At 48.2% G+C, this 248076-nt stretch overlaps 5 protein-coding genes, 1 long non-coding RNA gene and 1 pseudogene across 11 annotated transcripts; 6 read left to right on the top strand and 1 right to left on the bottom strand.

Annotated features, from left to right (window-relative positions):
- Positions 1-57225: 57225 nt before the first annotated feature.
- On the top strand, positions 57226-59195 carry LOC144179844 (uncharacterized; annotated as a pseudogene).
- Positions 59196-59214: 19 nt separating this feature from the next.
- On the bottom strand, positions 59215-85306 carry LOC144179104 (uncharacterized). Of its 2 annotated transcripts, none has more exons than XR_013324144.1 (4): positions 84843-85306; positions 81140-81329; positions 79948-80097; positions 59215-66182 (listed from the first exon to the last, which is right to left on the bottom strand). It is a non-coding gene; the product is annotated as an uncharacterized LOC144179104 (long non-coding RNA). The 2 variants fall into 2 exon arrangements; XR_013324143.1 differs by having other exon boundaries at positions 84808-85306.
- A 2031-nt stretch (positions 85307-87337) lies between these two features.
- LOC144179106 (uncharacterized) lies at positions 87338-112614 on the top strand. 4 transcript variants are annotated; one of them, XR_013324148.1, is made up of 6 exons: positions 87338-87538; positions 91512-91756; positions 94258-94387; positions 97453-98541; positions 98594-98682; positions 108943-112614. XR_013324148.1 is itself a non-coding variant. In XM_077707331.1 (4 exons), the coding sequence occupies exons 1-4, from the start codon at positions 87438-87440 to the stop codon at positions 97670-97672; spliced, it is 696 nt and encodes a 231-aa protein (XP_077563457.1). In that variant the 5' UTR covers positions 87338-87437; the 3' UTR covers positions 97673-101062. The 4 variants fall into 4 exon arrangements, 1 of the variants encoding a protein (XP_077563457.1); XR_013324147.1 differs by having other exon boundaries at positions 97453-98682; XR_013324149.1 differs by lacking the exon at positions 98594-98682 and having other exon boundaries at positions 97453-97756.
- LOC144179845 (uncharacterized) lies at positions 111897-114398 on the top strand. Its single transcript, XM_077708273.1, has 2 exons — positions 111897-111908; positions 112569-114398. The coding sequence occupies exons 1-2, from the start codon at positions 111897-111899 to the stop codon at positions 113166-113168; spliced, it is 612 nt and encodes a 203-aa protein (XP_077564399.1). The 3' UTR covers positions 113169-114398.
- A 7448-nt stretch (positions 114399-121846) lies between these two features.
- Positions 121847-138225, top strand: LOC144179113 (uncharacterized). 2 transcript variants are annotated; one of them, XM_077707342.1, is made up of 4 exons: positions 121847-122123; positions 122855-122970; positions 132218-132321; positions 135459-138225. In XM_077707342.1, the coding sequence occupies exons 2-4, from the start codon at positions 122952-122954 to the stop codon at positions 135771-135773; spliced, it is 438 nt and encodes a 145-aa protein (XP_077563468.1). In that variant the 5' UTR covers positions 121847-122123; positions 122855-122951; the 3' UTR covers positions 135774-138225. The 2 variants fall into 2 exon arrangements, with proteins under 2 accessions (XP_077563468.1, XP_077563467.1); XM_077707341.1 differs by having other exon boundaries at positions 121847-122970.
- A 58-nt stretch (positions 138226-138283) lies between these two features.
- Positions 138284-150647, top strand: LOC144179846 (uncharacterized). Its single transcript, XM_077708274.1, has 3 exons — positions 138284-140127; positions 142111-142187; positions 146678-150647. The coding sequence occupies exons 1-3, from the start codon at positions 139598-139600 to the stop codon at positions 147460-147462; spliced, it is 1392 nt and encodes a 463-aa protein (XP_077564400.1). The 5' UTR covers positions 138284-139597; the 3' UTR covers positions 147463-150647.
- Positions 150648-151103: 456 nt separating this feature from the next.
- LOC144179847 (uncharacterized) lies at positions 151104-231003 on the top strand. The gene is made up of 13 exons (XM_077708275.1): positions 151104-151377; positions 155058-155284; positions 162185-162554; positions 176356-176781; positions 177225-177250; positions 177342-177506; positions 192399-192630; positions 193170-193265; positions 195677-195820; positions 219655-220144; positions 222463-222532; positions 225459-225653; positions 230097-231003. The coding sequence occupies exons 3-13, from the start codon at positions 162440-162442 to the stop codon at positions 230463-230465; spliced, it is 2328 nt and encodes a 775-aa protein (XP_077564401.1). The 5' UTR covers positions 151104-151377; positions 155058-155284; positions 162185-162439; the 3' UTR covers positions 230466-231003.
- The last annotated feature ends 17073 nt before the right edge of the window (positions 231004-248076 follow it).

Raw genomic sequence — 248076 nt, forward strand, 5'->3', positions numbered from 1 at the left:
TTGTGTCCTATGTTATGATATGTAGGCTGTTTATTGTTGAAAAGGCATGCTCCAGAAGATGTAAGAAATTTCTCTATCAGGCGACCTCGGGCATCCGTTCTGGAAGAGCCCCAAAGAGAGTTGTGAGCATTAAGGTCGCCTGTAAGTATGTATGGTTCGGGCAGCTGGTCAACCAGCGCCTCGAAGTCGGTGCTCGTAAGTGCAACATCAGGAGGAATGTATAAGGAGCATACCGTTATCAATCTATTAAATATTATTGTGCGGACGGCTACAGCCTCGAGGACAGTGTTCAAGGTGACAGGGTGGCATGCTAAGGATTTGCGGGTGATTATGGCAACACCGCCAGAAGAGTGTGTGCAGCCATCCCTGTCTTTCCTGTATACCATGTAACTATTCAAGAAATTTGTGTGTTTGGAATTCAGATGTGTTTCCTGGACACACATTATACTTGGCTGATTGGCGTGCAGAATCTCATAAACGTCGTCAAGATTATTCAGAAGGCCTCTGCAGTTCCATTGAACTATGTTTTCTCTTCCCATTATTATGTGTTCAGAGCTACTGGAGTGTGACTGTTTATGTAGGGTCTTTCGGGGCTTGGACTCTTGGGAGGGGTTTTCTGACCTTCTCTACTGACCTGGACGTCGCAGCCCGTTCCTTCCGCTGCGATGAAAGCCGGAAGGGCTCGACGTCCATGTCGTCATCTGAAGGCAAGGGGGTGCCCAGCGGACTGGGCCCCCTTGGCGTGGTACCCTTTCGGGTGTTCTTTGCCTGCGCTGCCAGTGCCGAAGGCGTGGGGGGCACGACAGACGGCACAGGCAGTGAGGCGAGGGAGGAGGTCGCTGCGACTGCCTCCGTCTCCATCTCCGTGCCCTTGCATGTGCTTTGGGCCGGTGGAGAGGAAGCAGTGGATGCAGCGGCATCCCCAACAGATGTTGTTGCCACCACAGCCGCTGCTGGGTGAGCGAGCGGTGCAGTGGCTGGTTGGGCTGCCTGGGGCAACCCAGAGGGGGGCGGGGGCGGGACCAAGTCCGACTCGCGGTACTGGGTCCCCGCCGAAACCAGACGCCGCTCCGCCCCCCGGCGAGCCGCGTCGGCGTACCTCCCCAGGGGGAAAGAGGCGAACCTCTTTCGCGCCTCTGGGAAGGTGATGTTCTCAGTTACCTTCACATTAATAATCGCCTTCTCCTGCTTAAACTTCTCGCACGTTCGAGAGTAGGCGGCATGGGGTCCCTGGCAGTTGGCGCAGGTGAGGGTTGACGATGGACAATTATCGGATGGATGATCATGCTGAGCGCATTTTGCGCAGGTCAGACGACCACGGCAGGAGTTGGTTCCGTGCCCGAACCGCTGGCACTTAAAGCAGCGGCGCGGGTTTGGAATGTAGGGCCTGACATTACAATGTACAAAACCTGCATTGACGTACTCTGGGAGTGTGGACCGGTCAAAAGTAAGGATAATGTGCTTGGTCGAAACTACTTTGTCATCCCTCCTCATAGTTATGCGCCTCACAGCTGTCACGCCCTGATTTCTCAGGCCCTCCAGCAGGTCAGCATCTGTCTCATTCATCAGGTCTACTTCGGAGATGACACCTTGAGTACTGTTCAGGCTCCGGTGAGGTGTCACCCTAATTTCAAGATTGGCTATGCGAGTTTGTTCAAGGAGGATCTTTGCATGCTGTTGGTTGTGTACTTCAACCAGGATTTCTCCAGTTCTTTGTTTTTTGGCCTTATATTTGTCACCAATGATGCCCTCCAGAAATTTTGATATTAGGAACACGGACTGTGATGCAAGAGGCTTTTCTTGGTCACTGGATTCCAACACCAAAAAACGCGGGTAGTTATCGGGCTTTGGAAGACTGAGGGTTGGGAGTGGCGGAAATGAACCTTCGGTGCGGCCCCTTTTCAGGGGCCGATCATGTTTGGGGGGGGTTTTACGATTTACCATATGGCATGTAATAGAAGCAGGGGACGGGGGTACTTTCTTCTCAAACCTTACCCTGATAGCCTGAGAGGTCCCGGAGCTCCCTGCCTGGTAGACAGACAGGGAGCCCATCCGCCGGAGCTTGACCTGGGCTCCGACGGCCACCGTTTGAGGCTTCTACCCTTCACCTTTAAACACATCACCACGGTAGGTTACAGTTTATGTTGGGGGCTCGGGGTCCGCGGTGTCGCCAACACCGTCACCATGAATACTCAAGGTGCCCCGTGCGGGGCACATTAGAGACTGAAGCCTCTTCTAATTTGACATCATTTTACTGCATTAGACTGCTCCTAAATTTGGTCGTTGTATTATTGTACGAAAACGGAACGGGGCGACAACAGTGCCACTACAGCACGGCGAGCAATTGTGAAATCTTTCAAATACCATCGAAATTGTAGTGTAGCACGGCGGATGCTGAATGACATTCGAATCCCCCCATTTGGTTCAGATGACATTCGGACCCTAATGTAGCCGGGGTATTAAACCATGTAGCAAACATTTAGTGGCACTCTGCCATTACTAATTTTGTAAGGCGGACTTCTCCAAAGTTTCATACAAAGTGGGACTTTAGCTCCTATTTCCGACTCTATAAACGTACTTCAGTGCAAACGCTAGGGGGTACGGCAAGTTTGATAAAATGCATTTCGAGAACACAGGGAAGTCGCAGGCGAAGCACGTGGTCGGTCAACATGTTTTTACAACAGAATGGTACCTTCTATACACATACTTCCACGCAAAACTGGCTAAATTTGTGTACAATTTATAATTTTTTAAGGCCACGTTAGAAATATAGTTATACGTAGCCACTAGAACACAAAACCATACACGTAAGCCTATACGAGCTCGTCCATTGTTACCTCGGCGTTCAGTATGTAGACGTCCCGCATACGCTTCAGGGTGGCCGTTAGCTTCCTGTTCAGCAAGCGACGAGTGGAACTCCCGCTTGATGATGATGATGTTTGGAGTTTAATGGCGCAAGGCCGACAAAGGGCAAAGAGCGCCAAACAATAGTGATTAAATGAAAGTGGCATGGAAGTAAAAGTAGAACATTTCAGTAAAAATAAACCAAGTAAAAGACAACGTAATGAAGATGATGACTGGTGTAAAGGGCCAGGTTGTCAACATGCATGATAAGAAATGAGATGTAAAAATTTTACGTCGGTAAGAAACTCGAAAACGCGTTTGATTGAAAACATGGCTTCATCTCCTAAGAAGTATGACAGGTGTGGTGGAATATGTCGCGTGTGTAGTTGTGGGAAGTATTTGTGTCGTGTTGTGTCAAGTGCCTTACATTGTATAAGGATGTGGATCACGGATAGGGCCTCTCCGCACCTGCTGCACAGAGGTCTTGGAGACCCCGTGAGAAGGTGCGAGTGCGTTAAATGAGTGTGCCCTATCCGTAATCTAGCCAAGGCGACTTCAGTGTATCTATTACGTGTGTCGGTGGTGTATGGTCCCAAGTGTGGTTTTATTACGTGTAACTTGTTGTCTGTTTGCTCACTCCAGTGTGTTTGCCATGTTTTGCGAAGTTGTTGTCTGATGTGTGGTTTCACGTCGGTGTAGGGTAATGTGGTTATGTCTACTGTATTCGTGAGTGTAGCAGCAGCAGCCATTCGGTCCGCTGCTTCGTTCCCGGCTATACCACAGTGGCCAGGGACCCAGCAAAGAACTAGTTCAAATTTGTGGACATACACAGACATAATACCCTTGACTATTAGATTTACAACGTGATTTCTTGAAGACTTTGTTGCCGACAACGCCCGCACGACACTGAGTGAGTCTGTATATATAATGGATCTTGGGATGTGACATTGAAGGATATGATTGACAACAAGAAGTACACCGTAAGCCTCTGCCGTAAATATACTAGTATGACTATTCAGAGTTTTGGTGACACTAAGGCCGGGCCCATGCGCCGCGCAGGACACAGAGGTGGAAGTCTTAGAGGCATCCGTATAAAATTCAGAGCACTCATACTTCTGCTGCAAATACAAGAAATGCTGCAGAATTGCACATGTGGGAGCTCGGTTTTTATCTACATGTGTGAATGATGTGTCGCATGAGACAGGGCGGAGATGCCATGGTGCTATGAGATCTGTTACAGAACTTTGGATGGTATCTAAAAAGGAGACAGCAAGCTCTGACGCTTCCTCTCTAACTCTGTAAGAGAAGGGCGCAGAGAAAGATGGTCGATTTAAAAGGAGTTCAGTCATGGAGGTATCATGAAAAACTGATTTAAAAGGATGGTGAGGCATGGATGAAATTTTAAAAGCATAAAGAAGGTCTGTGTATGCTCGCTGACGTTGCAGGTTCCATTTATTGCACTCTACATACAGGCTTTCGACTGGACTAGTCCGAAAGGCACCACAGGACAAGCGGAGCCCTAGATGAAGCACAGGGTCCAGCATTCTGAGGGATGTTTTAGTGGCTGACCCATAGACAACGCTGCCATAGTCCAATCGTGAGCCTATCAGGCTGGCAAAAACACGCAACAGAAGCTGTTTGTCAGCACCAAAAGAAATGTGCGAGAGAACCTTCAGGATATTCATTGTTTTTAAGCATTTATGTTTTAGTTGTTTTATGTGTGGGATGAATGTGAGCTTTTCGTCAAAGATTATACCTAAAAACTTGTGTTCCTTTTTGACAGGAATCGAGACACCGTGGAGTTGAATGTCTGGATCCGGCCGGATGCCACGCCTCTTGGAAAACAAGACACAAGTGCACTTCCCTGGATTAAATTTAAAACCGTTCCTGTCTGCCCAACCAGCTAGCTTGTTAACACCAAGCTGGACTTGGCGCTCGCAGACAGACAGGTTACAAGACTTAAAGGATAATTGTACGTCGTCTACATAAATTGAGCAGGAAATCGACGGTGGCAATGCCTTCCTCAGGGAATTCATTTTCACAATAAAAAGGGTGCAACTTAAAACTCCACCTTGTGGCACTCCATTTTCCTGCACATGCACCCTAGAGAGTGCAGTTCCAAGTCGCACGCGAAACGTCCTTTCGGACATGTAACTGGAAAGCGTGTTTATCATGTTACCCGACATGCCAAAGGACTTCAAGTCGCTAAGGATGCCGTACCGCCACGCAGTATCGTACGCCTTTTCAAGATCAAAGAAGACTGTCATACAGTACTGCTTGTGGAGGAAAGCATCTTTGATATAAGACTCTAATGCAACGAGTTGATCGTTGGTAGATCGCCCCGCCCTAAAGCCCGCCTGGCAGCTCTCGAGAAGGCCATTGTACTCTAAGAAGTACACAAGTCTCCTGTTTATCATCTTCTCGAAGAGCTTACACAGGCAGCTTGTCAGGGCAATGGGACGATAACTGGCGGGAGAGAAAGGGTCCTTCCCTTCCTTTAGGAAAGCCACTACTATGGCCTCCCTCCAAGAGCGTGGAATGTGCCCCGAAAGCCATATTTTATTGTATAGGTGTAAGAGTGTTTCAAGAGTGTCTGGGTGTAGGTGCTGCATCATGTTGTATGTAATCTTATCTGCGCCTGGAGCTGAAGGTTTGCACGAGCTCAGGGCAGCCCTCAACTCATAGAGAGTGAATTCAGAGTTGTAAGAAGTTTTTGATCTGTCTTTGTCGTGTAAGGGCTTTTTTTCTGCAGATGTTTTGTGTTTCATGAAAGTGTTCGTGTAGTGTGCTGAACTGGACACGTGTTCGAAGTGTTGTGCAAGCGTGTTAGCCTGGTCTTCAAGTGTGTCCCCTGTTGTGCTAACCAGGGGCAGGCTGTGTGTCTTTTGTCCTTTGAGCTTGCGTATACGTGTCCAGACTTTGTGTGCGTCCGTGTATGAATTAATGGATGTCAAGAAGGTGTGCCAACTCTCTCGTTTCGCCTCACGGCGCACACGTTTTCCTAACGCCTTGGCCCGTTTGAACAAAATGAGGTTACCCGACGTGGGGTACCGACGAAGGACACCCCACGCCTTGTTCTGGGCCTCTCGCGCCCGCCTGCAGTCCTCATTCCACCACGGCCTCCGCTGGTTGCGCGGGGCACCAGAGGCGTGGGGAATGGACTTTTCGGCGGCGTCGAGGATGTGCGCCGTGAGGAGTTGAGTGGTTTCTTCAACGTGTAGGTGTCCTATGGATGTGTGGTGTAGTTTGGATGTCTCTGTAAATGTGTTCCAGTTAGCTCGTGCTTCATTGAACCTATTATGGGAAGATGGACTGCTCGGGCCTTTACCTATATACGTTAATGAAGTGGGGAAATGGTCACTGCCATATGGGTCAGGTCCCACACCCCACTCGAGAAGAGGAAAGAGAACTGCGGAGCCAATAGCCAAGTCAAGACATGAGTATGTGTTGTGTGCTATGTTATGATATGTAGGCTGCTTATTGTTGAAAAGGCATGCTCCAGAGGATGTAAGAAACCTCTCTATCAGGCGACCTCGGGCATCCGTTCGAGAAGAGCCCCAAAGAGAATTGTGAGCATTAAGGTCGCCTGTTAGAATGTATGGTTCAGGCAGCTGGTCAACCAGCGCTTCGAAGTCAGAGCTCAAAAGTGTAACATCAGGAGGAATGTATATGGAGCATACCGTTATCAACCTATTAAATATTATTAAGCGTATTGCTACAGCTTCAAGGATAGTGTTTAAAGTGACAGGGTGGCATGCTAAAGATTTCCGGGTGATTATGGCCACACCCCCAGAAGAGTGTGTGCAGCCATCCCTGTCTTTCCTGTATACCAGGTAACTATTCAAGAAATTTGTGTGTTTGGAATTCAGATGTGTTTCCTGGACACACATTATACTTGGCTGATTGGCATGCAGAATCTCATAAATGTCGTCAAGATTATTCAGAAGGCCTCTGCAGTTCCATTGAACAATATTTTCTCTTCCCATTATTATGTGTTCAGAGCTACTGGAGTGTGACTATTTATGTAGGGTCTTTCGGGGCTTGCACTCTTGGAAGGGGTTTTCTGACCTTCTCTACTGACCTGGACGTCGCAGCCCGTTCCTTCCGCTGCGATGGAAGCCGGAAGGGCTCGACGTCCATGTCGTCATCTGAAGGCAAGGGGGTGCCCAGCGGACTGGGCCCCCTTGACATGGTACCCTTTCGGGTGTTCTTTGCCTGCGCTGCCAGTGCCGAAGGCGTGGGGAGCACCCCAGATGGCACAGGCAGTGAGGCGTGGGAGGGGGTCGCTGCGATTGCCTCCGCCTCCATCTCGTTCGGGCCCTCGCGCGTGCTTCGGGCCGGTGGAGAGGTGGAAACGGTGGGTGCAGCAGCATCCCCACTGGACGTGGATGCCACCACAGCCGCTGCTGACTCAGCGAGCGGTGCGGAGGCGGGTTGGGCTGCCTGAGGCAACCCAGGGGGGGGCGGGGGTGGGACCAAGTCCGACTCGCGGTACTGGGTCCCCGCAGAAACCAGGCGCCGCTCCGCCCCCCGGCGAGCTGCGTCGGCGTACCTCCCCAGAGGGAAAGAGGCGAACCTCTTCCGCGCCTCTGGGAAGGTGATGTTTTCAGTGACCTTGATGTTAATGATTTTCTTTTCTAATTGAAACTTTTCACAGCTGCGGGACCATGCTGCGTGCGGCCCCTGACAGTTTGCACAGGTGAAGGTAGTAGAGTCACAGTTTTCAGTAGGGTGGTCATGTGCGGCGCATTTCGCGCAGGTCGTTTTGCCGCGACAAGAAGTTGTAGCGTGCCCGAATCGCTGGCACTTGTAGCAGCGGCGCGGGTTAGGTATGTACGGACGTACACCACACCTAATGAAGCCAGCATTGATGTGCTCAGGAAGTTTTGATTTGTTGAATGTCAGGATTATATGCTTTGTGGGGATTTCCTTATTGTCTCGTCTGATGGTGATACGCCTGACTGCAGTTACACCCTGATCTTTCAGGCCTTCCAACAGATCAGCTTCGGTCTCATTCAACAAATCGGTCTCCGAGATCACACCCTGAGAGCTGTTGAGGCTACGATGGGGAGTGACTCGGATGGCCAGATCTGCCATGCAGGTTTGCGACAGGAGGTTAGTGGCTTGTTGCTGCGTCTTGACATTGACAAGGACTTCTCCGGTACGGAGTTTCTTAGCATCGAACGATTTTCCGAGGATGCCTTCCAGGAACTTAGTGATCAGGAATACGGACATTGAAGAAACAGGGTTTGTTTTGTCAACTGCCTCGATAACCAAGTATCGAGGATAGTTGTCAGGTTTCGGACTGTGGATTGTTGGAAGGGATGGAAAAGATACTTCGGTGCGGCCCCTTTTCAGGGACCGATCACGTTTGGGGGGGGGTTTAGAGAATGCCATACATCATAGTATAGAAGCAGGGGACGGGGGTTCTTTCTTCTCAAACCTTACCCTGATAGCCTGAGAGGTCCCGGAGCTCCCTGCCTGGTAAACAGACAGGGAGCCCATCCGCCGGAGCTTGACCTGGGCTCCGACGGCCACCGTTCGTGGTTTCTAACCCTCCACCTATAAACACATCGCCACGGTTGGATCCAGCTTATGTTTGGGGGCTCGGGGTCCGCGGTATCGCCAGTACCGTCACCATGAATACTCAAGGTGCCCCGTGCGGGGAACTCCCGCTTGCCGACTGGAAGCAACGAGGCAACACCGTGAAGACGTACACGGCAGGGGCCACCTCGCGCTGCAGCTGGGTCACCAGGGCGACATTTGATGTCCATCCCGCCTTCACACACAAACAAAATAGCGCGAGTGTTTCCTCTGTACACACCTTGATGCTGTCACATATCCGCTGCGGATCTGCGCCGGTCCGGTCTAGATCGTTCCCCTAACATAGAGAATGGCAAAATCTGCCGGCCGGCAACGCAAGCGCGACACGGCTTCGGACAGCCGGGGTGCGTTGTGGCCACCGAAGCTAAATGCACGTCTCCACAAACGGCAACAAGCGCAGCCGCAACCTGCACATGAATTTGAGTTGGCTGTCGCCAACTAAAACTCCGCGTAATGACATCACTCGAACCTGGCTGCCTGGCGTTGCACAAAGGATGAACCACAGAACAAGAGAACCGTCCTCTGAGAACCACAGAACAGGGAGGATTTTAGAGAAGCAAAGGTCTAGCTTTGCCTGTAGTGCCAGAAAAAGCGTAGTGGCGGCGTCGTGAACTACCCAGTACGCCCGCTTGATGGCGCTGTAAACACGGCTTTGTAAACATGGCGGATGCTTTTTGCACAGGCCGCTTGAGCTCCTTAATAACATGGCTGCCCTCGCACGGCGGCCGCCGGCTCGCTGCTCCACGGCCGGCCTCGACTCTCCTCCTCCCGCGCGCGAAAGGGGCGTCGAGTCCGGCCGTGGCTGCTCCTGCTGGCTCCTGGCTGGCACGCTGGTCGCGTGTTTACTTGCGCCGCGCTAGTGAAGTGATGTTACGCCAAGTGACCAGATGGCCTCGACTGGCACAGACCACAGTGAGCAGCAAGTGAGAACAAATCGTTTATTGACATCCGCAAGTTTACAGAGGCAGCAGGACATCATTTCATTTCGATCGCTGCAATTGTACGTCGCTTTCGTGACAACATTTTTTTTTGCCATAACAACTCGTTCACTTGCGCTAAGATTTCGAACGAAGGGCACAAATGAAGTACTGACGGCGACAACGGTTTCCTTTGCACCGTCTTTCTAGCGGAGTGCATAACACTCACCTTCTGTTGGAAGAATCGAATTTTCTGGCCTCGACAGCTGCCTTCCGATGCGGAATTTCCCACATTTGTCATTCCACAAGCACTCAATTCCCGTGTTGTGCCAGTCCTCTCAACAACTGATGGACGCAAAAACACATAACAGCAATAACAGTCACGAAACCGGTGCTCCGCGCACATTGAAACGGTCGGCCGTTGCAGCGGTTTCAATTTGAATTGGCGGCTTTGTGGTTGCGAATTTAGAAACGAGGTGGTGCACCAGTCGGCTGTTCGTAAAAAGTTGCGTACATTTTTGCTCAACGGATGTTTGATGCGGAACTTGTTAATAGTATTTTTAAATAACACATTGTAAGCGAACTTTGTGGGCTCTTTGAGTCACGGAATGAATGTTTTGTATTCTATTCCAAAAGTAACATTTTGCCTGCGCCGTCTGGTGGGCTTGATGGTCGAAAACAGCGCTGTAGGTTGGTCACGTGGGGCGTCGATTTTTACGCCGCCTATAGGGAAGACAGGGAACGTCCAAGCTTGAGAGGCCTGACTGGCCTTACCACAGAACAGGGAGGATTTTAGAGAAGCAAAGGTCTAGCTTTGCCTGTAGTGCCAGAAAAAGCGTAGTGGCGGCGTCGTGAACTACCCAGTGCGCCCGCTTGATGGCGCTGTAAACACGGCTTTGTAAACATGGCGGATGCTTTTTGCACAGACCGCTTGAGCTCCTTAATAACATGGCTGCCCTCGCACGGCGGCCGCCGGCTCGCTGCTCCACGGCCGGACTCGACTCTCCTCCTCCCGCGGGCGAAAGGGGCGTCGAGTCCGGCCGTGGCTGCCCCTGCTGGCTCCTGGCTGGCACGCTGGTCGCGTGTTTACTTGCGCCGCGCTAGTGAAGTGATGTTACGCCAGGTGACCAGATGGCCTCGACTGGCACAGACCACAGTGAGCATCAAGTGAGAACAAATCGTTTATTGACATCCGCAAGTTTACAGAGGCCAGGACATCATTTCATTCCGATCGCTGCAATTGTACGTCGCTTTCGTGACAACATTTTTTTTTGCCATAACAACTCGTTCACTTGCGCTAAGATTTCGAACGAAGGGCACAAATGAAGTATTGACGGCGACAACGGTTTCCTTTGCACCGTCTTTCTAGCGGAGTGCATAACACTCACCTTCTGTTGGAAGAATCGAATATTCTGGCCTCGACAGCTGCCTTCCGATGCGGAATTTCCCACATTTGTCATTCCACAAGCACTCAATTCCCGTGTTTTGCCAGTCCTCTCAACAACTGATGGACGCAAAAACACATAACATCAATAACAGTCACGAAACCGGTGCTCCGCGCACATTGAAACGGCCGGCCGTTGCAGCGGTTTCAATTTGAATTGGCGGCTTTGTGGTTGCGAATTCAGAAACGAGGTGGTGCACCAGTCGGCTGTTCGTAAAAAGTTGCGTACATTTTTGCTCAACGGATGTTTTATGCGGAACTTGTTAATAGTATTTTTAAATAACACATTATAAGCGAACTTTGTGGGCTCTTTGGGTCACGGAATGAATGTTTTGTATTCTATACCAAAAGTAACATTTTGCCTGCGCCGTCTGGTGGGCTTGATGGTCGAAAACAGCGCTGTAGGTTGGTCACGTGGGGCGTCGATTTTTACGCCGCCTATAGGGAAGACAGGGAACGTCCAAGCTTGAGAGGCCTGGCCTTACGCTGCCAAATGACTGCCCTGGCGAGAAAAAAAAAATCAAACGTCACATCCGGTTAATGTGTGTGTGACGTCATTTTAACGGACCAATCAGGGTTCCGCGCCTGCTGTCCCGATATGCTTGTCAAAGACGGTGCGGCCCGAGACAAAAACAGACGAACCACAGCGGAGGGGGCGCGGAGAAGGGAACAGGACGAGGGTGACCACAAAGCGCAGAACCTAGAGAGGGAGCCTGCATCTCAAGGAGCAGGTGGTACACGGAAGAATCAGCAAAACAGGACCTGGGTTCGTCCACCACCGGGGATCACAAAAGAAGTGGTGGTGGTTGGAGATGGAAATGTAGGCCTTTTTGCGCAAGGCCTGGTGGACACGGTTGGGGTACCCGAGGCCGTTGAAGTATTATACGATAGGGGAGCAGGGGTGCCAGAGTCACTCAAACTCATTCAAGAGTACGAGCACGCTGCCCGCCCATTGCATAGGATGTGGATTATCCACGTCGGGTTTACCGACGTACTTGCCTCAAAAGGCGAGGAACTGGTGAGCCAATTTGAAGGGCTGTGTGAGGGTAAGGGTCGCAACACGATCGTTTGCTCTATACCCGAAGTGACCCAGAGAGGAGGGGAAGCAAGAGCCCGCATAGTCATGGCGAATGCGCTTCTGAAGAAGCTGTGCAAGCGGCGCCGGCTGCGGTATTTGGATTTGGGAGTCAACGGGTTTGAAGACCATCTGTCGTGTGATGGAGTGAGCTATGGAAGGGAGGCCATCTGCAAGATAATACAGAAGCTTAAGGAACCGATCACCCGTTTTTTAGGAGCAGATGGCGCAGCCCTCGGCCGAGGCCCGCGGATTAACGCGGAACGTCGTGGTCGACCCGGAAAATCAACCAAGGATGTCCCAAGCTCCCTCGCCATGGAGCGGGCAGGCTACCACGCCCGACCGTGGTGCAACGGGCCTCACGGCTGGAGCGCAGCAAAGCAAGCCCAAGGCTTTCGGCTGGAGGGGCAAGCAGATGAGCCTAGAACGGGAGGGGCAAGGAAAACACCCCGGCTGGGGGGCGAGGACGGCAAAACAAGAGCTGGAGGCGGCCTTCAGGAGCAGCGTCGTGAGAGGTCTAGAAGCTTGGATACAGGAGATCATAAGCGAGCAGTTGAGCAGAAGCTGGCCGACGCTAAGCAGCCTTAGCGGGTAAAAAAAAAACAACACAAAACCAGCGAACCGTAGGCATCGGAAGCGGAGGCCTATGCAGGCTGTTCCAGTGGCTTTCCTCAACATGCAAGGAGCTCGGAGTGAGCTGAAGTGGGGCGAGCTCACAAAGGGACTTCATGAAGAGCATATCTCTGTGTTTGCAGTGGCAGAGGCACACCTGAGGGAAGACGAGGTTCCCCTTGTGCCCCAGGTCTGTCCTGGGAGGGCTGCAACAGAACAGGGGAAGACCGACGGGGTGGAGGTTTGGGTTGCCTCTGGATGGGGCACCAGCAGTGGACTCGTGTTCGGAGCACTGTAAGGAGCTTATGTGGCTTACGGGGCACATAGCGAGCCGGCCTGTGGCAATGGCTGTTGTATACTGGTGGTCGAGGGCACCAGTGGGTAGCAATGATGCCTTTTGTGAGTGTATTAGTGCAGACATCCAGGACCTGGGCCAGTCATTTGACATATCGATGGTTGGTTACTTCAACGCGCATGTGGAGGATTTAGGCGGTCGGACTGATGCTAATGGCCGGCTACTGTTAGCAGTGGCGGACAGGCGTAAGCTGGTGATTGTGAATCTTACGGGCAAGTGTCAGGGAGCGGTTACTTGGGTGATGAGCGACCACAGCTCGTGTATCGACTATTGCCTAATGTCGGAAGGTCTGTATGGTGTGTTGAACTCGATGATGATGGTTGGATGTTAATGGCGCAAGGCCAACTAGGGCAAAGAGCGCCAAAACAGTGGTTAAATATGAGAGGTGAGAACTTAGACACTGAAATCAATAAGCAAGAACAAAAGTAAAATCAATAAAAGACAGTGAGGATGGCTGGTGTAAAGGGCCAGATTTCATGATGCGTGATAGGAAATGAGGTTTAAAAACTGGACTTCTGACAAATACTCAAACACACGTTTGACGGAAACAATGGCATCGTCACCTAGGAAAAAAGATGGATGTAGGGGAATATGTTGTCTGTAAAGTTCTCTGAAGTGTTTGTGACGTGTTGTGTGAAGTGCCTCGCATGTGATTAGTATGTGCACTACGGATAGGGCCTCTCCGCACCTGCCGCACTGGGGTCTAGAAGATCCCGTCAGCAGATACGAGTGCGTTGCATGGGTGTGCCCTATCCGCAGCCTACCCAAGGCGACTTCCGTGTGTCTGTTGTGCGAGTCAGATGTGTACCGTCCCAAGTGTGGCTTTATTACATGTAGTTTGTTGTCTGTCTGTTCATTCCAGTGTGTTTGCCATGTTCTGCGCAAGTGTTGTCTTATGTGTGGCTTGAGGTCTGTGTAAGGTAGTGTTATTATGTCTACTGTGTTTCGGAGTGCAGCATTGGCGGCCATTTCATCCGCCAGTTCATTTCCGCCGATGCCAGAGTGGCCTGGCACCCAACACACAGTCACCTCAAGGTTTGAAGAATATGCCAGCACAATTGATTTCAAGACAAGGTTAACTACATGGTTTTTCGAGGACTCTCCGGATGACAATGTACGGACGACACTCAGTGAATCTGTATAGATGATGGATTTAGGAATATGATGTTCAACTATGTGACTTACAACAAGAAAAATGCCATATGCTTCTGCCGTAAAAATACTTGTCTTTACATTCATGGTTCTATATGCTTCAAAATTCGGCCCATGCGCCGCACAAGACACTGCAGTGAACGTTTTCGATGCATCGCTGAAAAACTCTGCAGCCTTGTATTTATCCTGCACATACATGAAATGCTGCAGAATCCCACTTTTCGGTGTCCTGTTCTTATTGTATTTTAAGAAAGACAAGTCACATGCAACAGGACGAAGGTGCCATGGTGCTACAAGATCAGTGATAGATGACTTGAATGTGTCTACAAAGGAGACCTCATGAATTGTGACCTCGTCCCTTACTCTGAGCGAGAAGGGAACAGGAATGGATGGGCGATTTAAAAAGAGTTTTGATGTGGATGTATCATTAAAAACCGGTTTAAAAGGATGGTTGTCCATTGATGAAATTTTAGAGGCATATAACAAGTCAACATAGGTTCGCTGGTGTGATAAGCACCATTTGTCACACTCTGCGTAAAGACTCTGTACAGGGCTCGTACGGAATGCGCCACAAGACAGGCGAAGCCCTAAGTGAAGCACTGGGTCGAGCATTTTAAGTGCTGTTTTTGTGGCTGACCCATACACAACGCTTCCGTAGTCCAACCGTGACCCTACCAACGCGGCATAAAGTCGAAGCAGGAGTTGTTTGTCTGCACCGTACGATTGGTGAGACAGGACTTTTAGAATATTCATTGTTTTTAGGCATTTTTGTTTAAGTCGTTTTATGTGGGGTATGAATGAGAGTTTCTCGTCAAACACCACACCCAGAAACTTGTGTTCTCTTTTTACTGGAATCGAGTCACCAAAGAGTTTTACATCGGGATCGGGCAGGATGCCCCGCCTTTTTGAGAATACAACGCAGGTACTTTTAGAAGGATTAAGTTTAAATCCATTTTCATCTGCCCAGCGAGAAAGTTTATTTACCCCAAGCTGGACCTGACGTTCACAAATGGATATGTTACATGATTTGAAAGATATTTGAACGTCATCTACATACATCAAGCAGGATATGGTTGGCGGCAGTGCCTTTCGGAGAGAGTTCATCTTAGCTATAAACAAGGTGCAGCTCAATACGCCACCTTGAGGCACGCCATTCTCCTGCACGTGAACATTTGAAAGTGCCGAACCGACCCTGACACGAAATGTTCGTGAAGACATGTAACTACAAAGAGTGTTCAGCATGTTACCCGAGATACCAAAAGCTTTTAGGTCTCTAAGAATGCCGTAGCGCCATGCTGTATCATATGCCTTTTCAATGTCAAAAAATACTGTCATACAGTATTGCTTATGAATGAATGCATCCTTTATGTAGGCCTCTAGAGAAACCAGTTGATCATTTGTGCATCGCCCCGCCCGGAAACCTGCCTGGCAGCCCTCGAGAAGACCATTGTACTCAAGAAAGTACACGAGCCTACGGTTTATCATCTTCTCGAGGAGCTTGCACAGGCAGCTTGTCAAAGCAATGGGCCGGTAACTGGATGGAGAGGAAGGGTCCTTCCCTTCCTTTAGGATAGCCACTACTATGGCCTCCCTCCAAGAGCGAGGAATGTGCCCCGAAAGCCAAATATTGTTATATAGGTGGAGGAGTGTTAGAAGAGTGTCTGAGTGTAGGTGCTGTATCATTGTATATGTGATGTTGTCTGGGCCTGGAGCTGAGGGTTTACAAGTGCTCAGAGCGGTCCTCAGCTCATGAAGTGAAAACTCCGAGTTATAAGAGGAGGTTGACTTATCATTATCACGTAAAGACTTCTTTTCGGCCAATTGTTTGTGTTTCATGAAAGTGCTAGTGTAGTGTGCTGAACTGGACACGTGTTGGAAGTGTTGTGCGAGTGTGTTAGCCTGGTCTTCCAGTTTGTCCCCTGTTGTACTGACCAGGGGCAGGCTGTGTGTCTGTTGTCCTTTTAGTTTGCGTATTCGTGTCCATACTTTCCTTGTGTCTGTGTAGGAGTTTATTGATGTTATGAATGTACGCCAACTCTCTCGTTTTGCCTCACGGCGCACACGTTTTCCTAACGCCTTGGCCCGTTTGAACAAGAGGAGGTTTCCCGACGTGGGGTACCGACGAAGGATACCCCACGCCTTGTTCTGGGCCTCTCGCGCCCGCCTACAGTCCTCATTCCACCACGGCCTCCGCTGGTTGCGCGGGGCACCAGAGGCGTGGGGAATGGACCTTTCGGCGGCGTCGAGGATGTGCGCCGTGAGGAGTTGGGTAGCTTCTTCGACGTGTAGGTGTCCTATGGATGTGTGGTGTAGTTTGGATGTCTCTGTAAATGTATTCCAGTTAGCTCGTGCTTCATTGAACCTATTATGGGAAGATGGACTGCATGGGCCTTTACCTATGTATGTGAGTGAGGTGGGGAAGTGGTCACTACCGTATGGGTCAGTGCCCACACCCCACTCGAGAAGAGGAAAGAGAACTGCGGAGCCAATCGCCAAGTCAAGACATGAGTATGTGTTGTGTCCTATGTTATGGTATGTAGGCTGTTTATTGTTGAAAAGGCATGCTCCTGAAGATGTAAGGAACTTTTCTATAAGGCGACCTCGGGCATCCGTGCGAGAAGAGCCCCAAAGAGTGTTGTGAGCATTAAGGTAGCTTGTCAGGATGTATGGTTCGGGCAGCTGGTCAACCAGCGCCTCGAAGTCAGAACTCAAAAGTGTAACATCAGGAGGAATGTATATGGAGCATACCGTTATCAACCTATTAAATATTATTAAGCGTATTGCTACAGCCTCAAGGACGGTGTTCAAGGTGACAGGGTGGCATGCTAAGGATTTGCGGGCGATTATGGCCACACCGCCAGAAGAGTGTGTGCAGCCAACCCTGTCCTTTCTGAAGACCATGTAACTATTCAAGAAATTTGTGTGTTTAGAATTCAAATGCGTCTCCTGAAGACACATCACACTTGGCTGATTAGCATGCAGTATTTCGTATACATCGTCAAGATTTTTAAGAAGGCCTCTACAGTTCCATTGAATTATGTTTTCTCTTCCCATTATTTAGTGTGAGAGCTACTGGAGTGTGTGTGTTTGTTTATGTGTCGTCTTTCGGGGCTGTGACTCTCGCCTTTTTTGGCTTGTCGGGAGGCTTTGGCGTCGGGACGCGTTCCTTGCGCTGCGTTGCAGGCAGGAACGGCCCGACATCCATCTCGTCGTCGGATGTCCGAGGGGTGCCCGACGGACCGGGCCCCCTGGACTTGGCCCCCCCTCGGGAGCCCTTCGTTAGAGCCGCCACCGCCGAGGGCGTCCGGGGCGCCAGAGGTGGCACGGGCGGTGCGGTGGCGGTGGGAACCGGTGCGGGGCCCGTGGTGTCCATCACCTCTGTACCCTCCAACGCACTGGAGGGCGGGGAGACAGAGGCGGGAGCGGCACCGGTCCCGACGGAAGAGGTTGCCACCACAACCGCTGCTGCCTCAGCAAGCGGCGTGGTGGTGGGTTGGGCTGCCAGAGGCAACCCAGGGGGGGGCGGGCGAGGGACCAGGTCAGACTCGCTGAACTGGGTCCCTGTGGAAACGAGACGCCGCTCCGCCCCCCGGCGAGCCGCGTCGGCGTACCTCCCCAGGGGGAAAGAGGCGAACCTCTTTCGCGCCTCTGGGAAGGTGATGTTTTCAGTGACTTTGATGTTGATGATTTTCTTTTCTAGTTGAAATTTTTCGCACTTGCGGGAGTATGCCGCATGCGGCCCCCCGCAGTTTACACAAGTGAGAGTTTCGGCTGAGCAGTTCTCGCTCGGATGATCGTGCGCCGCGCACTTTGCACACGTCGTTCGGCCACGGCAAGAGTTCGTACCATGCCCGAACCGCTGGCACTTAAAACAGCGCCGCGGGTTCGGGATGTACGGACGGATGGAGCAACGGATAAAACCTGCATTTATGTATTGTGGAAGAATTGCGCGGTCGAAAGTCAAGATAATGTGTTTGGTGGGAATCTCCTTGTCGTCTCTGCGGATGGTGATGCGTCTCACGGCAGTGACGCCCTGATCCTTCAAGCCGGCAAGGAGATCCGCATCCGTTTCGTTCAGGAGGTCTGTCTCGGATATCACACCCTGCGAGCTGTTGAGGCTCCGATGGGGTGTGACCCGGATGTCAAGATCAGCCAGTCTCGTCTGAGCTAGAAGCTTTGCAGACTGCTGCTTGTCATTTATTTCAATTAAGAGTTCACCAGACCTTTGTTTTTTGCATTTATACGATTTTCCTACTATGGCTTCAAGATACTTGGCAATCAAGAAGACTGACTGAGATGCAAGAGGGTGGGTTGGATTGAGGGATTCCATCACAAGAAATCGAGAAAAATGGTCCGGTTCAGGAAAGGTTAACGACGGCAACGGAGGAAAGGATACTTCGGTGCGGCCCCTTTTCAGGGACCGATCACGGTTGGGGGGGGTTTTAGACAATACCATAAAGCATAGTATAAAAGCAGGGAGACGGGGGTACTTTCTTCCACAACCTTACCCTGATAGCTGAGGAGGTCCCGGAGCCTCTGGATGGGGCACCAGCAGTGGACTCGTGTTCGGAGCACTGTAAGGAGCTTATGTGGCTTACGGGGCACATAGCGAGCCGGCCTGTGGCAATGGCTGTTGTATACTGGTGGTCGAGGGCACCAGTGGGTAGCAATGATGCCTTTTGTGAGTGTATTAGTGCAGACATCCAGGACCTGGGCCAGTCATTTGACATATCGATGGTTGGTTACTTCAACGCGCATGTGGAGGATTTAGGCGGTCGGACTGATGCTAATGGCCGGCTACTGTTAGCAGTGGCGGACAGGCGTAAGCTGGTGATTGTGAATCTTACGGGCAAGTGTCAGGGAGCGGTTACTTGGGTGATGAGCGACCACAGCTCGTGTATCGACTATTGCCTAATGTCGGAAGGTCTGTATGGTGTGTTGAACTCCATGATCATCGATGAGAGTGGTGACGGTAACATGGGCAGTGACCATAACCGGCTACGCCTCATGTTTGGGAGGAAAAGTAGAAAAGAGGAGTTGCCGCATGTCAGGAGGACCAGACGGCCTACTGAGGAGGAACTTGAGGAGCTGGCAGGGAAGTTGGAGCTGCACGCGCAGGACATGGACACATATGAGGCCATTATAGCAGAGTTGCGACAGATGCTACAGCAGCTACCACCACGTACCAATGGCCGGCGTCGACCAAAAGCATGGTGGAATGCCAAGGTGGCAGCGGCCATCGCCTGCAGACGGGAGGCCAGCCGAAAACACCGTCACCTGTGCAAGGCAGGAGATAGGGAGGCCACTGCAAGGGCGTGGAGGGCTTACCTTGAACGGAAACGCGAGGCAGCAGCGCTGGTGCAGTCCCAGATACGCTCACTGAACAGCAACTTTATGCAGATGCTGAAAGCGGCTGGCCAGCAGGCACCACAGCGCTTCTGGAGACGGGTCAAAGGTGACATGGCTGTGCCGCACCAGCACTCGCTACGCGCAACACCAGATGGTCCTACAGTCCAGGGAGTAGAATGTCTGCCCCTGTTGGAGAGCTGGTTGCAGGCTTTGCAGGCAGATCGATTGCCGGTGCTTGGGGCAGGGGAGCCACCAGAGGGCATGAGCCACTCACTGATGCCTGATACAACTGAGGTGGATGCGGCAGGAGGGCTTCGGTTGGCACCAACAGGGAGAGAGCTGGAACGGGCGACCAAGAGGATGGATTCGGGGACAGCCTCAGGCTTCGTCGGAGTTCCTATGAGTCTGGTTAAGGCACTAGGAGCGCGGGCACGCTCGCGGATGGAAGATATATTGACGCATGTGCTGGTGGAAGCTGAAGTGCCAGAAGACTGGAGACGAAGCAAGGTCAAGCCGCTGTATAAAGGCAAAGGTGGTAAGCAAGACATTGGGAACTATCGTGCTATTGCTGTGACACCTGTTCTCTACAGGTTGGTGATGCAGGTGGTCAGGGAGCGTCTACAAGGATGGGCTGAGACAAAGGGGGTGCTGGGAGAGCTGCAGGTGGGCTTCCGGCCCAGGAGACGCATTGAGGTCAATCTGTTTGTTCTCACGCAATGTATTGAGGTTGCCCAACAGGCCCGGAGCCCCCTGTACGTAGCTTTCCTGGACATATCGAAAGCCTATGACTGTGTGGACCAGCAGATCCTGCGGTCCATTTTGCAGGATTTGAAAGCAATGACATTGCCCTGCTTAGAGCACTCTACTCAGGGGTGACAGCACAAGTGGAGTGGGATGGACATGTTACAGCGCCAGTGTGTGTGTCCTGAGGACTTCGCCAGGGATGCCCGCTTTCGCCGCTACTCTTTATGCGGTATGTGGCGGTGCTGACTCAGCGACTGGAATCTTCGGGCCTGGGATACGCTCTCCAGCACCATGAGGAGGGGCAGTTGGTAGCACGGAGGTTTCCAGCACTTGTGTATGCGGACGATTTCGCTGTGCTTGCGGGCTCCCCAGGTGATCTGCAGCAGTTGTTGGACATGTGTGGCACGGAGATGACACGACTGAGGCTGAGGTTTAACCAGGCAAAATATGTGGTTATGGCGTGGGGAGTGGTAGCGGAGTGTACGCAGGTGGACACTGCAGGGGGTGACGTCTGTGAAGTACCTCGGCGTGAGTCTCAGTCAGCGCGACGGCCGACTACCTGAATCCTCACGAGCGGGGGATGAAGACCAAGGTGGCCCGCAACAGGTCGCACTGCAATATTAATGCACTGCAACATACTCGTCAATAATCTTGTCTTCAATTTTTTCGCAGTCTCTGGAGTTCTCTGTATTGCCATCTGACTGGAAGGCGGGGAGGGTGGTACCAGTGCCCAAGCAGAGCAATCTATTCTTGCGAAACACAACTCTTGCAGTTTACTAACGACCTATTTTCAGCCATTGATCGGGGTTCCTATATTAACTGCGTTTTTCTAGATTTCAAAAAAGCTTTTGACAGTCTCTCATCGCTTACTGCCCTTGAAACTAAGAAAAATTAACATTGATCCCCAAATTCTTAAATGGATTGAGTGTTTTTTAAACAACCGTACCCAATTTGTTAGAGCTAATGAGTGCGACTCACCCACTTCCGTGGTAACTTCTGGTGTACCACAAGGTTCTGTGTTGGGCCCACTACTTTTCCTTATATATATTAACGACCTTCCTAATCATATTTGTTCCTCAATTCGGCTTTTTGCAGACGATTGTGTTATCTGCCGCGAAATATCTAGTACTAACGATTGCTTGCAACTTCAAACTGATCTGGACAAAGTTTCAGCATGGTGTTTTGACTGGTCCATGCAGCTTAACATTTCTAAGTGCAAACTAATGCAAGTTTCTCTAAGTCGCCACGCCCCTTCGCTTTATTCATATGTAATTACCAATACTCCGCTCACAAAAGTTAACACCTACAAATACCTTGGCGTTCACATCAGTAGCAACTTTTCTTGGCAAGCGCACGTAGATTATGTAACTAACAATGCTAATCGCATGCTTGGCTACTTACGTCGTAACTTTCCCTTAGCTCCTGTTTCCTTGAAATTACTGCTTTATAAAACACTAGTTAGGACTAAACTCGAATACGCTTCCGCTATCTGGGATCCACACTTATTATCGCTCTCCTCATCGCTTGAATCAATCCAGAACCGTGCCTCTCGTTTCATTGTTTCCAACTACTTTCGGGCAGCTAGCGTTTCATCAATGAAAGCAAACCTTAACCTTCCCCTTTTAACAACTCGCAGGAAAATTGCACGTTTAAGCTTTTTTCACAAAATATTCTACACTAACCCAGATATTAAAACTGACATTGTTTCACCTCCATCTTACATTTCCCCACGCTTTGACCACAGATTAAAAGTTGCAGTCCCCAATTGCCGGACGAATTTGCGTTTCAATTCGTTCTTACCGAAGACAGCCTCGGACTGGAACAGCCTCCCCGCCTCCATTGCCAGCAACCCTGATCCTGTTTCCTATAAGACGGCCATAACTTGCATTGTATAAACCTTCCCACTCCTCTCTGTAACGCCTTTCGGGGCTTTGAGAGTATTGAAATAAATAAATAAATAAACAAAGGGATGCTGGTGCGACAGGCGCTGTGGACCTTCAACCAGTACAAAGTCTTGCGGGCGCTGTGGAAGATGGTGGCGGTCTTGGGGTTGACATACGCCAATGCAGTGCTATGCCTCTCAACAGGGATGAGAGAGTTCCTGGAGAGACGCCAGAGAGAAGTGGGCAGGATGGCGTTGGGGACCCACCGACAGACACCAGTGGAAGCCATCCAAGGCGAGCTGGGCTGGTCATCATTTACAGCCCGGGAGGCGGTAGCAAAGGCAGCATACGAGAATAGGCTCCTGTGCCTCCCTGAAGGCAACCTAGCCCGGCAAGTGCTGGTGTACCTGAGTTTATCGGGGCGGTCGACGAGATGGACGCGGCGGACTGTGAAACTGCGTCGAGTTTTCGACCTGCCGATGGTCAGTCTCGCGACGGCAGCAACAGCGGGATCAAGGTAGGAGGTGCATGAGCGGGTGCAGAGCGCTGAAACCAGGAAATGGCAAGAGGCATGCCAGCAGAAGTCTTCCCTAGCAGTCTACTGCAGGGAGAAAACGGAAATCCGCAGGGAGTGGCTGTACGACAACTCCAAGGGGAGCGGTTTCCTGGCGGAGGCAAGGTGTGGTGTGCTGCGCACGCGAACGTGGAGAGCGCGCTTCACAGCTAATTTGGCAAAGACCTGTGCGCTCTGCGATTCTGCGGAAGAGACGACGGAGCACGTGGTGGTGGCATGTCAGGGTATTTTTCCCATTGCCGTACATCGTTGCTGTCAATTGCACTTGGGTTCAGGAAGCCGGAGGAAACTGAGACTGCCGGGGACGGCAGTAGTGACAGCCCGGGTGCAGCCACGGCCACTACAAAACGGCGGTTGGAGTTTTGGTGGCAACACGGGGCAGTGCAACGGAGTGCTTGAGCTTCATTTGGGGCGACAAAAGTGTAGCGTTCGCGAATTCTTGGTTTTATTTTTTGTTATTATTATTTTTGGCTCCGCCGCGCCACTAGGTGAGGGCGACCCGTTATAAAGGGCATAGCCACCATCACCATCATCATGGTCTGTGCCCACTCCGGCGACTCCGGTGCCTTTGTTTGCTGTTTTCTTCTCTCGTGTGCTTATGGTGCGCTAGTGATCCAGTGATTCGTGCATTCAAATGGCATAGTTCAGAATAATGCCTGGGAAGTGTAAGTTCCAAAGTGCTTGGCTCAGCAACGACAATTATAAGCTTTGGGTTGCGCCGGATACATCAGACCCTCACTGCGCAAAATGCACACGCTGCAGAAAGACGTTTGACATCGCTTCGATGGGCGAATCTGCTCTCAGAAAAAGTGCAGAGCACCGTGAAATCATGCCAATGGCAGCTGGAAACTCGATGCAGAACTATCTGGCAACAAGCACAAGCGGGCGGACCACTGGCTCGGCTCCATCGCAGGCGACGGATCTACACAGCGCCTGCAAATCACACGAGGTGGTTACCGATGCGGAAATTCTCTGGACAATGAAAGTGGTCACCTCCCACTACTCGTACAGATCATCGGCACAAAGCGGCGACTTGTTCAAGCGGATGTTTCCTGACAGCAACGTGGCCAAATCGTTTTCCTGCGGGGAGAAAAAATGCGCCTATGTAGCATGTCATGGGCTCGGGCCGTTTTTCTTGTCATGCATACAACAAGAGGTTGAGAAGTCTGACTATTACGTCGTGCTTTTTGACGAGTCAGGGAACAACTTCCTGCAAGAGAAGCAGATGGACGTGCATGTGCGCTATTGGGACTCGTCACACAGGGTGGCCACCAGATATTACACATCCGCCTTTGTGGGGCATTCCACGGCAGAGGATATTCAGGAAGTGCTTCTAAGGGCTTTGGAGCCTTTGCCACTTGGTAAGGTTCTTCAGATCTCGATGGACAAGCCAAACGTTAACCTGAAGTTCTTCAGGAACATGCAAGTGCACTTGCAGGAAAACCATCAGGTCCAATGTGTTGGCTTAGGGACGTGTGGCCTGCATACCATCCACAATGCCTACAGGGCAGGTGTTACAGCGAGCAAGTGGGGCATTGACATTTTGTTGACAAGCATGCGTGCACTCTTCCAAGACTCACCAGCACGAAGGGAAGATTGTTCTACCGTGACCAACCAGGACACATTTCCGCTGCAGTTTGTGGCCCATCGATGGGTGGAAAACACAACTGTCATTGAAAGAGCTTTGCTTCTCTGGAATGACATAAACAAATATGTGGAGTCTGCAAGGAGTAAGCAGGTGAGCTTACCAAAGTGTGCATCCTTTGAAAATGTGCACAGCGTTTGTCGTGACCCCTTGACTCTGGCCAAACTGAACTTTGCTCTCAGTGTTGCTTCCATTCTTCAGCCGTTGTTGAAAGACCACCAGTCCAACAAGCCAATGATCTTCTTTCTTGGTAGAGACCTTGAAAGTGTTGTGCGGAAGCTCCTTGCAAAGTTCATGAAGGCTTCAGTGTTGTCTTCATTGGCAGGGGTTGGTGGTTTGCTCAGGGTGGATGTTGATAACCCTAATAACCACACTGCGCTTGATGAAGTGGATGAAGCGCTTGATATTACAATTAATGATTTACGTGCGAAGAGCTTTGTGTTTCTCCCTTGGTTGTCCTTGTTTCAGGGAGCCGCTTCTAGCAATGCAGAAAACGTTAGGTGATAGTAAGAAAGCAGCTCAAGCTGTTTTGCAGGTTAACATTCTGCATAGAAGCTTCAAGCGTTTAATCAGCTCCAATCTAGAGCCACAAAATTGTTTGGGTGGTTAGGGTGTGTTTTTTTTTTGTAAGCAGCATCCAATGCTCTGGTAATAGTGCCTCTTATCAAAGTATTGGTTTTAGTAGGGAGCAATGCGACTAAGACTGCCACGGCGTCGACCGCTCGGTATTGTTTTAAACAAAAAGAAAATGTCACGTTTAGGTAGATTGATTGGAAACGTTTATATCCTTGCCTTCGCTGGTGGTAAAACAGACCTAGTGGGAAACTATTACTATTCACGCTGGCCAGGCCATTGACTTGCGTCTTCTGCACGGAGCGACACAACGTACTTCCGAGCGCTATACTGGCTATACTATGAAAATGCCTTACACAGGCAGGATTTGTCATGTAATTAAGCGCGCGTACTCTGATAAGTCTGAACCGCTAATGAGCGAACTCTACTAATTGGGGTGGTGGCTAGTGAACCAGCGATATTTGCAGGCAGAAACTTAACTTTGTAGCGTCACAGATCGAGCGCTGGCAGCCCTACCACCGCAGCAAGCGACGTGAGCGGCTTTTGCCGTATCTCTTCACCTTGGCTTGTGGGGCGGAATGTTCTTCTTTAGTTCTAATGGGCACGTAATATCTTAGTTAAGGACATCCATTAAAATCTGGCGTCACCGCCACCTAACGACGTTTAAAAGTAGAGCTAACCCTTTTGATTTCAACGCGCACACAAGCGGCGGCCCGTAGAGGGAACACCCGATCCTCCTTAGGACAGCCATCTTGGATCGCTTTGAGCGCCTCCTATAGGGCGTGCCCCTTGCGAATAGCACCGGGTGCGTTTTCGTATGCGATGTTATATGCTTTATCGATTGTACAGCCTCTTTCGGTGTTTTAGCTATGATTGATGGTTCGCACGCAGGATCATTTCACGCCAGACCAAATCAGAAAGCTGGTGAAGCTGAACAGTTTCTGAAAAAATTTGTCGACATGTTTACGCAACTGAAAATAGTAGGCAAAGATGGCAAAACAGGATGGAAGCCTGTACAGACGGGGGCGCTGATTTCAACATTGTCAGCACTGTCTTTAAGGCAGTATTACATTACTGACCTTGGTTTTAGGTTTCTCATGCTAAGTAGACTAAGCCAGGATGCTCTCGAGAACCTCTTCAGCACGGTTCGGTTCCAGACGCCTGTACCACGTGCCAGGGAATTTAAGTCTACTTTCAGGATAATTGTCCTGGCACAGCTTTCACAACCAAGTAGGCATGGTTCATACGCAGTCGATGATTCCCAGAACCTTTTGTTTTTCTTGGCTGAAAAGAAGGACCTGGCAAAAGATTGTGAAGGAGATGTGACTGAGCCACTGGATGACAACCTTTTTAAGTTGTGCGAGGAAGAAGACAGTTTACATTACTTTGCTGGTTACATCGCTTATGCACTTATTCATAAGCACAAACTGTGTCGCACCCGTAAGTCTAGCCTTGTTGATAACAACAGGGAGGTTCCAGAGTTGATAGCTCTCAAGTGCTACGTCCAGCATGGGCGAAATCCACTGAAGGTGCCTTCACATGAACTGGTAAAGCTCCTCAGACTGTGTGAAAGTTTGTTTCGGGCTAATGAGACTGGTCTGCTGGAATCCAAGTGCAGCATTGAAAGCCTGCAGAAATTGCTTGAAAAAAAAAAAAAGCTGACGGGTATGCCGACTTCCCTATGTGCCATAATGTTGCTGAGTAAGCTGCAAGGCATTTTTTTCTTTGCCAAATGCGGTTTGCACTGAAGCAAAAAAATGCGCAGCTCTTGTTGAAGTTGCAGCAGTCTGGGAAGTGTGGCTCAAAAAGTGTCGGGATGCGTATTCTGAGTCAAAGTGTCCATTAATGTGATTGTGTTTTGGCATTCATGGTGCATTGTTTTTTTCTCTCCAACCGTGACTGCTTTTCTGCGCTCTTACTGACATGTTTACGCAATTGAAGATAGTAGGCAAAGATGGCAAAACAGGGTGGAAGCCTGTACTAAGCCGGAAGTGTTGCTCAAAAAGTGTCTTATAGCAGACGTAACTTTTGTCTGTGTTTGGCTGTTAAAAAGCCATTTCGAGAGGCTGTACATATTACTCTAATTTTGAGGTCATGGGTTTTTTCAGCAGCATTTACAAGAAATTTGAGTTGCTCATCGTTTTAAATGCCTCAGTGATTGTGTGCTGAATGAGTGAATAATAAAAGTTATAACTCGAGAAACTGCTTGTCTTTTCTGCTGCATGGCTGGACACCCTCAATTCCTGTAAACATCCTGGGCATATGAGCCAAAGTATGCTTCTTTCCATGAGCTGCATTGTCTGTGAAACGTAGAAATTATAATTAGTGATTTCACTTTTAAATGAAGGTAAGAAAAATATTGAATGGTCAATTAAAGCCCTCTCCTGTGCATTATGAGAGTTGCAGGTTTAATGTTTATTGCTGTTATGTTACTTCCTGTATATGCTCCTGCAGTGCCATTCAGCCACAAGGAGCATGTATTGAAAACTATTGGCCACCATTTTCGTCTGGTTCTGCTAATTATCCACACCCCGTTTCCATGGCAAGTAGATATATTGCTCGCTCAATCCAGAAGTTTAAGCTGAGCAGCCACTGGCCGTAACGCAATTTTTTATATCCGTAGCGGATAAAAAAAATTCTTTGTGAAGTAATCAGGTTACAACCATGATTTCAAACTTCTTGGCAATGTTCGGGAACTGTAAATTGATGTTCACTCGGTTTGTAGGGCGTATGCTTCAGACGGGAAATACCAATATTCATTTCAAAGCAGCTACGCGTGAGAATGCGTTTTGCTGCGCATGTGCGACGTGAATGAAGCACTCAGCATATTGGGAACAGTACATGTAGTAACTACTCGCTGCTGAGATAACCTGCTGGTTAGCTCAGCAGCTCACCTGTGCGATGAACGGCGTAGTTTTGTACATCAGTTCCGCAGTCAGACGTCATTTATAATAAACAGGGTTGTGCGAATACCTAATAGTACATTTCGAATCGAACAAATAAAAGATGCCGAACATCGAATCGAATATCAATTTCTTTTTTTTTTTTCACAGGTCTCGGTTTTCCACAGATTTCTTTAGAAGAATGAAGCTGCTGCACATGTTTGGGAACCATGACTTTTTCTATAACCCGGAAATCACGCTTTTCAACTCCCATTCGCAGCGGTCCCGCCGCCGAACCACTATCAGTCAGTGCTTAAGAATCCTGAGTGAGCTCGATATATGGGGTTGAAAAACGAATTGCGCTATAGAGTTGCCGCATTGCAACCATACGCAGAGACTACACAGCGCCGTGTAACTCCGAAGCGAGCACGTTGCGAGCATGAATAATATGATGCGAAAACACGGGAGAACTACAATCACGGGCCATGATGAGGCACGCTTTTAGAGAGCCGCGGGGCACTTATGAAAAATCTATTCTACTATTAGAAAAGTCGAATAGTAAATGTTCGATTCGCGAAACGAAGTATTCGCAGAGCTGCTATTGTATTCATATTCGAGTATTCGCACACCCCTAATAATAAAGCAAAGCGCGCGTTGCAAAAAAGAAAGCAGCGATGTCGGGGCGCGCTCACGCTCCCCTCGCGCGGTGCGCACGACTCCTTCAAGCCCGACGGTTGGCTTTCCCACGCTGCTTTGGATGCTCGGCGGTCAACATGGCGGACCTATGCGCAACTCTTGCTCCCCCGTAGGGAGCATATACAGGAACTCTAGTCACTGGGAGGGAACAAGTGGGAAGAATGTTATTCTGAAGAAGTGATGGATAAATAAAAGAAGGTGGACCACAAAGCACTGACCTTTCTATGCTTCGTCGAGGACAATTACCTGGATGACATCAGCGGAAGTAAAACTGCGAGAGAAGCGTGGACGACGCTTGAGCAGATGCACTCTAAGTTTGGACTTCTGCATATAATCCAGCTAATGCGCGATTTCTTCAACATAAGGATGAAGAATCAATGTAGAGCTATCTGGGAAGACTCATGGAGCTGCAAAGGAAACTGTTAAGTGCAGGACATGCGCTCACGATCGAAAATTCACCTTGGTGATGCTCATCGGGCTTCCAGCAGTGTACGAACCGCTCATTCTTAATTTGGAGCAAGACGAAGAGCAACTGAGTATGAAAGTAGCGAAGACGAGGCTGCTGACTGAAGAAAAAAGAAACCTGCGTCGCAATGAGGACAGCGTCGACAACTACGAGAATCAGACTAGGGCGTTGGTCAGCAAAATTTGTTCCACGTCCGACAGCAAGCAGCAAAATGAGATGAGCTATCAGCCTGCTCATACGAAAGACGACAAGATCTCCCAATGGACGTCAAGCATACAAAAGAAGGTGCGATGCTTTGCTTGTGGCAAGATTGGTCATATAGCGAGGGACTGCAACCAGTGTCCAGATGAAGAGAAGGACCAGCAAAAGAAGAGGAGTCTTCCACACGCAAAAAAAGGAATGCATATGGCCTTATGTACCAAGAAAGAGGCAGCGTCGCACCCCGGTGTATGGCCTTTTGACAGCAGTGCTACTGATCACATGACGTCGCAAAGGTCAAAGGTCACCAACTTCATGCCATGCGAATTAGCAGTGGAGACCACAAATAGAGAGTCCATCAAAGTTGAAGGGAAAGGAAGAGTCGAGATTCAGCTGTCTGAGCAATGCGGTGGGACAAACATCCCGCTCGAATATGTCTTTTATGTGCCCGCTTTGAATGGGAATCTCTTATCGGTTGGAAGGATTGAGGAGTGAGGGTTACAAGTTACATTTGCTGCTGGCAAAGCCTTCGCTTCCAAAGACAACGGAGAAGTAGTCCTTACTGCAATGAAGCAAGGGAGACTGTGCACCGTGGAAGAAGTAGAGGTGTCGTTCATACACATCTCTTCGGCATAGGCGGCTGGGCCATTTGCATAAGGATGCTGTTTGTAGCCTCCGCGGAACAGCAAAGATCACATGGAAGATCATTGCGACGTTTGTCACCTAGGAAAGCTGAGAAGTAGAAGCTTCCTGAAGGGCGAAGCGACTCGGGCCAAAGCGCCGGTGGAGCTGATTCATTCAGATGTCAGTAAAATCATGCCGACATCCAAGGCGGTTCAAAGTTATTTCGTAACCTTCACTGACGACTACTCACGGTACACCGTTGTGTATCCAATGAAGGCGAAAAGCAAAGTGCTTCAGAGGTTCGAATAGTACAGATGCATGGCGGGAAACTTTCACGACAGAAAAGTGAAGGCTTTACGTAGTGGCAACGGGGAAGAGTACACCAGCACTGACTTCAATGAGTACTTGATTGAGCATGGTATAAAGCCCCAACTAACCATCCCTGGCACACCTGAGCAGAATGGAGTTGCTGAAAGGATGAATCAGACATTGCTAGACATGACAAGGTGCCTCCTCATTGAGTCAGGTGTCCCCAAAGAGCTTTGGGCTGATGTTGTTGTCACTGCAAGCCGTATTAGTAGAAACAAATGTACACCCCACGCGATTGAAGGGAAGTTGCTGGAAGCTCTGGGGCAGGGGGAGAAGTAAAGCTGGACAGCCTGAGGGTGTTTGGATGCAGAGTCTGGAGCGTGCGAAGTAGGCTGCGGAAGAACGGCAAATTGGATCTGAAAGCAGAGGAGTGAGTATTGGCCGGCTACCCAGAAGGGGTGAAAGAATACAAGCTGTGGAATCTCAAAGAAGACCACTTCTTCGTCAGCAGGGACGTCTCTTTTGATGAGGATTACTTCCCATGCAAGCATGTACAAGCTGCGACCATTGGCCCTAAGGTTCACGACAGCACTGATGAACCAGTAATGGTTCAAGGTAAAGCAAGCTCAAATGACCCACAGGATGCTGATAGTGCTGACCATAGCGATAGTGATGACCGAAACAACCGTGAAGCCGGTTCATCAGACGAAGACGAGCAAGCTACGCAACAGCAGTCCAGCGCCACAGGAGGCAGTATTATCTGACACCGGGACGCTCTGGGAGACTTGCTAACAAGGAAACACATTCAAGAGAATGCCCCGGTTGCTGTGTAGCCAGGCACAGCTTGAAAGACCCAGAGACGCTTCAGGAAGCTTTGACTGCTCCAGACAAGGAAGAGTGGAAAGCAGCCATGCAGAGTGAACTGGACAGCCCGATTATGCCACGACCAGAAAGAAGACACGTAGTGAAATGCAAGTGGGTATTCCGTAGGAAGTATGACGCCAATGGTGACTTGGAGCGGTACAAGGCACGCTTGGTAGCATGTGGATACTCGCAAGTAGAAGGAACCGATTTCAAAGAAATATTTTCTCCTGTAGTGAAGCTCAAGTCCATCAGAATGCTGCTGGTGATAGCCGTCGAAAGGGAGTGGAAAGTCCACCAGGTTGACATCACTGCGGCATATCTGACTGGGACATGAAAGAGGCCTATAATTCCCGTAATTTGTCCATGACGTGAAGAGAAAAAAATGAACATGTGCAATTTGTGAATTACGCGGGTTTTATAACAGCGGTTGTTTCGGGCGCAACCGACCAACGCTTGCAACACCAGCGGCGAAGTCCTTGTTGCTGCCGCCCCTTCCCCACCCCCCAAAAAGCATTTTATTTCTTCATATAATTAAAACAGAATGCAAAATTTTTGTTTTTAAGATTGCTTTTTGCACATGCTTGTTCTGGGTCATGCGGAACACAGAATATACGGCCCCTAGCACAGCTAGCTTGCAGCGCTTGCAGTTGCCTCACTGACTTGCACCTAATGCTTTGTCATCAAGTCGTGTAAGGTTGCGTAGGTAGCGTAGGTTCACACACAAGGTACCCAAATTTTATTTAATGTGTGGCTTGTGCAAACGGCGGCTCCACATTGCATTGTGCAACAAACTATAGTGAACTGCTGAATGAGATGGGGCTGCGACGAAGGATCTTTGGAAGACTAATGAAATGCGACCTAATGAAATGCGACCTACAATAAATAGCTGGTCCGGTGAGGTTGTCACACTGCTGAAACCAGTGCTCAGTGTAGCAGTAACGACAATGTCACACAACTGTGCGATTTCGATGGCACAATTTGGAGTTCTGGTCAAAACGGCAATGAGGAGCGCTCACTACCCTTGGATGACAATGTCACACAACTGCGTGATTTTGATGCAATGAATTGGAGTTATGGCCACGATGACAACGAGGAGCCACCCCTAGCTCCCGGGTGTGCACAGGAAGAGCTAGACATTTCCTCTGCCTACGACATAATGGCCCTTACTCTTAACTTTGCAGTCGAGTTTGGCCTGCCCTGGCAAGGCGTAGAAGTGTTGCAGAAACTCATCTGTTACATTCTACAGAGAAAAGACATCCCTGCAACAAAACATCTGTTTAAGAAATCCGTGGGTGCGGGAATTGAAGTCGCAAGATTTCAGTTCTACTAAGATGAGTGCATGACGTTTATATCAGAAACATCAGGCCGCCTCGTGGAAAGAAATACTCAAGAAGGCTAGTGCAGGGAGTGTGGTAAGCCTTAAAATGGTCGCGAGATGATGCGTGATGGGCAGTTTTTTTGTTGGCTTGCCTCCTTAGCGCCAGCTTAGTTCGCAACTGGCTGACAAGGAAGTTGCCAGCGCATGCACTTCTCGATCGCCTGCACGTGATTGACCAAAACCCAGCTGAGGTAGAAAGCAAGGCACACATAACGGATGGAGACATGTCCAGGCGCATCAGAAAGGAGATTTCAGAACATGATCTAACCCTGACACTCAATGCAGATGGTGCACCAATATTTAAGTCATCTAACTACAGCATGTGACCAGTGCAGGTCGTGGTGAACGAACTTCCGCGACACATGCGGCAGCACAATGTGCTTGTACCACTGTTGTGGTATGGGCAGTCATGCCCTGATGTGATACTACTCCTAGGAAGCTTTGTGAAGCAGATGGATGAACTGGGACTCGACGGTGTCTCAGACTGTGGGCGCACAGATGATCCATTCTAAGGTAAGTTTGTTAAGCCATACAGACCTTGGCCAAGTGTGTTCTAGTTATTCTGCATTACACCCAACTAAAATATGCAGGTGTACCGTGCGAGTTGTACAGCTGACTCTCCTGCATGAGCCATTATGCAGAATACGGCTCAGTATAACGGGTACTATGGCCACGGCTGGTGCCTGCACCAGGGTGCACCTATCGATTGTAAGCAATCTTTTATTTATAGCTTTCCACAGTTTGACTAGCCCCTTATTAGTATGGCATTGTTATAAGACATCATGAAAAATGTAACGTACCCCTAATTATTGCCTTAGTACTGCAAGGATTATCTTAAGCTTTGCTGGGAAGCTCTCTGCATTAGCGCAGAGCAGCTTCTGATAAGGCTATATTTTCTCTGCAAACTCCTATTCATTTGCACATGAAGCTTGGGAAGTTGGTTCTGAGTATTCATTTTGCTAATGAATTTAAGGTAAAGAGCCGTCAGGAAAAATTCAGGCAGACGAGGAACTTGCTCGCATGTAATAAATCCTTTCTCATTCATTGCTTCTGTTAGCACTATTTGCAATCTAAAGACTTTTTTCAAAGCAATTGCTGGTTTGACTAGCTTTTTTCACATGTATTCATTTTGTATCTCATTTAGTTCAGGCACACCATATTTCTATGCCCAACTAAGCCTGACTCATGGTTCTTCCCACGGTAACAGACACCATGAAGTACCCTGTGGGTGGTGCTGCAGACGAAAGGACGTCACAGCAAACCTTCAGGATGATGACTGAAGCTGCAGCTAGCAGTAGAACTGTTCAGGGAGTTAAACGGTCCTCTGCCCTGATCAACCTGCAGCACTTAGAAATTGTGTGGAGTTTCACTCTTGACTACAAGCACTGTGTGCAGCTAGGGGTCACCTGCCAGCTCACTGAACTTTGGCTTGCAAGTGTTGGTGAGCCTTCCTACATCGGCTCACCAGACTACCTGTACAAGCTAGACGAGCGGCTGCTGAGCATAAAGCACCCATTTTGCTTCCCACGTCTGCCACGGTCTCTTCTTCACAGGAAGTATTGGAAAGCCACTGAGTGGCAGCAGTGGTTGCTTTTTTTTTTCGTTGTTTTGTGTTGTGGGCGTACCCCAGGTGGCACCGTTGTTCCCAGATCAAATTGCGCTCGCTACCACGTCCAAATCGGCTGCCATTTTCCCATAGACGAAAATCGTTTTTATTTTTTTTAGAATACTCAGGCAACTACCGTCGTCGTTCTCGGTGTCAAACAAAATAGAGCACAAAATGCGGCCTTCGTGTGAAGTTCGCTCAGGAAAATTTTTTAAAGTGTTCCAATTATCGCCTCACCACCCTGTACTTATTAAACCGCCATTACTGCATTCTGTGTTCAGAGTGAAGTGGCAGTCTTCCTTTGATGCCTCTTTGAATTTTTTATAAATGAAGTTGCATTTACAGACACTGATTTTTCATTTTGCTGGCCTACAACACCTGCAGCAGCTGCATTCTGTGTGCTTGCTTATAAACAAATAGGCTTTCTGCCCAATAGACCAATACACCTATGTGTGTCAATAAAGTGACAAGCTTAGGGTAAGCTCTGTTAGTTTTTCTCTAAGGCGTTGACTGGGCTCAAACAGATTGGAGGAATCCCCGCCTTGGCTGGCAAACAATCTGCTTAACCCAGCCAATGCACCTAGCGTAATGTAAAACGCACTGACGCTATGCGACTTATCCCCACTATTACATATTTTTGGTAAGATATCCCAGGATGGGTCAAAGGGGCGTTGTTCCCTAAGCAAGCTGTGCAATCGCCCATTGTGGCTTCATTATTGTTTACAAGGAGAATGCTGTATCACCCCTGTTTTATATGGCGGATTTACGTTGCCCCTCGTCTGTGTTACAATGTGCAGGTCTGCGAGCGTCATTTTAAAGCCGGGCACCTTTGAACATCGAACACAGACGGCGATGGGCGGGACTGTTGAGGCTCCGATGAAGCCGACCTGACTGATGTCTGATGCTGTGCCGACCATTTTCTTGGATGCCCGAGTTACCTTTCCAATTCTCAAAAGTTATGAGAAGAGCCCGACGTCAAGCGAAGACAAAAGGAAAATGAACAGTTGCTGGAAGCCGTCTAGGAATTAGTGATGGCATTCACGGTGGAGCAGGGAGAGAATAAGGTAAAAAACTGAAGATATAACTTCAAGGCTGAACATCTTGCATCAAAACAAGTTCTGGTCACAAACAGTCTGTGAAGGCTGCGTCATCTTCGCTCACGTTACGACTACAGATCACACCCCTGATCCCTGATCTTCTGTTGTCAGTGTGTGTCATCAGACCTGTGCATACGCATGTTCTAGAAGCGTGTTCAACTGACATCGAAAAACCCCCTGAAGAATCCGGAAAAAATTGAGGATTTTCGAAGGTTAGTGGAGCTTTTAGATAATGTGGGGGACTTCTGCATGACAAAAGCACCTCAGGAGGACAATGAAGTACATTTAACACCCTGTCTTGTGTACGCCCTTTTGGAAGACATTACAACTGAACGGTTGTTAGACGATGAGAGGGCTGATGTTCTCAAATCCCTTAAAGGGCAACTGAAGTGCTTTTAAAATCAGGTAAAAATCTATTTTTTACAATTAATACATTGGTCAGTTTATGCTTGTAAACTTTTTTTTTCAGCATTTTTAGCTTGGGGAAAGAGGTATTCATCGATAAAGTTGACCCCACTGCTCACTCCCACACCACAGGAAGAGCGAAAAACCGAGAGGCAGCGACCGGAAGTAGCGTCATATTGGGAAGACGGCCAGCAACATGCGCCGCCGCTTCGCTGTTTCCCAGTTTTCTGGATGAAGTTCCAAATTAAGCTGGCGCGTAATCTACACTTTATTAAACTTTATTGTCCAGAGTTGCCTCTGTGTAGATTTTTAGCCATAATGCGGCTGTGTTTTTAGTGATTCCCTAAAACGACTCCTAAATACTACAGATTTCCTACCCGAGCGCCCGTCGTTACTGCATTGCCTTCACGAGTAGTCTGGGCCGGCCATGTCGTCAGGTGCGCTGTCCTTCATACGCGAAGCGACGGGCTCAAATAAACACGGAGATGCCCCAAGATCCTGATCCATGAGTGGATCAGAAAATTTAGGGGACCACAACACTCCAGGTTTTCCAAACTTCTTGCTCATTTTCCCGATCAACATTGTGAACTATGACAACAGTTTAGCTAAGTATGTAGATTTTGCGCATCGTTAACCAGAAATCAAGCAAGCTGGAAAGCATAAAGCACCTTCGACGTGTGGAAGCGCTCTGTACATACGCCGGCCGAGCAAGCCCGTACGGCCCACGAAGCGGCTTGAACCGGCACCGGCCATGGCAGCAACCGCTCGTCGCTGCTGTCCAGAATCAAAGCAGTCACGAGAAAGGTAAACATGCAAGAGAGTGAATATTAGTGTGGTAAAAGATTTTGCTAAGGATTGTCATCCGAGGTGATATTAAAAGCGGTGATCATATTTGTGCCACAATGCGAAGCCTATACTTTTGCCGCGGAGGCTGGTCGACGGTGGCAACTGCACAACCTGCCGTTCACCGAAGGAATTTACCGACCCTTTCAGCAGGTCAGAAGTGCTAGGTGGATGTGACGTCACGCTTGCTCCCAGCGTTCCTACGCCGTATGTTTACATTTTTCCGAGTGCTGCCTACACGGTGTATGCGTCGCAGCAATTCAACTAGTAGCGTTCGAGTTTTGTGGTCGACGCAAGAATTCGTAAACTGGCGATAATTGTCACCCAGTCAATCGTCGTTCAAGAGCACCAGCGTCTTCTGGCACTATGGCTTTGCAGTTAGCTGTGGGCATCCAACCGTTTACCGTTGGCCGACTCAGGTGAGCGCTCCTTTTTGGCGGGATTGCATCCTGTTCGCATACTTGCTACTGAAAAGATTGCTTTCTGCTCGCGATAGTTATAATAGAGACATTTACAAAATTCCTAACGGCACAATCTCACCATCTTGCATTACTGTCGCTGTCTAGGCAGCTCTGCTTGTGTCTGTCGGCAATCGCGAGCTGTGGACGGTTTCTTGCACAGCTCGGTAAAGCATTCTGGCACATTTCTCTCGTTGGCATGCAAACCTTTCTCGCGTATAAAGTTTCCTTGTCTGTTTGTCAATGCGACGTCAATAACACCACTTGGTATCCTCTGCGATTTTTCAAGGTAACGTGCTTTGTGCTAGCCAATGTTAATCTTGTAAAGAAAATGAATGACTTGCAGTACGATTGATGCGTGAAGTCAGGGTTTTTGGAAGACTTTTTCTAGGAGCACCGCGCCGCTGCGAGTTAAGCCTAAAAATAGCGAAGCCTACTGGCCGTGCCTACGCGTGCTCCAGTAGGGTCATCGACTTTACCGGGGCCCTAGAGGTCAATTTTTTAAAAGAAAATGGCGTCCGTTATGCGTGTAGAAGTGGAGGGTGAAGAAATAACACCGGTCAAAGTCTCCAAGAAGTTTGGCTGGCACGTCGCGGGGAGAAGAAGACCCAGGGGCAGAGCAAGCTAAGTTTAACGCCGGTCAAAGGGGGTGCCGGTGGCTGCCGGGCATCGTCACCCGCAACGAGGATGCCTGTGTTGCTGAGGCAAGATATCAACATCGTCATGCATCCCAGGGGAGGCCTGAACGTTGGAGAAGTTTCTAGATTTGAGATCAGCCGAGCCATCATCACAGCTGCGAATGTGAGTGGCGAGGAAGTGACGCAAGACATCATCTGCCCGAACAAACAGCGAAACAGTAGTTGTTAGCACACCTAAATAAAAGAATTCAGACCGCTACCTGGGAGTCAGAAGCCTCACTATCACCGGCATGGCACACGAAGTCAGCGCCTACAAGACGGCTCCCCACGGCACCATTAAGGGAATCACCAGGGTGTTCTGTTGATGGAAACCAAGAAATAAAACGACTACATTGTTCAAAAGTACAACCCCACTGCTATGCAACCCAACCGTATCAGCAAGACGATGACGATGGTCATCACTAGAGACCGGATTTTAGGCAAATGCCTATTTTTTCCTTGCGTTCCTATCGCCCCATTTCGATATATGAGCACGAATTGGAGGTCAAGGATGGCTTTTATGGTGGTTTTATAGTGCCTATAAATGCCTATTTTGGGTGTTGGTGCCTAAACTCCGATAAATGCCTATAAATGCTTTTTTTCTCAAATTTGCGCCTAAATCCGCACTATGTAGCGTCAAGTTTCGCTTTCGAGTACAATTTGATACCTTTATTCATTCTGCCTGGAAATATTTACTGTTCTGAATTCTATGGGTTTGAACCTGCTCCTCAACGCCCAGAAGTGCGTTGATCCGACAGTGGACACTTAACTCACCATGCTACAGAATAGACGGAGAGACCGTGTTCTGCCAACCGTGCGGAAAAAAGGTGAGCCGACGAGTTTTTACGTGGCGTGAGTGTTTTATGTGTTATTCAAAACCACGGCCCCTCGATCAAGTGCGCTTGATCCAGGGGCCGTGGTCGAACTCGAAACTATGCAAAGTTGTCCATTGCGCCACCTTGGTTGGCGCCTGGGCGTCATGGCCGCGATTCGCTGTTATTGCTTTTTGTTTATACTGCCCCTTCTTCTAAGAAAAGAAAGGAGGCACCTGTGTATTTTGAATACGGCAGACAGTGTTCCTTTCGGTGCCTACATTTTTTCAAACGTTGGTTATTTTGATTGCTAGTGTTGTTTACAAATTCTAAACTTTCAATACCATTGAGATTATTGAAATGAAATATTTTAGATACCTTGAGAAGGAGATTCACATTTTTATGTACCGTCCCTGTGTGCTGCGTTAAGTGAAAATCCAGAAATTTCTTAATCAAACGAGCAATTGATCGGTTGGTACTGAAGGATGATGTTTCAAAACTAGCGCTGATGAACGGAGCGTGTTTTTAAGATATGCACTGGACATCCGTTAAATCGAAGTCCACCTCGTAGCTACTCGGTTAATTAATTTATTTATTTTTATTTATTTATTTACTCTCAAGGCAATGCATTACAGAGAGGAGTGGTAAAAAACGTTTTACAAATAATAGAACAAAATGGAGCAACATCAAAACTGGTACGCGTGTAAGGTCATCTTGAAGTTAGTAGTGTCGATGATTGTTGCGATGGAAGCAGGGAGGTGGTTCCAATCCGAGCTTGTAATGGGCACGAATGAGTTAAAATGAAGATTTGTCCGGCTGCTTGGAATTCCAACTTTGAAGTGGTGATCGCTGCGGGATGAAATGTAGGATGGCGGCGAAAATAGCGAGCTACTTAGCGAAGGCATAGAATGATAAATCTTGTGGAAGAGGCACAGGCGTGAAATTTTGTGGCGATGTGATAAGCTGGGTAAATTCAAAGTTAATTTCATGTGAGTTACGCTTGCCATACGTGAGTGATTTGACAAAATGAAGCGTGCGGCGCGATTTTGAATGGATTCTAAGCTTATGACATGAATGTTAACCTGTGGATCCCATAGAGATGACGAATATTTGAGCTTAGGCCTGACTAACGTTTTATAAAAAAGAAGTTTCAACTGCATCGGTGCAAGAGAGAAGTTACGTCGTAAGTAGCCGAGCGTACAGTTAGCACTATTTTTAATATTGTCAATGTGAGTCTGCCAGGAATTACATGCAGACGCTAGCTAGAATTACCGAAGTACGCCACACTAAGTTAACACGCAATTGAATCTGGTATCTTACTCCCCCGCCGTGCCACCGTGAAATTTAGGGTATTGATGGCGCGCGCCGAGCCAGTTGAACAGAACGTCAATGGAATCTCACCTTCTTGTTTTTCAAGTACATTTTGGTGGTATGACACGCGTAGCAGCACGGCGCTCAAGTTCAGTTATACCATCAAATAGGACGCAGCAGGGGTGTTCGAGCACTTCTCTGCGGAAGTTAGAATGTTTATTGATGCTTATCGTATTTATTTGTCTTCTGTTAGCATGTCAAGACGCTTAGTATGCTAGCATGTTTATCTGCGCTGTGATGTTGAATATACGCTTCGTATTTAAGAAATCCTAACGCATTTGCGCAGATTCCTTGCGAGAAGTACCACCTGGCTCAGCATGAGAAGACGGCAGGTCACCTGGCAAACCTTAAGCGGGACAAGCCATCAACATCCAAACAGTCTTTTTTGACAACAGCCTTCAAGGACGACAGGACGAACGCTTTCAACGTTGATTTGTGCGAGGCCCTGGTGGCCGCAGACATCCCTTGGACCAAAATTGAAAATCCCGTGCTGAAACAATTTCTACAGAAATACTGCAATCACAACGTGCCGTCTGAGTCTACTTTGAGGAAGAACTACCTCCGGCCTTTGTATGAACAGACATTAGCAAGAATCAGAGAAGAGCTTGGCGACTCCTGCATTTGGATTTCCGTAGACGAAACAACAGACGTCAAAGGGTGCTTTGTCGCTCACTTTCTTGCTGGGAAGCTTGCGACGCACGAGAAGACAAGGGCTTTCCTTGTGTGTTCGAAACCTTTGGAGAGAACAAATGGGGAGTCTGTAGCATTCTTTGTAAATGAATCCCTAAAGGTTCTTTACCCTACAGGAGTCGAGGCCACCAAGGTTCTGTTGCTCTACACAGACGCTGCAGCCTACATGCACAAGGCCGCTCATCTCCTGAAGGCCTTCTACCCGCAGATGCTCCATGTCACCTACCTAGCGCATGCGCTTCATCATGTTTGCGAGGAACTGAGGAAGCACTTCACTGACGTCAACGAGCTTATTGGTACAGCCAAGGCCGAGTTCCTGAAGGCACCCTCTCGCGTGCGCGTCTTCAAGGAGATGCTGCCTGATGTGCCCCTTCCGCCAGAACCCATCGTCACACGATGGGGAACGTGGCTAGAAGCTGTTCAGTGCTACAACTGCTACTTTTCGGACATCAAGGCCGTGATCAACGGCCTTCCAATTGACGAGAGTGTTTCAGTCACAAAGGCTCAAGCTGTCCCCTCCGTGAATAGCCTTCCAGGAGACCTCGCGTACCTTTGCGCCAACTTCACGTTCTTCGCGGATTCTATCAAAAAACTCGAAAGTGCGGGAGAAACCCTTGTTACGAACGTTGCGCTAATTCTCCATGCACAGGAAAGAATCGCCACCGTTCCCGAAGGACCCGTCGCCGAAAAGGCACGTGCGAAGCTGCAATCGGTCTTGGACAAAAACAAGCGGTTTTCTGTCCTTAAAGAAGCTTCAGAAGTCCTTGCTGGTGAGCACTGTGGGATCCTAGTGTCAATTAACCCATCGAATCTTCCCAAGTATAAGTATGCACCAATCACATCTGTCGACGTCGAGCATTCGTTCTCCGCGTACAAACTCATTCTCAGCGCCAAGAGGCACAATTTCGAACCCGGAAATCTGGAGATGCTGGTAGTTACCTATTGTTTCTATAATTTTCATAGTCATTCTTAAACTAGGTTCCACGTTCTGTCCAAACACAATTCTTAATATTTATATTTCGAATGAGCGTATGTGTATTTGGCAGTGTTTGCCTGTATAATTAAGGTACCTGTAGAAAATTGCTAAAGTTTGTACGTAAGTTCTCCCGTAACAACTTGTTAATTTCTTAACAAACCTTGTCTATCTTGCATTTATTATTTTCTTGCTTTATTGTAATTTAATTGCGTCAGGCAGACATAACTTTGCGCTTTTATAAATCAGAATTACCATATTTCACGTATTGTTTCTCCTGCCTGTTTCACAATATGCGACGCTTGAGTGACTTTCGCATCTGAACATGTATATAAGCAATGCACTTGTGAAATTAAGCCAATTGATCGCCATTAGCCCAGAGGTATTATGGGGCAATTCCACATCTAAGGTCAATGTATAGAACTTATGAGAGAAAAATAAAGAATTGAATTAAGTTGAACTGTTACTGCCATTGTGGCCTCATAGCAATGACATTTTTGGATTTCCTGTCGTGCTTACAGTTCGCTCACGTCTTCACTTGAAATTATTATGTGCGCTGACCAGCTCGGATTTGCAGGGCCAGCAAAACCTGATCCAACAAGCCACCCAAGCGGCGAAGTCTCGCGTCAACCGGGACTGATGTGGCCACGCACCTTCCCTAAATTTAGAAAATAAATGCCTATTCCTGGTGTTCCTCCTCCCACTCGTCAGGCTGGATGCGTTGTGTAGCTGATGAAGATTTTGTGTTGTCGGTGAACTTTCACTGATACAGGGGCCAAAGTGGTGTGTTGCCGCCACCAGGGGGCCGTAAAGGTCCAAAACAACCCTGGCTTTGGCTCAGCCACCAGGATGCCCTTTTCCCTGGACACGGCTAAGCCACGCACAGCCGGGGCGTGGGTGAGTCCAACCCATATGAGCTAGGGGTCCGCGGTGTCGCCACTACCATCACCTTGAATAGACAAGGTGCCCCTGCGGGCCCTGGAAGTCGTTGACGCCCATACCCTCTCATCAGTGGGGCATATGCATTGCAAAAGCTGCAAAGCTTTCTTCGCCTATGATGGCGGGAAGACAGGAACGTCACACCTAAACCGCCACAAGTGCAAGACTGCAGGCAACACTACAGCCATTACATCGTTCTTCACTGAGAAGAAAACCCAGGCATCATCTAGTGTCAAAGGAAACGTGACAACTGCTTGCGTCAAGTGGTGTGCAAAGGACATGCGCCCATTTGACGTTGTTTGCGATGATGGATTCATAAAAGTTGCTGACGAACTTATTGCTATCGGTGCCAAGTATGGGAGCGTCTCCGCGAAGACCGTGATTCCCCATCTTACGACGGTGTCTCGCAGAATTTCTGAGGTTGCAAATGAACTTCGAGAAGCACTGATGCCTGAGATCCAGTCAGCGATGAAGGATGGTCGCTGCTCCATGACCCTTGACATGTGGACCGGCGACTACAAGAAAGTAGCCTATATCACTGCAACCGTTCACTACGTCAGTGCAAAATGGGAGCTGAGAAGCCTTGTTTTGTTCACTAGTGACTTTCCCCTGGAGCGAAAAACCGGAGAAAACATCCGTAAGGAGGTTATGCGAAGGTGTGCGAAGTTGGGGGTCGATGAAGGCATGCTGAGCAATGTGGTATTCGTGACAGACCAGGGTGCCAACATCATCAACGCGCTCCGTCCGTATGCCGGAATGAACTGCAGTGCTCAAGTGATGAACACCATTCTTCGCAACACGTTCGACGAAGGGTACCTCACTTGGGAGCTGCCTGAACTTTTGGAAAAACTGCAAAAGGTGAAGGCTGTCGTGACCTTCTTGAAACAGAGCGGTCTGGCAAGCCAGCTACCACATGGAGTTTGCCAGGAGGTGAGCACGTGGTGGAACTCAAAGCTCACTATGATCAAGTCCGTGCTGACGCATATGATGAGATAGAGAGCCTCTTGGATTCAAGGGGCAATCTACTCCTGGAGGACGTCAATAAGGCCTTGTTGATGGAGGTCGTTGATTTCCTGGAGCCCTTCAAGGAGGCAAGCGAAAAGCTTGAGCAGGACAAAGTGGTAACACTGCCTCTTGTTCTGATGTATTACGCGAAACTTAAGAAGCACCTTACTACGGCTTTGACAGACTCGCCAGATGTGTGCAAGCTTAAGTCTAGAACGCTAGAGTTCCTGGAACTGAAGCTGACCGTTGGAGAGCTTCATAAAATTTCAACGTTCTTGAGGCCGCCTTTCCGCCATCTCCGCATGCTTGATGAGCAGGACAGGAAAAATGTACACAACAGGGTGCGCGAAATGCTGACCGACGTGCATCTATGCCTGTCTCAAGGGGGGACGAAGCATGGAACAGCTGGATAATGAACCCGCAGCAAAACGTTCACTCCTTCAAGAATTTAACGAGTGGCAGGATGCTGCGGAAGCGCAGACAACCGACAGTGAACTCGACAGTTACCTCCGGGACAACGACTCATGTGAGGACATTAGACGGCTGCTCGAATGGTGGGGAGCCCACCGTAAGAAATACCGCGGACTTTCCTTTCTTGCTAAAAAGGTTCTTAGCATCCCCTCCACGAGTGCCAGCAGCGAAAGTAATTTTAGTGCAGCTGGATATGTATTGCAAGAGAGGAGGACCTGCTTGAAGCCAGAGAACCTGGACAACCTGCTGTTTTTGCACAAGAACATGTAGATTTTTGCCCTTTGCTGGCCTTTGTCCAGTTCTTGTCGTAAAGTACGAAAGTGCGAGGATTTTGTCGCAGCGTGTTATTTTATATTCATTCCATGAAAAGGGAGGACACCTTCATCTGAGAGAACCTCCAGAATGGTGGGTGGCACCTTCATGATAACTTTTCGTGATGAAGTGAGAATATTCAGGATTTGTGTTTGATCAGCTGCTGGTTTCTGTTTGTCATATATATAACTTCAGGCATTTTTTACATTGCGGCAGCAATGACCTAATCAAGAGCTGCCTAAAGTATCGCGTGGACGTTAATATGTTCTGCGGAACGAACTTTGTCTGAGTATGCGGGGAGCTGGGCATCACTGCACGCAACGTTGACCGTTCGAAAGCTGGAAAATTTCTTTCTGAAAACAGCTGCACATGGGTTTTCAACCCACCGCATGCTTCACAAATGGGTGAAGCATGGTAACGCATGAATGGCATTGCTCGCCGCATCCTGGAATCATGTTTCCGCAGTCTCGCCACCAACGATTGACACATGAAGTGCTGGTCACATTTCTGGCAGAGGTGTCCGCTATCATGAACTCAAGACCCCTGATACCTGTGTCGTCTGACCCCGAAGATCCCGTAATTCTAACTGGCGACACTGCTTACCCAGAAGTACGGCAACGCAATTTCTTCGCCCGGAAAGGTGGACACTGCCAGCCTGTATAAGCGTCAATGGAACCAGGTGCAAGGTTTGGCTAACGAATTTTGGACACGCTGGTGCACCACATACCTTTGCACTTTGCAACAACGCCGCAAGTGGCAGATGGCGAAGCCCGATCTCATGGAGGGCTATTTCGCGCTGCTTAAAGATGCGCGCAATTGGCCTGCTCTCGATGGCCAGTCGGCATCATCGTCCGAACCATGCCCAGCTCCGACGGCAAAGTACACATGGTTGAGGTCAAAACAACAAAAAACGGAACCCCAACCACCTTCTCCAGACCCATTACACATGTTGTGCACTTGTTTTCGCCCCGCAAGTAGCGGTGGTGTTGAACAGCCTTGACACCAGACGGGGAGTGCTCTGCTCGCATTCATCGACGCGCAGCGAGGCGCCACAAACTCTGAACTGCGAGTCAGCCGGTGTCCCTCAGAGGGTGAAACGAGTGTGTCGTGTGTTTGTTCTTGTGCTCTTGCGTGTGCGCGCTTCTCTTTCCCTCTCTGAGCCGGGGGTCGCCGGAAAAGGAATTCGGCCCGTTTCTCCCGCTGTCGTGCAACCCCAGCGAGGTGTTGAGTTACGTTTCACAGAACCGTGCCGCGCCTGGGTCCAGAGATGCCACGACCACCAGTCTGCCGTTGCCAGCCCTCGAGAAAGCAGCACTTTTTTTACGGAGCTAACCAGAGGAAGGAACCTTTCTTTTTTCAACTTGTAACGCTTTCCTGTTTTTCATTTATCCTTAATTAAAGTTTGCCTTCTTGTAAGCTTTCCAATGTTTACCCGCCATCTTTATGGATGGCAGACGCATCGACCCGTCAAACAGCGTACCGCGAGGTCAGAATACGCGTTGTTAATAAATGTGTGCCTTACAAGTTTCCTTGGGTTTTCTCTTAAAAATATGGGTCGACCTATAATAAAAAAAATTTTTTTAATTTTTTTTGGCGAGTTCAATTTTTAGGGGGTCGACCTATATTCATGCTCGACCTATTTTCAAATAAATAGGCTTGGCCACTCGACGTCATAGCTTGCAGTTGAGGGGCTGTCTCCCGCCATTTCTTGGTGAGCGACTCTCTGGCATCCCAGATGTGGAGCAGGTGCGAGATGTGGAGCAGCCGGTACGCCGTCTGGAGCTTCGATTTTTCGCATATGGTGTTCCACATCCGATAACAGCTCTCGGGTCCACAGCTCGATGTCCACTATGTTGGGTCCCCCCTGTTCCCTAAGCCGTCTTTCTCTAGCTTCTCTCCACTTGTGCCAGTCTGTTAGTCTGCACGCTCGACGTTTCCTCTCCCATCTGCCACATGCGTCGTCCATGCTTGTCTGTAAAATAAAGTGGTCGCTTCCGAGACTCTGCCCTAGGTTTTCCCATTTCTCGTCCCTAACATTTCGTACGAAGGTCAGGTCCGGGCATGAGTCCCTGCTGACGCTATTTCCTCTCCTAGTAGGTTGCAGTGGGTCGGTGAGTAATGTGAGATGCTCCCGGGCTGCCAGTTCTTCCAGCTTCCTGCCTTTTGCGTCCGTTCACTTGTAACCCCACGCCACATTGTGAGCATTGAAGTCCCCCGCCACCATCACACGGGCACCATGGTTGGCCAAAGTGAGGAAGGACTTGATTACAGTCCATATTGAGGTTGCGGTTGCTAGGGCTGCTGTATACGTTCAGGATATGTAGACTACGCCCTCCCATTTGGCTGGGTGTATCTCCACGTATTCGTGAGGGGTATCCGAGTCAAATGCATCATGACGGCACACAGCTAGTTCCTTTTCCAAAAGAATGGCAGTATTTCTGTTCGTTTGAAACGTGTTGTATCCCTTAAGTTCGATGGGCATTTTGTGCACTTCCTGTACCAGTATGACTGCCAGGGAATGCACAGCCTTTTTTTTTTCTACATATAGTTGGAGGGACGATTGCTTCCGATTGGACCCCTGGCAGTTTCACCGCCAAATCCTCAGTTCGCAGCTGAATGGCATGTCGAGGCTGTATCTTATCTGACCATTGATCCTCTGTTGGTCCTCGCCGTGCCGTGCGTTTCCTGCATTTTTCCTGCATCTCACATCGAAATGCCATTATTGCTGTTTCAGTGTAGCGCCGGTTGCCTCCAATTTGCTCGCTCATCTGTCGGAGTTGAGTTTGCACCTCTTCTTGATGTTGCTTGGCTTCCTCTTTGAAAGCCTTGAACTTATGTAGGACAAGTTGGTACACGTCTCCAAGAAGAGGGGATTGTGAGGTTTTAGGGAGGGGACTAGTTGACACAGGGGCAACGGGTTCTCCAGCTGGTAACTGCATGTGAAGTTGTTGGGATTTTCATAAAACCGCCACTTGAGCCTTTAAGGCAGAGTGTTCTCCTCGCAGTGCTCTGATTTCTGCCTTTTGCGATTGGTTTTTGGTCCGGAGTGTTTGTATTTCTGTGTGTAGAGACAGTAAGGGAGGCCAGACCCTGCTCCCCTGACTGTTCTGTGCTTTGGCTTGATCCTGGGCCTGAAGAGACTGCTGGTTGCCCGAGGACGTCTGCTTCTTTTTCGTGCGCTGATGCTGCAGTTGAATGTTGCCCGGCAGAGAGCTGGCCCAGGCCCTGTCCCGGGTTATCGCTCTGGTCACTGCAGTCGCCCACTCGTGTGTGTGGCAGCATGACGTCTGACATCCTCCCTTTGCTATTTTCACAGTGAGTCATAGACATCCAAGTGAGTGGTGGCACTTTGGATGGGCTCTGCGTTTTTCTGCGCTTTGTTCGGGTTAAAATGCTTTTTCAGCCGTCACATTGCTGGTTTAACAAACCAAAGTGTACGACTTCGCCCAGTACCCGTCTTATCAGAGAAGACGTTGGTTTCTACGGGCAAGAAGGCTTCGAACTCCAGCCTCCCATGAGCAGGGGCTGGGCCTATTAGGTCTAGCGCTTGCACAACGTGGCTCAGGCAGTGGAATGCCCGGTGAAGGATACTGAACACACCGGACGTGCACATCACTGCCATGAAATGGCAGAAGGGACCTCTCAACGAGAATATGGCCCTGAAGCCATGGACTTTTTGTGAGATGAGAGGCACCACACCGCCCATACCGACAAACGAGCACACTTCCAGTGGTGTCAAGGACGATAGGGCAGACACCCAAGACTGCAATCTTCAGCTTTACAAACGTCAACAGCGACTGCGTAAGCCCGTGAAAGAAGCGGAGACACTGGGCAAGACGACCGGTACAGGTGGGAAACCTCTGAGAAGATACCTTCCTAGCCTCAAGCCGTTCAGATACCGGATTGTTGTCAAACCGCGAGGAGGCATAAACCTGTGTGAAGTGGAGGGGGAGGTGACTCTCAGCGTTCGAGCAGCCTGCCTAAATCCCTTATAAGAATGCACGCTCATCTGAATGCACGACAGCCATCGCTCTGATCTGCATAAACAACCTCGATGATGCGAAGGAACTACTGAAGATAGGACACCTGCGCATACCAAAAAAAGACCTACAAGTCAGCACATCCTCAGAGATGCAAGAAGTATGCTGAGTCATTCACGGGGTGGATGACAGCGCGGCCGATGCGGAAATCGAGCAAGAACTTGTGGCACCAGGATATGGGCACCAGACGACTGGGTAAGTCGAGCTCGTCCGTGATCGTCTTCTCTGGCGAACGAGTTCCCTACACGATGCACTACGCATGGTTGGAGAAGTGGTGTTTTATCTACTGGAAGACGCGCGCCCCATGTTTCAGCTGCGGAGAGGCGGGACACAGAATGGACGTATGCCCGAAACCCAAGAGCATTGCCCGCGAAGACTGCGGACAACCTAACGCCATGCAAGACCATTCGTGCACTCTCACGTGCGCACTATGCAAGGGACCGCATAAGACCTACTCCAGTGAAGGCAAGGAGAAATTCTTCAGACCACACTAACCCGGGAAAAACAAGAACGAAATGCAAAATCTGGACCACGGTAGCGTACCAGAACTGGGATCCCAGCGACAACCGGCGCAGGGAAAGAAGAATACACCTCCGGCGACAGGAGCGAGTAGCACCACTTTGGAGGGGAAAATTTTTGGAAACACTTTGAAAGTTCCACCGGGAATTAAAATTTTATTCGTAGCCGCTAGATGGCACTGGCTGGTTTTCCGCAGGGAACTGATCATCCCGGGCCACTTCAATGGGCACCTGAGTGAGTTGGACGGCCACATGGACTTGAGTGCACGACATGGACTTGACTGCCTTGGTGGTGGGCGGTTGGCTGAAGACCTACAGCTAAGCATTCTGAACCTGGGTCAGTTCATGCAGTGTGCTTGGGGAAGCGCCACCACCACAGACTATGCACTGATCTCCCACGGTCATGCCGATGACTGTAGGGTGTGCATGGTGGATGAAGAGGGGCTGCGGAGTGTGGGGAGTGACCACAACCGTTTGTGCCTGCAGTTTGGGACGGCAGGGTTCAAAAGAAAGTCTCAGCGGAAAAGGGACATCGGCAAGTACCTGCCTAGCACTGCAGCGGAGAAGGTCTGTAAAGACTTCGAGGGTAGCCCAAGTAGGCACGCCACAGCATCACACGAGGACTTCGCAACAGCCCTACAGAAGGCCACTGAGCATCGCATGGTGCAGGATAGGAGGTCAGACGGGACCAGGAAGAACACCTGGTGGGACGATGAGGTTTAAATAGCATGGAAGGAGCGCCGTAGAGCAAACCGTGAGCACAGGTGGGCACTCAAGACAGGGAGTGCCGAGGTGGTCTCGCATCAGTGGGCTCAATACATTGAGCTGAAGCACAGGTGCAGGCACTGGTCCAGGCTAAGTTGGCCGAACATAACATGCACCTCTTTCAATCCCTACACTCGGACGGTAAGTCCACGGCTCAGAGGTTCTGGTGATATGTCTCGTCGCTGGATCTGCCAGCACCCCCTCCGGGCCAGCTTAGAGATGCGATTTCAGGACACCCTATTCTAGACCTACAGGCGCTCCCCACCCAACACTTCACACAGCTATTCAAGGCTCCTGATGACCTCTGTGGTGAGCAGGGGGAGGACGTTTCACCTTCCACTACCCCTGCCAAGGTCACGGAGGAGAGTTGACGTTATGCTTTTTCAAGGCTGGGAGTGGATCGAGCCTTAGCATGCTTGAGGGCCTGCATGCTAGCCCAGCTGCTTAAGAATCTGGGTCCCAGTGCAAGAGAACAGTAGGTTACAGGCATCATAGAGGGAGCTGCGATCCCGGAGGACTGGCGATTGGGCGAGATCAACTTTGTCCCAAAACAGGGTGGTACCGCTGCACACCTGGGCAACCACCGGTCACTCACCGTCACAGGTGTTGCGCACCGTCTGTTTGCGAGCATCCTTAAGGACTGACTCAGCGGTTGGGCCGAGGCACACAACATCCTACAGAGCTGCAGAACGGATTTAGACGAGGTCGCAGACTGGATGACAACCTGTTTGCGCTTATGCAGTGTACAGAGATGGCCAGTAAGGAAGGACGCCCCCTGTTGTGCTGCTTCTTGCGTGTAGAGAGGGCATATGACTCGGCACTCCATGCCCTTCTCTTCAAGCGATTGGCACGTCTGGGCCTCCCTGGGGCCCTACTAGACACCAAGTTTGGTGGCGCGCAATCTGCACGAATCCAAGTGGCCAGGGGACTCCGACAGGGGTGCCAATGTGATGTAGTGCCGGTGGACGAGGAAGAAGAGGAGACCGAGCGCGCAGCTGCAACGAGTGCGTGCAAAAAATCGAACCAGGCCGGTGATCAGGGGACGCCTGTGACGCACTGGGCTTGAGAGCGCGGCCCCGTGATCGTTTCGGGGAAGACCCGGAGCGCAACCGCTGCTGTTCCTGAGAGCCGTCCGCCGCTGATCCTGACAACCCGTGGGCTGGCCGTGCCTGGAGCTGGTGACGCGCTGGGCGAGAGAGCGTGGGTCCGGATTCACCTGGAGGTGGAACCCTCCGCTCACACCCGCTGCTACGCCCTCGAGCCGTGACTTATCGGAAAGGTCGACGATGCCTGCCAGACGTCCCGCGCCTGGTTACGACGGGGCCTAGAACCGGTCATCGAGCCAGCCTCGCCGTGACGTCCTCGTCAACTCCGCACGCATCGGGACTTCAACACCTCAAGGGGCTGCGACAAAACCCCGTAGGCCGTTTGCTTTCTTTATTGTGGAAATTTCCGTTAGCCTCTTGCCTTTTTAACGCTGATATCTTTCGTCTCGCGTACTTGCTTTCGTGCCCTAACTTCTGCTTCTTTCGTGTCATGCATAAAGCAACGTTTACTCGCGCACGCACTGGCCACTGACTCGTGACTTTCACGCCAATCCTTGGCCCATTCGTTACAGCCAACTTTTACCACTGCTATACATACTGTATGCAGCAGGCATCGAGTGGGAGCTGCTCAAATCAGGCCTTGGCTTTGGCTTAAGACTGAGCACCAAGGGCATGGACGACAGCTGCAGACTTCCCGAGTCTGGCCTTCGCCAATGACTTGGTCATTATGGCACAGAGGTTACCAGAGCTTCAAGTGCTGATAAACATTTGCAACGCCGAGGTACCGAAGCTGGGCTTACGGTTCAATATCAAGAAGACGGCAGTTGTCTGCCTTGCTGGTGGGCAAAAAAAAAATAAAATAACGGACAGTACGTTCACACTGGCTGGAGAACTCCTCTCCACTCGAGCATCGCACAAGTACCTAGGGGTGTGGCTGGGGGCAGACGAGAACCTGTTCAGTGAACATGAGAAGAAGCTCCAGCAGTCTACAATTAGTTTTTTTAAAGCAAATGTAAATATCCAGTTAATCTGTTTGTTTAGTTCATGCATTTCTTTCTCCTATTTTGCCCAAAACGCGCATTCATACCTAAGAACGCCATATAAAGGCACAGCAATCACATTCCAGTCTGATGACACGGGTTTCAGAATCAACTGAAGCCTGTGTAGCAAGAATGTTTATCACCCTTGTAAGATGTGTTTGCATTGTTCACGCAGCAACTTAGCACTGCCATTATTTTGGGCTACGGATATCTGGCAATTGCTACCGACACTTGTGCTCATGGTATATATGCTTTTCACTGGTCAGTGTACCAAGCTCAGCACCTCAGTGCTCAGAGGTTGACTGCAACAATGACGGAATTGGCGCTTGGTGCAAGCCAGGATTTCAGAACTCACCCAAACTCAATGTATTTTGTGTAACTCGACTATTTAATGTGTAAAGCATGGTGCTAGTGCAGACAAACGTCATGCTGCTCCAAAGAAACAGCTGGATGTGATTGTGAAGCACTGGGGTGGCGGCGGCATCCTGCGCTCTCCAAAAGAGCTTCAGACGACCGTAGATTTCTTGGAGGAAAGACTTTAGGTAAAAACGTTTGCCTCTGCTACACTGCAGCAGGGGCAAAAAGTCCAAAGGCCGCCTTACAGCTTTGTTCTGTACGAACATGGATGGAACCGAAAAAGAACAGATTTTGGCTATTGGAGAGTCCAAAAACCCATGCTGCTTAAATAACTGCTCCATGAATGTAGAGTACGTTGCAAACAAGTTTGCATGGATGACAGCTGAGGCTTCAAAAAAAAAAAGTTTTGACCAGAAGATGGCAAGAACAAATAAAAAAAAAACAGGAAAATTCTGTTGTTTATGGACAGCTGTTCAGCACACATAAAAACCCTACCATAGAAAGCTGTTCAGCTTAGCCATTTTCCTCCAAGCTGCACCTCACTTCTACAGCCTGTTGATCAAGGCATTATACAAGCTGTGATCGCCAAGTACGGAGGATGGCTTGTTGAATGGTTGCTGTTTGTGACGTGCTGCAGAAGTGGGAAACAACGATCAATGTGAGGACCACAATTGAAATACTGACCGGCTCCTAGAGCAGCACTAAGAATAGCATGGTGTAAGAGTGCTTCAGAAAAGCAGGTTTTCTTCTGCAGCAGAAGGTGTGGACGAGGACACTGCACAGGGTGCGCACAGGTCCTTGAAATCCTCGAAAACCCTTGAAATTGAAAGTTGCGTTTTCAAGGCCTTGAAAGTGCTGGAATTTCTTTGCCGTCCTTGAAAACCCTTGAATTCTTAGGGTTTTCACGGGGCTCGGTTGTGCAGCTCCCATTTTATGGCGGTTGAGCGTGGATTCGGCAAAATTCGGTGCTTACCGCTTTCCGTGACTTCAGGATCGCGAAGTCAAACTGGTCAAACCAGTTAAACTTCCTGCGCAAAAAAAAAAAAGCAAACGTGCGGTCGCAGCGATTTTTTTTTTTTTTTCATTTGGCTTGCTTCGACTTCGGCTTCAACGCGCATGTGGAGGATTTAGACGGTTGGACTGATGCTAAATTCCAAAGAACATGCACCCGAGCATCCACGACGCTCGCAGGAAAGCCCGGGCTAGAGCCCTCAGTAGACTGTACGCCAACGACGAGAGTGCACGATATGTAGACGTGGCCGCATACCACGCCAGACCCGGGCAGTACGCGGCAGCGGTCGTGACAACGACCACGCGCATCACAGTCACCGCGGCCAGCTTCCAAGCATGCACACCGGCGCAAGCAGAAGAAATCGCCATCGCCATCGCCGCAACCGACCCCGGCTGCGCAGTCATCCTCAGTGACTCAAAATCGGCCATATGCAACTACGGTACCAACGCTGTCGCGGCAATTGCGGCACGAATTCTCAGCAACGCTCCAGGCTCTACCACCCGCCCCTTGAGACTGCAATGGTTCCCCGCACATGAGGAGCAGGCCCCCGGGGTAGACCGCGCCCGCAACCGCAACATCACTGCGGACCGGGCCGCTCGTGAACTCGCCAGTCGGGCGGCCCCCCAGGAAAGGTCTCCCCCCACGCCCCTGAATCCCGGACGGAGATCCCATGAAGATGCGCCCTACTCGCTACCTACACCACTTGAAGACTATGGCACCATACTACGGTGGTACCGAGACACCAGGAGACGGTTCCCGGCCCCACACCCCAACCTCACTTGAAGCGAGGGGACCCTCTATCGCCAAATACAGACAGACTCTGTGCTCACACCAGTACTGGGCTGCCACATAGCCCCCGCAATCTACGAGACATCCGAGTGTACCGTCTGCCGCGCCACTCGCGGCACGCTGGCCCACATACTACAGTGCGCACCCCAAGACCCCGCACCCTCAAGCATCCGACAACTACCAGTCACAGTGCGAAGAGCCATCACCTCGTCAGACTACAACACCCAAAAATTAGTCGTCCAGTGCGTCCGGGAGGCCCTGGAGAGGCAGCGGGTAGGTGGCGCGAGCCCCTTGGGGCCGAGCGCCGGACGCCTGACCTGAAGCTCCTAGGGCTGGCCCGGATGACGCCATCGTCGCCACCAGACCGTTACTAGTCAATAAAGTCTTTTCTCTCTCTCTCTACTGTTAGGAGTGGCGGACAGGCATAAGCTGGTGATCGTGAATCTTACGGGCAAGTGTCAGGGAGCGGTTACTTGGGTGATGAGCGACCGCAGCTCGTGTATCGACTATTGCTTAATGTCGGAAGGTCTGTATGCTGTGTTGAACTCCATGATCATCGATGAGAGTGGTGACGGTAACATGGGCAGTGACCATAACCGGCTACGCCTCATGTTCGGGAGGAAAAGTAGACAACAGGAGTTGCCGCATGTCAGGAGGACCAGACGGCCTACTGAGGAGGAACTTGAGGAGCTGGCAGGGAAGTTGGAGTTGCGCGCGCAGGACATGGACACATATGAGGCCATTATAGCAGAGTTGCGACGGATGCTACAGCAGCTACCACCACGTACCAATGGCCGGCGTCGACCAAAAGCATGGTGGAATGTCAAGGTGGCAGCGGCCATCGCCTGCAGACGGGAGGCCAGCCGAAAACACCGTCACCTGCGCAAGGCAGGAGATAGGGAGGCCACTGCAAGGGCGTGGAGGGCTTACCTTGAACTCAAACGCGAGGCAGCAGCGCTGGTACAGTCCCAGATACGCTCACTGAACAGCAACTTTATGCAGATGCTGAAAGCGGCTGGCCGGCAGGCACCGCAGCGCTTCTGGAGACGGGTCAAAGGTGACATGGCTGTGCCGCACCAGCACTCGCTACGCGCAACACCAGATGGTCCTACAGTCCAGGGAGTAGAATGTCTGCCCCCGTTAGAGAGCTGGTTGCAGGCTTTGCAGGCAGATCGATTGCCGGTGCTTGGGGCAGGGGAGCCACCAGAGGGCATGAACCACTCACTGATGCCTGATACAACTGAGGTGGATGCGGCAGCAGGGCTTCGGTTGGCACCAACAGGGAGAGAGCTGGAACGGGCGACCAAGAGGATGGATTCGGGGACAGCCTCAGGCTTCGACGGAGTTCCTATGAGTCTGGTTAAGGCACTAGGACCGCGGGCACGCTCGCGGATGGAAGATATATTGACGCATGTGCTGGTGGAAGCTGAAGTACCAGAAGACTGGAGACGAAGCAAGGCCAAGCCGCTGTATAAAGGCAAAGGTGATAAGCAAGACATTGGGAACTATCGTGCTATTGCTGTGACACCTGTTCTCTACAGGTTGGTGATGCAGGTGGTCAGGGAGCGTCTACAAGGATGGGCTGAGGCAAAGGGGGTGCTGGGGGAGCTGCAGGTGTGCTTCCGGCCCAGGAGACGCATTGAGGACAATCTGTTTGTTCTCACATTGTTCTCGCAATGTATTGAGGTTGCCCAACAGGCCCGGAGCCCCCTGTACGTAGCTCTCCTGGACATATCAAAAGCCTATTACTGTGTGGACCAGCAGATCCTGCGGTCCATTTCGCAGGATTTGGGGCTTGAAAGCAATGACATTGCCCTGCTTAGAGCACTCTACTCAGGGGTGACAGCACAAGTGGAGTGGGATGGACATGTTACATTTTCCATTTTCAATATTGTTGTTTAAATATGCGTGAATTGTCTGGTCTGTTCTTTCTACCTGTACATGATTATGTGATGCCGAACCAATGCGTTCAAGCTCGCTATTTTAGTTTTATTTTTTTTTTGTGATGTTTATCGGCCTTCTCAAAGGTACTGTTATGCTGTATTCCTCGTTTTAATAGCATTGTACAGTCGTCATTGAGCTGCCAATTTGGCTTCCTGGCCCCGACAAGCTGTAGCAACAGCTTTCTTGCCAGGGAGACCATCGACATCGTATTATGTTGAGAGACAAAAATAAAATTGAATTTGAATTTTAAATTTGACAGCGCCAGTGAGTGTGTCCTGTGGACTTCGCCAGGGATGCCCGCTTTCGCCGCTACTCTTTATGCTGTATGTGGCGGGGCTGACTCAGCGACTGGAATCTTCGGGCCTGGGATACGCTCTCCAGCACCATGAGGAGGAGGGGCAGTTGGTAGCACGGAGGTTTCCAGCACTTGTGTAGGCGGACAATTTCGCTGTGCTTGCGGGATCCCCAGGTGAGCTGCTGCAGTTGTCGGACATGTGTGGCACGGAGATGACACGACTGAGGCTGAGGTTTAACCAGGCGAAATGTGTGGTTATGGCGTGGGGAGTGGGTGCGGAGTGTACGCAGGTGGACTGGACACTGCAGGGGGTGAAGTCTGTGAAGTACCTCGGCGTGAGTCTCAGCGCGACGGCCGACTACCTGAATCCTCACGAGCGGGGGATGAAGACCAAGGCGGCCCGCAACAAAGGGATGCTGGTGCGACAGGCGCTGTGGACCTTCAACCAGTACGAAGTCTTGCGGGCGCTGTGGAAGATGGTGGCGGTCCCGGGGTTGACATACGCCAATGCAGTGCTATGCCTCTCAACAGGGATGAGAGAGTTCCTGGAGAGACGCCAGAGAGAAGTGGGCAGGATGGCGTTGGGGACCCACCGACAGACACCAGTGGAAGCCATCCAAGGCGAGCTGGGCTGGTCATCATTTACAGCCCGGGAGGCGGTAGCAAAGGCAGCATACGAGAATAGGCTCCTGCGATTTCCTGAAGGCAACCTAGCCCGGCAAGTGCTGGTGTACCTGAGTTTTTCGGGGCAGTCGACGAGATGGACGCGGCGGACTGTGAAACCGCGTCGAGTTTTCGACCAGATGGTCAGCCTCGCGACGGCAGCAACAGCGGGATCAAGGAAGGAGGTGCATGAGCGGGTGCAGAGCGCTGAAACCAGGAAATGGCAAGAGGCATGCCAGCAGAAGTCTTCCCTAGCAGTCTACTGCAGGGAGAAAACGGAAATCCGCAGGGAGTGGCTGTACGACAACTCCAAGGGGAGCGGTTTCCTGGCGGAGGCAAGGTGTGGTGTGCTGCGCACGCGAACGTGGAGCGCGCGCTTCACAGCTAATTTGGCAAAGACCTGTGCGCTCTGCGATTCTGCGGAAGAGACGACGGAGCACGTGGTGGTGGCATGTCCGGGTATTTTTCCCATTGCTCGTACATAGTCGCTGTCAATTGCACTTGGGTTCAGGAAGCCGGAGGAAACTGAGACTGCCGGGGACGGCAGTGGTGACAGCTCGGGTGCAGCCACGGCCACTACAAAACGGCAGTTGGAGTTTTGGTGGCAACACGGGGCAGTGTAACGGAGTGCTTCAGCTTCATTTGGGGCGACAAAAGTGTAGCGTTCTCGAATTCTTGGTTTTATTTTTTGTTATTATTATTTTTGGCTCCGCCGCGCCACTAGGTGAGGGCGACCCGTTATAAAGGGCATAGCCACCATCACCAACATCATTGTCTGTGCCCACTCCGGCGACTCCGGTGCCTTTGTTTGCTGTTTTCTTCTCTCGTGTGCTTATGGTGCGCGTAGTGATCCAGTGACTCATGCATTCAAATGGCATAGTTCAGAATAATGCCTGGGAAGTGTAAGTTCCAAAGCACTTGGCTCAGCAACGACAATTATAAGCTTTGGGTTGCGCTGGATACATCAGACCCTCACTGCGCAAAATGCACACGCTGCAGAAAGACGTTCCGACATCGCTTCGATGGGCAAATCTGCTCTCAGAAGCCACGCAAAAAGTGCAAAGCACCGTGAAATCATGCCAATGGCAGCTGGAAACTTGATGCAGAACTATCTGGCAACAAGCACAAGCGGGCGGACCACTGGCTCGGCTCCATCGCAGGCGACGGATCTACACAGCGCCTGCAAATCACACGAGGTGGTTACCGATGCGGAAATTCTCTGGACAATGAAAGTGGTCACCTCCCAGTACTCGTACAGATCATCTGCACAAAGCGGCGACTTGTTCAAGCGGATGTTTCCTGACAGCGACGTGGCCAAATCGTTTTCCTGCGGGGAGAAAAAATGCGCCTATGTAGCATGTCATGGGCTCAGGCCATTTTTCTTGTCGTGCATACAACAAGAGGTTGAGAATTCTGACTATTACGTCGTGCTTTTTGACGAGTCGGGGAACGACTTCCTGCAAGAGAAGCAGATGGACGTGCATGTGCGCTATTGGGACTCATCACACAGGGTGGCCACCAGATATTACACATCCGCCTTTGTGGGGCATTCCACGGCATAGGATATTCAGGAAGTGCTTCTAAGGGCCTTGGAGCCTTTGCCACTTGGTAAGGTTCTTCAGATCTCGATGGACGGGCCAAACGTTAACCTGAAGTTCTTCAGGAACATGCAAGTGCACTTGCAGGAAAACCATCAGGTCCAATGTGTTGACTTAGGGACGTGTGGCCTGCATACCATCCACAATGCCTACAGGGCAGGTGTTACAGCGAGCAAGTGGGGCATTGACATTTTGTTGACAAGCATGCGTGCACTCTTCCGAGACTCACCAGCACGAAGGGAAGATTTCTCTACTGTGACCAGCCAGGACACATTTCTGCTGCACTTTGTGGCCCATCAATGGGTGGAAAACACAATTGTCATTGAAAGAGCTTTGCTTCTCTGGAATGACACAAAGAAATATGTGGAGTCTGCAAGGAGTAAGCAGGTGAGCTTACCAAAGTGTGCATCCTTTGAAAATGTGCACAGCTTTTGTCGTGACCCCTTGACTCTGGCAAAACTGAACTTTGCTCTCAGTGTTGCTTCCATTCCTCAGCCGTTCTTGAAAGACTACCAATCCGACAAGCCAATGATCTTCTTTCTTGGTAGAGACCTTGAAAGTGTTGTGCGGAAGTTCCTTGCAAAGTTCATGAAGGCTTCAGTGTTGTCTTCATTGGCAGGGGTTGGTGGTCTGCTCAGGGTGGATGTTGATAACCTAATAACCACACTGCGCTTGATGAAGTGGATATCGGCCCCAAATGCGTACAAGCACTCAAAGATTCGAAAGCAAGTCCGAAGGATGCATTTCAATTCAGAATGGAGTGTAAACAATTTCTGGCAGCTGTGACCAAGAAAATACTGGAACGAAGTCCCCTGAAGTCATCCCTGGTTAGAAACCTGTCTTCCCTTGACCCCCGGATGATGTGCTCGAAGCCAGATCAGTGCCTGGTAGGTTTAAGGAAGGTGTTGGACGTCTTGACCATGGCAGGGAGACTGAGTGACAGCCAACGAGAAGGTGTACTGGCAGAATACACTGAACTACTGCAAGAGTCTAAGCACAAGCTTCGTCTGTTTGAAAGGAGCGGAAGCAAGCTGGATGAGTTTTTTCGTGACCTCTTAGGCTTCAATGCCTCATACTACAAAGAGCTGTGGAAAGCAATCAGGCTGTTGCTTGTTTTGAACCATGGGCAAGCCACTGTCGAACGGGGGTTCAGCATCAACCGCCAGATCTCCATAGAGAATCTGCAAGGTTTGTCATATGTTTCACAGCGCATCATATATGACACAGTGGAGAGGGCAGGTGGGATTCTGAACATTCCTATCTCAAAAGAACTCAGAGTAGCTGTGTCAGCAGCGAGGCAGCATTACAGTGCACACTTGGAATCGCAAAAGAAACAGTGCCAGGAAAACTCCCAGCAGACAAAAAGGCAGAGAATTATGGAAGAAGTTGAAGGCCTGCAGATGAAAAAAAAGAAGCTTGAGGCAGTTGTTGCCGATTTAACGGCATCTGCAGATGAATATGCAAAAAAGGCTGAAGCAACCGCTGACATCAAGAACGTGGTGAAATCAAACAGCCTGAGAAAGACCGCAAGAGCCAAGGCTGAAGAACTCAGCAGCATTAAGAAGCAAATAGAAAACAAACTTAAAGACCTGCCCTGAGCTTAAGAACTTCATCTACTGGATTGAAACTGTGCAATTTAGTCGAATCGAGTTTAACGTGCAATAAGTTCAAGTGAAGTCACTTTTCTTTGTTCTGTTCAATAAAATGTAATGTGATTGATCTACCGTAGTGTTCTTCCATTTTTTGAAAGGTCCTTGAAAAGTCCTTGAATTTTTTTCTTGAAAACCTGTACGAACCCTGCTGCAGATGAAGTGCAGTACGAGGAACCAAAACACTGGAGAGTAAATTTGAAGAGTGCGGCACATTTGAGGGCTTTGTTGAAGTGGATGACAACCTTCCTGTGGTGGAAGACCTATCTGATGACAGCACTGTCAGAATGGTGCGTGAACAAAAGAATAAGGAAGACAGTGCCACTGAGAAGTCTGAGAGCGAAGGTGACTGTGCCCCACTTCTGACATCTACCTCACCATGTCGGTACTGCAGCAAGTTCACCAGCACATACAACTTTGGCCCAGTGGCCACGAAGCTCTTGGCATTTTCACCAAACTGGAAGAAGCTGCTGCAAAGAACAGCGTAACTGCACCCTTGAAACAAAGATTGAGAACTATTTCTCAAGTTGTGGTGGTAAAACGTGAATGTGCTGGAAACATGTGGTGGAAAACGTGAAAGATAAACCTTTTGCAACATGCTGTAGTGTTATTTTGGGCTTATTTTAGTCATAGGGAGCCCACATTGAACTAGGGGTTGACCAGTAAGTGAAAACATGGTACCCTGCTGTAAGAGACCTCTCACATAAGAGAGAAAGAGTATTACCTGGTAGGTGTCTCTTATAAAGGGGTTCAATTGTATCTCTATAAGACCAAGTGTGTAAGGCTGAGGCTATTTTTGTCATATCGGTAGTCTCAAAAGGCATACCGCACTCGTGGGCAACACAGCAATGGACATACAAAAAAAAAAAAAAAAGATGTACGTGTACAGCAGCCCTGCCAAGAACTTCAACTGTGGAAGAAATAGGCTGTCGCACATCATTTCGGATGGCCTGGGACCTTAGTTCAGATCAAGATAATCACTGAGCTGTGCTGTCCAGATGTCTTTTTTTCATTCGCAACTGAAGAAACCCTAAAGCCTGAAGGAGCAGGCAGTACGCATGCTCCCTAGGCGTGCTCCCTTAGGCATGGGCAGCAACCTTGCTGCGCACTGTTCAAAGTGTAACGGGTGCACGCCAGCCTTTGAAAAAGTCGCCATTCTAAGGCGATACTGAGAGGCAAAGCACGTGAGAGATATTTGAAGCACTAGTCATACACCAAAGGGGGAAAAGATTGCATCAGCAGTCCTTCATTGGAATTAATGGACAAGGAGATTAGGTATCTCACTTCATAACCACTAATAGCGTCTTATATCTATTTTTTGTATGTTTTTTCTGAAAAACGGGTTTAAAAACCCCCTTTCTTTTCAATAAAACTTTAGTTGGCAGTCAGCGCTGCGTGTGTCTAGTCTCCCCGTTTGTCCTGTTTTTAGCGCTGTTTTTCTCTTTAAGCATTATGTACCAACTGGCACACGTTACCCCTCTTTTACAGTTCTGAACAATGTGTTCAACAGCCAGATATTGTAATAAGATACTTTCCGGAAAACCAGCAGCAAGTTGTTGCCAAACATGTGAGGCCATTTAAGCTCAGTCGGGCTACTTATTGTCGAATGCACAGATGACGTGCTTGTTAATTAGGTTGCCCAGGAATGAAAAGTGCAAAGAGAAAATTAAACGAGAAACTGGACCAGAACCTGCTTGATGTTGGGGAGTGCAGTGTCCACAAAGTTCACAATGCGTGCGCTAAAAAAGGTTTGGTCGGCTTTTGCTCGGACGTTGACAGGGAGGTGGTGAAGGACATGTAGTACTACAACTTCAAACATGCTGCATGAGCAGATGGCTTTACACAACTGCAAGTCGATTTGGGACTTGGGCCCTCACATTTTTATGACAGATGGCTGACCATCCAGGAATCTTTCAATCATGTCCTCAAACAGCTTGAAGCTAGGAAACCTTTCCTCAAGGAAAGCAACTTCAAGGTGCAGCGATCAGATGCCAAAAATCAACACGGACGCCTTGCACTGGCTTTTTCTCATAAGGCATTGCTTACTGAAATGCTCTTCCTAAAGAACGCCGCCGAGCTTTTCATTGCGTTTCAGAATCTCTTCCAGAGGGACAAGCCACAGCTGCATGCGATGCACAGCGAGCTCGCCAGTCTTGTTCAGTTTTGAGTCGTGTTTTGAGAGCCAAAGTACCGTATTTATTCGAATATAAGGCAAGGTTTTTTTCCGAAAACCGCGGCCTCAAAGTCTACCCCCACCTTATATTCGAGGGCGGGCTCCGAGATCAGCAACGGCGCGTCGCGGGAAGTCATAAAAAGTCAAAAACAGCCAGCAAACATCCAGTATGTTTCAATCCACAAGCCGAGTTCGAAACCGCAGCCATATTTCTCTCTCTATGTCGCAGCCAGTTTTCCATGTGCGCTTGTCTTTTGTGTTCCCTCGCTGGTGTGCGTGTAGCGGCAGCCTCCCGTGACCTTTGTTAGAGTGCCCTCTACCTTCGTTCGGCGAGGCATATGACTTTTACCTACGGGTACCTTTCCGTTGTAACTAGTGATCATGGCAAGTCGTCGTCGTCGTCATTACGATGTGGCATTCAAGAGAAATGTGATTACCGATGCCGAAGCTTTGGGCAACTGCGCTGCAGGTCGGAAGTACAGCGTCCCAGAAAACAACGTGCGTCGTTGGAGAAAAGAGAAGGGGGCCCTCTTTGCCTGCGCTGCGAAGCGGAAAGGTTTCCGAGGACCGCGCAAGGGTGTGTTTCCCGAAGTGGAGGCTAGTCTGACTGAATTCGTCACACAAACCAGGAGCCATGACTTGACTGTGACAACGGAAATGCTACAGATGAAGGCCCGAGAGTTCGCAAAAGATCGCGGCATCTCCAGGTCGCAGTTCAAGGCCAGCCGAGGCTGGGTGCAGAAGTATATGAAGAGAGCCGGGTTCTCACTTAGAAGGCGGACTTCTATTACGCAAAAGCTTCCCCGTGACTACGAAGAAAAGCTGCTGTCTTTTTAGCGTTACGTCATCGGACTGCGAAGAGAGCGCAACTTCCTCCTCGGCCAGATCGGGAACGCGGACGAGACCCCGATATTTTTTGACATGCCGTCGGCGCAAACGGTACACACGAAAGGTGATCGCCAAGTGCACATACGTACCGCAGGGTGCGAAAAAGCACGGATCACTGTAATGTTAGCGTGCACTGCCAACGGGCACAAGCTGCCACCTTATGTGGTGCTGAAGAGGAAAACCATGCCTAAAAATGAAAAATGGTTCAGTCACTTAGTGCCCAACATTGAACCGCACTGTCCAGACTTTGGGGAGGCATATGGCTCTCTAGCTCTTATGCTCTGGCAATGCACTGCATTACGCGACGCTCCATTTAATAAAAAAGAGGACTGGGAGGAAGCCCTTAAAAGTGCAACCTCTCTGCCCAGCTCCTGCCCTTTCATAGACCCTTTCAGAGGGCCTATGAAAGGGCAGAGGGCCACGGCTTTCCCGTCCCTACGTGGGAGCTGCCCGCAACTACAATGAATACCACTCTGGGGGGGTGTCCCAACGTAGTTCCTCAGGACCTCAATAAAAGTTCTGAGTCTGTCTGTCTGTCTGACTCAGGCTGAGAGACAGGGAAATCTTGAAAGACCAAGTGACGTCAAGCAGAGCATTGCTCACGAGTCCCGAGGAACTCATAGTTCAGGCATTAAGTGGTGGAGAGACCTGGACAAAGTGCGAAGTGGATAAGTGCTAGTTTTCAGAGGAAACACAGCCCTAAAGCAGGCTCTTCAAGAGCGTGCAAATGCTGACAAGAAAGCGAACAAAAAGTTGCGACATTCATGTGATGCAAGAATAACACCTTTCCGTTTTTGAGAATGCAGTTCTGATTCCTTGTTTACATAAACTCAATGTTCATTTTTGCAGCTTTTGACCTAAAAAGATGAGTAACTAAAAGCGTCACTGGTGCCTGCGCACAAGACATATTTTGCCCTTTCAAAGTACAGTTTTCTTAACGGTACGCTGCTCCTGTGCTGCTCCAAAATGCTTTTCTAATCCGGGTGAGCTGCTCCAAAAGTGGGTTTTTGTGCTCCATAATGAAGTATTTTGTGCTCCAACTGCGTTGTCTTTGTCGTGCTCGACTGTGTCATCCATCGAATCAGTGCCGCAATTGCACACTGGGCCCAAAAGAAGCGGACGAAAATTAAGGCGACTGCGGGGCACCTTACTACATCTGTCAAAAGAGAGCAAAAAGGTAATGTAAAATCTGCCAGAATGGACGTTGAGGATGCCTTAGCCTTAATTAGACAATGGCAATGGTGATTGTGGCTTTACCCGCCCTAACTTCACAATCCTGTACATCCCATGAGTCGGGAGCACGGTGGAGGACTAGCTAGGTGTCTGAACGGCTGAGCCATTCTATGCGGCAACCGCGGCGAACGCTTGCTCGTGGTTCGCCACCGTGCCGTGAGATGGCGGCAGCAGTCTGGGGGGTCACGCTGCCGTCAGAAAGCGCAGTCCGCTCACCGGCGCCGTGTGTTTGACGTTGTGGTTTTCGTGAAGTGATTGTCACGAACGATGGTTGTTAGTGCTAACCTGTGATGGGGAAAAGTTGTTTTGTTCCCCACTGCCGTACGGGGTACAAATCCTGCCATGAGAAGTTCTCGCTTTTCTCTGCACTGAAAGACGAGCAGCGACTGAACCTGTGGCAACGTGCGGTCCCACGAAAGGACCGCCTTCTTCGGGCGACTGACTACGTTTGTGAAAGGCACTTTGAGCCTGAACTAGTCTTTAAAACATGGACGGCGGAGTACAAAGGGAATGTACTCGTCAGCACGCCACGACGCGCGTCACTGGCAAACAATGCATTGCCCACGAGGTTCCCTGACTGCCCACCCAACCTCTCGAAAACACCGAAAAGCAGGAAGCGGCCCGCAGAGAGACACTTTGCGCCTCCAGAAAAGAAGAGCAGGGTATCGGGTGGCGAGCGTCCCAAAACCAATTCTTGTGCGCCGTCACCGTCAGCGACCGACGACAGCGATAACGTGACGAGAGTTCACGAACCAACCGATCCGGGGCCACTTACGACCGCTCTCCCTGGATTATTTGAGAGTTTATTCGGCGACCCGTCCCTCGCATGCTTGCCCTCAAAGTCATGGGGGTTTCATAGGATTGAAGTGAGTAACACAAGGACTGTCGTCTTCTCGCAGCTGACGCGCTCAAAAGAATTTGACAGATGTTCCGCCGAGTATGTAAATGCTCCGCAAGCGCGCAGACCCGCGGAACCGGGCGCTTTTGAAACACTAGCGTGCACCAGCGCTACTCCTACCGCTGCTGCCGTCTCACTAGTCGTCATGAGGCTTGTGGAAATCGACCACAAAATGCAAGTTCGCACTGTTTTGCTGGGAAAGCCAGTCTCTATGGAAGAGCTGCAGCAAACAAACAGCTTGGAAACTGTTGAAGATGTTGAAGGTTTTCTAAAGCGTGTGCACAAGGTGAAGTTTTGTTCCGGTGGACCTAGCACAGTAGAATACCCGCAAGTCGAGCCGAGGAGTGCGTTCATCGACCTTGTTAGGATCGGCCAACACCGGAATTCCTCGCAAGCCCTAGAGCAAGGTGTGCGTGGATGAATCACCCAGAGGCACGAGGAGGCAAGAAACCCTGGCGCCAACGGCGGCGGTTTCAAGGGGCGGCTTCTATATCCTCGGTTCACCGGACGCTGCGGGCCACTTCTTTCCTTCATACACGTATGAAAGAAGGGTCCACCGAAAGGAAGCTGCGGTTTCAAGTGCCCAAGCTCTTCGGTTTCCAACCGTCGGCGAGAGCAGGAGGCCACTCGTCTTCACGTGCTGGGAGCCGAGTTGAAATTCCGTTCTCACGGGGCCTCCAAAATGAAGACTTGCGCGAAGTGGTGCAACTCCGGCACAAGACACGATCGATGACGTGGATATTCACCCTTTCCATCGACCGAGTGGTCCGTGTGCATCAGCCACGCCTCATGTTGTGGGCGGTACATCAAGTGTCGTCCACTGCCCACCTGATTGGACAACCTGTGTGAAGTTAAATTCCCTAGCCAGGGATCTGGGGAATACGAACTCTATTTAAACGACTGTATTTGTGTTATTCTTGTTCTCCTGTCTCGACTGTCATCATGTAGAATAAACCTCCTGTACAGTTTCCTTTTAAGCAGTCATCTCGAGTCTTTAGTCCGACACCATGCCGAGCCGGGACCTGCGGGCCTGAACGAGTCAGACAACCCAAGGGCCCCTCATCTCTAACAACCTTAACCGCAGACGGCGTCACAACAAATGTGAGTTCGTACTCAGTGCAGATGCATCAGTTTGCCAAAAATGTCTCAGCCTGTCAGACACACTGCGCATTCGCCAAAAAAGAGCAATGATAAGACAAAGGAGCTCGAAGCCAGGTGGTGCCCGTTTACCATTGAGCAATACAACAAGCGACAAACTTGCAGCTCTGCGGCGGGCGAATTACGCCTTGAAACGGTCAAAGAATCGTCTACTTACCCGTTTCAAGCTGCTTTCAACTCAGCTTAAAGAAGCTCGTGAACGCGCACAGAAGATTTCTGAAGAAGAGCTCGACAGCAAACTGTGCAACCTTGATCTCCCGGGCGCTCAACTGCGATAAAAGAGTGCATAGCTGCAGCCAGGCTGGCCAACAAAAAGAATCGTCGATACACAGAAGACTGGCTTCTCATGTGCCTTTTGTTGCACATAAGGAGTCCATCGGCATACTCGTTCTTGCGAGATAACAACGTGCTTCCTCTACCGTGTGTTTCGACCGTGCGGAAGTATTTAAGCATGGTCCGAGTGAAGTGTGGCTTCGACAGCAGGTTTTTCGCAGCTTTCAAAAAAAAAGATGGCCACAAAGGACGAATTCCAACGCCACGGAATTTTGGTCTTCGACGAAATGGTGGTGAGAAAAGAAATGAGAGTACATTCAAAGTCAATGACGTACGTTCGCTTCAGTGATTTTGGTGACGCAGCAACGGCCAGTGACGAACTTGCAGATCACGGACTTGTCTTCACATTCCGAGCATTTGGGGACAACTACTCTCAACCGATAGCTGTGTTTGCCAGCAAAGTCCCACGAAAGGAGCAGTGCTTGCACAGCTTGTTTTGAAAGCAATTTTCATGCTTGAAGAAGCTGGCACTTTAGTAGATGCAGTGGTGTGCAATAGAGCTGCTACCAATCACCATATGTGGAAAGAGTTTGGAGTCAGTGGCGCTATCGATCACACGAAGCACTTCTTCACACGCCCTGTTGATGACAAGCGCAATGTTTGTGTTTTTTCAGATGCGCCTCACCTAATGAAATGTGTGCGCAACCGCTTGCATGTACAGAAAGTTTTGCTATTTCATGGTGGCCGTGCCACACACTATGACGAACTGTGGCAGACACTTACGTGTCTGCCACAAGGTGTCATCTGCTCATCTCAATCCCTCTAACACCGAAAAGATGCGCGTAAGGCTTGCTACACAGTTATTCAGCCGGAGTGTGGCGAATGGGTTGCAGTTTTTTTCTAAAAGAGGTACTTCGGGACTGGAGAATGCGCCGGTGCAGTCGAGTTTACTCTCAAATTCAATGACCTCTTTGATGCGCTGAATCGAAATAATCCCAAGGAGGGAATTACTGTAGGAAGCCGGGACTTATGAGTTCTTGCTTCTTTTTTAGACTGGTTGAATAAGTGGGAGAGAGAAGTTATGGCTGGAAAGATATCCTGTGAAAACTTCTTGACCCAGCAAACTGCTGCTGGCCTTCGGGTCACAATTTTGTCTGCCTTAGAACTGACTAGGTACCTGCTAAAAGAGTGCAGGTTCAAGTATGTGTTAACTGGAAAGTTTAACCAAGATGTTTTGGAGCACTTTTTCGGAATAATCCGCCAGGCAGCTGGACAAAATGACCATCCATCCTTACCTACGTTTTTTGCAGCTGTACAATATGCTGTCGGTATACAGTTTGATCAAACCGCCGAAATTTGGCAACTGTGAGGTAGAGCCTGCTCAAAGTACCCATGTGCTTACCTTAACAGACTTGAAACTTGTGTTTCAAGAGAGTGGCAGTGAAGAGACGAAGCTTCAGATGCTGAAGCAGAAATTAGACGGTTTGGTTGTTCAAGAGGTTGCGTGCACCGAGGCTTTTGCCAATGTGTGTACGGTACCTGAGGCAGCTGACTGCATCATATATTATCTAGCAGGTTTCATGTGCAGAAAGCTCCTCAAGTGCTCCACCTGCTCAACTTGTCGACACAGCCTAATAGAGGAGTGGGAAATCCATTCTCAACCAGAAAGTAGTTTAGTGAACTGCAAGACAAGAGGCGGGCTTCTGCACCCAAAGCGCAATGTTTTTTGCTTGCTTCAGGCGGAGGAAACAGAGTTTCAAAAGCATTCTACAGAAAGGAATGCGTATGAACAGACGCTTGAAGAATTGTTGGAAGAACATGTGTTTTCATTTCCGTGTAATGTACACAAAGAGGAAATCATGGCCCAATTATTGCACAACTATGTTGCCATGAGAATGGCCCAGGTGTGCAAACAAAAGAAATGTGATCTAAAAACCAAGACGCAACATCTTCGTAAGCTTGCGAAGCTGGCGTAGGATGGTTGGAGTGACCATGAAATTGCTGCTTTTGTGAAATTGCTTTTGTGAAATTGTGAACCATTAAATTGTGCTTTTGTGACATATGTACATGTATGTGAAAGAATAAAAGGGCATTTTTTTCTATGCTGTTTAATGTAAAGTTTTGGGGGGCTATACCTGCAGAAATTCGCGCAGGCATGCCTGTCTTAGCAAGCTGTGGGCCTTGCCATAAAAATAAATGCATGAGGAAAACGAATGCGGGACTGCATCTCCGACAGTCGACGGTGACTTCGGGACTAATCATTGAGAAGACCCGTATATCTAGGATATTTATTTCGAAGGTAGGTAAAACGTTTATCATTTGGAGGAACTCTTTTAGGACTGGGTGGCGTGGTACGCGTAGAATAAGGTAAAAATTTCAAGAAAATATATAACTGGAAGATATAAACCAAACTTGCGAGGAACACTCAGCGAGCGACAGAAACAAAACAGCACGGGCGCGCCTAACGTGTGTCTTTTCGAGCACGCGAGTATTTCCTGAAACCTTTCAGAAAAGTTTAATACACAAAAGCAGTACAAACACATGGTATATGTTTATACTACAGCACAAAACTAAAGTTTTCTACAGAAACTGCAGTGCATTATTCACCATGGAAATGTACTAGGCCAGACCACGGTGGAGGCATAATTTCACCGTGGGCCAGACACAGCTGCACTTTGTTCACTTGTAGATGTGGCGTGCCCGACAAACGTGGGATCGGAGACTGGAACCGCAACCCTTCTGTTGGCAGGAGCATGTGTGTGTATTTCCGTATACATATTCATGCAAGGTTTGACTACTAACTAGTGCACTACATGGACCCACACTAACAAATCTGTTAGTCAAATAACAGAGTTCACGCCGGCTGTTATGTGGAAGTTAACGAGTTGAATGTCCCTTTCAACAAGCGACGTTTTTTATGACTTGGTACGCTTGTTCCAACGGTAACAACATCATTCAGCTTTCTCTTAAGTGAAGGAAGCTTCCGTCCGTCATAGTAAACCATAAAAAAGGTACAATATTGGTATTTATTCGGATGTGTATGTGTTCATTCGTACGCTTCACCTGCTGTTCGCAAGCGAGTATGACCCTCCAATGCTGTAGCGCCATCTACCGAAAGAGACGCGAAGTGCGAGCGCTCGCTTTGCCGCTGCGGCTGCCTCGTTCAGACACCTAGCTATTCCTCCACCGTGGTCGGGAGGGAGAGTAGCGCGTCACATCCGCATACACCAGCTGCAACGGCGGCAAGGACACCGGCAATGGTGGCAGCGGCTACGACAGCAATGCAAGCCGGAAGCCAGCAAGGCGCACTGCTGTCTGGGTGGGCAGAAAGAGGTACACCCGGACAGGTGGAAGGTGAAATCAATTAGCGATGGAGAGGAAACGGTTGTTTTGGAAGGCAGTTTGTCTGTGCCTGGGATGCTGGTCAGCCAGGCAGCAACAGACATGGAAACACTGGAGGTCAGAGCCGCAGACGAGCTCTGCCGGGCTACCGAGCTTGAACTAGAAAAATTGCGGGCAATCAGAAGAGAAAAAAGTGCAGCACAGAGCACCACGGCATTGGAGAGAATGAGTAACACACGGGCAAAGTTGTGTCAGTGCTCGAAATAGTTGTCAGAAGTGCTACCAAAGTTTCCAGCTGAGGCAGAGGTGCCTGTCTGCTTCGAGTCAGTCGAACACACTCTGGAGGCCTACGTTGTCCCAAAAAAATACTGGGGCCAAATTGTATTCCCGATAATAGAGGAGAAGGTGCGGTTCCTGTCAACGCAACTGACACCATCGCAGCATAACGAGGATGAGATCTTGAAGAAGGTGACGCTATACGAGCTTAAGCTCTCAGCAGGAGAATATCGAAGGAGGTTAACAAGCTCAAAAAATCCCCAAAGAGATGACAACTCATCAAAGGCAGAAGAGTGCAGCCTAATTTTTGGAACGTTGACTGATCACGCACAACACTTATGCACCGTCTTCGCGGCATTGCAGAGGGTGAACCCAAAAAGTTAAGTTCGAGGGGTGCCAAGAGGCAAAAGGGTCTATCCATTACTTGAGACATATTGTAGGCTCTGGGAACAACACACCGGACCCCGACAAGTTCTCAGCAATTAGGGGGTTGAAAGCGCCAAAAGCCAAGAAAGAACCCCGTAGTGTGTTCGGGCTGTGCAATTATTACTGCAGCTACGTGCCCAACTACGTGGAGGTGGCGGCACCGAGAACGGTGCTGACAGGGGAAAAAGATTTCAAACAAAATCATGTTTCACCAATTCGACGCGACACTCTGTAAAGCTGCAACTCTCGGGACGGCCGACATTGACTAGCCATTCTTGCTGTACACGGACGCTACTGCGGTTGCAGCAGCAGCCGATTTCTCCCAGCATGCTCAGAATGGCACTGAATTACTGATCTCATTCACGAGTCACAGGTTCTCTCCAGCTCAGGCACGATGGTCAACCATAGAGAGGGAAGCATTCGCAGGGATCTAGGGAAGTTCGACCTCTGGCTGTTTGGTGCTCAGTATAAGGTAGTGTCTAACCACAACCCCCTCTCCCTTCTCACCCTGAACCCACCACAGGGAGCAAGGTTGGCTCGCTGGGCCCTCGCCTCGCAGAGATATAACATAATAGTTCGGCACCGAAAAGGACGTGCTCACTTACCCGGTAACGCTGACGCTCTGTCTAGGTTGCCGAACAATAACTAGGAAACAGGCAGCAGACGCCATGCCCCAATGGCCTGCGTCAGAAAGGACTTTGATGTCCACTATTGGGACTCAATCGCCACTTTCGTCGTTGGAAGGCAAGAATGTTCGGGAAGAATCGCTTCCAGAGTGGCCGCTCTATGCCCGGAGACAGCGGTACATCAGCGGCCCAGTCGGTAAATATTTTGGGACTTTAGTGTCTTGGATATCCATTGAATTGTGTCTGCCTTGTTAAAGGGGCCATGCAGACAAAACAAAAGTTTGGTTCATTTGAAAGATTGCCTCATTAGAATCATACTGACACCACTTTTAAGGCAAGCTTCGCTCAAATAAGCTATATAATTAGGAGAAAAGGGAATGGCCATGCGACTCACTAGCTTATTTCCGTCACTAGAACATATGACGTCATATACACAGTCATTCGATTGGCTAAGAGCACCTTGTTCAAAAGGACACATCTTCAAGCACCTTGTTCAAAAGGATACATACGACTACAACCCTGGTTTGATGCAGTTTGATGCCTGAAATACCGTATTTACACGATTGTAGGTCGACCCATTTTTTCAAATTTGAAAATCTGAAGTTGGGGGGTCGACCTACAATCGAAACTGAAACTTGTGCCGCTGGTGATGGCAAGCCAAACAAGAAATCGGGGACGCAACGGCGTAGTTGCAACTGTGCGTTTGCTTTTCGACTCTACGTATTGCAGTTATTCCTAACGCTCGCTCGCAATACTTTTTTTTTTCTGCTCTTACTGGGCTCACGGTAACACACGTGGCATCTTCCGTTGGCCGTTTCGGAGCGCTCTCACGAGCAGCGTCGCGGCGAAGCGTAGTGTCGAACACGACGCTGCTCGCGTGAGCGCCTCAGAGAGGCCCGAAACCACGACAGATTCCAACGGCAACGGCGCGCGCAACTCTCCGAGGAGCCTCCTGTAAACATGCCGGCGCTGATACGGCGTGCGGCACTCGGCGAGTGCCGGCCGGCAGCTCTCACAGCGGCGTCCGCGCAGCTGTAGACGTCACGGATGCGTCGCGGCACGTCATATCACGTGACAGTGGTGAGCGCTCTTCCTTGGCGGCTTGTACGGGGGGTACCAGTAATTGACGGAAGAGCTCTTCTCCTTGTTCTTTGTGAGCCTTCGGCACGTTTTTCTTTCGGCGTCCGACATTTCTTCGTTGCCATGACTTCACCCGGACCGAAAATCTTTCGGCGCTCCTTCACAGCGGCATTTAAGAGGGCCGCTATTGTGCATGCTGAAGAAAGCAACAACTGCGCGGCGGGACGCAAGTTCGGTGTGAGCGAGCGGGTGGTGCGGCAGTGGCGAAAGCAGCGCGACGAAATATTCGCGTGTGATGCCAAACGCCGAGGATTTCGCGGGCCGAAATCTGGACGCTTTCCCGAGCTGGAAGCAAAGCTTGCTGCGTATGTAACCGAACTGCGCGATCGGTCGCTGCTGGTGACTTGTGAAATGGTCACAGAGAAAGCCCGTCTCTTCGCTTTGGAAGCGGGGATACCGAGGTCGCGCTTCAAAGCCAGCAGGTCGTGGGCGTCGAAGTTCATGAAGCGGGCCGGCTTCTCTCTGCGCCGTCGTACAAGCGTGTGCCAGAAGTTGCCGTCCGCTTACGAGGAAAAAGTGCTCGCTTTTCACAGATATTTTTTGAAGCTCCGCGACTCTCGGCAGTACTTGCTCGGCCAGATCGGTAATGCCGATCAAACCCCTGTGTACTTTGATATGGCGAGCAACACAACCATGAGCGCGAAGGGAGCTCGCGAGGTGAACCTTCTCACGACAGGGAACGAGAAACTGCGGTTCACTGTCATGCTTTCGTGCTTGGCGGACGGTACCAAGCTCCGCCCGTATGTCGTCTTCAAGAGGAAAACGATACCGAAAGAAGTGTTCCCCGGAGGCGTCGTTGTGCGAGCAAATGAGAAGGGCTACATGACGGAGGACATGGTGGTCGAGTGGTACCGCCTTGTGTGGCTCATGAGGCCGGGCGCTTCCCTCAGGAAGGGTCTCCCCAACCTGCTCGTGTTGGACTCCTTCCGCGGCCACCTCACCGAGAAGGTGAAAGCGGAGCTCCGCAAAGAGGAGACCGACATGTTGGTGATCCCCGGTGGTCTGACGGGGCAACTTCAGCCGCTTGACGTGGGCGTAAACAAGCCTTTCAAGGACCTTTTGCGCCGCGAGTACAACGAGTGGCTGTCGGCGGACAATCGTGAACTCACTCCAGCCGGGCGTGTGAAGAGGGCCTCGCTGGCTACTGTGTGCGGGTGGGTGCTTTCCGCGTGGTCGGCCATTCCGCGCGATGTTGTGATGCGGTCGTTTGCGAAGTGCGGGCTAACACTGGACGACGACGTGCTGTGGGACCGCAGCAGCAGTGACGGCAGCAGCAGCACTAGTGACGACGAGGACACTAGCGAGGACGAGCTGTAGTTCAAGTGATCAATATATTGTGGTTGTGGAATGTGCTCGTGTGTTCTGCTTTTTTTTTTTTTTTCGACTTGCGATGTGGGGGGGTCGACCTACATTCGGGTCGACCAACAATCGTGTAAATACGGTATGTATTGGTAAAACTTCAAAAGCCATTTCCTAACCTTTTCTTGCTTTTTTCAGCCGTTCCGATTGTTCTACCGATTTCTTTGTAACCACTGGGTCTATCGGTTCGTATTTTTCCCTAAATTCCTTGAAACAGCTCGAGTCTATGAGCTTCCCGCCTTAGAACTTTTTAATGCAATGACTCTTTAAAGTTGATCAGGAAGGCCTACACACACACTACACTCAAATAGGTTGGATTTAGATACAACTTCTGCCAACTTCAGCTGACTACACGACTCCAGATACCCTTTCAAAGCCTTCAAGCAACCGGGAAACCAAAGTACATTGTGACATTATCAGCCAGCGTTCGGTTTGTCAAGAATGGCTGGCATCGCTCTCAAACCGACGCCATTTAGCTGGAGCTTGGGAGACCACTCATACCTTGGTCTGAATAGATAGAAGAATTCATTAACTACCTTGTCCCCAGTGGACACATTTTAGGGGTGAAGCACCTTAATGCCGAGGCTTGTCTACGAGCCACTTCTCAAAGCAGTGTGAGACAGCCGTTAAGTGCTCGGTGTGTGACTCTACCGAACGCCATGCAACGCTTCACCCGTTGGTTACACGCACATACAGCCCTTCTAAAACTGCAGAAGGAGAAGACAACACTCAAGAGACAGGAGGAAGCGTAACTGCTACGCGCACCGAAGTGGGTGACAAGGGCGATCAAAGCAAGCCTTGTGCGAGGATCTGCCTGGTGAACATAACCCACGACTGCCAACCTCACAAGGCAGCAAAGGCTTACGCCATTTTAGACGATCAGAGCAATCGGTCACTGGTGACGTCGGAGCTGCTAGATCTCTTCCGCGTTGATGCGATACCCACAGGCTACAGTTTGAGGACATGCTCTGTAATAACGGAAGTCACTGCAAGGTTGGGGAACGGCTTCTCGGTTCAGAGTGTGAGTGGTTACATCGACCTGAAGGTTCCCCCGTTGCTATGCTATGCAAGCTTCCCCCGTTCCCCCGTGCAATGACATTCCTAACAGCAGGAGCGAAATACCAACACCTGAAGCTGCTCGGTGCTATCCACATCTCCAGTCGATAGCCTGTTTCATCCCTCCGCAGGAACCAGAGGCAGAGATATCGCTTCTTCTTGGCCAGGACATCATTAGGGCCCATAAGGTGTGTCAGACATGCAACGGTCCGCACGATGCACCTGACGCCCAGAAGCACGGCTTAGGCTGGGTGATAGTCGGGAATATTTGCATCGGCTGAACGCGGAAGCCAGGCACCATCAACGCGCTGAAGACACATCTTGAGCGACGGACGTCTATCTCTTCTAGAACCTTGTGACAACCATTTTGTGGTGAAAGAGCGCCCTATCCTGGCGTCACCCGGCAAGCATGATCCCACGCTGGATTACAGGTTGGCAGCGGAACCGAAGAACTTTGCCTGTACGCTGTTCCAAACGACTAGTGAGGACAACGAGCTCGCTCCCTCTATAGAAGATAGAGCATTCCTTGACATAATGGAAAACGAGTTCGTCCAAGAAGTCTAACAGCTGGGTTGGTCCTCTTTCGTTTCGCATACCGAGATCCCGGCTGCCAAACAACAGGCAACAAGCCTTGTCCTGCCTCCTCTGTCTACGTTGCACTTTGCACAGGAATCTTGAAATGAACGCGCACTTTGTGGCCTTCATGAAGGAACTGTTTGTGAATGACTATGCAGAACCCGTTCCACCGCTCGCTGATGGCAAGGAGTGCTGGTACTTGCCTTTGTTCGGGGTCTACCACCCTCACAAGCCAGAGAAGATCAGGGTCGTCTTCGACTCCAGTGCTCAGTACAAAGGAGTGTCTTTGAACAGTGTCCTTCTCACAGGTCCGGATCTCACAAACAGCCTCATAGGAGTGCTGATACGCTTGAGGAAGGAGCCAGTGGCAGTGATGGCAGACATTCAGCAAATGTTTTACAGTTTCTTTGTCCGTGAAGATCATCGCGATTTTCTTAGGTTCTTGTGGTTCGAGAACAACAACATGTCAAAAGAGATTGTTGAATACCGCATGAAAGTGCACGTCTTTGGGAATAGCCCATTGCCCGCTGTGGCTACCTATGGACTTTGGCGAACGGCTCGACAAGGCTCACTGCTGTACAGGGAGGAAGCGGCGAAGTTCGTGGAAAGAGATTTCTACGTCGATGATGGCCTCAAGTCAGTTCCCATCGAGAAAGATGCCATCAACCTGCTGCGAAACACACAGGAGATGCTGGCAACGGCGAACATACGACTGCACAAGATCGCTTCAAACAGGGAGAACGTGCTAAAAGCATTTCCGGTTGAATATCACGCAAAGGACTTAAAGGAACTCGACTTTACTGCAGAGACGATGCCCGTGCAATGCAGTCATGGGCTCCTTTGGAATGTGCGCGAGGACACGTTCGTATACCGTGCTCCTCCTCAAGGCAGACCCTGCACGCGGCGTGGTGTTCTGTCCACTGTTAATGGCCTCTATGACCCGTTGGGTTTTGTGGCTCCAGTGACAGCACGGGCAAAACACTTTTTGCGTGAGATCACAGCGGAAGGCTACGACTGGGACGGTCCGCTTCCAGCTCACAGAGCGCAAGATGGGGAAGACTGGAAGAGCTCGCTTGGGGCACTGGAAGACCTGCAGATCCCCCGGATTACGCAACTTCAACAATGCTTGAAGCTGAGCGAAAGTAAATCCACATCTTTTGCGATTCATCCACAAAAGCCGTCGCAGCTGTGGCGTACCTCAGAGTTGTTGACAAAGAGAGAATGCGATGCGTGGGTTTCATAATGGGAAAAACAAAGCTGGCACCCCTGGCCAAACCTACTGTTCCAAGGATCGAGTTATGTGGAGCTGTCCTTGCAGTCGAACTGGCTGAACTCGTGCAACGCGAGCTGACATTCAGCCGGACGGATGCAGTGAAGTTCTACATTGACAGCAGGGTCGTTTTAGGCTACATCTACAATGAGACCAGAAGATTCTACGTTTATGTGGCAAATAGAGTGTTACGTATACGTAAGACCACACGGCCAGAACAGTGGAAATACATCCACACGAGTGAGAATCCTGCGGACCACGGCACAATAATGGCGTCAGCGATGAAGCTCGAGCACACGACCTGCTTCAGTGGCCCCCACTTTCCCCGGCAGGGCGATGAACCAGCCCTACCGCCACCTGTCTTCAGTCTTGTATCTCCAAGTGAGGACAGAGAATTACGCCCGGAAGTCAACACGCTGGCCACAGCAGTTACGTCATCCAGGCAACTTGATGCGGAGCGCTTCCTTAGGTTTTTGAGCTGGAAAACACTTGTTCGCGCAGTGGCATTTCTTCTTAGAGCTGCGCAACGTGTCAAGGGTCTGATCGCGCAGGAAAGTGCCGCCGAATATCTTTCTACAGCGAGAACTGTAGTAATTCGTGCTGTTCAGCAGGACTGCTTCTCTCAAGAAATAAGCCTCCTTGAGGACAAAATACTTGTTCCCAAGAAAAATCCCCTTCGAAGACTCGACCCATTTATTGATGGGAACGGCCTTGTGCGAGTCGGTGGTCGCCTCAGCAGAGGGGATCTACCCAAAGAGGAAAAGCATCCTCTCATCATACTAAACCGACACCACGTCGCCACACTGCTCATATGTTACTACCACGAGCAAGTGCAGCATCAAGGCCGACACTTTACTGAAGAAGCAGTCAGGTCGGCTGGTCTGTGGATCATCAGCGGCAAGGGACGCATCTCGTCCATCGTAGGGAAGTGCGTCACGTGCAAGAAACTGCGAGGGCGGTCACAGGAGCAGAAGATGGCTGATTTACCAGTAGACCGGCTGACCACCGAGCCCCCTTTCACCAACGTAGCCGTCGATGTCTTCGGACCATGGCTGGTTGTTGCTCACCGTACAAGAGGTGGAATGTCCAACACTAAACGCTGGGCGGTGTTGTTCACATGCCTAAGTATTCGTGCAGTGCACATCGAGGTGATCGAGGCGATGGACACGTCCAGTTTCATCAATGCACTCCCAAGATTCCTGGCAATCTGGGGACCCATCAAACAAATCCGCTCTGACTGTGGCACAAACTTTGTGGGAGCGTGCAGAGAGATGGGAATCAACCCAAATGATCTGGGAAGCTTGACACTGGGGAAGTTTCTCAACCAGAAAGGCTGTACGTGGGTATTCAACCCTCCGCATGGGTCTCACATGGGTGGAGTTTGGGAGAGAATTATAGGTATCGCTCGTCGGATATTGGATTCCATGTTGCTTCAGACGCACCATAACCGTCTGACGTCTGACCCAAGAGGTCCTTAAGACCTTCATGGCAGCAGTCGCAGCTATCATAAACGCAAGGCCTCTCGTTCCCATATCCTCTGACCCGGAAAACCCCATCATTCTCACACCAACGGTGATCTTGACGCAGAAGCTGGGAGCTTCAACTTCAGCCTTTGGGGAGGCTCTACCAAGCAATCTGTACCGACGTCAGTGGCACCAGGTGCAAAACTTGGCCAGTGAGTTCTGGAAGAAATGGCGCACCAAGTATTTGACTACCTTGCAACAGCGAAGGAAGTGGCAGATCGCTCTACCTGACATCAAGGTCGGAGACTTCGTCTTGCTCAAGGAGAAACAAGCCAACCGGTGTGAATGGCCGGTTGGGGTCGTCACTCAGTGCATACTGAGCGCCGACGGGCACAGTCGAAAGGCTGAAGTCAAGACAGCAAAAAGCGGGATCGTTAAGATGTTCGTCCGTCCCATATCAGACATTGTTCATCTGATGACTACCTGATATCATTGTGGCGCCCACGAAGCGGTGCACCAGACGGGGAGTGCGCTGCCCATCGCTACGAAGGGCACCCGAATTCTTCAAAACGAAACCAGAACCACCTTCTTCCGACCGTCTGCCGCCATCTGGCGTGCTCCCCCCCCCCTGACCGGCAAACACTGGGACAAACCCTTGCCCTGCTGGGACTATGAACCCGGGTGTGGCAGCCTGCACCAGAGACGATGAGCTAATGTGTGGCAGCTGGTCGCACACCACTACCTTTTTAAGGCATGGACTTGTTGATTGTAACCACCTTGTGTATTATAATTCAGGTCATAAAGTTTCAGTTTTAACCATCAGTTCGGTCGTCATCTACCAGGAAAGCATTATTCTTGGCGTGAGTCAAGGGCTGCCTGTGAGGCCTGCACAATTCACTTCCTGGAGATGCGTGAATTTTTTCTCAGTACAATACCCCACTGTCTAGTAAGCACTGATTCCACCGCCGGAGTTGCCCAGCTTTCAGAAACTCATCAAGACTTCAGACCACATTTGCATCCACATCAACAGCTACAACACCGCGTCAGCCGTTTTGGCACACCAGCCAACAAGGAAATGTCGAGGAATTCATTAAGTCTACAATGTGCGCCTACAATTCAGTACGTCTACAATGACATGCCAAACAATGTGTATTCGGGACTGACACAAACAAAACACTGCTAGATCAAACCGTACTAGACCTGGTCATTGACCGGATTCGGGAACACCTTAGCCTAGAAGGCACCTTTTTGGCATTTTCGAACACCTGGCACAGCCTTGTATATTTCAATGGGGGAATACTCCCGATAATTCGAACGCATGGGTATCCAAAAGGTTCATTCGAACTGGGATCCCCTGGTTTCCATCGCTCCTCGCAGAAGAAGTCGGCCCAGAGTGATGACAATGTGTTGCAAATCCAAACCAAATCAAATTTACAAGGGGTGCAATACAACGAAACCGAAAAACAACAGCGTGGCACGCGCTACTCTCCTGCAACAGCTTATTTCGCGTCTACAGAGGGCGCCGCGCTACCGGCGCCAGTGCTCCGGTGCATGCCATTATTATTTACGAGATCACCTGCCACAAACGTGTAATAGCACCTAATTTGCGATAACAAGTCCAGAGGTGGCTTCTTTGTGTTCTGCCCGCGCAGTGTGGCGCGATTTCCATTAATTCTAGCGCCCACCCGCTAATTTGAACTTCTTTTAATTCGAACAATTTTACGGTCCCCTTCAAGTTCGAATTTACAAGCTTTTACTGTACTACAGCACCCACCATTCACATGAGGATGAAAAGTATGAGCCAAATCTGAATGACCAAAAAAAAAAAAAGGTGTCAGAGGTTGCACTTGATATAATGAGGAATGCAGAGCATGGCCCTTATTTTGGCGTCTATAGCAGAAGTATCGTATTTAGTGCCAGCTTTAATAGCCTACGCTCCGTTACATGACACTGACAGGCGAAGAATACTACATGCTACAGTTGACCAGGAAGCAAACATTGGTGTGAAATCTTTGCAGACTGCCATGAATATTTGCAGAGCTGCACACACTACGACATGCTCTCCTCAAAAACCTTAGCTCCCTTTGAAACTGACAAAGACCAGATCTGCTTTTTCGTTTCAGTGCTAGCTATACAATGGCAAACTTTTGTTTGCCAGTCACACAATGCCCCACAATCACTAGGGAAGCAGTGCAGTTTCGCCATGCTACTAGGCAAGGTTACAGACCCTTGTTGGCTTCACAGGCTCCAAGCACCCTTTTTCTGGATGGTGGCACTGCGATCTCGTGGTGGACAGGTACATCCCGACATCCAAGTATCGGTTCAGCCGTGTGACACTCGGGTGGCCAGTTGCCAAGCATGTGCTCGTTCTTCCCGCCTGCACAAAGAGAGCGAAAGATCAAAGTTTACTAAAAGGAGGCAGTTTGGACCAAAACACAAGTATCTGCCCGTCATTGTAAAAACTGAAACAAGCCTTGGATGCAAGCCCACGACATACTTGTGAGCAGCCCTGAGCTCGTGCCATTTCTTGTTCGATTGCCAGTGAATCTGGGGCACATGTTTAGGCCAGGAAGTAAGCCTTGTTACAACAGTGCCATGGGGTTAGGGAAGCAGTGCTCTCGTGGCATTTTTTGGGTGGATTTGCAAATGATTGACTACTACTAATGGATGCTTGGGCTAAATTCCTCTATCCTCCATACGTGTTCGGCAAATTTCTAAAGTAAAACAGAAGTAAACTGAGCTCGCATGTTCCTGTAACTACCTCGTGTAGGGTATTCCTAAATGTGGAGGGGGAAAGCGAAAGAGTCCTGCAGGTTAGTAGTGCATGGTGGCCGTTGGCTTAAGTCTGGTGGCAACAGTGGCAGCCCTTGTGACCAGGAGTGTTTGGACTTCCAGGACCGAGCAGCCCAGCCCACCCTCTCACTGCTGTGGGCAACCAAGATCAGTGACAAGCCAACGCTTTATGGAACTCTAACCCACGTGATCTTCACACTTGATCTAGCACTGGGCAGTAGTCCCAGGAAGCATGCTAGCTTGCTGTCATGGGTACTGAAATGATCGGCTTTCAACGTGCAACATCTCTCCAAGCAACGTAACCCCCCCCCCCCCCTCGATTTTTTTCCTCCCACTGAAGTTGCACTCAAAGCACAATAAAGACTGAGCATTCCACCAGTTCAATTTGCCTTTCTTCAAATTAGCAACCCTTTAGCCGTATCCCTGAATACAGCACAAGCAATGCCACACATGCAAACAAATACCTAGTGTTCTTTCACATGAGCCAAAATGCCCCCAGCTTACGCATGATCATATCCAGCTCATTTTTCACTAAAGAAAGGAGGTACAAGTTTTCATGTTTTGTTGCCATGTCATCCACCCAAAACCCACTCCTATTAATAAACACCATACCCTGCCACACATACCTGCATACCTCAGGTAAACCGCAGGAGCAGCTTATTCGGCTGGAGGTGGCATCTGCAGGGTTTCTTGGGCTTCACAAGGCAGGGCGCTCCTATTTCCTCTCGTGGCAGGATTCTTTGTCCCCACGGCAGCCTGGCGGCTGCGTAGCTTGCTGCCTGGGTGTGCATACGCCTCTTCTGCTGCGCTGGACACCTGTAAAGAGGCGCTCGCATCACCTGTGCGCATTCATGTCAGTGCAACTGGTGGCGCCTTTTATTTGCCCGCCCAAAACGCAGTACTGAGCAGCCCATTCCCAGTGCAGGACTGCTCTTGATGTAGATATTTTCCAGGGAAAAAAATGCAAAGCGGCTCTGGGGCCGTTCTGAGCAGTTGAAAGTGACAACTCAAGAAGCCCACAAGGTCATTCATGAGTGCTGCATTGGGAGCAGAGCAGAGAAGTGATGCGCACTTGCACTCTAGCTATACACTTGCACTCTAGCGATATCTACAACTAAGGTGCCACACTGTGATGCTAAGTTAGCACTGTTTGCACTGACATAGTTTTGTCAGCAAGCTATAAGAGTGAGTAACAATCCCCAAAAAAATATTTTGTGGCACAACTCAGTTTACTTAAGAGCATTTCTCAGAAACGAGCAATTTATGCTAAGTGACCAACCAGGCACTATGGCTCCAGGAATTCTTCTATTTTACTCTCTCTGTAAACTCTGACAGCAGTTGCCAGTTTATGCGTCTATGCTTTTACTCGGTTATGACAATGCTGAGGTATTGTCTTTATTTTTAGATAAAGCTAGACTGAGTGAAAGGAACTCTCTATGCCTTTCAGCCTTTAAGACAATAAAAAGCGAAATGCATGCAAACAAATGGTGGTGGTTGTGTGCCTGACAATAGACACGAGCCAAAGAACTGCCGCACAAGCGAGATAACTGCGAGCACTGCCGGAGAGTGTTGCAATCCAGGAAAAGGAGTACAATGCTGCTCCCCATTACAGACAGTGTCAGTGCAATCGTTTAAGTGATGAATAATGAACTGTAGCATGTCAGGGCACTGAAGCGTAGTTGCTTGCGTGAATGAGTATACCATTCCGTCCTAAATTTCACAAACAACGGGGCTCTCATGTTCCATGTTACCTTAACCTAAACAGAAATTTCGAGGCAAAGCATTAATTTTGCGACCACGGGGGAAGCAGCAAAACATTGGCCACCATACGAAAGAGTGCTCGACCACAATGCAGGCCAGCGGTAGAGGCACCTCTAAACAAAGAAACAGACAATAATTTTGCCTGCATACTGCTGCTATTGGCACTAAAGGAAGCGCTACTTGGATGGCCCGGCATATAGATACAGGTCATGGACAGGATGTGTTCGTCATTTGAAACAGGGCAGACGCTGGGGGCACGCGACTGACAAATATTTGAAGTGCATCTCGGGCGAGGCAGCGACGTGGCACTTGATGGCTGTGCGCCAAGTGTCCCGTCACTCTGAAAGCTCTTCTAAGCCCTCACATGACTTCGTTATGGTGGGCTGTTCCGAACTGAGCAAGAACCGTGGGTGCGGGGAACTTTTCCAGCGGAATCGAGTTCTCACGCAGGCTCATTCCATTGGCTGCTCGCAGAGCTAATCACAGGAGACCGCGAGAGAACTCAAACACGCCGGAAAAGTTTCGGCGCCCGAGAATACGAGGGTCGGGAAGTCCACGTGGGACACCTTATGGAGCTTTTCTTTCCTCCATGGTGGTGGCTAGTGAACTAGAATATTTCACTGTAGTGGTAGCCAACTTTTTTATATTAGCTAATCTAAAAACGTTGGTGATAGCTAGTCGTGTGACACAACACCTGCTGAATGGCGTTATTGTGGTGACGTCACTTAGAGGCGCGAAGAAGTTTGATGCCATGAATGGTGCAGCGGAAAAGGGCGGGCGAAACTTTAGATGCCCTTATCTGCGTAGTTTCCCGAGGCTCTTCACAGTTTCTGCACTCGAAGTTTGAAAGGATACAGGAATGGGAGGCTGTGCGCAGTGCGCTCCCCGCAAATGCATCACGATGTTCATAAGCGCCAACTATGGGGGGCCCACGCTGACTGACTAAATCGTCGCTTGTTTACATACTTGTGCCCTTCGATAGCTATGCAATAGTGCAACAAATTTGTCATAATGTCCTCTTAGTGTTCCTCACATGGGTATGAGATTATATGCTTACCCAGCATTCCCTCCACTGTCATCTCATATGCGTTTTTTATGTGGAATTTTACGGAAACTTTTCTGCATTGCCGGCAGCAATACCAAAAAAAAAAAAAAAGAAGCTAAGCTTTCGGTGCAGAAGTCCACCCCTCATTCCAATTTTTACCAGTGTGCTTTCAGGCTGAGCATGGACCTCAGATTCTTCCACAAGGCTTTGTCAGTGTACCGAACAGGCTGAGCCTTTGGCCTTTTCCTGCATATGAGGTCAGCCAGGTAATAGACAACGCAGTCAACAGCGTCTAGCTCGGTGCAGACCTCGTCAGAAGCTTCATCGTAAACTATCCAGTTTACATTTTAGCTGATGTAGATGACTGTTGTTTTTCGTCAACTTGAACTGCATTAGATAAGCCAGTCTGAGCATGTTTTTCTTGAGCTTGCTAAACCTCGCAATTGCCTAATTTTGAAAGCTTTATCAGGCTGTGCACCGAAAGCACGTTGTACACCTGAAGAAAAGTGGGCAACAAGGGATGGTCATTCTTACCTCCTGCTTGGCAATTTGTCCCATCCACAAAACCGCTCCAGAACATCTTGGTTCAATTTTCCAGTTAAAACATACTTAAAGCCACAGTGTTTGAGCAAATCTGACAGAACTGTGCACGAGGGTCTGCTGCAGCTTGCTCGGTCAAAAAATGTGCGCGGAATATCCTTCCAGCAACCACTTTCCCCTCCCACTTGTTAAAGGCCAGAATACTCAAATCCTTGCTGCCCACAGCGATGCCTTCTTTAGAATGGATCCGACTGAGTGCACCGAGAAAGTTTTTGAACTTCGAGATGAATTCCCGCAGCTTCAACATCCACCAGTCCTACTGTTTTTCTTTGTGAGTAAAAGTCCAACCTGCTGGCCACACTTCGACTGAACAGCTCAGCAGTGAAGTTAGGCCATTTTTTGTGTTTAAAGGATTGAGGGGGGCATATTATGAGCTTGTGGCTAACACACAAGTGCCCAGGTTGCTTCAGGTCCTCAAGAAGCAGTTTATCGTAGTGAGCCCACTGGACATGGCCGCCATAAATGTTCAGAACCCTTTGGTAATGCCAACGGTTCCGCACATATTTCATTAGGTGTGGAGCATGTGAAAAAACAAAAATGCTAGGTTTTTCACCATCAGGGTATATGAAGGAACTCTTGGTGCAATTTCGGTTGCCACTCACACGAATCTTTTTGTACACATAGCGGTTGCTGGCAGCTCTGCCCCGCCACTGCATCAACTAATGAAATTCTGCGGGTACGTCCGACGTGACCTTTAAACAGCGTTCACAGAAACATAAGTAGCGAAACTGCATCGCCGGCACCCACACTACCCGCGCGCCCTTAGAGTTCCTCTATATTGCTCCCACAGTAACTCCCTGTGGGAGCTATAGAGAGGAACTCCAGCCCCCCTAAGCAGCCAGTGCCATCTCACAGAACCCCTAAAAAACACAAGCCGGTGGTTGTCACCATTGCCCGCTGGAGAAGCATCGCCGTTTAGGCACCTTGTCTACTCTTCCACGTATTAGGGCACCCATCCAGCGGGAGGCTTCCGGGATGTCTTGAACCGTGCCCACCATCCGCGCCGTCTCCTCTGATTGTCACTGGTCTGAGAGGTCGGAGCTGGTCAGCAACTCCACCCACTGCTCAAAGGTAGGGCTGGGGTTAGGGGTGAAGGTTAAGCTTTTGGGAAAAAAAACAACAAGTGGAAGCCGACAGGCAAACTGTCTTGGCCGATGGTCTGTACAAGGTCGGGCGATCCAAGCCGGGTATTGGAGGGCGATAGCCTCCAGAGGCCGGAGAAGGGGGTCCTCACACCGCTGTCTCCTGTTCATGGGCAGCCACCAAAGCCACAGGAGGTGGCATTTCAGAAGAGCTGGGGTTACCTTGTAGCCGTTCCTCACCAGACGCCGCATCGCCATTTGCCAGAAACTCTTATTATGGGCGTGGGCATCAGTGTTGGGGTCAACAAGGTGGTCTGCGTGGTTGACTCCTACACGTAGTTCGTGTCGACACAGGTGGAGTCCACAAGGTTTGGAATGCAGTTATATGCTGCCCACTTGTCGCAGTGAATGGTGGTCCCCGGCAGGACGCTCTCATCAATTTTCTTGCCAAGTGTGGCGGCGCCCTGCATGTTAAGCTTGAAGAGATGTATCTCCTCTGTTTCGATGCAGATCGTGCTGAAGACCCAGGAACCTTTGTCTACCGTTGTTCTGGTCACGTCGGCCCTTGTTCCCCTTGCACTTTTGCTCGCATAAGGCGCTCACCCATTTGCATCATCTATTTCGGCCTTCCCATTAAGGGCCCCGCGCGAAGCTCCCCTTGCACCAACTGGTGCACGCCTGCTTGTTTAGTGTAAACTCGCCATGCATAATCTCCTCGGTCATAATGGCAGACATGTTCTTGGTCAGACTGAAAGCAAGCCACATGACCTATCTCTTTGTGTGGAAGTTTTACGTTGGGATGACCAAGGTGGTCCTAAAGGCAAAGAAACGGCCCTGAACTGGGAGGCCACACAGCACATTGCATAATTCCGCTCAGCTGCGACAGCTGTATGCAACATCTGCTGCAGCAGAATGCCAGACGGGGTCCTTTCGCCGACTTCCGTTAGTAGGTGACCACTTGACCCATGCAGTCAGGAACGGAGGGGTTGAACATCAGCTCAGTCGGTAGATGGGCGACCAGGCACGCCTCCCAGACGAGGAGAGCGAACAGCGTTCGGTGTAGGTGACAAGCACGGTGGACGTACTTGCTGATGCTGGTTAACTTCACAAAAGATTTTGAGCGAATCTAGAACAGGTCCATTCCGGGCTCACAAGCGTGCCTTATTTTGTTCATTTGTGTCGCCAATAGGACCCTAATGGATCTTGCTTGTTCTCTTCAGCGAGCCCGCTTAAACTACTGATTTTGCATTTTTTTGTTTGGCGCTTGTTTGGAACTCACGACTGCGTCTACATTTGCACTTCAACACTGAATGAACAGACTGGAGACCGCAGCGCCTTCATTGGGTTCCTGTTCATAGGTCACTTTGTACACAACATTCGCGATCACTTATTTTCACGCACAGTTCATGCCACGTCGTCTCTGCACATTACACATCGTCCTGTAGAGCTCCTTTGCGAGTTTCAGTGTCTCTGGGTCTTCCCCGTTTGTCCATCGGGGCACATTCTGCGCTCCGGTGCTTCTACGTTCCTCCGCCTTCTCCTTGCGGGATCATGCCATCCGGGCTCTGTGGGCTGCCAGTCGTGCCTTGCGTTGATCCTCGGTCTCATTGCGTCGCTGTCGTTTCCTTTCCGCCATTCGCTCCCGCAGTCTTAAAGCTTTGCTGGCTGGACTTCGGGCACGCCGCTTCTGTCGCTGCCGTTGTGTATCCTGCCGGTGCCTCGCCTTCACTTTCGCCACGACGTTGGGATCCGTTGACTCGCGTTCGCGCTGACGGCGTAGACGCTGCTGCTCGGCACGCCGGGCTCGTCGCAAAGTCTCGGTGTCGGTAAACGAAGGCGGTTCGTCCATGCCGGTGCGTTCGTGCTCCGCAGAGAGTACACCGCAGTTACGAGTGGAAGCTCAAATGCCTTATTTGCTTGCTCCTGGAAGACACAGAAATGAAGGTGTATGAGAGGACACACGGCGAAAATCTGTTGCAGACAAACGTACCAGTAGTACACACAACAGTCAGAACACGTGCTTTACTTCGACAGGTGGGTGAACTATTCGCATAGAGCTATTCGCTTCTGAGCAATTCAAAAACAAAACAGATTTTTGTTTTTCAACAAAGTTGCTAGGCGGCTTGGCAAACGCGCTGTTCTTCGTTTATTTTGTAGTTTATTTGTAGTTCTATATTTTATAACATATTTTTTCCATTTACAAGGTGAATATCAGCTGTTATTATACGTCGGTTTAAAATGAGGTGACTTTATGGTAATTTTTGCCAGGAAATTTGCGTACATACGCAGCGAATCCAGAATCCGCGATCTTGGCTATCGCTTATTGGCTAATTTTGCGAAGGAGCTATGAACTGCTAAGAACGACGAGGATGCAGTACCGTGCGTGGTACTGAAGTTTCTTGGTGATTACTTTCCTGTGCAAGTAGCTGAGTGAAAATGAGTGCCTCGGCGCGCGTTTGTTGGGCTGCAAACTGCAAACGCTCACAGGCTAAACACCCGAATTTGCAGTTCTTCACCTTTCCTACAGATCGAACTTTGTGAGTGTCCCAAACTGCCTTGAACTACAAGCAAACAAAATGATGCATTTAAGTTTCAGACTAAAGTAAAGGAGAGTGCCACGCTTATAACTTGAGCGCGTCGACGAAAACTTCGTTGTGAGGGAAAGTAAGAATAGGTCGGTGCTGCCGCCACATGAAACAAAAATCAAGCACCCCTCCGTCTACTACGACGATGGTTGAACGCGAAGCTTTCTTGTGAGGGATTCCTGGTTGTCGGCATAGTTTGGACTTTACTTCGTTGAGCTTTGATTCTGACTCGCACGCAGTTTGTACTTTTGATCGCAGCGGCTTGGACTTTGACCATTCGCCATTTGATTTCACACGAAGAAAGAAGCTGTTCAACCATCGTCATCGTTACACGGAGGGGTGCTTAATATATTTACGCATTTTGTACGTGTATACTAGAGTCCCTTCATCGGCTTTTTGCAAAAACGCCGATGAAGAGACTTCATCCTATGCACTCCCCTCTCAATCCTTACTGCTTCGACCGTGTCGCATTCGGATGGACGTCGGCTTCACAGACGCGTACCCACTGAGGGGGATTGGCCATGGCTTGAGATTGGTTTAAATGCGTGTGCTTTAGAATGGGAAAATAGTGATTGGTAAGAGAAAGAATGGACGCCATTCCGCCCTGCGAAAATTGATGTCAGCAGAGCTGTTGTAAACTACTACACATGATGATGAGGGAGGGTATGAAATGTAACTCGTTGTCTCTGCAGGCTTGTCGCTTGCACTCGGCTTCTCTGGCGGCAAATGCTGCGTCCTTACGTATGCGCTCTGCGTCTTCGGGAAGGATCGCTGGGTCCTGCCTAGCCTGACGCATGCGCTAGCCCTCGAATGACGTCAACGCCCTCCGCTTTCCAAACCTAATCTTTACCAAACACATGGGGGGGGGGGGGGGGTTCCATTGTTGATTGATTGTGGGGTTTAACACGCCGACGCAGCGCAGGCAATGAGGCGCACCGTAGTGGAGAGGACTCCGGATTAATTTTGACCGCCTGGGTATCTTTAACGTGCGCCGAAATCTCGTACACACGGGCATTTTTGCTTTTCGCCTCCATCAGAAAAGCGGCCGCCACGGCCGAGAATCGAACCCGCGACCTCGTGCTCAGCAGCACAACGCCTTAGCCACTGAGCCACCGCGGCGGGTGGGTTCCCATTGTTCCCAGTTGCCTTATCATCCACAATGTGGTTTCGATGCTTGTTTTGTGGTTTTTTCTTTACACGAATACTGAGCACTATGCTGCACGCCTAATTAGCCTTACGCATGTGCTCGGCGTCTTGGGTGAGAACTGCTGGGGCCTGCCTGGGTTTTTCGTTTACAGCACGAAGTTTTTCAACCAACGAGAGGCTAACAGCTCCGCTGCAAAAAGCAGCAACACATATTCTCCGTAGGGGTGGGGGAAGACAAATGATTGTACGAATCAGCATATGAGTCTTCCGGTGGCCGTGGTGTATTCACGAAGGAGGGAGTAAATTTCTTTCCTTGTCTTGCCTAGGCTGCTAGCACTGAGGGAGAGAAGAACGGAAGTTTTTTGTTCTGGTTGAAGGCGTTCGAATGCCGACCACGGGAAGCGTTTTTTTCTTCGCTTCACCCACAACGATCGCCAGAGACGGTCGGATTCCCTGCAGTGTTTTTTGCGGTGCGCACAGACGCCGTCAGTGAGACAGAAAACTTCGCTTTAACAACAGATTCAGAGTGGCGCTGGTGTCACAAATGCTCTAGTTACAAGGGTGCGAGTGTGTAGCACCCTTTCTGCAAGTGAGCACCATTGGGCTAATGGTTGCCTGCGCACTTGTGCACTGTCAGGGGTTGTGTATGCACGCACGTTATTGATGCCCACCAGAACAATGTTCTTTCAGTTAAAACAAAACGTTATTCAGCGTTTAGTGTCTCTCAAATATGCTACGAGAGTACGGCACTATCTCCAAAGTGCAGCCGCATTGGTTAGTGTTTTCATGTTTTTCAGCCATGCTGACTTCTACTTTCAGACGATGGTAGTCTGTTATCTTCTAATACACATTCAACCATACCAATGGGCTAAATGCTTCTAACAGGATTGTTTGGCCATTGAGAAAAGCAGACAAGAAAATATAACACACAGATGCTAGAACGTATAGCTTGCAAAATTAAGTATGCCGAAACGTTTCAAAACTGGTATTGGTTCAGGTCACATAATATTAAGCTCACGAATAAACAGCAAGCAGGTGGAACAAAAAAATTTTAGATGCCCACACAGGCTTGCTGCAAATTTCTGTTGGCTGAAGTTGTTATTGCTTCTGAAAATGGAGCCCAAGGAACAAACCATAAAGAGGAAGGAGACGGGCACAGCATTGTTATTCATTTTCTTGTTTAATTAAAATTTGAACATCAGATGAAGCTATTTTGGTTATAATTACCATATTTGCACGATTCTAACGCACCTCCAATCGTAACGCTTAGGTAATTTTACGTATAAAAGTTCGAAAAAATAATTTAAAGAAGATTCTACTGCGCGGATGTAAGAGACATGACACCATGTACCTGGCACAATCCATTTTATTTGATGCATGCAACTGTAGCAGCAAAATTCCTTGTACTATGTAAATTTGCTTATCCATCTCCTGCTGGCATTAAAAAAAAAGCCGGGTAGGAGACCCATTGTAACGTGCATGCAAATTTCAAGGCTGCTTTTAGCAGGAAAAGGTGTGCATTAGAATCGTGCAAGTACGGTAGTGGATAAAAGTTATTGAGTGATTGACTTTGGTCATTATTTTAATTAATTGACGTTATTCAGTTATTATATTTGATCACAACATTATTTACTTTATTATCGATTTTAAAGCCCTGGCTTGGCCAATCGAATTTTCTGCAAATATCTTCAAGGTTGGGGCAATATTAGATGAACTACGGCCTTTGAAGTTTCACAGATACTGGTGAAGGCGTTTGATAATTTAAGCTAACAGTGCTGGTGAATGTGCCAATGGTTACAGAATTAGCAATTTGTACATCTTGCACCAACAAAGTCTGCCATGTAAAGTCGCTTATTGTACACAAAGTAATTCACTCATATCTATTGTCCTTCCCAGGCCACCCACTGACCTCCTAAAGTGCCTGTAGCATGTACCACAGATCTGGGGCTGAGAGTACGCCTCTGTGTAGCAATATAAAATTTCTGTTCATTGTTAATGTTTTTGTGCCGATTAGACGCACAAGCTGGGTGGTTGAGTCTTGTGTTGCCGCAGAGATGGCAACACTTTTTGCCTGCATGTGCAAAGGACCCTAATGCTCCCAGCCAATAGTGTTTCACCGCTGCAATAACCCTTGTAATCATCATCATCATCATTCTGCGCCCACTGCAGGGCAAAGGCCTCTCCCATTAATCTCCAATCATCCCGGTCCTGTGCTAACTGCGACCAATTTATCCCTGGGAACTTCTTTATCTCATCTGCCCATCTAACTTTCTGCCGCCCCCTGCAACGCTTGCCTTCTCTAGGGATCCACTCTGTTACCCTTAATGACCAACGGTTATCTTGCCTTCGAATCGCTTTCCCTGCCCACGCCCATGCCTTCTTAATTTCTACTAATATGTCCTTAACACTCGTTTGTTCCCTGACCCACTCCGCTCTCTTCTTGTCCTTTAATGTTACACCTATCATCTTCCGCTCCATTGTCCGCTGAGTCGTCCTCAATTTAAGTTGAACCCTCTTAGTGAGCCTCCAGGTTTCTGCCCTGTAGGTGAGTACCGGTAAGATGCAGCTGTCATACACTTTCTTCTTCAGGGACAATGGTAGGCTGCCTTTCATTATCTGAGAATGCCTGCCCGATGCACTCCACCCCATCCTTATCCTTCTAATTATCTCTGCCTCATGGTTGGGATCCAGGGTCACAACCCTTGTAGGGCGCATCAAACCCATGTGCAATGTTATTACGAGAACACCTTTGCAGTCATGGGTACCGCCTGTATTGCAGGTCCAAGCAGTGGTGCATAAGCAGCGGCTGCGCCCACCTGACGCGATACCACAGGCGGGCTCTCATCCGGCGTGGGGCAGCCCTCTGTGAGAAGCACTTCCTTCCGTCCCAGTTCATGACGCCTCCGGCCGGCACTAATGCACCGAAACAACTCCTGTGGAATGCAGTTCCCTCGGTGTTCCCTCTCTCGCTGAAGGCATTCGGAGAGGGAAAAGCGAAGCCCGAGAGGCCACATGTTCAACAACGTAAGCTGTTTCTAAACCAGTTTGTCGTCCCATTTTGAGTACAAGCAGTGTTTGTTGCCAGTGACTGTTGCTTTTTTTTTTTTTTTTTTTGTGAGGAGGGTCTGAGCAGCTCGAAGCAGGAATTGAACTGGGCACTGCTGGAAAAGAGGCTGCAGGTTCGACTCTCACACCAACATTTGCCAGTGAGACCAGGTTTAGCACAACGTTGACAGATGGGGCATTAGCTCTGCAACATCATCGTAGCAGCATGCCATGAAGGAATTGTATGAGCCTATTGGACATGTACGAAGCTAGAGGCTTTAGGTGCAGCCCACTGCTGTTTTCACAACTTGCATAGGCGAGCTGCTGACACTGCATCACTGAGTGTTGTGGCCTAGCTAAGTCAGTAGCAATAATGATTGTCAGCATTTGTCAGATCTCCGCTGTGGGACAGACGCTTTTCACAATGACTACTGCGTATTTCGCAGTACCGTGTCACCTAAGTTCATCAATTTTTCTTTCGCTAGCTCAGTTGATTACTTCATCTGATTTGCTTTGGCTTCTCTTCCCATCCCTTGAAAGTCACACCATTACTTTTGCAATCCACCTGTTGTCTATTCACATTACATGCCATGTCGAACTTCATTTCTTTTTCATTTAAGCCAGGATGTTCTTTTTTTTCTTTCATGCCTAAGCAAGGTGAGTTCTGCAGCCGGCAAGTTAGTTGTACGAACTGATAAGACAATCGAGAATATACACGAGGTTTTCACATTTGCAAACAAGTTTGGTGACTAGCATTAATCACTGCGCACTAGTCGTTTAGCAATGCTTTTGAATTGGTCTCTGAGTGTCAGACGGGAACAGCCTAGATGGAGTGATTGTTCAGATGTAAAGCTCTCAGATTTTTTTTCCGCAGTTCAGGTAACTCGTTGGCCAAATTCACAGCTGAATTCACATTTTTTTTCTGAATGGGCTCCTTTCTGGGAATTTTGTGGTAGTGGGATGATTCGACTGCCCACATGAGCTGTTTTCTCTTTATTTTGTACATCAGTTTCAATGCGAAAATTTGAATGAACCAAATATCAGGCAAAACAAACAAAATCGAGTCGTACAGGTCTGTGTACAGTGAAATCTCGATATAACAAACTTCAGGGGACCGCAGAAAATTGCTCGTTATTCTGAAAGGTCGTTGTAGCGAAAATCGCAACATTTAAGACAACAAATAATATTTCAATGCCTAAAACGACTTACCTGTAAGAAGTGCATCCTTGAAGTCATTTCTCACAAAAAATGCGCAAGTGATCATGAAACAATCACATTTATTTAACGTAATTGGCAAATTTCTTCTGGTGCATGCAGCCCAAGCTTCCTAGCATGAAGAACTCCAACTCTTCCACATTTTTGTGGACTGACTCATTGGCCGTGCGGTTTTCCCCCGGCAATGTGCAGAGTTTTCGTATGCTGCCCAGCACATCCGCAGTCCTCACGTTCTCGTATCAGTCTTCGAGTGCGGCCGCGACGCCCTCGGAGGCATTGTCGTTCATGCCTCGCTCCCTTCTTCATCCTGAACACTCACGCTTTGGAGAATGTCCTTTGTTGTGAGCTCCGCTGATGTCCGTGAAGATCCAGCAAGCCACCCGAGCAGCGGCGGAATGTAGAAAAACTTAAGGTGGGGCGCGAATAGTGCGGTCGCGGCTTTCTGGATGGAGGAGGCCACCCATGCTTCATTTTTTTTCTTCTCACATTTTTTCTATCTCTCGCATCAGCTCCCGTATTCGCGGAGCTATAGTTCATCTCAGAAGCTACATGCAGCACTGTGGAGGCTACATTGTTGTACCCCTCAGGGCGCCTAACTCACCGCGAAGGAAGCAACAAAAGGCGCCGGGGCCGTGCGGTGCCACTTGCCGAGAGGGGAAAAGGGAGTGTCCTTTCAGGACCCCCTTCACGGCGGATTAGGCGCCCTCAGTGGGCGCACTATTGATAACAATATAGCCTCCACAGTGCTGCATGTAGCTTGTGAGATGAACTATAGTTGCAAGATGTCCTCTTCTGCGCTGCGCTTTGCCGTGTAGTCTGCTAGCATACGGCTCTGGTTGCCGCGATTGTTTAACGGAAATCTAAGAATCTCCGGCCTTAGAAATATGAGTTTGTAGTACTGAGGCGTTCTTAACATGGCACGTAACTAAATAAAATGATCGTTATTTTGAAAAGTTCGCTATTCTGAAGTACGTAGTAGTGAAATAATTTTCCATTGAAACTATAGGCAGTCGGCGTGGGATTTCTTAAATGCTCGTTAATCTGAAATGTTCGTTAATGTGGTGTTCGTTGTACCGAGATTTGACTGTAGTAGTCCCTGTGTTGTCATGAGTACGTACGACTTGTATATAATGAAGAAAGTTGTGAAAGTTGGTACAGCTTGATTAAAAATATCGCAAAAAAAAAACAGGGTTGGGGGAGAGGGAACTGAAACACTATTTGGCATGTATAAGAAAAAATCATTATTCTTTTTTCTTTTTTGGCAGAGAAATCTGACGGACCCTCGGGTAAAGATGATGCTGAAGGCAGCGAGGAAGGAAGCCTGGAGTCTGTGACCACCAGAAAGAAGGTGGATGTAGAGGATTACGAAATGGCCGCACTGCCTACGTTTAGAAGGTGAGTGGCCAGCTGAAGTTGCAAAAAAAAAATCAGATTTCTGGTGTACAGCTTGGCTATGAGGCGTGCCGTAGTGGAGAACTCCGGATTAATTTTGACCACCTGGGGATCTTTAACCGAGCTGAAATCTCGACACACGGTCATTTCCTCTTCTCGCCCCCATCTGAGAAGCAGCCACCGTCGCCAAGATTGAACCCACGTCCTTAGGGCCGGTCAAGTTGCATCGAAACCTCGTAAAGCTGGTACACATTTTGCACGCCACAATTATATTTCTTGCCAACGTTACTTTGATGGATCATACAGTGAAGGCTCGTTAATTCGAACTTCAATTATTTGAACTTGTGGATGATTAGAACGGCAGGATTCAGTCTGGCCTAGCTCCATGGTAATCTATGTTAAATAAGGCCCATTAAAAGCCAACTGCACTCAAAATTTCTACCTTTTGGAAATGTTATTTTCATAAAGTCTTCCTAAAAATACTGCAAGAAACAAAATATGACAGCTGAAATATGCATATCCGCGGTGCAAACTAGCATAAAAAAATTAGTGCCCTTCGACTCTGTGAAAACGGATGACTTGTGAAGCTGCGCGCCCTCCACAGAGGGCAAGAAACAAAGCACTTTTTTTTCGTAATTTATGCCTGAGTGTACTTCTTAGCAAATTATCCGAATTAAATCTGGAAAGACCTGAGCTTCATCCTAGCGGACAAACGTAGAGCTGCCTCTTTCCCTACCACGTAGTAGGAATCTTACTGTTTGTGTACCACGCCAACCCAATCCACTCTACCACTGAGGGCACCGGACTGGTCGCATTGGGCTGTTTGGCGGCCACATTTAAACCTCGCGCCAACACAACGGACATGTCATCAGCATGGGTATGAAACCTTTAGCAGCGCGTGCCCCACCTCCCTCCACTCCCAACCTGTGCACGCATAAGCTGGAAACCGGTCATGAGCGGGTGCTTGGAGGTGAAAGGCACTGTCGAACATGTTGCTCTGAAAGCCCTTTAAGCTGAACAAGTGATATTGACCCATGTCGGCGTTTCAAGCGAGCCAGTTGCTGTTCATCCGCGACAGATCCACAGCTACATGGCCAGCTGAACTAGAGGTGGCAACGGCGGCTTTCCGTTGTTTCCGCGCCCCTTCTCCAGTTTCCGCTCTTCTTCCTCCAAGCGAACGACATGCGTCCGTCCCATAGCGAGTTAACACCTCGAAGGCCTTGATCTTTGTTCTAGAGGACACACACGTGGGGGTCCCTCTCGCTGCCCAGTCATAAGCATCTTATTGCCTGCGCAACACACCAACCCCAACGCCCCCTGTATAAACATTGCCTAACGCTTCGCGCGCTTTTCAATGGGAAGGGTAGGGACGCTTAGTTCAGGCACTCATCCGCTATGTGGCGCGTGCCGGCGGACATCTCGCCTTACGTCACTGCTCGCGAGTCGCGAACGCTGCACCCACTTCTACGACGTGTACCTGTCAGCTTGCCTGTTGGGCTTCAAGGGCCGTTTCGCTCACATCTTAGCTGCGACGGGGCGCTAGTTCTTAGGCGCACCGGGGATCTCATTCAACGTGTCGCTCCCTTCATACTTGCTGCATTTTTCCAAAGATAACTGACGGAGGCGGACTGAAATAGTGTAAGAACATAATGATCGTTGGATAGGCCAATAACAAACAGAAAAACGATATTTTCGGATGGGGCAGCCATTATTTTACTGATAATTTTCTCTCTGGAGTATTTAGAGAAGAAAAAATTTTGTGCACGTTTTTTGTTCAGGCGCTCACTTCTACCATTACTTTTTGAATAATATCACGTGCTTGTTAATTTCAGAAAATTATAGAAAACAAAAGGATAAGCAGCTGAGGGTCCTGCCACGATATCCGGGCGCTTCTGCAGTACAGTCCTCAACTTTAGAAGTGCGTACCGGTGCGGAGTGCGAACAGCGGGGTCAAAACAAGACCAAAATGTGGAGGGGATAGAGGGGGGATGCCCCACTCAGAAAATTTCGGGGCCTGTGATCCGAGTAGGTAAGCGTGCAAAGCAGGCGTCAGCACACGGGATTTTGCTTCGTGGCAAAGGCGGTTTTATCAGCGACAGACCAAGACAGACAGGCATGGTGAAAAACAAGAAGGCGTAGGAGCGCTGCCTCGGGAACGTTAACCAAGTTTTCAACTGTTTTGCATTGTTTCCAAGAAGCGGCGCTGGACGGCGGACACGAAAGCACACTGGAAGGCTACGGAGCGGGAAAGGGTAGGAGAGAGCAATAGGAGAGTGGCTGTTTGGCCATTTTTCGCTCACGCGTTAGGCAATGTTTATACAGGCGGCATCGCACCAACCCAGACCCAAACCGCTCAATTGTAGAGGACAGCTGACAGGGCACATTGAGCCATGAGACTCCCACGTTTAAATTTCCCACCACCCTGACGGGTATGTCATCGGTAGCGGCATTAAGCCCTGCTGTGCGTGCATGCCCCTCCCTCCACCCCCATCCTGTGCACACCTAAACCGGCGACCAGGGATGGGCACATAATTAAGCGTGAAATAAACCGGCGAAGGGAGAGAGAAAGACTTTCCAGGTAAAATCCTGGATAAAATTGGTTAACACTCTAATCTTCTTTGCGGACTACGCCAATGTGGAAGCGAGTTCCATGGTGTCTAGTGTGCTAAGAGGCAAGAACATCATTTCTCAGGTCAGAAGCACAGAACCTGTCACTGCTGATGACGCTGGCAGTGATTACAACATTGTACTGCTGGTATTTTCTTCCTCGGTTGAGAGAGTAAGGAAAGAGGAGGCCTTCTGGTACGTTTTCTCATCAGAGCAAAAAGTGCTAGCTGTTATCTTCAAGGACTAAAGGCAGACAGCAATTACAAACTTAGCAAGCCCTTCTATGTTCGCATGCCCAACTGCTTCCAAATACCGTGCACTGTTGGTATTCTCCGCTTTCATTTGTTCTAACTTTCACTAATTCGTCCTGAGACAGCTCCCCTTGCGGTTCAAATCAACGAGCTTTTACCGTGTCATGCCAGTCTCAACTTTTCTGAGCGTGTGCATCGCGTTCATTGCAGAGAGCGGCTGATGAGCATCGCAAAAAAGCAGTGGCACGAGATCAAGCGGCTGCGCTCAAACGTGCGCAACCTAGAACGAGGAGTGGTCGCCAATGTCCTCCAAGACGAGCTGTACCTGCTTGAACTGCTTGAGCGCAACCTTGATGGTCCTCTCCTCGACCGGGTGTCCGACATCATCGTAGGAGACGGCGGGGAGAGCTTCACCGATGAAGACACGTGATATTTGCCCCGAAAGTCGCTTTCCTGCTTCCATTTTGAACTGTACCCCTGTGCTCTTGCAAGAAGACTCCACACCTGATCATCAGTAAAGCCACCCGCTACTAAAGATGTCGGTTTATCACAAAATTCGAGTCCCTGTTTTTTGGCCTGGCGTCTTTAATTCTACAGGTTCCTTCTTTTTGTCTTTCTGCCAATTTTTTTTAGATAGTAGTCGTAGGTTTAAAAAAAATGGTGCCGAAAGCTAGCACAAACAAAGAGGCTCGTTGTTTCCCAAAGCAGTTAAGCAAACTGTGGAGTAAGCATGGAGTTTATCCTCTTACTTACTTTGTTAGTAGTCTTTTTCAAGCCAATAACGATCGAAATGTATGAGCTCTTGCTTACCCCCTGCACTTTCTTCACATGAAGGTCATGGAAGGAAGTGTCACCTAGTTGAAACCAATCTGCTGCCAGAGGGGCACCTTTTTTCTCAATATTCTTCTCTTGGTTTTGCAACTCGCCCCCCCCTCCCCCTGTGTTCCACTTCACACCATCTACTGGAACCGTTTGTTACTTTTGTACTTGGAACACTGCCACAAGGCAACGCAGCGAGCGCTTGTTGTTTTTTGCAGTGTACTTTTTTATTTGCTATCTTAAAAATCAAGAAGCCATTTATTTTTAATTACAGGAACAATGCAATATATCACTAAAGTATTGATGTCTTACTCAAATATTATGCTGAATGCTTTCTTTTTCAAGGATTTTTTTTTTAACTTGCTGCATGTGTGATTGGCACTTGCTCTCTTCCTTGCTGGGCTATGTCTTCTCCAGTCGCTGCATTACCATATTTCATGCGGGGAAAGACTCGACCAAAAACAGCTTCGCTCTGAAATGGTGAGGGCAGGTAGTTTGGTTCCAGCTAGTTTGTAAACCATTACGTTCGCAGCGCAAAACCCGGACGATGGACAGAGAAAAACCGGGCCATTTCCACTAACGCGAAACCTGGGGAGTGACGCAGCATGCAGCGTATTAGAGGTGAGATGTTTGATGCGTTAGTAAGCGTAGTAGTAAGCCCGCTTTGATGCGTTAGTCAGCGTATTTCCACTAATTCAGTTATTTTGCCAGCTTCTGACACCTCAATAATTTCAAGCTGTTCCCACACAAGTTTACAGTGCACGAGGAGAGAGAGGAGAACTTTCTGATCTTGTGTAACTTGTCCTTTCTAGCTTATCTGCAAAGTTCAGTGCTCAGAGCTCCGCGATAAGTATTCAAAGTGCATAGGCTTCCCTAAAGTATTTTTGAGATGCGCTCATGAAGACCCAGCAGCCTAATGCGACACGCTAAGCAGAAAGCTCCTACACACACATCGCACAGCAGGAAATAAAACAGCTGTCTTCTATTCCTTTCATTGTTGCTGACTTGTATCAGATGAATGTTTTTTCTCTGCCCAATGGATTAATTTTTGCGCACCGTTACAAACGCTAAGGTTTGGGAGGTTTGAGAAGCTCACAAAGATCGTGCAAATATTTTCTTCACGCTGTAAGGCATACAGTACCTTATTCACAAATTGGCTTTCGTTATGGCTGAGTGCAAGAAGGTGCATATCTGCAGCATGCGTTGTTTATTCACATGCAAATGCAATGAGAAGGTTTGGGCTACGCCCTTGCGAACCACGCAGACAGCGTTGTCCGGAGTACTTGAAGGCTGCTTTTGTGCCTTGAATTTCCATCGTAACCATCATTACCACAACGAACTGCATCTCAACCCAAACAGTTATAACATGGTTACAGTGCTGAGGGCTTGATATATTCGCTAACGAACGCAATAAATAGTATACATGCCAGTGTTTAGTGTAACAAGAATCGAAACCAGTGAATATTTCCAAGCAGCTCTTTATTGTTTTCCGACCCCTTCAGGCATAAAGAACAAATCCTGGCTTTCTCGGGATGGCTTTTCATGAATTGCAGAAAATTACTCTCACTTTCTTGTCCTGGACTGAGGAGCCCACCCACTAACCAGCTCGATTTTACTGTTAAATAGTTTTTTTCTCCTCCCCCTCTTGAGTGTGGTTTTACTATAACGCATATCTGAATATTCGGAAGATATGGCTGTGGGAAATGTAAAGAAATATCCCTCCAAGTCTAACAGGCCGCTTGTGGCAAGAGTTGGTCCACCGCTGTAAAGTGCCCATTTGCAACTTTGCAGACTGATGCAACCAAAAAGACACGCCCCTATTGAAGAGGGGGTGTCACGATGCTCCACTGTTAATATTCATGCAAACGCGCATACTGTGTGTACGTCTCGTAATTTCCCACCGTGATGGTGTCTTCTGCCTGCTTGTTGCATGTGTTGCATGTGTTACATCTAAAGATAATTTTAAGGGGCAGCTATTAAATTAAACTGAGTAAAAGAACACAGAGACGTGAACTGACAGCGAACTACCCGCTGACAGTTGTTCCCTACCGCAAATGCATTGCAGAAGCCTGTTTTAACTGCAATGAAAAATTGAATCAGAAAGAGGGCTGGTACTAACATATCAAAAGCTTGTATGTCAGAAAAGTAGGTTCCCCCCCCCCCGCTCAAGTTATCGTTATGGTTTGCTTCCATTCTTGTGATTTGGCAAAAATAATCTAGAATGGCAACTGGCATCAGTGTATGTCTGTGTAATGGTAGTAAGGGTTGTTTGTTAAGGCAGGCTTAGCCTTGTATACAATTGCCGCCAATTGTTCCGCCTAAGTGACACGATATCGTATCAGACACAAACTTGCTACTCATCATGTATTCCTGATTTTTTCTTTTTATCCATGACTGTTTTTTCGTGAACCTTAAAATTCTTTGTTCAATGAATTAGCATCCGACAACCTCAATGGTCGCAAGGTTCATTCTTCAGGGATGAAGTGCCTGAAAAGTGTAAAGAAAGCAAAGTACCTCTCGGTGGCTGCCTCCCAGACACAATGTCCTCGTTGCTCAGTTGTTCCCTCTCCCCCTATTGAAATATCCCTCGTCCTTCATTTCCACCTGTATATCTTCACGTTATGTGACCTCTGCGTCCCAAATACAATTACATACATTCATTGAACGTCAGTCAGCTTTCTTCTCCAAAAGACGTCTGACCTGCACCATTGTATCATGCTGAAATGTACAAGTACTGAAGCAAGCACTCTTGATAAAGTCAACTTTTGGGTTGAAAACAGTTTATTTTTTTTTTCTAATCCTGGGGTCATGTGCTGTTCTGGTTTACTGAAGCACAATCTGTCATGCTTGGAGCCTTCCAAACCTCCCTAACATGCATGGATGTGTACACAAAGCTGGAAACAATGCGGAAATTGAAGTTTACTGTGGAATCGACTGGTTTAAACATGACATTGGGTTCTTGCATTCTCTTCCAAGTTTCCACCGCAGCTTATCGTGTTTCGTTCCTATGGCAACTGTATACACTAATCTCGCCGGGAATATTGTGTGCCGTTGAAAGTCATGTCTTTAGCGAGTCACTTGAAAAAATTAGTGCCCTTCCACTCTGTGATCAAGGATGACCTGCAAAGCTGGACGCAGTCCATGGAATGCACTAAAAAAAAACACATTTATTGTAATTTGCGATGAAGCAAACTTCCTAGCCAATTAGCCGAATGAACCTCTCAGGATCCAAGCTTCGTTCTTGCAGATAAACATGGAGCTGCCTGTGTCCCTCCCGCATCGTAAGCATCTTACTGTTTGTGGGAGGCCGGGTTCAGACTGTTGCCGCAACCAGTGATGCTAACGCTGCGCCAATTGCGCCAAACTGCGCTCAAGTGCTTTTGCTGCTACATCCTGCTACATTTCCTTTAAATTTGGCAATTCTGCGCCCAACCTGCGCCGAAGGGTGTACGCCGACTTTCAGAAACAAAACTAACTACTTGAGGTTCCCCATTGAAAGTGACATCGTGGTGCACCTGTTTTCAGGATGCAATCCGAGCCAAGCCAAGGCAAACTGGCCTTTGCTGCGATAACGGCGATGATGCGTTTTGCGGCTGGCGCTTCGTAGGCGTTGTGAAATCTCCCCCCGCCCCCCACCCGGGACTGTTAATTCCGTGCAGTGCGCTTCGCACCTATTGCGCTCGCGAGACCAGCTGCCGCCGTCGCGACCGTCCACCTCACCGTCTTCGGGCCGCGATATGCGTGCCGTACTCGTGAAGTTCGGCAACATCGTCAGGCATCATGAAATTGCTGTACTCGCTTGCCAACACGCCCCGTCAGCGTACGCGTCGACCGGGTGGTGGCGGAGTTGTGCTGGAAGAAAAGTAGGCAAGAGACGAGGACGCAGGAGTTGTAGTTACAGCGGAATCTCGATGATACGAATTTCTGATAAGTTCCGGCGAAATTGCATTGTTTGAAATGGGAAAAATTTCGGCTATTACGAAAGGACCTGCGGTGCCCGGCGGATGATACGAACGAGTCGGCGAGGTGCCCGACTGCCGAGCGAGCAAGCTACGGCAACGGTCGGGCTCTCTGCCCTCTTTGTCGCTCTTTCTCCAGGAACGGCCGCGCTGTTGTTTTCTTCTCACGAAAACGCGCCGCACACTCCACAGGCACACTGACGCCGCCGCAAAACCACCCAGGCGCTGCGCGGGGCGCGGCCGGTCGTGGCAACATGGCGGCTGTTTCGGCCGCGAAGTGGTGCGGGGCGCTCAAAAGACTGCTTCTAACCGCTCTTTAAAATGCCGCTCAAAGCACTCACAAAGTATTTTGTGCAATAAATGATCTAATAATGTGAGCGAAAACGGTGCTACAAAACATCATTCGCGGCACTAGTGGAAGCGCCCGTGAAATATCTGTCGGGGTGCTAAGCCTAAACATCCCCGGCGGAGCCAGCCGGCTGTCTCGAGCGCTTCGTAACTGCCGTCATGAGGCGCATGCCTTCCCATTGGCGCAAGTCGTCAGGCTCCTCTCACTGCCACGCGCGTCGCGCGTGATTTTCTGACTGCGGTCGCCGAGTGGCCGCCGCGAGTGTGAAAATATTGCGTGCACGACGCAAATGCGCACGAATCGCGCACAAAAACTCTCCTGTAGTGAGCTTGGGCACTGCGATTGAGGAGATGAAAGTCCAAAATGGACTGCTCGGCGACATGGAGGTTTAAAAAAAAACGCAGAAAAACGTCACGGATTTCTTCATGCAAAAGAAAAGAAATAAACGAAAACTTGTTTAGTGCTTAGTTTTTTTGTCTGTGTTGTTCATACGAATTTCGGATGATACCAATATTTTTCGTAGTCCAGCGAGATTATATCATTGAGCTTTTACTGTAAACAGATTAGAATTTACAGAGTGCAGGGGAGAAAATAGTATGCAAGGACAGGAAACGATGAGAGAGTTCGGGCCGTGCGCCAACGAGCGAGTACGGCAATTTCACGACTCCTGACGTTGCCAAGCTTCACGAGTACGGCATGCATATGATGACGCCCGTCTTAGATTTCACGTAGAGTTCATAGAGGCATAGAATTCACATACGTGGGAATTGAAGGTGAAATGCGCGCATGCGGCCTCGCAGGGAATTAGCATAGTCTCGGAGTAGTGGGGAGGGATTTCACAACGCCTACGAGGCGACTGCCCATTTTGCTGTGTAAACGTCAACTGAAGTTTCTGCGCACAACTGGGTGCGAAGCCCGTTGACAGGCCTTGTCGATGGCATTTTCAAAGCTGAAAGATTTGTACATTTTACTTTTATTTTGCTTTTCTTGTATGTGTGCCACTGCAGGTTGATAGGGGTTTCATTTCATGACCGCCTTTAGGCATAGCAGTGTGCAAACAAATGACGGAGCGGTTCTTTTGCCCAGACTTGAACCTTTGTTATACACGGGCACCTTAACGGCCGTTACGAGAACGGCAGTTGGCCTTAAAGGCAGTTAGGCGGAGTTACATGGCAGGGCGAGTGCTGCTGGAAATCCAACGGCGATCACTGCGCCAACGGAGGTCACCGGTCTCCATTCCGTTGGCAGATGGGCAAGATGGCTGTCCCCAGACACGTGTCCCCGCTGCAGGCGAGCGCGCTGTCACAAACTCACTGTACTGTTACAAAAAACGGTTGCGACGAGTGAAAGAAAGACACTGTGTAACATGCAGTGCAGAAAATAATTAGAGAAGAAAATTTTTGAGCTCACGAGGTAGCATTTCAAGAGTAACGTGATAAATCATCCAAACAGTTCAGTTCCACAGCCACAGTTCAGTTCCCATGGCTGTTACGGCATTCAACTGCTGTTTGCGTTAATGGCCATTGCAAGTGCCCATGTAGCAGGGGTACAAAAGCGATGGCTGATTTGCCGTTCATTATTGCTGCAATGGCGGTGCACCAGCGTCACAGGCAATTTTTTATTCGGATTTTAATGGCCTACCTTGTCATTAACTGAGGTGTTTTGGTTTCTTGCGGCAAACGTGTCGTGAAAGGGCACAATTCAGCCTGGTGCTGCCTCCCATTATTTTCCACCACAAACCTGTGCACGCATAAACCGGCCGCTCATGTGCGCGTGCCTATAGAAGTTACAGATGCCGTCAAAAATATCCCCTGATAGCCCTCTGAAGAAGTGATATTGGCTCACGCGGGCGTTCCAAGCGGGCAAGTTACTGTTAATCTGGGAGGGATTCGTCGCTACTCAACAAGCTGTACTTGAGGTGATAACGGCGGTGCCAGCAGCTTTCAGTTGTTTTTGTGCCCAATCGCGCTTGTGTTCGGGCCAATGCTGCAATGCTTGCTCTTCTTCCTCCAAACGAACGGCATGCATCCATCCCACAATGATTTAAAAGCTGGAAGCCCTTGAGCTATATTCTAGCGTACAAACACGTAGCTGGCCGTTTCTTCCCCCTTCTATGCATCTTACTGTGTGTGTAACATGTCTGTTTAACACATCAACCCACACCCGAACCTCTCGATTAAGGACGAAAGCTGACTAAATGCATTGAGCCATGTAATTTTGACATTTATATCTTCAACCAGTACAACCGGCATTTCATGCATAGAAGCTTGAAGCCTAGCTGTGCATACACGCCCCCTTTTTCTACCCGCAAACTGTGAACGCATAAACCAGCAACCAGGTATGGCGCATACTTTGGTGTGAAAGACACCGGCCAAAATCTCACTTAGAAGGCCTTTCAAACTGAAAAAGAAATATAGGGTAGGCTCTAGCCGACGTTTCAACTGGGGAAGTTTCTCTTCTATGGGAGGGATTCGGAGCTACTTGGAGAAGTGAATTTGAGTGGATATGGCGACGGTGGGTTTCTGTCGTTTTAAGGGGCAGCCCTTTTGCAGCCGTTACCCGAGCTTCTCGGGAGCGTTGTCTGTTTATGTCCGCATAAGCGAGTGAGTGAATGCTGCAGCGACGAAAGAAAGAAAACGGAGAGAAGCATCTAGTGAAGGGTGAAGTGGAGTATGACACGTGTGGCTACAGCGTCATCTCTCTCACTGCCTTTCCCTCACACGTGTAATGCGTCGACACCAAGAAGCGCCCTCCTCGGGCACTTTCCCAAGAAGCTGTTCTTTTCTCCGCTAATCCAAACCTCGTGACGTTTGCATGGGAGGTTCAAACACAATATGCAACAACATACTCACTGCTCCCTTGTGCGGGGCTAATCCGAACCACGTGACATCTGTGCGGGAGGTTCAACCACAATTTGCAACATGCTGGCCGGTGGCGACGCCGCACTGCGAGGTAGCAGTAGAGTAGCGCACGCCACTGTACCTTTGATGATCACGCGAACACTTCCTGAGATGCAGCAGAAATGCGCCGTGACCGAGAAGACTGCAGCTCAGGCTGCACACAAATTTCATATTAGGGGTGCAGTAATTGCCAGTACATTTTTACACCCGTCCGTGCTTCTGTTTATTTTTTGCAATCATCTGATAACCACACTCCCGCCGTTAGCTGCCAACTGCACAACTTGCCAAAGGGGCATCGGTTGAGACATGGGGGAAAATAGTTGATAGAGGTGCCAGCGGTGGTGAGGAGGAGCCCCGGAGCGTCGCCCGGTAAATTGATGACACCGGAATGAAAATGGGGGGGGGGGTGAGACATATACTGCTTTGCAGTAAAATGTATTCCGGTATTTTTGGAATGTGCATTGGCCCCAAATAGGCCCATCCTTATTTTTAGGAGCCACATGAGGGGCGAGAAATATTTACTGAATATGCCAGGTTTTGTGTGGTGACTATTTTATGTGAACCGGTCCTGGTTGCAACTGGGTTGACTTTCTTCGGTCATTATTGCAGGCTGACCCTCCGGGCCATTTGGCAGAAGTGTAAAAAACAAACAAAGGTCAACCTGTAATAAAATGGATGCGGTGTTCTTTTCTAGGCTTTAAACTTCTCTGTAGTTCATCAAACTGTAGATGTCATCCTTGTGCAAACATTCTTTTGGTTGTTTTTGTCGTTTTCGTTTCTCATGTTCCTGTTGAAGCATTTTTGCCTGTTGTTGGACCCTATTGTGATTGGTGGCAGACAGAGAGCTGTGGGTGCTTTATTTCAATTCTAGCGCATTCTTCGCAGTTGGTAAGCATTGCAGAAGAAAGCAACAACTTTTTTGTTATTTTCTGCTTCATCTGAGGCTGTCGGATAACCTGATAGCCGTGCATGTCATGTACGCTGAACTCGGTGAACACTAGCAAAGTGGTTTCCATTGGGACTACTGTCCCAAATTACGTTTTTGTTCTTGATTGATGGGACACGTGTGCATGGAAGTTGGGCATAGAGGCTAATGCAGGAACAGCCATAGTGAGGTGATGGGAACTTGCTAAGAAAGGGTTAGTTGAGTGGATCGCCTAATTCTGGGTGATGCTTTTTGGGGCACCATGAATGTGGCCAGAAGACCCCAGAATTCCTGGAACTCGTGTGGAGGCATAATCATGGCAGCTTTCAGTGCTTGCGTGGCAGCCTTTAGTGGGTCATGTAGTCTGTCGCTAGAACAGTCCACCTGTTGGCGGCTCATTATGTGGGGAACGGGCATAGAAGGTCCATTCCCATCTGTTGCAACAGGTCGCGATGGTGCGGTGATGGGCTGCAGCAGTCGAGCTGGCGTCGTTGGCATTTTCCACTGCTGGCAGCCAAAGAAGCTGCGAACGTAGTGGGCGACGTCGGATGTAAGGCGGGGCCAGCAGCATCTCGGGTTGATCTTCCCGAGTGTGCATACTGAAGGGCCCCGATGATGGGTCGTCGTGGCATGCTTCCAAAATTTTGTCACACGTTAGACAGGAAGGTACTTCGTTCTCGTGTATGGTCAAAGTTCTTTACTAGCACCAAATTTTTTAGGCACAATTCAGCGGAGTTGCACTTAACTGTCTTTGGCATGGCGACGTTGCGTCATTAAAAGTAGACGGTCATGATGTGCGTTTCTGGACCGGCCCGCTGCTAGGCGGCTAGTTCACTTTCTGTCACGGTGCTGAGGAACTCGGCATGTGGCTCAGTGAGGGAGCCCGTTTTATTCTGCAAAGAGACCTGCCTCCAAGCAAAAGTTTTGCTGTCACATCGTGGTCTCACCGGCCAGGTTACAACTGCTCCATGCTAGTGCGGGAAGTGTGATTGTAGGTGGGACCTATGGCAGACAAAGGCATCCTATGTTAGTAACACGTGGCTTGTGGTAAGAGCCGGTCCAGCACTGTTTAGTCCCCATCTGCAGCTATGCAGGTTGAAACAACACAAAAAGACACACCTCTCTTGGAAAGAGTCACAATGTACCACTGTTGATATTCGTGCAAATGCCCATATACTGTGTATTGCACTCATGTAGCTTCCCCACTTTGATGGTGCCTTCTGTAGATCATAGCAGTTCATGTCGAGTGCTTAGCTAGTCTACTTCATCTAGAGATATTTATAAGGAGCAGCCAGAAAACCCTAGAGTGACGGAGTGCAGTAACATAAACTGACAGCCACAGACTGATGATCGCTTCTATCCTTTCACAAATGTGTCGCAGAAGCAAATGCTAACTAATGAAAAAATGAAAAACAAGGAGGGCTGGTTTTGACGCACCAAAAGCTTGTGTATACCAAAATAAGTTTGCCCCTCCCCCCGATACATTTTCGTTATGGTTTGTTTCCATTTCTTTCATACGACAAAAATAATCTATACTCGGTGACAACTTAAGAACGGCACCGGAAGTTTCCGCTGTTATCCTCGTAGCCGGATGTTTCTCCGCGCGGCGAAAGTAGGGCATTACTGGGAATATTTTGAACATGGCGTGAGCCGTTCCCGTGATTTTTTGGACTTAATATGCTTATAAACGACTCCAGTGACGACAAACAAACTGCGTGAGACAAGGCAGATGATATCACGCATTCATACCAAACCCCTTTCAAAACGCGCACGCACTGACGTCATGGGTCCGGCGCTTTGGCGGAGTGATACGCTACATGAGGTGGTGCCGTTCTTGAGTTGTAACCGAGTATAGAATGGCAATTGGCATCAGTGTATGTCTCTGTAGTGGTAGCGAGTTTGTTTTGCTGAAGCATACTTAGCCGTGCATAAAAGGGCTGCCAATTTCTCCGCCTAAGCAACACCATATTGTATCAGAGAGACAAACTCTCCACTTGTCATGTAAGCCTGGTTTTTCCCTGAATGTTTCTACCGGAACCTTAAATTTTTTTGCACAATGAATTACCATCCCCTCAATGAGTGACATGGTTCACTCATCAGGCAACAAATTCCTCAGAAGAGTGTCTCTCCCCACCATTAAAATTTCTCTCCTGTCCTTTATTTCCACCTTCATAACTTTATGTTACGTGACCTCACTGTCCCAACGCAATTACATAAGAGGAGTTTGTTTCTGAAATGAGCAAAATCCACAGAATTCGAATTTAAGAAAAAATCAAGTTCGTTATTGGCCCTAAATATGACGTTGTCAAAGCTGTTATAAGGTATACTTCAAGTCCTGTAACGGAAGTTGATGGCCTCAATAATTAAAATTATGCAGTAAATTACAGCAATATCAGGATAAGTTTGGATTTGGAGGAGGATAAGTTTGGATTTGGCTCACAGTGAATGGAGGCATTCAAGTTGATGCAGCATTCTTAGGAGAACTTTGATGAAATTGGCTTTGAAAAAAAAAAGTACGATTAAGTTGCACATTAGGCGCAATCTTGTTTCAAAGTGCCCGTGCGCATTGACATCCACGTCTGTCACTCCGGTGGAGTGATGCACGGCGAGATATTGCCGTCGTTAACTTGTACCCAAGTATAACTCCTATTTTGTGCTTGCTGCTTTCCTTTCATGTAACTGTTTGCGCTCTGCCTCTATCTTTGTCAGTGGAAAAGTTCTCAGTGGTTCTTTGTCCTCCTGTTGCAGGCCCTTCCCTGAATGGCTTCAGTGAGCAGCACAGTCCCCCTGTCAGGTTGTCGGGCTGGCACTGCTGCAGTGCCAGCAGTGCAGCTTGACGGCACCTGCTCCGAGTTTACTGGAGATCAGCCAGCGCATCTACAAGGGCGAGCGCCCTACCAGTGCAGACAATGCAGCTGGGCATCTATGTGGAAGGCCCACCTGGCCAGAGGGGCGCACCCACACAGGCGAGAGGGCCTTCCGCTGCCTCTTCTGCCCCAAGCCCTTCACGTGTTTCCTCCAACAGAAGGCACACGAGCACAAGGAGCACAACCACCGCCTGTAGTGCAGGAGGAGAAGAAGGGCCCAGCCATGTGTGTGCACAGACACAAGCTCCTAAAAGGTCAAAGGGGAGCGGACCCCTTCTTGCGAATCGTTACAAAGAAGGGTTGTTTAGCAGGCCAAGGTGTCGGGAGCTCAGGGAGAGAGCCTGCTTTATCATTCAATGACGTCTGTCTCCGAGCGAAGATTTCCACGTTTGTCATCACATCGTCGCCTCACCAGCCGAGTGACCATTGCTCCGTGCTAGTGTGGGAAGTGTAATTGTGGGTAGGAACTGTGGCAGACAGTGACATACTGTGTCCTTCACAAGCATCTCATGATGGGGACTGCTGAGTACCGGCTTAAACGCGCAGTACTGCTGTACGAGCAAAAAGGCGCAACCTTTTCAAAAAGGGTGCATTGTTTTTTGGGGGAATTATGGAATTGTGTTGCGTCACCATTTTATATACGTATGCTAGTGTATGTGTTGTATGCCTCAAGTAATTTCCCACTGGGACGTTGCCTTCTGTAGGTAAACGGTTGTTTAAGTCCAGTAATTTTTTTGTGTGCTCCTTGTGCAGATACTTTTAAGGGGAAGCTAGAAACATTCAGAGTGAGGGAACACAATGGGCACGATTTGACGCCATCTACCAGATTAAGTTTCCACTATTTTTAAAATGCATTGAAGAAACGAACGCATAATGGAAATAAGACTTCTTGACTTTGCCATGACTTTTTAATAATGGATGCCAAACATTGGCATTATATTTCCAGATAGTCATGTTTCTCCCACACGTTTTCAGTGTGGTTTGTTTCCATTTGTTTTTGTATTGCCAATCGGCACAGTTGACCTTCGGCGGCCAGTTGTGGCTCAGTGTATATTTTTTGTCGGTGTATTCTTGGAAAGTTCCGAGCATCCCTAGAGACGTCTTTTTTCTTGGCTACCATCAGCCGTGTTGTGTGCTATCTCTGTTGTCATGATGCCTGATTAGCAGATTGCTTGCGCGTTCAGTACATGTTTATCATGTAATATTTTTGCGTGAACAAACAAAAGTTCGAGAGCACAGTGTAATGTTGTGAATGTGAGAATTGCAGTGAATGCCACTGCAGGTTGCAGTGAATGCCGCATGGTAGCACTGCTATTAAGTTCTGAGCAGAACAGACATTATGCAGCAAATGCACTTAGCTGTTCGCTTCATTGCTGATTGTGTAATTAGCATGCCCAATTTACTCATGTAGACCATGGTGCATGTCTCTCACATGGTCTTCTAAGTGAAAGGCCACAATGCATTCTCTGAATAGTCAGTTGTTGAAGTGATTTAGGTAGTGGTGAGGGTACATATGTGTTTGTCTCACATTCTGAAGGCAGGCCCCAGGTTTTATTCACGCAAGGGCTCGAATTTACGAAATTTTATTTTCAACTTTAATTGTTTTACAGTAGACTCGTGACCATTCAAATTCAGATAATCCAAACTTATCGTTAATTTCAACGAATTTCTAATTTTCATTGGCCCGTTGTTTTTTTAATATTTTTCAATTTTTTAAACTTGCCTAATTCAAACTGCTCCGTTGCATAAATTAGGTTAATTGTACTTTTTTGTTGTCCTTGAAGGAAATGTTTTGCCATTCTGATTGCCCTGGATAATATTTGCACCCAGACTCAGCTTTTCGAAATTTCCTTTTCAACTCAAATGGCTTTCCAGTAGACGCATGACAATTCAAACTCAGATAATTCAGACTTGAGGTAAATTCAAACGAATTTCAGAAATTTGGTTGGCCCGTAAAATTTTTAAATTTGCTTAATTCAAGCTGCTCTGGTGCATAAATTCAGTTATTCGTACTTCTTGGTTGTCCTTAAAGAAAATTTCTGCTGGATTTCCTGCTTACAGATGCACTTTTTCATTTGAAGAACCCTATGACTAAAAATATTTTTGCTAACTGGCATTATTCTTTGTTATTTCTTGATAGGTCAGCTGGTTTTGTGGTGGGAGCATCTATCACTAATGTTGTTTTGCCATCTGTTGGCCTCCACAAGGCCAGATGTTTTATGTGCTGCATTAACCAATGCTTTCACACTAAATTGTGAATACTAAAAAACAAGAAAAAAGTCGAAATTTTGAAGGCTGACACGGCACAAAAACACGCTGACACGTGGTTAGGTGTACAGTGTCTTTGCCAAAATTTAAACTCGAAGGGTCCCCAGGATTTGGTGTGAATTATCAGTTCTCATAAGTATGACTTGGGGTAATATACCAATTTGCGTTGTAATGAAACATTCACATATGTAAAAATAATACAACACGGACACACACTACTGAAGTGATACACAAACTTTGAAAACAAAAAAAAATCACAAAAGGAGGACTGCTTTGTTTCTAAGCAAGAGTTCCCAATTTGTCCCCGAGCTACGAAATGGCTTTCACAGAGGCTGCATGGGGGGACACAGTAATAGCGTGTTGATAATGTTCTGCCATTCTGAAATTTCACGTGACACCACACCCATTCGTATGGTGTAGAGTGAGACTTTTACACATGCTGTCTGACATGACTGCAGGCAGTTTCTATTGTTGAAACCTTTACAGCTGAGTGTAGGGATGACAGATATTTGAAAATAGTTTCGGACGTCTTTTTCACATTTTGCTGCAGGCCTTCGATTCTCCAACATGTCACCTTTGGTTAGTTTCCCCTTGCTGTGCATTATCTCCCTTTGGTGAAGAAGAAAGTTTCGGGAACAAGTGCACAAGCTCTGCAAATCTGAGTTTCATGTGAAGTTATTGTTGACTGAATTTGATGGTAACTTAATTCTTCATGGATAGTATTCATTTTATCAGCCGTTCAACTGAGCTCTGGCCAGTTCTCCATTGCTATGTGCCACTGTATGTTTGCATGTGTGTATTATGTATCCACTACAGAGCGCATCCAACTGGACCAATTTCATGTGCCTGATTATAGTACGCATGTGCTGGTGCAGCCACCCTAGCGCCGTTGAGTCATTGAATGCGAATTTTCTGTGGAGATTAACACTTTCTTTGCTTCCTTGGTAGTCATGAGCTTAGCAGGTTTTAGCGAATGCATGATATCAGGGGTGGCCTTTCTTGGTGCGAGAGCACTAGACAGGCCGTTCTTGAACAAATGATGATCCGGAAATTTTCAATGCCTTTTGAGCAAAATACTTCTAAGCCAGCAGAATGGAGGGGCGCTTGTCTGCATAGGTTGACAGTGCTCAGGCATGTTAAGCTTGTGCAGAGAGGCTCGCCTGGCATTGATGGAGACGCTCTGTTTTGTGTTGTTTCTTCTCTCGCGTCACTTTTTGCGCTCTCCCTCTGTGTTCGTAGGTGAAGTGCTCTCAGGGTTTTTCCTTCCTCCCTCTTGCAGGAATTCCCTCTACCCCGAATGGCCATAGGGTGCAGCACGACCCTCTGCTGGGTCGCCGGCTATTGCGCTGTCAGCAGTGCAGCTACGTTACGCCATCATCGATCAATCTGAAAAAGCACTGGCGCGTGCACACGGGTGAGCGCACCTACCAGTGCAGTCACTGTGGCAAGGCCTTCACGCAGAAGAGCAACCTGGCTACCCACCTGCGCATCCACAGTGAGCGCCCCCACCAGTGCCACCTGTGCCCCAATGCATTCACCAATAAGAACACGCTGGATAGGCATGTGCGCACCCACACGGGTGAGTGCCCCTACCAGTGCAGTCACTGTGGCAAGGCCTTTGTTCAAACGGCCCACCTCGTCAACCACCTGCGCATCCACACGGGCGAGCGCCCCCACCAGTGCCACCTGTGTCCCATGGCATTCACCAAGAAGACCACGCTGGACAGGCATGTGCGCACCCACACGGGCGAGAGGCCCTTCCACTGCTCCTTCTGCCCCAAGACCTTCAAAATGCGTTTTCTCCAGAAGAAACACGAGCAGAAGATCCACTGCCAGTAGTACACCAGAAGAAGGGCCCAGTCATCTATGTGCGCAGACGGCCACTCCAGTGAGATCAGAAGGAAGCCACTTCTCTGTGTATCGTGACAAAGCAAGGTCGGTTCTTTTGTATATTGGGACTTGACTCCGAGCAAAAATTTTCGCGTTTGTCATCACCACATGGCCTCTCCAGCCAGGCGACAAGCGCTCCGTGATTGGGCGGGTAGTGTGATTGTGGGCGGGACTTGTGGCAGACAGTGCCACTCTGTGCCAGTCTCAAGTGACCACTGTGTAGAGTGCCCATTTGAACACACGCTGTAGCTTTGCAGACCGACACAAGCAAAAAGACATACCTCCAGTGCAAAAGGGAATCGTGATGCCTCACTATGAATGCACATGCCGTCTGTCTGTGTGCGTCTTATACAATTTCATACTTTGATGGTGCCTTCTGCGAGAAAACAGGCACTAATGTCCAGTGGTCAGTGCATGTGCTCTTTGTAAAGAAAATTTTAAGGGGCAGCTAAGAACATTGACAAGTAAAGAAACGGAGACATATACATTGGAGGCCACTGCCCACTGAAGTTTGTTTCTATCCTTTCGAAAATCTATTGCACAAGCCAGTGCTAACTATAATAAAAATTGAAAATGGCTGGGGGTAGTACTGATAGTAATACCAAGCACTGGGTCCATAGGTCTGAAAAGTCATCTTCCCACTCATTCTTTTGCGGTACGGTTTGCTTCCATTTCTTTATTACATTCACTTAATGACAAAAATAAACTTGCGGGCCATTGGCATCATTGTGTGTGTGTTGTCGTAGTTGTATCAGAGGTTGTAATTGCTGAGGCAGACTTAGCCTTGCATTGAACAGCTACAAATATCAGACACGGAAAGCCACCACTCATTGCTTAGTTTTGTTTTCCCACTACCCGAATATTTGTAGTTCACCTTCAACATTCTCTGCACAATGAATGACCAATCAAGAGCCTCCATGGCCAGAAGTTATTTTCTTTTCACAAATGAAATGCCTGAAAAGTGTAAAATAGGGAAAGGAGCTCTTTGTAGGTGCCTCCCAGACACTGTGCTGTCATTCCTGTAAACAGCTGTTCCCTACCCCATTTAGATCCCTCAGTTCTTCCATTTCCACCTTCATATTTTCATCTTACTCAACCTCTGTGTCACAAACACACTTACGTAATTGCACTGAACTTCAGCCAGCTTGCTTCTCAAAAGATGGCTGAGCTGTGTCATTACATCATGCTGAAATGTGTACGTCGTGAACCGAGCACTCTTTTGGAAGTAAATTTGTTGGTCAATCTAGCTTCAACCAGCATAAAACAATTTGTTTCAGTTTTTGGAAAACTTGAGGTCTCGCACTGTTCTGGTTTATGGAAGTGCGTGCTCTTAACTTTGGAGCCTGCCAAGCCTCCATGTCTGACATGCAAGGATGTGCACTCAAAACTGGAAAAATACACACATTGAAGTTTACTGTGGAAAAAAGCAGGTACAAAAATGGCAGCAGGCACTTGCATTCTCTTCCGAGTTTGTTGAAAGCTATCTCCTTGGAACAGCAAGAAAATGCTACTGGAAGGCAATGCGTGAAAGAAGGTGCGTGCCCTACTTAACAATGTATGCCTGTAGTTTTCAATATACATCGCCCACAAGTAAGCCTTTCCTCTGCTAGGAGCCACAAGCAGGTAAAGGATTACCATGTGGAAATGCAAGGTTTTGTGGTGACAACTTCATGCATGTTGCTGTTGGCTGCTACTGTTGACGGTTTTTGGTTGTGACAGCTGGTTAACTTCCTAGTCTGCAATATCGTTGGAAAAAAACTCAAGCTGTAACTGAATGCACACTATTCATTTTTCTGGTTTTAAACTTTCGTTTCACTAACCAAACCGCAGTTGTCATCATGGCGCGAAAATGGCCATGTTAACGGCATTGTACAGCATGACTTCCAGTTGAAAAGCACGGCATAGGGAGGTGGCAGCTTTTATTCCTTTCCTGCTACTTGCTGTCATCTCGGTCTGTCTGATAATCGGATGGCTGGGCATGTTTTACACTCGCCGTGTTGAACAGTGTTGATATGTTGTCTAATGGAACTTGCAGAGCAGCCATGCTAGTCTCTGTTGCACCACCCACTATTGTTCCCGAGGCATGCCAACTGTTCGTTGTTTTGTTCTCGTTTGACAATTGCTTGCTCATAGAAGTCAGGCATAGCGCTGAGGCAGGAATAGCTCAAAAAGGTGAAATGAACTTGCTTAGGAGGGTTCTCTCGAATTCAGTGTCCACTTGGTGAGATATCTATTTTGGGACTGCGCCAGGTGCCTGTAGAATATTTAAGGTTGGGTACGAATGAAAATTGCATCCGTCAGCAAAAAAGCGACATCAGCGCAGATTTATTACAAGAGAACTAGATGTGCAGTTCTTGAACAAACTAGAATTCAGAAATTTTGAATCCTCCGGAGCAAAACACTGCTGAGCCAGCAATAAGGAGAAGGGCTTGTCTGCATTGCTTGACCGTGCTCAGGCATGCTACAATGTTGCGCAGAGCTGCTTGCCTGGCACCAACAGAGACGCTAACTCCTGTTCTGCGTTTGTTGTTTCCTCTTTCACTTCACTGTTTGCACACTGTGTCCGTGTTCATCAGAGGAAGGGCTCTCAGTGTTTCCCCTTCCTCCCTGTGCCAGGCCCTAGTCCCTCCCAAGGTGACCAGAGGGCACAGCATCGCCGCCAGCCAAGTAATTGCAAGGTGTCTACCCAGTTGACATTTTCAAATTTCCTGAGTTTTTCAGGTTTTCCCCGAGTCTTTTTGATGGATTCCCTGAGTGACACAGAACTTTGTTTCATGTCAAGACGGGCTGACACCATGTCGCCAGTTGCTGTCACCCTCTAAAAAGCATGTTATAAAATAAAATGTGACAATAGAGTTTCAATGCTAACTAGTAACTTTTATCGCATTCAAAAAAAGATGAAAGTGGTAGTAACATTCACAGTGCATTATATATTTAAAAAAAATGGAAAAACCGCACTGCTATGTTCTCAGCTCGCACCTAATGCCTCAATGCTGTTTATCACTACTTCAGAGAGTTTATTTCGGTTTTGACGAGGTACACCTGCATCGTAGATGCCGTCACTTTAAGTACCCTTAAACGCCGAGATACTTGTATCGTCAAAACGTTGAGCGGGAAAAGTTCATTTGGGATTCACAAAAAACACCTCAACTACGATCCGCATAAAGTTATTTTGGCACTCAGCAAAAGCTACGGAGCCGAAACATTCCGTCTTCCTACGCAGCAGAATACCGTGCCAGCTCACAGTTAACAGTAGCTTTTAAAACGGAATACAGTGTCTATATTCGATACTTGAAGCGTATTTTTAACACACCTGCGAACTTCTAAGCTTGAAAATTAAGTGAAATGTGCTTTTTTATTACGCCAGATTCACAACTCAATGATGTGCAACATGTGTCAACTAACTAGAAACCACAGTAGATGGTGCCAAGTGTTCTACCATAGGATTGAAAGCTACTATTGCCCCTGCCCCTGCAAACTTCGTTACGCAGGGAATAGGGTGGGGGGACTTGCAAGCCATATGAAGCAAGTTCTCACTGGAACCCGTGACTTCAGACGGCGCCTTTAGCTACGGCTCCGGAGGGCTGTCCACTTTCGACTCACTGTTGCTCGAGCCAGCATTATCATGCATTACCATGAATGAAGTACAGCAATTTTTCCCTTTTCCCTGATAGAAGCACAAGTTCCCTGAGTTTTCCCTTAGTTTTTCCAGACTATTCAAAATCCCTGAGAATTCCCAGTTTTTTAAGTTGGTAGACACCCTGAATTGGCTGCTGCACTGACCGCAGTGCAGGTACAAGACACTGCGCTGGAATAATCTGAAGAAACACCAGCGCATCCACATGGGCGAGCGCCCCTACCAGTGCCACCTGTCCCAGGGCCTTTTCCCATAAGACCTCGCGGAACAGGCACATGCGCAGCCACACTGGCGAGAGTCCCTTCTGCTGCCGCTTCTGCCCCTTGGCCTTCGCCTACTGCCCCCAGCAGAAGACACGAGCAGAAGGAACACAACCACCATTACTAGTGAATGTGAAGGCGAATTGCCCGCTGTGTGTGTGCACAGACATTCCCTCCAATGGGATCGGAGGGGAGGAAAGCTCCTTGTGGATCATTGCAAAGCAATGTTGTGTAGCACGCCAAGGGGTGGGGAGCTCAGGAAAAGGGTCTGTTTTATTTTACAATGTCTGTCTTTGAGCGAAGATTTCCACATTTGTCATCACATTGTCGCCCCACTAGACACGTGACCATCGCTCCATGCTAGTGCAGGAAGTGTGATTGTGGGTAGGAACTGTGGCACAGTGGCATCCTGTGTCCTTCTCAAGCGTCTCATGACGGGGGCTGTCCCACTAGTGCTGAGTGCCTACTTGAACATGCTCTACTGCTCTGGAGAAAGGCACCAGCAAAATGATTGACCCCTTTTAAAAAGGGGTGCATCTTTTTGTGGGGAATTATACAGTTGCGATGCGTCACCTATATATATACGCATGCAAGCATATGTGTAGTATGTCTCGTACATCCCCACTGGGACGTTGCCGTGCGTTGGTAAACGGCAGTTGATGTCCAGTAATTGTTTTGTGTGCTCCCTGTGCAGATACTTCTAAAGGGCAGCTACAAACATCAAGAGTGAAGGAACGCACGGCATAATTTGATGCCAACTACGGGATCTTTTTTGAACAAGCAAGCGCAAGCAATAATGGAAAAAGACAGGGGAGAGGAAGGGCCATGACTTTTTAATAACGAATACCAAACATTGGAATTATATACAGGGTGGTACGATGATAATGGACCTTTTCCAGTACCGGTCATCCTAGCAGCCACCACAGCGAACCTAAACTGGCAGTCAGGCACACCCCCGAAAATATTTGGCTTTCGGGGAACCCGTGCTAGAAATATCCTGTTCCTGCAATCCCTTCCACACCCACTTGTCACCAGTGCCTTTCTCATGAACTCATGAATGTCACTGTAGCAGGCGCACACTCACGCGACCAATCTGCAGTGGCCGAAGCACCCCTTTTTCTTCACTTTTTTTTTTTTTATTTTCGTTGCTCTTTCACTGGTAGCCAAGTGCTCGCAGCATGGTCGGCCTCAAACATTTCTACCCTTTTCCTTTGAAAGCATTTTTTGTGCGCACACACAAACCCACTGTGAACTTCAACTGGCCGAAAAGAGGAAATAAAAGCGTGTCCTAGATATTGAAAATCATTTTGGACCTTATTTCCGCACTTTGATGTTCACCTAAGAAAAATGTGTGGCTTCTTTACTCTTTAAGCCTTCAATTTATGTCTTCATTTCGAGCACACACACCGCGACTTCAGGAAAGGGGCTGGCTTGGTCCCCACGCGATCCTTAAACACAAGCGACGTTCCCACGCTGTCAGACAGTGCTTCTGAACCATTTTTTATTTTCCTCCATGTTCTGAACCATGGAGGAAGAAAAATTCTGAACTCCCATCCATGTGAACTCCCGCTAGAGTGTACTAGAAGTTTTAGAGTGGCCCGAGCGGCGGCCTCTCCCATTGCTCCGCCGGGTCGACTTTCGCGCAGAAAATAAACCGGTATAGCGGCGGCGCTGCTGTTCTCAACCATTGAACAGCCGCCGCTTCCCGGCCCCAGCTCCTAGCCTGCGCGCGGCAAGATTTGCGCTGCTCGCTGCGTAGTTTGGCGCCTGGGCAGCTGATTTTTTGATCGATTATGAAGTTTAACGCACTGACGCTACACAGGCGATGAGGGGCGCCGTTGTGGAGGGTTAAGGATTAATTTTGACCACCTGGGAATCTCTAGCCTGCGCCGAAATCGTGAACACACGGCCTTTTCTAGCTTTTCTTTTCCATCAGAAAAGCGGCCGCCGTGGCAGAAAATCGAATCCACGCCTTTGGGCAGCTCATTTAGAGAGTAAACGCCGTACGTTGTAATTCCGCTTGTGAAAATTTTAAACTAGTACGACCCAACATCAAATTATCGACGCCTTCCACCTAACGATACTTTCACATTTCCTGATGCGTATTCTGAAAACGCTCTTGATATACAGCTCCCGTTAACTCAAAGTCGTAAAATTGTCTGAAAATTTTAAGATATGTGGAATGCCAAAAATTTGTGGCCAGGTCACTGAAATAACAGCTGGTGCTCCTTATAGCTTCACTGCAAATAGGTGCTTTCCTAATAAAGGGAAAATAATTCGCGGGGAAAACAATTTTTAATATTGCAAAAGAAATAACTTATATGATGCTCGCCTTTTTTGCGTTCCCATCTGCATCCCAAAAAAGCGTTCTCAAGCTGCTCAATGCATCACATCGGTTGTTGGTCGCCAACGCTACTTTCTATCTTGTTGTGAAGCAGACGTTGCATGTTTGGTGTTTCTTCTGTTGTAGGCACTTCTGGAGGCTCCTCGTCGTCCGCATTATCAGCTGCGTTGTCCATATGTACCTATCTCAAAACGATGTAAGCGACAGACAGCATTCCGGTAACGGGGAGGTCGGTTTTGCACAGCGCGTACTTCGCGTAAATTTGCCATTCACGGCCGCGTTTGGCGCGTAGTGGTGGGAGCTAAGCGTTCGAACAGGGACATTATCAGCTGCCTGTGCTACCTTTGCCTTGTGTCCTCTCTGCCAAGATTTCAAGATATCCGTGGTACTAGAAAACAAAAACGTTTCGAGAGAAATAGGGGCAATGGCGTACCGCCTATGGCAGGTAATTATGCACGGAGAGAAAAAAGTTTCGATTTGACAGATATTTCGAGATTCCAAAATCGAGTTAATCTTTCACATTCGGTATCGGGAAAGTTTTCCCCTTCACCGGTATTGGTTGCGGCCAGCACAGTGAGACTTTGACTGCAAACTTGGTTGGGTTCTACGTCGTGACACGGATGCATTTCTATATGAAAAGTCTAAACAAGTCCTGTGATTACATGCGAAGTTTTGAAAATGCGTTTGCCCCAAAATGTAAGCAAGGTATTTTTGTCCCAGGTAAATCTTTATGCTAGAGTTCTTGTACTTTTCTTTGTTGAATATATTTTGTGTATGATTATTTGCGTTACATTTCATTTTCGTTGCCATCGAAAATGCAATAGAAATGTGTATTTAGTACCAGTTCCGTTTATTTGAACTTTGAACTTTCTTTTATAATAGACTGTGTATAGTTTCCCGCGTTATATTTTATTTTTGTCGCGATGAATATATTTGTTAATGGTCTTATCTATGTCTTGCTTTGGTTTTATGTGCGAGTAGTATATTTGTTCTCTCAGTATACTAGTGAATAAAATTTATGTTTCTTTGATTCGACTTTTCTTAGCTGAATTACGCTGTTGAACTCAAGGACGCGACTTCGATTCCCGGCTGCGGCAGCCGCTTTTCTGATGGAGGAGAAAAGTGGAACCCCCTTTTGCTCGAGATTTCGGCGCAAGTTAAAGATCTTCAGGTGGTCGAAAAAATTAACCTGGAGCCCTCCACTACAGCGCGGCTCATCTTCTGTGCAGCGTCGGCGCGTTAAACCCCATAATCAATCAATAGATAAATCAATCACTGAACCAGGTTAAGGTGGTACGAAAAATAGAATGTTGGGAGAATAGTTACAAAAAAAACAAGGTTTTGGGGACAACTGGGCTAATACCTAAGATAATCCTTAAGTTAAAACAATTTTTCGCTTGCGTGTGTCATTTTCTGCTGGGTCAGGTGACAGCATGCATTAACACCACGCTGATCCTTAATTATTACAAGTGGCCCACTGCTCATGGCTATAACAACAGCTCACGTAAATTACACCACAATAAAAATCTTCTGAAAAGCCATCATTCCAGGCCTCGTATTTTTTTAATTTTTTTGTGTGAACGAATTATGTCCATCCAGCAGCATAACAAGGACAGGATCATAAAGCAATCATGAAATCGTTCATATTAGGCCGCTTCACGCAAAAAAGTTTTATTGGGAAATTTGTAATAGCGAAAATGTCGCTGCAATTACTTAATTTACAACCCGCTACGAACACTGTACCAAAGGATCGATAAAACCGTAGTTTTTTTGTTATCGATTAGAAAGGGCAAAATTAACGGAAAATGCGCCGCAGCCTTTATTTCTCGTTTCGCTACCCACGCTCCACTGCATCTACAGTATATTTAAACAGTCGGGGGTCCCTCGGAACAAGCTTCAAGCGCTCCGCGCGTACAGCAGCAGCGTTTCCTGGCCGCCGACAATACGGCCGGGCGTGCGGCCGTGCGCGCGGCCAGCCGCCGCTTTCAGTTGTCGTTGACTGCAGCGCCGCCGCTATTTTCTGCGCGAAAGGAGCACCGCTCCGGGCCGCCGGTCGGGCCACTCTAAAACTTCTAGTACACTCTACTCCCGCCGCTTCGTCTCACTTTCGGATACGCGACAAAACGGCTGCAACAGAGGCGGCTTATCCACCAAGAACAAAATTGTCTATTTAAAAAACTTCTACCATTTAAATAGCGCTTAATTTTTATAAAACTAAAAAAATGTGTATTTTGTATTACATATCAGAAATTATAACAAATGTCATTAAGATGTTTACGTCATAGAGTTTCTTACAATGTTATTTGTATGAAACTCTATGGTTTACGTCACGCAAAGCGTGAAGGTAGAAAAATTGTTTTTAGTCTTGTCACGATGGCATCAACAATGGCGGCGCCCAGTCGTCCAGTCGGTTTTTGACAACTCGCGCAGTGTGACAACTGGCTCCCGATTCCTTTTCTGCGTGCGGCGTTTGCGGGTGAAGTATCCAGGGAAACAAGAAGCCGCGTGCTCGAGCAGCCTAGGCGTGGAGAAGCGTGCACTTTGAGAGAATAGCAGCGCGTCTAACCCAGCCGCAATGGATGTTCATTCCATGTTTCATCGACTCAGTTTGAACGACACAACAACAAAGATAGTGAAGAGCGGCTTGGTCAACGTGAGGACGCGTATGAGCTAGCTCTTTTCTTTCCCGGTGATGTATGGGCTGACAGTTGCGTTCAGATTATTCCGCAACGCAAAAATGACAGGCAAATGATGCACTGGTCAGCGCAGTTCGTAAGTGTTTGCGCGAAGTTTCGGTAAGCTTAGAGAATTTATTAGCGCACATTTCGTGTCTTTCATTTTGCGCGCCGCTGGTTACGCTGGTACAGTGAGGCTGGCATCCGTTAATAATCGTTCAAAGCGCCGTGGCTCAATTGCGTTGTTCTGGGGGCATCCGGTTGTTTTTACCTCGCGCCTAACAACGAGTCGAACACTGTTCATTTTAACGCCTAGGTTGCGGTATACGCACTTCTCAACCCGACCGCGCTGACGAAGCTGCCGGCAGCGAGTTGCTGCTAAGAGCGCTGCTAGAGTAATGGCCTGTCTGGTATGTAATACTGCTGATGATCTCGCCAGCGTCATTTTTGATTTAGCAGCATGCAAAAGTGTCTGTGCTCTCAGTAACGGTGTGTTCTCTCATCAGGTGGCGCGATTCAGTTGACAGTCCTGCTGCAAAAGAAAATACACGACGCGATTAGCGTGTTAAGCTGCTTGTTGCGATTGTGAATTCTAGAAAGCCAAAACGCTGCAACAAGCTGTTGTAAATTCACCCTTGGCCCCTGCAGTGACTTGTAGAGTAAGCTTTGTGACTTCACAAAACTGTAGTGGCTTGGTGTGTCATTGTTCATATTTGTAGGCATCAGTCGCGAGAGTCAGCGCACTTCTGATCTGCTGGGACGAAAACATCAGGCTGAAGAGGTCCACCGTCTGCACTCTGACATGGCCATGACTGCATGACCATGCAGTCAAACTGTATCCTCACCATAGTCACTTTGACTTCTACCAAATGTCTGAGCTTAGCCATACCATTTGCTAACGAGGACTCTGTGAGCTGTTCCAACCAGAAAAAAGGCTGTGCTTCAAAGGTAGTTGTTGAGTTACAAGTGACGGTTGTAGCAACATGATGTGGCACCATTAGGGGCTGCATATGCAATTGCTGCCACCTCCAACAGCGCTTGAGCTTGTCGCATGTTTGTTACAGACTGCTCGGTTGTTTCCCATTGTTGGTCAGTTGTCCTTGTTCAGTGCCCTGTATTTGCCACCTGAAGAACTTGGGTGGTGTATGGAGAATTCCATGTGTCAATGAAGAAGTTTTTGTCTTGATATGACACTTAATCATATAATGCAGCAGCAATTTTGCCTGTCTTTGCCATTGCATTGCCATGTATATGTCAACTGCTGGTCTATCAGTCTCTTATAGCTAAAAGGAACCCTTAAATGAGTTGTAAACAGTGGTGTAAAAATAAGGAGAGCCCAAGGGCCACTACGTTCGTTGTCACGGTGGTGATTCTATTTACATAATGGCGATGCAATGAAGACGAAGCAGCTTGAGCTAGAGCTGCTCATGTGTAATGAAAATGGTGATGTGGGTGCAATTCTTTGAAGATGGTGGCTTGAAGAAACGTGGTACTTTGAATTTTTGGGTTCAGTAGGTCTCAGCCTTCCAGATTTCATCAATTACAGAAGCGCAGTGATTCTTCTCTCATTCTGAAGGTTGCAGACAAATGGGTACACTTGCGTAACTACGGGTTGTGTTTGTAGCAGACAGCTCGATGGGGTAATGTCTGCTGGATTCGAATTACATATCTTAAAGGCAGAGGTCTCTCGACTCATTTCCTACTTCATTTGCTGTGGCTGCACGGGAAAATACTCCGACTCATGGGGCGAGTTGTGTAAAGAGGCAGTCCATGAGGGTCCCTCCCACCACGACGTGGAATGCGTCACTGGCTGGTTTCTCGCTTTCCTCGTTAGGTTTTCATCCGAGTTGCTGATTCCTACGCAAAAGTGCAGATCAGGCTATTTGACCAAGTGAACGGGTCTTTGCTCTTCCACGTTGGAATTGTCACCAAGGTCACCGTCCTGGGTCTTAGAAACAGGGAGCGCACAATTTATGCATACAAAATGTGTGTTCTTCCGTGGCTTTTGTACAACATATTTTCTTGAAGCATGTGCTGGCTCTTGGGGGAGAATGGCCTCCAATTCCCAAGATTGTTTAGAGGTGGGAGTGGTGTCAGGCAAGCTGGCGTAGAACGACGTTCTTACAGTGGACTATCTTTCTTCGAGTCAGGACAGGTCCGTGAACCGTCTTGCCCAATCTTGTTTTAATTGCTTTCGTTCTGGGTCCAACTGTTTTCACGTTTGCTGTGACGATGTCCCAGTAGAAGTCAGATCCCATCAAAATTGGTAAGCCCTTGTCACACTTGGATCTGCACATCAAGGCTAACGTGTCTATAGAATGCGACTTTATGGCTCTCAAGATCGTCTTGTCGGGGACAGGAATCATCTGGTTGCACGCAAATTTTCGACAACGTAAAAATAATTTCACATAAAAAGGGCGTGAAATGCAAAATACTGTGCTTCGAACATCAACACGCGTGACGCAAATGGCTCGCGGCATTCCCGTTTTCGGAACCGAAACTGAATAGGAAAGGCGGCCATTATGGGCGGCCGGACGTAACGTACGTGATGGAATGGAAGCCGCCTTGCCAGAACGGCCGGCCGCTCAGCGCCGCCTTCAAATGTGTTTGGTAGCGTTGCGTTTCGCACTATTATTTCCACATAAGAACTTCCACTAGTGTTTGCCCATGATAATGGAGTTAGGTGCAATTCCGGCATCGCGTTGCTTTCAGTCGAGATGAAGTAGACCTTCTGACGGTAATTTTTCTCCATCAGAATAACTGCCGCAGTAGCAGTTCTTGGCATTGCGAGTAAAAAAGGGGACCCAGATTTACAAAGCTACGTGAGCTACAACATTGAAAAGCAGCTTTCGTTAGCTGGCGCCTCGGCTATCACATCGCTCTCTTTGTAGGGAACCGCATGCAGGCGGTGATCAATCACTATTTCTACTATACAATATGTACAAACAGCTTCGTGAATATCGGTCTAGTATTTTTCGCCTTGCTGCACATTAAAATCGAATTATAAAAGTTGTCTGAAACTATAAGCCAGCTTCCACAGCTTAATGATGCACTAAAACACGAAAAAGTTTCCTATCTACCACTGTTGTCTACTTTTAACAGAGATGTGTGCTTTTGAAAACATTTTACTTTCAAGTAAGCTAAATCTAACACTCTAACAAAGTAAATACTTCACTCGGGAATTGAACCAAAATCTTCTCATCTAGTTTATTGTTTAGGAGAGGAGCAGTTTCGTTAGCTTTCGCACTTCGCGAAGACGACCGCAGATATTTGTGCGGATGTATTTGTACTACGAGAAAGGCTGATTTTGGTTCACTTAGCGAATGAGGTAAAAGCCACCCAAATGTCCGCGTGTACAACGACTCTAGTTAGGTCGTCAAACTTTTGGAAAGGTCTAAAGGATGGAGCCCGATTGTGGTTAATTGTGGTGGATGGATTGTGGTTAAATTGCGGTTAATGGGCCATCCCAAATACGGCCAATATTGTACGTGGAAGTGCAAGTTCACTCGGGAATTGAACAAAAATCTTCTTATCTAGTTTATTGTTTAGGAGAGGAGCAGTTTCGTTAGCTTTTGCACTTCGCGAAGACGACCGCAGATATTTGTGCGGATGTATTTGTACTATGGGAAAGGCTGATTTTGGTTCACTTAGCGAATGAGGTAAAAGCCACCCAAAACCCCGCACGGGGCACCTTGAGTAATCTTGGTGACGGTACTGGCGATACCGCGGACCCCGAGCCCCCCAACATAAGCTGTGCCCTACCGTGGCGATGTGTTTTTAAGGTGAAGGGTAGAAACCTCTAACGGTGGCCGTCGGAGCCTTGGTCAAGCTCCGGCCGATGGGCTCCCTGCCTGTCTACCAGGCAGGGAGCTCCGGGACCTCTTTGACTACCAGGGTAAGGTCAAAGGAGAAAGTACCCCCGTCTCCCTGCTTTTATACTATGATATATGGCTTCCAAATTTTCCAAATCCAAAGATCGGCCCCCTAAAAGGGGCCGCACCGAAGTATCCTTTCCTCTGTTGCCAACGACGAGTTTCCGAAAGCCGGATAACTATGCTATGTTTTTAGTAATCGAATCTGTTGATGCATCGAACCCCCTAGCCACAAAGTCTGTCTTCCTGATCTCCAAATTTCTTGAGGGCATTGTTGGTCAGTCCTACAAAGCCAAAAAACTCAGAACAGGAGAAGTTCTTGTAGAAGTGAATAACAAGCAACAAGCTACAAATCTCTTGACTCAAACTCGCATCGCAGATCTCGACATCAGGGTCACACCCCACCGCAGCCTTAATAGCTCCCAGGGTGTGATCTCTGAGTCAGATCTAATGAATGAAACTGACACCGATCTGTTGGAAGGCCTTAAGGACCAAGGTGTGACAGCAGTGAGGCGTATCATGATTCGTAGAGATAACAAGGAAATCCTAACAAAACATGTAATATTGACTTTTGACCATTCCACAGTTCCTGAATCAGTAAATGCAGGTTTCATTCATTGCCCCGTCAGGCCATACATCCCCAACCCCCGCCGGTGTTTTAAATGCCAGCGGTTTGGGCATGGCACTACCGCCTGCCGTGTTTGACTAACATGCGCCAAGTGAGCACAACACGATCACCCATCAGACAACTGCCCATCGCAAACCCTCATGTGTGCTAACTGCCAGGGGCCCCACGGGGCCTACTCTAGAACATGCGAGAAATTCAAACAGGAGAAGGAGATCATCAAGGTGAAAGTCACTGAGAACCTTACCTTCCCAGAGGCGCGAAAGAGGTTCGCCTCTTTCCCCCTGGGGAGGTACGCCGACGCAGCTCGCCGGGGGGCGGAGCGGCGTCTCGTTTCCACTGGGACCCAGTTCAGCGAGTCTGACCTGGTCCCTGCCCCGCCCCCCCCTGGGTTGCCTCTGGCAGCCCAACCCGCCACCACGCCGCTTGCTGAGGCAGCAGCGGTTGTGGTGCAAACGTCTTCCGTCGGGACCGGTGCCGCTCCCGCCTCTGTCTCCCCGTCCTCCAGTGCGTTGGAGGGTACCGAGGTGATGGACACCACGGGCCCCGCACCGGTTCCCACCGCACCGCCCGTGCCACCTCTGGCGCCCCGGACGCCCTCGGCGGTGGCGGCTCAAACGAAGGGCTCCCGAGGGGGGGCCAAGTCCGGGGGGCCCGGTCCGTCGGGCACCCCTCGGACATCCGACGACGACATGGATGTCGGGCCGTTCCTGCTTGCAACGCAGCGCAAGGAACGCGTCCCGACGCCAAAGCCTCCCGACAAGCCAAAAAAGGCGAGAGTCACAGCCCCGAAAGACGACACATAAACAAACACACACACTCGAGTAGCTCTCACACTAAATAATGGGAAAAGAAAACATAATTCAATGGAACTGTAGAGGCCTTCTTAAAAATCTTGACGATGTATACGAACTACTGCACGCTAATCAGCCAAGTGTAATGTGTGTTCAGGAAACACATTTGAATTCCAAGCACACAAATTTCTTGAATAGTTACATGGTCTTCAGAAAGGACAGGGATGGCTGCACACACTCTTCTGGCGGTGTGGCCATAATCGCCCGGAAATCCTTAGCCTGCCACCCTGTCACTTTAAACACTATCCTTGAGGCTGTAGCAATACGCTTGATAATATTTAATAGGTTGATAACGGTATGCTCCATATACATTCCTCCTGATGTATCACTTTCGAGCTCTGACGTCGAGGCGCTGGTTGACCAGCTGCCCGAACCGTACATTCTAACAGGCGACTTTAATGCTCACAATTCTCTTTGGGGCTCTTCTCGTACGGATGCCCGGGGTCGCCTGATAGAGAGGTTTCTTACATCCTCTGGAGCATGCCTTTTCAACAATAAACAGCCTACATATCATAACATAGGACACAACACATACTCATGTCTTGACTTGGCTATTGGCTCCGCAGTTCTCTTTCCTCTTCTCGAGTGGGGTGTGGGAACTGACCCATATGGCAGTGACCACTTCCCCACCTCACTTACATACATAGGTAAAGGCCCATGCAGTCCATCTTCCCATAATAGGTTCAATGAAACACGAGCTAACTGGAATACATTTACAGAGACATCCAAACTACACCACACATCCATAGGACACCTACACGTTGAAGAATCTACCCAACTCCTCACGGCGCACATCCTCGCCGCCGCCGAGAAGTCCATTCCCCACGCCTCTGGTGCCCCGCGCAACCAGCGGAGGCCGTGGTGGAATGAGGACTGTAGGCGGGCGCGAGAGGCCCAGAACAAGGCGTGGGGTATCCTTCGTCGGTACCCCACGTCGGGAAACCTCCTCTTGTTCAAACGGGCCAAGGCTTTAGGAAAACGTGTGCGCCGTGAGGCAAAACGAGAGAGTTAGCGTACATTCATAACATCAATAAACTCCTACACAGACACAAGGAAAGTATGGACACGAATACGCAAACTCAAGGGACAACAAACACACAGCCTGCCTCTGGTCAGCACTACAGGGGACACACTCGAAGACCAGGCTGACACACTCGCAGAACACTTCCAACACGTGTCCAGTTCAGCACACTACACAAACACTTTCCTGAAACATAAAGCCTTTTGTGAAAAGAAGTCCCTACGCGACAACAACCAATCACAGACTTCTTACAACTCCCTGTTTTCACTACATGAGCTGAGGGCTGCTCTGAGCACGTGTAAACCCTCAGCTCCAGGCCCAGACAACATTACATATACAATGATACAGCACTTACACGCAGACACTCTTGTAGCACTCCTTCACCTCTACAACAAGATATTTCTTTCGGGGCACATTCCAAAGTCTTGGAGGGAGGCCATAGTTGTAGCATTCTTGAAAGAAGGGAAGGACCCTTCCTCTCCTGCTAGCTATCGACCCATTGCCCTGACCAGCTGCCTGTGCAAGCTTCTCGAGAAGATGATAAATCGCAGGCTCGTGTACTTCCTTGAGTACAACGGTCTTCTCGAGAGCTGCCAGGCAGGCTTCAGGGCGGGGCGATCAACGAACGATCAACTCGTAGCTCTTGAAACATATATAAAGGATGCCTTTGTGCATAAACAATTTTGTCTGACGGTGTTTTTCGACATAGAGAAAGCCTATGACACCGCTTGGCGGTACGGTATCCTCAGTGACCTAAAGTCAATCGGTGTTGCGGGCAACATGTTGAACATCCTTTGTAGTTATATGTCGGAGAGAACCTTTCGCGTCAGAGTTGGTCGTGCACTGTCAAATGTTCACGTGCAAGAAAATGGCGTGCCGCAAGGTGGAGTGTTGAGCTGCACTCTCTTCGTAGTAAAAATGAACTCTCTTGGAAAGGCATTGCCACCTACAATCTCTTATTCCATGTATGTAGATGACGTGCAGATATCCTTTAAATCGTGTAACCTGTCCATCTGCGAACGCCAAGTCCAGCTCGGCGTCAAGAAACTTGCCGGCTGGGCTGACAAGAATGGCTTTAATCTTAATCCCGCGAAGAGCTCTTGTGTTCTATTCTCCAGGAGACGTGGCGTCCACCCGGACCCAGACATCACTCTTGCGAATGTGCCAATTCCTGTGAACAAGGAACACAAGTTTTTAGGTATTATATTCGACGAAAAACTTACATTCATCCCACATATCAGACAGCTCAAATGCAAATGCTTAAAAACAATGAATATTCTTAAGGTCCTCTCACATCAATCTTATGGGGCCGACAAACAACTCCTGCTGCGCCTGTACACAGCGTTGGTGGGGTCTCGGCTCGACTACGGCAGTGTCGTGTATGGGTCGGCGACAAAGACCGCACTGAGAATGCTCGACCCAGTGCTGCATCTTGGCCTTCGCCTCTCATGTGGCGCATTCCGCACTAGCCCCGTTGAAAGTCTTTATGTCGAGTGCGACAAATGGTGCCTAGGGCATCAGCGGGAGTATGTTGACCTGTTGTATGCATCCAAGATCGTGTCACTGACCAACCATCCTTTTAATCCCATCATGAACGATACATCAAATTTACAACTCTTTTTAAACAGGCCCTTACCGTTCTCTCTCAGAGTTAGGGAGGAGGCTTGTGCTTCTGCACTCAATGTCCCCCTTTCAAACACGCACAAGACACACATTCATAATTTTATCGCACCATGGCATCTTCGTCCTGTAACATGCGACCTGTCATTCATTCGTGTAGAAAAAAATAGGGTACCCAGGAATGCAATTCTGCAGCACTTCCTGTTCCTGCAGGACAAGTACAGGTGCGCAGAATTCTATAGCGACGCGTCCAAAACTAATTCTACTGTCTCTTGTGCAGCGCACGGACCAAATTTTAGAGTTATCAAAACAATGAATTTTCACAGCAGTATTTACACGGCAGAAGCGTATGGCATTTTACTCGTGTCAAATCACATCCTCGAACATAAGATTCCAAAGTCCATCGTCTACACAGATTCTCTAAGCGTTGTGCAGGCATTGTCATCAGGAAGGTCGTCAAAAAACTATGTAATCAATGTTCTTTTAAAGGTCATAATGACTGCATATGCTTCAGATTTAGAAATAACCATATGCTGGGTACCAGGTCACTGTGGGATCCCTGGCAATGAGACCGCTGATCAAATGGCTAGTGCTGCTGCTCTCATGACCACAGTTGACATAACAACAGTACCTTACACCGACCTAAAGACACACATCAGACGACAGCTTCGTAACACATGGCAACTACATTGGAGTCAACAGACAGACAACAAACTACACGTAATAAAACCACAACTGGGACGCTACATAACTGACTCACACAACAGATACACTGAAGTTGCCCTGGCTAGGCTGCGGATAGGCCACACACATGCGACGCACTCCCACCTGCTCACTGGAACTTCGGGACCCACGTGTAGCAGGTGTGGAAAGGGCCTATCCGTAGTCCACATACTAATCACATGCAGAGCACTTGACACAACACGACACAAACATTTCCCTGAATTATACAGACGACACATTCCTTTGCACCCATCATATTTTTTAGCCGACGAACCAATGTTTTCTAGTCAACGTGTTTTTAAGTTTTTAGCTGAGGTAAACTTCCTGCAGCTCTTGTCATATCATGTGTAATCACCCTGGCCCTATACACCAGCCATCTCCATTGTCTTTTGTTTTGCATCACCTTTACTTTTAGTTACATGTTTTAGTACTTACGGTGTGATGAAAACTCAATAACTTCTTCTTTGGCGCTCTTTGCCCTCGTTGGCCTTGCGCCATAAAACACCAACCATCATCATCATCATCAAAAGCCACCCAAATGTCCGCGTGTACAACGACTCTAGTTAGGTTGTCAAACTTTTGGAAAGGTCTAAAGGGTGGAGCCCGATTGTGGTTAATTGTGGTGGATAGATTGTGGTTAAATTGCGGTTAATGGGCCATCCCAAATACGGCCAATATTGTACGTGGAAGTGCAAGTGGTCAAAAATTTATAAAACGTTTTTTTTTCGCGCTTTTTTTTAGTAAAAATATTATTTTCAAGTAAAAAAAGTTTTGCGAACTCCGAAACGTTAGCAAGCGCGTGAATAGTTTGTAGGCTTCTAATCTTTTTTTATTGCATTGGAAAAAAAATGGCGGATATTGTTGCCTATGGGGTTAGTTTCAAACGTGATGGCGGTACAGCGCTCTGGGGTGGCAGAGAAACCCCGGGTGAACGCATCCCTGCACTCGGTGGAGCGCCCTGCAAGTGGCCGGAGTTTCACGGGACAGGTTCTCCAACCTCCGTCACAGGCCGCTCGAAACTTGTTGCGGCGACTCTCCGCGAGGTGCAAACGTCGTCTGCTCGGAGGTACTTAGAACAACGACGGTACCTAGCGTGCTGTGGGATTACAAAGCTGAAGATCTTGCCACAGTGGTTTTAAGAGCATAGACTCCTTATTTGGATCAAATTTGGACAAAGAAAATTTTGAGTGCAGTTGGCCTTTAATCCGGTAGGGTCTTGTAAGTGTACTCAAACCTGTCTTAACATTTTGTTAGGCTCTTTCCTTCCAAAGACACATAGGGTTAGGACCTCCTTTCCGATGAACTCGCAACCTAGCTTTCCGGAAACTTTGGTAGTGATGAAATTTCATTGACTATTTCCGTCTAAGATAATTCTGCACAGTTTGGCGGTACGGGAGCCAGAAGCCTGGGTGGTCAGCGTCTGAAGAAGGACCACGGAGCCCGCTTGTCCGTAAAGGAGTTGTACAGGGGCGTAAGTCACTTGTCCCTTGTCTTGACTATCTAGATCTGCATCGCACATAGAGAGAACGTGTCAACGTTTACAATGCAGGAACGCAATTTCCTTTCTTCCTTGGTTCAAACAACAAAACAACGTCCCTATTTGGTGAGGAGGCTCTTCTACTCTATGATGATGTTTTCAGCTGCGCAAGACGCTGCATCATGTGAGGCGGAACAAAGCAGGCACTTTTGCGTCTCTAGAGCTGCTGCGGCATGCAGGGTTGCTGCAGCATGCTGATGTTCGAAAATTCCTGTTCACAGCTGTTTTCCTGGCTTGTCATTCGTCTTAAACTTCATTATTTTCGACGTGTCCTGAATAACTGCTTCCAGGCACGCAAGTTCATTTCCGAAGAAGTCCTTTAGTTCGTTAAGCTTTTGCTTGTGGTCAGTTGGTTGTTGCTCACGCTCTATTCCAGTTGACTGCGAAGCAGTAGACAACGTTCTTGAAGTAGAAGTAGCTCACATAGCATGGAGCAATAGGTCTCTGCCCTTGTTCCAAGGGAATTCAAGCTTCTGCATTGTATTTGATTGTCGTCGTAGAGCTGTCGAAGTTGTGGGACGTAGGTCGACGACAGTACCACTCTTATGTTGATCAGTTCCCGCAAGGGGTCTTGTGCAACAACAGTCTTACCGTCGAACCGCTGCTGAAGTATTTTGATCACGTCGGTGTAGCACAGATCTGTCGTGGGAAGCCCAGTTAGAGCTGAAGCCGCCGAGCCAGTAAGTTGGTCAGGTAATGAAACTTTTCAGTCGCGTGCAATTTAGAATTTTTGTGTACGGCGTGCTCAAACAATAAAAAATCTGGCCCAGTTATGGCGAGCTCCATAAAACTTGATTATTTCTGTTGTTGGTAGCTTTGCTCTAGTGGTTGGGGGCTCGCTACTCGCATATTTTGTCACAAGCCAAAACGAGAGGCTCACCAGACTGTTGGTGTGGAGATCTGTAGTGAAGCTCCCCCATTATCTTCACCACCTTGTCATTGATCGAAGCCAGGCTGGAAGTCTCTTCTGTGACCGTTTCCTCCCTGGTGTCCATAAAAATATCCTCGTCCAGCTTCTGGATTGGTCGATACATGGCCTCGATCCTCTCCAAGGACATCGCTGCGTCTATTGCTGTGTTCGAAGGGCCATTTCGGAGGCCGTCTTCAATCTCATTTAAGATGGTGGAAAGCTTGTCTCGAAAGGTAGTTCGTCGTGGCAGTTTGCGCTCGATCAAAGTCACTGTTGGTCCTTGGAGGAAGGTCCGCCGGTCTCAAACAGAAGCGGTCGAAGAAAGGCTACCGCTCCTACTTGTCGATGTCAGCCTGGCAAACAAAAGACCCGGATAATTGTTGGTCCTTTGGGGAAGGTCCGTCAATCTCCTTAGTAGAAGTCATTGAAGAACGGCTATCAATCCTGGTTGTCAATATCGGCTTGGCAGACAAAATATTGGGGTCGTTTTGGCACCAAGGTTTGTAATCTGTTGACTCCTAAGAACAAGACTCGACTGTCAAGGGGGGGAGGAGTGACCGTCGAAGTCAGTGTTTAATGAAACGTTGAGGAAAAGCTAATAAAGAGGAAGAAGCAATGCACGCACTCGTGAAGCACAAGACATGACGACGTCAGCCAAGGGAGATTGACCTGAGTTCATCAAAAAAACAATGGCTGGCTGCACCAGGCCTATGGCGATCAATGGCGATGCGGCTGTGACCTTTTCAAAGAGATTCTACAATTTTCTGAATTTATGAGCTAGGATTTCAGTTTTGTGTTAGATTCACACGCATTTCTTTTAATGAGCACAGTGTGGTCAAAAGTGCTGTTTTCTCCATACCATCCTGTCCACCAAATTGCTGACATTGTTGGCTATGATGACACTGTGGCAAGCACTGAGGGGAAAATTTTACAGATTGCTAGTGTGTTTAACATGTGGTGGTCAAACAGCGTTACGTGGACACCTTATGATGTTGAGAACTCAAACAAATTAATGGGCCATTGCCGAACATGTTTTCTCATTATCACTTCCCCCTTGAACCATGACTTCGTGTAGCGCCAACAAAACGACAAGGACAAAGGGGCGACGGGTACAAGCACTTGTACCCATCGCCCGCTTGTACCCATCGCCCCTTTGTCCTTGTCGTTTTGTTGGCGCTACACGAAGTCATGGATTACCGCTACCAACTAGCCCAAACCCAAACTCTAATATCCTCCTTGCACCTTTCTCTCTTCCCATGTTCACACTGCTCATGCGCGATCTGTTGGGACAGTGCCTTGTGATTGCAGGTTTCAATTGGTGTTGCATTATGGCACTCTTGTTGAACGCAGAGCAAAATGGCAATTTTGCGGAAATGCAAATTGTTACTTGTTTGATTGCTAGTTCTGTAATTAGCATGCCCGAACTACAAGTGTAGGCCTCAGTACAAGTCTGTAATGTGTGCTTCCAAGTCAAAGGCCACAATGCATTCAGTGGGTTCACCTTTAGTTAACAGAATTCATTGAGCCACTGTGGTGTTGGGGATGCTTGCTTGTCTCGCATTTCAGAGGGCGCAGCAGTGGCACATACATGCACGACGCTTGCACGGCGTTCCTGGAGTCATGTCAAGGTTTCGTGTAGCAGGTGTTGTACCAGCTGTAATGTCGGTTGGTGAGACATTCCTGGGGGTTTTCTACATTTTTTTTTTTTTTGCTAAAGCCACTGCACGAGCTGGGGATGCTTGGCGGTCGCTGTGAGGCTTGTGGTGCTCATGAGTGTTCAGCATTTTTAATGCGTTACGCGCCACACATTACGGCCAGCTACAACAACTCCGCTGTTAAAACCACCTCAGGGTGTATTCCTAGCTAAAAGAACATGGGACCTACCGAGTTACTTGTGTTACGCCTCCAGTGTGCTTGAGGTTTTCTTTGCAGTTTGGAGATTTAGTTGTCTGGAGCGATTAAGCTGCCACACACTTCTTTTCGACGAAAGGTTTCATCATTTGTCCATAAGGCTGAGTTGAGGGACATGCAGACAGACCAGAATTTTCGCTTTTAAGTAACCGAAGAAAGACTATTGCCTCTAAACTTTTGCTTCTGGTGCATTGGCACCGCATATGTCGGTGAGAGGACTCCCAGTTTTTCACCTCCCTCCCTGTCACAGGCCCTTTTCCGAATGGCCTCGGGGTGCAGCACAGGCACCCACAGTCATCGGCTCCTGCGCTGTCAGCAGTGCAGCTACGTCACACCATCCTCGAGCAACCTGAAAAGGCATCGGTGCTTGCACACGAGCGAGTGTCCCCACCAGTGCAGCCACTGTGGCAAGGCCTTTGTGCAGAAGGTCCACCTGGCCGCCCACTTGCACGTCCACACCGGCAAACGCCCCTTCCACTGCTGCCTGTTCCCCGGTTCCCTCACCCAGAAGGCCGGCCTGGTTGCCGACCTGCAGAGCAACACAGTCGGGCATTCCATCCGCTGACTCTTTTTGCCCGCGGCCCTTGCTTGCTTCTCCAGCAGAGCAGGCTGAGGGGGAAGCACTATGCCACCACCAGTAATGCAGTGGGAGAAGGGCCGACTCGTGCACGTGCGCAAACACTCGCTCCAACGTGATTGAAGGGGATCAAGCAGTTTTGTGCCGATCGTTACAAAGCTGCTTGTGCAGCATGACAGGGGATTGCAGGGCTTAGAGAGAGCGCCTATACAATGGCACCTGTCTCCTGCCAAAAGTTTGCTCATCACATCGTGGGCCCACCAGCTGGGCGACAATTGCTCCTTGCTAGTGCGGGAAGTGTGATTGTGGGTGGTACCAGTGGCAGGCAGTGGCATCTTCTGTTGGTCTCAAGCGACCACTATGATGTGCCCATTTCAACACGAACTGCAGCTTTGCAGACCGAAACAAGCAGAAAAACACATCTCTCGAAGAGGGGTACACACGATAAAACACCTGCAAACGCTCATGCTGTGCATGCCTGTTATGCCATTTCTCACTATGATGGTGCTGCCTGTTGGCGAACAACAGTTTGTGTCGAGTGCTCGTCCCATGTGTTCCTTGGACAAATACTTTTGAGGTGCAACTATGAACATGCAGAGTTACTAAACGTGAAAGGCATAGACTGATGCACTAACCATTCAACTTTTTTTCACCATTTGGCAACTATATATTGAAGAAACAAGCGCAAACCATAATGAAAAAAAAAATAGAATGGAGGAGGTGTCTATATGTTTGATTTTTTTATTAGTTTACACACTCATACCTCACACTGGTATGATATAACCGGATAATCATTTTCCCCCCCACTTTTTCGATATGGTTGGGTTTCATTTCCTTTTATATACTTTCCTTTTATGATTTCAAATATGGCATTATTTTTTCAGTCAGTCAATTAGTTCGCACTATAATTAACCATTTTTGGAGGAACGGTAGAGTGTTGGTCATAAAACCGTAATCTTTATGTTTTCCAATATATGAACCCCAGTGAATGCAATAAGAGAAATGGTTTTGGGATGCACCGCTTGGAACTAATTTTACAGCTCGTTGAATTTTGGTGTTTGAAATGGGAATTCAAAAGGGTTCCTTGCCACTGGTGCCCCCAAAGATTATTGAGCTGTAAAAATTTTCCAAGTGATGCATCAACAAACTGCTTTCTTATTGCATTCACCGGGGTTCATAGTATTGGAAAATGTAAAGATGAGTTCTATGACTAACACTGTTTTGTCTATTTGTTCGTCCAAAAAGGGCTAATTATCTCTAAGTATATTGGGAACTAATTGACTCACTCCAAAAATAATGGAATATTTGAAATCAGTGGAGGAAAAGCAGCAAGACTTGCAAGTTTCACAGAGCTTACTTGAAAATTAAAAGGAGCTGTTTTAAGAGCAGTGTCTCCCCCTTGAAGAGTGACTCTGGGCATGTGCATTCTCTTCAGAGCTTCCCATGAGGCTTATTATGTGTTGTTTTTGCCGCAGCTGTATACGCTTAAGTCGCCAGGAAAAGTGTATGGTGTTGAAAGTTGACTCTATTGCAAGGAAATTACGCTTGCATGCTACTGCACGGTCATGTGCGAAAGAAGGCGGATGTCCTACTAAACTTTGTGTCTCCTGAAGAATGTATTCCTGTATTTATTTGACTGTACATCAGACCCGAATATGCCCTTCGTGATTGTTTGAAGCCACATGAGGGCGACTGAATATGCGAGGTTGTGTATGGTGACTTTATGCAGGCCGCTCACATGACCTACTTTGGTCATGACAGCACTGTGACCTCCCTTGCCTGTGGTATCTTTGGAAAAAGCAGTCACCTTATAACTGAATGCTCATGGTATTCATTTTTCATGTTTTAAACATTTGTGTCAGTAATCTAATCACAGTTGTGATCGTGGTGCAAAAATGACCGTTCTATCTTCATCGTACCGTGTGCTTTGCATTTGAAAAGCAGCGCACAGCTTTTTTTCTTTCCTGCTATTTGGTGTCATCTCAGGCTGTCTTCATATAACATGATAGCTGGTTGTGTTATCTATGCCGAACTTGGCGAGTACTTGCGAGATTCTCAGTATAGTGGAACCAATAGTGCCGCCTGTATAATCATTGCCTAACCTGTGAGCGAAAAATGGCCAAACAGCCACTCTCCTGGTGCTCTCTCCTACCCTTTCCCGCTCCGTAGCCTTCCTGCGTGCGTTCATGTCCGTCGGCCAGCGCCACTTCTCGGAAACTATGCAAAATAGTTTACAGATTGTCTAGCGTTCCCCAGGCGGTGCTCCTACGCCTTCTTGTTTATCACTATGCCTGTCTGTCTTGGTATGTCGCTGATAAAACCGCCTGCACCACGGCAGATGCAAAACCACTCGTGGTGCCGCAGGATTATGCCGGTTTTGCGCGCTTACCTACTGGGATCACGGGTCCCTGAAATTTTCTGAGTGGGGCAACCCCCCTCTGTTCCCTCTGCGTTTCGGCCTTGTTTTTTGTTTTTTTTTTTTTTGTTCACGCTGTTCGCACTCCGTATTGGTGCACAGTCTTAGAATTGAGGACTGTACTGCAGAAGCGCTCTTACAGTGCGGCGGGGCCCTGAACAGCTTATCCTTTTTCCTATAATCTGAAATTTATAAGCACGTGATATTTTTTTTTGGAAAATAATGGTAGAAGTGAGCGCTTGAACAGACAATGTTCATGCAATTTTTCTTCACTAAATCCTCCAGGGAGAAACGTATCAGTAAAATAATGGCTGTACCATCCGAAAATATTGTTTCTATGTTTGCTATTTGTCTACCCGACAATTATTATGTTCTTGCACTATTTCAGTTCCGCCTACCTCAGTCATCTCACGAAAAATGCTGCATGTGTGAAGTGAGCGACAAGTTGAAAGAGATCCCCAATGCGCCCCAGAACTAGCGCCCCATCACGGCTAAGATGTGAGCGAAACGGCTCTAAACCTGACAGGCAAGCTGGCAGACACACGTCGTAGAAGTAGGTGCAGTGTTCGCGACTCGCGAGCAGTGACATAAGGCGGGACGTCCGCCGGCACGTGCCACATTGCGGATGAGTGCCGGAACTAAGCGTCCCTACTGTTCCCATTGGAAAGCGGGTGACACATTCGGCAATGTTTATACAGGCAGCGTTGAACCAGTATAGCAGCCATGATCGCCTCGGTTGTGTCACAACTGCTTTCTAATTAGAAGTCTTTCAAACTGATTTTTGTTGTTTGACGGGGTGCTTTTACATGGAAGTTTGGCAAACACACTGAGGAGGAAACAGCTCAATCAGTTGACGTCAACTGTCGAATTGATTGCCCGTGTGGCAAAAGTTGCATTTTGGGGCACCGGTAGTGCAGCTACAAAAGCTGTTGAATTTTGAATATTTTTGGGTACGCATGAACCTTGCAGCTTTCAGCACAAAGAGCAATATTAGAGGATATTTATTGCGATTGCACTAGATGTGCCATTCACGAAAAAGCCGCGATTCCAAAATTTTCAAACCTTTCTGACTACTGAGCCAGCAATAAAAAGGAGTGCTCATCGGCTAAGCAACTTGATTGATTGATTGTAAGGTTTTAACGCGCCGACGCAACGCAGGCGATGAAGCGCACCGTAGTGGAGGGCTCCGGATTAATTTTGACCACCTGGGGATCTTCAACGTGCGCCGAAAACCTCGTGCACACGGGTGTTTTTGCTTTTTGCCTCCATCAGAAAAGTGGCCGCCACGGCCGGGGAATTGAACTCGCGTCCTCGTGCTCAGCAGCACAATGCCTTGGCCACTGAGTCACCGTGGCGGGTGGCTAAGCAACGTGCAGGCACGTTAGGTCTGCGCAGAATGGCTGGCCTGGCACCAGTGGAGATGCTCCCTCCTCTTGTGTGGTTTCTTTCTCCTTTTGCCTTGCTCCTGATGCACTGCTACCGCATTTACAAAGGAAGGGGGCTCAGTGTTTCCTTCTCCTGCCCTGTTGCAGGCTCCTCCCCTTTTCCCTCTTCGGATGACCATGGGGTGCAGCATGGCCCCCATCCGGGCGGTCGGCTGGTGCAGTGTGAGCAGTGTGGGTACGTGACGACGCGCCCGAGCCTTCTGCAGAGGCACAGGCGCAGACACACGGGTGAGCGCCCCTACCAGTGCAGCCACTGCGGCAAGGCCTTCATGGACAAGGGCAACCTGGTCACCCACATGCGCATCCACTCGGGCGAGCGCCCCTTCCAGTGCAGCCACTGCGGCAGGGCCTTCCTGCGGAAGGGCCACCTGGTCGACCACCTGCGCATCCACACAAGCAAGCGCTCCTACCGCTGCCACCTGTGCCCCCTCACCTTCACTCAGTTAAATGTGCTAAACCGTCACAAACGCACCCACATGGGGTAAAGGCACTTCCACTGCCGTTTCTGCCCCTTGGACTTTGCACGCTGCGCCCAGCGGAAAACACACGAGGAGAAGGCGCACAGCCACCACCAATAGTGCAGAAGGAGAAGCGGCCAAGAGGTGTGTGGGTTCAGACACTCGCTCCAGCAAGATCAGAAGGCAGTAAACCCCTCTTTGTGGATCATTACAAACCAGTGTTATGCAGCCCGCCAAGAACTGGGGGACCCGAAGAGAGAGCCTGTTGTATCGTACATTGAGACTTGACTCCGCAAAAATTACCACATTTGTCGTCACGTTGGCGGGCTCCCACCCGGGTGACAAGTGTTCCTCACTGCTGCGGGAAGTGTGATTGTCGGTGGGACCTTTGGCAGGCAGTGGCATCCTGTATCATTTACCAGGAACTTGGGACGATTGCATATTTGAATGCCTCGTGCAGCTTTGCTGTTGGACATAAGCAAGAAAACACCAGTTTTTAGGAACTGGGAATCGCGTTGTGTCAGAGCTCTTTGATGTAGGCAGTTGCGAAGCTCCGCCTCAAAAAATGGCCCACACCTGGACCCCCTCTGCTTTGGATCGTGCATATGGCGGCGCCACTGCGTCCACCGCATGCATTATCCAGAAATCAAACTAATTATTCAAACTGACAATTTAATGTTAAGTTTTGTTTTAAAGGTGCATAATTCTTTATTTTTGCTACTTTCTTAAGTTATTCATTGCTTCCTAACCTGCGGTTTTTTGTTGCGATTGTTTCCACGTCTGCGCAACTGCCTCGACCGATTGACACTTGTGCGGGCACTCCGGCACAACACAGGTCTGACCTGTAGTACTAAATTTGCAGTTGTCGCTCGGCCTACATCACACTGTATGCCAAAACTTAACCAGTAGCTGATCAAGTGGCTCTAAATAACCCTTTCAAGCTTGGGTAAAGCCATCGAAGCGAATTTCTAACTTTTTTTTGATGCCGGGAGACCGCAGGCGATGCACAGCAGACGACAATGCGCAGCCGACAACGCATCTCACTGACCACACGGTCCCATTTTTTGACTCTTGGTTCGAATGCCTATCAAACGTGGTTGAACACGTTGGGCTTCCTCGGCAGAACAAATTTACATAAGCGCCCAAATAGCACTTTTCGCCCAGGTCGTCGAGCGGCAAACTACGTTGTATAGTCTATTTTGTCACCAACAGATGGCCCCACTGAACGGAAAATCCAAAACAGTGGACCAATCGTAGGGCCACTTTTTGATGCATGGGGCCTATGGGGAGTTTCGAAACTCCCAGATCAAGTAACTCTGACGTGTCACCATTCATACACATGCAGGCTGGCACATTTTGCACATGTTGCGTGTAATTTCCCACTGTAATAGGCCTTCTGTCGCTAAACAGAACTTTGTGCCCTGCGCTCGTCGCGCATGCTTTGTCTGGAAATAGTTGGAAACGCCAACTACCTGATGAAGTTGGTTTCCCCTGTTTGTCAAATGCATGGAAGAAACGAGCGCAAACTATAATAATGAAATACAAAGAAAGGGAGGTGTTGTTACTTTTAATAACAGATACCAAACACTGGTTTTTTATATCGGAAAGTCGTGTCCCCCCCACTTTTGCAGTATGGTTTGTTTCCATTTGTTCAGTATACGTTTACTAATATGCTGAAGTAAACTTCAGCAGTCATTTGGCATCGGTGTATGTCTACGAGATTCTTCAATTCCTTAATTTTTGTGTTTGAAGCCTAAAATTTAGTATGCAATGAATTATTCAACAACCTCGGTGGCTGAATTTTCTTTTGACGCATGAGTTGCTTGAAAAGAGTTAACAGGGACGAAGTTGCTCTTGTTAGCTGCCTCACCACCGCGGTGTGGCCGTTGCCATATACGGTCAACTCACCCCCCCCCCCCCCCCCGCCATTTAAATCATCTCTTCAATCTTCCATTTCCGCCTTCAGACACTTATGTTATGTGACCTCTCTGTCACAAATGCGATAGGACTTTAACTGGCTTCCTTCTCCACAAGATATCTGAGCTGAACATATCGTCATATGATGCCAAAAAGTACAGCTCTGGTAACTTTGTTTGTCGATAATGCATCTTCTAGTGTTAGAACAATTTGTTGAATTTTTTGTAGTAAACCTATGTGTTGTACTGTCTTGGTTCATGGAAGTGCAAGCTGCTATGCTTGGAGCCCACCAAGCCTCCACGTCTAACATGTACAAACATTTGTACACAACACTGGAAAAATGCAGACGTCGACATTTAGTGTGAAATGGGTTGAGCGTTTGTGAACTGTGGTTGGCCACCGCCCCGAAATTAATTTTTTAATGTCTAGGCCATGTTATAAATTTTTCTGGACAATTTACATAGATTTTTTCATACCACCTTGCCCGTTGAATTGCTGACATTGTCCATGGAGACACAGTGGCAAGTCGTCAAAGTTAAATTTGGTGGATTGCTTGCGTATTGAGTGTGTGTTTATCATGTACTATCTTTGCGTGAAGAAACAAAATTTCGAGGACACCTTCGATGTTGTGGACACGAAATCACTATTGTGCAATGGCCGAACATGTCCTCTCAATGCCATAAGCATTCTCCCTTTGCGTGTTTTTTTCTTCCCTTGTTTGCACTGCTCGCACACCCTCTGTAGGGACAGTGCCATATGACAGCAAGCTTCAGTGAATGCTGCGTAGTAAGGTGCCGTTGAGTACCGAGCAGAGCAGACATTTTGTGGGAACAGTTTGTTATTCACTTGATTGCTACTTGTATGATTAGCATGCCCAACTTACTTATGTAGGCGTCAGTGCATGTCTCTTACACGTTTTCTAAGTGAAAGGCCACAACGCATTCACTGGGTTACCTTTAGCTAGCCAAAGCGATTGAGCCAGCATGGTGGTGAGGATTCCTATGTGCTTGTCTCGCATTTTGAAGCCCCAGGTTACATTCTCACCCAGGCTGAAATTTTCAAGTTTCTTTTTCAACTAAGTTTTTTTTACTTTGTTCACAAAATCTTCTTGAGAACCTTGGCAGCATTCTTTCTGCTGTTTTTTTTATTATTTGATAGGTCAGCTTTTTTTGTGGGGGCTCGGTCACCGATGTTGTGTCATCTCTTGGCCTCCACGATGCCAGATTTTTGATGTGCTGCATTAACCAATGTTTTTGCGCTATAAGCCATTTCTAACAAACAAGAAAAAAGTGAAAATTTTGACGGCTGACATATAGCACAAGATCACGTTGCAAGCTAGTATGATGTAATAGCCGTGTTTGGTGAGGTTGCCGTGATTGGCGTAGGGGATTTTTTCTGCTGTTGCCTGTTACATGTAAATTGGAATCAACGTGTTACGCACAAGGTATAGACACACAAAACAAGTTTATTGGACAGACAGCAGCTTTTTGTTACTTTTTGGCATGGCTTTATCTGGTTTATTTGTGTAAGGCAAATCGAGTAAGTGAAAGTTTTCTCTGGTGGTTTCAAAAACAGACTTCTTAAAGGGACATTAAAGGCTGATTGAGATTATGTTTCAACTGAAAGATCACATGTTTCTTGGCTCTCTCAGCTTTTGTTCGACGAGCAGTGATGCGTTATTTACTGAGGAATAAGCAAACAAAGCTGGCATTCCTCTCACCTGCTTCCCTTTGATTTTTTTTTGACGTAGCCATTGCATCACAACCTAGGAGCGATGCACCGGTGCGGTTTAGAGCGTAGACGCTGGCAGCGGTAGCTTTTACGTCTCCCACCCATGTTGGACTGCGGCACATTTCTCTGGCCGGGGAGGCTGGCTTGGGCGTTTATGATTTTTCACTGATGGAATCAGAAACACTTCTAAATTCTCGGTCGGCCGGTGTGCCCGTCCACTGCATATTCCCAGACCTTATCCAGCAAAGCCTCTTTTAAAGCAGCAAGCGGCGTTTCGAATATCAACTGCGGCGTCTCAGGCTCCTGGCTGGTGCTGCACGCCTTCATTTCACCGGTTGTCTGGCGATCACAGCCATCTCATTATCTTCTGTCGCGCTGCACCAATTCAGCGTGAAACGAACACCCTTCACGGAAGCCGTGTCGGCAGTTGTCTGCACTTCCCTTGGCTTGAACATAGCAAGGACAGAGCGACACGCTTTGCGGCTCGCTTATAACCACGTGCAGTGCATCTTGTTCCTTTTTCCTAGTCCGATGAAGAGACTTTTGCTGTTCCCTGCCGAGTACATTGCTTGCAGAAGCTCGGGCACTCACTGTCGCAGGTTACTGACTTCGCTAATTGCGCTCCACTGCTTTTCAAAAATGAAACTGAATACACGATGGCTGACTGAATAGTAAGGGAAGCAGCCTGCCTCGCAGTGTATATATAAAAGCTGAAGTCCGTGCTCTTTAGATACGACGAGCTCACAGAAAGCCTTGATTTACTTTTGTTTCTCGTGCTCAACCACGTGGGAACTGTTAATTTTAGGAAAAGATGTATAGATGCTTCTCCAATGAGCTCCCGCCGTTCACCACTTTTTCGACATCGCAAACTGCACTACCCAAAGCGTACAGGGCGTCGTTGCCTGTTTTCATGTTTCTGGTGTTTTCTGCATACTGGTAGTTGCGAGAATGGTGTATTTAGATTCTCGGCACTATAATCCATTGATACAGGCGAACTTGTTTCCAGCCTTTAGTGTCCCTTTAAGTGTGATTAAGTTAGCAACATCTACCACTACCATGGAAGCATTCAGCCTTGCTGGTATGCCCTTGGTATGCCCTTGAAAAGAGGTTTCTTGTCTCAGCAACGATCAGCATTTAGAGTTCCCAGCAACAATACAGTTGGTTTAAATTGCTCCTAATTAATTCACGAGCTATGAAATGACTTCCGCAGATGCTGTGGGGGGGGGGACAGAAAAAGCGTGTCGATACTGTTATGCCGTTCCGAAATTTCACTCGAGACCCTACCCATTCGTACGCCATCCCGGCATCAATCCCAGAGCTCTCAAAGAACCAAGAAAACACACTCAGACTAGTACAGATAAACATGTCTCCCCATCCAGACGTATTAAATCAAGAGTATTTCCCACACAATTCGACACACAGTGTTAATTTTGTACTCAACCAGGCACTCTACGGCACAAAATATGGGAGTGCGACAAAAACCCAGACCTGCCATCCACATTTCCTTCCCCTACTTCTGAGCAGTGGGAGATGCTGGTGTCCAGCTCCCGCCGTCGAGATCAACTTCTGCTGGTCGAGAGGGCCAGTGGAACTAAAACGGCACATGGTTACCTGAAATGAGGAGCCACCCCACCAAAACTTAGCACAATAAAAAAAAGTTTTGTCTCCCTCCTCTAAGCCTTTAAAGGAGCACTGACACCAATTTTCGGCGTTAATATTGTTGCACAGTTCGCTTCCTTCACTCAACAAAATACCCTGGCTGAAATATAAGCGACCTGCGACGCGAAGAACATAGTTCAATTGGATTTCATTTATCGCGCACGGAGCGGCACTCGGCAAATGGACATCAGCGTGACATCACCCCATGAAGCCAAAAGAAGTGATGCGACAGCACTCGTCAAAAACTTGTGACGTCACTTCACGCGCATGGCCCCCCTCAAACGGACGCCGTTGACGTCCGCACAAAGCGGTGAGGTCAGGCCGGGATTCTGTCATATGCGCCGTTCGGGATGAAAGCGCGGGAATTTGAAACAAACGATTTTCAGACCGTTCAATGTAATTAACTATCGTGCGCTGAAGTATCTAAGTGCTGTTTCAGGCTCGCCAGACCATTAAGCATCGATAAAAGCAATAAAAGTGTAACAAAACTTTCGTGTCAGTGCTCCTTTAACACATGATGTCTGAGGTGCTTGCAGGCAGTTCCTGTTACCGAAACCTTCACAGCTGAGTTTAGGTTGGGGCAGATACTTGACAATGGTATAGGAATTCACTCTCACATATTGATGAGTGCCCGAGAAAAACGTGCAGCTTCTTTACTGTTCAAGTCTTCGGTTTTCCAACGTTACAAGCTTGGTTGGCTTCCCCTTGTTGCACATTATCGTCTTCTGGTGAAGTAGACAGTGTCAGAAATCACAAATGCAAGCTCTGCAAATATAATTTACTGTTGAAGTAATTCTTGACTGAATTCTGTGGTAAGGGGAAAAAAGGATAATAATGTGATCAGCCATTTTAAAAAGCCCCAGCCAATTCCTCTCCATTACTATGTGCTGCTCTTCACTAACATGTGTGTATTCTATTCTTTGCAGACCGCATGCAATGGGATCAACCTAACGCGCCTGAGCACAGTACACATGTACTGGTGGGGCCACTCTGGCACCACCCAGTCTGTGGACGTGAATGTTCCGTGGACAACAACGGACCTGCTGAGATTATTTGTTCCTTGTCTTCCTTGAGCTTAGCAGATTTTACCAAAAACATGGCACCAGGGAAGACTCTCTTTAGTGTGAGAGCACTCGATGCTCCCTTCCTGAACAAACCATGATTCAGGAATTTTCAAAGGGTTTTGAGCAAAAGATTGCTGAGCCAGCAAGAAGGAGGGCTCGTTTGCACCACTGGGCAGTGCTCGGGCTTCGTAAGCTTGCACAGAGCAGCTTGCCTGGCACCAACGTACACATTATAACTCCTCTTTTGTATTTGTTGTTTCCTCTTTTATGTCACTGCTGGAGCACTGCCTCTACATTCATCAGTGGAAAGGCTCTCAGTGTTTTTTTTTTCCTCCTATTGCAGGCCCTTTCCTGTCTTCCCACACTTTGGGTGGCCTCAGTGTGCAGTACTGCCCTCCACTGCGCTGCCAGCAGTGCAGCTTCACGGCACTGCGCCCGAGTGATCTGCGTACCCACCAGCACGTCCACACGGGCAAGCGCCCTCACCAGTGCAGCCACTGTGGCAAGGCCTTCGTGAAGAAGGACCACCTGGTCACCCACCTGCGCACACATACGGGCGAGCGCCCCTTTGGCTGCCACCTGTGCCCCATGGCATTTAGGCAGAAGAACACACTGGACTGCCATGTGCGCACACATACGGGCGAGCGCCCCTTTGGCTGCCACCTGTGCCCCATGGCATTTATGCAGAAGAACACACTGGACTGCCATGTGCGCACACATACGGGCGAGCGCCCCTTTGGCTGCCACCTGTGCCCCATGGCGTTTATGCAGAAGAACACACTAGACTGCCATGTGCGCACCCATACGGGCGAGCGTCCCTACAGGTGCCACCTGTGTTCCAGGGCATTTGCCCAGAGGACCCCGCTGGTCAAGCACATGCGCACCCACACGGGCGAGAGGCCCTTCCGCTGCCACTTCTGCCCCGAGGCCTTCACCAGTCGCCTTCAGCAGAAGGCGCACGAGCATGAGAAGCACAACCACCACTAGTAGTGCAGCAGCAGGAGGGGGAGGGCCCGGATAGGTGTGTGTGTGCAGACACTCACTCCAACGAGATCAGAGTGGAGCGAGGCCCTTTTTGCGGATCGTTATGGAGACGGGTTGTGCAGCACGCTAAGGGATGGGGAGCTTAGGGAGAGAGCCTGTTTCGTCTTACAGCGACCCCTGAATCTCAGCAAACATAAACACGCTTGTCATCATCGACTCTTCACCAACCAAATGACTTCTCCATACTAGCGTGGAAAATGTGATTGCACGTTCGAATTGTGGCAGACAATGGCATCCTGTGTTGGTCGCGAGCACCTCATGAGGAGTGCTGGCCCACTAGAGCAGAGTGCCTACTAGAACACACGATATTGCTCTGCAGAGCTACGCTAGAAAAACGATGTACCCCTTTGAGAATGGGTGCATCTGTTTTTTAGGTGATGCGTCACCGCTTGTGATGCGTCACCATTCATATGCATGCAAGCATATGTGTAGTATGCCGCACTGGGACAATGCTTCCTGTTGGTAAACAGCCATTGATGTCCACTTCTTGTTTTGTGTCCTCCTTGTGCAGATACTTTTAAGGGGCAGATAGAAACATTCAGAGTGGGGGAACACAACAGACAATCTGATGCCAACTACCTGATGAAGTTTATTTCCAGTGTGTGTCGAATGCATGGAACAACCAAGCACAGGCCATAATGAAGAACGACAGAAGAGGGAAGGTGTCGTTACTTTTTGGTAAATGATACCAAACATTGGTCAAACATTAGTTTTATTTATTTATTGGTTTACCAAAAGCAAACATCATGCTGGATAAATCAATTCAGTGGCCGCATAAAAATTATTTAAAAAAAAGCGTCAAAATACAAGCAATGTTATTTCAAAGCCAGAATAAAACAGTTGTAGGTATATGATCAACTCATCCTGTTAAACTCAATGCCAATTGAACTCGTACCTATGTTTAAAATGCTAGGTGTTGTCTTTCAAGAAAATCTTTCCTGGGACGTTCTCGTAGACATGGTTGCCACTAAGTTGACTAAGTTATCTCAGATAATAGGAATCGTTTACCGTCATTGATGCATAATGCCACAAAAGATCACGATGCTGATTTTTGATACATCACTCTCCTCTTGAATTAATTATTGTGATTAAGTTTGGGGTCCACAACTCAAGCAAACCTTCAGAAAATTTTGTTGCTACAAAAAGGTTTTTATAAGAATGCGCCAACCATTTCACACTCAAGAACTGTTCATTAAATATGATGTAATGCCGGTTGCAAACCTATCTAAATACCAGATCTGTAGCGCACTCTAACAAGGTTTAATAAGTGAGTATGGTGTTTTGGAAACATTGGCCAACCTGCAATTTATATAATGAATCATAATGAGTTGTAACAAAATTACATATGCATGACAAATGATTGAAAACAGTCTGCCAAGGTTCTGTAGCTGGATTTATAGCCAGAACGTTCACCTTAACGCAGTTAAAGGAGCCATGAAGAGAAAATGCAAGTTGGTTTTATTCGAAAGATTTCGTGTTTTATAGTGCCCCCAGCGCTTGTCCGGATACAAACGGTGCTTTATTCACTGAGAAATTAAACAATTTAGGTTAAAATTTTGATTTTCCCGCTCAATCGTGCGTTTTCGTGGTCCCAAGTGACATCACTGAAACCGACCGCTCTGCAGCTCTGCAGCCTAGAATACCTTCATTCACGCATCCGCCGTACAGGGTAGAGACACGTATACGCTGGCGCCGCCATTTTCAGTTGCTCGCTCGCCGCCGAAGCAAGTCATTGTGTCAAAACCGCGCTAAAATTATTGCCGCACCGCGGTTTACTGAAAAAGTTTGAATCATATTGTCTGTTTCGCGTTGCTAGGTCTCGTGGGAAACGAAAAGAATAACGCGTTGAGCCCGTTGGCCCAATTGCGGCGGCACGGGACCGTTCAAAGGTTGTCTCCACCCTGTACAGCGGTGTTGGTTTGTTCCCGCGTTTCTTTACGTTCCGTAACCTAGATGGCGCCACCATACCGTGGCAAGCGTTTGGTTTGTTTTTGCCCGCATTTAAACCTGGCTTGTTTTTGTTCTGGAAGAAAATATTCGTTCCTTGAAACAGTGCTCGCTCGACAAATGGGGTCACGCAAGACACCGTTGCTTGCGTCAATCGGCCAGGGTCGTCTGAGACAACCCCAAGCCCCGTAGTGCTGTGCAGCGAAATCAAGCATGCTGTGCGCAGTACGAACAGCAGAACGCATCAGTACTTCTATGTTTACATGTGCTTTCGTAACTTCCACTGTTTGTCCCATCATTCTTATTGCTTTGTAAAGAATGTGCCCCGAATATAAGCGCAAATCGCTCGTTCATCTAGTTTGTAAGTTCTACCTAATTTGCGTCTGCTTCTGCCAGCCTCCGCCAATCGCAGAGCTTAGCTCATGTGACGACATAGGTTCTGTTGCGGGAAATGAGCTGGTGGGTCGCATGACCATTCCCGTTTTTCCTAATTATGTAGCTTATTTGAGCGAAGTTTACGTTAAAAGTGGTGTCAGTATGATTCTAACGAGACAATCTTTTGAATGAACCAAACTTGTGTTTTCTCTTCATGGCTCCTTTAACGTCAAAACAATATGTGCCGTTATCAACAACTCCTGCGACAGTGAGATTTGAGACCAAATGTCGCATTGTTTTGGTTTGACGTTTTGGGCTGTGTTTTCTGCATTCTCTGTAAATTGTTTCGTGTATTTTTGGTTAATAGGCATGTTCTGCCTCATTTTTTAGTAAAACCAGAGTCTTTCAAAGCATTGAAGGGCTCTGGTTAAACGTTTGACTGTGTTGCGGCTGACCTTGCGAATTTATTACTGCTTCATCAGAGTGGTTTCTTGGGCGAGTTGGTCATTCATCGTGTAATCGAGCGCCGTGTCCCGTTCACTTCGTTCGTCCTTGTTCATTTTGCGTTTACTTACACGATGATTACTGCTGCTTTGTTTTGTTTTCATTGAGCTGTTCCGTCACTCTTTTTGTAGTTTATTTCTGTTTTGTTCTTTTTGCTTCTTTTTTTCTTTTTTCTTGTCTTTTATTCCCCCTTTTTTCCTTTGCGTGCTATAAAATACTGTTACCCACCTCCTCTGTAACGCGCCCTATGGGCCTTGAGGGCATTCCAATAAATAAATAAATAACACCGCCCTCCTGCTTTACCCACTTCCCTAGCTTCTCCTCCCTGAGCTCCTCCCATGAAACACTATGTCCCTGAGCTTGGAGAGAATCTGACGACCAGCGTCGGCTTGGATGCGCAGCAACTCCTGGTGTCCAGGGCTGAGAGAGCCCGGTTGTCTCATGGTCTCCTGGACTGAGGCACAGAACAGGGACTGAGGGACCACTCCCACATCACGCTCACAATAAAATTTTTCCTCCTTCTCCTCGATGTGCGTTTAGACGCAGCCAAAATATAGCACAATTCGCAGCAAAAAGAAAAAAGAAGAGTACGTGACGTTAGTGGTCGCACGCCTTCACCCTCGTGCGCTGCCGAAAAGACCTCAACAAACAGGGCAACGCAAACAAACAAAAAATGAAGCTGGGCACACGGCATGCAATCGAGCTCAAGGAGTGCGACCAACTTTACAAAATTATTCGCGCTAGGAGTGCGGGTAGCGATAGCCGTGCGTACAGCCATTTCCGGTCAGAGCGCATGACCAGCGTGACGCCGCAATGGGTGTTTGTGTTGCTCTTCTTTCCATGCCTCATTCAGTCACTGTGAATGGTAAAATAACAATTATAACGAACAGTGGTTGGGTCTAGTTTTGGACACGTACGAGCTAGTTGTTTTCGCTCCCCGCTGTGTATGTGCTGACCGTTCGGGTCATTCGGCGGCGCGCAAGTGACTGACATAATGTCCTGTACTCTAGTCCTGTTCAGCGCAAGGCATCGGTAAGTTTTATCAGCGCACGTTTCGTGACCTTCATCTTGTACGTTGGTGATCACCCTGGTACAGTGGGGCTGACGTCCGCTAACCATCGTTCAAATCGTCGCGCCTCACTTGCGTTGTTGTTGGCGTATAAGCTCGAACGCGCTTCATTCTATAGGTTGCAAAATACCCACTTCTCAACCCGACCGAGCAGACGAAACTAGCGGCAGCGAGTGTATGTTATCTGCCATATTACCAGCGTCATTTTGGAGTTAAAAGCACAAAAAAGCGTCTGTGCTCTCCGTAACCGTGTGCTCTCTCATCAGGTGTCACGATTCAGTTGACAGTCACGCTCCAAACGAAAATACAGCTCGAATTGCGTGTCGAACTGCTTGTCGAAAGCAGAAACGATCTAACAAGCCGTCGTGAATGCACATTTTGCCCGCAGAGCGACCTTTGTGACTTGGCAATGCTGAAGTGGCTTGGTATGTGTTGCTTCACATTTGCAGGCATCAGTCTCGTCAGTGAGCTCCTGATCTGATGGAACGAAAAGTTTGGGCTAAAGAGGCTTACCGTCTGCATTCTGAAATGTCCATGATCTTTGAATTCATTATGCACGACAGTAACTCTGTGCACGACCAGTCATACGTCTCTCGCCACAGTCACCCCAAGTTCTGCGAAGTGTCTGAGCTTATAGCCATACCGTTTGCCAACAATTGTCAGCTGTTCAAACCAGAAAGCAGGCCGTGCTTCAAATGTAGTTGTTGGGTTACAAGTGACAGTCCTAGCAACATTTGGCATTGCTACTACCTTCAACAGTGCTTGATCTTGTTGCATAGTTGTTACAGACGGCTCTGTTGTTTCCCATTGTTGGTCGGTCATCCTTGTTCAGTGTCCTTCATTTGCCACGTGATGCTGCTAAGGTTGTCATCTCGCTAAAGTCTGGTGTGCTTAGCCGTCTTGTTTAAACGAAGCACTTGGGTGGTGTAAGAAAAATGCCATTTGCCATCGCGTAGCTATGTACATGTCAACTGCTAGTCTATCTAGTCTCTTATAGTCGTCTGAAGGAACCCTTAAATCAGCTGTAAACATTACTATTCCCAATTTACAAGCTAGGTGTCACGTTTTTGGGGTAGATATACACGCATTGTTGATGGGCAGGTGGTTGAAAGGGCTGTTTTTATTTTGCCTTGCAGACTGTCGAATTGCTGACATTGGCTATGACGACACTAAGGGAAACACTTAGGGGTAAATTTGATGGTTTGCTAGTGTCGAACATGTGGTGGACAAATGCAAGATTAGGAGGGCGCCTTATGATATAGTAAACAAGAGCAGCGCATTGACGGGCCATTGCCAAGCATGTCCTCTTGTTATTTCCCCCTTGCACTTATCTCTTTTGCCATGTTTGCACTGCTCATGCACCATCTGTTGAAACAGTACTGTGTGATTGCAGGTTTTAGTAACTAAGATTCTATATATTAACACTGTAGTTGAACAGTGAGCGAAGCAGGCGTTTTGCAGAAACGCACATAGTTACATTCTTGACTGCTAGTTCTCTCCGTAGCGAACCTAAACTACAGGTGTAGGCCTGGGTACATTTTCCTAACGCGTTTTTTCAACTCAAAGGCCACAAAGCATTGAGTGGGTACGCCTTTGGTTAGCTGGAGCCATTGAGCCACCGTGGTGTTGAGGATGCCCGCTTCTTGCGCATTGCAGAGGCCATGTATTTGATTTCCACCCAGATCCCCATTCTCTCAATGTTTTTTTAGGCTCAGTTTCCTTACTGTGTTTACCGGAGCTTTGGTGAATATTATGCCTTCGATATGCGCATTCTACAACCATCCTATGTATTTTTAGAGACGGTGGCCTTGTTTAAAAAAAGGCAGCACTTAAAGGGGCCCTAAACAGGGTTCCAAACATTGTGATTTTACAAACGCAATCGCTGGAGTACTATCCAAGGAATGTCCTTCCACAAAATTGGTTTAAAAGCATTAAAGGAACCACGAAGACAAAATACAAGTGGAGTTTATTAGAAAGACTGCTTAATCCCGAAAACAATGATACCAATATCATCGCAATCTTCGAACAAATAACGGAGATATTAAAGAAAACGTGTGAAGCAGTCGTGACCCCCTAGCCAATTTCCCGCAACTTTTCTATGACGTCACGGAACCTTGTTTGTGCGATTGGCGGCCGCCTAACTGACCTGTCACGACGACACATGACTGGACGTCTGTAATGGGGCCTCTAGTTCCATTTGACCGCATCAATTGAATGCTAACGTGCAGTTAACGCACTGAAAGTTATGTTTTATTGTTGGCCCGTATGACGTCATTCTTGCTCATTACACGTCACTGTGGCGCAAAATTTGAAAGTTCCAAAATACTTCTTGCTTTTTTTCGTTAAAAAAACATCTTTTGTGGCTGTAATGGAGCTGAGTGAGATACTGAATCCTAGTTCTTTCAAATTAAACGAAGTTGTATTTTCTCTTCATGGCTCTTAAGTATTAGCCGAGTTATCGTTCATTGAAAAGGACCCAAAATAAGGTCTGGTGCATTTACCCTTTCACCGCACCTCTAAAGCACTGTAGAAGCTGTGACGTCACTGACCAGGTGCAAGACCACCTAGAGAAACAGGGCTGGTTCAAGATGTGTGCAGCCCTTGGCTCCGCTCGGCTTGACATCACGTTTTTTTTTTAGCTGACGACAGCCAAGCTCCACCTACTAAAGCCGCTACTGCTCAGCGCCCTGGGGCTAGTCGGTGGTCAGCCCGCATCAAACTACCGTGTGGCCATGATCCTCGCTTCAGCCGTGCCCGCATCGGCATGTCAGTTTTATAATAGTGGAAACGAGTGCTTGAAGGCCAGATAACGGGATTCCAAACACAACATGCTTGCTCACAACAGTAATTGAAGATTGCCACCGATGACTAATGGCCCACTAGCATTTCTGCATGTGGCGCTGTCCCAGCGAACTGGTACCTCCGAGGTCGGAGAAAAGGTTTAGCATCGCCACAGTTATTCAGACACCACTTTATGAGGCCACGGCGACGACGATCACCAGCGCAATCTTTTACTGCACTATCACCTCCTTTCACGCATTTATAGACTGATTTTCAGCAATAGTTGTGCTCTGGCGGGCAGTGACAGGTTTAAGCTGCTGCCGTGTATGCCGTATCGTGCATACACCGCAGAGTGGGCTCCTTGTCAACCGTGCAGGCAGATGCTTTCCGCGGTCACACGTGTAGCGGCGTTTCCACTTGCAGGGGCACTCTGGTTTTCGACGTTATTCATACCTTGTAAATGATGCGCTATATCTACAAACTCGGCTACACTTGTGTGACAGATGGTGACGATCGACATTCGTCCCTATTGAGATACGCCATGCCACTGGTGCTGGAGCGTCGCTTGCCAGGAACTGCACCTGCATTGCCCCCAGAGCCGGGAACACTGATTGGCTACAGCATTTAGAGGGGCCCATCAATAGCAGTGCCCATCTGCCCAGTGCTTCGTGTGTCATAGAGGCTGCGTCAGAGCATTCTGCCGCACATCAGAGTGAAGCTGTATGGCGGCGAAGAAGCGGTAGGTAAGCAAGGAAAGAAAGAAAGGATCTGGTTTGCATGTTTATGCAGAGGCACTTTCGCACAGCGGCAGCGGCGAACAGCATCGGATCCCCGGCCTAATCGTCTCCCGCCTGTTCCGCAGGTTGGTGCATCGTCGCATCCTCAAACCGACAAGCCAACGCAGCGTTGAAAACGAAGATTGCCAGCAGCTGGGCTTTTGCGCACGTGCCTGCGGTGGCCACAGCAAATCGCCAGAGCAACCAAGCCATAAAAGTGACGGGACTCGGAGACACTCTTGGAACTTTCGCACAGCGGCAGCGGCGAACAGCATTGAATTCCCGGCTTAATCGTCTCCCGCCTGTTCCGCAGGTTGGTGAACTCTCGCATTTTGTGCAAAAGCATATCCAACTTCGTTCACTTCTGCTGCTGCTGCTGCTGTTGCGTGCTGCCCTGTGCCGAGAGTATGTCTTCAGAACGTGCCTAACATGCGATTTACAACTGCCTGACGATAAAATGTACCTTACATGTACTACTTGCAACTACATGTACCATCTTGGCAAATGTTCGGGTGTCAATGCTGCTTTCTTTCAAAGTAAAGGTGACGCTCTTAAAGCGAAATGGAGCTGCACGACTTGCGAGACAGCGAGCAAAAAAAGCACTTCGACCTCTAGTGAAAAAGGCAGTTCCAATATGGAGCACATGTTGACTGAAATAAACAAAAAGCTGTCCTTGCTCATGCCACTTGTAGCCCTAACTAACCTTGTTGCGAAGGTGGGCGGTATCGACTCTTCAATCGAGCACATGTCAGAACAGTACGACGCAGTGTTGGAAAAAGTTAAAAAGCAGTCAAATGATGTCTCGGCGCTAAAGGAAAGGGTGGAATGCTTAGAGTCAGGTAACGCACCTGTCATGAAAACAGTGAACGCACAAGCTAACGAACTTGAACAGTACAGTCGGCGTCAAAATCTCGAGATCCGTCGTTTTGTGCAAGAAGAGAATGAGAACTTTTTCGAAAAGTTAAAAGACCTGGCAGTGAAACTTGGCCTCCCTGAGCTTAAGCAGAGTGATACTGAAAACGTGCATCGCCTGCCAGAACACTCCCGAAAAGAGCCTGCGATAATAGTTCAATTTTCGTCGCTAGCTCTGAAGGAAAAATGGGCCCAGAGTCGCTCTCTTCTGAAGACGCTAGATCTGAAGCTGTGGTTTTAAGTGCGAATGCACTTTATAAGCGACCCCAAACCATCCACCGCCGGCGGCGGCGGCGGCGTCGGCGTCCGCAGTGCTCCTCTATATTTAAAAAAGAAACAGCATCCGGCGCCAGGTTTCGATCCGAGGACTTTGCGGCCGCAGCGCGACACTCTACCGACCAAGCCATGGAGGCGACGCTGATATCAGTGTTAGTGACGCGCCTTATATCTTTAACGCATTCAAACTACGTCGTCAGCGGCGTGCGTTGGCGACTCAGCGGCGTTATAGCGGCTTGATAACTGCGTGGTGTACACGTGATACTACAAACCCGATGGAAGAGATGGAAGAGAAGGCGGCGAGGCGGTGGGCTGCGGGGGCCGAGCGCAAGCGCCGCAAGCGGGCCGACAACCGTGCATTCGCACTTTCACATTCTCCCCCTCGAGGAAATGCGGGGGAATTTTTTTTGGATAACTTAACGGCGCCAAACAAACGGCTTCTGTGGCTTGCACGCACAAAAGCCGAGGAAATGAACTACGTCTTCACATGGCAAAGAAACGGCCACATCTTTGTTCGGAAGCTCGAGGGTGCGAAGTCCCTCCGTATTCGTCACGAAAGTGATCTTGTTAAGATGACGTAATCCGCGAGCATGAAATGGAAGATTGTGATAGCGTTTCCTTTTTTCAATGGCTACCTCAAGCCCGTACTGCGCTTATCATGACAGATTCTTTCTGTGCATTTGGCTCTAGTCTTCACAAACCGTCCGACTATTTTTCTTTTTTTCATTTAAGTGCACAAAGTCTTAGAAATAAAGAGGAGGAATTGAGCTTGTTGCTATATTCTTTCGATAAACAATTTGACGTCTTGGCCTTCACTGAGACATGGTTTTCGAGTACCATTGATACAACAGTGATTGACGGGTATCATTGCGAAGCAATATGTAGGACGAAGAAGAAAGATGGTGGTGTCGCCATTTATTTACAGAACAAATACTCTTATGACGTTCTTCAGGATTACTGCATTGTTGATCCAAACTTTGAATCACTTTTCCTAAAGACAAGTGCCTTTATAGTGGGTGTGATTTATCGCCCACCTTCTGGGTCTTTGAGCCAATTTTATGTTTCTTGAACCTGTGTTAGAATTTATATCAAATTCCAAGACACCAGCTGTTATTCTTGGGGACTTCAATGTTAATCTCCTGCACGTTTCAGATTTAAATAGAGAATTTCGCGATATGCGGTCCGTAAATGGTTTTTCCAACGTAATCGATATTCCTACTCGTATCACACCATCAAGTGAGACACTGATTGACCTCTGCTTGACAAATTTTGACCGAAATGATATTTGAGCGGGTGTTTTAATGAGCGATTTGAGTGATAATTTGTCTATTTTCTGTTTTGCTCCAAGAAATTGTACAACGCTGCGAATAAAACAGTGCCAGAACAATAATACGTAAGGTAACTTGGGGCAAACGGAGAATTTTCGCCAACTCGTAGCATTTACAAATTGGACACAGTACTTGAAAGAGATGGATCCAAATGTTCTGTATGATAAGCTTATTAACAAAATAATTGAATTATACAATATCGCATTTCCAGAAGTTATCTTGCGAAGCTGCAGAAAAATCAGAAAACCTTGGATAACAAAAGAACTACACAAAATAAAAGCCAGAAACAAATTATTTAACAAGTTCATAACTTCACGTGAATTAGCACTACTAAAAGAATACAAATCACTCCGGAACAAACTTTCTAGTGAAATAAAAAAAATGTCGTATTCGATACTATTCAAACAAATTCTCCCACATATGTTACGATCCCAGTAAGACATGGCGCACCGTACAGGATTTATTTTGCCAAACAACCACTACTTTGCCAATGGAAATAAAAATTTGGGATCAGATGTTAAGAGGTAAAGATCTTGCAAATGAATTTAATCGTCATTTTTTAACCTCCGGAGCTTACAACGAAAATGCAAACAACGAAGTCGAAAGGTACATGCCTCCGAGTCTACAGCAATCAATGTTTCTTTGCCCTACAACTCCTATGGAAATCTGCGATTTGATACATGAGCTTAAAAATAACTGTGCTTGTGGTTTGGATGGTATCAGAGCGGCACCTATTAAGGCAGTTTCTGATCTAATTTGTTACGTGCTTTGTCATTTATGTAACTTAATCTTGGAAACTGGCACGTTCCCAGACAAAATGAAAATCGCCAAAGTTAGTGTCTTGTACAAGGGTGGTGCGGTTACCAACATTTCTAATTACAGGCCAATATCTATACTCCCGCTTTTTTTAAGGATCGCTGAGAAAGTAATTAACGCCTGAATAACTGTTCACCTTAAAAAATATCCACGGTTATCTCCAAAACAATATGGGTTTCAAACGGGGAAATCAACAGAATCAGCTTTATTTAACATTAAGGAAAAAATTGTTTCCAACATAGAAAACCGCGGTAGCATTTCGGCTGACGTACCCGCAAATTTTCCCGCTATTTTTTCGCGGAGCTACCATGGTTGCCAGACCAGGAGTGCCCTCTGTTGATTAGCTCGCATCATACATTCGCAGGTACTACAAACGTATTGGGGCCCGTAAAGGCCGCACATCTGTCAGCCCGCTCTGGCTACAAACCCCTGCGCGTTCGCGCCGCGGGCTCGGGCTCAGGTTCGTTTTTTTTTTCTCGCTTCACCCCTAGGGGAGGTACTACAAATTTATGGGGCCCGTAAAGGCAGTCCGTAAAGGAGAGGGCAGTCCTGGTCTGGCAACCATGATAGCCCCGCGAAAAAGTGGCGGAAAAATTTGCGGGTACGCCAGCCGAAATGCTACCAAAACCGTCTCTATACAATTGGCATTTTTGTTGGTTTTAAAAAAGCTTTTGATTCAATCAAGCATATTCTTTTCAGAAAGCTCCCATATTACGGAATATGTGGCATGGCGTATAAGCTATTGCAGAGCTATCTCTCAAATAGAGTACAGTTTGTTGTATATAATAACGTATTATCAGATGCTGGATACCTCGCCCACAAGGGTCTATATTAGGACCAGTACTATTTCTTCTTTATATTAATGATATTGTCAACATTCCTGAGACTCCTGAAATGGTGTTATACGCTGACGACACAAATGTGTTTTTCTCCTTAAAAGATTTAACAGTCCTCGTACGTGATGCTAACATTTACTTCCAAAATTTATCGCAGTGGCTGGCGGCGAGCTTTAGAAAGGGGTTCGCCCCCGACGACTCATGGCCGACTTGTTTCTCGGGTGCAGAGAAGTTGCGCAGATATTGGTTCGCCGCTTTCACTACCAGCGCTAGTCACAATTCCTAGCACAATTTTTCAACCCACCATCATCCCCATCCTCGAATGTGGATCTTTGTTTTTACATTTGGACAGGCGGCAACACGCTCTGTGCAGCGGCCTGCGATGCGCACAGGCAGCGCGGCCGCCGCCGGTCGCCGCGTCGCGCAGAGGTGCTGGTGCCGGGTCACTGCTCGGCCGGTCAGCGGAACGTGGCATTGCTGCACGTACGCGTGTTTTAGAATAGGGCAGCCGAACGTTGGTCGCCCCCCAAAAGGTAGAGAAACCCAACCACAGCACGCTGGTCCCCGACGAGCTTTAGAACGCCTTCCACAACAGCTCCAGCCGGCTCAGGTTGTATGCTGATGTTGGAAACTTTAGGCTTAGCGTCAAGGGAGCTAGTTGGTCGCCGCTATCTCTACAATTGCGAATGACTATTCTTAACACAGTTTTTCACCACGCTATCATCCCCTTTCTCGCATGTGGAACCTTATTCCTATGTTGATAGTCGTTCTAGCGATCGGTGCTGTGCTCATTCTTGCGCGCAGGTAATGCCATCCATCGGCGTCTCGCCGCATCTCGTGCTCGGGCAGGTTCGTTTGCTGTCGTCGACGACCCTCCGCGACCGGTCGGCGCTCCGCATCGCTATACAAATTCGATCAGCTCTTTCGAAATCACCTTGGATGACAATCCCTAGCACAATTTTTCACCACACTATCATCCTCTCTTGCACTTTTACCGTGCTTTTCGCGACGGCCTTGATTCTGGGCGGCAGCGAAGGGCGGTCGCTGCCGCGGCATGTGTGGTGCGAGCCGTTTCGTGCGCCGTACGGGCATGCACGACCAGCGAGTGTGCGGAGCGCTTCCGCGCGCGCGCAGGAAACGCTTTATGTTTTCAGCTTGCTTGATTTCTTCTTAAAATCTAGCTATTCAGCTAAGCTATCGTCACAGCCAACAACGTTGATCGGGAAAACGAAAGCCCAGAGCACTGTGGTCCCACAAATTTTCTAATTCCCTTGTAATAATGTATCAGGAACTCGGGGTACCTCCGTATTTGTTTGAGCCCGTCGCTTCGCGTACGAAGCATAGAGCACCCGACGACACGGCATGCTCTGCGACTACTCGTGAAGGCAATGTAGTAGCCACGGGCGCTCGGGTAGGAAATCTCTGGTATCTAGAAGTTGCTTTAGGGAATCACGCAGAAGCATTATGGTTAAAAATCGACGCGGAAGCAACTGTAGACAATGATGATTAATAAAGTGCAGATTACACGCCTGCTTAATTCGGAACTTCACCCAGAAAACTGGGACACAGCGAAGCGGCGGCTCACGTCGCTGGCCGTCTTCCGAATATGACGCTACTTCCGGTTGCTGCCGCTCAGTTTCTCGCTCTTCCGGCGATGCGGCAGGGTGCGGGTGGCAGGGCAACGACGAATACCGCTGTCCCCAAGCTAAAAATAACGAAAAAAACTTTACAGGCATAAACTGACCAATGTAATAATTGTAAAAAGTAGAGTTTTGCCCGGTTTTAAAAGCACTTCAGTAGCCCTTTAATCAAACCGCATGCTTTGCAGTTAAAAAGCCATGCACAGGATGCAGAGAGTTTTTTTTCTTTCCTGCTTCATCTGAGGCTGTCGGTTAACCTGACAGCTGGGCATGTTGTCTACACCGAAATTGGTGGATTCTGCTGATGTGCTCAGCATAGTGGAACTGGTAGGGCAGCCAAGGTTGTCTCGGTTAAACCACACACTTGCTTTTAAATCTCTCAACTGTTTTTGTTTTTGGTATGTTTTGACGGGACGCTTGTATGTGGAAGTCAGGCTAAAGGCTGAGGCAGGCACAGCCACAATGAGGGGGCAAGCACTTGCTTAGAAGGGGCCGTTTGAATCGAGTGTCCGTTGGGGAGGGGGGGTGCATTTTGGGACACCAACCATGTGTGGCTGGAATACCCTCAGAATTTCAATTTTTTGGGGTGTAGGCAGAGTCATTGCAGCTTTCAGGACATTGTGAAAGTGGAGCTTAATTTCGCTAGGTAAAAAGAAAATAGAAAATCCGGCCACCCTCTATACGCAGAAAACTCCTCTACCGAAGCTTGATAAAAAGCTTGATGTGTGAAAAAGAAAAGTTTGGAAGCAATTAGAACCAAGGAGCGGGAGTTTGGCTGGCCTTATTGCTGCCTCTCAGCAGACTGCACTTGCAGCAAGCTACTGAGTGAAATATAGATCAAGGGATAATTGGGGTGTAAGATCAGCAGCGTCACCATGGTGATGACAAAGACTGGCTACACGTTAGTTCCAAATGGGAAGGCCCCGTGTCACATGTACTTGTGAGGAGCATACAGGTTATCGTCAGTGATGTTGGGGGCAGGAACAAAAAAGGAAATACCACAACTGTGCAACGTGTATAGGAAAAGTCTATTGAACCATAAGGATTAACACCCTTACTTTATGTCATAATGTCATGCATTTTCTGGTTAACCATCTTTGCATAGTGTATGGGTGTATTTCTTTAGTGGGAGAGCACTAGGCGAGCTGTTCTTAAAGAAATAATGAGTTCAAAATTTTCAAATTCTTTCGACTGCTGACTCAGGAAGAAAGAGGAGGGCTTGTCTGTGTTACTAAGCAAGGCCCAGGCATGTCAGGCTTTCACATAACGGCTCGCCTGGCACCTGCAGATTTCGTTTCCTCCTCTTCTGTACTAGTGTGTTCCCTTTCCGCCCTGCTGTTGATGCTTTGCCAGTGTGTTTGCCACTGGAAGGTCTCTCAGTGTTTTCCCTCCCTCCCTGTTGCAGGCTGCCCTCTTTCCCCCTTCTCGGGTGGCCACTGGGTGCAGCGTGGTTCCCCACAGGGTCATCGGCTGTGGCGCGGCCAGCAGTGCAGCTTCACATCGACATTTCCGAGCAATCTGAAGAGGCACCAGCACATATATACAAGCGAGTGCCCCCACCAGTACCACCTGTGCCCCAGTGCCTTTTCCCAGATGGCCAAACTGGTCGCCCACCTGTGCACACGTGGGTGAGCACCCCCACCAGTGCCACCTGTGCTCCATGTCATTCGCCAAGAAGACCACACTGGACCGGCACCTGCGCATCCACACAGGCGAGCGCCCCTACCAGTGCCACCTGTGCCCATGGCACTCTCCCAGAAGTACCACCTGGAAAGGTATGTGCGTGTCCACATGGGCGAGAAACCCTTCCTCTGCCACTTCTACCCCAAGGCTTTCGCACGGCGCCTCCAACAGAAGGCACACCAGCAGAAGGAGCACAGCCATTGCCAGTAGTGGAGCAGGATGAGAAGGGCCCGATGGGATTGTGCGCAAATGCTCGCTTTTATAAGATCGGAGGGGAGCAAGCTCCTCTTTCCTGAAAGTTACAGAGAATGGTTTTGCAGCATGCCAAGAAGTGCGGACTTATGGAGGGAGAGCCCATTTTGTCATACAGCGAGACCTGTGTTCGGGCACAGATTTTGCTGTCACACTGTGGCCTCACTGGCTGGGTAATAATTGCTCCACTCTAGTGCGGGCAGTGTGACTGTGGGTGGGACTTGGTGTCCTGTGGTAGACAGTGGTGTCCTGTGGTAGTCGCAACCAACTTGCACCAAGGGCCAGGTTACCACCGAGGAGATCCCGTTTGAAAAGGCACTGCAGCCTTGCAGACCGATACTAGCAAAATTGTGAAATGGGGTGTCGTAATGCTTCGCCATTTATAGGTGCACTAACGTGCACTCTGCTTGGTGATCTCGCATGTAATTTCCCCTACTGTTATGGGGCCTTCTCTCAGTAAACAGCAGTTGACGTCCAGTGCTTGTCCTGAGTGCTTCTTGTACAGATATTTTTAAGCGGCTACTAAAAATGTTTAAAGTACAAAAACACGACAAGCATAAATGGCTCGCAACTATCTGATTAAGTTTGTTCCCACCGTCGGAAAAATGTATTGAACAAATGATCGCACACCATCATGAGAACAAGGCATAGCTGGGTAGGGGTCATGACTTTTTAATAATGGATACTGAACACTGGTATAACAATACTGAACATGCTTTTCCAGTAGGCTGTGTTTCCATTTCTTTGGTATATTTGCTAAATTTCTCAAGTAAACTTCAGTGGGCTAATGGCATCGCTATATGTCGATGTTTTTTCTCAATTTAGTAATGTTTTTTTCTTGAACCTTAACCCTTTCGGCCCTGGTGGTGTCAATTCATGTCATCTCATAAAAGTTCCTGTCCCGCACAGAGAATGATACCAAAACTGCTAGTTTTAGGGGAAATTTTTCCTCAGTTATGCCTATTGCAGTAGATATCACTGTTTCATTTTAGTGGAGCTGCACGCTACAAAGAAGATAAAGCTCCGGTGGAGACGAAATTACGACATTGAGACTGTGAAAAAAATGGCGATCGCAGTTTTATTCCCAAGCTGTATATCTAATAATACGCGCACTACAAAGCTAATTTTTTGTTTGTAGGTTCATGTATTCATAATGTTTAGTTAAACATGCAAAAGCAATGTCTCTGCTCAACATAAAACTTTTAATTGTCCGATGTCATAATTGATTTTCTCATTTATAAGTCTGTTTTTACTTTTACTTCTAGCTCTATTTTTTGTTTGTCAGCTTATAGGACCCTAAAATTTAGTAATACACACAGAAACACACTTTCTTACTAAAAATAAAAAAGGCAGGGCTGAACGGGTTTAAGTTCAACAACCTCAGTGGCCACTAATTGATCTCTTTTTCAGGCATGAGTTGCTTGGAAAGATTAAAAGACAACGGAGACAAAGTGACTATTGCGAGCTCCCTCCCTGCCACACTGTTGTCGTTGAATTAAGTTATTTTCTGCCATTTATATAATCCCTTCACTCTTCCCTTTCCGCCTTCATACCTTCTGTTAATATCCTACCTCTGCTTCACAAATGGGAAAACCGAAATGAATTGAACTTCAGCTTGCTTTCTTCGGTACAAGATATTTATACTTAACGTTGCATCATAGGATGCTGAAATGTACACCTCCTATAAATATGTGTGTTAACACAGCTTCTTCTAGTGTTAAAAAAATTCATTTCATTTTTTAGCAGTGAACTTCAGGTGATGCATTGTTCTAGTTTATGGAAGTGCAAGCTGCTATGCTTGGAGCCCACCGAGCCTCACCGTCTAACATGCACAGATGTGTACACAACACCGGGGAAATTGACGTGGACATTTAGTGTCGAATGGGCTGAGAATTTCGCCACCTCCCCAAATTTAATTTTTGAGTGCCTAGTTAATGTTACAAGTTTTTTTTTTTTGTTAATTTACATGCATTCCTATAAAGAAAAGCACTTTTGAAAGTACTGCGTTCCTCATACCATCCTGCCCACCGGATTGCTGACTGTGACCATGAAGACACAGTGGCAAGTCATCAGGACTTAATTAATCGGATTGCTTGCGCATTTAGTGCATGTATGTACTACATTTGGGCGAAGAAACGCAGAATTGTGAGGGCACCTTATGATGCTGTGCATGTCAAAGCACTATTGTGCAATTGCTGAACATGTCCTCTCATTACCGTCATCATTATTTCCCCTTTCCGTTTTCTTCTTTCTTTGTTTGCACAACTTCTGTTGGGACAGTGCCATAAGACTGCTGGTTTCAGTGATTCCTGCGGGGTAAGCTGCTGTTGGGCATCGAGCAGGGCAGACATTTTGTTGAAACGCACTGTTATTCGCTTGATCGATACATGTACAATTATCATGCACAACTTACTCATGTAGGCCCATGGGCGGAGTTTTCATTTTCTCAGGGAGGCTGGCCCCCCTTGACTTGCAGCCCATGATGGTGAAGATGATAAAATGTTCCCACCATCTTGCGTATGTGTGTATATATATATATATATATATATTCCCATACGTATGCGTACATATATACATGCTTCTAGTGTGCTAGCGCTCTCGTCCTCCTATGGGAAGAATTCGAAGGAGTAAATGGAAAGTATAAAAGTAAGCCGCCCACATCTCCGCCAATTCGACACAGTAAGCTTTTAGCCCCAATAAAATTTTAGGTGAAAAGGTGGGGGAAACTGAAGAAATGCCAATTGGTAATGGCACTCGCACTAGCACTTGCGGGAGCAGAGGGGGGAGGGATCAGCATCGGTGAGGAGGGGGGGGCATAGCCTCCTGCGAGATTTTTTATGTGCTGCGTTAGCTAATGCTTTCACACTAAAATGTCATTGCTTAACAGACAAGAAAAATGTCAAAATTTGGAGGTTGGCGTGGCAAGAAAACATGCTGCAAGCAAGTAGAATGTCATTCCGGGGTTTAGCGGGGTTGCCGTGATAGGCGTTTGAGGTTTTCTGTTCTGCTACCTGTTACAAAGGAAATGACGAAGTTGTGGTACAGTGTGCTGTTGCCCCTTATAGTGTTCTGTGATGCTCTTAAAGGTGGTGAGTTAAGTGGGTGGGTGGGGCCAGTCGCTCGTCTGAGTCTTCGTCCTCCGAAACCATGGCAAGGGCAGCTTCTTCACGGGACAAGTGATGGGCTCGGGCATTACCCCTCACTTCGGTCTGAGTATGGGAGGGAGTCCAGATGATGCTGATGGTCCGCTTCCCTTCAGGTGGTTATTGAGTGTCGAGGATGTGTTAGCATCAGGGCAAATGCAACCACGTAGATGTATTGGGAGTCGGTGTAGATGCAACGGGGGTGCCATATGATGGCGAGAGGGATGGCCACCTGCTCACCAATTGGGATTTCTTATATAGTGGTGTGAGGCGAAGCGACTTTTAGAGTTGTCATCCCCAGTACATGCCACGGCTAACACTTCACCTGCACACACCAGTCCTGCATCTGTGTAAGCTACTGTGTTAGGGGCTAGGTGCTGAAGCATCCTGTTGACTGCCTTGGCACATGCTTCTCACCAGCCCTCGTCCTTTGTTAGGTGCACAAGGGCAGGAGTGCAGACATCGATACTGAGTGAACATCAAGTAGGGGCCTCCAGGTGGGGGGTGTTTTCCTAAGGGCTTCACGAATGTGCATGGGGTTGAGGTTGAGTTGAGTGCGATGGTCATTCCAGCAGGTGTTTTAGCGAGTCTACCGATTTGGTTGACAATGTGGGCCTCATCCAGCTCTGCAAGGTTGCTGTGGGTGCCCATTTTTAAAAGTCTGTGTGGATCGGGCTTGCTCTGGTTTTAAGAGATACATATAGGGGGCCATATAGACTACACAGGAAATAACGAAGGCTTGCACCAGATGAAGGGTATTTGCTTCTCTCATCCTGCGATGTCTAATGGTAACTCTATGGACCCGTTGTTTTCCTAAGCTGTGGGAGACAGCTGACCAGCTGTCAACTGGAGTATGACTCTCCTCATGACGCAGGCAAAGACAGCTAGGGTAACACATGGATTCTCGGACTGGGGTTCTACTTTCACTTTCGAAGTCAATAAAATGTTTTCTTTCTTTCCATATTGTGTGGCCTAGTTGGTCTAATTGTTGCTTGAGCAGGTTGATCTCATGGGTCCATCTGTTGGCTTGAATGGGGAGACCCAGAATCCAGACTGGCTTGCATTTCAGATATACTTTTTGTTCTTTAAAGGTGAGGTATACTTGTTGGACTGAAAGGTTTTCAGAATGGCCTCTTCATAAACAGTACTGTCTTCTGAGATGCAAATTTGAGGCCCATGGCATGCATGTGTTGGGTAATGATGTTTGTGGCTTCTTGGAGTGTATCTTGTAGCTTGCCCAGGGCGTCTGGTTTGAGGATGCATAAGGTATTGTCTGCATAGAAGGCTGCCTTCAGGTTTGGGATGTGTTGTAGTTTCTGTGGTAGGTGGGGAAGAGAGATTGAAGAGGAGTGGAGAGAGGACTGCCTCTGGTGGGGTGCCCCTGTCACCATAAACTAATAAGCAAACCCCCAAAGGGTCTGGAGGCTGTCCGACTCCAAGCCCTCTATCTTGATTTGCGCTGTGTGTCCTGGTAAAGGAAGCTATTGCAGTTGTGGTGTGCTCACTGCAGTCAGTGATGCTGAGTGTAGAAAGGATCCCTTTATGGAGCACGTTATCAAAGGCGCCTTTTAGTTCCAGTGCTGATATACCTCTGTGTGTGAAATTGTCTTCTCTTGTCAAGGAAGGCACATCCCCACTATGTGTCACCTGAAAAGTGTACTCCCGTATTAATCCGAATATACATTGGTCCAGATAGGCCCCTCCTTATTGTCAGTGGATATGCACAGTTATGCGCAGTGACGTTTTTATGTGGACGTACCCTTTGGTTGTAGCTATGGGTCTACTTTCTTTGGCTATGATTGCACGCTGACCTCTGTAGTACTGGGTGGTACCTTTGAAGAAAAAAAAAAACAGTGAACCTGTAACCAAGTGACTGCAATATTCCTTTTCAGATTCGAAGCTCCTGCGTAAATAATGAAAACACAAAAGTCATCATGTGGCAAAGATGCCTCTTTTATTCTTTCTTCCATTCTTTTTCCCTGATGTTGCTGTTCAAGAAGTATTGCCTGTGGTGGAAGGTTACACTGTGTTTTAGCGGAGAACCACAACGATTTTAACTTAGCCCTATGGCATGCTTTGAGGTTGAAGGGCAGTTCACAAAGAGGCAACAGCTTATTTTACTTTTTTGCTACACACTGTCATCTCGGGTGTTCGTATAATCTGACAGCTGCGCTCGTCATTTACTTTGTATTTAGTGAACATTTACAAGGTGCTTCTCTACTGTAACTGCCATTTAGGGGGGCCCGGGCTTCAAGTGAAGCAATTCACTTTTCGCCCAGGCCTACCGCATCGAACGGATGCAAACAAATAAACTGAAACTGAAACTAGTTAGAGAGAGTGAAAGATCCTTAATGAAGTCTGACAATGTTAGCCAGGCTAAAATGCTTAGCTTACTATGCCAGATCAATGCGGTGACAGTGATCGAAATTGAAAAAATTGAACACGAATGTGTTCCGTTATTTATAAAGATTTGTCTAGGCCTGTGTGTTGTCGGTAAGCGATCGCAGCTTTTGTAAACTTAGAAAGCACGTTCGGGACTTGCTCACAGACCTAGGACGTTCTTCAGTTGAATGTCCACAGAAAGTGGTGGTCCCAAAGGCACTGCGAAGAATAATCTTTGCGCACTAAATAGCGCAAATTCACTAAGCAAGCACTTCACTCACTTGTGTTGCACACTGCTGTTTTTAGGTCCTTTGAACTGTTTTTGATGTGGTTGGATGGGGCACGTATGTGTGCCAGTTTAGGCATAGAGGCTGAAGCAGGAACCCCCACAATGAGTTGACCTGAACTTCCCTAGAAATGTATGGTTGAGCTGATTACCCATTTTGTGGGTGATTTTTTGGGGGGACACCAGTAATGCGGTCTAAAAAAATCGACGATTTTGGAAACTAGTGGAGGCGTAAGCTTTGCAGCTTTCAGGACTAAGCATGATATCAGTAGATTTATTTATTGCAAGAGCACCGGATGTGGTGTTCCTCAGCAAGCCGTGATTACAAATTTTCAGAAACCCCACTAGAGACATCTTCTGAGCCAGCAAGAAAGATGACTCGTCTGCGTTGCTAGACAGAGCCAGGCGCATCAGCCCTGTGCAGAGCCACTCTCCTCACACTGACAGATGTGCCCTTCTCTTTCGCATTTTTCTTTCTGCTTTCCCCTTCTGCCTTGCTCCTGGTTCACTGCCACTGCGTTTTCTGGAGTAAGGCCTCTCACTTTCCCCCTCTCCCCATTGCAGAACCTTGTCCGTCATCCCTCCGTGGGTGACTACAGGTGGCAGCACAGCCCCCTGCCAGGGTGGCAGCATCAGTGCAGCTACATGGGGCCATCCCTGAGCTAGCTAAAGAAACAACAGCACGCGCACACGGGCGAGTTCCCTCATCAGTGCAGCCATTGCGGCAAAGGCATCATGAAGAGCCGCCTGGTTGCCCACCTGCGCTTCCACACGGCCGAGCGCCCCTACCGGTCCAGCCGCTGTGGCAAGGCCTTCGGGCGCAAGTGCAGCCTGGTTGCCCACCTGCGCATTCACACTGGCGAGCACCCCTTCTGGTGCCACCTGTGTCCCAGGACCTTTGCTCAAAAAAATGACCTGGACTGCCATGTGCGTAGCGACACAAGCGAGCGCCGCCACCTGTGCGGTTACTCCAGCAAGGCCTTTGTAGAGAAGCGCAACCTCGTTACCCACCTGCGTATGCACTCAGGCGAGAGACTCTTCCACTGCCACCTGTGCCCCAGTGCCTTTGGCCGGAATACCAACCTGTACAGCCACCTGCGCATCCACACAGGATAGCGCCCCCGCCATTGCCCCGTGTGCAGCCACACGGGTGAGAGGCTCTTCCACTGCCACTTCTGCTCCAAGGCCTTCACACACCGCATCCACAAAATGATGCACGAGAAGGCGCACAGCCACAACCAAGAGTCTAGCTGGAGGAAAAGGGGCCGAGACGTGTGTCGGTGCCAACACTTGCAGGAGAGGAGAAAGCCCTTTTTTGTGGATCGTTGCGAAGCAGCATATGCAGCACGCCAAGAGGTGGGGGGGCTCAGAGAGGGAACCTCTTTTGCCCTACGACAACACCTGGCTCCAAGTGGAAATTTTCTCGTTCGTCGTATTTTGCCATGCTACTGCAGGAAGTGTGATTGTGGAGGGGGACTTGTGGCAGACAATGAATATTGTGTTGGTGTCAACGACCACCGTAGAATGGTCATTTCAGTACACACTGCAGCTTTGCAGACCAACTCGAGGAAGAAGATACAACTGACCAAGCCGAGAAAGAAACTGACAATCACAATATGTCACTATTGATACGCAGGCAAATTCACAGGCTACGTGTACCTTTCCCATTTAATTTCCCACTGAGATGTTGCTTTTTTTGCTAAACAACCGCAGATGTTCAGTACTTGTTACATCTGGTTTTTGTACTAGTAATGACATTGTATAGGTGTGCCCATGAACCCTCAGAGTGAGGAAATGTGAGTCAAACTGATGCCAGCTCATTCAATTTTGTTTCCATCATGTGGCAAATGTATCAGAGGAGCAAGCCCAAACTGTAATGAAAAAGTGAAAGGAGGGGAGTGTCCTTATCTTTTTTGTAGCAGCTGACACCTGAAACCGGTATTATGTATAGGGGTTGTGTTTTCCTTTGATCTTGGTATCATCATGTTTATTTTTTTTATAAATCTGCTAAATGGCGCCATTTTTACTTTTTGCGGTGGTCTGGAAATCATTGTTGACCCGTGAATGATGGCCTACGGCATGGTCACGAAAGAGTTAAATGGGGATGGGAATGAGCATCTGTTTACAGCAGCAGTGATAACGTATTTGGGGGGCAGCGACCGACATGTCATGCCTGAAAAGATAGGAGACAAAGTTTCTCATGGTGGCTGCCCCCCTGACACAGTGTCATCGTTGCTGTAAACAGACGCTTCCTTCCTATCCTCATTTAAGGGATCTCCAGGTTTTTCAATTCTACTCGTGTTATGCATAGGCCTCTGCGTCACTAACGCAATGATTTAAAAGCACTGAACTTCAGATGGCTTTCTTTTTGAAAAGACATCTTAATTGCTCAATTGCATCACTGACATGTACAGCTTCTAAGGGTGCACTCTTTATAAAGTGAAATTGTGGGTCGATACAGCTCCATGTAGCGTTAAACAATTTATCGCATTTTTTTTACTAGACATGAGGTCACATGCTGTCCTGATTTATGGAAGTGCGAGCTGTTACATTTGGAACTTCTCAAGCCTGCATTTTTGACATGCATGGGTTTGCACACTGTACTGGAGAAAGGTCACATTAAAGTTCGCTGTGAAACAGGATGTTTTAATATTACACTCAACACCTGCATACTCTGGTGTTTCCCGTGTTGTTCTTACACCAATTGTACGCACTTAAACGGCAACCACGTGGAGCGTTTTGCTCGCGTCTGGGGGCCGTCGGCATCTCCTAGCAGCGGCGTAAAACAGGCGGAGAGGACCAAATTCAACCGAAAAAAGAGTCAAATTGGCCAATTAGGCAATTTTTAGCTAACAAACCAATTGTGTAGATGGTGGTGGGGCAAATTAAGCTTTCCACCGCTTCTTGCATTGCCTCCAGGAGATGCCAACGGCCTCCAGATGCGAACAAAACCCTCCATGTGGTTGCCACTTTACTTTGCAAGGAACATTGTGCACTGTTAAAAGTTGTCTCTGTTGCAAGAAAAGTACTCCGGCATGCTATTGCTTTAACATGTCTGAAGGAAAGCACATGGCCTACTTGACTATGTGTCACCTGAAAATCGGGATCCTGTGTTTATTTGTTCATCAGCCTCCATAAGGCCCCTCAGTGTTAGAATCCACACAAAGGAAGGTAATGCCAACTGAATATGTCAGGTTGTGTGGGGTGGCAATTTTATGTGATCGCCCTTTGGTCATGACGGTGGGTCAAGTTTCTGTCGTTGTGGTTGCAGGCTAACTTGTTTAGCACTGGGTGGTATCTTTGAAAAGGCGTGAAGCCTGTAACCGGATAAATAGTGTTTATTTTTAGGTTAGGTACTTCTGTGTTGTCATGTTGAACTCAATGGTGCTCACAGTGCAAAAATATTTTTGCTTGTCTTTGTCTTTTTGTTGCTGTTGTAAAATTTGTTGTGTATAGTAGGAAGCAGCTTTGAGTGTTAGCGGGCAGAAATGCACAAGTGTTATAACTCGACCTAACCGCATGCCTTACAGTTGCGAAGCAGTGCTAGGGAGGTGGCAGGTTATTTTGTTTCCAGGTAATCACCATCATCTCAGCCTGTCAGAGTGTCTGATAGCATGGCAGGTCATGTATTTTGAACTGAGTGAACACTGGCAAGGTGCTTACCTAGTCTACTGTAACCAGTAGAGCAGCCTTGCTGCTCGAAATTACGGTGCACGCTGTTGTTTTAAAGTCGCTCAAACTGTTTTTATTGTCATTTGACAGGGCATGTATGGGTGGAGGTCGGGCATAGAGGCAGAGGCAGGAACTGCCACGGAGAGTGGACGTGAACTTCCCTAGAAATGTTTGGTTGAACCGCTCGGTGGTTCAACCAAACCACTCGGTGGTGGGGACCATAATGTGATCAGGAAAAACCCAGAATTTTCAAATTATTGGGTAACACAAAAGCTTGTGTTAAGTTCAAGGCTTGTGCCTCACTTTCAGCGTGTTTGTCGGCGCAAGCACCATCAATTTTTCTTTTTTTTCCTTTCGCAGGCCCCTCCTCGAAAGGCCATGGGGTGCAGCACGGGCCCCCGCCATATCGTCGGCTTTTTCGCTGCCAGCAGTGTAGCTACGAGACACCGAACTCGAGCCATTTCAAGAACCACATACGCACGCACACGGGCGAGCGTCCCTTCCAGTGCAGCCATTGCAGCAAGGCCTTCTTGCGGAAGGACCACCTGGTTGACCACCTGCGCATCCATACGGGCGAGCGTCCATACCGCTGCCACCTGTGCCCTAGTGCCTTTGCCCAGAAGACCACTCTGAACACCCACTTGAATACCCACACAGCCGGGCATTCCTTCCGCTGACTCTTCTTCCCACTGTGGTCTTCGCTTGCCATCTTTGGCAGATGACACAAGTGCATAGCCACCACCAGTAGTGCAACAGGATAGGAGAAGGGCTGAGTTGTGTGCATGTGCGCATACTCGCCTGAATGTGGTCTGAATATAGCAAGTCTTTTTTTTGCGGGTCCTTCTGAAGCAGTGTGTTGCAGAGGCCAAGGGGTGGGGGCTCAGACTAAGACAGAGCCCAGCCCACTTTGTTGTAGAAAGACATGTGGCTCCATGTGAACATTTCCTCATCTGTCATCACGTCTTCGCTTCACCAGCCAAGTGACAATTGCACCTTGTTAGTGTGGGAAGTGTGATTGGGGATAGGGACTATGGGAGGCAGTGGTTTGATGTGGTGGTCTCAAGGGACCACCTTTAAGTGACGATTGCAACACGTGCTGCAGCTTTGCAGACCAGCACTTGCAAGAAGACTCCTCTCTAAAAGGAGCTATCACAATGCGTCACTATTGTTACGCAAGATAACGCACGTGCTGTGTGTGTGTCGCTCGTAAAATCCCACTGCGATGGTGCCTTTGCCATAAAAAGCAGTACTTTTTCAGTGCTTGTCCTGTGTACATGCTGCAAAGGCAGTTTTGAGGCGCAGCAAAAAAATCCAGACAGTAAAGAAACACGGACCTAAACTGATGCCCAACGTCACTGAAAATTGTTCCTAGCATTTGGCAAATTCATTGCTGGAGGGAGTGTTAACCACAATGAAAAGAAATAAAAGGGAGGCCGAAGGATAGGGTACTAACACTAGAAACTGGTATACATCAAGAAAGTCATGCCTCCCCCTTCAGTCGTTCGTGATGGCTTGCTTCCCTTTCCTTGAAATATTCGCTGAGTGGAAGAAAACTTCAGTGGCAGTTGGCACCAGTGTATGTCTCTAGAAATAGTAGCAGTAGCTAGTATGTCTCGCTAAGGCAGGCCTGGCTTCGCATAGAACTGCTGGCAATTGCTGCACCTAAGCCACACAATAAAGACCCAGAAAGTCGCCACTCTCTAAGGGTTGAATCTTAAGGAATCTCTCTACAATGTGTTACCAATCAACAACCTGAGTGGCCGCAACATTTTCTCTTGTCAGTGTATCTACCAGACACAGTGTTGTCGCTGCTCATTTGTTCTCCCACCCCCACTCAACAGATCCTTCGAGCCTTCCATTTCTTCCTTGCTATTTTTATGTTATGCGACCTCTGTCTCAAATGTGATGGCATAAATACACTGAACTTAAGCTGTCTCACTTCTTCAAAAGATATCTGAGCTTTGCTATTGCATCATGCTGATATCTACAGGCACGCAAGTGAGCAGATGAAGTAAATGTGTGGGCCGATGCAGCTTCTTGTAGTATAAAACACTTTGTTGCATTTTGTAGTAAATGTGATGTCGGACACTGTTCTGGGGCGGTATTCTCGAGTTTTGTCCCTTTTGCGTCCCTTTCAAAAGTGTCCCTTTTGGCGAGCACTGATTGGCTAAAAGCAAACAACCGGAAGTGACGTAACGCAAGCGTGGCAAACCTACTGCCAACGCCTACTGCTTAAACGGAAGTACGTCACGATGAAAGGGACGCAAAAGGGACAGTTACGAGAATACCGCCCCTGGTTTGTGGAAACGCAAACTCTTGCCTTGGAGCCTACCAAGCCCCTATATTTGATATGAATGGATGCGCACACGAAACTGGAAAGATGCGTTCATTGAAGTGCTGGTTTAAAAATGACACCAGCCACCTGCATTTTCTTCCGCATTTTGCGTGAGGAATTATCGTCTATCATTTAGGAGCAACTGTTTGCGCTTTCCTCTGCGGGAGGATTGCGCACTCTTACAGTTATTTTTGCCCGGAAGTCGTGTGCATGCTACTGCAGGACTATGCGTGTAATGAGGCACGTGCCATACTCAAGTGTCACTTGACAATTACCTATGTTACTATATTCAAATAAAGAATGGCTCCAGATTTTGCCAAGATAAGAAACACAATCTGGCTATGTGAGGTATGTTGTGTGTGGTGGCAACTGCATGTGGATTATGCTTGTTGCGACTATGGATCACAAAGTAAGAACATGACGAGTGGAAATGGCGCTTCCTAGAGCGGCCACATAGCAGCACAAGCACTTGGTCTAGGTTAACTGAGCAACGTTGTTCGTGAGAGACGCTGCGTGCCTGCCGCAATCGGACTGGAGACCAGTATCGCACTGTGCCGCCCCGGAATTACTTGTGATGGCTAACTTTTTTTATTCTTTTTTTAAGATGTCACTACCCTCATCTTTGCTGTTGCAGGTGCGAATGCGAAAGTTTGTAGTCCAAGTTTGTTTTCATTCTGACACTGTCTGGTCACTCGCTCGCAGCTGCCTCCTTAGAGTTTCCCATTGGCTTGGGAAACTATGCCTGCCGCAATGGGCCGTTTAGCCTTCTGGATATATTCTTTCTCTGTAATATGGGGAGACTTTGGTGGTCATGACAACAGGTTGACATCCCTACTGCCTGCAGTATTTTTGAAAAAGCAATCGACCTGTAACCAAGTAAACTTAATTTTTTTAGTTTCTAAACTTTTGTGTCATTAATCATAAATCCTCAATTGTCATCATGTTGCAAATGTATTTCGTTGCTTGTTTTTGCCCTTTTCCCCCTGATGTTGCTGTTGAAGCATTTATTGCCTGTAGTGAGGGGAAACTCTCACTGGTAGCAGAGGTAGAATTAGGACTATTTTAACCTAATCACATTTTTAACTTAATCACATGGCATGCTTTGCCATTCAGAAACAGCACCAGAAAGCAATAATTGTCTTTTGTGCTTGTTCTCAGGCGGTGGGATAACCCAATTCGTGTGCATATTATCTACACCGAACATGACAACCACTGCTGAGGTGCTCAACTTAGTAGCCGTAGAGCAGCCGTGGTTTTTTTTGTTATACCACACACTGTTTCTTAGTCTTTCAATCTGTTTTATGCTTTGTTGCGTTTGACCCTATGCGTATACATGGAAGTCAGGAATGCAGGTGGTGGCATGAATAGCCACAATTAGTTGACATAAACTTGCTCAGAAAGGGCAAGTCGAAGCAATTGCCTTTTCCGTTGGTGCTGCTCCTTGGGACCCCAGCAATGTGGCCAGAAAACTGCAGGAATTCTTGAAACTTTTCTGCAGGCATGAGCTTGGCATGCCTTTCAGGACCAAGCACTGTTTATTTATGGCGTAAGCACTAGATGGGGCGTTCCTAAACAAGCCGCGATTCCAAAGTTTATCAACCCTTCTGAGGGACCAACTGCTGAGCCAGCAAGAGGACAGTTTGTCTGCTTTAATAGGCAGTAGCCAGGTCCATCAGGCCAGTGCAGAGCTGGTTGCCTGGCACCAACAAAGATGCTAACTCCTCTCAATTTTGCTGTTTTCTCTTCCGCTTCACTGCTGGCACAATGCCACCATGTTTTTCTCTGGAAGGGCTCTCATTCTTCACCCTCCCTTCCTTATGCAGGCTCACCCTGTTCTGTGGGCGATCGCAAGAAGCAGCACAAGCCCCCACCAAGTCAACTGCTCTGGTGCCAACAGTGCAGCTACATGACGCCATACTCGTGCAACATGAAGGACCACGCACGCACGCACACGGGCGAGCGCCCCCACCAGTGCAGCCACTGTGGCAAGGCCTTCGCCGTGAAGAGCACACTGGTAAAACACCTGCGCATCCACACAGGCGAGCGTCCATACTGCTGCCACCTGTGCCCCATGGCCTTTGCCCAGAAGGCCAACCTGGCTAGTCATTTGCACACCCACACAGGGAAGAGGCTCTTCCACTGCCGCTTCTGCCCCAAAGCCTTTGCACGCCGCAACCAACAAAAAACGCACGAGGAGAAGGCGCACAGCCACCACCAGCAGTGGAGTGGAGGTGCCCAGCCATGTGTGTGCCAGCACTAACGAGATTGGAGGGCAGCAAGCCCCTTTTTGCAATCATTACGAAGCAGTGTAATGCAGCATCCCAAGAGGTGCTGGGCTCGGAATGAGAGCTTGTTTCCTCCTACGATGACACCTTGCTGCGAGCAAAATTTTTCTCCATCGCGTTGTGGTGTCACCAGCTGGGTTATAATTGCTCCACACTACTGCAGAAAGTGTTATTGTGAGTGGGACCTGTGGCAGACAGTGCCATTCCATGTTGGTAAGAAGCGACCACCTATGATGCCTATTTCAACTTGTGCTGCACCTTTGAGATGGGTACAAGCAACAAGACACACTTCTTTTGAAAATAAGCAGTGATACGAATGAACATGCCGTGTATGTGCCTGTCGGGGCGACTTCTCCTAGTAAACAGCAACAGATGTCCACTGCTTGTCCTGTGGGCTTCTCGTGAAGATCATTTCAAGGGGCAGCTAGAAACAGTGAGAAAGTAAAGAAGTGCAGAGTCTTAAGCTCGTGGCAAACTAGGCGAACACAGGCAAGCGCCCTTTCCAATGCAGCCACTGTGGCTAGGCCTTCCTGCAGAAGGGCCACCTGGTCGTCCACCTGCGCACCTACACTGGCGAGCAACAGTACTGCTGCCACCCGTGCCCCATGGCATTTGCCAAGACCACACTGGACAGGCATGTGCACAGGCACAATTGCGAGAGGCTCTTCCACTGCCACTTCTGCTTCAAGGCCTTCACACGCCGCATACCACAAAAGACGCATGAGAAGGCGCACAACCACAGCCAGCAGTGTTGCTGAAGGAAAAGGGCCGATACGTGCACGGGTGCCCACACTAGCACCAATGTCAGAGAGGAGAAAGCCATTTTGCGGATCGTTGCGAAGCAGTGTGTGCAGCATGCCAATAGGTGGGGGTCTCGGAGAGAGCCTCTTTTGCCCCATGACAACACCTGGTTCCAAGCGAAAATTTTTTCCTCCGCCGTCACATCGTGGCCTTACTAGCCAGCCGGGTAGCAATTTCGCCATACTACTGAAAGAAGTGTAATTGGGATTGGGGGGTATGTGGCAGATAATGCATGATGTGTTGGTATCAACGACCATCGTAGAGTGCCTGATTGAGGTCACACTGCAGCTTTGCGGACCAACCTGAGGAAAAAGATGCACCACCCATGGAAACTGCCAATCGCAATGTGTCGCCATTGATACGTATTCAAATGCACAGGCTACATGTATCTTTCTCATTTAATTTCCCACTGAGATGGTGCTTTCTTTTAATAAACAGCTGATCTCCAGTACTTGTCGCATCTGTTCCATGTACAAGTAATGATATTGTATAGGTGCACCTATGAACACTGGGAGAGTGAGGAAACTTGAGTCTGATGCCAGCTCATTCAATTTTGTTTCCAACATGTGGCAAATGCTTAAAGGAGGAAGCACGAACTGTAATGAAAAGGTGAAACGAGGGGGGGGGGGCATTATCTTTTTTTGTACTAGCTGATACCTGAAACTGGTATTATGTATAGGGATAGTCATGTTTCTCCCTTGTTTTTGGTATGATGAGGTTTATTTTATGTATCAGCTAAATGGCAAAAATACACTTGAATGGTGTGTGGGTCGGCATCAATGTACGTCTGCGTATTCTTTCATGGCTTGAATGTTTCTATTTGAACTTAACATTCTTTGTGCGAAGAATTAGCCAACAGCCTTGTGCCTACCTTTTTTACTCTTCAAGGATGAAAGACTGGAGGGATCTCGGAAATGGGGATAGGAACAAGCTTATGTTTACAGCAGCAATGACAATGTGTTTGGGGGAAGCTTCTGGGAAGCTACCAGGATTTTATGCCTCAAAAAAGCAAAGGAGATAAAGTGTCTCATGCTGGCTGCCCCCCTGACACGGTGTCATCATTGCTGTAAACAGATTATCCTTTCCGATGCTCGTTTAAGGTATCTTTAAGGTTTTTCATTTCTACTCATGTTATGCACAGAGCTCTGCATCACTAACACACTGGCTTAAATGCAGTGAACTTCAGATGGCTTTCTTCTCCAAAAAACATCTGATGTGCTACAGTGCATCGGACTGACATGTACAGCTCCTAAGGGAGCACTGTTTATAAAGTCAAGTTGTGGGTCGGTAGAGCTCCATATACCGTTAAAACAATTGTGTTTTTTTTTGTACTACACATAAGTTAACCCGTTGTGTTGGTCTATGGGAGTGCGAGCCGTTACATTTAGAACTTGTAAAGCCTTTATGTCTGACATGCATGGATGTGCGCAAAAGTAAAGCCTTTATGTCTGACATGCATGGATGTGCGCAGAACACCGGAAAAAGGGCGCATTAAAGTTTGCTCTGGAATGGGCTCCTTTTTTAAAATGGCGCCGGACACCTGCATTCTTAGTGGAGTTTCCCATGAGGCTTATTGTGTGATGTTCCTGCAGCAATTCTATGTTACTTTTCGAGGAACATCGGGCACTGTTAAAAATTGTCTCTTTTGCAAGGAAAGTATGCCTGCATGCTATTGCTTGAACATGTGTGAAAGAAGGCATGTGCCCTGCTTGACCCTGCTTGTCACCTGAAATTGAATTCCTGTGTTTCTTTGAACATACATCAGCCCCCATAAGGCTCCTCCCCAGTATTAAAAGCCACACAAGGGTAAAAAATGCCATATGTCAGGTTGTATGGGCTGACAATTTCATGTGGATGCCCTTTAGTTGCGACTATGGGTCAACTTTTTTTGGTCATCATTGCAGATGACTTCTTTCGTGCTGGGAGGTATCTTTGAAACGGCATGCGACCTGTCCCCAAATGACTACAGTGTTTCTTTTTAGGTTATATACTTCGGGTCATCAGTCAAACCGCAATGGGGCTCATAGTGCATAAACATTCCTTTGCTTGTTTTTGCCTTAATTTTTCCCGTGTTGCTGTTTTAGCATTTGTTGCGTATAGCTAGGGTTGTTTGTTTCCCAGAAGGGGCTTTTGTATCAAGTATTCTTAAAGGTGGAGTAGTGCTTCAAGACATGTTATCAATAAAGCACTGAGGCTTACAGGTAGTATAGGTTCTCCCGTATTCGAAAAATTTGGGAGTAGAAACGGACGTCCGGCGGACATCCAATATCCGCATTTTGTTATCCCCTGGACATCCCCTGTAAATTGCGGTTTGGGAATGTCCGATTTTGAACATCCGCCGGATGTCAGAAAATCCGGCTGGGACGGCTGTCGGACGTTCGTAGGAGGAGCAATTCCTTTGCATGAAACCATTCTACGGACGTCTGCAAAACGACCGCTGGCTTTCTGCGGATGTCTGACGGACGTCCAAATGTCCAACACCGGATGTCCGATGAACGTCTGTGGTCCAATGGGTTGCGTAAGCTAGGCTTGATCTACAGCGAAGATGGAAGATTTCTTTCTATGTAAGCCTGAAAGACACACCACCACGCATGGCATTAGGTTTGGAATTGTTTATTACATGTTTCGTCGTTCCCAGGTGAAAATTGATGGTTTTTTTTGCTCGATTATTAAACCAGAAATTTAATTCCTCTAGCTTGAAATAGGCAGAATTTCTACCTATAAATTCAGTTTCTAGTTCATTTCTAGCTGGATTGAGATTTACTTCTAGCTAGAATTTGTCACTCCAGCTAGAAGGAAAAATATCTGCAAGCTGGAAATATTCGTCTCTAGCTAGACTAAGAATTTTTCTAGTTAGAAGCTGTCAACTCCAGCTGGTATCAATCATGATGCGGTGGAAGCAGTGTGGTGTAAAGTATACTTTGCCTGATAATTTTTCGTTCACCGTCGAAGCTTATTGACCACTAAACTTTAATATAGCGACACTGCAAGCATTGAGCGAAGTAATCGCGGAAGCTTCAGATCAAATTATGTTGCTTGCCGGTGACTTCAATTTACCCGACCTCGACTGGAGTGATAAATGTGCGCAGTGAAAACGTGTGCCCACGCAAACATGAAAATGAAGAGCATTGTAGATGCTTATGGGCTACTACAGTATGTTAACGAGCCAACCCGTGAAAACAGTATTTTAGACTTGTTGTTTTGCAGCTTGCCAAACTTTGTAAATTTGGTCACTGTCATCCCGGGTATAAGTGACCATCAGGCCGTAGTCGCAACTATAAAAACGAAAATTCCTCGACAGAAGTGCCACGGGAATAGAAGAGTGCTCTTTTTTGTTCAAGGTGATTACTCCAGTATATGTGAAAGACTTTATAGTTACTTACCTGTTTTCGAGTGCCTGGCGGATGATGTGGATGTGCATGAACTTTGGAGGCTTTTCCAAAATAAGTTATTTGAACTCATAGACGAACATGTACCAAATGTAGATTCTTGCAAACTAAAAAAAACGAAGAAAGCCTTGGGTGACATTTATTTATTCATGTTACCCCTAAAGGCCCTCTTGAAGAGGGTATTACATCTCGCCTTTTGCAGCTAATCAATAGAAGAAAGTGCCTGTTTGTTAAATTCAAGCGAACTTAACAGACTTGTCATTACGAAAAATTGTGCCAGATTACGCAAGAATATAAACAAGGTATAGAAGAGGCCAGAGATATCTATTTTAAAAAAACTTAATGATAGATTGAGAGCCAACCACAAACCTTTCTGGCAATATATTAGAGTGCAGGTTTGACAGTCTGGGTATAAACGATATCGTATATAAAGCGCTAACCATGTGGAGCGATTTTGCAAGAGACTTGAGGAGCGACGCTACTAGCGACGAACTACTTTTCCCCGCGGATCAAGGCATCACCAGGTGCTGTAATATTACTTTCCATTCCTAAAAGCAGCTATGGCCGTTTATTTTTGCCATACAGAGCGCAAAAGCTGTCAAAAGCCATTTCGCGGACCGGGGCAGCACGGACGGCTGCTGCTTTCAACCATCGGCGCCGCGCTGCGGCGGAAAGTGCCGACACGGCCCCTTGAAATTACGCTCTCTCCGGCCGAATGGGACGGCCGGAGCAACGGCGCGCCGCCGGTAGCCGATCGCGGATATTCACACGACGGAGAAACCCTCTCTTTTTGGCCCGCGGGACCCGCTCACGTGACCGGTTTTAGGCTCCGCCCCTCGGTAGGGATAGCCCGCGGTGGCTCCGCGAAAGAAAATGCCTCCGCATGTTTTCGCTCGACGGCGGTGGCCCTCGGCGGGGAATGGAACCTGTTCCTCGGCGCTGTCGTCTGCTAGTCACTCCGCGTAACTCCGCATGTGTGGATGCGCCGCCCGGCCGGATAATCCGGTCACGTGCTTCTGACGTCACATATCCGTCCGCCTACGTGAGAGGGTCAATAGGAGAGCCCCTACTTAATCACGCAATCTCCGATTTTGGAAGAGAATGGGGGGGGGGGGGGGGGAGATTTGGCGCGCGTGCTAGGTCCGCACAAACGGCGTTTGCGATGGAGCGGCAAAGAAAGCTTTGCATGGCAAAGCTTGTGTACATGCTGAAGCAGAAGCAAGAAGGCTCCCACACACACTCGGTGAGACCCGTGTGGCAAAAACGACGTCAAGAAAGCAAATTCTTCACGGCATTTACGTTGGGGCCGAGAGACAAGGCGCAGAAGGAAAAGCGCGCGCTATACATACCCAAACCAGTTTTAGAGATGCAATGAAGTGCAAAAAGCAAGGTAGAAAGGAGTAATATTTTTCAGCCATGTTTTTTATGACAAATGAACAAAAAAAATGTTTGTAAACAACCAGCGTACCTAGCGCGTTAATATGCATGTGCAGTGCGGCAACATTGAAATCGCCGTCCTCAGTCGCTCGAGCCGTCGCTGTCATGTGGTTGCCTCGGCGAGCGACTTAGGATCTCGCTGTATCTGCACATGCATAATTTACGAAAAATCTTTGTTCACGGGCGTTTTACCTGTTGACTGGAAAATTGCTTATGTCGTTCCAGTCCATAAGGGGGGATCGAAAAAGGATGTTGAAAATTACAGACCAATTTCTTTAATGGAACATATTCTCTATTCCGGAATAATGAAACACTTGATGGAAAACCACATCATAACAAACTACCAACACGGGTTCCGCAAGGGGTTCTCGTGCACCACGCAACTTGTTGAATTTTACCATGATCTGGCATCTGACCTTGATTCAGGGGGACAAACCGACTGTATTTTCTTAGATTTTCGTAAAGCATTCGACACGGTAACGCATTTGTTTCTTTGTAACAAACTTAAATTATTAAACACAGATCCCGTTGTGCTGTGCTTAAGTGGATAGAAAATTATTTGAGTCAACGTCGACAATGTGTCATTATGGCAAAAGCTCTGAGTACGTTGATGTGACGTCGGGAGTCCCGCAGGGCTCTGTATTGGGACCACTTTTGTTTTTAGTTTATATTAATGATATTTCAGTAGGTATGCATTCAAGCGTCAGACTGTTTGCAGACGATTGCGTCGTGTACAGACAAATCAGAAGTGAGAGTGACTCTACCCAACTGCAAATTGACTTGGAACATGTTCAGGATTGGTGCTCTACGTGGAAAATGAATTTAAATAATAGAAAGTGGGTTCACGTTTCCTTTACAAGGAAACGGAAGCCAATTGAGACTGGGTACCTTTTAAACAATGAACCTGTAAAAAAAGCTGCTACTTATAAATATCTGTGTGTAGTGTTTTGTAGTGTAGTGTAGTGTAGTCTAGGGCGCTGAATTTCATGCAACGCAACTTAAAAACATCAGAGCAAAACCTAAAGAAGAGGGCTTACTTGACATGTGTAAGACCTATACTAGATTGTGCCTGTGCCGTATGGGATCCCTCCCAAGTAACACTGTCTGATGGACTAGCGAAAATTCAAAACCGAGCGGCTAGGTTCGTCTTGGGACGGTACAAGAGGGGAGATAGTTGCACTCAGAAGAAAAATGAACTTGGGTGGGAGCTGGTTTCCTCGCGACGGCGAAAATTGCGGTTAAAGTTCTTTTTTCAGATATTTCACAATAAAGCAGGAATTAACAAAGAAAAATACTTCAAAGAACCTCATTATATACCGTTCACATAGAACTGACCATGTTTTCAAAATAAGGGAATGGCGTACCAGGACAGACCTACTCGCTAAGTCATTTTTTGTAAAAACCATTAAAGAGTAGAACAGGTTACAAGTGTGCTGTAAAAATGAAGATTTGTTTATGTCCATGAACCCCCTCCTGTAGCACCTTCTGGCAATGCGTGCGGGGTAATCTCTGAATAAAGAAATAAAGAAGAGCAAAGCACGGCTCATATTCATTACATGTGACAAATAAGACTTGTTGTGTTTAATATATATGTGTGGGGTACGTATGCACAGTGCATGCAAATGTATCGCAACAGTAAACCAGATCTTCAACAGTCATGGGCATGTGGATTTTCTCCTTTAGTGACACTGACCACACCCAAAAAGTTCCTACTCGTTGAGCAACTTACCAGAATTACCTTTCCCTTACACAACACGCTTGTAACAGAATATTTTAATGAAATAAAAAAAAGGACAAGCAAAATAAAGCTTATGTATCCTTTGCAAATGACACTGTCGTGCTTGCATCGTCGGGTCCTCGATCCAGGGCCGTAGCCAGAGGGGGGTTTGGGGGTTCGATGAACCCCTCCCGAAATCTTTTCCAGGCAGCACGTAAGCAAAACTTACTGTTGCTTTCAGCAAAACTACCCCCTGCCCAAAATCTAAACCCCCCCCCCCGAAAAAAATTTCTGGCTACGGCCCTGCCTCGATTGCTACGGGATAAGTTGGACCGCAAGGACATCGATAGTATCACGCGACCATTGTGATGAAAGCTACAGGTGGCTGATTGATAGATTACCATACTCATTAATCGATTAATGCCTTAATCGTGATAAAACAATTTAGCTGTTAATCGCTTCAACTTACGTGACTGCATTAAACCAGAAATCAAGCTACCCAAAACTCTGCGTTAGATTATCTTACGCTGTCGCCTTACAACATAACATAGCCAGCTCGTATATATGCCATAATTAAAACCGCACGTTTGAAGTGGAAACGACATAATATAAGGTGCCTGATTCACTTCTTTGAGAAACAGCGACACTAAGCAGGTGTTCTACCCACCATATACCAGCTGCATCTACTACGCGAGGGTCTGTTTAGCGTGCAATCTGGACAACCACACACGATATATTTACTTTAAATTAAAGAAATGACTCTTCCGTTTGCACCATAGCAAACAAGCAAAAAAAAAAAAACGTGAATTCGAGCTCGAAGTGTAGTTTCTGGCACCAACTGATTAACCCATCAATTAATTGATTAAGTCCTGTTTATTAATCGGATAGATTTTTTAATTGATGACCAGCCCCTAGAAAGCTCATGCTAGCGCCACTTAGCCTAGCCACAGCCAGCGCATACCGAACTTTGACACGAATCGTCAGATAAGCTGTTCGTCGCGAGGCTGAGCTGAATGCGCCGAATGCCGTACGCTCTTTACGTTCGCATTTATTTATCGCGATCGTATATGCGGTGACAATGCTTCTCGCTGCCAACAGCGCGTTTCGATGTGCGGTGCGCTACACCACTAGGGTGCCTTGATGCTCGCGCGCTCCGCTGAGGGTGAGGACAGCCGCGTCGTCTGCTACGGCATCCGCCATTACGCCTCCCACCGCAGCTGGGTAGCATGCGCAGCGCGCGACCATTTGCGGTGCACGATACGTTCAGGAACAAGCGCACGTTCGCAAGCTTTTCTATTTTGCGAAGCTTAGCCAGCACGTAGTGCTGTTGTTGCCTAAAGGCTTATCAAAGGAACGAAGTATGCCTTGTAAGCTAATGGCCTGTGCCTGTGTTAGGCGTCAGTGGTTGACGTAGACTTCATTGTATTAAAAACGAATCTTCTTCCTTAGGCGGGAAACAACAGACGTTCGCTAAGTCTAAACCTTTACCTATCTTCTTTGTAAAAACGTTGTTCCAAACACGCTACCCATCGTTTAAAGCACTTATACAGGGTGTTTCAGTGAACATTTTCAAAAATTCCTGAGGGTAGGCTTTTCAAGAAAAATAGGAATTCTCTTAAGAAACAAGCTGTCTGGTTCGGCGGACGTCAGCAGTTATGAGAAACATGCGAATTACATAGTTAATTAACTAAAATTGTCTAATGAACTTTTTAATTAGCGGAGTTTGGCGGTTATTGCCAATGGCGAGTTTGTAGCTACGGAGAAGACGATAACCGATCAGTTTTTAAAGCAATGAAAAAGGCACTCTGTAGAGCCCTGCAGCCCGCAAAAATCAAGTATTTTTCCGGCATGAAACCGAAACGCAGAGCACATGGTGCGCCAGAAGTGTAGTGAAAACGCAACATCCGCTGATGACGTGTTGCAGTGACTGTGTCGCCAAATTCAAGAAGGCTCTGGTGATTCCCCACGCTAGGGAATCAGCTTATATCAACGCCATCGCCTCCTGTATTTTTTCAATGATCAACGATCACCTTATACCACGGCTAGCGTTATCTTTTCTTTCGTTGGTAGGCGCAAGAAAAAAGCTAGCCATATCGCCCACTGCGCGGTCACCCGTTTCAGGAGCGCTAGTGGGCGTTGGCGACAGTTTTGTTTTTCTTTTTTCATTGTCTTGTCCACATCTGAAGTGGCTACCAGTCGTTCAACATGTGAAACGTCACCATTCGTTCATTTTTTTTTTTTCGTCAGGTTTATCTGCTGTTCGTTCGTAATCGCTGCGTGTTAGAAAGCGCATCAGACAAAGGAAAGGTTTGTTTGCTGGGTGAGGAAGGCTTTCGCGGCTGTGGCCGCATGCTGAGGCTTCCTAGCTAGGGAAAATTGCACTTACATTTCGGATTGGCCGCCACATTCATTGAAACACGTCACCAGCGGACGTTGCGTTCGCTCAAGACTTCCAGCGCTCCTCGAACGCCGAGTTTCGTTTTTGAGCGAAAAACAACGGCAGGTTTCCTCGTGCTACAGGGCTTTAAACACCGACTTTTTCGTTGTTTTAAAATATGATGTGAAAACGTCTTCTCCGGGGCTACAAAATCACCATTTACAATAGCCACCAAACTCCGCTAATTAAGAAATTAATTAGTAGAGTTTAGTTACCCACCTAACTAATGTGCACGCCCTTCATACTACCTGGCGTCCGCCGCAGCTAGCAGTCTCCTTCTGAAGAGGGTTTCTTTTTTTCTCGAAGAGCCTATTTTTAAAAATTTTTGAAAGTGTTCGCTGAAACACCCTGTATACATGCTGCCAGCAGCCGTACATGTACCTCAGCGTAAAAATTTCAGTATTGTGGAGCTAGCTACTGTTTACAAACAATGTTTACAAACAATTTATAATTTTATAGAACTGGCATAATTGCATATTGCACGCAGAAAAAGCGCCCCCTCCCGCCGCACCCCAAGGAATAAGGTGCCGAGCGGCATTAGTGTGTAAATATGCTGGTAAGATGAAATGTGAACTTCTTTATTAGTATTCTTGCGGAAATGATTCAAATATTTAATTTTTTGTGGTATATAAACACCTGTCTTTCCCTTGTTATTATCTGACATTGATACCCATCCCCCGCCTCACCATTTACAGGAGATACTTTACGGGCATATCTGAACACATTACATCCATACTGTCGCTCTACTTTTACGAACCCCCCCCCCCCCCCCCCCCCGAAAATTCCAGTGAACATGTGATTTATTCGTGTACACAAATGCTGCGCCTACAGAAGCAATTTCACTAATAAAACCCTACATGGAGAACTTGCTGAGGACTGTCGCTGACGCGCTGTTATCTTCATGACTGCATTCGGTTTCAGCCTTTCCCAACCATCCCGCAGTTTCATTCATAGTAGTTTGGTTCAAAGTAAGCCTGCAAAGAAAATTACAATTGGATTTCAGCAGACTGGCAACGTAGCGATGAATGTACGTCCTTGTCATGTAACCAAACCTCATTTATGCGCGCTGTATGATCCCCGGCAAAAACGAGCTGCGTGTGTGACAGAGAGAAGTATTTATTCATTGGAGAGGTTAGCTCCAGGGAAAAATTATAATAATCGGATTTCACGTGCGTTTTCCCGTGAGCCGTTTCAATGAGCGCGACAATGGACCTTGCCTGCTGTTAGGGTAATGGTTTAAACCTTTGAACTGAACATTTATGCGAATAAAAACAATCACTTGACGAAGAATAAGGTTTGTGGGGCGAGGCTTTATAAAGGGCGTTCCTTGCCTGCTGTTAGGGTAATACGTTAAACCTTTGCACTGAATGTTTGCGAATAAAAAAACAATCAGCTGACGAAAGATAAGGTCGTTGGGGCGATACTTTAGCAGGCATTACAAATTTATTTCTATGAAAAGTTTGTAGCCAAGTCGTGATTTCCTACTCGAGCAGAATTTAATTATCGTGTAAGAATGACACAACACTGCGGAATAGGCCTGGGCTTGTTTTTACTTGTCATTTAAAAAGCACTGCTTCACAAGAACAAAGACGGCGGTACCCGGCCCGGCATCGTAACGCTGAACATTTTCCGCAGTAACAGCATAACTTGTGTCCAAACGTTCTCATTTCGGAAGAGGCATGCAAGTTTCGACGAAGTTGTGGAAAGCGTGCACAAATAAATATAAGTTCTGAACTCAGGGTGAAACTTTCCCACGCAGCGAAACTAGTCTGAAAGCCTCGGTAGTACTTTTGAATGTATCAGAATACTCGGGGCCCTTTACGCTGCTCCAAATATTGCCCACACGTGTGCTTTTGTAATCAATAAAAAAAAAAATAATGGTGCGCTAAATATTTCTGGCAGATGAAATAGCTTCGCGCTCAAAAAAATAAATGTTAACTTACGATACAAATGGATGAGGCTTTGGTGAAATGCCGCTTGTCGCGCTTGATTATCGCTGTCCAAAGAAGCATTCTTTTCGATACCCTGGGCAAGTGCTAGAGTTTTCAGCCATTCACAGAATAATTTTTGCCCTCCGGCCTGCAGCACAAGGACATGGTGATGGAAACGATCGCATAAAACTGGCGGGGAACGAGCACCGAGCGAGCAACAGCATGCGCACCAAGCGCCGGGGCCCGGCCGGAGGAGTCAAAATGGCGGCCACGCTGCCGCCAAGGCCGCCGAGGCGGCACCCGCCCTTTCAAAAGCTGACACCACTCTAAGCGGGGGCGCGCGCATCGAGGCACTCTAGGGCGCCTGGATGTTCCTCCTCGCCGCCCCTCCGTGACGGGTGGAGACAACTGCGTCGTCTGCTACGGGAGCCGCCATGTTGATCCCCGCCGCTGGGGCAGCGCGCTGCAAGCACGGGGATGTCCTATCGGATTCTTATATGCACACGCATTCCGTGGCCACAAACCGCTTCCAGAGGGAAGGAGAACTTATTTGTGGGCTTGTTTGTACGTCTTAGCAGTGAAAACACTACGCTAGCTAAGTCGACAAGATGAAATAGCGGGAGAAACACGGCACACAGAGGCGCATCCGCGCCTACCGCCTATACGTGCGTCTCCTACTTTTTTGTTTTGTAAACTTAAGTCAGCGCAATGTCTCTACACTTTTAAATGTAACACGCATAATAATGCATCACTGAGGCTCGCTTCTTGATCGTTAGTTTTGGTGTTAAATCTCATCTGCGAAAAAGTTGCGTCTTATATAAGTGCGTTCGACCGGCAATGTATTGTGAAAAGACTTCGCGGGAGAGGTATATGTTACATGAATTGCCCTGTTCTTCCACTAAGTCTGTCTGATTTCGCAGTTAACTGATATTAATAATGAGCCTTCTTTGCCGAAAATCATAGCCGCAAAAAGCATACCTTGTATATGCAAGATAATGCGCAAATGGCGAAGCGAGGGCACTCAGTTGTTGTAGTAGTGTATGTAGTTGTTTCTCCAAGGGGAAAACAAAAGCTAAAAGTGAATGAACGAAATAGCAGAGGCTTATCTAAAGCACCGCAGTTAACACATAAAGAAAAAATCTGCCAAGAAGCCCCAAATGTATAGCGCTTTGTAACTGAAGAAAAATGCCTAATCGGCGAAGCCATTTAATAGGTACAGGAAATAGTGGCGCAGCATGCAGATGTTAATTTTGGGTGAGGCGGTGGACCTTAGAGCTGTGAACAGGCCGAAATTTCTAGGCCCGGCCCGACGCGCCCCGATAGAGACACGGCCCGGGCCCGGCCCGGGCCCGAGAAATTCATAAAAATTGAGCCCGGCCTGAGCCCGACGAATATTTAAAATCTGAGCGCGAGCCCGGCCCGAGCCCACCAGAGTGTTGTTAAATATCATCCCTAGTCCGACAGGATATTAACATGAACTTGAAGATGTTTGTTGTTAACCTAAAAAGCGTAAGCACAAAGCGAATACGACTGTCTAAGATTTAAATTTCCTTTAAACTTGGACCGAACTTTGTACAACTTATCCTCACTTAGAAGCTTTTTTTTTTCGGTAGCCGTGTAACTTCATTTGCCAGCCTTCGAAATCAAGGCACACCCGAGGATACCTTAAATGGTTCCGAGTAAGGTGATTTTTTTTATTATTGTAATTCTTCAACAGATATTGCACCTTGCGTTCTTCCATTCCTTGCTGAAATTTTTGTCTTTCCCTCTAGTTACGTTGGCAGCATGATTTTATCTGCGCTTCAGTTCTTTCTTGCCTTTAGTCATGGCTCTAAAGAAATTCTTGCGCGAAATAATTATGGGCTCTGCTTAGAAAATTGGTTCTTCAAACTGTGCACACACTGCAAAATCCAGGCCACGTTTGTTCTGTTTGTTTTAGTTTGAAAAGGGTTTGTTTTAGTTTGAAAAGGAGAGCAAATACAATCATGTTGTAGTCGGTGGCTGGAGTGTCCTCGTTTCCTGGCCCGCTCTCTCCCACTAGTCTGATGGTTTGATTGATTGTAGGGTTTAACGCGCCGACGCAACGCAGGCGATGAGGTGCGCCGTAGTGGAGGGCTCCGGATTAATTTTGACCACCTGGGGATATAACGCGCGCCGAAATCTCGTACACACGGGCGTTTCTGCTTTTCGCTTCCATCAGAAAAGCGGCCGCCGCGGCCGGGAATGGAACCCGCGACCTCGTGCTCAGCAGCAGGAACTAAGCTGGTGGGACCCAGACGTTTCTTTTATTGATGTGAAGGCTTTCTAAGTGCAATCGTTTTTTTATCATATCTTTTAACGGAGCGGTAGTGAATCAGCACTTCCTTTTTTTTTTTTTTCACTTTACCGGAAATATCAAAAAACTTTCTCTTGCCAACAATTTAGAATTTGCTGCACAGGATAGCCGTGCCTCAGGAACTGCCCGGGCCGGATCGGACCGGCCCGGCGCGACAAAATTTTTGGTTCAAGCCCGAGTCCGGCCCGGGCCCGAAATATTGCATGCTACCCGGCCCGAGCCCGGCCCGCGGGTCGGGCCGAGCTCGGGCTTTCGGGCCGGCCCGGGCCCGTGCACAGCTCTAGTGGACCTGGGAACTTGCAAGAAAACTATCAGAAAAAAGAAAAATCGATTCACAATTAAAAGTAAAAGGATTGGGGATCATTTGGTAAAAAGTTAAAACAAACAAACACAACCAAACAAAGCGAGAAGTCATGAAATATAATTCAAGGGGAACTGATTACAACAGAAAGTCTCCCAGTTTGCTACACACAGCCACATCTCGTTATAATACTCAAAATGATGCAATGAAATCCCAAAAGTACGTGTCTGGTTCAGCACCTTCACTTGATCAATTAAAAATATTGCACAAGATACCACCACAGAAACATTCGCCAACCATTCCTGCAGTGGTTTGTGCACAGAGGCACGCAGCAACCAGGCATTTTGAGCCGCTAATCGCGGCCAGACAGTTACAGCACGTCGGCCGCTGCACAATTCGGCGGTTCCGCCGCAGTAGCGGGGATCGTCATGGCGGTCGGCGGCTCCGAAAACCGGTCGAGGCGGCGAGGGACCCTGCAAAGAATGTCTCCACCCTTCACGGAGGGGCGGGCGAGGAGGAACATCCAGGCACCCTAGGCACTCTATACACCACCACCGCGCCCACCTGCTTAAATTTGGCGCCGTGGTGTTCTGGAAGGAGACGACGCGCCTCTGTTGCTATAGCGACGGGGCGCATGCGCAGAGCAGTGGAGGCAGAGGTGAGTTTCTCAATATCAAACTCTATGGTGAGAGATAAGTGCGAAATACCGCTTCGCGCGCACTTCACGCTTTGGAGGAACCGTCACCGTGCTCTAAACTCCAAATACTCTACTTGTTATTTTGGGCCTTCCGCATTGCAATGCCGTGTTGTCGATATGCCCGTATCGAGATGGCATCAATTATGGCGGCGCCCAGGCCTTTGTTCCTCCATGCCTTTGTTTACAATTCCAATGCCGCTGCTTTGACTGTGTCTGTGTTTGAGAACTATCTTCAGGGAGTCGATTGGGGCGGGCGTCGTTTCGAAGTGAAACGGTGTTGGCGTGCAAATGCATTTACCTATTGTTGCATCTATTCTTGGGTTTGGGCGTCGCTTGAGGCATTGGAAAACTAGGAAACACACGGCGCGCCTGCCACGACCGAAGAATAGAAGCATTTCCTTGCCAACACCGTGTCACTTCAAAACGACGCTCGTCGCGTTAGAGAATTGAGCCCCAGCTTTCCTTTTTTTCAGGAGTGACGTTCGCTGGCCGGAAATTGACGGATATGGTGGGTCGTGTACACTTGCGCAGCCTAGCACCTGCGGGGTGTGCAGTTTGAAGGGATTACGGCCTGTAAGTGCCGACTGACTGCTGCAGCGCTGGTTTCAACCGAGGTTTCACTGACTTCGTGTGTACGAGAGAACAACAGACATAGTTCTGGAAGCGTACGAGGTTATTCGTTTTCGTTCCTGGTGGTGTATGTGCTGACGTTCGGCTCATTCGGCAACGTGCAAGTACACGCCCAGTTTGCTAATGTTTGCTCAAGGCGTGAGTAACCTCGGATAATTTGTTAGCGCATGTTCCGTGCCCTTCATTCCGCATATTGGTGGTTGCGCTGGAAAACTGGGCTGACATGCGTTCATAAACGCCTTGCCTCACTTGCGCTGTCTTTGTTGCTCCTATTTTCCGAGTCAAGTTTCGGCGCGGTTCATTTTAACGCCTGGGTTGCGAAATGCGCACTACGCCCGGCAGCGCAAACGAAGCTGTCGTCACCGAGGTGCTCGTAATTACGAGCGAAACAGAAGTAATGATCTCTCTCTCCTGAGTCATTTCCTAGCTAGCAAATCGAAAGAGCTACTGTGCTTCCCGGAGCAGTGTGCCCTCTCCTTAGTTGCTGCGATAACACTTGACGGTCAAGCTCCAAGAGACTAAACACAAGACGCTAATTCCGTATCAATCTGCTTGTTGCAATTGCGAATTGTCAAGCCGTCGTGAAAGCACCCCTGGTCCGCACTGCGGCTTGTAGAATAAGCTTTGTGACTTCGCCAAACTAAAGTGGCTTGGTGTGTGGTGCCTCATATTTGCAGGCATTAATCTCGCCAATGAACCCCTGAGCTGGTGGGACGAAAAGATCGTGTTGAAGAAGCCCACCATCTGCATTCTGGCGTGGCCACAATCTTCGAGTCTGTTATGCATGACCGAGCAGTCTACTCATCTCCTCTCAACTGTATCATCTGGTCCTACCAAGTGCCTGAGCCTAGCTGTGCCATCTGCTGAGAAGGAATGTGCCAACTGTTCACCCAGACAGAAGGCCACTCTTAAATATTTGTTGTTGTGTTACAAGTGAAGATTCTAGCAACATTTGGTACTACCAAGAGGTTCTTCTAAATTCATCAGTGCTTGAGCTGCTCTCTTATTTGTTATGAACTGTTCTATTATTTCCCATTGTTGGTCATCCTTGTTCAGGGTCCTTCATTTTGCCAGCTGATGCTGCTGTGGTTGTCTTCTCACAGATGTCTGATGTGCTCAACTGTTGCTATTTGGACGTGTTTCAATGATGTACTTGGGTCGTGTATGAAGAATGCCATGGGTCAATGATAAATTTTTACTCGATATGGTACTTTATAAGTGAAGCATGGCAGAAATTTCATTCATTTGTCATTGCGTAGGTATTTGTAATCCAGCTTCTAGAATTTAATTTCTTATAGCCTAAAAGGACACTTCGGGCAGTTATAAACGTTGCCTTTTAAAATTTGTAAGCTAGGTTTTCAGCATATATGAGTGATTTACACCCATTTCTTAATGAAGAAATTGCGGTCAAAGGGGCTGTCTTCCCGGCACTACTTGCAAGCTGAATTGCTGATATTGACCGTGACGACACCCTGGAAAGACCTCAGGGGTAAATTTCATGGGGTGCTAGCTTGTTTAACGTGCAGTGAACAAATGCAAAAGTACATGGACGCCTCGTGAAGCAGTGAATGCAAACGCATTAATATGCCATTGCCAAATGTGGCCACTCATTATCACTTCCCGTGCATTTTTTCTTTCCCCATGTACGCACTGGCCGCGCACCATCTGTTGGGACATTGCTATCTGAATGCAGGTTTCAGTAGATGCTGCATGAAGGCACTGCTGTGAAACACGGAGCATAGCGGGCATTTCGCACAACGCATTCACTGGCTGCACTCTTAGTTAGTTAGCTGCAGCCATTGAGTCACCGTGGTATTGGGGATGTGTGCGTGTCTAACATTTTGGAGGCTCTAGGTTTGATTCCCAGCCGCATCCACAGTTGCTCAATTTTTTTTTATTTGGTAGCTTTACTTTGTGTATGGGAGCTTTGGTGAGAAAAACGTCGTCAATTTGAGCACTCCTTCACCTTTTGACGTTCTCTGAGATGCTGGAATTTCTTTTGTGTGTGCAAGCCATCCTTCAGCCACATTGTGCACTGTCTCTATCACAGCGATACCAGGTGTTGGACCTACCGAATTGACTAATGTCTTTGTATTAAACAGTCCATCCTAAGAAACAAGGAAAAGGCTAAAGCTTTGAAGCCTGACATAGCATGGCAACAGATTTCAAACTAGTATGGCATCATTGGGGTAGTTGATAGGGTCGCTGTGGTCAGTATGTGAAGTTTTATGTTCTGCCACGTGCTAGAAAGAAATCGAAACTCTAGATTGCCTAATAATCAATTAATCACGTGGAAGACACTTTACAGTGCAGCCACAAATAGAGTCAGAGCTAATTTGCTTTGATGTCCTTTTAAGTGCATTTTGCGAGCAACAGCTTTGTGTTCGCTGATTTTTTGTATGATTGCGTGGATGGAACCTTACCTGGTTCATTTGTTGATGGTGAATCAGAGACACGATTGTTTCTGGTAGGATCCAAAATAGTCTAAAAAAAATTGGCCCCATTTTTGCTTGGTTCGCTGCAAATGTCAACGAAACATGATGGCCATCTGTCACCCCTGTAATATAACTCGACTTGCTCCAACCCCTCGCGCTATCCCCGGCCCTCTTGCTGTGGTTTTGATGAGTTAAATAGAGGTTTATTCATTGCGGTTCAGTTTTGCTGCCATGTCACAGCTTGTCCCCATGTTCTGGGACAGCGTGCACCCTTTTTATCTTTTGTTCATTGCCCTGCCTACAACAGCATGAACAGCATGCTTGGTTTTATCTCGCACATGATGAGGTCTTTCTGCGTCAGTTTTAATGCACTGTTTTTTTTCCCCAGATATTAAGAAAAAACTGAGGTCTATTGTTATTTCAAAGAACACGGGTCCTGCCGTGTAAATATTTACATTGTGGCTTGAATGTGCCTGAGGTTTTCTTTGTGACAAATGATGAGGGCATGTGTGACATAATATAAACCGGTAGATTTAGTTGTTTGGAGCAGTTATGTCGACACATACTTTTTCCTGATGAATGTATTCAACTGTGGCCAGAAGGCTGAGTCGAGGGTCAGACGGGCTGACCGGAAGTTAGCTGTTTGAGCAGCCTAAGAAAGACTTCTAATCTTCAAAGCCCCGTTGCTGGTGCACTGCCACTGTGGCAGCAGAAGGGGTTCAAGTTTGTTCCCTCTCTCCTTGCTGCAGGCTCCTCCTCTGCCTCTCCCTCTTCCATGAATGGCCACAGGGTGCAGCACGACCAGCCGGGTCGCCGGCTGCTGCACTGCCCCCAGTGCAGCTTCGTGACAGCGCACCCAAGCCATCTGAAGATCCACCAGCGCATCCACTCGGGTGAGAGACCCTTCCGTTGCCTCCTGTGCTCCGGGGCCTTTGCCCAGAAGTCCCACCTGGTGAGCCATGTGCGCAGCCACACGGGCAAGAGGCCCACACGGGGCACCTTGGGTATTCAATTTGGCGGTATTGGTGACACCGCGGAACCCCAACCCCCAAATATAAGTAATCAACCGTGGTGATATGTTTATAGGTGGAGGATAAGAAACCGCGAATGGTGGCCGTAGGAGCTTTGGTCAACCTCCGGCCGATGGGCTCTCTGTCTGTTTACCGGGCAGAGAGCTCCGGGACCTCTTTAGCCATCAGGGTAAAGCTGGAGAAGAACCCCCGTCCCGTACTTTTTTCCTATGCCATATCTTAAATCGAAAACCCCCCAAAACATGATCGGACCAGCACCGGAGATTTATTTCTGCTCTTTCCAGCAATTACTTTCCCAAAGCCAGATAACTACCACAGCTTCCTGATAATTGAATCTGTTGAAAAAGAAAAGCCTGTTGCCTCACTGTCCGTGTTCTTGATCACAATGTTCGTAGCAGGAATAATCGGAGGGCCCTACAAAGCAAGGAAACAGACAACTGAAAAACTGTATGTGGAGGCAAAAAATCTCCTGAGCAAGACCCACATCGCATATTTTGACATCAGGGTCACACCCTACTGCAGCCTTAACAGCTCACATTACGTGATCTCAGATCTTGACCTAAGGAACAAAACTGAATTTGAGCTGCTCGAGGGCTCCGAAGTCAGGGCATAACAGCAGTGAAGTGCATAGCTATTCACAGAGAAAACAAAGATTTCCTTACCAACTTAGAATATAGGTAGAGCCCGAATATAGGTCGACCCCCTTATTTTGCGACCCAGAAATTGAAAAAAAAAAACATTACACGCACAACATCATTTTATTGAGGCTGCAAGCACTTTTTTCATCTCAGGTTACTCGTTAGAGCTGTCTGAAGTCTTGTAGGATGACTGCTTCTGTCTGGCTGCCTGCCACACAGTCAGTCTTCCTAGGTGCAGTCGGGAGAACAGCTTATGAAGCACTTAAACACTCACAAAACCATGTCATCAGAATGCGAGCACCAAGCATACAACGACCATGATCAGATCGTCACGAGCCAGTCTGTGCAGGCAGCCAGCTGGCGTCTTGGGGACGTCTCCAACCGTCCATTTGTAGATACAATGCACGATGCTTGAGGACAAGAGTCACCACCTTGTCTTTAAAGGGGCCCTGAAATGATTTCAAAGTGTTTTTGTTTGTGTCAGAAATCTACTCTATAGTTCTTGTAGAAGCAAGTCCAAAAATAGTACCGCACTTACCCGATTCTAACCCGCACTTTTTTTCTGCAAAAATAGGCCGAAAAATCGCGCGCTAGAATGGGATACGAAACCGAAACTTCCGAAACGGCGGACATTTTGTCCCACCATCGCCATCTCTACATGGCGCCAAAGCTTTTTGCAACGATTTTTCGGTGGCAGGAAGCCTAGGCCCCCAGGCTTTTCTATCGGCATTTACACAAATCGTCAAATCATTCTACTTGCACGCTTAATAACAGCAGTGGCAGCAGCAGCTCCCACGCGTTCAAAACGAGCGGTCGGCTGAAGCGTGGGCCACGTTCCCATCGACCATGGTTGAACGTTCGTTCAGAAGTGTGGCATCGCGAACGCACTTGACAGCACCGAGGACGAGATGTTGTGGTCAGTGAAGAGCAATGAGGAGTGAAATGAGTGAGATTACTTCGGGAAATAAATCGCCCGTTTCTCTTGCATTTGTTTTGTCTGGGTCACAAAATTCCGTGCGCGTTAATATCGGAGGTGCAAGTTTTTTTCAGTTTTTGGCCAGGAAAATCGGGGGCGCATTAGAATCGGGTATGCCCGGGAAGCATGTTCGCTCACACTAACAAAAGTCATTACCCCGACAAGACAGAACTATTTGTTGGCTCGGCGGTTTGCAATGACGTAGAAGTCCAACCTCGTCCGAGGCGAAGCACTCATTTCATGGTTGGCCGCCAGAATGCTCTTCTATGTCCGTGCTTTTGACGGCGACGGTTCTACCCGCTGGTTTACAACGTCATCGTTACCGTGGTTACTTCAGCGAGTGGGTCGCGCATGAGCCGACGACGCCCCCCCCCCTCCCTATTTTTTAAGCTACCTTTTCAGTCCTTACGGACTTTGAGCAGGAGGTACTGGTGATTGCGGAAGTTGACTTTGCATGTGCGAGAGTTTCTTTCCGTGAACAGTAACTTACTTTTACCGTCGCTACATAGCGATACAGTGGCTAGAATTTCTAGCGACTGTTACAGTGTAGACCATTTATAACGTAACCGCTTATAGTGCGGGACCGGATATAACGCGGGTTTTTGTGACCACCGGTTTGCCTCCCATAGAACTCAATGCATAAGCATACCGCTTAAGATGCGGTTGGCCGAAGCACAATACCGTTTATAGTGCGGTTTTTCGGCGGATCTGCTCATCGACCGGTACAGCTGGGGCATCGTTTTGGAGTAGCAAAAGAAAAAAAGAAATGATGAAATCGGCCATCTGACGCAGCGAGCAACAGCAGCAAAAAATAGGCACCCTTTAGTTCGCGCGTACGTGATAACCACAACTGACTTTGCTTGATGCACCTCGGAAGATAGCGGCCGGCTCCCCGTCCGCGCGTGGCAAGTTGTTTCTATTAATCGTGAACCGCATGGCCCGTTTTCGTACACGAATTTTGCACATCGGCGTTGTGCGTGCGTTTTTTTCATGCTCGCGTCTACGATTCCGCACTCGCGGTGGCTTCTTCGCATGGCAGTGGGAGGAGCCTGATGACTTGCACCAACGGAAAGACGCGCACCTAATGGCGGGAGATTCGAAGCGCTCCGAGCCGGCTAGCCGCGCCAGAGGTGCTTAGGCTAAAGTCCCTCGATAAGATGAAGGGACTTTAGTTTAGGCTTACCACCGCGGTATTTTTTGATGGGCGCTTTCACAAGCAGCATGGATGGCAGTTTATATTCCACTTTGCGGTCACATTATCAGCTCTTTTCCTGCATGAGCATCTTCGCTTGCGCCTCGTGCGGCATTTCAGCGAGCGGTTAGAAGTGGTCGCTGGAGCTGCCTGCACCGCTTCACGGCCAGTGCCGACGCCATCTTGCCGCCGCTTACCGCGCCGCACACATTACGTCAGTTGTATCCGCGCCGGCGTCGCCGCGCCTGCGGCGTGCGCTGCACGTTTTCGCGAGAAATCGCTCCATGCGGTTCATGCTTTAGAACGTTGTTTTAGAACATGCTTTAGAACATGCTTTAGAACGGTTCATGCTTTAGAAGCCACCGCTCTTCCCGAACAAGCGAGCCGCGCGATTTCCACCACCAGTACGTTGCGCTGATAAGCAGCCGCCTTCGGCATCGTGAACACAGAGTGGGGTAAAAAAAAAAAAATCCCGCTGGCCTTTTTTATCATGCCCTGCGGCATCTTCATAGACGCAAAAAACGCAGCCATGGTCTTTCAAAATACAAATACAACGGAAGTTAAAGCCGCACTCGCCGTTTGTAAGACCGCGCTTTTGCAATGTGTGAGACCCGGCAGCAGTGGCTGATGTTAAAAATAATACGAAATAAAGACCCTTCCTTCGTTTTTAGGCGCTGTGCGTTTGGGTGATAAAAAATTTAGGATGACTTGAGAGATAGGTCGCGATTTGGTTGAATTCGCACACGTTTTGGTTATAGTGCGGTACCGCTTATAGTGCGGATTTTTGCGGCTCCCGCGACATACGTTATAAGCGGTCTACACTGTATATGTAATAGCGAGCTCCCTGCGCCGGTCAAATGTACGCTCGCACCTTGATTAGATTACCGTAAAGTTCCCAGAGAACACCTTCCCCGAAACATCGCCCACCTCCTTTTACGGGTGAAATATATGAGTGAACAAAATAAACCTGAATCATCTCTTCATGTCTAGATGCGGTCACTTTTTATTCGTCCTTTCCGTGCTTGACACGAAAGTTCGCCCGTCTAGAATTTTTGCTTGATATCTCCGCAGTTTTGGTTGGCAGTGCGGCCACCTTTTCGTAGGTTCTCGCACCTGACCCGAAAGTTCGCCCATCTCATATTTTTCACTTGATATCACTGTACCTTGGGTGGGTGTTCTTTCGGAACTTTTCGGTACAGCAAATGCACTGCGCTCATCGCTTCATACAAGTAATCTTAGTTGATGTTGTTTATTAAAGGAGCCATGAAGACAAAATACAAGTTGGGTTTATTAGAAAGACTGCTTAGTCCCGATAACAATGATACAAATATCATCGCAATCTTCGAACAAATAACGGAGATATGAAAGAAAACGTGTGAAGCAGTCGCGACCCCGTAGCCAATTTCCCGCAACTTTTCTATGACGTCACGGAACCTTGTTTGTGCGATTGGCGGCCGCCTAACTGACCTGTCGCGATGACACATGACTGGACGTCTGTAATGGGGCCTCTAGTTCCATTTGACCGCATCCCTTGAATGCTAACGTAAAGTTAACGCACTGAAAATTATGTTTTATTGTTGGCTCGTGTGACGTCATTCTTGCTCATAACACGTCACTGTGGCGCAAAATTTGAAAGTTTTTAAATACTTCTTGCTTTTTTTTTCGTTAAAAAAACATCTTTTGGGGCTGTAATGGAGCGGAGTGAGATACTGAATTCTAGTTCTTTCAAATTACACGAAGTTGTATTTTCTCTTCATGGCTCCTTTAAGGAGTACAATAAACGACAATTTTTTTTTCAGAAGAGCGAGCGAAATCTCCGTCCCTACTCTAGCCTACCACGGTTCCAATGGTTCAGATGCGTTTATGAACTAGCATAGCTTTTTTATGCTTCTAAAATCGTGTTGGGCAAGGTAATATAGGCAACTGCGGAATTACTACAATATATTTTACTCATTTTGTATCGAAATATTTAGTGGAGGTGTGAATTCTAGTTAATGCAATACTTGGTGCTAATCGTTCCCACTAAATGGCGGCGCCAACATCATGTTTTATAATGAAGCATAGAGCTCTGTGGGGCTATAACAAATATGAAGTAGTGAGAGGAATGTGGAAAGGAGCAATGTTTCCGGGTCTCACATTTGCGAATGCTGTACTCTGCTTAAAATCAGACATTCTATTAGGCCTTGAAGTGAACCGGAGACCGGTAGATTGTTTGGCCTTAGGCGCGCATGGAAAAAGCTAACGAAGCAGTACAGGGAGATATGGGCTGGGCGTTGTTTGAAGTTCGAGAAGCAGAGTAAAATATGTTTTGGCATGAGGTTGAAAGTAATGGATCAACGAAGGTGGGTAGCTAAGATTTTTAGGTACCTATACTTGAAAAGCGTGGACACGCAGTGGTTAAGGAAGACTAGAAGGCTAACGATGAAATACGAAAAGAACAGTGGAGAATCCAAAACAGCAAACAGCCAAAATCTGAGCACGAGGTCGCGGGTTCGATTCGCGGCCACGGAGGCCGCTTTTCTGATGGAGGCGAAAAGCAAAAACGCCAGTGTGTCCAAGATTTCGGCGCACATTAAAGGGACAGACAACCGACTTTTGTCGCGTATATGTTCTCTAGCTCATACGAAAGCCAGTGTTTTATATAGCCCGGTAACCACAAGCAAGTTCTAAACAAATTGGCAGAAATAATTTTAATTTGGCAGCAAACTTCCTGAAATCGGAAGGGTGGTGGTTCGTAGTGTCAAAACTTGACACTACAATATGTGTCCCTGTCACGTGGCTTGCAAACCTAGCGGCTACTGTAACTGCTGAAATGTTTATTTACGTATTGAAAACCTTTTAACACAAGTATTTTTACAAAGTTAAATTGTATATGTATTTCTAAACATTATTCTGAAATTGTTAAAGACTCGCCGCTCGCCGTCACTGGGTGCCTCTCGGCATGCCTCTCAGTCTGGCTAACTGAGCTTCCGTGCCCAGAATCAACGGCAGCGTTCAGTAAACAGACCCAGACGCCAACGGCAGCTTAAAAAAAAAAACGTCGCGCCCGGGGAGAATCGAACTTCCATCTCCACAACGTAAAGCCAGATTCTACCTATCGTCTATCCCAACAGATGGCGCATTCGTGCAAAATAGACCGTTGCATTAAAAAAACATAAAGGAACAGGAAAGCCTGCGATTCAAACTTTTTAGCTGGGAAGAAGTTTTTAAATATCTTTTTTATTTCGCATACAGACAAAAGTATGTTGCCGAGCTACTCTATGTCATGGTTGCCAGCATTAGTTATGGGAGGGACACATACGGCAGCTAGATCTAAAGAATTCGATTTAAAAAGTTCTAGGGCGTTTTCAGCAAAACTGTTTCTCGTCAAGGTTGTTAAAGTGATGCCCTTTCATTTGGAATCGAGAATATATACTCTACAAAAACTGGTTGTCTGTCCCTTTAAAGATCTCCAGGTGGTCCACATTAATCCGGAGTCCTCCACTACGGCACGCCTCATTGCCTGCATTGCGTCGGGGCATTAAACCCTACAATCAATCAATAAAAACAGCCAATGTAACTAAAGAGGAAAGGCATATTGAAACGAATAAATGGAGAGAAAAATGGAAGCTAAAACGTCGTTAGAGATGTACAGGGCCGAGAAATTGAACATCAGAAAGGAAAATTTCTACGATAATTTCCAGGGCAGTGCTTTGCTTTTTGAGGCTAGAGCAGGTTGCTTGCGAACTAAGAGCTTTGTGGAGAAGTATTCACAAAATGATGCGGTATGCGTGGTCTGCGGAAAAGAAACAGAAAGTATGCTGCACATAGTGTGAGAATGTGAGGGTATCCATCCAAATCTACATTAGGGAAATATTCGGCTTCCAGAAGCCCTAGGATTTAAGGGTAGCACAGAGGAAGTTAACTTCAAGGCTGTCCAGGGGACGAAAAGAAGATTAGAATGCTGGTGGACGAAAACCAGAGAGAGTAATATTGCCTAGGTCAGTTACCACCTGTAACAGAAAAAAAGTATTTTGTGCCGGCCCTAAGCAGTGCTAGTATTAAACTAGGAGTATAGGTATATTAGTCCTTTTCGGTAAGATGACATGTCATCACCCCACTACAAAAGGGAAACTAATAGCAATCATCATCACCATTTATATATTTTTAAGCTCTACAGCAGAAGTATACGACTCTTTTAAAAGAAAATTATTGTATTGTGAGAGTTCAATCTAAAACGTTCAACCTTGAAGCTATTTCAAGCGTAAGCGAACAGTGTCACTTTGTGTCATTTTCTTTGAGACGAATTCGCCAGATGTCGTACTTGGCCACCGGTAAGCCAGAATGCAGAAACCGCTCAGTGCAATCCTTTCGTTTTCAGTGGCAAACGGCTACTCTTGCTTCAGTTAACGCGGTAACCGATAAAGAGCACTAAGTACACTAGGCAAAGCGGTTCATTCAGAAGGCCCGGCGCACCAAGCCACACTTTCCTGCGTTCATGACTTCATGGGAAGCAATGAAATGAAACTCTTTGGCAGCAGTCATAGAGTAAGGCAGGAGCTGTCGTTACGTAATGTGCATGCATCCCCTTGTCGCGACCGGCGCAGATAATCAGCTGCGACAGTGTTTGGACTTGAACTGATTTTTTCAGCCCGCTTGAGTGTGCGCCTCGTGATCGCAAGGAGTGGCCGGCGTCGTCCAAGCGGTGCGTGCGGAGCTCCCACCTTCGTCGTCGGCGCGGTGCTCCCTTGGCCAGCCGCTCGTTACAGCCTCATAACTGAAACGCCGAGGCTACGCTCGAAACACAGATGTTGCAAAGAATCCTTTCAGGTACAGCATCCAAGGAAACAAATGCAATTGATGAAATTCTTACACCAGACACGGAGCGCTGAGCGATCTCTCTGCGGGTGTCGTTGCTCCTGCGCTCACTGTATCCTTCCACCGAGAACGGAGGAGCATCAAGCCCGATTTAGGCGCGGTGTGTAAGTGCTTTACACTCAGTTACAAAACAAATATGTGCTACTGTGCAAACGCGCACACTCAAAAAAGATGTTTTTGTAGCTTTCTGATGTTTTTACGCTCATAAAAAATTGTTTAAATCAAGGGCGCACTAGCACGTCACGATTAGTTCAGAAATACCTGTTGCGCTCCGATACCATCGACCCCCCAAAAAAGCCCCATCTCAGGGGCCCTTTAAGTTCCAGGTGCACAGCTCGGCACCCACAAAGCGAGGTCTTCCGAGGGTTGCATACCGATAGCTGCCCCTTCAGGTTACGCCAGTAGTGTGCATTCTTTTCGGTGACACTGAACTGTTGGTAGTCGTACACATTGCCGTTGGCTTGGGCATGCTATGTGATGTTTCTTTTAAGGGCTGTAGTCAAATTGGCGCCAAGTGCCTGAACTTCTGTTGAGCGAGAAGAAAGTAACACGCACTCACATAGCATAAGCACAATGAGAGAACCGGAAGGGAGCAACGAAACAAAGATGGGGGCGCGTCCAATTAATGCCGGTGGCAATGGTGCCTTTGCGGTTTGAATGGGCCCAATGGGCTGCGTGGTTCCCAGATAACTAATATTAGGCCAATGACCGGTATATAGGTCGAAGGGTGGCTTTTTTGCAAATTTTAGGGGAAAAAATCTTGACCTATATCCTAACTTATATGGGAACTCCTGCTGTGGCCAACTCACCTGTGCAAAATGCGCCAGCATGACCACCCACTTGAAAACTTTGTCGCAAACCTTCATCTGTACCAACTGCCAGGGGCCCCATGTGGCTTACTCTCGAACATGCGTGGGTGACACAGCTGCGCATATTGCGCTGTTTTGATACAGATGCATTTTCCTGCTCCAAGCCATTCCAAAGGCATGAAAATTGTAAAAAATACGTCTAACTGCTCCATAACAGTCTTAAAATTAAAAGCAGGGATTTTGATCCTCTTGTCAGTTTAAACGGGAAACATGCTGACTTGACAGGATGGTTTTCTAAGTTGCCCCAATAAAGGTAACGCCGTTTTTATTGGCTTAACGGATTGATCAATAAATCAATCAATAAACGCAGGAGAAAAATGTCCCAAAAATCTTTTTTTTGTAAGTCGCATTTTCGGATTGCACTTTTATATTCTGTGCATTTCCAAAGTTGCCCTGTCGAAAACTCGGAAAGTGCCTTACAAAAATACTTAAGTCAGCTGAGGTGAGAAACTATTTGCACAAGTTGACAAAAAAAATTGCGATTTTCGGAGCACTGTATCTCCCCAGTGTCACGTGAACGGATGGTGGGGTGGTCTTTACCAGCTCGGAGCAATGGACACAGGGAAGTTGTTGACGTGTTTAACAACATACATTTAATGCACACACAAAAAACCCTCAGGCAAAGCACTCAATATTTAAACTACACACAAATGATAAACACTCACACCTCTAACTAACAATCCCAACATACAATTCAACTCAAAATCCAAAAGTCTGTACCATAAAGTTTTACATGATTCGCCCGAATCACCTTATTCTATCACCCTCTAGGTGATCTCTTGAAATCACAACTCCCTAGTTGTGTCCTATGACTGCGTCCGTATTGAACTGGCCTGCCACGGTCGTCGGCGCTGACGTGTCGCACCCTTGCTTGGCCGCGACTCGGTGGTAGCCGTTCTCGTCTCGCTTCTTCGGTGGCGGCGTTCGATGCGCGCGGTCAATCCTTGGACGGCATGGGTTCCGCGCGTCCTCACTTCTTTCCTCTGTGGCTACCCCCTGGTAGCCGCTCTCGCTGGAGGTGCTTGATGCCGGCGTTCGATGCACGCGGTCATCCCTTCGGCGGCGTGCTTCCTCGGTGGCTACCCCCTGGTAGCCGCTGCCGCTGGAGGTCCCAGGTTGGCTTGGCACGAACGTCACCTTTCGGGGCCGTCGAGATGAACGTCGATGGAGCGTGGACATCGGCTGCTGGTGCCCGACCGATGCCGCTGGGGCCACGAAGACACAGGTTCGTGGAGCACCTAGGATAACGGTGCCGATGCGAAGTCGGCCCGCTCCCGCCCAGGCTCGGATGGCATGGTCGATGGCCTGGCCGCGTCCCCCTGGCTTGTTCCGTGAAGCTCACGTGCTCCGGCCGCCTCCTCGTTTCTTCGGTTTCTTGCCTCCCCCCTTCTCTTTGTGCGCCCCGCTTTTATACCCTCTGGGCTCTCCCGTGGCGCACTCCCATTGGCTTCTTGCTTCTTCCCTGTCTTTATATGGTCAATACGCAACTTTTCCCATGCGCAGCCTTCCCTGATTGGCCGACCAGTTGGCTGCCACCTTTGCCCATGATTCCTCGGTGCGTCGGCGCTGGCGCTTGCTGATTGGCGCGCACTGCAAATGGTCGTTCCTTTGTTCTTTTTCCTCGTTTTCCAGGGTTTTATGCATCCCCTCTCGGGGGGTGCCCTCACACATGACACCCAGAACACCACTGGCATGGGTGCATTGCTGGAGCCCTCGCCTTCCCCTTTTCTGTTGCCTTTTTTATCGTCGTTCGCTCCTAAACACACATACGGCAGGAAAAAAAATAGGGTGAAACGGAGGGGGTTGGGGAACGCTAGCTACTAAAGTGCAATTGACTCTGTCTGTGGCTGGTTTCGCCGAAACGTCCTTTCCGATTGCCGCAAAGTGGCTACTGCATGGTTGGGATGCTCGAGGCACTTCAGCAATCTTTTCTCTTGTTTAGGTTACACAGGCGACTGTGTTGTTTCATTTTGTTCGTTGTGGTACTGAACAGGGATGTTAGGATGGCGATGATGCTTGCGAACGTGTGCTGGACTACGGGAAGTCGCGCGGCTCAGAAAACGGGAGTTCATCGAGAATGCTGTGGTGCTCACCTCTGTGCTGTGGTTCAACTTTGAGTGTGTATAGTAGTAAGTATAGTCGGGGATCATGAAGTGAAAGCTTGGACCCATGCTGACGCCATAAAATTCCGAGTTATTGCTGTCGACAGCTAGCTCGTCAGCCGCGGGAATGGGACGATCGACACGCCAGAAGTTGCGGCGCAGACTGCATTGGCGCTAAGTGTTCGGGGAGCGCCCGATAGTGGGACTAGTTAATGTTGCACGCGAGTAATAATAATAGTCTATTTGGAGGGAACTTTAAAGTCAAAGGCGAGATGGCTAAGCATAGCAACGTTACTGAAATTGCGATTGTGGTGGTGCCCTGGGAGAGCCCTGTGCCCTGCAGTGGGTGTAGATAGGCTGCTGCTGCTGCTGCTGATGATAGTTAACAATGTTCTCACGAGTCGTGCAACTGAACGAAACATTGGCCATATATCTCCTCACTTTGCTGCAATATTGTAGAGACTGAATAGTCCTCTGCAGCTCCTGCCATGAAACTGCCTCTCTCCTTACCCTGCCCACGTCTTACATAGTTCCCCGCCTGTACCAGCTATAAAGCTCTCTCTCTGCTCTCTCTGTCCTCTCTCTCTCTCTCTCTCTCTCTCTCATGATAAATGCAATTGAAGTTCGCTGAATTCAATTTTCCCACATTCGTACTGGTGGTGCACATCTTTTCATACCTTTTGTTGATGTTCGAATTGGCGCTTGAATCACAAGCTCCAAGACGGAGCACGAACACTTTTTGCATATTGGAGTTAAAATATTGTTTTGAATGCAAAATAAGTACACCCGCGTCAATATTCAATTGAAGAAAAGTGGTAGTAGCATCAGTTATGTATCAATGTTTAACTTCAATATCCATGATGTTTTATTTTTGCTGAACAATGTTGACAACTAAGAAGGATGCAACCATATCTAGTAGTTTGTAAATGTTCTGCACATTTACACGTTTTGTAGCGGCCCTCCGTCATCGTGGGGCCCTTCGTCCCCACCATCATCATCATTGGCCGCTACCTCCATGGTCAGCAGCGCGTGGCCTCGACACGCACGACGAGCCACGCGCCACAAGGAGAACACCCAAGCTGTTCCGCTGCTCGGCCGCATTCCACGGGCGCTCCCCGACTCGCAAGGCTTCTGCTGCCACCAAATCCTCCTCAGTAAATAAATGTAGGGTCAGCCGCACGACCACATCAGCGCCTACATTAATCCGCCTTTTTCATTGCGGTGTGCTGCCACCTAGCGTGCCTAGCGGAAGTTGACGGTAGGGTTTGCCGGCGTTTCCTCCGGCTGCGTTCTCGTTGTATGCACGGCAATCCCACATTACGGCGAGGAGCAGCCGAAGTTTTTCTTCTGTGTTGGTGTTATAACGCCTTAAGATGACAGCCCCTGGTCATCACATAATACCAGGCGGCTTCTTATCACTGAATGAGGCCTGGCAGAGAAATCTCGGACAGATCCGTGTGCCGTCCGAGTAGCAGAGCGAGCAGTACTTGGATTCGTCTGGCATGAAGTGCGATCGCCAGCTCAACAAAGGCTGGCAGTTCGCAAAATGCCTTTAAGCGCTGGACACACGTACGATTGGTACACGCGATTCGCATGCGACTGATCGTTACGACTGCCGCCCCGACTAGTCGTACGTGTGAATTTGAGACGGCCCGATGCGCGCATGGGATGCGTCGTCGGCGGCGCACCGCCCACTGCTTTTGCTCCATGGTCAACTACAATGATCGCTGAGCTGAATTTGTAGATTCTGCGCGTTTGTTCGCAAGAAATGGATAAAGCAAGCAATCGTGAAGTGTTTTCTGCCTTCGGAAACAGTCCGCGCACACGCCGGCCGCGCTTGTCGCTGCTCTTCTGAATCAATCTGATTGCTAAAAAGAAGTTCCACATGCTAGAAAGTAGGTGTTAGTGTGGTGAAAAATTGGGCTAAGGATTGTTGTCAGGGCTTATTTTAAAAGCGGCGATCAGACATCTGCCGCGATGCAAGCCTACGCTGACCGGTCGCCGCGGCGCACGGTGCGCCGCGCGGCCCAGAGATGGCGATACCTGCGCGGAAGCATCGAAACAGGCTACGCAGATGTCTCGGTCACCGATCGCTCAAACGGCAGTTATAACTTTAATAGAGTTCCTCATGCGAGAAAGGGGATGATAGTGTAGTGAAAAGTTGTGTTGCGGATTGTCATTCGCAGTTGCACAGATAGCGGCGATCAAATATCCACCAGGATGCTAAGCCCAAAGTTCCCATCACCCGAGCCGACGCGAGCGACGCAAGCCGCCGTAGCCGATCGCGTGCGGCCGACGGGAAGCGATAGAAGCCGACACCGTTCCCTTTTCGGCACTCCGAGTTACAGCGGAACGCAGCACAAGTTGTGGGCATTGTTCTGCGCCCAACGAGCACACACAAAAAATCAAACGATGTAAATACAACCACGACCCCTTCCCGCTTGGGCGGGAGCTGTGGGGAATGTCGTCTGCTGCCCCTACCGGGCTGCTTAGGGACTTGGCCGCTAGGGGATTGCGCATGCGCAGTGAGGTTGTGAAAGAGGCGGATTGGTGACCCGGACGTCGGCAGTATGGAGCCCCATTCCGCTTGCCCTCTGCCGCCCTACCCGGTCTTCGAGCAATGCTACCAACGAGCCTGGTTCCTCAAAATGGAAGCGCACTTCTTCATCCGCCGCATCGACTCACAGACCGAACGCTACCGCATCACCACCGCCCTGCTTCCGGCCGACCTACGTCGTGAGCCGCTTAAACACGGTGAGCGGCCCTACGACACGCTACAGGCTTACGTGATGGCGCGCCTCGGTTCTGAGCCTGAACACACCGCCGTTACCACCCCTCAAACAAGCGGTTTCTGTCGACGTAAGAGCGATTCATGCTCCCAACACGCCATGTTCGTTCTCACAGCAGACGTCAGCCGAAGGCGCTGCATCACTACGCATCTCGACCATCTGTGATGAGGCTGACATGTCCACTACCCCTCCACTGCAGTCTTCGAGAAGCACGCACGACACGCACACTGTGTTGCTCGTAACCAACCACGAGGAAAGCACATCCTCTGACGAGCTCCCACAGCCCCGTACAACCTTCCGTTACCAAAGCACCGATGCGAAGGACGGTGTCACCCAAAACCTTCTGAGCCACACGGCCAACCCCAGCCAGACGACTCTACAGTGCAGTTTTACCATGGCCAACATGGCTGAGTGGACGCAGAGTTTGCGAGACACAAGTCCTGCATGTCCAATGGATCAGCCACAAGGTCCATCTAACGAAAAAGTATCCTCTCCTGACTTGAAGACACCCCTGCAAGCAGTCATTTCCGCCGTCGAGCTTAAACGTCGCCGCCAACGTCGCAAGCGCCAACCACGAAGGCGGTCTTCTGCGCTGGCACAACAGCAAGAATTTTACGTCAACCGCCTGCTTCGGCGATGCAAACGACGGACACGCATGCGCTGGATCCATAGTGGTTGTCACGCTCATCAAAACTTGCTTTCGACTTCCGCAACACGCAAACGCCGCAGTCATCATCCGCGTCGCCTCCCGGTTCCGCGTAAAGCATGCCTGTCTATGCTTCGCCCGACTGTTTCCTCCCCACCTCAACTTCGACGGTTCAGGCGTGCTGCTACTACGTGGGCACACTCACGTCGTGGGACGCTAACCTTACTGAGCCCGCCCTTCCAGACCCATGGCATCACCTGCGTTAATGTGGACATTTGCGGTAGGCCGACAGCGGACCAACCGATTTGTGCTCAAATTCATCCGCTACTCCACTCCCAGCCCAGGCCACCGGAGTTTGTACTGTGTGCCGGAAGCCCTCATGACAACGACTCGGCGGAACTGACCAGGACAACCTCAAGATCTAGATTCCCTTTGACTTAGACTGTTCAAGGACCTTGTACACATACTTAAGTACCCTGTCTCATGTTCTTGTTTCCTTTTGTCGCGCTCCGCTCTAGGGGGGGGAGCCCTGTAGCGGCCCTTCGTCATCGACAGCAAGAGCCCACCATCATCATCATTGGCCGCTACCTCCATGGTCAGCAGCGCTACTACAGTGCCTTGACATGCACAACGAGCCAGGCGCCACAAGGAGAACACCCAGACTGTTCCGCTGCTCGACCGCATTCCACGGGCGCTCCCCGACTCGCGGGGCTTCTGCTGCCACCGAATCCTCCTTAGTAAATAGATGTAGGGTCAGCCGCACGACCACGACGACGCGGCTGCTTTGTGTACAGACTCGGCGGCGAGCGTCCTGAGATTCTGGTGCCGACCGAACCCCATTTTTAAAGGGACAGACAACCGATTTTTGTCGCGTATATGTTCTCTAGCTCATATGAAAGCCAGCGTGTTATATAGCCCGGTAACCACAAGCAATTTCTAAACAGATCGGCGGAAATAATTTTAATTTGGCAGCAAACTTTCTGAAATCGGAAGGGTGGCGGTTCGTAGTGTCAAAACTTGGCACTACAATATGTGTCCCTGTCACGTGACCTGCAAACCTAGCGGCTACTGTAACTGCTGAAACGTTTATTTACGCATTCAAAAACCTGTTAACAGAAGTATTTATGCAAGGTTAAATTGTATATGTATTTCTAAACATTATTTTGAAAATTCTAAAGACACGCCGCCCGCCGCCGCTGGGTTGCTCTCAGTGTGGCTAACTGAGCCACCATGCCCAGAATCAACGGCAGCGTTCAGTAAACAGACCCAGTGAAGGAGCTTTGACGATTCTGCCTGAGGCATAGGCGTTTGTTCTGCCAAAATATTTGATTTCAGTTTCCAAATACGCCAACGGCAGCTTAAAAAAAAAAAAAAAAAAAAACGTCGCGCCCGGGGAGAATCGAATTTCCCGCCTCCACAACGTGAAGCCAGATTCTACCTATCGTCTATCCCAACAGATGGCGCATTCATGCCCAATAAACCGTTGCATTAAAAAACACATAACAGAACAGAAAAGCCTGCGATTCAAACTTTTTTTAGCTGTGGACAAGTTTTTGAATATCGTTTTTTATTTCGCATACAGACAAAAGTATGTTGCCGGGCTGCTCTATGTCATGGTTGCCAGCATCATTTTTGGGAGGGACACATACGCATCGCAGATCTAAAAATTGCGATTTAAAAAGTTCTAGGGCGTTATCAGCAAAACCGTTTCTCGTCAAGGTGCTTTAAGTGATGCTCTTTCATTTGGGATAGACAATATATACTCGACAAAAATCGGTTGTCTGTCCCTTTAAAATTTGTCGCGCTCAACAAAATTTCATAAAATAAGCCCGAGGCCATAGAACACAAAACGGCCGTAGCAGTTCGTTGTCAGGATATGCACGACACAGGTGTTGAAGGTTAAATATCGCATTTTTTTTTTTTCACTGTGTGTGCAGGCATTCTTTTTAATCATAATGTGCCATCTCCTGAGGGATAAGTGAACTTTGTTGGTTGAAGTTCTGGATCCCAGAGCGTTTTCACGTGCATGGTGTTTGCTGAAAACTATGACTTCTTCACGTAGTGATGACAGTGATTCGACAGAAGCGATTGACGAAGACGGCAATGGCAGTGGAGATTGCACCAGGCAGATCATTAGTCTGTGAGCTACGCATTTTGTCGAAAGGCAATGAATGGGTGGCCAAAAATGTTTTTTCTAGCGTCTAAAGGTTTCTATTGACAATAGTTTTATTCGGAAGTGCACACAGCTGCAGAATCATGATGTGAAGGCTCGAGGCAAAAAGCGGGTCCGTCAGCACATATGCATTGTGAGGAAAAGCTATTTGGGACGAGCCATTTTATCTGCAAACTGCCAAGCTGAAGCAGCAAGGACTGTGCCATTTGTAGCGATAAGAAAAGAAACGGAGGCAAGAAGAGGTAATTTTCTGAGCAACCTGCAAACAACCATGGCCTGCACCCAGGAGAATGGTTCGAGAGGTTTTACACGCTGATGCAAAAGGAAAAATGAATATTGTGTGAGTCTTTCTTGCACAGTTTGTGTTTTTTTTTTTTCGCGACGCCAGAAACAGTCAAAATAGTTCCCGACCGCAAGAGCAAGAAAGTGGGTAGAAGTTCCGGACTGCGAAGGGTTTAAAAATATCAGCTCGAGTCCGATGGACTCTAAATATGAGCAAAAAAAATTCACTCTCTTTAACCTAAAATTAAGCGTACATCGAGTATATTGTCGTTAAATTTCTTTTAAACTGGGTGTGGTCTTTGTACAAAATAAATATCCTGACTTAGAAAATGTATTTTTGAGAATATCGGTGGAAAGTGCGTTTCATTTGCAATAGTCTTTGAACTCAAGGCACACCGAGGACCAATTAAGTGATGTTGTGGTGGCTCAGTGGCTAAGGTGTTGCACTGCTGAGCACGAGGTCGCGGGTTCGATTCCCAGCCGCAGCGGCCGCTTTTCTGGTGGAGGCGAAAAGCAAAAATGCCCGTGTGTACGAGATTTCGGCGCACGTTAAAGATCCCCAGGTGGTCAAATTTAATCCGGAGCCCTCCACTACGGTGCGCCTCATCGCCTGCATTGCGTTGGCGCGTTAAACCCTACAATCAATTAAGTGATGTTAAGAAAAGTGATTATTCTTATTTTTTATAAATTTCTTGAACAGATATTGCACCTTTCACTACTTTATTCCATTCGTTTCGCAGAGCTCTCCTTTCTACATGTTCTTGATGCCAGCACACTCTGCCGAGAGCTAGTTTAACTTGTGATGTTCTCGGTTTTATTCACTAAGGTTTGTACCCGCTGCCTATCCAAGTAGAGCAAAGTTCTTCCCATGCTCACAAAGTTGTCTACTCAAATATTCGCTTTTGTTAGCAAATTAGAAAGTGCATGAAATTGTAAGAGAGACCCAAGGGTATGTTGCTTACCTTTGGTGGCATGGTGTGCACAAAGTGCCAAGTCTAGCAACATTTTTTTATTTTTATTTTTAAAAGCAGAGAAAAAAGACAATCATGCGGTACTCTGCGACCGGAGTGCCCTTTCTTTCTAACCTGCATTATTAACTCGAAGACTTTCTGATTGCAATACACCTCTGTCATTTTTAACGGCACTGTAGTGACTGCACATCTGTTTTTTTGTTTTCTCTTACCCCAAAAGATCAGTTAGCCAACTTCTTGCTATTAGCAATTTCAAAGTTGCGGCACACGGCTGCCGGGACTCAGCCGCTGCCCAGGCCAGCATGCCCCGAAAAATTTTTTGTTTTAGCCCGAGCCCAGCCCTGCCGGTGGGCTGGCTCAAGCCAGGTGGCATACATTTTCTCAGGCCCAGCTTGAGCCCGGCCCACCAGATGGGCCTGGCTCAGACTTTTGGGTGGAACCAGGCCCATGCAGTGCACTAATGCAGGCAGACCGAAATGTTAGCCTTTAAGAGGCCCAAGAATGACTTTTGTGTTTTAAAACTTAAATGAACACATTTTAACAACGAGCTCGAAACAATCTCTGGGAAATGTCCTCGCTGCCATTTCATGCAGTTCCAGCAAGTAAAACCCAAAGTACATCAACGTGATTCAGTACCAACACCAGTTTCAACCCTTGTGTGCCTTGCTGCACATAACAAAGCACAAGTACACGCGGCAGTACTGAACAGTACTGCAATACCTGCATTACTGCCACCGCAGCTCAACAACTGGACAGGCCACTGTGTCAGGGTGCATCTATCCGCACTAAAGAGAAGCACAGTGGGGCGGCGATCAAGATCTCGTCGCACCGTAGAATTGCATACAATAATAACTAGAGGGGAAACTGGCGCTAGTGTCAACACGAACCCCGAGACGGCGCTTATGCTTCGATGGGAATGATGGGTCTGGAACCGGATTTTGTCGGATCTAAACTGGCCTAAGGCTGCGCAATTTTTTTTTTTCAATTGAACTCTTGTTGCGCAGTTCGCTGTTTACAAATTACATGGCAAACAAAAAAAAGTTCGTAATCAAAAACAGGTTTCTTGCAAAAGAAAACGGCGCGTTTAAGTAAAAAGCACACGTGGAGTCGAGGTTTGCGGAGTACGTTTGCCATTCGCTGCCAATTATAGCGGGATGCGGACTTCTCCAACAACTGCTTGTGAAAGTTTCGACACTTGTAGTTTTTAACATTAAGAAAAGTTGTAGGCTGCTTACCGATTACCGTGCTTTCCAGTCTATAAGTCACACTTTTGTGTAAGTCGCACCCCCCCTCAAAACGACAGTTTTAAGTGCAAAGCACTTCTTAGTCGGACCTACTCCTACCACCGCCGTCCGTCGCCCACAGGTGTTATCGCGCCCTCCTCTCCTTAGCAACGGCGCGGTAGCGGAGGGAAGGCGTCCATAGCAACGGCGCAGTGACGTCACTACACCATGTGATGGCGCGCGCTCTCGCCGTGACGTCACGCGCTTGCGCCTCCCTCCCCTTCCGCGCGCCGTGACGTCACGCGCTCGCGCCTCCTCTCCCCTTGCTCGGCTGCCGCTGCGCCGTTGCGCGCGTTCGCTGCCCTCTCCCCTTCGCTCGTCGCGCTCGCCCGCGCCTCCTCTCTCTCAGCCACCTGGCTCGGCGCGGCACACTCCCCTACATATGCAGCAATAAACGGCCAGACCTCCGTGGGTCGGCGCGCGCGTGCTCTCTCGCTACAGTCTCCTCGCTCGGCTCGGCTCTGCAGTTAGTCGCGCGCGCGTCTTCGTCGAGAGCGGTCGTCTAGTTCTGCAGTCTCGATGGCTGCCGATCCCGAAATGAAGGCTCGCGATGCCGAACGCAAGCGGGCGAAGCGAGCTGCGGCGTGCAAAATACCACCAAACTTCAACAAACTCCCCCTCATAGCATCACCCCGTGCTTCGCACTTCCTCATATTCCCCTTCGGGGAAATGCGGGGGAATTTTTTTCTGAAAAAGAAATGTATATAAGTCACACCGGTGTATAAGACGCATCGGTGTACAAAGCACAGTTGTTAATCAGGCAAAATTTTAGGGAATCAGTTTGTCAGAAAGTACGGCGAAAGTACATGGTTGCGGGGCCGCCGCCTCTGAACGCATCCTTCGGTAAGCAGTGCTAGACACATGGATCTACCGTCCAATGTCTAGACGGAACTAACTTCTCACAAATGGTTTATTGATACACACAATGGCATGTACGTACAGACGGCATTTGTTTAGGCATAACCATCGAAGACTTCTTCCACCGACTCGGTAACGAATAACTAATTCATTTAGACCATAGAGCTGTGTCTCTTAGCGTGCGCTGACATCTCGCAGCACACAGGCACCTTTTTGAGCACGGACTAGGCGCGGCCACCACGTACCGGATTTATTCCATACATAAGTCGCACCGGTGGATGAGACGCATCAAGGAAAATTTCAGAAAAATACTGCGACTTATACACCAGAAAATACGTTACTTTTTGGAGAAATTATGGCCTGAATTAGTGACATTCATCAAGGAGCATTCCTAGCAGTTGCCGGTACTGCTGGTCTACGCTGTAGGAGCCGACATTCGCACGAGATGTGTGACTGTTCCAAGAAATTTGCAACAGTCATCAGCTTCGAAAATACATTTCTCTGCCGAATGAGCAGTGCCGCAACTCTTAATTCGCAGACAACTTCGCCGCACACAGTATCGTCATTTATGCTTTCGTGCTCGCTGTGCCAGCAACAAATTGGTAACCCACCGATTTTGCAACTCTGGTTGTAAAACATTCCACTCAGGGCGGCGGCAGTGCATGCGTGGCATGCAGTTTAAGGAGAAACGTATTTTTGAACGCTTCTTCTAACACCCCGAGTAGGCAAGCAAATGCGTTCATGTAAGTCCAAAACGAAAACGAAACTGCCTGCACGATTCAATCCATAACAACTTCGACAAGCCATGGAGCGCCAATCCGAATCCAGAACTACCCATCACGCTCATTGCGGCGGACGATTGCATCTTCTCTAGTTGTTATTGTATGAAACACTATGGGTCGCGCCGCCGGGCGCACTGTCAACACCGAAATATTCTTACACCGTGGTTACGACTATTATTCACTTTTGGTCATGACGGCTGGCTGACTTCTCTACTGCTTGTTGTATTTTTGAAAACAAGAAACAGTCCATCTGTAATCAAACGTATATGGCACTGTAGTTGAGGTTGCAAACTTCTGCCTCAATAACCAAATCACAATTACCCTCAGAGGTCAAAAATATTGCTTTACTTGCTCTTTGCCCTTTTTTTTCCGGGTGTTGCTGTCGTAGCATCTATTGCCTGTTCTAGGAGATAACTTTCAGTGGTAGCAGACAGAGAATGACGGCAGCTATAACTGCTCCAACCGCATGCTGTGCAGTTGAGAAACCGTTCACAGGATGGGGAGATTTTTTTTCTTTTCTCAGGGGTGAGACAGCTGCGCAATATGCGCAGCTGTCTCACAGGCGCATATTGCGCCTTTCTGATACAATTCCATTTTCCTGCGCCAAGCTGCTCCAAAAGCACGAAAGTGGCGAAAATTGCGCCAAACTGCTCCAGAAGAGCCTCAACGGCACGGATTTTGATGCTCATGTCAGTTTCGGCGGGGACGAAAGCCTCCCGCATCCCGGTCACCGCTTTTATGGTCGGTCAATCGCAAACACAGAAATAGCACAAATAGGAAGACTGAAACGAAGCAAGCGATAGCTTCTAAAACTCGATTCGCTTTCCGTCCAGGTTCGTTGAAACGGCCTTCTCGATTAGGCATCGCTGTGGCAACAAACATGGCCGCCGCCAGATCTGGCTGCTACTAACGCGCTCAGTGCGCATCGCCGATATTTTCCCTGGTTTATGTCACGCTATCAGCTGGGTTCCAGTCTATTCATTCTATCTGTTGTGGCTCTGAACAGTGACGTTAACGCAAGGATATGGTTTGAAATTGATGCCAGATTACGGGAAGTTGGGCGGCTCGAAAAAAAGTTCATTGAAATGTGGGGCGTACGACTTCGGCGTGGTTTGTCCTTGAGTGCATAGAGTTTCATACTAATATTAGTATGAAACTCTATGCTTGAGTGTGAAGAGCGGTGCGCGCGTCTATAATCGGGTTCGTGAAGTAAATTTTTTGGCTTGTTGTGCTGTTGTAAAATGTTGAGGTGTTGCTGTGCTTCGTAGCGCGATCGCGAGCCTCGGGGATGGAACGGTCGACACGAAAGTTGCGGGCTGTGCTGCGGCGCCGCGACCTGTTCAAGCAGTGCCCAATAGCTGCATGACTACACGGTTGCCATAGAACGCGACTATAACACTTGATGTATGCAAAGTGAAATTTAATGCCAAAACCTAGGTGGCTAAACATTAACGCTACTCAAATGACCATAGGGTGAACCTGCGCCCCGGGGACTGAAACGGGTAGGCTGGTTGGGCTATGCGACCGTTAGTTTGAAGCTGCTCAACTGTTGCGGTGACTACAGTCGTTCGTACAACACAGCCTGTGATTACAAAAAATAATAATTTTAGCATTAAAACAGCAAAAAAAAAAACGCCACAATTGCGGAGCCCTTAAATTTGATAAGAGTTTTAGCAGTCCGTCTGTTCCGTCGTGTTCGTAGTTACCGTGTTCACCGGGACTCGTCTGGGCACTTGGGCATTCGTAGCCGTAGGGGGATTAGTTGCCCGCGCCTCCTCGCCCTTCCGCGCGCGCAGGCGCAGACCGGTCCGGTAAACCCGGTAACAAAGTAACCAACAGAACAGACGGACTGCTAAAACTCTCTAATGTTAACGGCAGTTTTGTTGTCAGTGTTGCGTGCAGGCGCAACACAATATCACCAGTTAGGAAAAAGGTAGTGCAGTTAGTACTTTGTGATACTCTTAAAAACTCTTTCAGGTAAGGCTGTTTTAGTGTTCTGTGTATTCAAAACTGATTGAAATGTGCACTTGACCCTGCAAATTGCTGAAATATTGATTTTTTAAGCTCAAAAGACGATGCATTAAATGTCCCTAACTGCTCCAAATCAAGATTCTTCTGCTCCAAAATCGAAGTTTTGCTGCTCCGAAAACTGCTCCCAAATCTGTTTGGGCTGTCTCACCCCTGTTTTCTGCTTCATAAGCTGCTGGATAACTTGAAAGCTGGGCATGTTATCTACACTGAACTTTGTGAACACTGAGTGCTCTACCACTTCCACTAGGCTCAATTGCTCAGCCTAGCGGAAATGGTAGAGCAGCCATAGTTGTTTCAGTTAACCACACACTCACTTGCTTTTAAATCCTTCAGACGTTTCTTGTTGTGTGTGCATGCGTGTGCATGTGTTTTTTGACGGGATGCTTGTACGTGGAAATTGGGTGTAAAGGTAGAGCCACAGTGAGATAGCAGATTCTGTTTGAATTCAGTATCCGTTTGGGGGGATCCATTTTGATACACCAGAGGTGTATAGCCAGAAAGCCTGCATAATTTTTAGAAGTTTTGGGTTGGCACGAACTTTGCAGCTTTCAGCACATTTCAGGACTTTTGAGAGCAAAACAGGCTTTATGCTAGGCGGAAGGAAAATCTGGCAGTCCTGTGTACACAGAAAACTCCTCCATCAAAACTCAGTAAGCATGCATGAAAGAACACGTTGAAAAGGAATTAGAAGTGTAGGAAGTTTGGCCATGCTTATCTCTCTCTCAGCAGAGTGGAGGCACAAAGAGCTACTGAGTGAAGTACTGATCACACGTACTTGTGACGAGCAGACAGCTTGCAGTCGGCGATGCTGTGGTCAGGAACACGAAGGAAAGAAAATGCCACAACCATGCAACGTATAATGAAAAAGACTTTCATGAACCATAAGGAGTGTTACCGGCCACACGTCACACCTCGGCTGATTAACCAGCTGGACGTAGTGCATGGGTGCATTTTTTCTGGTGGGAGAGCACCACACTTGTCGTTCTTGAACAAACCATAATTCCGAAATTTTCAAAGCTTCCCAAGCAGAAGACAGGTGAGCCAGGAAGAAAGAGGAGGGTTCGACTGCGTTGCTGGGCTACGCCCAGGCATGTTAGGCTTGCGCAGAGCGGCTTGCCTGGCACCGCAGTGTTGGCTCCCTCCTCTTTCCCGCTGGTTGTTTCCCCCTCCGCCTCACTATTGACGCACTGCCACAGTGTTTTCCACTGGAAGGTATCTCAGTGGTTCCCCCTCCTTCCCTGTTGCAGGCTCCCCCTCTTCCTCCTCCGTGGGCGACTGCAGGATGCAGCGTGGTTCCGCACCGGGTCATCGGCTGCTCCGCTGCCAGCAGTGCAGCTACATGACACCTTGCCCAAGCAAGCTGAAGAGGCACCAGCTGATACATACAGGCGAGCGACCGCACCAGTGCAGCCACTGTGGTAAGACCTTCATGCGGAAGGACATCCTGGACGCCCACCTGCACACCCACACTGGCGAGCGCCCCCACCAGTGCAACCAGTGTAGTAAGGCATTCATGCGGAAGTACAACCTGGACGTCCACCTGCGCACCCACACGGGCGAGCGCCCCTACCAGTGCCACCTGTGCCCCAACGCATTTGCCCTGAAGACCACACTATTGGACCACGTGCGCACCCACACGGGGGAGAAGCCCTTCCGCTGCCGCTTTTGCCCCATGACCTTCACCCACCGCATCCAGAGGAAAGCCCACGAGCAGAAGGAGCACAGCCACCGCCCGTAGTGCAGCAGGAGGAGAAGGGCCCGATAAGTGTGTGTGCAAACGCTCGCATTAATAACTTCGCAGAGGAGCAGGCTTGTCTTTGCGGAACGTCAGAGAGCTGTTTCCCAGCCCAAGAGGAGGTGCAGGACTCGTAGAGAGAGAGCTCATTTTGTCCTGCAAGACCTGGCTCCGAGCGAATATTTTGTCATATTGTGACCTCGCTAGCCAGGTCACCATTGCTCCACTCTAGCGCGGGAAGTGTGATTATGGGTGGGAATTGTGGCAGTCGGCGGCGCCCTGGGTTGGTCACAACCTTCTTACACCCAGTGGTGGAACGGCTGCGCCAATTGCGCCACACTGCGCCAAGAGGGTCATTCTGGTCTATTCTGCTCCAAAACCATATTAATTTGAATAATTGCTCCACGTCCCCTCCAAAACAGTCTTGGGGTAATGGTGGTTTTCACCAGGAAAGAAAAGGAAAGTGAGTTTCTTACTACCATTTTCCATGAGGTAACGCCTGAGTGTTTCCGTTTTTGTATTTCCTGTTTGGCCGTGGCGTCCGCACATATAACGTATTTGACCGCAGATTTGACTGACCGACTGTAATGGTCATGTAGGGGTGCTGACACCTTTGCGGAGGAGAAATTGGGAGATAAAATGCGTGCACTAGAAGGCTGCATGCATTGCCGCCCCGGCTTCTCTTTGTGGCCACAGTGATGGCATTTTGGATACTGCGGCTCCCGTTTAACTCTTTCGCGACTGCGCCATAGGCCATCATTCACAGGTGAACAATGATTTTCGAACCTCCCGCAAAAACTATAAATGGCGCTATTTGGACGACTGACGCCTTTTGGCAAGTTCATTGGAAGCCCCTTTTTCAGTTTCGTTGCCGTTTGTTGACATTTCGCGTGGAAGATGGCGTCGCGAGGGAAATTTGAACCCAAGGTAACGGTGAGATGGGCGGAAATGGCGTTCTGTTTTACTGCGCACTCTGCAAAGGCAGACAGCGGTTTCAGGGACTTCGGTCACTGCTGCTGCTGATTTTTTTGACCCCGGCAGTTTCTCCCATTGAACAGCCTAGGACTTCAGCAGGTGCTGCCAGGGAAGGGTCATTTTTGACTTCGTGCTGTATTTATAAACAAAACGTGCCAAATAGCTGATGACGGCGGTATTACTTTCATGTGTAGGGTCTCGACAACAAGCGCCGGGGATATTTTGCCAAATGCACCGTGCCGTATCGCGCTATCACCTTCCAGATAGCCTGGCGCTCGTGTAAAATAAGCGCTACGGGGACACACGCTGCTTCTCAAGAGCGCTATTTTTTTTTTTTTTATCGCTGCAGTGTTAAGGATTTTGTGTGAGAACACAAACAAGCATGCTTCGATGCATAATTTAGAGACCAACTGACTCTCAAGTGGCTTTGCGGAGCGGCACCACCGTCGGTGCCATGAGGTTGGTTGGCCAGCAGAAATCCAGAACTTGGTGTACAGTGTTGATGTATAGATTTAATCATAGCTTAGGAACGTAGAAACATTTCCTATCATTTATAATTTCTAAAATAATTTTTAGGCTCAGTAAAATTGCCTTTGTGTTTTGTGTATACTTTTTTGGACATTTTATTTTGTTATAATAAATGATGTTTCATTGACCAATAGACTGTCCACAATTACATTTTTTATGGATCTGCTGGTATGTGTTTTAAAGAGAAATTTATAAGCTAGAATTTCTTTCATAGCAATGCTATATGTGTCCAGTAGCTCAAGAGTAAAGAAAACATTTTCAGGAAGCACTCAAAATCGGCCATCTTTTCGCGGTCATGAAAAAGTTAAGACGCTTCGAAAGGACGCGCCCAATTATAGCAACAAAGCGCCGTTGTTTCGGAGTTGCGTGTCTCGGGCGAAGCGGGTTACGCTTGCTGTGCGTAAGCCCAGGAGGCGACCTTTGTGGACACCATGGTGCCTACTGGCCTCCCTGACCCGTGGGAACCTTGCCTCTCAGACACGTGTACATTCTGACTACGTACGGGAAGAGGAGGAAAACGTTTGAAATTTGGTGAGGCGGCGTTTGGCCCCACGATTGGGTGATTCCAGAGGTACAGCTGAGGAATCGAATTTGCTGCGTGGCATACAACGGCAGCGAGGGATTATATTCCCACAAAAGATAGCCAGCAGCAGACTTCACTATAATTTTTCAAGACACTGAAAACCAGCCAGCCACACTTTGCGTCTATGGCGTAACTAAGGGTCGATTGCTAAGATTTGGCCACAATGCAGCAGCAATGCCTCTGAGTGGAGAGCTCATCAGAGCTGGGCAGGGCTCTTGGAAACGTCATATGCAGTGACGTGAAGTCCAAGCATTGGAACGACCACGCGACAAGAAATCAAATCCAGGTGATTCCAGTGGCACAGGCAAGGCTGGCAAAGAGCAAGAATTGCAGGCCGAGATTGATTTAGCTAAGAGCAATGCTGATCTCATTTCAAGAGGCACGAGCAAAATGTGCCTCACTGATGTGCAGAGTGGCCAGAGGAAGCTTTCTGAAGCTTTGTCAAACCTGTATTCGTTGTAGAAAAAGTCCTAAACCTGTCATGCTGATAATTGGGTGTACAATTTGCTTGTACAATGTTTGTTTTTGAGCTTGAAAAATGCTTTTGGAAAAACTGTCGGGAACCGCGGGGTCGCAGCGCAGTGCAAGAGAGAGAGTACCAGCGTGGCAAGCTTTCAGAAACGAACTGCCCGTGCCGTGCTGACACTCCAAGCACGCGCAGCTAGTTTTTTTATTCTCCTCGTCTTTCATAGCCGGCGGCTGACCAAAGAGCGCAACAAAACCATCTAAAAGCCACTTTTAGTACTGTTATTGTCTGGGAGGTTCTCTCTCTCTCTCTTTTTTTCACAGCTCGTTAACTTGAACTCAGGTAATTTGAACTTACAGGTAATTCGAATTAATGTCCTTGGTCCCGGCTCGGTAAATTCAAACTTACCAAATTAATCGAATTAACCAAACTCGGTTTATTCGAACTTTCAGGTAATTCGAATTGATGCCCTGGTTCCTGCATGGCCCTGTATATTTCAATGGGGGAAAGCTACCGATAGTTTGAATGCATCAGTATCCGGAACGGTTCGTTCGAACTGGGATCCCCTCGTTTCCATTGCTTCTCGCAGAATAAGTCGGCCCAGTGTGATTACATTGTATTGCAAATCCAAAACAAACAAAATTTACTGGAGGTGAAAAACAACGAAACACAAAAAGAAACAGTAGCGCACGCACTAAGCTGCTGCAACAGCTTATTTCGCTTCTGCATCGGGCGCCGCCAGTGCCGGTGCTCCGGCGCATGCCGTTGCCGGTTTTCTTTGTGCCGCAGTTGCTGGTCTGGGCCTGCGGTCACGTGGCGTGCGCAACAAAAATATGTAGTAGCATACCTGCCAGGTTTCCCAAATTTTCCGGGAGACTCCCGTATTTGCACGGTTTTGTATGATTGTACGACTGAAACAAAAATCTCCCGAAAACGCACCCGTCTTTCGCCAAATCTTTTTCCCAGTGTGGCCACAATGCACTGGAGGTATACCTGACAATCTAACCTGACACCAATTGGCATTGTTATCGGTGAAGTGCTTAAAAATCATAGTCAGCCATGTGCAGACGGTGACCCTGTTTGTATTATTATTAGCATTAGTATTGTGTAAAATATTTTCACTGGTTTCAATCACTACGGTTTTCGCACCGACCTTAACGGCACGTGGGATACCTAGATGCGTGTCTGTTGCAGAAAATAGCCCTTCAGAGAAAGGTGGCACCATTGCATTGGGTTCACACAAAATTTCCTTTTGGTGCAACGTGCGACCATTGTCGTTGAACTTTGGCACTTCTGAATGACGCTTCAGGGGGTGAGGTTGCTTAGCTTTTTCGAAAGGAATTCATTCTGACTTTGGACTTTGGCTCTCGGGCAGTTTGAAATGTGACTTTTATTGCAGCTGCTTTTACTTTGGCACTTTGCCATTTGATTTTTGCATGCAAAAAAGCTTTGTGGTTCAACAACGATTGTCATTAAATGGAGGGGCTTCTGATTTAATTGCCTGTTGTAAGAGGCACATCTGAGCAGTAGCAGGTGGAGAGCCACGGCTGTTTTAACCCAATCATGCTGCATGCTTTGCGTTTCACAACCAGTGCTCAAAGCGCCAGTTTTTTCTTTTTTGTTTCTTCTTGGTCTGAGCCTCTCAGATAACCTGGTAGCTGTGTTTGTTATGTATACACCAAACTTGAACACTGCTCAGGGGACCAGACAAGTTGAGCTTGCATGGTTTGCTGAGTTGCACCACGCACTGTTGTTTCTAAGTTCTTCGAACTGGTTTCTCTTTTGTGTGTGTGTGTGTGTGTGTGTGTGTGTGTGTGTGTTTTTGACGAAATGCTTGTACGGGGCAGTCGGGAATTGAGGCTGGGGCAGGTACAGCCACAATGAAGTGACAGGAACTTGCTTAAGAAGGGCCTGTCAAATTTAATGTCCACTTGGGGGTGGATGAATTGGGGATAGCATACCCTCAGAATTTTTATAATTTTTTGGTCGGTGTAAATTTTGCGGCTTTCAGCACAAAAAGAGGTATCAGAGGACATTTTGAAAGTGAAACTTTGTAATGCTAGGTGAAGACAAGATCTGGCAGTCCTTTGTCCGCAGAAAACTCCTCCAGCAGAAGTTGATAAGGATGCCGTAAAAGAGACGGCAAGCATTAGAAGTAAGCGGAGGGAGTTTGGCTGTGCTTATCTCTCTCTCGGAAGAGTACGTGCTGAACGATCGAGCTGCTGGGTGAAATACAGATCAAGCGATAACAGCAGGCACAGGCGACAGGTGTTGTGGGATGAGCAGCGTCACAGTGGCAGTGACAGAGGCTACGCCACAAGTTGCTTCAAAAAGGGAGGGCCATGCGTCGTACGTGCTTGCGAGGAGTGGGCAGCTGACAATCAAGGACGCCATGGGCGGGAATGGGAACAAAAGAAAATACCACGACCATGCAACGTATAATGAAAAAGACTTAAAACGAAGTAAATACCGGCCGCATGTTTCAACTTCATTGGTTACCCATGTGTATGGATTGCATGGGCGCTAATTTTATCAGTTTTCTTGTGATGTTTTTCAACAAACCTTGAGCCAGTAATGTAGAGGAGAGCTCAACCGCTATAAGGCAATGCCCAGGTGCCTAGGCATCTGTGCAGAGAAGCTTGCCTGGCGCCAACGGGTACGCTCCTTCCTCTTTTTTGCTGCTTTTTATTTGGTCTTTGTGCCTTTCTACTGTGTTAGTTAGTGCAAGGGCTCTCAGTTCTTTTCCCCTCCCTCTTCATTGCAGGTTCCCCCTCTGTGGTTGGCTGTAGCTGGCAGCATCGCCCCCAGCCCAGCCGTCGGCTGCAGGTACAAGACACTGCTCCCAAGCGATCTGAAGAGGCACCAGCGCATCCACACAGGCGAGCGCCTCCACCTGTGCCACCTGTGCCCCAGTGCCTTCTCCTATAGGGCCAGCTTGGTTGCCCACCTGTGCAGTCACGTGGCCAGACATTCCTTCCGCTGACTCTGATGCCCCACGGCCTGTGTGTGCAGTCCCCAGCAGAGGACGTTGATATTGTTGATATATTTGCTAAATGGCAGAAGTAAACTTGAGTGTTTAATTGGCGTCAGTGTGTGTCTTTACGTTTCTACAATTTTTTTGTTTGTTGTTCAACCTTCAACTTCAGTGAACGATAAATTATTGAACAGCCTCAGTGGCCACCGGTTGAACTCTCTTCATGCATGAGTTGCCTGAAAAGAGTAACGGAGGCAACAGAGGCAGAGTGGCGCTTGGTAGCTGCCTCCCCACCATAGTGTTGATGTTGCTATGAACGGTTGTTCTCCCCCATTTAAATGGACCACTCCCTGTATGTAAACAACGTGACGTCACTAAGCGCACGTGCGCGACGGGTGGCGCCTGCTGGCGGCCGCGAAGTGAGGTGGCGGTTGGCAGAAAGCGCCTGCACCGACGGCACGGCCTGGCCGCGCGGCGCCCGAAAGGAACGATGTGCCGTTGGTTCGGGCCGTCACTGGCTTCCCACATTGCAGGGGTAGGGGGGGGTGGTGTCTAGCTATCCTAGCTGTGGCCGTCGCACTTCCATGTAGCTTTCCGCATCTACAACCTCCGCAACACTTTCGTTTACCGTACAGTCAACTGAACGGCGACGCTTTCGGATAATCAGTGCACGGCAGAACAGCCTAAACGAGTCATTCTGAAGGTTGGTGCTGTTGCGACGCATCCCAAAATGTTTTTGAAGATTCTTTGTGTTCGGACACATACCAAGGAAAGCTAATTTATTGTTGCATTCGAGGTCCGCTTAAGCTAAGCGGGGTGCCTCAGGCAGCTAAACGCTCCCTGTTCTTGGTCTCTTTGCGTCGCCCGGAGACAGTGGCGTACACACGATTTCATGTCGAGGGGAAAAAGGAAAGGTAAAGCATGAAAGAATTAAATAGTAAAATAAGCAGCAACGAAACAAAAATATGAAGACCAAAAGGCAAAAATTATTCCAATAAAAATATCGCGATGATGTCGTTCTCTACGAGATTGACCGATTGTTTTCTTATTTTTACCCCAGTGAAATATCGAAATGGTTCATCGTCATTGTGAGAGTAACATAGCAGCCACATATGGTTAGTGCGCATATCTTGCGACAGTGCACTGAAATATTTTCGGTAGTCATTATTTCATGATAGTTAAAGTTAGTGTCCATGTACGCCCGCTGCATACGCCAGCGTCGGGAGGCCGCAACAAATGAATACATTCACTGAGTGTTCGCTAAGAGCAAACACAGTTTTCGAGTCGCGTGAGCGGCCCATCTCGCCCCGAAGGCACAATGCTACATGTGAGCACGGCAAGCATCTCAGTTTTCCGGCATCCTCAAGGCAGAATATAATTGATCAAGGTAAAAATTTATTGTACTTACAAGCAATGAATTTCGTTTGTCTTGAACAGATCCCCCCCTAACAAAAGACCAAACTTGTCGTTGTCGATCAGGCGGCAGGCGGCTATCGCAAATCCCTCGTCGAAACATTTATTTCGCGTCGCCTAAGCAGGTTACGCATTCATTGTGTTTTTAATACAGTGCTCTACCTCCTCAAAACATTACAATATTTCGCAGCAAAAAAAATTTCCGTCTGCCCCCTCCTCCTCCTCCCCCCCACCCCCCCCCCCCCTATTTCTGCTGGTGCTGCATGATAGCAGATGGTTGATAAACAGTATCATTTCATTGCACGAATCAGCGTGGACTGCCAATGTGGAAGGTATGACTGCGCTTTAGAGAACAGCTGAAGTTCGAGAATGCGAAATGTTGCTACGAGTAAGAGCAGACTATGTCGCTGCTTTGGCTGCCAACCTCTTCGGCACATTGCGCGCATCCACAATACACGCCGAATTTACCTCTGTGGGGACTCCGAAAAGTCTGATACCGCTGATTTTGCTCGCAAAATTTGGGTAGCCGAGAGCACAGCAGCCCACCGGCATCAGAAAAGCCAACACGTAAACAAAAATTCCACTTTTGCGCGCGTCTAATGCAGCCTCACTGCATACGCGCCGCGCACCGGTCCGAATGTTTTGCCAACCACCCTCCTGGCCATGCCCAGCACGTGCGATTTCTGTGACGTCACGGCCGCCGCGTGACGTACCCCGGGAGAGGTCTATTATCCCTCCATCATTCCAGTTTTGCCTTCATACCTACTATGTTGCATGGCCTCAGCATCAGAAATGTAATGACCAAATACAGTGGATTTCAGCTGTCTTGCTTTCCACAAAATATCTGAACTATACGTTGCATCGCATGGTACTGAAATATACAGCTCCTGTAAGTTTGTGGGTCGATACAGCTTGTTCTAGTATTAAAGCGATGTATTACATTGTTTTCATCATTAACCTCAGGTGACGTGCTGTACCGTTTCATAGAAGTGCGAGCTGTTATGATTGGAGTCCACCAAGCCTCCCCGTCTAACATGCACAAATGTGTACACAACACCGCAAAAATACACATGGACATTTTGTGTGGAATGGGCGGAGCATTTAACCACCTCCCAAAAAAATATTGTTAATGCCTAGGCAATGTTATAAAGTTTTCTGGTTGATTTACATGCCTTCTAATAAGAAAAGCACTTTCTAAAGTACTGTTTTCTTTCATACCATCCTGCCTGCCAAAGTGCTAACATTGCCCATGACAACGCAGTTGCAAACAGGTAGGGCTAAATTTAGTAAATTGCTTGAATGTTTAGTGCGTGTTTATTATAAACTACATTTGCGTAAAGAAACAAAATTTTGTGGGCACCTTATGATGTTGTAAATGTGAAAGCGCTGTTGTGCAATTGCCGAGCATGTCCTCCCATTGCCATCATCATCGTTCCGCCTTTGCATCTTTTTTCTTCCTTTGTTTATACGAGCCTTCTTTTGAAGGCTTGTACCAGGCAAAGAGTGTCTGCTCCCCTCATCCTGTAACAGCTAGTTGTAATTCCCTGTATATTGTGGCCTAGTTGACCCAATTGTTGCTTGAGGAGGTTGATCTGATGGGTCAATTTGTTGTTGTCTGGATGTGGAGTCCCATAATACAGACCTTTTGGTCTTTTGGTATACCTTTTGGTCTTTCATGGTGAGGTAGAGTTGTTGGATTGCAGGGTCTTGAGAATTGCCTCTCTTTGTAAACAGTACTGTCTTTTGAGGTGCGCAATTGAGGCCTGTGGCATGCATGTGTTCAGTACAATACCTGTAGCTTCTTGTACTGTATCTTGTAGCTTGCCCGAAGCATCCAGTTTGAGGGTTCATAAGGAAATGCCATCTGCATAGAAAGAAGGCTACCTTGAGGTTTGGAATGTGTTCTATCTTCTGCGGTAAATGGAGAAGAGTTAGATTGAAAAGGAGTGGAGAGAGGACTGCCTCTTGCAGGATACCCTGTAACCAATAAAATATTAAGCAAACACTCAAAAAGGTATTGAGAAGAGCCAAGCTTGGGTTTGAAGAATGGCTACATTGCTTACCAAGGTAGAAACCGTTGTACGCTCCAGGCCTGCTGAATGAGAGAGCTGTATGCGAACTCCTGCCAATCTCCTCCTTGATCGCAGGCTCATAAATGTGCCTAGCCAGGAGATTGACTCATTACATGCCCCGACCGCCTTTTTGCACATAGGTGCTGGGTGGCAATGTCAGTACTGAGAATGTTTGATGGAAAAATTTTTGACGAGGTGGCTGGAGGAATACCCATTGCAGCTTCAGTCTAAACACGTCGCAAGAAAGAGAACAGTCAGCTAACTTGGAGTGCGAAATGTGGTGCTAGTTTACCAATCGACACCCTTGAAAATGTGGAAACTAGCTATACAGTCCAGAAGGCTACAGATGCGCTGATGGTTTCAGCTGCAGGATTGACTTAGAAACAACCAGAGATGTACAGAGACTTTACATTTTAGAAATTTCTTTCTAGCCATTTTTCTGCTGTCTGGAATGTGTAAAAATTACCATTGTCATACTCTTTTGGAGCATGTTTGTTACCATTTTTAATCCGTTGTGTTTTTGTCACTTGATGTTATAAAAACCAACCCAAAGTGTATACCTAACTAAAAGAGCACGGGACCTACGGGTTAGGTACTTGAATTTTGCCTCATATGTGCGCAAGGTTTCTTTTGCAGTAAATAATAAGGGCATGTGTGACTTAGACAGCAGACTTAGTTGTTTAAAACTGTTCAGAAGATATATACTTTATTTTGATGAATTTGATGAATGGTTTCAAGTTTTGCCTGGAAGGTTGACTCGAGGGACAACAGACAAACCAAAACTTTTACATTTAGGTCATCCAAGAAAGACTGTCGTCTCTAAAACGCCGCTGCACACGCACTGCCACCGCGGTTGTCGCTGGAAGGGCTCCCCGTTTGTGTCTCTTTTCTCCCTGTTGCAGGATCCCCCTCTTCCCCCTCCGTGGGAAGCCACTGGTAGCAGCATGGCCCCCCGACAGGTCGTCAGCTGCTGCAGTGCCAGCAATGCAGCTGCATGGCACTGAACCAGAGTAATCTGAAGAAGCACCAGCGCATACACACGGGCGAGCTCCCCTTCAATTGCAGCCACTGCGGCAAGGCCTTTGTGCAGAAGGACCAGCTGAACGCCCACGTGCGCACGCACACGGGCGAGCGTCCCTACCAGTGCCACCTGTGCCCCAGCGCCTTCGCCCAGCAGGCCCACCTAGACAGCCATGTGCGCAGCCACACGGGGGAGAGGCCCTTCCGGTGTCGCTTCTACCCCAAGGCCTTCACTCGTCACCCCTGGCAGAAAACGCATGAGAAGAAGGAGCACAAAGCCCAGCCACTATAAAATGACACCATGCTTGATTACAGCACGTTTTTTCTTTGTCAGCCTTCAAAATTTTTTATTTGTCCTTGTTCGTGACTAGTGAATTTTAATGCAAAGGCATGACCTAATGTTGGAGGTCAAAACACATGCATTGTCTTGTATCTGTATCTTGGACTTGTATCTTGGACTGTATCTTGTTGCTTGTGCAAAGCGTCCAGTTTGAGGGTTCATCTGCATAGAAGGCAACCTTGAGGTTTGGGATGTGTTGTTTCTTCGGTAGGGGGAGAAGAGTGAGATTGAAAAGGAGTTGAGAGAAGACTGCCTCTTGCAGGGTGTGTTTTCACCATTAAACTATTAAGCAAACACTCAAAAAAGTATTGGGAAAAGCCAAACTTGTGTTTGAATAATGGCTGCGTTGCTTACCAAGGTAGAAACTGTTGTAAGCTCGAAGCCTACCAAAGTGGACGGAGAGCCATGTGCTGACTCCTGCCATTCCGATATATACGAGTTGCGAAACTCCCCATAGGCCCCATGTATTGAAAGCCGGTCTTTGGTTGCCTCCCCTGCGCCGGGGCAAGTTGACTAGCCTGTCGCCTGTCAACAGGACGTTGAAGCAGTACTGAAGTGCTTGCAGCTGCTGCCGTAAGTCATAAAAAAAAAAAAAAGCCGCAAGAACACAAGTAAATTTCACCTAATAATGTATTCTAATTTAAAAAGGAATTTTTATATTACAAAAAAAATTTAATAATAATAGTTTAGCGAAGTTCAGTTTTTGTCTTCTAGGTGCCGCGCGCATTGACTTGCCCCTCAGCTTCCACGGAACACGGGGGCTAGTGCTGCCCGGATTCTGAAGCCGAGTTTCGCAACTGTATATATTGAGTAACTAACTCTGCTGCCAATCTTCCCCTTGGTCGCAGGCTCACAGATGTGCCTAGCCAGGAGATTGACTCATTACATGCCCCAACCGCCTTTTTGCACACAGATGCTGGGTGGCAATGTTGGTACCGAGAATGTTTGATGGAAAAATTTTGGATAAGGTAGCTGGCAGAATACCCATTGAAGCTTCAGTCTAAACACTTCGCAAGAAAGAGAACAGTCAGCTAAGCTGGAGTGGGAAATGCGGTGCTAGTTTACCAATTGACACCCTGGCAAGTGTGGAAACTAGCTATAGAGCCCAGGAGGCTACAGGTGTGGCGACGGTTTCAGCTGCAGGATTCACTTAGAAACAACCAGAGACGTACAGAGACTTTTACCTTTTTTAAATTTCTCCCTAGCCTTTTTCCTGCAGCCTGGAATGTGTAGAAATCGCTGTTGTACATGCTCGGAGCATATTTCTTACCATTTTCAATGCACTCTATTTTTGTCTCTTGATGTTATAAAAACAAACCTAAACCAACTAAAAGAACACAGGACATACCGGTTACAGGGACGGACAACCGATTTTTGTCGCATATATGTTCTCTAGCTCATATGAAAGCCAACATTTATATAGCCCGGTAACCATAAGCAATTTATAAACAAATTGGCGGAAATAATTTTAATTTGGCAGCAAACTTTCTGAAATCGGAAGGGTGGTGGTTTTGTAGTTTCGAAACTTGACATTACAATTAGTGTTCAATTCACAAGACCTGCTAACCCAGGAGCTACTGTAACTGCTGAACCATTTATTCACGTAATGAAAACCGTTTAACACAAGTATTTGCATAAGTTTAAATTGTATATGTATTTTTGAACATTATTTTGAAAATTTTTAAGACACGCCGGCCGCTAACACTACCCGCCGCCCCTGTTGCTCTCAGTGTGGATTACTGAGCCTCCATGCCCAGAATGAACGGCAGCAAACAGTATACAGACCCAGCGAAGGAGCTTTGACTATTTTGCCTGACTCGGGGGCGTTTGTTCTGCCAAAATATCCTGTTTCAGTTTCCAAATTCGCCAACGACACCTTAAAAAATGAACATGCGCGGGGAGAATCGAACTTCCGACCTCCACAACGTGAAGCATGCGTGGAGCCAAATTCTACCTATCGTGCATCCCAACAGGTGGCGCCTTTGTGCAGAATCGACTAGAGTTCCTCTATATAGCTCAGAGCTAGGGAGCTATATACAGGAACTCTAGAATGGACTGGTGAATTTATAAAAAAACTCTCAAAGGAATAAGAAAGCGTGCGATTCAGTTTTTTGTTTTTTTATCTCGGAACAAGTATTTTAATATCGCTTTTCATTTCGCATACAGACAGAAGTATTTTTATTTTTAACATCGCTTTTCATTTCGCATACAAACAGAAGTATTTTTATTTTTAACATCGCTTTTCATTTCGCATACAGACAGAAGTATTTTTCCGCGCTACTGCATATCATGTTTGCCAGCATTATTTTTTGGAGGACACATACGCCTTGTTGATCTAAAAATTTCGATTTAAAAAGTTCGCGGGCGTTATCAGCAAAACCGCTTCTCGTTAAGGTGCTTTAAGTGATGCCCTTTCATTTCGGACCGAGAATACATACTCGACAAAAATCGGTTGTCTGTCCCTTTAAGTACTTGAATTTTGCCTCATGTGCGCAAGGTTTCTTGTCCCTCTTGGACGATAGAGGGACTATCGTCTCTAAAACGTCGCTGCATGCGCACTGCCACCGCGGTTGTCGTGGGAAAGGCTCCCAGTTTTTTCCTCTTCTCCCTGCTGCAGGATCCCCCTGTTCCCCCTCCGTGGGAAGCCACAGGCAGCAGCACGGCCCCCCGCCGGGTCGTCGGCTGCTGCAGTGCCAGCAGTGCAGCTTCTTGGCACTGCAGCCGAGTCACATGAAGAGGCACCAGCGCTCACACACGGGCGAGCGCCCCTACCAGTGCAGCCACTGCAACAAGGCCTTTGTGACGAAGACCCAGCTGGACGTCCACCTGCGCACGCACACGGGCGAGCGTCCCTACCAGTGCCACCTGTGCCCCAGCGCCTTCGCCCAGCAGGGCCACCTAGACAGCCATGTGCGCAGCCATACGGGGGAGAGGCCCTTCCGGTGTCGCTTCTGCCCCAAGGCCTTCTCTTGTCGCCGCTGGCGGAAGGCGCATGAGAACAGGGAGCACAAAACCCAACCACTATAAAATGACCCCATGCTTGATTTCAGCAGGATTTTGTGCTTTGTCAGCCTTCGAATTTGTTCTGCGGGTCGTCCAATTGCTGAAATGTACTGTAGGTACAGTGGACTGTGGGTAATGAAATGAAAAATAAATGCTTCAGCTCATTTTGCGTTAGTTTTGCCTTTCCGGCTCGACAACAAGGAAAATTACGCGTTTTCCTTCGGTGCAGCATTCGTAACGGATTGTAAATAAAGTAATTGCAGCGACATTTTCGCTATTCCAATTTCCCATAATAAAGTATTTTGCGTTGAATTGCGTAATATGAACCAGTTCATGATTGCTTTATGATTGTGTCCTTATTGTGCTGCTTGATGGACATGACACGAAAAAATATAAGGACTGGGATGATAGCTTCTCAGAAGAATTTTTTAGTTATTGTCTTGCAATTTACGCTCGGACTGCAGTTGTGTGGGTTAATAACATAAGTTGCGTTTGTTTTTTATTGCGTGAGTTGTTATTATAGCAGTAGCAGTGGCCCGCTTGAGATAATTACGGGTCACTGTGGTGGCCGAACAGAAATTGATGCACGCAAGCGAGATATCTTTTTAACTAAAAATGGGTTAGCCCAGTGGTTAGCTCAGTTGTCCCATGACTGTCTTTCATAGAACTATTCCCGCAAAGTTCTATTAATCGCACCACCTTTCACCTGATTCGACCAAGAAAGGAGTTGAATCAAATTAACACAAATTTAATTCACAAGTATGCTGAGGGGACAATTACACGCAAAACATAGATGCAAAATGCAAAACATAGATCAGAAAAATATATTCACCGCGACAAAAATTAAATATAACACGTCTACTATAGAGGTAAAGGTTCAAGAACGCTAACATGGAGGTTCAAATAAACGGAACTGGAACAAATACACATTTTGCTTTCATTTTCAATAGCCCAGCAAATGAAATGTAACGCGGGAAATCATGCACAAAGTCTGCACATGTAAAGGTGTAGGAATAACGCTAACATGGAGATTTAAATTCACATTTTTGGCCATTGCATTTTCATAACTCGCCCTCGATCATTAGCAACGGCTAAGTTTAAGGTGTTGCTCCCACCTTCGCATGTAATCACGGAACTTGTTTAAACATTTTATGTAGAAATGAATCCGTGTCACAATGTATACAGAACCAAACCAAATTTGCTGTCAAGGTCTCATGTGCTGGTCGCAACCAACGCCGTTAAGGTGTTTGTTGTGAATAAGTGCTGTAGCACATCCAGAACGCTGTCATGGTGGAGCTCTTTGTCGCTGAAGCAACTGGTAAAAGCGTTCTAGAGATCGCTAACAAACTTTAAAAAATGCGCGGAAGGATTCCGAAGTACCCCCAAATTACAAGAGGTAGTAAACACAGCGGCATCGTCCCCTGGCATGTAGGATTGGTCCTGCAGACTTGGCATTTCGTTTTCAGTGCACACTTCCTTGTCAAGTGCCTGCATGCGACATAGCAGGTTAATAAAATAAGAAAGCCCACTAACAACAGTACAAGCATCAACGGTAGGGGTATCCCAGAAGAAGGCTTTTGGTATTTTCGTTCCAAATAGGAACGTAAAAAAACCGTAAACTTTTTGCAGCATAGAATGTGCGCCCCGCCGCTTTTGCTTCATGCGCAGAGTCAAGAAGGGGAAGGGAAGAACATTCCTGGTGCCTGTCCGTCAAATAATTCCCTCTTTAACTCGAACTCTGCTATATCTCACAATATCTTCTCTAAACTTTTTCTCACCGTGTGTTTACCTCCCATAGGCGCTACGCATTTGCCCGCTTTATCTCCAAACGTTTTTTTTCGGAGGACCGCGGATGTCTCGAAATACTGGCAGAGAGGACACAAGACAAAGTCCGCTGCAGGCAGTTGATAAGGTCCCCGTTCGAATGATTACAACCACTACTCACCCAACGCGATCGTGAAGTGCAAGTTTACGCGGACTACGCGTCCCCGTTACCGGAATTAATGCTGTCTGGCGCAGCTGATCATGCGTACGAGGAGGAGCCTCCAGAAGTGCCTACAACGGCAGAAACAACATGCATGCTGCATCTGATTTGTAACAAGGTAGAATGTAGCGGTGGCGACCACCAATTCATGCGATGCGTTGATAATTCTCGGGTACGCTTTTCTGGGATGCAGATGCGAACGCGAAACAGCCGAGCGCAACACAGTTATAAAAAAAGTGTAAAAAAAGTTTCTTTTTCCTGCAAATTATTTTGCCTTCATTACGAAATCTCCCCTGTGCAATAGTGCTTTTCTTAGCAGCACTAGCTGTTAATTCAGGGACCTGGCTACAAATTTTCTGCATTTGACTTTACTCGAAACTCCGCGCTTATCTGAAAATTTTCAGGTAATTTTACGACTTCGAGTTAACGAGAGATTACTGTATATCAACAAACGTTTTCAGAAAACGCATAAAAAGGAGAAGTCTCGTTGGGGGAGGGGGGGGGTCGGTAATTTTATGGCAGGTCGTACTAGTTTAAAGTTTGCTCAAGCGGAGTCATAACGTTTCTGCGTCTACTTTCTAAATCAGCTGACCAAAGGCGCAGGTTCAATTCCCGGCCACGGCAGCTGCTTTTGTGATGGAGGATAAAAGGGAAAAACGCCCGTGTCTTCAAGATTTCGGCGCACGTTAAAGATCCCCAGATAGTCAAAATTAATCTTGAGCCCTCCAGTACCGCTTGCCTCATCGCCTGTGTAGCGCCGGCGCATTAAACCTCATAATCCAAAATAAATCAGCTTCGCAAGCGCAAAACACCGCAGCGAGCAACGCAAATATTGCCGCGCGCAGGCTGGGAGCTAGTGCCGGGGAGCGCCGGCTGTTCAGTTGTTGACGACGGGAGCGCCGCCGCTATACCGGTTTTATTTTCTGCGCGAAAGTCGACCCGGCGGAGCAATGGGAGAGGCCGCCGCTCGGGCCACTCTAAAACTTCTAGTACACTCTAGCTGTGGGGAATGTCGTCTGCTGCTCCTACCGGACTGCTTAGGGACTTGGCCGCTAGGGGATTGCGCATGCGCAGTGGGGTTGTGAAAGAGGCGGATTAACCCAAGGCCCTCAGTCCACAGCAGCTGCGAAGCAACTGACCACAGCGGCGGTCAGACCTGTGACGCAGCAGAGGGTGCTAAGAATCCCTGGATCCGGACAGGCCGCCAATGGAATCTGAACCTGGCAACATTTAACGCGCGAACCTTATCTAACGAAGCGAGTATCGAGGTGTTGTTCGAGGAATTAGAGGGCATTAAATGGGATGTAATAGGGCTTAGCGAGGTTAGGAGAGCAGGCGAAGCCTTTACGGTGCTGAAAAATGGACACGTCTTATGTTACTGGGGTCCAGAGGACAGAAGAGAACTGGGAGTGGGATTTCTAGTCAATAAAAGTATAGCTGGCAACATAGAAGAACACTAAAGCATTAACGAAAGGGCAGCAGGTCTTGCATTTGCGCTCAATAAGAGGTACAAGCTCAAGGTGGTGCAGGGCTACGCGCCCACATCCAGCCACGACGACCAAGCAGTGTAACGCCTCTATGAAGATGTGGAATCAGCAATGGCTAAAGTAAAAACACAGTATACCGTAGTTATGGGGGACCTCAATGCCAAAGTAGGAAAGAATCAGGCTGGAGACAAAGCAGTTGGGAACTATGGTCTGGGCTGTAGAAATAGCAGGGGGGACCTACTAGTTGAGTTTGCAGAACGGAATAACCTACGCATAATGAACACCTTCTTCTGTAAACGGGAGAGTCGGAAGTGGACCTGGAGGAGCCCGAATGGGGAGCATAAAAATGAAATAGACCTCATACTATGCGATAAACTATGGACGAGCGACGGAACGACCATCCCGAGGGTGAAAACGCTGCGAGTGCTCGGGCTGCACATGGACGCCGGGCGCAGCAACGGACTAACGATTGCAAAGCTGGAAGCGAAGGTGTCGGCGGCGATCCGACGCATCCGCAGAGTGTCGAGATATGCGGGCATGAAGGAAGCCAGTCTGCTGAAGTTGGTACAATCCGTTTGCGGTCATTTGATTGATTGATCAAACTTTATTATGCGAAAGAGTGAGCCCCCTCCGGTGGGGGGGGGGGGGGGGGGGGGGGAGAACCGTCGAGGGGAGCGGAGCCTCATTCCCAGGCCCCGTACCGGGCTAGCACCTCCCGCCCACGGGCCGCTAGGCTCGCGTGGACGTTTGCGGAGGAGCTGAGCCGAAGGATCTCCCATCGCTCATTAAGGGGAAGGGGGGAAGGGGAGGGTGTGTCAGTCACGTGGCCTACGTCGCATCTTTCCACGACTGGAAGGCGGCGGAGCGCCAGAAGGTGGACGCGCTTATACGCGGGGAATACAAGGCAGCGTTGGGGCTCTTGGAGCTTGGGGTCCATAACACGCTGGACGAGGTGGCCGAGGCGCAGTGGACGGCGCAGCGGGTCAGGTTAGCGCGAGCACCAAGAGTGGGATATCGCGGAGGGCTGCAGGGAAGTGCGGGCCGATCGCCGTTTCCTCGCGGGTTGCTCAGCTCGTTGCAGGTGCCGCCGATCCCGCGCCACATGCACCCAGAGGTGGATCGAGGGCGACGGCTGGCGAGGGCGAAGGAGGCTCACGGCCACGCATGCGACGGACAACAGGACAACGGAGCATGATCCGTCGACGTGGCGAGGTACCCGCGCGCGGATACGCGCGGAGCCTACGCCGTGGCGGTGTGTGCAGCGACTACGGGAGAGCTACGAGCGTCATGCAGCGTGTTTTAGCGTGTTTTAGCACTCCGTAGCGTCGTACCGTTCGTTCCGTGTGACGGCTGATTAGCCGAGTTGTTGCAAAAATCCACACGCTAAAAATACGTAAATAAACAACGCAGTTTCCCCTAAAGCATTGCAAATCTAAAATAAATTGCGCTCGGCCGGACGCATTGTGGAGGCAGGGGCTGCGGCGGCGGCACCAGAGCGAGCGCAGGCAGCGTTGCTCGAGGCAACGCCGTCTGCTCGGGGTTTCGGCGGTTTCGGTTGTGATCGTGTGCTGTCGAAAAAAAAAAAAAAAAAAAAAAAAAAAAAAAAAAACGTGCGACCGGCTAACGGCGGCGCTACGAATACGCCCCCCCTTCCCCCCCCCCCCCCCTAAAAAAAAGGTGTTTTGGTAGCCAAAAGTCACGGCGGGCTTTCAAGGAATGAGGTGGAGCTGTTCCTCAGCTGTCGGAAAAGTGTCCTCGCCGGTGTGTAGTACGTACGACTGTGCCGCGCCCATTCACGCCGGTCAGCGCGTAGTTGCGGTTAGTGCTGTCGACGCAGTTTTCTTGCTTTTATCGCAGGTATCTACCTGACTGAGGAGTAGGAAAGCAAGCTAAACGTAAGGGACAGATGGGGCGGTACACCCCTCCAAGTAGTCGCACACATGAGTGTTTTGGCGTCGTCCAATACGTTGTTTTGTTTAATTACGCTCAAATGGTGAGGTGCAACAATAATCGCAGGCTGAATAACAGAAAAACAAGCAGCTGTGTGCAATGCAGGCAAGCGCAACTCCAGTTATTATGCTTTTACGTTCAGGGTGCACTAATCATGGTGAATTGTAAATTTTAGCTTGCAACCAACTTTTACAATAAAAAGTAGTTGTTTTGTGCAGTTTAAAATTTAATTACAATATTTTAAAACACGGTTCTGCTAAAACACGGTTCTCACAAAAGAAAGCTTGAACAGAACAGAAGGCAAACTTCACGGCAACATTCACAATAAACAACCCAAACGAAATTATAACATTGGCACCAATGTGCGCATTTTCCAGTTTCTGGCTTAGTCTTTGTAGAGCCTCGTGTGTCATCGGTGTGGGTGCGTTTACAGCTTCGCAGTCCAACCACAATTGGAGCCATTTTTTTTTTTAAATAAACGCTTGTTATCACACGTCAACAGGCCAAACTTTTCACACGAACTGTAGCTAAGTGTGTGCATTTCGAAGTAATCTCTCTCGCAGAAGCAGAACAGCCTTCAACACATCAATAATCAAACCTCACCCGCCACCCTTTGAAGACAAGGTGAAGCTAATACAATCTGGGGGATTGGAGGTCTCGAGGAGAAATTACTCCTTGAATTAAGAGGATATAGGTATTTTTGTAAAGTCCTAGTATTCCAGCAACTTCTATAGAATGAATGCGGGTGTTACACGGAAACTCAAAGCAAAGTTCACCTGTGGAACACCGCACACAGTCTGACACAGTAGCAGGCCTGTACTACTCGCTTCCGACCAACTATATTGGCGTGTATATCTTCCAAGTCCACCAATGATATGTCTTCAGCCTCATGGGTACTCGCAACTCGCAAAGTACGTACGCAAAGTACTCGCAAAGTACGTACGACTGTGCCGCGCCCATTCACACCGGTCAGCGTAGTTGCGGTTAGTGCTGTCGGCGCAGTTTTCTTGCTTTTATCGCAGGTATCTACCTGACTGAGGAGTAGGAAAGCAAGCTAAACGTAAGGGACAGATGGGGCGGTACACCCCTCCAAGTAGTCGCACTCATGAGTGTTTTGGCGTCGTCCAATACGTTGTTTTGTTTGTTATCTGGTCCCCCCCCCCTCCCCCCCCCCCTTGCATAGTACGCGTGCCTGTGTGGACACAAGGTCGTTGTATAGTATCACTGTATCTGCTCTTCAAAGGTAACTCTGAACTTCTGTGACTTGATCGTGACAACTTGAACGGCAGCGGTACTTGCAACTTCGTTGTCAGGTGGCAAAAAAGAGTGTCGCACACGCAGCACCCGTTGTGAACACCGACTTATCCCCGTGAGCACGCAAACTTCGCAATGGGAAGGCGCGCGCACCAGGGTCAGCAGCTCAGCCGGCTCAGCCACGGAACAGGGAGGATTGCGCAACTCGCTCTTCGTTGTCTCAAGTCGGGACAAAATTATTTGGGCTTACTTCCGGAATAATGGAGCGGAAGTCACGTGATGTTGACTGGGCCGCTGCCCTGTCAACATCACTCCATGGGGCAGCGTAAACGTTGCGTCTGATACTATGCATTAACAGTGTTAGAAAAAATTTCTAACAAAAATTTCTCTCTGTTTGTGATATTTTACGGCCATAACCATGAAGTTACCGTAACACTGTAACTTTGATGTTCCGAGATACGAAACTGACTATAAACTCTGGCTCTCATCCGCTACCTCGCAAGCTCGAGGGCTCGAGGGTAGAGTGAACTAGAATACTATCGATACTATTCTTATGGTCCCTAGAAATATGTGCTAGTCTGCCGACCGCGGGCCGCGAAGGGGGCTCCTCCGTGATGCATGCAGCGGCGGCGCTGCAGTCAATCGGAGCGCGGTGGCCGGCCGGCGCGATGGGTAACGGCGGACGGCGCTCTGCCGTTCCGCTGCTGCCTTCGTATTTCTGCCCTATTTCTGGGCGGGTTCAGCCCATTTTAACTGCCCCTTTTCGAACCCTACCCGTTTCTGTCGACAAACCAGATTAGCCAAATAAGTTGGATCTTACCAGTACGAAGAGTTTTAACCGAAGGGTGAAGTGACAGGAGTACGTTTTCGCGTGTTATGAAGGATCGAGTTTTCTAAAAACCGCGGAATCGTGTCGCTACGCTATTTCGATTTCGACACATACTCGGGGGCTTCGGGAACACTGCCGGCACGGCATCGTTTTCCAGCATGGAAACATCATGCGGGACTTCAGCTACATTACCAAGCAAACAGTTAACCGTTCTTTGTGAATATCCCCGCCGTTGTTAACTGATGGATTAGTCAGCGCCTGAAAATGTGTGTGTGTGGTGTCGGCGCTCCGCTTTTTTGTATGGGTCTTTGGAACCGTCTTTCTTTGCAAGTTTCCCAAGATGTTGTCCCCTGTACGTGTATGTAAATAAAGCAGCTCGAACCGGTGCCTTCTGACCTTTCGCATCGTTGATCTGGAGGCCCTTAAGCGCACGTCTTCGCGGCCCCCTCAGTTACGTCCAGTCAACTGGGAATCTGTTAAATGTAAATGCCGAATAAAAAAAACAAGACGTGTGCACATGCATACGAAGTTTTATCACCTTCAGTCATCAGATACAGTGCATGATTTCTCCATAACTCGAACTCGGATATCTCGAAATACCGGTTAACTCGAAACCTTTTTTTGCCGTGCATATACCTGCCATAGGCGACATTTTCCACCCTTTGTCTCGAAATGTCTATTCGGGGATCACGGATATCTCGAAATGTTCACAAAGAGGACGCAATGCAACATCCGCTGCAGGCAGCTGATAAGCTCTCGGTTAAAGCTTAGCTCCCATTACCCGCCGAACACCGTCGCGAACGGCAAATTTGTGCGGGGTACGCACTGTGCGCGGCCGATGTCCCGTTAGCGGAGTGCTGTCCGACGCCTACATTGTTGATATAGCTGGGGAAGACGCTTCTGATCATGTGGACAACGACGGGTCTCAAGAAGTGCCAAAAAAGGCAGGAACAAGAAAAACATTAGCTTTGCCTGCTTCACAGCAACATAGAATATAGCGTTGGCGACCAACAGTTGATGCGGCATTGAGAAGCTCGAAAACACTTTTTTGGGACCAGATGCGAAGGCGAAGCAGGCGTGCATCACGCAGTTCTTTTCCCGCAATACCTAAAAAAATGGGTTTTTTTCTGCAAATTATTTTGCCTGTATTCCGGAAGCGTCTCTGTGCATTGGAGCGTTTGTTACCAGCACTATACAGCTCTTATTCCAGTGATCTGGCCATACATTTTTCGCATTTCGCTTAACCCAACACTCCGCTTCCCTCGAAATTTTAAAAAATTTGGGTACTATCAAACCTCTTTTGCGTGCCTGTAATTTTCGTGAATACCACGATTTGAAACATTCGCCAGCATCGGGTACGTGAAACTGATTTTTATTAACACCCGGCTGCAAATCGATCTTCGCTTGCATTCCTCATTGCACAGGTTCTTTTTGGTCACCCACACACTCGGAGGGAATTGCGAGACGCACGCGGGGAAAGCAAAACGGGAGAATATTTGTGTTATGGCCAATCATTATAATGGCGGCTGTTTGAAACCAAGGAGTAAAAATATTCAGGTTTATTTATACTGTCATGACCATATATACCTTGCTTTATCCCCCCCCCCCCCCCCTGCACTTTGCCCAAAGTATATAGGAACAAGTTTTTGCTGGCACAACATTTTACTCAAGCTTTCGCTTTTCTTCTTGTCAGCCTACCAGCCGTCTGCGTGCTTGTCACCGTCAATGACGTTCGGGAACGACCCGGTAGTTGATTGATTGATTGTAGGGTTTAACGCGCCAACGCAACGGAGGCGATGAGGCGCGCCGTAGTGGAGGGCTCCGGATTAATTTTGACCACCTCGGGATCTTTATCGTGCGCCGAAATCTCGAACACACGGGCGTTTTTGCTTTTCGCCTCCATCAGAAAAGCGGCCGCCGCGGCCGGGAATCGAACCCGCGACCTCGTGCTCAGCAGACCCGGTAGTTTCGAAGTGGAACAAACGCAGCTTCTGGTGCCGCAGGGAGCTCTTTTTGAACTGGATCTCACTGTCTGAACATTGATGGTTGAACGCGAAGCTTTCTTGTGAGCGATTCCCTGTCGTCTGAGTTTTGAATTTGACTCATTGAGCTTTAACTTTGACTCGCACGCATGATCATGCCGGATTTGACATCGAACCTTTGCCCTTTGATTTCACGCGAAGAAAGCTTCGTGTTCAACCATCGTTGCAGAGTGGAGTGATAATTTTTCTGACTGCACTCCTCTCCAAATCCAAACTGCTTTGACCATGTTGGAAATGCGCATTGAGATAGACGTCGGCTTCAAAACGCGATGGAGCCAGCTTCGATTCTGACCACAGGAAGCGTTTTTTTTTCTCTCACTTTACTCACAAACATCACCGCCTTCAGAGACAGTTGGCTTTCCTGCAGTGCTTTTTCGAGGCGATATAGGCCATCAGTGAGACATAGAAAGCTTCACTTTAATAATGGTTCAAGCGGTGGTAGTGAAACGGCTACGCTAGTTGCTGCGGTTTCATCCTTCGGTCTCACTCGCGAAATTCAGCGGCCGCAAAGAGGCTCCAATTCGCGAAAAACTCGGGGCGTGAAACTAAAAGGTCTTATAGTACTATCGCACTTTCAATTGTGAGCTGATGTACCTCTTACCATTCCATTTCACCGCTCTAAGTGGACGACAAACCCCGATGCGCGCTCGCGCTCCGCGGCAGTAGCGCGCGGCACAGGCCGGCCGGCCGCTCTCGCTCCGGCCGCTCGGGCGCTCCGATTGCTCGCAGCGCCCTCTGCGCAGCGCTGTGCGTGCATCAGCGGCGCGGACACGCCTTCCCATAGAGCAAGCGCGCGGACGGCAGACTAGCACAATTTCTAGGGACCATACTATTCTAGTTCACTCTACTCGAGGGTTGGCGCAGGTGACGACATGGTCGCGCGCCGTTCACGTGGAGGAATGGCCTTGGCCTTGCCCGATTGAAGCGCTAGACACCTGTACGATTGGTACACGCGATTCGTATGCGAGTGATCGTTACGACTGTCATCACGACTAGTTGTACGCGTGAATTTGAGACACATGGCCCGATGCGGGTGTGCGCCTCGTCGGCGCCGCTCCGCCCACTGTTTTTGCTCCATGGTAAACTACGACGATCGCTGAGCTGAATTAGTAGATTCCACCCGTTTAGATAAAGCAGGCAATCGTGAAGCGTTTTCTGCATCGGAAACAGTCCGCGCACACGCCGGTCGCGCCTGCCAGCTCGGCACACTCAGCGGCTCGAACCGGCGCAGACCACGGTAGCAACCGCTTGTCGCTGCTCTTCCGAATCAATCTGATCGCTAAAACGAAGTACCACCTGCGAGAAAGTAGGTGTTAGTGTGGTGAAAAATTGTGCTAGGGATTGTTCTCAGGGCTTATTTTAAAAGCGGCGATCACATATACCTGCCGCGATGCAAGCCTATGCTTACCGGCGGTGGATGCCACGGCGCGCGGTGCGCCGAGCGGCCGAGAGATGGCGATACCTGCGCGGAAGCATCGAAACAGGCTACGCAGATGTCTCGGTCACCGATCGCTCAAACGGCAGTTGTAGCTCAAATAGTTTCACATGCGAGAAAGGGGATGATAGTGTGGTGAAAAGTTGTGTTACGGATTGTCATTCGCAGTTGCACAGATAGCGGCGATCAAATATTCGCCGGGACGCTAAGCCTAAAGTTTCCAACACCCGAGCCGACCAGAGCAACGCAAGCCGCTTGCGGGCGGAGTGGTACCGGGAGGGCAGGCGCAACGTTACTAGTAACGTTGGGCAGGCGAGTGTACCCGCCGCCCCACCGAAAACTCACGAGGCAGGAGGCGACGACGCTACGTCAACTACAGACCCGAGCGGTGTGGACACCGGTGGTTGCAAAACACGTGTGCCCTGATGTGTACGCGAGTGATGTGTGCGCGGTGTGCGGCAAGGGCCGGGCGACCATGGCGCACATGCTGTGGAACTGCAAAGTGATCGAAGGGACTACGGAGAGAGAGAGAGAAAACTTTTTTTATTTGGCAGATAGAGCTTAGTGGAAGTGGAGCCTTCTTACAGGTAGCCATGTGCTGTCCTTGATGCTACCGCTCTCTCAACCAGCAGGAGCTGATCGCAAAAGAGGGAGCTGGACAGCAGCGTCTCCCACTGCTCGGGGGAACGGGGAAGGGGTGGAGGTGGCAAATCAGGGTTCTGGGTGCATTCAAGGATAATGTGCCTAAGTGTTCCTGATTGCGTACAGAATTTGCATTGGGCTTCGTGCTGATTTGGAAACATAAGGTGCATCGGTGTTGGGTTGGGATACGTGTACGCCACGTCTCGTGTTACAGCCCGCCGCTGGCACGCTCGGGTCTTTGCCCTCTTTATGTTCTCGCTTCTCTCTCTTGCTTCCACCGCGCATTGAGTGCGCGATCATGAGTGCGGACTGTGGGTTACAGAAGATGGCTGTCCAGCTCGCGCTCGCGGCCATCGAAAGCCAGCGGCCGAAACCGACGCCTCCATCTCCCGCGAGGGGGGTGCGAGGTAATAGGCAGTAGGTTTGCCCCTACAACGGGGGCCTGAACGCAGGCCAATAAAGATGTTGTTTCTCTCTCTCTCTCTCTCTTCTCTCGAGACCCACTCGCTCTCAACGTATAGGCCTCCTGCGCTGCCCAGGGGGCGCTGCGCAAGCGGCTTCCGGGCAGTACTTCCGGGTAGTACAAAGCTGCGTGGGTCCCATAGGATCCCGTGTTGACAGAAGCAAAATGAGCTCGACGCTCCCGATTATATTGCGACGTGGTCACCAGTTCATTCCCGACGCGTCCGATCTATTTCAGCGATCAACTTGGCATTAGGGGAAAAAGCTTTGCAGCGCTTAACACGTTTACAGCGCCAACGAAAGTGCCGGGACCGTGACGGCGTCTGCTACTCGCAGGTTCACCGATCGATGGTCGTACCAAGTGAAATTTTAAGTGAAATTTCTAGTTTAAACTAATACTCTAGGTGACAGAGACTTCTCAAAAACAGCCAAGACGAGTGACGCAATCGGTGATGATCGCGCTTTAAAAAGCCAGCGATTCCAGCGGACCGCAGGCTCGCCTGCTGCGGTGCGCCGCTCTTTTGCGTACCTGCACACTATGCGTGCACTTTCATTAAACAGTGCTCGTTTGCGTCGCCGTTACGTATACACGGTGCAGCGTTAGCTTGCCGTTTTGTTGCGTGTCTCAGTGACTAATTGCCGCGACCGTCAGAAGCGTGAAATCTGTTTTGCGATACCGAAATTAGTGGCCGTAAAACAAAGTGGTCGGGCGAACTAAGAGGCCGCTCGCTTTCCTTGTTTGCTCTCGCTTTACTTAATTACGCTCTTGCAGTATACATTCCCAGTTCGCACTTAATAGCCTAGAATGAGGGTCAGCAACGGCCGAGTTCCATGCAGCCGACACGGCGGAGGGCTGGACGGCACATCGGAAGGGGGGGGGGGGGGGGAGGGGGGCTTTGAATGCAAAGAGAAAAAAATCAGCGAATTTCTAATAATATTTGACAATAATCTGGCGAAGTGTGAAGATGGGGGTGCAATTCAACTGGAGGACGCCAATTCTCTGTTCTTGCCTCGCTGTCTAACTCCATTTGAAGTCAAAACTGGCGTGTCGGCGTTCAGATTCGACGACCCCTGCGCTAGAAAACCAACACAGTCAGTGATGATCGTATGTAAATATTCGGGGCCCCGCGCCGTGTATGCAGCTGTGTTATGTTATGCTGTGTTACGTGGTGTTATAGAAGTACACATCTCTGCAGGCAGCGGGCGTACGTGTGATTTGGTGCATGTTTTGCGTCCTTTAATAGCGCTTAATTTGTTTATTTGGCGCTATTGCCCCACCTACTCGCTAGTATACATGTACCCTCCAGTTCGTAAATCGTGCGGCGTAAAACGTTACGCAAGAATAATTTAGTTTGCGAAAATACGAAACAAAATTTCCACTCGTTTCAAAGGCGGTGCCAGGCCAGCTGTGTCAGCTGAGTCGGCTGCGCAATTCTTGCGTTCGCTTGCATGCTCCCGCTGAAGCAACCTTTTGCGGTTACCTCAGGATATAGGATGAGCAGCGTTCCGTGTTTATACTACTCGTGAACTTTCCTTTGTCGACCGCACGCAAGAAGAAAAACTGTAACTGTCGTGAAACAGTAAAACCACCCGACCTGGCGATACTGTCCCACGCCGCGACCATCCCGAAAGCTCGCTAAAAGAAAGCCGACAAATCGGCTTCTTTTAGCGGATATTATTTTGTTTAGCCTCTGCAACTACTTTAAGGGCTATTTCATACAATATGCAGTCATTTAAACTCGCCACAAAGCGCCACAACCAACTTTCACTCTGGCTTGTAATTGAAAACACATGGAGGGCGGCGAGGGTCGTCTGCTTTTGTACTACCCAGAGGCGTTGGCCGCTAGGGGCGCTGCATGTCGCCAAAACTCCAGCGCAGGAGGCCTATACCATCCTATACTGTACGCTTGGCTCCAATAAACAGTTTTGCCTCGGACCCCGACTCGCGAACACCTCACTGGCGACGAGGATGGGATCGCCGCGGTCCCAATCACGCAGCTTCAGCCCGCTCTGACTGCGTTAGCAAAACTCCCTGGATCCGCTCCAGCGCCCAAGAGCCCCGCTCTTCAAGCACCAGCCGTCGACAATGGCAACCATGCTGCCTCCAGCCACCATCGGCGAATTCTCTCCGGCCGAGCCTTCTTTCTGGCCTGTCTACCTGGAACGCCTGGAATTCTTCTTCCAAGCGCACGACATTACGTCGGACGACAAGAAGCGCGCTTTGCTGTGCAGTGTATGCGGTGTCGACGCGTATGCTCTGCTGCGCTCGCTTTGCGCACCTAAGGCACCGTCAGAAACGCCGTTCAAGGACATCATCGCGAAGCTAAACGGACATTTCATCGGAAAGCCGAATGTCACGATGGAACGCTTCAGGTTCAACAAGCGCGACCAGCTCCCTGGTGAATCCGTGCAAGATTTCCTTGCAGCGCTTCGACAGTTGGCTCGCTACTGTGACTTTGAGGACTGGTTGGATCG

This window comes from Haemaphysalis longicornis, unplaced genomic scaffold (genome assembly GCF_048455015.1).
Source record: "Haemaphysalis longicornis isolate Haplotype H1 unplaced genomic scaffold, Haemaphysalis longicornis Haplotype H1 scaffold_4, whole genome shotgun sequence".
NCBI lineage: Eukaryota > Metazoa > Arthropoda > Arachnida > Ixodida > Ixodidae > Haemaphysalis > Haemaphysalis longicornis.

Coding starts and splice junctions, on each gene's coding strand:
- LOC144179106 (XM_077707331.1), top strand. CDS start 87,438: ATGAGTGCCTCGGCGCGCGTTTGTTGGGCTGCAAACTGCAAACGCTCA. Junction 87,539..91,511: donor TTTCCTACAGATCGAACTTT/GTGAGTGTCCCA, acceptor CCTGTATTGCAG/GTCCAAGCAGTGGTGCATAA. Junction 91,757..94,257: donor GAGGCCACATGTTCAACAAC/GTAAGCTGTTTC, acceptor CTTTTTTGGCAG/AGAAATCTGACGGACCCTCG.
- LOC144179113 (XM_077707341.1), top strand. Junction 132,322..135,458: donor TAAAGGAGTTGTACAGGGGC/GTAAGTCACTTG, acceptor TCCCTGTCACAG/GCCCTTTTCCGAATGGCCTC.
- LOC144179846 (XM_077708274.1), top strand. CDS start 139,598: ATGGCTGGCCTGGCACCAGTGGAGATGCTCCCTCCTCTTGTGTGGTTT. Junction 140,128..142,110: donor CACAAACGCACCCACATGGG/GTAAAGGCACTT, acceptor CAAATGCGATAG/GACTTTAACTGGCTTCCTTC. Junction 142,188..146,677: donor TGCCAAAAAGTACAGCTCTG/GTAACTTTGTTT, acceptor AAGCTTGCACAG/AGCAGCTTGCCTGGCACCAA.
- LOC144179847 (XM_077708275.1), top strand. CDS start 162,440: ATGTCATTCGCCAAGAAGACCACACTGGACCGGCACCTGCGCATCCAC. Junction 176,782..177,224: donor AGGTGCCCAGCCATGTGTGT/GCCAGCACTAAC, acceptor CTTCTCGTGAAG/ATCATTTCAAGGGGCAGCTA. Junction 222,533..225,458: donor AGGTGATTCCAGTGGCACAG/GCAAGGCTGGCA, acceptor TCTTCATTGCAG/GTTCCCCCTCTGTGGTTGGC.